This window comes from Peromyscus leucopus, chromosome 5 (genome assembly GCF_004664715.2).
Source record: "Peromyscus leucopus breed LL Stock chromosome 5, UCI_PerLeu_2.1, whole genome shotgun sequence".
NCBI classification, from domain to species: domain Eukaryota; kingdom Metazoa; phylum Chordata; class Mammalia; order Rodentia; family Cricetidae; genus Peromyscus; species Peromyscus leucopus.
This window is the reverse complement of record NC_051067.1, coordinates 23,073,253-23,308,996: the sequence shown is the minus strand read 5'-3', so window position 1 is coordinate 23,308,996 and position 235,744 is coordinate 23,073,253. Positions and strand designations below refer to the sequence as shown.

Here is a 235,744-nt window from a genome sequence, read left to right as displayed (position 1 = left end):
AAAATCCAGAGAAGTTAGATAAAAAGGAGAGGCCTAGGAGGAATGCATAGATCTCCCAGGGAAGGGCAAATAGAATAAAGTTTGTGGGTACACTGGGGGCAGGTGGGGATGGGCACAGGAGGGGTCAGGTGGAGGAGGGAGGGATGGAGGGAGAGACAACTGAAATAGGTGGGCATTTAGGGGCGATGTGAAAACTTAGTGCAATGGAAACTTTCTGGAACCAATAAGATTGACCTTAGTGAGGACTCCTAGCAATGGAGGACATAGAGCCTGAACCAGCCATCTTCTGTAAGCAAGCGAGACTCCCTGTGGTGAGACTCAGATACCAACCAGCCACAAAATCTGTGACCCACAACCTGCCCTGCCTGCAAGATGCGCTGGGGCAATGTGGCTCAGAGCTTGTGGGAGTGGCCAACCCATGGCTGGTCTAACCTGAGGCCCATACCGTGGGAGGGAGCCCATGGCCAACCCCGAATAGGAGGCCAGGATCTGGAAGCCGGATGGCTCAGAGACCTGGAGCCTAGCATAGAATCGAACACGACTGACAAACATAAAAATGTCAAAGAAATGGTTGCTAATGATATTCTGCTATACTCACAGATCGGTGTCTAGCCCAGTCATCATCAGAGAGGCTTCCTCCAGCAGCTGGTGGGAGCAGATGCAGAGACTCACAGCCAGGCATTAGGTGGAGCTCAGGGAACTTCAGAAGAGGGGGAGGAAGGATTGTAGGAGCCAGAGAGGGTCAAGGACAGAAGGAGAATGTGGCTTACAGAATCAACTAAGCAGGGCTCCTAGGGGCTCACAGAGACTGAAGCAACAATAACAGCCTGCATGGATCTGCACCAGGCTCTGTATGCATGCTGCGGTTCTTCAGTTTGGGGTTTTTGTTGGATTCCTAACAATGGGAGTGGGGGTGTCTCTGACTCTTTTGCCTGCTCATGGGACCTATTTCCTCTTACTGGGTTGCCTCATCCAGCCTTGATATGAGGGTTTGTGTCGAGTCTTATTGCATCTTGTTATGCTGTCTGTATTCAGTTGACATCTGGGAGGCCTGCTCTTTTCTCAAGGGAAAATGGAAGAGCAGTGGATCTGGGGAGAGGGAAGGTATAGGAGTTGGGAGGAGGGGAGGGAGGGAAGGCTGCAGTTGGGATGTATTGTAAGACAGAAAAACAAATTTTAAAAATCCGGATGGATGGGGGAGGGGCTCCTAAGGTCCCACCCCTAGCTGAGGAGTTATTGGCTGTTGGTGGCTGGCTGGGAAAGGGAGAGTCCTTTTTGGGGTGGGGTGGGGTGGTAGTTACCAGCAGGTGGCCCACACTCCAGTGGATGACCCTATACCTATGTGCATATGAGCAGCAGGAATTTGACTCTGGGTTACATAACCAAAGCAGAAGAAAGAACATGAAGCTGGGAGGGAGATGATATTGGGGAGTCTCCGAGGAGTCACAGAGGAAAGTTTAAAGTGGATATGATACATTGTATACCTGTCTGAAAATTAAAATGAATAAGTAAAACCACTTAAATAAAAAATGTAAATATTACTTGATCTATATTGTAGGAAATACTAGACTTGATGATAAAAAAAAAAAACAAAAAAAAAAAAACAAAAAAAAAACTAGACTAGATACTATGTTTCTCGTGATGTGTCCAGATGAGCTCTGGCAAGGCGGGGCTGGGGCACCTTGAGGAAGACACCTACATACACCACTTCTTCTTCTTCTTCTTCTTCTTCTTCTTCTTCTTCTTCTTCTTCTTCTTCTTCTTCTTCTTTTTTTTTTTGGTTTTACGAGACAGGGTTTCTCTGTGTAGCTTTGTGCCTTTCCTGGATCTCGCTCTGTAGACCAGGCTGGGCTTGAACTCACAGAGATCCGCCTGCCTCTGCCTCCCGAGTACTGGGATTAAAGGCATGCACCACTGCTGCTGCTGCTGCCGCCACCACCACCCCCACCACCCCCTGGCTCTATGTACACTTCTTCTTGGTCCTTTAAGGCAGTGGTTCTCTACATGTGGGTCTTGACCCTTTTGGGGGGGGTCATATCCCAGATATTTACATTAAATTCATAACAGTAGCAAAATTACAATTATAAAATAGCAACAAAATACTTTTATGGTTGGGGTCACCACAGCATGAGGGACTGCATTAGAGTGTCTCAGCCTTAGGAAGGTTGAGAACCACTGCTCTAAGCCATTCCCCAATCACACTTGTGCTGGCTTACTACACTTACTACAGTTACCCCACACCAGAAGGAGGGACTCTAAGTCCTGTCGCCTGCTCTGTTGTGGATTAACACAGAACTGACTGTCTGCTGATCCCAGAAGACCGAAAGCATCACTAGTCCACGACTCTCCTTGAGGGACCAGGCCATGCGAACAGACCCGCACTGTCATCCGGCTGCAAGCTTTGACCTTTGAAGCAGGAGCAGGTGGATGAGCCTGGCAAGCTGTCTTTCCGGGAATTCATGTGCCGCTGTTAGTTCATAGCTCAGTGGGGACATCTTAGTTCTCCTTGCGTGGATGCTCACCCCGCATGCTGTCACAGCCTCTGGGTCTCCTTAAATGCCTCCCTCTGTGACAGAACAGCCTTGCAGAATGGCAGGTGGGTTTGAAGTCAAGCTCGATGCCCAAACACTAATAAAGCCATTGCCTACATCACTCTCCTGCTATCCTAAAACCAAAGCAGGTGACAGTTAAGAGGAGCAAGGTTTTCTTCCCACCGTGAGACACCAGGTCAGCACATGACTGAACCAAACCACGTAGACACACAGAGAGCCTCTGTACATTCATTTATTTATTTACTTATTTAGACACGTTATCTGCAAGGTCATGATAAACATGACAATTTGTGATTTTAACAAAGTTGACATTATTACAAAAGTTAATAAACTAAACTCTGAGCAACGACATCTCCAGAGCATGAGAGGGAATGCCAGAAATGAGGAAAGTAATTCCATTTTTGATACTAATTAAAATTTTTGCATTAAATCAAGAAGGCATGAGGCTTGTACACCAAAAGGTTTAAAACGCTGCTGAATGAAAAACACAAGCAGGAGTGGGGGATGGCTCAGAGGCAAAGTGTCTACTCTGAAGAAAGACACAAACATCTTTCTGGAATGTCTGTTTGCACACAACAGAAGGATCCGGTTTTGTTAAAGTGCCAGTGTCTAGCCATGGCCCATGGATTTAAGAGACCACCTTACACACAGCAGGGTGGTGTCTTTTCAAAACAATTAAAACAGAAAATAGTAAGGAGGAGACAGGTGGACTCTGAGAGCCCCCCGGCTGGTCAGTGAAGTTCAGATTCAGTGAGTGTGTTTCCTGTTGGGAGCAGAAAGCTGAGGAGGCAAACCAAGAATGGTGAAGGGTTCGAAATCTCACTGGCCATCCCCAGTGACACACTTCCTCCAGCAAGACCATAGCGCCTAAGCCCCCCAAACAGTTCCAGCAACTGGGGACCAAGTATCCAAACACCAGAGACTGTGGGAGACATGTCATTCAAACCACCACAGTGAGAGACCCAGTTAGAAGGCAATAGGGAGAAGAATCATAGAAGATGACCCTGGGTACCCCGTTCTAGCCTCTTCATCCATTCCCCCCCCCCCGTGTGTGTGTGTGTGTCTGTGTGTGTCTGTGTGTGTCTGTTTGTCTCTTCTTCTCTCTGTCTCTGCCTCTCTGTCTCTGTCTCTCTCTGTCTCTGCTTCTCTGTCTCTCTGTCTCTCTGTCTCTCTCTCTTGCTCGCTCACACACACACACACACACACACACACACACACACTCACTCCCTCACATGCTTGTACCACATCTACATCCTCACATGCTAACACCACACACCCACACACTCACATGCTTTCAAAGCACACACACACACACACACACACACACACACACACACACACCAAACAAAAACACACAGAACCATAATTGTTTTATTTTTGTTTGGTTTTGATTATTTGAGATGGGGTCTCACTAGGATAGCTCTGGCCATCCTAGAACTCACCACATAGACCTGACTGGCCTTGAATTCACAGAGATCCACCTGCCTCTGCTTCCTAAATGGTATGATTAAAGGAATGGGCCACCACATCCAGCTGTGTTAGCACTATAAATGCAACTGAATGGAATACTCATTGCCAGGGGCTGTGAGGACATGAAAGGGAAGGTCAATGGACACAGAATTTCAGCTTTGCTACATGAGGAGGTCTGTAGTTGTCATACAATCATGTGAATTAACTTAATATCACAGATCTGTACGCTTAAAAATAATTACGGTGATAACTTTTGTGCTATGTGTATTTTGCCATCTCCCCCTCCCCTTTCATAGTTCAAACGTGCACAGCTTTGCCCAAGCGACATTCACTCTCCTGAGTCTGTCATTAGTGCATTCTGGAAAGATTTTTGTCTTTGGGGTTTTTCTTTCTGCAGTAGGATGCCACTGTATAGACTATGCTCGCTTGTCTCAGGTTCCCACCCTCCTGCCTCTGCCTGCCCAGTGCTGGGATGAAACATGTGGGCCACCATACCTAGCTAGTCTGAGAGACCTGAGTGGTGGGGAGAGATATTCTCAGATCACCGCTCACACTGTCCACCACAGCAGCAGCAGTAGCCTTCCGAGGTCACCAATGAGCTTTCCTGGGAGACTCTGAGTGTCTGGTTTACCCACATAGAATCCAGTGTTCCAGTGCTTTGCACCCAAGGTGGATTCATTGTGAAGGAGCTGAGGCAGGGGCTCTATCTGTAGGACTTGCCGATTCTGCCACATACTAATAAAAAGGAAAGCATGCCTCTCCAGTCTGTGTTCGGGGTGTCTGGGACATCGACCAAAAAGCTACTGGCCAGATTAGGCAGTTGGGGTGGACTCCTGGGGCAATAGGTCTCTTAGCGGAGGCCGACCCACAGGAACCAGGCATTATCCTGCGAAAAGAGAGTGTGATTGGGCCTTCCTTCAGAAAGAAGCAGCTAGGGTCTTCCTCCAATGTTCCTAAATTATAGTTCTTTGACCGGTTTCTGAAATGACTGCCAAACAGATCAAACCCAGTGACCAAATAATTGCAATTCATATTATAACCTGCAGATGGCGCCACACCACTGTTCTTTCTGCCTTTCTCGATCCCTCTTGCCTTTTTTTTCCTCTCCTTCCCCTTTCCTCTTTCCCCTTCTTTCACCTTTCCCTTTTCCCTCTCTCTCCTTTCCCCTTCTCCCCTTCCTCTCTTCTCTTTTCCCCTTTCCCTCTCTCCCCCATCACCACCACCCCCATGTTACCATAATGATTACTACCTATATATTCATTGACTCCTGTGACGTTAGGAGGCAACCTCTCACAAATAGCACCGAATGAAGGGGAAATGAGTTATTTCTCCAAAATAAAACCATTTAGTAGTGATTGTCAAGACCAAAATTGTGCTTTCCCATTTAGACTAAGTTTAGACCCGGTTGCTATTTCTCATGCATTGGGGGAAATGTCAGAAGCATTTGACAACATGCCAACACTACACAGAGACAGGAGGATCTTTAGTTCAAGGCCAGCCCCCAAGCACAGTCAGTGTTTCAATTCTGGGACATGACATCGTCATCTACAATTTTTGAGGTTTTTTTTTGGGGGGGGGGGGTTCGAGACAGGGTTTCTCTGTGTAGCTTTGCGTCTTTCCTGGAACCACCTGGCTTGTTTTTGTTTTCTTGAGACAGGGTTTCTGTGTAGCCCTGGCTGTCCCGGAACCAATTCTGTAGACCAGGTTGGCCTCGAACTCACAGAGACCTGCCTGCCTCAGCCTCCCAAGTGCTGGGATTAAAGTTGTGCTCCACCTGCACCTGGCTGTTGTCTACAATGTTTATGCTCAAGAACCATACAGCAGAGTTAGAAGGTGGGGATGAATCTCATAATGTTTTAAGAGAGTTTATAATGCTGTGTTGGGTGGCATTTTTACCTGTCTTCAACAAGAATTCAGTAATAGTTTTTCCTTCGCAGGAATGTAAGAAAACATGTACCAACTGTCCCTTCACAGGGAGAGAGGAGATCCCTGGCTTCAATGGAGTCCTGCCAGTGTCTTTTGGTAGCCAATTACCTAGCACCTTTGAGTGTTCTCATTGAACAATGAGGAAGAAATGCTGGGTCCTCCTGTCCAAGGCACCTGCATACATTTGTAGGATATATTTTACAAACCAGGAATCCCAACAGCACAAATACTGTGATATTTTCTCTCTCTCTCTCTCTCTCTCTCTCTCTCTCTCTCTCTCTCTCTCTCTCTCTCATATTTTTATTTTATGTGTATGGGTGTTTTGTCTGTTCACCATGTGCATACAGTACTGGCAAAGGCCAGAAGAGGGGGTGAGAGCCTTCGGGATTGGAGTTACAGATAGTTGTGAGCAGTCATGTGGTTGCTGGGAATTGAACCTGGATCTTCTGGAAGAGCAGTCAATGTTCTTTGTGGTTTTATTTTTGGTTTTTGTTTGTTTGTTTGGTTGGTTGGTTGGTTTTGAGCCAGGGTTTCTCTGTGTGGCTCTGGCTAGAACTCAGTCTGTAGACCAGGCTGACCTCGAACTCACAGAGATCCACCTGCCTCTGCCTCCCGAGTGCTAAGATTAAAGGTGTGGACTACTGCCACCCACAACCAGTGTTCTTAACCTTGGAACCATGTCTCCAGCCCCCTTTTCTTTAAGCATGTATCTGATTCTCTGTGTTTACCTTGTCTTCTGAAGTTTTTGAGTCTTTTCAGGTGTAACTTTGACCATGTTGGCACCGTCATGCCCTGTGTACCTTCTCAAGCTGCACACTGCAGATCTGTTTGGTTTAGACTAGGAAGGCCCCTTCCTCTGTGGACCCCAAGCAGTGTGCGGAAAGAGGGCATGGAGCCCTGTCTTGAGTTACTGCGTATGAAAAAATATGACCAATTTGTGTTAGAAACTGAAGGGAAGTGTTGTGCCCTGGAAGCTTCCTGAGTGCCTTCCAAAGTTATTTCCTGCCTTCTTAGTAAGCAGCTCACATATTTTTAAAATAACCATAAATCTGTGGTTGTATATTCACCACACGGTGAAAAGAATGTGATACATTTGAAGGTATGGTATTGGCATAGATTTGTAAGGGATTGATAAATCAGAGCTAGATATCATTATGCATTGTGCTTCTGAAGATATTTTGATTTAATATTTTCAAGTGGAATTTAAAAAAATTTTTAACCTTTATTTTTATTTTATGTGTGTGGGTGTCTTGTCTACATGTCTGCGTAGCATCTGTCTGCAGTGCCTGCAGAAACCAGGAGAGGGCGTCATGGTTCTCAGCCTTCTAATGCTGCGACCCTTTAGTGCCATCCCTCATGTTGTTGTGACCCCCAACCATAATGTTATTTTCATTGCTACTTCATAACTGCAATTTTGCTACTGTTATGAGCTGTGATGTAAATATCTGACATGCAGGATATTTGATGTGACCCCTGTGAAAGGGTCATTGGACCCCATGGGGTTCTTGACCCACAGGTTGAGCACCACTGAACTTGAACTAGCATACAGATGGTGGTGAGCTGTCAAGCTACTGAACCCCTGCCCTCTGGAAGAGCAACCAGTGCTCTTAACTACTGAGCCGGCTCTTCATCCCGCTGAAGATATTTTCATAGAAAAACCCCTTACAAGTAGGTTGACTGGACAAGTACAGAAAGAATGAAGGACAGGGACAGACACCACACACTGCTCCACACAGCTTCGACTCCAACAATTTCCACAGCACGTGAGCACCGTTTCCTCTCTAATCTCAGGCAGCATGAGCACCACAGACTTTGTTTCCGAAGCAGTCTAGTCACCTTGCCGTTATTTCCTTCTGACTTTGCCCTCTCTCTAAGGACGTCTGTTAGTTATTTAGCGGCGCTCTTACTCTGCGAGGAAATGTCACGAAACACGACAGAATCCACTAACAAGAGTTTTATTAAGATGAAAGGGACAGACGAGTGCTCAGGCCTGCGGAGAGACACGTGTGTGGGAAAGAAGAAGGAAGCTGGGAATATAAAGGCAGGGTGGCGCACACGGGTACACAGGTCAATGCAGCTACTCCGGCATGCATGTGCAGATCATATGGTTGCATTGTGTGCTCTTACGCAACCATGCAAAGCCACGGGGTCCTGGTCACGGGAGACACCTTGACCCGGAAATGGTTATTTTGACCTGGAACTGGCTAGGCGGAAGTGTCTAGGTCCGCTGGGCATGCACAAACATGCCCAAGCGTGGGGGAGTGTTGTGAATCCATCCGTGTCCACGTTAGTTTATAAGCCGTGTTTCTTCTGTCCATCGCCCTATCTTGTGCTCACTCTTCCATGGATTAGCTCCTGCTTATCGAGTCACATGAGGGTTTTTATCTTTTTCATTGCCTGATCCAGCACAGCTTGGTCCTGGAAACCTAACTGGGGCAACAGTGGAATGAAGAAAGGACACACACACACACACACACACACACACACACACACACACACACTCACACAAACTGAGATCAAGTGGGTCACTCTCACTCTGATGGGGGGCACCTACTACACCATTGAGAACCTCAGACTGTTTATTGTCCGCAGCTGGAAGGGGCTAGCTACTCTCCACCGGAGGGCTCAGTGGGGGAAGAGTCATAGGCTGTAAACATCTGGGAGGAGGAAGGTGTGGTTGATGCTTTCTGTATGCTCTGTCAACATCCACTCTGGGAAGGCTTTGACAATTCCCTGAACCTGACCTGGCGAAGCCTTGATAATTCTCACATGACTGAGGCATTAGGGTCCTTGTCAATAATCCATATTTGCTCAGGACTGCATCTGCTCCCCACAGTACCTATTTATCATGTCTGGTTTTTATGTTACAAATATTTGCCAGCAGTTCCCTAAGATTAGTGATTGTGCCTTTCACGGTACAGAATGTTCTGAGCTAAGCCCTCCTTTTCTCTTTGGCTGTTGTGAATTTTCTCTTCCAACTTAAAGCAGGAAGCAAGAGTGTTTGTTGGAGGGAGGTCTTGAGATGAGCCAGCGGGACAGGGAGGATTGAGTTCCACACAGCAGATGTGTGTTCTGCACCGGGACATCTGGGAAGGGACAGGATGAGAGGTGTTAAAGGCACAGGCTCTAAGCTGGGCAGAGCAGTTTACACCTGTAATCCAAGTATGTGGGATGTGGAGGCTGGAACATCTGTCCAAAGACATCCTTGGTTACATAGTGAGTGTGGGGCCAGCCTGGGACATGAGACTCCGTCCCCAAGCAGAGGCTTCAGAATCACAGAAGCAGAAAGTACCCTGGTGGGTGCAGACTTTGGGTTTGGGAGATGGGTGATGATGATGGTCATGACAATATGGACATCTTAAATGCCACTCATCTGTATGTTTAAAATCCAGTGATAACAGCTTTTTTTTTTTTTTCAAGACAGGGTTTCTCTATGTAGCTTTGGAGCCTGTCCTGGAACTTGCTCTGTAGACCAGACTGGCCTCGAACTCACAGAGATCTGCCTGCCTCTGCCTCCCGAGTGCTGGGATTAAAGGTGTGTGCCACCACTGCCCAGTGTAATAACAGCTTTTATGTTAAATATATTTCACAAAGAGTCAATTTAAAAAAGTCTTTAAAGGGAGCAAGTGATATTGCTTAGTGGCCAAAGGTGCTTGCTGCCCACCTTAGTTACGTCTCTGTGGCTGTAATAAACACCATGGCCAGAAGCAATACAACAGGTTTTTCAGTTCACAGCTTTTAGGTCACACTGTCTCACTGAGGTAAGTCAGGGCAGGAACGTGGAGGAATGCTACTTACTGGCTTGCTCAGCCTGCTTTCTTACACCACCCTGGACCACTGCCCAGGGATGGCAGTACCCACAGTGGGCTGGGTCCTCCCACTTTAACCATTAATCCGGAAAATGCCCCCAAAGAGATGCCTACAGGCCTATCTGATGGAGGCAACGCTCTGTTGATGCTCCCTCTTCCCAGACAGCTCTAGCTTACATCAGACTGACATGCTAACCAGCATACTGCCCAAGTCAGGCATCCTGAGTCCAACTCCTGGACTCCACAAAGTTGTCCTCTGATCGACAAGCATGCACCTACCCCTAACAACAACAACAACAACAATAACAACAAATAATATAGTTAACCAGCAAGGCTTAGACAATATTGATACTAAAGATAGAGAGCCAGAATTAAAGGAAATGCTCCTTGGATTTTTGAGGAGATCCACTAAATAAATCTCATTTCTCATGAAAATTAGGAACCAGGGGGAGATAGTTAAACAAGACTCTAATTAATCTGCTGGATCTGTCTATTTACTGCTAAAATTCCAGAACCTGCTATGATAAAAAAGCCACTTTTTGACTCTGTTCAAATACTCATTTAAAGGGCCAGGTGTGGGGGAGGGAGTTTTAGGACACCAACTCTCAGGAGGCAGAATCAGGAGGAGAGTTGCTATCCTGAGCCAGCCTGGTCTATACAGTGGGCCCAGGCCAGCCTGAGCTACTTGGCAAGAACCACCTCAACAACAACTTTATTTAAATACCTCTAATTTATACACGTCTTTGTCCTAATCTAGACAACTCATTGTCCTTTGAATTGATTGTGACATTTAACTAGTTTCCTCATCAGGGAGTTGACTAAAACTTTGAACTCCTTGCATACTGTCTATTGTGTGTTTGTGTGCATACATGTGGAGGTCAGGTGCCAATGTTGGGTCTTCCTTAAATGCTCTCCATCTATGTTGTGAGACAGGGTCTCTCACTGAACTTGGAGCTCACTGACTCAGCGAGAGCCCCGGGGACCCTGCAGTCTCCTCCTCCCTCCTTCTTCTGCCCCAGGATTACAGGTGTACATCCCCTCACCTGGCTTTTTATGTTGGATGCTTGGGAGCTGAACTCAGGTCCACTGATTTTTACCCGTTACAGAATTAATCCATTCACAGAATGTGGCTTAACATGTTGATCAAGTGGACCAGCTGACTGAATTCCTAATCTAGATAGACACACCACAGCCAACCAGGACAAAGGTCTGCTCAGGGAAGACCTAAGACATGGAGCAGGGAACCTGTATCCTCCAAGGTGAGCTGGTCTCCATGGGAAAAACAGTGCTGCTGAGCCACTTAAAGTCTATTTTTTCTGAATTCACCAGCCAGAGAAGTCTCTCTTCTCCTGAGACAAACAAGAACGGGAACTGTGGCTACCCAGCCCCCTTTATGAAGGGTGACCAAACACGGGGTGAAAACATTCTCTGTTTTTGTTGTCTGACTGTGAAGCCTAGGTTGGCTTTGAACTTGCTCTGTAGTTCAGTCCAGCCTGAGACTCCTGATCCTCATGTTTCAACTTCTGGCATGCTGGGATCACAGGTGTGAGCCACTATGCCCAACTCAATAAATACATTTTTGACACATGCAATGCTTCTGAATGGAACACATTAACAGTGCCATAATGTTTAGGTGGTAACAGTGGCATGGAATTGCATAATATTGAATCACAGATGAAAAATAATGCTTCCTACACATTTTTTTTTCTACCATGCTTTAGACTTGCTTTACACTTTTTTTTCCTTAGGCAGGGTCTCTCTATGTAGACCATGTTGGCTTCAAACTGACAGAGATCCACATGCCTCTTCCTCCGAAGTGCTGGGATTAAAGATATGCGCCACCATGCCAGGCTGGCTCTTCCCAGGATTTTGGGTCTTCTTTTTTGGTGAAGAGAAGGCTGGACCCAGGGGGTGGGGGTGGGGGCTTTTGGGCAGTAACTTACCCTAGCTGAGTTGAGAACTATCACCTGTTTTGCTTTTACCATATTGTTTTGGGTTGTGTGTGTCATGTGGTAAATCACAGACGCGCCATTTCAAAGTCATCAGCATTCTGTTCTCCTCTGAATTCATGTTCTTGAAATGTGAGTAAATATTTGAAAAGTTATGATATGAATGCAAATGGAACAGAGTAACTGGAGGAGAGAGAGGAGGGAAGGGAAGGGGAGGGAAGGATAGGAGAGGGAAGGGAAGAGGAGGGGAGGGGAGGAGAGAGGAGGGGAGAGGAAGGGAAGGAAAAATGATATTTAAGAATATTAATCTCGCTACAGAGAATAAATCCAAATTTTAAATTAAATGTTATTTAATTTAGTTTTTTGTTTTGTTTATGTTTGAGACAGGGTCTTGCTATATAGCCGTGGCTGGCCTGGAACTTCTTGTATAGACCAGGCTGATATTTAGTTCTTGTCTGTTTCTTTCTTTTCTTTATTTTTGAAACAGGGTGTTTGTTTATAGTGCAGGCTGGTCTCAAACTCACAATCCTCCTGCCGGAGTGTGCCACCACCTCCACAGGTTAGTTTTTCAGTGACCGATTCCCTTCATTTGGACCTTCTTCCCCATATCTTGCATTCCCCTCTGGTCCCTTATCTGTAGATTAGACATCTACCTGGGGAAGCTTATCTTGGCCACTCTTCCCAAACCTCAGCCTGTTCTCTCTCAGGGCCTCAAGCAATGACCTCACCCAGCACCAATTTTCCTCTTCTAGAATTCACCACATTACAGCTTGTCTTATTTGTGTTGCATACTACCCTTACCCAAGCTTTAATGAAGTATATTCATTAAGCACATGTATTGAAGGGGTGTAACATGATGTTTTAATAAATATCTATACATCATGAATGAGTCCCACAACCAAGCTCATTAACATATTGATCATCTTACATCATCACTTTCTGTGTATGTTATGAGAATTTTTAAGACCTACCATATTGTCGAATTTTGAGTTCACATAGACTGTTCATTGTCTTCCTACCCACTTCCATGCTTCCTACCCCACATTAAACCCCATGAAGATGAACGTTCACTGTGTGTGTCCCGCATACAGGAGTAGAGGACAATGGCATGGGGAATGGGCAGCAGGTGAAAGGCTCTGTGTCAACATCAGAAGTGGAGAGAGGAGTGAATTAGGAGGAAGTGTCCACAGACCTGGAAATTGACAGGAAGGGAGAGTGGGAAGACTCTGGGTGATTTCAAGGACTTGATCCTCACACTGGTGACTGATGCTTCTAGAAATAGCACTAAGCAACTCTAGAGGGGCTGGCCTGGAAAGGTGATTTGGGTGTCACTATTGTGAGGCTTGAAATATGGCTGAGAACTCCAGTGACACATCTCTTCTTGAGAAATACGGTAGTTAAGGAAGAAATCTAGAAGACCATTGCTATGGAGTAGGCTCTGCACCAAACCAACAGACCAGACTAAAACTCAGAGTGGAGTCACTCATACCGAAGTTCCATGTCACCAAGCTAAATTCAGTTGCTTACCTGACTGTATCGGTTACTTCTATTGTTGTGACAAAACACCAGAGACACAGCTTAAGGATGGGTAGGCTTACTTTGGCTTACAGTTTGAGGGATATAGACAATCATGGTGAGAAAGGAAAGGGTCTTTTCTGGGCTAGAAGTGTAATCAAATTCTCACTGGATAGGCTGAATAAACACAGTGACTATGGCTTCCAGTCAGCCCTCCATCATGTGGGAGTGGCATCCCATGCTCCACAGTGGGTTGTGCTGCGATGGTTACAAGTTAGGCATTTTAAACACACAATTTTGGTGTGTGTATGTTCTATGTATGTGTGGTGCATGTGTATGCGTGTGTCTGTATGTATGCACATATGTGTATATGTGTACATGGAAGTCAGAGGGTCAATGTTGAGGGTCTTTTTCTCTCCTGTTGTGAGATATTTGATTATACTACAATTGGTTTCATAAAAAGCTAAATGGTCAATAGTTAGGCAGAAGATATAGATAGAACTTCTAGACAGAGAGAGCTCTGGGGAGAAGAAAGGGGGAGTCACCCACCAGATGCAGAGGGTGCACGACATGCAGGAGAGAGAGAAAAGCCACAAGCCACGTGGCAGCACATACATGAATAGAAATGGGTTGATTTAAGAACTAGTGGGACAAGTCTAAGCCATAGGCTGAGCTTTCCTATTAACAAGAATTCCCCGTGTGGTTATTTGGGAGCTGGCAGGTAGGAAAGAGAAAGACTTGCTACACTGTCCACATTGGTTTTTTTTTTTTTGTTGTTGTTTGTTTGTTTTGTTTTTGTTTTAAATGTGCGGATGTTTTGCATGCATATATGTTTGAGCAATCTGTGTTTGCCTGGTGCCTGTAGAGGCCAGAAGGTATTGGATCCCCTGGAACTGGAGTTATAGATGGCTGTGAGCCACTGTGTGGGTGCTGGGGATCAAATCCAAGTCCTCTGGAAAAGCATCCAGTGCTCTAACCACTGTGCCATCCCTCCAGCCTCTCCAACTTATTTCTTGAAACATGGTCTCTTTGACTGAACTTGGAACTTGCTGACTTGGCTCCTGGGATCTGATTGCTTCTGCGCCTCTAGTGCTGGGGTTTCTGATGCCACCACGCCCTGCCTTTAGATGGGTGCTGAGATCCAAACTCAGGTCCTCATGCTCACATAACAAACACTTTACCGCCAAGCCATTTTCCCAGTCCCCAAATACACTTTTCATTTCCAGTACTTATGATTTATGTTAGTTTATTGAGATTGGTCCAGTTGTAAAACTAGGAGCATTTTTGTTCTCTCTCTCTCCCTCTCTCTCATGTGTACACACACACACACACACACACACACACACACACACACACACACACACATTGCCCAGGCTGATCCCAATTTCAAGGCTCAAACCATTTTCTGTCTTAGCTTCCTGCATAGCTGGGACTTCAGGTGAGGGACACAGGCCAGACCATTATCTGGTTTTTATTGTTGTTGTTGTTGTTATTTTGTTATTTTGTTGTTGTTGTTAGCCCTCAAGAACAAAGTTAATTCACATCTAGGAAACAGGAGCCTTAGACTGATGAGAGGAAAATCATCTACATAGAAAGACAAAAGGAAGCCCTTTAGGCACAGTCCCTTCCTACCCTCGCCCATGCCCAGTCCTGACAGCCTGCTGGCCATCTAGTCTAACATTCTGCCCTGATACTGCTGCAGTCAGAAGAGCCGGGTTAACTGCTGGCGTGCTAACTTTTTCACAGATTCCAACAGCACATGGAAGAGTACACACCTGGCCTGGCCTCCAGCATCCCAGAGGAAGGAGCCAGAAACCAGAAGTGGGTGGAGAATTTTAAAAGAGCAAACTTAAGAGATAAAACACCTGTTGAACTAAGTAAGAGCCACTGGCTGCATAACGGACACCTTGAGACCATTGCAATCACTTCCTCCCATCACCTCCACCATCACCTCCCCCATTGCCTTCACCATCACCTCCCTCATCACCTCCCCCATCAGGTCCCCCATCGCCTCCCCCATCACCTCCCCCATTACCTGTCCCCAATCACCTCCCTCTATCACCCCACCCCCACCCCACCACCTCCCCATCACCTCCCCCCAGAATGTTTCAAGTTTGGTGTGGTCTGGATCCCTGCGCTATGTTTTCTGCTGCTCATTCTCAAAGCAATAGCTATATAAGATACACAAAACAAAAGACTGGAAATGTTAAACCATCTGGCTCAGTTCCCATGTGAAACCACCCTTAGCACACAAACAAAAGTCCTAGGAAACGTCCCCAGTGTGGCCGCAGCCCCCCTACCCCCCCACCCCCACCCCCAACCCCTGACCAAAAGCCTTGCAGGAGGAAGCTGTGTTGTTTTTGCAGGAACTACTTCTGCTTCCTGCAGCTGTAATCAGACCCCGAGGAGATTTCTTGGAAGGGAAAGCGCTAGTAGTGGGAACCAACTGAAGGGTTGTGGTTTCTTGGGTATAACAGGCTGAAGACAGAACGAAATGGAGAAATAAGTACAAGACAGGGAACTGCTAGGACCACTTGATGCCTTAGGGCCCTCTTACATGGACAAGAGGCGATAGCTCCTGGATTGGGAGGCCTTTGTGCCAGCTGGTTTTGTCAACTCAACACAAACCTAGACCTTTCTGGAAAGAGGAAATCTTAACTGAGAAAATGCCTCCATCAGATTGGCTGATAGGCAAGGCTGAAGTGTGGTCCTGGAGTATTCAGGAAACAGGCTGAGCAAGCTATGGAGAGCAAGCCAAGTATACAGCGTTCCTTCACGACCTCTGCTTCAGTTCCTGCCGTGAGTTCCTGCACCGACTTCCACTGATGGTGGGGTGTGACCTGAGAGGTGTAAACTGAAACAAACACTTTCCTTCCCAAGTTTCTTTTGCCATGGTGTTTTATCACAGCCATAGAAATCCTAACCAAGACAACCTTTGTTCTTGTGCGAAAAATGCTAACTAAGTTCCATGGACATGACTTGACATTTTGCTTCATATGCCAATGTAAAACAATACAGTTTAAGCGTTTTCAAAGGCTTTACATTTAAACATGTGTTATTTCTGGACATATTTAATTTTTCTATTACCTGTCTCCCACCCAGTTTTCAACAGTGGAGGCCACTTTGTTTGGTTTTTTTGTTTTGGGTTTTAGTTTTTTGAGACAAGGTTTCTCTGTGTATCCCTGGTTGTCCTGGACTAACTCTGTAGACCAAGCTGACCTCAAACTCACAGAGATCTGTAGCTGAAGTTTTCTCTGGTCCTGCCCAGCCCCACAGACCCTGCAGCCACTTATAAAATAATCACTCAGAAGCTTATATTAATTAAAACTGCTCGGCCATTAGCTCAGGCCTACCACTGACTAGCTCTTACATTTAAACTCAGCCCATTTCTGTTAATCTATATGTTGTCACGTGTTCCATGGCTTTACCTGTGTAACATTACATGCTGCTCCCTGGATGGTGGGCTGGTGTCTGCTTACTCAGCCTTTCTGTTCCCAGAATTCTCCTGTTTACCCCACCTATACTTCCTGCCTGGTACTGGCCAATCAGCTTTTTATTTATCAACCAATCAGAGCAACACATTCACAGCATATAGAACATCCCACAGCACCTCCCCTTTTCTGTCTAATCAAAAAGGTTTAACTTTAACAAAGTAAAATTACATATAACAAAACAGTTATCAAGCAAGAATTACAGTTACAATATTTAGTCTATTTGTATTTTGTAAAATTAAAGAAAATATTCTATCTATCCTATATTTGTGACTCTAAAGTTTTATATCTAATTTATTTTTTATCATAACTAAGCAAAATTATAACTATCTAGTCTTCAACTACATCAAAGACCCCCAGAAGGATATAATATTACCTAAGTAACTAAGAAGAGCATTGTAAGCAACTTCCAAAAATATAGAATGACAGAGATAGCTGGCTGCCTGGATAGTCACCCAAAGTTCCTTTGTAATGTTGGGGAATACATTCTTCAGCCTATAAGCCTAGAGTCTCTCAGTTGGTTCTCTCTGTGTCCTGTAGAATGTCTGACAGTTTCTTCTGTGAAGCAGGAACCTGAAGGACCATCTTGCCTTGTAAAGTTCAGTGGTCACCTTCCTATGGGTCCTGCATGTCTAGTCAATACAACATTTTGTCAAGCAGTCCAGGGAAGAACAGTTTCCTGTCCAAATGGCTATTTTTGTCCAGAAGAAGATAAACTCCATATGGAATGTCTTCGACTCCCATCTTTCTCTTTGAAGTAAATTGGTGCTACCAGGAACAGACATGTTTCATTGTCTAGAAAGTCCAAGTTTTTAAAACATTTTAAATGCCATATTCTGTAGGTCTTTGAAGTGTTTGAAGATTAACTAACTAATTGAATTATATCTACGTATACTTAGAAAATTTAACATGATTATAAGTTTGACTATCATAGAAGACTAATTATTAATCTGCATTTCTTAATTATCTATTACAGTTTAAATGAGTTATATAAACAGAATACCTTAAGAGTAGAAATATATATACAGTATAACAAAATTAACTCTAAATTTGTATCAATAAACTAAAACCCATAGCAATGTAAAACATTTTAAACAATTTGTTGCTCTTTAAAAGTAGGTTCAAAAACCTACCATATCAACCTATCATATCTATATCCTAAAGGAAAACTTCAGCTACAGAAATTCACCTGCCTCTGCCTCCCAAGTGCTGGGACTAAAGGCGTGCGCCACCATTGCCCATCATATCCAGCCTTAATCTCTTACCAGGTGGCTGTCCTATGACAGAAGTCTCTATACTCCTTGAGAAACTGAACAAAAATGTCTATGTTGTTGACAGAATAAGGAAGAGCTAATCCATTTGCATAGTTTCTTCAGCATTCAGTATGTGTTAGTATCAGCCTATGTCCTAGTCTGTGGTGGTAATCTAATTGTACTGAAATATTATTTTGATTGTATGTTAATAAATAAAGTTGTCCGGGGGTCAGAGCTATTAGAGCCATAGCAAGAGTGTGGCGGTGGTGGCACACGCCTTTAATCCCATAGATATCTGTGTGTTCAGGGATATAGCCAGCATTGGAGACATATGCCTTTAAGACCTAGGGGGCTGTACATTCAGACAGTGACGAGGCAGTCATGTGTTTGGGTTTACAACCAATGAGAAGGCAGAACAACATACTATAAAAAAAAACGAACAGACAGGAAGTAGGTCTCTTTTCGCGAAGCTGGGACAGCAGGAGGAAGGGTGAGATTTTAGCTCTGAGCTCTGACCTCTTGGCTTTCTCTTTTACATTGTTTCTGTGTTTCTTATTTAATAAGACGGTTGGTTACATCTACATCTGGCGCCCAACGTGACAAGAATCCATTAAAAACCGCTTGGCTTGATGGCAGGTCCGCTTTCCCGCAAGGGCTGCAGGCGGCGGCAGGCGGCGGAGGAAGCGGCAGGAAGCGGCCGGCGTCCTAGTCCGAGCCGCCGGCTTCCTAGTCCGAGCTGCCGGCTTCCTAGTCCGGGTGGCAGCTTCTAGCCCAGGCCTAGGTCTGTGAGCAGCTTGCTTAAAGCCGGTGCTACAAACAACTCAGACCTGCCCTGCCGAACAGGGCCTTGCCTGTAAAGCCAATGCACGTGGTCAGAGCTTAAGGAAGCCAGACCCAAGCCTTGACTCGGCACAAGAGGGAACACGTGGCTGGATTTAAGCTTTAGCCGGCTATGCTTTCTTGTGCGTTCTCTCTTTCCTCTCTCTCTCTCTCTCTCTCTCTCTCTCTCTCTCTCTCTCTCTCTCTGGATTTACACCTGGGACACTAGGTGGCTGCTTTGAAAATCCCTTCGGATTTCTACTGTTCTATGCAGATTTGGTAAGTCATAACATATCAGATGTTTTAAAGGAAGCTATCTAAAAGAGAATTTTTTCCACATTAAAAAACAAATGGGTTTTATGTGTACATTGGAAGAAAATTGGTTTTTGTTTGAAATTTTAGGCAGTCTGATAATGGAACAACTATATAATATTAGTATTGGTGGAATTATGCACCTTATCACTATACTAATCCACATTTTAATATTTAAAAAGATAGTCAATTTAAGTGCCAGGATAACAGCTTTAGAAGAACTTGTTAAACCTGTAAAAATTCAGACAGAAGAAACTAACAGTGAAGTTGTTTCAAGTCGGGATCATAAGGTTACAGAAAGAAAGCCTGTTTTCACACAGTCACCCTTAATTTATCCTGTAACCGTACAGCAGATGCCTGATCAAATGGCTACACAAAATATTTGGGCTCCAATTGAAATGTTGGATTTAAAAAGGTTTAAGGAGGCAATAGTATCTTATGGCATGCATTCCCCATATGTAAAGCAAATGTTAAACTCTTGGTCAACATATAATAGGATAGTACCACAGGACTGGCGGGACCTTGCACAAGGTGTTCTGGAACCCAGCCAGAGACTTCAATTTCTGACTTGGTTTAAGGAGGAGGCTAAAAACATAGAAAAACAATGGAGGGATAAAGGAATACAAGTTTGCCAGGATCAGCTTATTGGCGAAGGCCAATATGCTTCAGCACAAACACAATGTTTATATGATGTCCAAACCCTAATTTTATGTCGAACGGCAGCCTTTAATGCATGGGACAGAGTTGAGGAACCAGGAAAAAAATCTGAGTCATTTACAAAGGTGATGCAAGGCCCAAAAGAGTCTTTTACAGATTTTTTTTACAAAGACTGGCTTCAGCAGTAAAGAGAATGGTCTCGGATTCAGAAGCTGGTAAGGCAATAATTGAATCTTTGGCCTTTGAGAATGCGAATGCAGCATGCAAAAGAATAATCAGGCCATTAAGGGCAAGATCTGCACCTATGGAAGATTGGATTAGAGAAACAATTAATGTTGAAGCTGATGAGCATGATGATACGTGGGTAGGAAAAGTAATTTCAAAAGGTTTGAGGAGTGTTAGATGTTTTGGATGTGGAAAGCAAGGACATTTGAAAAGGGACTGTAGACAGGTCATTCCCGGAAACAATGTTTCTTCAAGGAACAATGGCAGCAGAATGCCCCTTCCTTCTGGAGTATGCAGAAGGTGTGGTAAGGGAAAACACTGGACCAACGAATGTAGATCAACAAAGGACAGACAGGGTAATCCTTTGCCTCAGTCTTCGGGAAACTCCCAGAGGGGCCTCGCGCAGGCCCCCAGTGCAAATCCAGTTCAAACCTTTCCTGCAGCCATAGAGGAAATGCCTGCTCTGGAGAGCGATTAAATAACCAAATGCCTATTGGAATAAATCATGCTGGTCAGGATGATGAAACAGAGAGAATAGAAAATTCAGGAGAAAACATAAAGAAAATTTTTTGGCAAACTTCTATTAATGAACAAAGACCAAAATTAACAATAAAAATAAATGGTGTTTTGTTGTCTGGTCTGGTAGACACAGGTGCGGACGTTACCATAATTGCACCAGAATTTTGGCATCCAACTTGGCCTCTTCAGGAGGTAAACGTTCAACTGTTAGGAATTGGGACATTATCTCAGGTGAAACAGAGTGCAAGATGGCTCGAATGTATAGGTCCAGAAGGACAGAGAGGAAAATTAAAACCATATGTGGCTAACATAACTATGAACCTGTGGGGTCGAGACTTGTTGCAACAATGGAATACTCAGATTAACATCCCTCCAATCTCAGAAACAAATCATAAACTAGCACATGTTACTGAGAGAAATATTAGAAGATATTGTTCTAATGAGTGGTCACCAGCCATCCATATTATACAAGAACAGGGCACAATAACTGATGGTCTTCCAAAGACACCAACAGCTCTACCTTTAAAATGGTTAACAGACAAGCCTGTATGGGTCCAGCAATGGCCTTTAACAACAGAGGAACTCCAGGCTTTAGAAGAGCTGGTACAAGAGCAGTTAAATACTCAGCATATTGAAGAATCAACCAGCCCTTGGAATTCTCCTGTATTTGTTATTAAAAAGAAATCTGGTAAATGGAGAATGGTAGCAGACCTTAGAGCAATTAACAAAATAATTCAGCCAATGGGCTCTCTAAAATCTGGAATGCCTTTGCCTACTCTGTTACCAAAAGGATGGCCTCTCATAGTTATTGATTTAAAAGACTGTTTCTTTTCAATACCCTTACAAGAAAAAGACAAAGAAAGATTTGCTTTTACAGTGCCTACTTATAATAATTCTCAACCGGTTAAAAGATTTCAATGGAGGGTCCTCCCACAGGGAATGTTGAATAGCCCAACTCTGTGCCAATACTTTGTACAACAGCCATTGGAAGTTATACGTAAAAAATTTCCTAAATCTATAATTTATCATTATATGGACGATATTTTACTAGCTGACTCAAATGCAGATACTTTAGAAATAATGTTTGAAGAAGTAAAGAAAATTTTGCCTTGCTGGGGATTACAAATTGCTCCTGAAAAGATACAAAGAGGAGATTCTATTAATTATTTAGGATATAAAATAGAGCTACAAAAAATTAGACCCCAAAAGGTGCAAATTCGGAGAGATAGACTACAGACTCTTAATGACTTTCAAAGATTATTTGGAGACATTTCTCATCTACGAACTATTGTTGGGGTAAAAAATGATGAACTGACTAATTTGTTCAAAACCTTAGAAGGTGACAAGGACTTAAATAGTCCAAGAGAATTATCACCTGAAGCTGAGAAAGAATTAACCTTGGTAGAAAAGAAAGTGCATGAAGGACACGTGGATCGTATCGATCCAAAGCTGGATTGCATTTTGGTTATTTTACCTTCTAGGCGTTCTCCTACTGGAATATTAATGCAGAGGGAAGATATTATATTGGAATGGATATTTTTACCAAATAAACCAAATAAAAAATTAAAAACTTATGTGGAAAAAATCTCTGACTTGATTTACAAAGGAAAACTGAGACTTCGTCAATTAGCAGGCATAGACCCAGCAGAAATTGTCGTACCATTAACTAAGGAGGACATTGAAAAATTATGGACAGAAAGTGAACCTTGGCAAAGAGCTTGCAGTAATTTTTTGGGAGAAATTAACAGCAAATATCCCAAAAGCAATAGAGTTGATCTTATAAAGAGAGCTGATTGGATCTTGCCTCGAATTGTACGGCAAAAACCCATATCTGGAGTTCGTACATTTTATACAGATGCCAACAAAGAAGGAAAGGCAGGTTACAAATCAGAAAATTTAAGTAAAGTGGTTCAAAGTCCGTATAATTCAGTTCAAAAATCAGAATTGTATGCTATTCTGTTGGTATTAATGGATTTTTCAGAACCTCTCAACATAGTAACTGACTCTCAGTATGCTGAAAGAGTAGTGTTACATATTGAGACTGCAGAATTTATCCCTGATGCTTCAGAATTAACTTCACTATTTATTCAATTACAAGATACAATCAGGAAAAGGAATCATCCTTTATATATAACTCACATTCGATCCCATACTGGTCTGCTAGGCCCTCTAGCACAAGGCAATGATGAGATTGATAAATTATTGATAGGAAATGTGCTGGAGGCCTCAGAATTTCATAAAAAACATCACGTCAACAGTAAAGGTTTAAAAAAGGATTTTTCCATAACCTGGCAACAAGCCAAAGAAATAGTAAAGAAATGTCCTACTTGTTCCTTCTACAATCAAACGCTATTACCAGCAGGATGTAACCCAAAGGGTACTCAGAGAAATGAAATCTGGCAGAGGGACGTGTTTCACTTTGCAGAATTTGGAAAATTGAAATATGTACACCACACTATCGATACTTATTCAGGATTTCAATGGGCAACTGCTTTGAGTTCTGAAAAAGCTGATTCTGTAATCACTCATTTGCTAGAAGTTATGGCCATCATGGGTATACCTGCACAAATCAAAACTGACAATGCTCCATCATATGTCTCTGTTAAAATGAAACAGTTTTTTGATTATTACAAAATAAAGCATATTACAGGTATACCACATAATCCTACAGGTCAAGCAGTTATAGAAAGATCAAACAGAACTCTAAAGGATATGCTAAATAAACAGAAAGGAGTATCAAAAACCCCCAGAAATAGACTGCATAATGCTCTATTAACTTTGAATTTTCTGAATGCCAATGAGAAAGGAACAACAGCTGCAGAGAGACATTGGATAATAGAAAAAACTACAGAATTAAATCAGCCTATATACTTTAAGGATGTGCTGACCTCAGAATGGAAACCAGGGTATGTATTACGTTGGGGACGAGGTTTTGCTTTTGTTTCTACAGGAGAAGATAAGCTGTGGGTACCATCAAAATTGATAAAAGTTCGATTTGAACAAGAGAAACCTCTTAATTAGAGGAGATGATAGTTCATCAACCAGCATGAACATCCCATTTAAACTAACTTGTACCAGTAACACATGCCTTTTCATTTAATCAGATAATAACTTGCCAAAAAGGAACATCCCCAAAATTAGTCTTGGGGAAAGGTTTTTGTTTTTGTCTTTTAGGAGGATGAAGGTTAAGGAATCTGAAGAACACAAGACAAATGAGACAACTGAAGAAAAGGGACAAATCATCTATCCCAGGAAACAGAGTGAAACGGCGTATGGGTATATATTATCTAAAAAATTTTTATGTCTTCCTAAATCTTTGTTTCTGCTTTTCCCTAAAGATTTAACACTATTGGTCTTCTAATAGTCCCAGTTCAATTAAAATTTAAAGCTGACTTTGGAGTTGGAGAATGGCTCTCTCCTTCTTTAAAATCAAGCATGTTGTTAAAAGGAAAATGCAAACTCCCTGTATCATGCCAGAATAAGAGCCATCTTCTGCTATGGTACAGGACAAAAGCAAAATTAATTAAGGGACTATTCTATTACTAATCTCAACTCTTTGATTCTATTCTGATTCTTTAAACTTTTCTCAAAGTATAAATTTTATATCAAAATTTACAAGATTAATATATATATATACATTTTAAACTTTGTTAAGATATGAATGGTCATATAGAGTACTAACTAATTCTAGAAAAAAGGCTTCAATTAGCTGCATATATATGTCTTTGTGTTCGAGTCTCTTATCAGTTTTCTGCAGGAAATCACGGCCAGGCCTAACATCAGCTGAAGTTTCCAGAAAGAAGATGGGGCCCCACAACAACAACAATTCCACGTGGACAATAATAATATCATTAAGCTGACAAACATCATCCACAGATCAGCTTTGAACTACAAGGTGCTCAGTGCAATTTTGAGATGACTAGCTGAGATGATCCAGTCTCAAAGACTACTTGAATAAGGACTTGAGATAAACCCTGAACTTTGGCATTATACACAGACTGGATAATGAAGGATATAGTTACCTCTCCTAGAATTTGACAATTAACCTAAAATTTTTCTTTCAGGATAAAGAAAACTTCGCCCATACCCAGCAGGAAGCAATTTTAAGAATACGACGCCCACATTCCCAAAGAGGTGGTGTGGGGCGGGTGGTTTTTTGGTCTTTTTAATGGGTTTTGGTTCTGGGATAATTTTCAGTGTTTAGGGGGTTGGTTACAAGTTATTGTCAAGGGTTAGGAAAAAGGCTAAGCAAAGGAGATTAGATTTAAAGTTCTTGTTTAAAAAAAAAAGAAAGAAAGAAAGAAAAGAAAAAGACAATTACTAGTTTTAAATACTTTACATTGGATTGAATTGTTTTATATTGTATACAAATTTGAAATTGATATTGTTAGAAAATGCTATATGTATATTTCCAATTGTATTCATACCATTCATTTAACAATGTAATGCAAATTTCTGATCCTTGAATGTTATTATTACCAACTATTAGGATATAAAGAAATGAAAGTTAGTAGTTAGACATTACAATAGAACTTGTAGTCATATTAGATATGTTTTAAAATTGAGCAGAGATGTTTTAGACAGGTCATCTTCAAACCCTTCAGAGATCTACAGAATATGGCATTTAAAATGTTTTAATAACTTAGAAAATTTTTCTTTTTTGAGACATGTCGGCTCCTGGCAGTACCAATCTACTTCAGAGAAAATATGGGCATTGAAGAAACTGCATATGGAGTCAACTTTCATTTTGGCAAAAGTTAGCCACTGGACAACAAAGTATCCTCGAATCAACAGGACAAAATGGACAGACAGAACACGAAACAAGGGACTACTGATTCTTGCCAAAACAAGTGTGGTTATGGCTTTATCAAAAGGCATCTTCTGAGGCCAGGACAATATGGCCCATCCATGAAGTGGCCTTCGCATCCGGAAAAGATACAGTGCCCTTTTCTTCGAAGGCAGCTTAACAGGCAGAGGGCCGATGGATTCTGTTGTACAATGGAACAGCAGCTGAAAGCTCATGCCTCTCAAAAGTAGACTGGTATTTAATAGAGGGATGTGGAGAAGAAGGGGATGCTGAGATGAAGCCATATATACACAGCCAAGAAGAATGGACAGCTGAATTTAAAAACTGTCAACAATTTCCAGAATTTAAAATCCTGAATCATGACAGGACACTAGTGGAATTCAGGTGTTTCTGGTACGTGGACTGCTCTCACCCAATGTGAGGTTGAACTGTTGACCTTGTATACATCCTACATCACAAATGAGTCTGTCAGATACACTAAGCCTATAGGCTGAAGATGATGCCCCAACACTGCGGAGAAACCTCAGGTGACTGTCCAGGCAGCTGGCTGTTTCTGTCAACTCACAAATTTTTTGGAAGTTGCTTGCATGCACTTCCTGTTTTTATTTTTGTTAGCTAATATTATTCCCTTTTGGGTCTCTGAGGGAGTTGAAGATTAGTTAGTTATGGTTGAAGATTAGTTAGTTATAGTTGAAAATTAATTAGGATAGAAAGTGCATTAGATACATCTTGGATTTACCAAAATAGGATAGATAATGGAATTATTTTCTCTGATTTGTCAAATACCTGTTTAGGTATTTATTACTTGTATATATTGTATATAGTTATTGTACTTTTGTATATAGTTTTTCTTTTGTTAGTTATAACCTTTTGCTTTTTTTCTTTTTATTAAAATAGAAAAGAGGAAATGTGGTGGTAATCTAATTGTACTGAAATATTATTTTGATTGTATGTTAATAAATAAAGTTGTCCAGGGGTCAGAGCTATTAGAGCCATAGCAAGAGTGTGGCGGTGGTGGCACACACCTTTAATCCCATAGATATCTGTGTGTTCAGGGATATAGCCAGCATTGGAGACATATACCTTTAAGACCTAGGGGGCTGTACATTCAGACAGTGACGAGGCAGTCATGTGTTTGGGTTTACAACCAATGAGAAGGCAGAACAACATACTATAAAAAAAAACGAACAGACAGGAAGTAGGTCTCTTTTTGCGAAGCTGGGACACCGCAGGAGGAAGGGTGAGATTTTAGCTCTGAGCTCTGACCTCTCGGCTTTCTCTTTTACATTGTTTCTGTGTTTCTTATTTAATAAGACGGTTGGTTACATCTACACTAGTCTAAGCTACTTTATATTGCATAAAACAGTAGCTTTTCAGGTTGTGTCCTGCCCTGAGAGACTCAGTTTTGAGTGAGGGGATGACTTACGACCCCCCCCCCCAGGTAGACCCACAATACCACCATCTGTTCAGGACCACCCATGGAACATAGACTAAGTGATTTATTGCTGGGGTAGGAAGCATGCTACCCTATATACTTGTCAGGGTGAATAAAGACTCCAAGAGCACATGGGCATAAAACCATGACTTTATCAGACACAGCAAACTGGAGAAGAGTGTAATTCCTTCACCTGTATGTACCCCATGAATGATGGACACCTGACTCGGTCTTCACAGCACCCTATTAACCTGCTATCTTACACCTGGTATATATATCAAAGATCTACAGGCAGAGAACTTCAGGGTGTCCTCGCAGCTCAGCTCAATCACCCAGGGTTGACATGGTCTACGTCCCCTTGCTTGCCCATCTGAACCTGAATCTGCTGTTCCTGCCCCAACCCAGTGCGGTCCTTTGCCTCACAGCTGGACTCAACTCCGCCTCTTCACTCTCCATCGCGACTGGTGGGACCTCAGCAGCAGTTTCCTCCCTGTGGCTTGTGTGAGTGTGTTACCTTACCAGTACATACCCTCCTACATCTCTATCAGTCATTTCCAAGGCCCACTGACCTCTGCAATAGCCTCTTTAACTTGTGTTCATTCTGTATCTCACATGTCTACACACTGTGTGTGTGTGTGTGTGTCTGTGTCTGTGTCTGTGTGTATGAAAGAAAGAGAGATCTACTGTGTCCTGTGTGATATGAGAGTTAATATTAGTAATTACGATTGGAATAAAAAAAAGCTCTACATTTGTCTTAGCCAGATCGCCAAATTTTGTGGGATTATCTGACAAATTCCTGCCCTTAGATCTGCTGAAGCTTGTGAATTTCTTGTTAGTCAATAAATTCCAACGTTGGGAAAAGACACAGATGTGTTCATCTGTTTCTGGCACAGCGTGCTGAGGACAGTGGGCATTTTCAAAGTCAAGGCTCTTGTTTTCCTCCTTTAATTCAAAACAGTGACTTAGTGTATCATTTAAGCTTCCCTCGATAATCAGACATGAGCTATTCCATAAGTGCTTCATAATGTCAAATCTAAGACACACGGCTGCCATCTCCTTTCCCAAAAGACTCAGGAAACTCCCATGGTTTGTATTACGTTCCATCTGGGGATCATGGGAAGCTCTGGGCCTGGGCCTGCCCTCTACATTGGCACAGGTGGCAGCAACAGAAAGAAGTTTCACCCAGTAGCTCTAAAGACTGGGCGAGTGCTAGGCCACAGACAGGCTTGGCACAGGTGAAGACCAGGGCCTGCTCACGAGGAGACAGGGGTTGAGCAGAGAGCAGCAGCCAGGCCCCTGTTTCTCACCCTCACTCTGGATGGTTCTGTGATTTTTCTAAGAGTCGCAGCACAACCTTCTCTAAAGTCATCTGCGAAGTCAGACCAATGGCTTCCATTCCTCTGCCTGTCCTCCAACTTGGGGTGCCTCCCCTCGCCCTGAAGCGCTGAGAGGATGCTGTGGCCTTGAAACGGCCCAGATCGAGTTGGCACGCAGACTCTCCATATACCCCCGGGACCAGGGTCTTGACTTGCAGGCAAACCCATCATGCCACAGTGGGTGCTCACAATGAGTTCTCCGATGATAAAGTAATCCAAGGTCTGAAAACACACATGAAAACCCTGACAGATCTTTTCAAAGAAAGGAGTTTATCCTCTGAATCTTTCAGTTAGGACAAGATTTTTCACCCTAGTGGTAGGATGTGAATAAAAAGGGTGGTTGTGAATTACTGTGTGGGTTCTGGAAAACTGAATCAGGGTTCTCTGCAAGAGCGCCAAGTGCTCATAACCACTGAGCCATCTCCCCAATTCCAAATGAGTTGTTTTCATTCACAGCATGTTTAACACCAAATGTATTGGGAAGTGGGGTATTTCCTAACATCAATTAATTTTCCAGCTATTTGGACAGAGGCCAATTGTCCTATGATGCAGTTCTATTGTGGCATTAACTTCTGAAAGATAGCATCTGTACTGGATCGTTTTATGTCAACTTGACACAAGCTGAAGTCATCTGAGAGGTGGGGAGCCTCAATAAAGAAAAGGCTGCCATAAAAAGCTAAAGATCTGGGCCTGTTTTTTTTTTTTTGTTTTGTTTTGTTTTTTGTTTTCCGAGACAGGATTTCTCTGCGTAGCTTTGCGCCTTTTCTGGAGCTCACGTGGTAGCCCAGGCTGGCCTCGAACTCACAGAGATCCGCCTGGCTCTGCCTCCCGAGTGCTGGGATTATGGCTCAGCCGTTAAAGGCTAGGCTCACAACCAAAAATATAAGATCTGGGCCTGGTTTAAACAGACCCAGACCACCATGGCTCTGCAGAACTGGTAAGAACTCGATTTGGAGCTGCTGTACCTACTTGTAGGCCGATGTGTGTGGGCATGGGGTGGGGGTGAGGGCAGGGGGCTGCATATTAGGGAGGAATGCTCATTTCTTCAAGGAAGATGAAGTTTCATTCCAGACTCAGTTTTCCTCTCAGGCTAATGATCGCTCACCCAACAAGTGAGTCAATGTGAGTAAGTGAGATCGTCACATTTTTTTCTGCTTTGAATTTTTTTTTTTTTAAAGGACAATAAAGTGTTCGGTTCTTTGCACAAAAGCTTAATGGTGAGACAGGTGTTAGGGTCCGAGAGAAACCCCCAAGAAAGACCAAAAGTCACGGATGCAATTTAGCAAGAGCTTTTATTTCCAGCGTGTTGGGGTGGCAAATAGCGATCCCGAAGGGAGGTCGCAAGCTCCTTTTAAGCAGAGTTAGGGGAATTTCAGGGAGGTGCTGATTGGTGGAGGAAAGATTAGTCTGGGAGCTGATTGGTTGGAGGCTGTAGTGGTTAGGGACTTGTTGAGAGGAGGGTAGGAAAAGCCATCTTCAGGTAGCAGAAGGCTAGGGGGGCGGGGGTCGCCTGCTAAGCCAGCAGAAGGCTGTGGGGTGCCTGCTGATTGATTGGTTGCCTCAAAGTCCCTGGCAGGGCTATCAGAAAGCTGTCGTGGCTCTGGTCTGGCTCCCCAGTCATCTCAATAGGAGCATGTAACTGTTAATGATTTAGTGGTAACGTACCTCGGTGGGTCTAGGCCCAGGCATCCTGCAAATATCATACCACGCAAGATTTCACTCAAGAGGTTTATTGAGGGGAGGGAGGGGTATGCAGAAGCTGCCTCCGAGCGAGGGTGGAAGGGGAAAGAGGGTGGGAAGAGAAGGCACTGGCATTTTTAAGGGGATTTGGCGCATGCACATAGGGAGAATACTCAACTCCTGGCGGCAGTGGAAATGTGTCGCATTGGGGCAGCTGTTGAAGACTTGCTGCTGTCACTAGGTTCCTGAAGGTGGGTTAGGGGTGGGGTTTTCAAACATGCCAACAGTAACCAAATGAAGTTATATGATAATGACTCATAATGTTTCTTTTGGGTGCTTCTTAATGGCCATTAAAGGCCTCTGACCAGCCTTGAAAAGTGCATATTGCAACCACTAGTCTTTGAAAGGATGTGGCCCTGGCAGCGAAGAGCCTTCTGTGGCCTTGCTTCCGCCTTCCTCGGGGCCATTTTGATATCTGGGTGCTGCCTTGCAACAGCTTTTGAGACTGGTCAAGTGGAGCCATTGTCTGGCATGTGACCTCTGATTTGTACCCAACACTGGGCACTGGCATTGATGCACTCTTGCCGGTGATGCCTATCAGCAGCTCAGGCTGGCTTCAGACTCACAGAAGTCCTCCTGCCTCAGCCTTTCATGCTCCATACATTTTACTACAGGTCAGTGTTTTCATCAGGGATTAGCCGTGGTTCGTCATGGAGGTTTGCTGGGGGCACCTGTAGTCTTAAGATAGTCTGAGGGGCAATTTTCAGTGAGGTAGCAAAGGAAGTGATCATTCTGCAGTGCTCCGAGGGATGTGAGGCCCTCTGGGCTCCATGAGAGCACTTCCTTATGCGTGTCTCTCAGTTCTCCTTCTTGGTTGGGCCATTGTTGGAAAACTTTGACTCATTCTGCTTAGGAATAAGACAAAGATACTCATCCACAGGACTGGCATCTGTCTCTGCCCTTGGCATTCTGCATCCTTGGCCTTTGCTCCTACTGATTAGGAATCCTGCATGGGACTTGGAGATGTGGCTCAGTTTGTAGAGTGCTTTCCTGGGCCACATTAGACTCTGTCTGAAAATTGAAGAAGAGTCCCACATGATCAACTCTTTTCCTTCTTCTGTCTAGAGCTTAGCTTCCTCCGGTGTGCTCTCTTCTGAGTCCAAACTCACTTTTGTTGGAATCTCCTGGTTACTGCTCAGTTTTCAGTTGTTATAAAAATGTATCTCTGGACTCAAACTTGGCAAAATTCTGTCCTAGTTAGGATTTTACTGTGATGAGACATCATGATCACCACAGCTCTTAGGAAGGAAAACATTTTATTGGCGCTGCCTTACAGTTCCAGAGGTTTAGTCCATTATCATCATGGTGGGAAACATGGCAGCGTGCAGGAAGGCATGGTGCTGGAGAAGGAGCTGAGGGTTCTACATCTTGATCCACAGGCAGCAGCAAGTGAACACTGAGACACACTGGCAAGCCTTGAGCTTATGAGACCTCTAAGCCTGCCACCACAGTGACACACTTCCTCCAAAAAGGCCACACCTTTTCCAACAAGCTGTGCCTCCTGTAATGCCACTCCCCATGGACCAAGAGTTCAAATACACGAGTTTATGGGGCCATACCTGTTCAAACCACCACAAACTCATTGTGTTCAGATTTCCTTATTCCCGTTCCCCACCTAAACTGCTTGTACTTCTGTTAGCATGTTTGTATTTTGGTAGCACTCTCTCTTTTTAAAAATATCTCAGTATTTCAAAGGTTCATTATAGCAAATTCATAAGATATAGAAATATCTCCATTAGAAATTAAGTTGTGGGGCTGGACAGATGGCTCAGAGGGCAAAGTGCTTGCTATTACAAGCATAAAGACTCCAGTTCTGACCCTCAGCACCCACCTAAAAGTCCGGCATGGAAGCTTGTATCTGCATTCCCCGTGCTGAGAGTGGAGGAATCCCAGCACCAATAGGTGGGTCTTGGGCCTTCCAGTCCAGCCAAAAGAGAACGCTCCAGGTTCAGTGAAACCTTATCTGAAAATTTAAGGTACAGAGTGACAGAGGAAGAGACCTGAAGTCAATCTGTTGGCTACACATAACACACACACACACACACACACACACACACACAGAGAGAGAGAGAGAGAGAGAGAGAGAGAGAGAGAGAGAGAGAGAGAGAGAGAGAGAGAGATTAAATATTCTTCTAACTGAAGGTGAGGATGCTTAACTTCAAAAACAAAATATGTTTTGGGTCCAGGGAGAAACGGCAGCACCTGAGGTGCTAGACTGAAAGACAACAGGTGTAGTTTGTTTTTGTTTTTGTTTTTAACTCTTTGGGTAGAAATGGGTCTAAGGAATTAATCATCACCTTTGGTCATCAACCAATCCTAGCAAGAAAGTGTGTCAGCTAATAATAATTGGGCTGCTTTGTTCTTGTTCCCTGACCTTAAAGAGTTCCACATTCAACTATGTGCCTTTCTAAAACTTTAGATTATCTCCTCGAGTGTTTTAACCTCAAAGCTATTTGACAAAAATGACTTAGTCTAACTTTAAGTTATTTTCAAAGCCTTATTTCAGCTATGCACCCAGAAACCTGTGAACACATCTCCCAACATTAAGATTAAAAAGAATTTAAGCTAGTTGGGCTACTGAGACTCAATTGTTTTTCTTAATCATTAACCTAAGCCACAGTCTATATGACTCCTCAATAGAAACTCATGCATTGTCGCAATGTGACACTTCCATGTTTTATTTTCTAACATTACTAATATTATTAATTAGACAGTACAGACAGTACAGCTTGGGAAGAAACCATCTTCCTAATAATCCACAGGTAATAATGCCCAGTAGAACAGATGTTTCCACGAGATAAACACACTACATTACAGGCAGTGGGGATCTCCCCACACCCCTTCACACCATGCCAGATACTGGAGAAAGACAGCAGCAGCAAACATGTAAAGGCACAGCAGAAGCAAAAGACATTCCAGGTCTGTGGTCTCTGGACCTTGTCTATCTGAGATTCACCCATCAGGGAATGGGTAGGCTGACACCCTGAAAGTCAACTGCCACCTGCTGCTCCTCTGACATGGCCACCAGCAGTCATCTTTTTATCCTATATTCCTATATTCTCCTAAATGATAACAAACATCCATGACCCACCAAACAACCAGCAACCACCCACCCCATCTCTTGGGAATGCAGGCATCATCTTCTCTAGACTGCTTCCTGTTGTCTGTGGGCAAAGGCATCTTTAGGGGTCCCTGAGAAAACTGAGATAATGGCCAAGTCCTGGGAAGACCAGCTGTAACCCCTGGTTGGTATGTCAAGATTCAGGAGGTCTCCCCACAATCAAACACGATCCATATTAACCTGGAACAAATCGACAGCTTCTCACTTCCTGTGGAAACAAAAGCAAAACCTCTTCCCCAAAGCACTTTTGACTCCCATTTGAAAAATATATTTTTTACTTCCATTTTAAAGTTAAAGCATTCCTAAAGTATATGGGCTGGTTTATTTCAACAGTCCTTTCAATCCCATGTCTCTTAGCAGTTGTCATTTGCTTATCAGCAAAAAAAAAAAAAAACAAAAACAAAAAAAAAAAACACCTCAAGGTCAGTGCAGCAGCATACAGGATCCAGACTCCCTATGTATTTCCCATCTCTATGTGGCTTATTCTTTTTTTTATATTCTTTTAACAAGCTTTTTTAAAAGATTTATTTATTTATTCTGTATGTAGTATTCTGTCTGAATGTATGCCTGCAGGCCAGAAGAGGGCGCCAGATCTCATTATAGATGGTTGTGAGCCACCATGTGGTTGTCTGGAATTGAACTCAGGACCTCTGGAAGAGCAGCCAGTGCTCTTAACCGCTGAGCCATCTCTCCAGCCCTCTTTTTTTTATATTACTTTACTTTTCTCTTTAAGGCCTTTATTTTATTATTTTTAAACTATTTTTCTTTCCATGACTGTCTATATTCTTTTTCTTTTCTTAAGCCTACATACATTGTTAAACACAGTGGAACATGTTTAGAGGTTTTTTTTCCAATCTGGACTTCTTTTTATTGCATATCTGTAGTCTTTTTTGACCACGTGAGCCTTTAAACTGCTACTGGAGTGGCTAGGACTTCCCATCAGGGAGTGTCCTCTTTTACCTATCACAGCGTTGGTGACTGGCTCTGCCCACTTCTTGGGTCTTTGAGAGCCAAGCCTAAAGCTCATGGCCCAAACTGCATTCAGCTTTCCTAGCTGTAGGAAGGTGATGCCTGTGCTGCCACAAGTTTTTTTTAACTTAGCTTGCTGTTGTTACTTAGCACTTCTGGCTGAACAACAGCACCTCTTAAAGGAGCTGTGTCCTTTTTCTTTTCTTTTCTTTTTCAGCTTTTTCAGGCCCTATGTAGTAATTCAAGCCTAATGTTGGTACACAAAATGTAGTTTTGTTTTGTTTTTTTAATCCCTTTGGGGGCCTGCCACCCAGCTCTCAAATAAATACATGGAGACTTATTCTTACTTATGAATGCCTGGCCTTAGCTTGGGTTAGTTTGTTTCTAGCCAGCTTTTCTAACTAAAGTTATCTTGTTTCTCTTTAACTACATTTTGCCTCTGACTTTTCACCTTTTTTTTTCTTCTATATATCTTTTTTTCCTTCTTACTCCATGGCTGGCTGCATGGCTGGCCCCTGGCATCTTCCTCTCCTTCTCCTTTTCTCACTCTTCTCTTCTGTTTTTGAGCCTAGATTTCTTGCCCTATTTATCCTCTCTGCCTGACATCCCCCCTATTTCTCTCCTGCCTAGCTATTGGTTATGCAGTTCTTTATTAAACCATCAAGTGTTTTAGACAGACAAGGTAACACAGCTTCACAGAGTTAAACAAATGCAACATAAAAGGATGCAACACATCTTTGCATCACTAAACTAATATTCTATAACAAATGGGTTTGTGAGAGGTCATGTGTTCACATGCATTAATGTCTCTCTGGCTCTATAATGTTAGGCAGTGTTCCAGCATAAGGAGACACTGGCCTTCTGAGTTTTCTGAAAAGCAAAAGTATTACAAAATTTCTGAATATACACATTTGAATATGTTGATGGTTCAATTGTTGTGGTAAAACTGAGATGAAACTCTCATGAGAGCTCTACTAAAAATAAGTATTGGCTGACATTTCCTAAATGAACTCACTTCTTTTACTTCCGAGACAGGGTTTCTTTGTGTAGTTTTGGTGCCTTTTCCTGGATCTTGCTCTGTAGACCAGGCTGGCCTCAAACTCACAGAGATCCGCCTGCCTCTGCCTCCCGAGTGCTGGGATTAAAGGCATGCGCCACCACCACCACTCACTTCTTAAAGAATGCAGTATTTGCTGAAGCTGCAGCACAGCCTTGCCCACATGTCTCCCTTAGACATTATTCCTCCGGCCTTGTGAAAGGCAAGTGTCTGTGTAAGGGTCAGTTTGAATATACGGCTATGAGCATGGCAGTTACAGAAAACTGGAAAAGAGCTGGATGTGGCGCCACAGGTCTGTCATCCAGCACTTGGAAGGCTGAGAAAAGAGGCTTCCTGTGACATGTTCTGGGCACAGCCTTAGATCACACAGTAATGGGACTATGGAAGGGCAAGTTTCTCTTCAAAAAGGTGTCTCAGTAAGCCAGTTGTGGTGATCTATAATTCAAGCACTTGAGAGGCCGACACAGAAGCCTGCAGCACCCCACACACTAAGGCATGGTGTCTCAGGCATGCAATCCTAGGACTCTGGAGGTGGAGGCAAAAGGATCAGGAGTTCAAGGTCATCCACTACATAGTGAATTGGAAGTTATCCTGGGCTACATGTGACCTTGGTGTTTTTTAAAGTTACACATAAATTAGCATATGACAAACAAATTCTACTTGGAAATACATGCTCACAAGAATTAGCTATAGTTTGAGTATCTGTAGTAAATCAAATCTGTAGTACTTCAAAGCTCATTTAAGCTTCATTGCCCTTACAACAACAATAACAAGGTAGACTCCTGAGAGATGATAAGGACTCTGCCTTCTTGGGTGGTGTTGATGGCCCTCATCCCTCTTTCTGCTCTGTTCTCCTCCCACACAGGATGATGCAGCAGGAAGCCCTCACTTCATGGCAGGACTCTCGATACTTCCTAGTCTCTGGGACAGTGGGCCAGTACATCTCTACTCCTTGCAAATGAGTAGAGATGTACTGCTGTGTGGCATTCTGTTAAAAACAGAATTGTAGTTGGGAACTCTGGCAGATACGTGGGCCCTGATGTTCACAGCCATCTCCGAGAGACAGAAAGAACTCCAGTGTCTATCTACAATGTGCGGTTTGTATACATACCCAAAACAAAATGAAATTCCAAACCCAAACAACAGTGTCAGCTAGATTTTCACAGACTAGCTCCCTGCCCCACCCCCACCCCTTCAGATCCAAAATAAAAGCTGAAATAACTAACAGTCATTTAAGCTAGTAGACAGTGCCATGCTGGGAAACATCAGCGACAGGCAGGTGACACATGAGCTAAGAATTCATTTACAAATGACCCTAGAAAATGAACAATTTAATCAAAGATGATGCAGAAGCTGCAGCAGGCTAGTTTCTGGGGAAGGGACTGAGCTACAGGGATAGAGGGAAGACTGTTTTCATAGTTGTTAAAAGGTAGTCATTAAGTCTTTCCAGGTAGGATACCTGTGCAGGGCTCCAGTTGGGAGGGGTAGGAGGTGTCCGGTTCTGTGGGCCACTGCTGTGAAGAGACACCATGACAACAGTAACTCTTATAGAGGAAAGCATTTAATTGGGGCTTGCTTGCAGGTTCAGAGGCTTAGTCCATGATCAGCACGGTGGGAAGCATGGTGGCACGCAGAGAGACATGGTGCTAGAGAAGCTGAGAGTTCCACATCTGGATCCAGAGAGAGAGAGACAGACAGACAGACAGACAGACAGACAGACTCTGGGCCTGGCTTGGGCTTCTGAAACCACAAAGCCCACCCTCAGGGACACACTTCCTCCAACAAGGCCACACCTCCAAATCCTTTCAAATAGCACCACTCCCTGAGCATTCAAATACATGAGCCTATAGGGGCCATTCTTATTCAAACCACCGCAGGAGGGCAGCTCATTATTTTGGAGAAGAATAACGGTTTCAGTGTGGGTTGCCGTTCCTTTGGGCTAGCTCTCTGTGCAAAGGCAGGCATAGGTCATTCAAGATTACTAGTAGTAAAGTCCCTAAAGGTCTTAGCTTGCTACTTCGAGGGTGCCATTCTCCACAGAGGTGTCAGGATACCCTAACCCAAGCTGCAATCAGAGTTTGTTGAAGTGAATTCCTTCTGGTCCTGCCTAGAGGCAGCAGATACCTTGTTCTGAGTCTAGCATTCCCTGAGGCAAAAGCAGCCATATCCCAAGGTTAGCATGCCTCTGCAGAACCATCCTCCCAAGAAAGTAAAACAAAATAAAAAAAAAAATTGACTTTTAGAAAATCTTTTAATTGGTCAAGCCATGGTCCCAGGGTATAAGCATTTGGCTACAGAAAAAAAATTGAATTGGAAGGCAGGCAATGGTGGTGCACACCTTTAATCCTAGCACTCCAGAGGCAGAGGTAGGTGGATCTCTGTGAGTTTGAGGCCATCCTGGTCTATAGAGCAAGATCCAGGACAGCCAGGGCTACACAGAGAAATAAACCATGTCTCAAAAAAACAAAACAAAAAAAACCCAAACCAAAAATATTTAATTGGGTGAGGATGCCCTGCTTCAATAGCCAGGGGTCAGAAGATGGGAGAAGGACAGAGCGTACCAGGGCAGGAACTACGGTTTCTATCTCCACCAACTTTTCCTCACTCTCAGAGGACCAACAGGAAGACACTGCTTCAGTTTCCTCTTCATTTACTTCTTTAATTTCACGAAGTTCAATCAAATTTTCTTCATGAAAATAGAAATAGCATATGATGTTTATCATTATTTATGTTTTCCATATTGTTTATTATTTATTTTCCATTTTGTTTGTTTGTTTATACTGAGGAATTTCTCAGTCTTCACCATTATTGAGAAAGGATACTTTCTAAGGATGCCAGTGTTTAGTAGACAAATATTTTTGCAGAAGAGGTGGTGAGAAAGTTCTATAATTCGTGTATATATAGCATAGGTAATACTACTATACGGGGTGACAGTTAAAATGGTAACTTTTGTTATATGTTCTTACTTTTTTTTTTTTTTTTTTGACAAGGTCTTTTGGTGTAGCCCTGGCTGACCTGGAACTTGCTCTGTAGATCAGGCTGGCCTTGAACTCACAGAGATCTGCCTGCCTCTGCCTCCCAAGTGCTGGGATTAAAGGCATGTGTCACCACACCTGCCTTATTTTTACAACTTTTTGAAGTATGTCTTGGGGTTCAGAATATAAGTCAGTAGGTAGCATGATTGCCTGGAATGCTCAAAGCCCTGGTTTCAGTCTTGAGTACCACGTAAACCAGACATGGCAGCACACACCTGTAATTCCAGCACTCAGGAAGTGGAGGCAGGAGGATGAGGAGTCAAGGCTATCCTCGACTACATGGTGAAGTTAAAGCTTGCTTGGGATTCAACACACCTTGTCTCAAACAAACCCCGTTGACATCCATGATTGGGGTGGAAGGGGGAGGTCTCGGGTTCTGAACGTCAGTATCAGGGATTACAAAGGGATTTAGGGTCAGATTTTCCTTTGATGGTTTTGCACTCCAGCTAACTTGGCAAAAGTGCAAGGACATGTAGTAAGACCTGAGACACCAAATGGGTGCTTGGGAATAAGCTGGCGTCCTGGACTAACTCTGGACTTTATAAGAAAGAGTCTACTTCCCTGAGATAACAAAGGACAAAGAGAATGTGCATAAATAAGACTTATTATAAAATCAGCTGCCCTCCAAAGGGCATCTAGATCCACCTGCTCACCCAGGCTCCAGAATCTTGTGTTTCTTTGAACCTATTTACTAAATCCTGATAAGGCTGGCCCACAGTTAAGTGTTATCAACTCTGTGTTTCAAAGTACAAATACTTTACCGGCCTCTGAAAAGCACAAATATTATCTTTTGGCTAAGGTTGGTATTTGGGAATAGAGAGTGCATATAAGAGCAAGTCTTGTGACACCGAGATAATCACAGGCACTGTTTAGTTTGTCCTTTAGCTGGGTGTTGAATCTCGTGCATTGTTGAATGTGTCATCAGTTGTGTGCTAGTTAGAGCTAGGCATGCCTGTGGGATTTTGCCTTCGGAAGCCTTACCATGGAACTAATAGAAGGGAAGTAACTTGTCCCCATGGCTGCTCTCACAAGTCGTACTCTTCCCCTATAAAATGTTGTGACAGATAAGACACCCAACATCTGTTCTTTCTGTCCACGGGGTGGCCTTCTGGAGAGCAAGTAGCTCTGAACAGCAGGAGAGTGAGAATTCAAAATGTGGTGCTGAAATAACATGAAAACTAAGTTTTATTTGCATGTGTCTAGGACAAGGAAGGGGGCTCTACCTTTTGGGGTCCCTCCCCTGCCTCCCCCATCCTGCTTCTTTCTTTCTGTGGTACTGGAGCTGTGATACAGAGCCTTGCATATGCTGGGCAAGAATTCTACCCTTGAGCTATGTTTCTAGCCAGGGCTTTTGATGGATCTCTACAGAAAATAGCCTGAGTGATGGTTCCTAACCCCAAGTGTATGGTCTGTCCATCTTCTGTCCTGGATGCTCAGCTCTCCCTGCCAGTACATTGCAAAGAATCCCAGCCAGCAGCCCGCACTCCAGATCAGGCTTGCTTCTCTTTCTCACAGCCCCGTCACTGGTCCCATTGGTTCAGAGCTTCTGTTGAGGCTTCTCAGTTGCTAATGGTGCAATAAAGTTCATAGAAGTCATCCTGTGCTGCCCTTCTTAGATAATAACTCAGTTAACTATCACACACATGCCTCATGACACCTCTCAAGCATCACTGCGATAGCTTTGCTGGAGGATGGGGCTATGTGGGATTTGAACCCTCCAAAGGTCACATGGAGACACATTCTCACGTCTTCCAAAGCTTGTTCTTCTCTTCCATCTGCTGACAGTGTGTTTGGGAATAAAGTGCTATAACCTCTGCAAAGTCTCCCTTCCTCCCAGGCACAGATTTTTAGCCCTCTCAAAAGAAAAGGGAGGAGCTGGGCCTGGTGGCACAGGCCTGTAATATCAACTCTGCATGAGGCTGAATGAAAAGATTTGAAAGTTCAAGGCCAGCCTGGGAAACTTAGTGAGACTCTTTCTCAAAAAAGAAAAAAAAAATTGTTTTTAAGAGAACAGGAGGACTGAGCCTCAGTGGTAGAATGCTTGCCCAGGATACGAAGGCCTCGGGTTCTATTTCAGTACCGCAAAGAAAGGAAAGGACACATTGAACTATTTCATACAGGGACACTGGGTGGCAGCACTACATCTTGACCAGGTTCAGACCACAGTCAGGCCACCATGGGGCCATGGTGGATTGCTGGCGGTGCTATGAATTTGTAGGCAGACCTTAAAAGTGACTCGTATAAGCAAACAATAGAACCTGGCATTTGGGAGTATTTATCATATGCTAGAGTTGAGTGAACTCCAGCTATTAACTCATGGGTTGACAAAACAATTTTATCTTGATTTTACAGAGACTGAAAGAGAAAGATATAGTATTGCGGGATGCTCACTAGAGATGCCCACTCAGAAGGAAGGATAGCGGAAAGGAAAATTCAAGTTTAAGATCCCACGATGCCATTCGCTTATTGTTAGACCGCTTGTCTTTCAGTTTCAACTTCCCAGTCTGCACCATGAATACGCAGACAGCATCTCCCTGGCTGTCAACGAGACAGTGGAGACAAACCTGCTACAGAACATCAGCCAAGGTCCACTTCCATTTTTCTTCATTTGTAAGTTGAGTTGATGTGAAGAAGTTTTAAGTTTCCTCCAGTCTTGAAAAAGGGAAGACTTCGTATTCTTTACTTTTAGATCCAAGCATGGAGCAATTGTGGCTGAGGGGTTGTCAGGGGGACCCGTCTTAGGACAGCTGTGATGGCCTGACCTGAAGAAATACAGCACCCCTTTGTCGAAAAGTGACATTAGTGTTTGTGACAGTACTTTCTATGCTGGAAATGTACTCACAGAACAGCACACATTCCGTCCTCACCCCACATGAGCTGTCTACCCCGAGGTGGCCACTGAGACCTCTTTGCAGGGTCTTTACATGGCATTGACGTAGAGGGAGGTGTCCCTCCGTTCTCAGCTCCTCTATCAGTGGATCAGTTGTTCCCAGCATCTCGTTCTCAGAGTCCCTCAAATCCTTCCCTATCAGATAACAGCCACAGACTTGAAGTTGATGTGCTTTTCCATAAGACGGTTTCTTGCTCCACTTCCCCTCCTAGCCAAAACAAGAAGTTAGAGCAGATCTGCCCCCAACCTTGTATCTGTATGTGGACTAAGACTGGCTGGCTTTGGTGATTGTAGACAGAAAGTTTCTGTCCCGCCAGGAACTCCCAAATACCCAGCAGCTGCTTCCTAAAGTACCACACAGAGGCTTATATTAATCATAAATGCTTAGCAAGTAGTAGCTCAGGCTTATTACTAACTAGCTCCTACACTTCAATTAACCCATAATTCTCACCTATGTTTAGCCACATAGCTTGGTACCTTTTCTCAGTACATCATTCTCATCTCACTTCATCTGCATCTGGTTGGTGACTCCTCTGACTCTGTCCTTCCTCTTCCCACCATTCTTAGCTTGCTCACCCCGCCTATACTTCCTGCCTGGCTACTGGCCAATTAGTGTTTTATTAAACCAATTTAAGTGACAAATCTTGACAGTGTACAAGAGGATTATTCCACATCAGGTGATGAAATCAGGCAAGTGATGAACCTAGACATGAACGTCATAGGAAAAATGAAGCATTCAGATTTGTTGCTGTGCTGACTGCTGTGTCCATAATTCTTTCATTACTGTCTCTCAACAATTTACTTCTACAAAAATCCCTGAGAATAAGAAATATCTCAAATGCTTCAGTCCTTGTAGAAGTCTGTGGCATGATTGTGACAGAGAGAGAGAGAAAAAAAATGTCTTTGGTGAAAATATACCCATGGCCCCACTGAGGAATAGAACTTGCCAAGAGTATTTGTGTCAAAATCACTACATAATGAGCCCTCTGTCCATGGACTATGTTAGTATTCTGACCCTGCCCTTGGAGAACTGCCCAGTGTCCTGACATTACGTTAAAGCCCCCTTAAGAGGAAAAAGCCCCTCCCCTCCTCTGTCTCTCACCCCTCTTGCCAGAGGTATCACAAACCCCCCTCTCTCTCTCTCTCTCTCTCTCTCTCTCTCTCTCTCTCTCCTCCCTCCCTTTAATAATAAAACTCGCCACATGGATGTCATGTCTGCCGTATGAGTAATTTTCCACCCATGCTGCCATCCACTGTGTCTGCATGGTGTGCCTCACCCGCCCAGAGGCACCTTGGTCCAAACCCACCAAAGTCTCTCCGCAGTTTCACATTAACAGACGAGGCTGAGTTCCCTTTGGCTTATGTGATAGGTGTTCACAAAGACCAGCACATTTGAAAGGCTCTCCAAGGCCATTTACACTTCCCCAAATGTCTACTGTGTCCCCGCGGATGAGGAGGCCACATCGGTAATAGATTTTCTGCGGTCCCCCGCCCCACCCCAATGGGTTTCTCTGCCGATGCAGTAAGCCAGATCAAGCCAAATTGAAAAAGTGTAACAACAGGTTTGTTTGTGCAAAGCCACTCCCAGGCAGGTTCTCCAGTCCCAGAGATCGAGGCCAGAGAAGCTGAAAGCCCGAACTACAGCAAGGAGATTGATTATATAGCCTACAGGTGAGGGGTTTGTACTCAAGTATGGTTAAATGCCGGAATGCTTAGGTGGGGACTGGGCTGCTGGCGGCAACAAGGGAGGAAGTTGCAATAGTCACCAGGAATGTGGAACTGTGGAACTGGGCTTTTTGGAGCCTTTTCTTTGTTGGAGATTCTCTGAGAGGTCGGGGTTTGGAGAGAGAGAGAGGAGAGAGAGAGAGAGAGAGAGAGAGAGAGAGAGAGAGAAAGAGAGAGAGAGAGAGAGAGAGAGAGAGAGAGAGAGAGAACAGGAATGGAGTTTTCTAGATCATGCAGGGGCGAGCTGGAGGTTCCAACTGAACAATCTGATTTTACAAATTTGGTGAGAGAGCTTCTCAGTTGCTTCTCAATTGCCTTTCTGGCCTCAAAAAGGGAGTCCATAGTCTGTGTGGAAGACCTTGTGACCTCCGAAGTCCCCTGAAGGTATGTCCTCAACGCCCTGAAAACCAAACATCACCCCAGGGCGCGTGCCTCCTCCTTACACCTTCAGAAGGACTAACTATAAATACTTGGAACACAGACATGGGCTGTTTTCCTTCACGCTGTGGACGTGTACACAGAAATATGCTCCTCTCCATAACCTCACCATTTTCCATAACCAGCTACATTTTGGCTCTGCCTTTGTAGCACTGACAAGGGGATTTGTTAATTTGTTCTTGAGGAGGAGAGGGCCATTGACTTACTTGAGTGATCCAAGGATACCCACTCTCCTGAAGAACACTTCTGCGTGATGCTAAACAGGATTCCGGGTACGTGGGATTTGATTTCAACTCTATATGAAGTCATCAGTGTATGTGTGTGTGTGTCTTTCTGTGTATTACTCCTTAAAAAATGCCCCCTGATATATTTTGTGTGTTTGACAAGATTTCCAAACTTTCCATACAACCTGTAGACTTTTCTGTATGGCAGATTCAACGGAACCACGCAAAGTAACTTGCACATCTTACATGACACTCAATGTATCTGCTTGTAGAACAAACTTGCCAAATGTCTCCTGACATTCTATGTCCCAAATCTTTGCTCCAAGTTCCCAGAACAATTTGGTTGGAGTTTTGTTAGTTTGGTTTGGCTTTTTTCTTTTCTTTTCTTTTAAAGCAATGATGGTATATTGTTTAGAAACCCCACATCTTAGGTACAGGTTATTTATTCACTGTAAGCCTGGTAGGACTTTCAGCCAAGTGAATGGAAGCTCTCCACGGTCCAGGCTTATGGGAATCTTTAAGGCCTCACCTCTATATAAAAATTTAAAACTGTACTAGGTTTATGTGGACAGAAAAGTTTTCAGTACTTTTTTTTTCATAAAACATCAGTTCTTGTAGAAAATCTGGGAAGTGCAAAAACACAAACAAGAAAGCCAAAAATACACATTGGCCTCATTCATTCATTTGTTTGTTTATTTATTTAGTGCTGGAGATTGAATCGAGGCCTGCGAGCTCTAACCACTGAGCTACATCCTCAGGCTTCCTTCAGTTTCTGCATTGCTGATTGCAGTTTGGTCACAAGTGATGATATAATCTTGTATCCCAAGTGATGATATAATCTTGTATCCTGCTGCTTTCACTTAGTCAACCACCAAGTGACTTTTCCCAGCCTCCTGGAAGCAGGAATCCAGTGCTTTTACTTTTATAGCATGAGCAGACCACACCTTACCCTCTCAGTACCGGCCGTCCCTCCTGGTTTGCTTTGCTTTGCAATAGTTGGTGTTAGCATACATACAGGATAACGGATATCACTATGGCATTTGCAGTCACATAGCTCATTCTGCTTTACACACACACACACACACACACACACACACACACACACACCTGTCTCCCATTGCCTCCCTCCTCCCCCTCTGGTTCCTTCCCTCCCTATGAGCTGTCTTTCTTCTTCACCCCCCGCCCCCCACAGGACTCCACATAAGACAGAAAGCATGTTGTGGTTGTCTTTCTCCACTCATTACTCTCTGCTGCTTTCTCATCCTCTAGATCCCCTCCCCCCCGCCAGAGCCCCCTTCCTACCATTTTGCCATGTGAAATGTTAGTGTCAATGCTGAATAACACCAGATACAAGAAACATCTGTTTGCATGTATTAATTTCACACTCAGTGTTATGTCTTTTTTTTTTTTTCCCAAGGCAGGATTTATCTACGAAGCCCTGGTTGTAATGGAACTCACTCTGTAGACAGGGCTGGCTTTGAACTCACACACATCTGCCTGCCTTTCTGCCTCCTGAGTGCTGGTATTAAAGGTGTGTAATAGCCGGGCGGTGGTGGCGCACGCCTTTAATCCCAGCACTCGGGAGGCAGAGCCAGGCGGATCTCTGTGAGTTCGAGGCCAGCCTGGGCTACCAAGAGAGTTCCAGGAAAGGCGCAAAGCTACACAGAGAAACCCTGTCTCGAAAAACCAAAAAAAAAAAAAAAAAAAAAAAATAAAGGTGTGTAACATCACCACTGGGCATGTTATACATTTTGAAATAAATTACTAAGCCAGGCAGCAGTGGTGTACACCTTTAATCTCAGCACCCAGGAGGCAGAGGCAGGCAGATTTCTGAGGTTGAAGCCAGCCTGGTCTACAGACCAAATTCCAGGACAGCCAGGGCTACACAGAGAAGAAACCCTGTCTCAAAAAACAAACAAACAAACAAAAAAGTTACTAGGTTAAAAGATAGGAACATTTGAAGTTGTTGATACATGTGACCAAATTGCTCTAAAATACGATGTAAGTTCCCGTCAGCCCACCAGCACACAAGCTGGCCTGGCGTATTGCATTTCTGCTAACAATGGGAAGTCTGGTGTATTTACTCATAAGAGCTGTTGGAGTTAAAGAGAGGAAAGACTACAGTCCCTCTTTTCATTTATAGTACGTGGCCATCAAACACTTACGAAATGCTATTTTGCTGTTGTTTTTTTAGTTGCTGGCTTTCTGAAGGTAGAAGCAAGGATGAGGGTGTTGAGAGAAAAAGAGTGGGGCCTAGTGGAAATTATGAGAACTGAGGTCAGCCATACACACACACACACACACATCATCATCATCATCATCATCATCATCATCATCATCACCTGAGTACGTACAATTGAACTCGAGAAGCCATCAGTAACTGCCCCAGGAAACCTGGTCCAGCAGGTGCTTCAAGACTGAGTCCTTGGCAGTGTGCAGACTCAGTCCTGCTGCTCAGAATCGCTGTCCCTCTTCTCCAAATTCCACCTCCAGACTGGGTTTCATTCGCCTCTTGTAAAATCCCTCCTCACTGGGGTCTGTGTCTTCCATGTTCCCCAAGGTCACAAAATTCAAGGCCACGGAGAAGCTGTAAGTCACGTGCTAATGAGGAAGTTGAGTTCTCTATCTGTGCCCGGCACATGTGCAGGCTAATATGAGGGAGAGAGTAGATAATGAGGCAAACCTACACAAACAGGAAACACACTCTAATTAAAAATAACCTGTGACCATTTTAGGAGGGAAATAGGGAAAGTAGAAAAAGTATGTAAAAGAAAGTAAGATCTCACCGTGTCAGCCCTTGAGAGACAACTGCTACCTACGAGTCGATGTCTTTCAGTCTTTTCAAGGAATGGACAGTTTAAACTCTGGGTGATCTGGGCTGGAGAGATGGCTCAGCGGTTAAGGGAACAGATGTCCCAAGTTCAATTCCCAGCATTCATGGGCAGCTCACAACTGTCTGTAACTTCAGTTCCAGGGCATCAGATGCCCTTTTCTGACCTCTGTGGATACCAGGCATGCAAATGGTACACATACATACATGCAGGGAAAACACTCACACACGTAAAAAAAGGGAGGAGGGGTGTAATTTGACAGTTCTTCCTTTTTTCTTGTTTCTAAAACCTGCCAAAACTTTGAACTACTCAAAAGAAAATAGTGACATTGATAAAAATCCACAGTTGCTCATAATCCCTGTGGCAGGGTGCATTTCATTCCTGAAGAGAGGGTAAAAAGCCGGCTTGCCTTGCCTTGGAAGAACCTATTATCAAGAGGAAGAGGCAGCCTCTTCAGACTCCCAGCCCAGGATTTGGACCAAATCCTGCCAGTAGCCCAGGATTTCCAATCCCCAAAGGAGACATATTTGAATGGGACACCCATCAAAGTTAGAGATCATTCCTGCCTGTGTTAGGTAGGTTTCAAACAGGGGATAAATGCCTAACTGAGGTGCCTAGTTAACATATCAAAGCGGACCTACCCACCAGGTTCTGCCAGCATCCCCCAGTCTCTACCTGTTACAGGGTATGGCTGGCACATTCCACCCCCTACCCTAAACTTCCCCAGTCCGGCTGCCCATTCCTATATAATCCAGTCATTTTGCTCCCCAGGGCTTTTTTTTTTTTTTTTTTTTTTGTCTACCCTTTACCCTCCCAGTCTTCTGGTTCCCCCCTCCATCATCTCCTCCCATGGTCTGGCTCAGAGTCCTGTTCCCTCTGGACTCTCCCAGATGTCTCTGCTTCTGGCTATGCTCTCTCTCATATCTACAATAACAATCTTCTCCATACTTTGGGAGTAGTCCTGTCTTCCCCCCCTTTTTTGTTTGTTTGTTTTGTTTTTCGAGACAGGGTTTCTCTGTGTAGCTTTGCGCCTTTCCTGGAACTCACTTGGTAGCCCAGGCTGGCCTCGAACTCACAGAGATCCGCCTGCCTCTGCCTCCTGAGTGCTGGGATTAAAGGCATGCACCACCACCGCCCAGCTCTTCCTCCTTTTTATGTCTTTTTCCATTCAGTCTGAAGCCATATAGGAGGATATCTTACTGAGAATTAAATGTAAGGGCACAACCTGAAGTACGAAGAAAGGGTTTGAACAGGAATCCAGAATGTTCTCTCTGGAAGAGGCAAGTTCTGAGTGGCAAAGGGGAAGGCTGCCGGGGGTGACTCTCCCGAGCCCTGTACCTTCAGTGAGAGTGAAGTTACTAACTTCCCAGCCTCTTCTTCCTAGAGCACTCCTGGAGCCGGGAGCCCTCGAGGGTTCTGGAGGGAAGGTCATACCTGGGCAACTGTAGCTTGGGGAATCAGGACCTCAGGTGGCTGCTTCTTGTGACCACGATTTTCAAGCCTCTGGGGTGTGACTGGAGGCGAACAGATCTTTCCATTTGCACATTCCAGCTTTTATTACTCCACTCACAAACAGCGCAGTGAACTGAGTTTACATGGAAGAGGCTGAGAGAATTCCCATGGATTCCTGTGGAAAGCCTCTGTGGAATGTGTCCAGGCAATTTTATCCCTCTGGGAACCAGCTCTGCAGAGAAGTGGCTGGAAAAATACACGAAGGAGGACATTGAAAGGACCTGATTTCCCATCATTACCTCCGTTTATTCCCCCGGGGCAGCTAAGACCCAGGAGACTTGTACTCTTTTGGGCTACACTTATATTCTGTATTTCCAGAACTGAGTACAGTGATTGACTGGGGGTGGGGAATATATGATGGGATATGAGTGAGTGAATGAATCAATCACATTGGACTGTGACTCCTAAGATTTCTCTTTCTCTCTTTCTTCCTTTTCTTTCTTTCTTTCTTTCTTTCTTTCTTTCTTTCTTTCTTTCTTTCTTTCTTTCTTTCTTTCTAAAGATTTATTTATTTATTATGTATACAGTGTTCTGTCTGCATGTGTCCCTGAAGGTCAGAAGAGAGCACCAGATCTCATTACAGATGGCTGTGAGCCACCACGTGGTTGCTGGAAATTGAACTCAGGACCTCTGGAAGAGCAAGCAGTGCTCTTAACCTCTGAGCCATCTCTCCAGCCCCCAAGATTTCTGTTTCTAAAGACGTGTATTTTTAATGAATAGCTTGCTGCAGGGAGAGAGTGACGGAGATCCTGGAGTAGTTGGAAGAGAAAGGGGGTGCATATAATCAAACTACATTGTATACATATATGAATAACAAAACATTAATAACAGTAATTTGTTTCTTACTATAATTTTGCACTTTTACTCAGTGAATTCACATTTAGAGTAAAGTGTTATCATATGATAAAGTATTATCAACTACATTTACATAAATATGGGGAAAATGCAAACAAAAGTTAATGATAATATGGGATGTGGAAAAATACTGGGGTTGGTATTCAGAAACAAAACAAAACAAAACAAAACAAAGCCGGGCAGTGGTGGCGCACGCCTTTAATCCCAGCACTCGGGAGGCAGAGGCAGGTGGATCTCTGTGAGTTCGAGGCCAGCCTGGGCTACCAAGTGAGTCCAAGGAAAGGCGCAAAGCTACACAAGAGAAACCCTGTCTCGAAAAAACAAAAACAAACAAAACAAAACAAAACAAAACAACCCCCCCAGCACATATGTATGCATTTTTTTTATTCTAGCATATGCAGGCAAAGAATTCTTTCTTTCTTTTTATTTATTTATTCTTCTCGAATATATTACATCCTGACCACAATTTCTCCTTTTTCCTCTCCCCCCAGTCCACCCCATTTCTCCCAGATCCACTCCTCCTCCTCTCTGTTCAGAAAGGGGCAGGCCTCCCAGGGATATCAACCAAACACGGCATATCAAGTTATAATAAAACTAGGCACATCCCCTCATACTAAGGCTGGATAGGGCAACCCAGTAGGAGGAAAAGGGTCCCAAAAGCAGGCGAAAGAGTCTGAGACAGACCCCACTCCCACTGTGAGGAGTCCCACAGGAACACCAAGCTATGTGAAAGCTATAGGTCAGTCCCATACAGGCTCCCTGATTGTCGGTTCGGTCTCTATGGGTCCCTGAGAGCCTTGGTCAGTTGATTCTGTGGGCTTTTTTCGTATGGTGACCTTGACCCCTCTGGCTCCTATAATCCTTCCTCACCCTCTTCTGCAGGATTCCCTGGGCTCTGCCTAATGTTTGGCTGTGGATCTCTGCATCTGCTCCCATCAGTCACTGGATGAAGCCTCTCTGGTGACGATTATACTAGATTCTACTCTACCAGTATAGCAGAGTATCATTAGGAATCATTTCATTGACTTTTTTTCTTCTTTTTTTGCTGGTCCTGTTTGGGTCTATCCTTAGTCTCTGGGCTGTCCTGTCTCTGGTTCCTGGGCCTCCAGGCAGTGTCAGGATGGGCTCCCTCTCCCAGCGGCATGGGTCTCAATTTGGACCAGTCACGGCTGGCCACTCCCACCATTACCCCAGCATGCTTTGCCGCCAGGTCCAACAATTGTAGGTTGAAGGGTTTGTGGCTGAGTCGGTGTCCCAGTCCCTCCACTGGAAGTCTTGCCTGGTTACAGAAGATGGCCAGTTCAGGTTCCGTATCTCCCATTACTAGGAGTCTTTGCTAGGGTCACCCTTGTGGGTTCCTGGGAGTTTCCATTGCATTAGGTTCCTACCTTGCCGGCAAAATGCCCCCCAATTCTAGTTGTTTCTCCTAGTACTCTCCCCCACACACACCTAATCCCTCCTGTTCCCATCCTCCCTTCCCCCAGTCTACCTGTGAGGGGCATTGTTTATTATATGTCTTGCTACACCATTAGTATCCCTTGGTATCCTCAGTATGACATTTGACATTTTATGAAAAACAATGCTTATATTATGTTCCCCAGTCCCCTTTATTGGAAATAAGGTTTTAAAGATTCAAGAAACTAGTAAAAAGCAAAGCAGTCCTTAATATAAAATTCGTAGAAAGGGACAGTGACAAAAGAAAGGCAACATGGCATGTGCCTGGATGTAGCTTTCGACGGTGGTGGTTTTGTTTGTTTTGTTTTTGTTTTTTTCAAGCCAGGGTTTCTATAGATCTGCTCTGGCTATCCTGGAACTCCCTTTGTAGACCAGGCTGTGTCCTGGATCCTGCTTTGAAGGTTTCCAGGCTGTCCTGGAATTCAGAGAATCGCCTGCCCCTGCTTCCCAAAGGCTGGGATTAAAGAAGTGAGGCACCTGTCCCAACAAGATGGTAGTTTTTAAAATCCTTAGATGGGGAGAGATTTCTGTCCTCTTCTCCTATTGGTTCAAAATTGGATGCCCAAACTCCAACTCCCCATCTCATTGGCCGAGGACACAAAGCCTCATCCAATGAAGAATTTGGGGCTTGAGCCTGCCCCTCCCCCATTCTGATCTTTTTTTTTTTTTTAACAAGCCTTGAGCAGGGAGAGGAGAGGAAGGGCCCTAATGCCTCCTTTAACTCTCAAGAACTCTAAGCACATCTCAGGTTGAAAATGGACTGTAACGATCTGTTTCTCACCCTCAAACAAGGTGAAAGGTTAAGGAATTTAATCGATAATTGGCACTCTGGATTTTAAAATGTATATTAACCCATCTCTCCCCAAAAATTTCCAGTGAAGATTGAACTTCACTCAGTAACATCCTAAAACGAAAATGACCCCCTGAACCGAGGACTCGTGACATGGTTCAGTGGGTAAAAAGGACCTACTGCCAAGCCTGAGGACTGGAGTACAACCCCCGGACCCAGCAGAAGGAGAACAAGCAAGTTGTCCTCTGAACACACATGAAGGAAAGAAAGAAAGAAAGAAAGAAAGAAAGAAAGAAAGAAAGAAAGAAAGAAAGAAAGAAAGAAAGAAAGAAAGAAAGAGAGAGAGAGAGAAAGAAAGAGAGAAAGAGAGAGAGGGAGGGAGGGAGGAAGAAAGAGAGAGAGAGAGAGAGAGAGAGAGAGAGAGAGAGAGAGAGAGAGAAAGAAAGAAACCCTGTGGTGTGTTACATTTGTTTATGCTGTGGAACATTTGTTTTAGTGATGCAAAGATAAGTTGCATTCTTTTATGTTGCGTTTGTTTAACTCTGTGAAGCTGTGTTACTGTGCCTGTCTAAAACACCTGATGGTCTGATAAAGAGCTGAACAGCCAACAGGAGGCAGGAGAAAGGACAGGCGGGGCTGGCAGCCAGAGAGGATAAATAGAGGGAGAAATCTGGGAGGAAAAGGAGAAAGAGTAAGAGGATAAGGAGAGGAGGACACTAGGGATCAGCCACCCAGCCAGCCACCCAGTCACACAGCCACACAGCCACAGAGTAAGAGTGAAAGTAAGATATACAGAAGAAAAGGGAAAAGAAGCAAAACGTAGACAAGATAATTTAAGAAAAGCTGGCAAGAAACAAGCCAAGCTGAGGCCTGACATTCATAAGTAAGAATAAGTCTCCGTGTGTGATTTATTTGAGAGCTGAGTGGCGGGCCCTCCCAAAAAGCAAAAACAAACAATAACAACCCTGGACCATGTACAGTTGCAAGTGTGTGAAAACTTTTCTTCTGATATTAAAGAGTAACTAAACAAATTAAGAAGTTTTTTTTTTTTTAAATTTCATCTACTTTTGAGAAAAACTCTCATTATGTAACTCGTGCTAGCCTCGAACTCCTGACCTTCCTGTCTGTCCCCAAGGGCTGAGATGACAGGTGTGCACTCCCACCTCCAGCCTTTGTTGAAACTTAGTGGAGTCTCGTTCCTCAGCTGGTGATGCATTGGCCAAACGGAGTAAAGCACCCACTGGTCCATTGCAGACTGGTCTTTAAGACGCAGGGAGACTGGGGGCCCGGGCCTGGTGACCCTGCAGCAGGGTGGTCTGCTCCTCTGACCACTGTTCTAACTGAGCGGAACGTTGAAACTGGGAGAAGGGAGGTGATGTTCCTTCCTGGCACTCTCTCAAGCTCAGTCTCAGCCTTGAACAGAACTCAATCCACAGCGGCCATCTTCAGTTTCTGTAACGTCAAAAATCCAATTGTGAACTTGATGAGGACTAGACCTTTTCCCTACAATATAATGCCAGTGTATAAGATAAGATATATACCCACAATATAATGCCAGTGTATAAGATAAGATATATCCCCACAATATAATGCCAGCGTGTAAGATATATCTGACGCATAAAATATATCCAACCTATAAAACACTTCTAACAGCTAAACTTGGTTATCAACTTGACATATCAGGAACAAAGAACCCTCAGTTGAAGAATTGCTTCCATCAGACTGGCCAGTGGGCATGTTTATGGGGCATTTTCTTGATTGCTAATGATGTAGGAGGGTCCAAAATATTGTGGGCGGTACTATACCTAGGCAGGTGGACCTGGACTGTATAAGAAAGGTCATTGAACATGAACCAAGGAACAAGGGACTAATGAGCATTCCTCCATAGTCTGTGTTTCAGTTCCTGTCTCCAGGTTCTTACTTGAGTTCCTGACTAGCCTTTCCTTGGTGATGGATTGTGTTAGACCTGAGAAAAAACCATTCCCATGGCTGTCTGATTAAAGCAAGCTGTATTTAGAAGTGCACAAGGAACCGGCCAGACTACCTCTCCCTAAGTCGGGGTTTCAGCGAGCAGTCCCTCACTGTCTTTTGAGGCCCCTTTTATGAGGAAGGGTTGGGGTTGAGATTAATGGGCTAGTAAGACCTGGACAGAAGAGTCAGGGACTCAGTGTCAAGGCTGCCTCTGAGGTAGATAAATGTCATAGTATCACCTGGACAGAAGCGTGGAGGACTCAGGACTCCAGAATGTCTTTGGGGTAGATAACTACAAGAATCCATCATCTGGGAGGGGAGTCATCACGGGTATTCAGGAGTTGAGCAAGGCAAAAGGGGTGGGTGTATATCATGGTGTCACAAGACAGTGTAGGTTGAAAAACATGGTTTGCAGGACACATAGGGCTTAGGAATCAGAAACTTACTCTTGTAAGGTAGGAAGACTTAACAATGTATTAACACTGTGGCTCCTTAACAACAATGTGGCTCCTGTTCCGGTTTCACATAAGCTGTAAGATGAAATAAACCCTGTCCTCCCCAAGTTGCTTTTGATCATGGCATCTATAAACAGCAACAGAAAACTAGAACAACACCCCATCTAAAAATATAAATATACCCAAGTCAAACCTGATGATTTTCTTCAGCGAAGTGGGGCTGTCGACGCTCTTGTGGTTTGGGGCTCGCCTCCTTCCTTAGCTTAGCCCATGAAGCCTGCAGCAGCCAGGGACTTGTCTGTGTGCAGAGGAAGGCAGGACTCTCACTAGTACAGAAGCGCCCAGGATCTTTCCGCTCCAGCCCCAGCCTTACATGTCTTAGCTGTACGTGACAAGACCGGCTTCTCTTACCCTTCCTGGTTGCCCTCTTTCCAGCCATCTTAAGTGAACTCACGGAACCTGATCATTTTCTACCCATTATCCTTTCTTCCCCGTGGCTTGTCTTCAAGATCTAAAATTAGCTTGGGCATCACTGACCAGCCCTGAGCACAGTGGGGGTTGGGCAGGGGAGTGTGATAGCCGCCTTGCCGCCACAGTCTTCCCAGTACCACAGGACATCAGTGCAGTTTTTCTTTAGAACTGAAAAAAAAAAAAATGAGACTCGTGCGTGACTTAGCTCTGAAGGGAAATCCAAATCCAGAAGCTGATAACTTGGGGAGTCCTTTCCAGCCTGAGATAGAGGGGGTGGGATGGGGCTTGTCTTCTCAAATTTCACCCAGACTGAGCTTGGGAGCATGAGAACACATGACTACTAGATGTTCCAAGCCTGTGGAGAACCCGCCTCCCTTCACCCAATCCAGGGAACTTTTTAACCAGGCTTCCCGGCTATTTTAAAACTCTGGTGCTTCAGGCTATTTCCTGTGGCTGCTAACACCGGGGAGAGTAAGAAAGGACTCGAAATTCAACTGCAGTAAAAATGTAAGTAAGTAAGGGAGGAGGGAGGAGGGAGGAGAGTAGGAAATGAACCCAGCAAGATGCCGGTGAACTTCATATTAAAAAATGAGTTTAATCTAGGTTCTGCTCTCTCTGAAACCTCACCAGACTTTCCTAGATTCAGAAAGTTCCAAACAGTTTATTTGGCTTCGGATTTGGGCTCAGAAGTGATGTCAGGATGAACTGAATTGTGGGAAAGCTACTCTGGGCAGCCTAGGTGAGACTGAGGGGATCCCCTCCCACAGGTGCTGAATTCAGCTTTCAGTACAGCTGTCTTGAGGTAGTAAAAATTGATTAATGTCCTTCAGTGAGAGTTTATGAGTGTGCCCTAAGGACGTAGTAATATGTTCATCTGAACTCTGAAACATGCGCACACCCTGAGATTTATTGAATGGTTAGCAGGTCTATACTGGTTCCTGACTTCTTTTATTCTGATTGGTCACCTCTTGAACTTGGAATGTGGGGTGTTGACTTTGATCTAATGTTCAAGCTAGATCGAACCATCTCTGTTCCTTTGGGTCACTTATTGCCCTGCCCTGTTGGGAGAGCATAGTGTTTTGGTGGGAGCTCCACCTCAGCCCCTGGCACCCTGGCAACCATATACCTGCAGTCTGGAATGTTCTGGTGGAAGCTCCACCTCAACTCCCCTCCCCCATCTCTTTCCCAAACTCGCCCCCTCAAAGTCTGCCAAACAGGGCTCCTCTCCCAGAGATGCTCAGGACCACTCCCATAGGGTATTTAAGCTGCATCTCAGAAAACAGAAACGTGGTTTTCTGGTTTCTCGTCCCTGTCTCCTCTCTGGGGGGCTGGAGAGTCACCCAGAACACTTTACCCATCAAACCGGGGCTTTTTCTAATTCAGTCTGATTTGGATTGCTGCATTAGCAGAGAGGCTTCTCAGGGTGCAAAATCTTTTCATATAGAACTCAGGATCTAGAAAACTGGCTCCAGATAGGATGGGGTCGCAGAGATGGCTCAGGGGGCTATACTGTGCTCACAGAGGACTTGGGTTTGGTTGCCAGCACCCACGGGGCAGTACACAACTGTCCATAACTCCAGTTTCTGGGAGTCTAACAAACAACCTCTTCTGGCCTTCTCAAGCTCCAGACACACATACACTACACATACAAAAATGTGGGTGAAACATTTATACACATCAAGTAAAAATAAACCTAAAGAAAATATAATCATCTTCATTTTTTATTATTTATGGGTGTGTGTGCATGCATGCATATGTGCCTCTGTGTACGTATGGAAGTCAAAGGACAACCTATGGAAGTCTGTAGCTAGAGTTTTCCTGCCTTGCCCACAGTCAGGACAAATCTTTGTCACCCGCCAGTCCCACAGCCGCTCAGACCCGACCAAGTAAACACAGAGACTTATATTGCTTACAAACTGTATGGCGTGGCAGGCTTCTTGCTAACTGTTCATATAACTTAAATTAACCCATTTTTATAAATCTATACCTTGCCACGTGGCTGGTGGCTTACCAGAGTCTTTACATGCTGCTTGTCCTGGCGGTGGCTGCAGTGTCTCCCGCCTCAGCCTTCTGCTTCCCAGAATTCTCCTCTCTCCTTGTCCCACCTACTTCCTGCCTGGCAACCTACTTCCTGCCTGGTCACTGGCCATCAGTGTTTTATTTATATAGAGCGATATCCACAGCACTTCCCCTTTTTTTCTTTTTTTAAAAAGGAAGGTTTTAACTTTAACATGGTAAAATTACATATAACAAAACAATTACCGAGCAAGAATTATAGTTACAATATTAAAGAAGATGTCCTATCTATCTTATATTTGTGAGTTTAAGGTTTTATATCTAACTTATCTTTTATCATAACTGAGGAAATTACAACTATCTAGTTTTCAACCACATCAAAGACTTGAGAAGGAACATAATGGTACCTGAGAAATGGTAGATGGATGCAAGCAACTTTCGGGAATCTTGCAAAAGTAGATCAAGACAGCTGGCAGCCTGGACAGTCACCTAATGTTTCTCAGCATTGTTGGTGCATTTAAGTTGGCTACAGGCCTAGAGTATCTGACAGACCATTTTTAGAAGCAGGAATTCTGAGAGACCATCTTACCCTGTCTTGGCAGAGTACAGTGGTCGCTTTCCTTGTGTCCTGCATGTCCAGAAAGGACAGCATTATATTTGTACTGTCAGCCATCAAGGCAAGGGCAGTTCTTTGCCCAGTAGGTCATTTTGTGCCAAAAAGACAAACTTCCAAATGGAAATGTCTTAGAAGCCCAACATTCTTTCGGGATCAATTGGTGCAGCCAGGAGCAATTGTGTCTCACGTCAACAGAATTCTAAGTTATTTAAATGCCATATTCTCTAGGTCTATGAAGTGTTTGAAGATTACCTATCTATTTGAAATATATCTATGTATACCTAGGAGACTTAACTAACATGGCTACAAATATGATTATCATAGATGACTAATTATTAATCTATTTTTAATTATCCATTACAATTTTAAATGTGTTACATAAACATAGTACCTCAAACAAGAATAGAAATATATATGTACAGTATAACAAAATTAACTTCAAGTTTGTATCAATAAACAAAAATTTATACCAATGTAAAACATTTTAAACATAAACTAAAATCTATACCAATGTTAAACATTTTAAACAAGTTGTTCTTTAAAAGTAGGTTCATTAATCTACCCTTTTATCTTATCATCTCTATATCCTCCTATATATCTACATCATATCTCCTTTTCTTTTTTAGAAAGAGATCACATTTATAATCAACCTGTTTTAAATAAAAATATTGGTTTTTCTCTGTCCCACACCAGAGGGCTCTTCTGATTTGGGACACAAGAATCTCTTAACCATTTTTTTTAAAAGCAATATGTCTGGAATTAGAGGGGGAGTGAGCCAATTCTACCTCTAAAGCCAGCTTGGTATATTTGGGAATTTGGGCGTAGCATCTCTTACTACTTCCTGCTGGAGGGGGGTGCTGTATCTTATGGGGACGCAAAGAAAATTTTAGGCCTATGGGCTAGTCCATGAGGCTGTATTGTGTGAACCAGTTGCCTTGAAACTGCTCTGGATGTTGGATCATCTGGGCCATGGTGTCATCGGAGACCTTTCAGGGGGTCTTGGCTGGTGAAACCTGATGTATCTTAATCTGAAACAAATCCACAGCCTCTGGCTTTCTGTGGAAACAAAAGCAGAACCTCTTTTCCAAAGCAACATATCCTTAAATCCAAATTTTGAAGTCAAGGTACCTTTAAAATATACATTTTGGCATAACTCAACAGCTTTTGTAATCAAATGTTTTTCTTCAGTTACAAATATCAAAGACAACATAATCCATATTCTCTGTGTGGTAGCCATCTTTACATGGCTTATTTTTTATATTACCTTGAGCCTATTGCTTTAAACTGCACCATTCTAAGACTGAAAAGGTGCAGTGGCTGCTGGCTCCGCCCACTTCAGCTTCCCAACATAGCAGTGGTACGTTTTTCTGCCAGCTCTGGGAGTCATCAAGTCTCAGAAATAGTGGGTCTAAGCTTTTATCAAAGCAGCGTGTAGCCCAGAAACCTCTTTTTTTTTTTTTTTTTTTTTTTTTAATACTAGTAAAGATTAAATCTACCACATAGCATACTGTGCTGCTGGCAGATGCCTCATTCCCATCATACTGCTGGTCAAATGTACACACCAGGAACCCACCAGTTTTCAAACCTGCGTTTTGCGGCGTCTAGCTGCCCATATGAGACAAGAAGCAGGAACCTGGTTTTGGCTCTGTTTAGAATTGGTTATTAAATATTCTCAGGTTTAAGGTGGAAACTTGAGCCATTGGGCGCCATTTGTAGCTAGAGTTTTCCTGCCTTGCCCACAGTCAGGACAAATCTCTGTCACCCGCCAGTCCCACAGCCGCTCAGACCCGACCAACCTACTTCCTGCCTGGTCACTGGCCATCAGTGTTTTATTTATATAGAGCGATATCCACAGCACTTCCCCTTTTTTTCTTTTTTTAAAAAGGAAGGTTTTAACTTTAACATGGTAAAATTACATATAACAAAACAATTACCGAGCAAGAATTATAGTTACAATATTAAAGAAGATGTCCTATCTATCTTATATTTGTGAGTTTAAGGTTTTATATCTAACTTATCTTTTATCATAACTGAGGAAATTACAACTATCTAGTTTTCAACCACATCAAAGACTTGAGAAGGAACATAATGGTACCTGAGAAATGGTAGATGGATGCAAGCAACTTTCGGGAATCTTGCAAGAGTAGACCAAGACAGCTGGCAGCCTGGACAGTCACCTAATGTTTTTCAGCATTGTTGGTGCATTTAAGTTGGCTACAGGCCTAGAGTATCTGACAGACCATTTTCAGAAGCAGGATTTCTGAGAGACCATCTTATCCTGTCTTGGCAGAGTACAGTGGTCGCTTTCCTTGTGTCCCGCTTGTCCAGAAAGGAGAGCATTGCATTTGTACTGTCAGCCATCAAGGCAAGGGCAGTTCTTTGCCCAGTAGGCCATTTTGTGCCAAAAAGACAAAAGATGAAGTACAAATTAGAGACATTGTTTTCCTCTTTGGAAAGATTTGTTTCTGTATTGAGGGAGTGATGTGTTCCAAAGCATTCTGGATGGACACCTGAAAGGTCCTCAAGGAAGGAGCTATTTGCATTGGAATCATGCAGACCAGGAGGCTATCTACAGCTGCATCACACGAGGCCCAACCAGTTCCTAGAGGAACTAGAGACTGTCACAGTCCTAAGGATTTACCCACAGCTCCTTTCTGGTTATCTGATGCATGTGACAAAGAGCTGGGAATGGTCACGATGACATTGCTTTCAGCTGTGGGAAATCAAGCCTCAGTGACCCTGGCCTTGTACTCTAAAAGAGCAAATTATGAAGTCAGTGAGAAGAGCCACTATGAAGGGCCATGTACTAACATCTCTGGTTTAAACAACAAGATATAAACTTGCATTTTCTGTTTGTTTTGGCATTTCCTTATCTTTTAGTTTAGTTTAGTCTAAAGTCACATTTACTTGTTTATTGTGTATGCGTCTGTGCAAGCACACAAGTACACGCAGATGAGAGGACAACGTTCAGAAGTCACTTCTCTCCTGCTACCATGTGGATTCCAGGGATTAAACTCCAGTCATCAAGGTCTGGCAACAAGCCCTTACCCACTGAGCCCTCTTTCCAGTCATTGTTTTTTTTTTTTTTTTTAAATGCTGGGAATTGAACCCATGATTCACAGCATGCTAAGTAAGTGGCCAACCAATGAGCTACACTGGGAATTCTTGTGTTTTTAATCAAAATGTGCATGTCTGTGAGTAGGGGCTCAGATCGAAATATGAAAACGACAATATTATGCTGGCTCTATAACTAAGATACATTGGAAAAGCAGGGATGTTTAATGAGACACATTTGCAGACACAAATATCTATCTCTTATAAACCATCGTGTCTGGAATCTCTCACTAAAGTGAGCAAGGAAACTGGGAAATGAAAGCTTAAGCTTTCAGTCGGTGTCTGATTGCTGTGTACAAATGATGTGGAGAGCAACAGACAGATGAGGACACACGAGTGCCAGTCCTTAGAGAGATCCTTTCACACTACATGCCATTGGCTGCCAAATGATACGGAACTCATCAGTGGATTCTAACATGTAATACACTTGGCTTGGACTCCAGGATGGGTACTGGAGGAGTAAGATTTCAAAGGAAAAGACAGTAGCAATGTCATTTTCTGGAAGTATGGGTGTTAGGGGATCTCCCCCGCCCTCTGCCGTGTGTGTGTGTGTGTGTGTGTGTGTGTGTGTGTGTGTGTGTGTGTGTTTCCTGTTCATTGTGGTACACTTCTACTTCTCCTGTCTCAACTTCATTTGGTAAAGGATTCTCTTATACATTATCTGAAGTTTATCTCATGTTTGACCTATGGTGATAAAAACCACTCTTATCCATTGTACACCAGGACACACCTTTTAAACTGTTTACAGATCTGAACTGGATATAGTGACACACACTTGGAGTCCCAGCTCCATCGAGATTAACATGGGAAAGAAGTCAGTCTGAGGAGGAAGACCGGAAGCCCTTCCTTACCCCAGCTTCATCTTCCGAAGAGCTTGTGTAGAAACAAAGCCCTCAGACTATAACCCAGAGAGGAAGGGGATTCTAAAGGCTCATAAGCTGCCTGTCAGGATTCTTTCCTAGGCTCCCTAGCCCACATCCGTTCTCGGGCTCTCTAGCCCACATCCGTTCTCAGCATGCACTGTCCTTTTCTGTTTATGTCTACCCTGCGCCTAACTTAAAAGGTGAGATGCCCCCCACGGTTCCCTCCTCCTGGCAGCGGCTGGGATTCTACACTGTGTTCTTCTCTTAAACACAATGAAGTAGTCCTGGCATTTCTTTCTGAGCCTTTTCATTTTGTTTTAGTGGTGTTTTGTTTTGTTTTGTTTTGTTTTGTTTTGAGACAGGATTTCTTTTTGTAACCCTAGCTGTCCTGGAACTACTCACTCTGTCGACCAGGCTGACCTCAAACTCACAGACATCCACCTGCCTCTGCATTCCAAGTGCTGGGATTAAAAGCATGGACCACCACCCACCGGTCTCTGAGTCCATTTCTAAATTCTTGTATGAATGAGACTAAGAACCTCAAAAGGGAGCCTCAGTTTCCTGGTAAAACTAAAGAGTCCAAGGAGGGAAAATCAGGTGAGGTCAGTCATTAGAGGTCAGCCTGGGCAGTAAATAAATAACCAAAGCTTCCAAATCAGAAAGTCTCTACGCCTGTACTATTTAAAACTGACTTGGCTCCTCTCTTCTCCGGGCATCAGAGCACTCCACCTGTAACCTGTGTGGGGGAACACAGAACAAATTTGACATTCAGTAACTTTAGCTTCCAGGGAATTTGGGGGTGATGGGAAAATGTTGGTTCTTTGGTGTTTGTTTGTTTGTCTGTCTGTTTGTTTTGAACAGTTAGCCTTTATTCAGAATGTCCCAGTTGCTTTGTGTGAGTCAGATGGTGAGGTCTGAGTAGGAGTTAGTATGCCTTTTTAAGGACCTTCCCTAGCAGCACAGCAAATCAAGCTCAAGAAAGAATTTGGCTCCTCGGGCAGTCAGTCATCCACCTTGCTTTAGAGCAAGCCCAGCCAGTGAGGAAAGGGGCGGGGAGTAAGGGTGGAAAACAGCAGGGTTATGCAATTCATTGTCAAGCATGACTTTTTTTTTTTTTTAATTGACAGCGTCTCTCCAGGCAGTGTTCACATGCTCCAGACTCAAGCGTTTAGCTGGGCCAAGCTGGTTAAGCAAACAAACTGCAGTCATTTGAATGCAATGATTAACAGGAAGCGGAGAGAGCAGGCAGTTACCACCAGCCTTTCACGGAGAGAAGAGGCTTGACTCAGAGTTTCAGAGCAATGCATCGCCCAAAGATCACTGATAGTGATTTTCCTGTGGGGACAGGTAGGGTCACTGGCCCCAGGAGCCTCCCTGGGGTGTGGCAATTTTGTGTAGTAATGGGTTGTAAGTTGGTTGGAGGCTGGGCAATGGAGCTGCAACGGAAGTCTGTCCATTAAAAATGAAAATATAAGCAAGCTAGGAAGAGGGAAGGGAGAGGAGAAAGGACCAAGGAGCTTCTCGAGGCTCATCAGAAGCGCATCCAGGTGGGACGATGTCCAGACTTGGAGAAAATGTAAGTTAAAGGAAGCTTCGCTCCTCATCCCATCTCTAAAGACATTTGGCTGGTTTCCTGGAAAATGGGCTCCTGGAACTACTGTCTTTTTGGTCTGTCTCTTCTTGCTGCCTTGACGTTTGTATTTATTTACAACAGCAAACTGTGGGTGAACAATCACTTCCCAAGGGCAATTGCCAATGTGTCAGTCTTAGCAGAAGTCTGTTTTCAAATGTTCCGTGGGGAGAGTTTGTACACAGCAGACAGCCCAAGGAAAACAACCCTGGAAAACTTCACCTGTTCTGAGTACAGGGTTCAGAATCACTACATAACAGAAACTCTCTCTGAAGAAGAAGCTGGCTTCCCTTTGGCATTCACACTGACCATCCACAAAGATTTTGACACTTTTGAGAGACTCTTCAGGGCGATTTACATGCCCCAGAACATCTACTGCGTGCATGTGGATAGGAAGGCGCCGGAGACCTTCAAAGATGCTGTCCAGCAGCTACTAAGCTGTTTCCCCAACGCCTTCCTGGCCTCTAAGATGGAACCTGTAGTCTATGGTGGCTTCTCCCGGCTCCAAGCTGACCTGAACTGCATGAAAGATTTGGTGGCCTCCGAGGTCCCATGGAAGTATGTCCTCAACACCTGCGGGCAGGACTTTCCCCTGAAAACCAACAAGGAAATCGTTCAGTACCTGAAAGGGTTCATTGGGAAGAATCTCACCCCGGGAGTGCTGCCTCCAGCTCATGTAATCGGAAGGACCAAGTACGTCCACCAGGAACTGTTAAATCATAGAAATCCCTACGTGCACAATACAGCAAGATTAAAAGCTCCCCCTCCTCACAATATGACCATTTACTTCGGCACTGCCTATGTGGCCCTCACCCGTGAGTTTGCTAACTTTGTCCTCAAAGACCAGCGCTCATTGGACTTAATCTCCTGGTCCAAGGACACCTACAGTCCTGATGAGCATTTCTGGGTGACACTCAATAGGATTCCCGGTATGTATATTCTGTTTCTCTCTCCCACTCACATCTTCCTATCAACAGTGTTATTATTATTATTATTTTAAGAGACTTGGTTTCACTGTGTCCAGCCCAAGCTTGCCTGGAACTCCTGAGCTGCTGTGACTTCCTGAGTATCTGGGTGATTACAGTGATGAGCCACTGTACCTGTCTTCATTTTTATTAATATATATGACATGATCAATGCTGAGTAAGCTTCTCAAAAGACGGTAAAGACAAACAAAAAACAAACGTTGGGTTTTTTTTTTGTTGTTTTTTTTTTTGTTTTTTTTTTTTTTGAGATGGGGAGTTTTGAAACAGGGTTTCTTTGTGCAGCTATGGCTATCCTGGAACTCACTCTGTACAACAGGCTGGTTGGCCTTGAACTCAGAGATTTGCCAGCCTCTGGTCCTGAGTGCTAGGATCAAATGTGTGTACCACCGTGCCTGGCAGTAAAAAGTGATTGAAAATAACAAACTTCTTGGCAGTTTCAAATGTTAGTTTTTTGAGTGTGGAATATTTATTTGTTGATTTTTTTCTCCAAATATGATATATATATATATATATATATATATATATATATTGCAGTTACAAAGAAAGGACCAATTACTTTATTACTTAATTTGAAAGGTAATTTTACAAGAAATCACAAACATAAACCTTTATATATGAAAAATAATCAGTCAGCTCTACTTTAAATCTTTAGGGCGCATACACACTCAATAGTTTTGTTTTTTTTTTTAAAGTGTTAGGAAACAATTTATTTTAGAATGGATCAAATACAGCACTATTGTGACCTGGAGTTGCCAGGTTTAATTCAGAAGGTTGAGTTGGAGGTTCACCAGTTCCAGGCCAGTCTATGATACATAGCAAGACATTGCTTCAGAACCAGACAAAACAAAACAGGACAATAAGAGTAACAAAAACAATTTAACAATGAAAGTGCTTTTCCATATATTATTCAAATGAACTATTACAGTGTTAGCATATATCCATATAAGCATATTCTTTTTTAATTCTGATCTTAAGTGAAGGAGGGGCTGTTCAGCAGAAATCTTGACAAACTCCAAACCCTGTGAAGTTTCTCAATTTGGAAATAATCTCACTTTCATTTCTAGGATGTAGGACGAGCAGATAATATGAAAGAAGCCATGGTCAGTGCTCATTGTGAATCTAGAATGCAGAGTTACATCTTGAAAAAAAAAAAAAGTATTCCCTGTGTGTTCTCATAAAAGGACAAAACAAGTCCTTAGCATTCTTTAACCCAACACTAGGAATAAGGTAAAGAATTCAATAGTGCGTCCTCATGATTTTTTTTAATTACTAGTTTTATTGGCAAACGGTGATGTTATACATTGATGAGTACAATGTGTTTTGCTATGAGAAAACAGTATGGGCTGAGTGACAAGCTACTTAGCATACCTTGCTTGCCTATCATTTCTGGGGGGCGACCCTGGAAAATTGCTGTCTTGGTTGATGTACAGTTGCCAGTCACTCTTCTATGCGGTCTCCTCTAACCTATTCCTCTCTCTGTCTGGGAGTTTGAACCCGTTGATCTTCAACTCTCTATTCCCTCTCTACAGCAACTATTCTGCTCTATCAGTTCCTTTTTATTTTTCTTTTAGGGTTCACATGTCTGTGAAATCATATGGTATTTTGTCTGTCAGTGTCTGGCTTTGTTCAGGTTGTATATTTCCCCGACTCATCCATGTAGTTACAAACAACCAGATTCCCCCTTTTGTTGTTGGGTTTGTTTTTTTGTTTTTTTGTTTTTTTTTTTTTTACTTTTTTGGGGGGCCTGCCACCCAGCTCCCAAATAAATCACTCACAGAGGCTTATTCTTAGTCTTAAATGCCCAGCCTTAGCTTGGCTCGTTTCTTGCCATCTTTCCTTAACAAGTTATCCTATCTACCTTCTGCTCTGGGCTTTTCCCATTCTCTTACTTCTTTAAATCTTACTCTTACTCTGTGGCTTGCTGTGTAGCTGGGTGGCTGGCTCCTGGAGTCCTCTTCCTCCTCTGGCTCCTTCTTCTTCTAGATTTCTCTTCTTCCAGATTTCTCCTTCATTATATTCTCTCTGTCTGCCAGCCCCACCTATCCTTTCTCCTGCCTTGCATTGGCCATTCAGTTCTTTATTAGATCATCAGGTGTTTTAGACAGGCACAGTAACACAGCTTCACAGTGTTAAACAAATGCAACATAAACAAAAGTACCACACCTTAAAATATTATTCTATAACATACTTTTAAAAGACTGATTCCTATTCTATTTTGTATCTATCTATCACATTGCTGTTAATGTAAACAGACTGGGAGATATGACTCAAGCCTGTTTTATAGATGATGAAAAAATGGATTAGCAGAGTCAAGATGGAAACTTTATTGTGTGGTTTGGTTTTGCTGATCTCTCCCACTCTGGAACCATAGACCCATCCTAGATGTGGGTTTTCTTTTTACACAAGGCAAGAGGCTGAGTAAATGCTAACTACTCAAAAGGGAAAAAAATTAAAACGAATTCCTATTTTAAAGTATCATCATTATGAGGCAGGGAGAGGCGGCACACACATCATTAGTCCTAGCATTTGGGAAACAAAGGCAGGCTGGACTCTATAAATTCAAGGACAGGTGGTTTACATGGTGAGTACCTGGCCATCTAGGACTACAATGGGATTCTCTCAGGAGAGAGAGAGAGAGAGAGGGAGAGAGAGAGAGAGAGAGAGAGAGAGAGAGAGAGAGAGAGAGAGAGAGAGGCACTATAGTGTTGGAGAGAGGGCTGAATAATTAAGAGCTTGTACTACTCTCGCAGAGAACTCAAGTTCAGATCTCAACATTGGGCAGCTCACATCTACTGGTAGCTGCAGCTCCAGAGAATCTGACGCCCTCTTCTGGTACCCAAGGACACTTTACTCACATGCAGACACCCACACACAGATACACACACGTACATATAATTAAAGTAAAAACAAACTATTTATTGGAAAAGGGAATAAAATTAAGATTAAATAATATAAATGCAATTTGATGGCTAAATTCTGGTCCTTTTAAATGGGAAGTAGATTGATCACCGTGTCTATAATTTTAGCATTTGGGAGATGGAAGGATCAAAAGTTCAAGGTCATTCTGAGTGACACTAAGAGTTCAAGGCCAGCCTAGTCTACATGAGTTGCCTGTCTCCAAAAGCCAAAACTTAAAAAACAAAGTGGGAAGCTGGGCGTCGGTGGTGCACACCTTTAATCCCAGCACTGGGGAGGCAGAGGCAGGAGGATCTCTGTGAGTTCAAGGCCAGCCTAGTCTACATGAGTGTCTGTCTCCAAAAACCAAAACAAAAAAAACAAAGTGGGAAACTGGGCGTCGGTGGTGCACACCTTTAATCCCAGCACTCGGGAGGCAGAGCCAGGAGGATCTCTGTGAATTTGAGGCCAGACTGGTCTACAGAGTGAGTTCCAGGAAAGGCGCAAAGCTACACAGAGAAACCCTGTCTCGGAAAAAAAAAAAAGTGGGAGAATGATACAACCTTTTATTTCTCTTCTTTTCTTTTCCTTCCTTCCTTCCTTCCTTCCTTCCTTCCTTCCTTCCTTCCTTCCTTCCTTCCTTCCTTCCTTTCCTTCCTTCCTTCCTTCCTTCCTTCCTTTTTTTCTTTCTTTCTTTCTTTTTTTATGAGCATGTTCCTTCCTGGAATTATATTAGAAACATAAACAACCCCAAGGAGTTCTAGACCAGTACCTTCTCAGTTGACACAAAGACACTTCAAATCTGTTAGACCACACACTCATCTCTCAGCAGCAAAGATACAGTGATAAGCTGCAGTCTCCTAAACTTCATCTTTTAAAGCTGATCTTTTTGTTCCTCTTTTTGTTTTTTGTTTTTCAAGACAGGGTTTCTCTGTATAGCTCTGGATATCCTGGAACTTACCCTAGGCTGGCCAAACTCAGAGATCCACCAGCCTCCGTCTCATGAGTGCTGGGATTAAAGACGTGCACCACCACCATCTAACTAAAACTGATTTTCTAGTGTGTATATCAGTTGCTCCTGAATTAGTTCTACCTTCCTTGACACAAGTTCCAAATGAGTTGAGCAGTCTCATGTTGTTTACAGTGAATGCAGTCAGTTCTATTTTAATTCAACTCTGAATAGTAGTAGAGACAGAGTTCATGAGAAGTGACGAGAGCTGGGCTTGGCAGGGCACACCTTTCATTCCCGTGCTCGGGAGGCAGGGGCAGTTGGATTGCTGTAAGGCCAACCTGGTCTACATAGTACGTTATAGGTCAGCCAGGGCTACATAGGGAGAACCTGTCTCAAGGGGGGGGAAATGCAGCTGCCGTCAAAGTTCTGTCTGATTAGAGTTTCTTTAGTTTGGAAATGCAACACACACTGCGAATGTTACCGTCACATGGAGCTTAAGCAAGCTGCTGAAGGCTGCCCCTCGGGGTTGGAAGGAGTGAGCAGAGCCCTATGGCTGGGATATGAGCCATCGAGAAGACTTGTTTTAGATCTTTGCACACAAAGCTTCCTAGATATAGGAAGTGTTCGAAGTCTGATTTTCTCAGAACAGGGAGAGGGTGATGTACTGAGTTAAAAGAAGCCGGCCTCAAACACAGGTGGAAATCCCTAAGTATACCCTCTTTCTCTCTCTTCTCTCTTCTCTCCCTCCCTCTCTGTGATTTGTTGAAACAGGGTTTTGCATGCATGTAGTCCAGGCTAGCCTCAAACTCTTTTGTTTCTCTCTCTCTCTCTCTCTCTCTCTCTCTCTCTCTCTCTCTCTCTCTCTCTCTCCAGGGTTTCTCTGTGTAGCTTTGGAGCCTGTCCTGGAACTCACTCTGTAGACCAGGCTGGCGTCGAACTCACAGAGATCTGCCAGCCTCTGCCTCCTGAGTGCTAGAATTAAAAGTTTGTGCTACCACTGCCCAGCTATTAAAGTTTGGTCTCTTATTTATTTATTTGTTTGTTTATTTATTTATTTATTTATTTGTTTGTTTGTTTGTTTATTTTTGGTCCAGGCTAGCCTCCAACTCTCAGCAGTCCTCCTGCCTCCACGCCCTCAGTACTGAGATTATAGAGCTGTCCCCTTGTGCCCAGCCCTCCCTCCTAGCAGTGACCAAAACGGGAAAGGTGAAATCCCCACTTCTTCCTCCCGTGCTACTTACACTGTGACATGGACTCAGGCCTGCCACCGGAACTCTACAGCATTGTTCCCAGGAGAGCAGCTAAGGGTTAAAACACCAAACACCCCACTTCTGTTTTTCTTAGAAAGGACCAAGATAAACAAAAAGATATTCGACTGAAAAAGACCTGACGTGTCTTCATGAAAAACCTTGTCACTAAAGACAGAACAAGAGTCTGAGGTCAGGAGACAGGAGATGGCAGAGGCTGAGGTGCTGGGAACAGAGGGGGCAGCTGTGTGACAGACACTGAGCAAAGCCAGGGAGGCAGAGGTTGGTGAGTGTTGTGGAGGAACACCCTATGTTGGACACATGTATGGCCCAGAGTCTCTTCCCATCCCGACCCAAGAGTCCACAACTGTTACCTGTGTATTGAACAGAAACTATGGGCAACACCCTGCTTCTCTGTATGATTCATGCATTGGACCTGGACTTCTTCTGTTTGTACCCTGGTGGGCAGTGGTATCGGCAAAGCAAGGGAAACCAAAGATGCTGATGCATGGAGCTCTGAATAGCTGCTGGGTTAAGTGGGTAGAGGTTCCCTCCTTGATACAGAACAGTGTCTGGTCCTGCTCTTTTCCTACTTAAGACAGGCCTGTATGCAGGCCTGGGTCTGATGGTAGAAGTGAACTAGAGACATAAGTGTTTGTCTTGTTCAGCTGTTACTCTGCCAATGTGTAAAACAATGGCATTTTTATGGCAAGAGTTCTTCTAGTGATGTGTGGAGCTTTGGGCAAGAGGATAAATTATTATGTTGGTCACAGTGATTGGAGATTTATAATGAAGATTCTCAATGATGGCAAAGGGACAGAGAAAAGATCTCACAACTAGAAAGGACCAAGGCAAGTGAGTCCAAATGCAGTGTCCTGGAATAGCTATGAGTGTGGCCCAACACATTTGTAGATGACAAGGTCATGCCATGATGTGTGGGAGTCTTTTGGAAGGGTTCTTGGGTGGAGGAGAGAGGAATGAGAAATATTAGATAGAAAGATAGAAAGATAGAGGTACAGGATAGCTTTGGGAGGGCCCTGGATCAATATCCAGCCACCCTAGGCATTTACTCAAAAGGGCTTTCTATACAAAAGACCTCTTCCTTGCAAGATCAAGGGACACCATACAGCCAAGAGTAGACTCTTCCAAACACCCGGTAAACATGCTCACAGCCAAATCATCTCATTATGCAGCCCTGCCGGTAAAGCAAGCTCAGATTCTCTGACCCTGAGTAATTTGGGCTCCCACAGTGATGTCAAAAGGTTGGACACTCTTGGACCAGGGTTGACAAAAAGAATATGCAATTTGAAAAATGTTTGATGGACCTTAATTAAAAGATCTCTTGTTTTGGGAGGCAGAGGCTAGAAGATCAGGAATTCAAGGCCAGCCTTAGCTATACAGCAAGTTCAAGGCCTACATGAAACTCCAGTACAAAAAAAAAAAAAGATTGGGGGTAGGGTATGGCTCAGCTTGTAAAGTGCTTACCATGCAAGCATGAGAATCTGAGCTTGGCCCCTGCCAGCCACATAAAAATGCTAAGCATGGCTGTTCACATCCATCATCTCATTGCTAGGGAGTAGAAATAGGGTCCTTGGGGCTTGCTGGCTGGTTGGCTAGCCTAGCCAAAGCAGGAACTCAAGGTTCAAGGAGAGACCCTGTCTCAAAAAAATAAGGTTCAACTAGCAATTGGAGAAGACAACATTGACTTCTGGTCTCCATATGCACATGCACACAAGTGCACACACCACAAACATGTGTGCATAGAAACACACAATTTTTTTATTAAGATTAGAATAAATTAAGATTCCCTAATGAAAGAAAAATGGAACCTGTGGTGATATTTTATCTGTGTACTCCAAAAAAGTTTATCTGAGGATCAGAGGAAAAAGCCAGCCACCATAGTAAACACAGAGATCAGGCAATGGTAGCACACGCCTTCAATCCTATCACTCGGAAGGCAGAGATGTTTCTGGATCTCTATGAGTTCAAGGCCACACTGGGAACAGAGCCAGGTGTGGTGGTACATAGCTTTAATCCCAGCACTCACCATAAAGGTCTGGAGGTCTGTACAGACAGACAGGAAGTGACTGAGCTGGGCAGGAATAGGAAGTGATGTAGCTGGGCAGAGAGAGGAAATGAGTTGGCAGAACAGAAAAGCATATAAGCGTGGGTATACAGGAATTAGGTCTCTTGGACTGAGGATCTCCAAGTAGTGAGAACATGGCTGGCTTCTTTCTGCTTTTCTGATATCTTGGTTTTAACCTCAATATCTGGCTCCAGGTTTTTTATTAATAAGACTTCATCCCACAAGAACCAACCCCAATTTGGGGAGAAAAATCTAGTATAACAGATTCTAGACTCTTATTTTCATGGAAAACCAGAACAACATTGCCCAAGAAAATGTAATGCTGACCACATGTCTACTTTCAAAGTTCATAGGAACCATACTAAAACAAACAAAAGTACACTGGTGAAGTTGATATAAATAACGTCATAAGTGTGTTAGTAACATAAATAAGTGTGTTAATAAAAAATATCACTTCTCCATGTGGCCAGTGGGTGAGGTCTGTCACAGATGGCTCATGTTGTCCGCACACCAGTCCTCCATGCCATGAAGGGATGATCAGCTTGACTATCTCTGCTTGTTTGGCTTTGCCTATTTTCTTTGAATTCCAGAGTTCCTACTTGCTGTGGGATGTACTAAGCTGTGACTCAGACTTTCTTCACTTCCCGCTAGTATATGTCCGACTCCATACTCAGCCATCTGTGAGTGTCATTTGCACACTCCCAGGGGACCTGCTTTCGATCCTGTAGCAGAAATGCAGTGAGATTGACATTAACCATACAGCTGCCTAAACCTATGTCCCAAGTGGAGCATCTACTATAACCCACGTGGCACTGTCCTGTGGTTTAAAAGGAAGAAGCAAAAACATGGCTACCTGTGCATACAGCCTTTGAGAAGTTCTTGTGTCTCCTCAGGTAGACTGGGAGACCTGGTTAGCAGATAGGGAGTTCACATCAGGCTTCAGGGCATTACCCAATCAACTTTGGTAACCATTGTGAAGTAGAAGTCCCTGGAACTTTGAACTTTGAAAACAAGAGTCACATTGTTATACATTGTTACTAGGTTTCCCTAGAAGAATAAGTTTCTGTGTCCTAAACCTAATGTACCCTGCAAATCATGTTTTTCAACCTCCACTGAACTTGTGATCCCATGATGTGTGGCCACCCCTTTGACTTGCTAAACCGAACCTGTGAGATACAACTGCCCTTTTGCCTTATGAAAATGTGTCTCCCCAGGTATCTTGATGACTCGCCTTCCACATGACTGTGTTCTTGCTCTTATCTACCCCACAGGCAGCCATGAGCCCCGAGTCCCCACTCTTCTGTCCAGTCGCTAACAGCCAATTATCTCTACAGCTGTTTTCTATCAACCCTAGCCCTTCGTCATAAAAGGGACCTCAAAAACCAGTGAGGGGCTTCTCTCTGAAACTCCAACTTCTGGGAGAGACAGCCAGCTGTGGGACTGTTTCTTCCTCAGGTCTAACATCCTTCTCTCATGTCTTCCTTGCCTTCCTCCCATCCAACTAACTCCTATCCACTCCTCTCTAATCCCGCCCACAAGATGATGTTTATCTCTTAGTACATCATCGTGAGTGATTTCCCCCTGCTGTTTCCCCCAGCTACTGATCATCTGAGCTGAACGGCTCCACTTCTGATCAGGTTTTGAAGTCAAGGTGCCTTTAAAATTTTTTGGCATAACTCAACAGCTTTTACAATCAAATGTTTTTCTTTAGTTACAAATATCAAAGACAACATAATCCAGATTCTCTGTGTGATAGCCATCTTTACGTGGCTTATTACCTTTGTTTTTTTAAAGACTTTATTTTTAAAAACTATTTGTTTATATAACGGTATATATTTTTTGAAGCCTATGTACGTTTTTACATGCATTATAAACTATTCCATCTGAATTAGTCTTATTGTGAACCTATTGATTTAAACTGCACCATTCTAAGACTGAAACAGTGCTTTGGCTGCTGGCTACGCCTACTTTAGCTTTTCAATATGGCGGTGGTACATTTTCTCCAGCCCTGGGAGTCATCAAGTCTCAGAAATAATGGGTCTATGCTTTTATTAAAGCAGCGTGTAGCCCAGAAACCTTTTTTTTTTTTTAATACTAGTAAAGACTAAATCTACCACACAGCTTAATGTGCCGCTGGCAGACACCTCATTTCCACCATACTGCTGGTCAAACGCACACACCAGGAACCCGCCAGTGTTCAAACCTGCATTTTGTGGCGTCTAGCTGCCCGTATGAGATATGAAGCAGGAACCTGGTTTTGGCTCTGTTTAGAATTATTAAATATTCTCAGGTTTAAGGTGGAAACTCGAGCTGTTGGGCGCCATTGGTAGCTGGAGGGCTTCTCTCCAGGTCCCACCAAGCCCCGCAGTCCCACAGCCTCCGTATAAAATAATCACTCAGACGCTTTATATTACTTATAAACTGTATGACCATGGCAGGCTTCTTGTTATCTACTTCTTTTATCTTAAATTAACCCATATCTATTCATCTATAAGTTGCCATGTGGCTCGTGGCTTACCGGTACCTTACATCTCGCTTGTCATGGCAGCAGCTGGCAGTGTCTCTCTGCCTCAGCCTTCCTGTTCCCAGAATTCTCTTCTTTGCTTGTCCTGCCTATACTTCCTGCCTGGCTACTGGCCAATCAGCATTTTATTTATACAGAGCGATATCCACAGACAAGTTTTTTCTATATGACAGTCCTGACTGTCTTGGATCTCGCTCTGTAGACCAGGCTGGCCTTGAACTCACTGAGATCTGCCTGCCTCTGTCTCCTAAGTGCTGAGATTAAAAGCATGTGCACCACTACTGCTGCCAGGCCCATGCTGATTTTCATAGAGGCTGCACCATCTTGCATCCTATCTAGCAGAGTGCAAGAGTTCTTCTCCCCCCAAATCTTTACCAGCATCTGGCTTCTTGATAATAGTTATTCTGACTAGGGTCAGGTGAAATAGCCATGTAGAAAAAGAGGCCAGCTCCCTCTTTTTCTCCCAGGGTACTCTTGAGCAGGGAGAAACTAGAAACATATAAAAAGAAATATATATACATAGAGAGAGAGAGAGACAGAAATATAGGACAGCCTCAGGAAGGCCTGTGTCAAAACCCACCAGCCCTTTCTGTCTCTACTAAAGGGCTTTTAAAGGAATGCCAAGGGGTAGAGCACAAGACCTGCCCCCAGCACAGCCAAGTGCAGACAATCCCTGGCACCTGGTGACCATGCACGTGATCAAGCCATCCCCTAATGCAGCCCTGCTGTGTAAAGCAAGCTCAGCTCTCACTAGGAAACCTTTGTGGGCTCCCACAAGTTTTGATTTGCATTTCTCTGGGAGCATCTATGTTAAATAGTCAAGATTTAATTTTGCTTTCAGTTTCAGAGGTTTTAGCCCATGGCTCTGTTGTTTTCAGGTTTTCGATAAGGCAGAGCATCATGGCCAGAGGTTCATAGTGTAGCAGAGCTGTTTGGATCAAGGTTACCGGGAAGCAAAGCATAGGAGAGAATGGGTCAGAGACAGAACACACCCTCTGGTGATATTTCTCCAGCGATGTTCCACTGTGGTGATATATTGTGCACCCCAATAAAGCTCGCTTGGGGATCAGAGGACAGAGTCAGCCACTAATTAGACATAGAGGTCAGGCAGTGGTGGCACACACCTTTAATCCTATCACTCAGGAGGCAGAGATCTCTGGATCTCTGGATCCTCTGGATCTCTGTGAGTTCTAGGTCACACTGGGCTACATGAGAGAAACAGAACCAGGCAGTGGTGACACATGCCTTTAATCCCAGAAAGTAATATGGCAGGACACAGAAAGGTATATTATTCATGAGGAAACAGGAACTCACTCTTTTGAGACTGAGGATTTCGTAGATGTAAGAACTTGTGGCTGGTTTGATCTGCTTCTCTAATCTTTCAGCTTTCACCTCAATATCTGGCTCCAGATTTTCTATTAATAATACCTTTTAAGATTCGTGTTACATTCCACCTCCTGACATTTCTACCATCTTCAAATCTCCCATTAAACTGTGAAACCGTTAATGAGGTCAGAGCCCTTATGATCCAATCTCTTCCCAAAGACTCCACCTCCCTGATTTCTTCCCAAAGGCCCCACCGACAACACCACTGCCTTAGGGGAGAAGCCTGAAACGCATGAGCTTTTGCAAAGATGTTTCAGTTCCAAACTAGCACAGTGCCTGAAGGGGAAGGAATAGAGAAGGAAGAAATTGGAGATGGTGAACCCAGAAAACAGACTCTATCTGTTCTCATGTTCTATTGTCCTTGGAGCCAGACTCTGAACCAGCCCTGTAGCATCCTGTAGCAAGCATCTCTCCCGGACCCTGGACATGGCAGGCTTATTGCATTTTCATTTTTAGTACCGTCTATGTTGTAATCAGTGGAGACTGGTGTGTTCCTTGAACCCAGGTGCCAGGAGCTGAGATTTAAGTGGCGGAAGCACTCGGCCTCAAAAAGAAACAAGCAGACAGCATCTGAGGAATGACACCCAAGATTGTCCTCTTGCCCTCACAGGCACGCGCGCGCGTGCACAAACACACACATACACACACCTGTGTACTCTCACCCACGTAAATGCACAAAGAAAAGGAAACAGTTTGAATAACAAAGATTATATTCCCCTGGGGCTGGAAAGATGACTCAGTGGTTAAGAACATATATTGTCCTTGCAGGGGACCCGAGTTCAACTCTCATCATCCATATCAGGCAGCTTACAACTGCTTGTAGCTCCAACTTCAGGGGGTGGCCCTAACCTCAGTTAGATGCACATATACAGACATACATACATGTACATGCAAATAAATAATAATAAAAATATTTTTAAAAATATTGTATTACCCCTTTAATCATCTTTTAGGATCTCAAAGGATCAAACAAAGACACAAGCCAATTTTTATATTGCATTGTTTCTCTAGCCACAATTTATTTATTTATTTATCTATCTATCTATTTATTTATTTATTTCAGCCAAGCATTTCTTTTTGCAGTGACCTGTCTTAATTCTATTATGAGGAAGTTAAAAGTAGATTGGAAGACCCAATGATATGGCTCAGTAGGTAAAGGCACTTGCCACCAAGCCTGATGATCTGAGTTCAATTCCAGCACCCACACATATACACATACCAAATAAATGAATTTTAAAACTTTTTTTAAGTTTAAAAGAATAGAGTGAAGAAACTGAGAGTTGGGAACAATGGGACCAGGGCCGCTGATGTCAATTGAGATGCATTTTAGATTTATGAGGACTATTGAGTGGGTTTCACAGACAATCTACATGTCTGCTTACTCTGCACAATCAGATGGTACTCATTGGTAGGATACTATCACCATCACCACCACCACCATCATCATCACCATCACCACCATCATCACCATCAACACCACCACCACCATCATCATCATCACCATCATCACCACCATCATCATCATCACCACCACCACCACCACTATCATCATCATCACTATTGTTGTGGTGCTGAGGGTTGGCACCCAACCCTCATACAGGGTAGGCAACTGCTCTGTCTTTGAGCTACACCACCAACCCACAGCAATGGGAGTTAGCAGCCAATCATCCTGGCTTAAAAGCCTGACTCTACCACTAACAGTCTTTAGGCAAGATACCTAATTTCTCAGAGCCTAATTTCTCTTTTAGATTCTGAGGATGAAATATCTCTTTAAGTCTGGTAGAAGGGTTAGAGTACACACTCTAAACCTGGTACATTGTAGGCACTCATTTGATGCGGAAAGAGAGAGGGGGCAAACATGGGTTTCTTTCCTTTCCTTTCCTTTCCTTTCCTTTCCTTTCCTTTCCTTTCCTTTCCTTTCCTTTCCTTTTCTTTTCTTTTCTTTTTAGACAGGATTTCTCTGTGTAGCTTTGGAGCCTGTCCTGGAACTTACTCTGTAGACCAGGCTGTCTTTGAACTCACAGAGATCCTCCTTAAAGGTGTGCCACCACCATCCGGCAAACAAGAATTTCTTACTGTTGACTCTAGAGGGTTTCATATTACTACTCTAAAACTTTTCATTATAAGATTAAGAAAAACAAAACAAAACAAAGCCTCCGAGTGTTTGATTTTTGAAGGCATCAGGTCAAGTTTGTGAGTAGGATGGGGGATGTGGCCACAGGGGTTTCTCAGGTGTATTGTTTTCTCAGTGTCATCTGTGTCCCTATGGTCTCTCTTTTCTCCAGGAAGTAGCACTCTGGGGCTGGTTTAAAACTTTGTCCTAAGAGCTTAGGTCACATTAGGTTATTGCTATCAAGACAAATGTTCTGCATACCCTTGTACCTTCTCTCCCTTGGTTATGGAATGTTCTTGACCTTGTTGTTCATTCTACTCAGCTGCCCTTGAGATTCAGTTGACATGTCACCTCCCCATTGCTTCCTCCTCCTCCAGAACCAGCCCCGACATGCTTCCCTTATGATACCTCCATTGCATCGAGTGGATCTCAGTTCCTTCTATAGCATGTTCCTGTGTCCTCTGCCAATACCAGATATGAGGAAGTGGATTGAATGACTGCAACCACATTCTATATTTTATCTAACCTCATCCCGGGGAGGGGTGCCCAAAGCTTGTGGAATGAGGAACATGCTTAGGGAAGAAAAGATTCATTATTTCTCTGGACAGGTTTGCTTAGCATCCTAGCATTTAACTAATCTCAAGTGGAAAATAGAGAAAAAAACAAAAGCAGCATACTGGCCTTTTCCTTCTCATTTTTCCCTAGAGTCTAGGGCCTAGACAATACGGTATAGTCATATAATCACTCACGTTACACTGTTTTTACATTGTGTAGGTTTTATAGTCTCTAGAGCTGGTTTAAAGTCTAAATCATGTAAAGAATGTTTAGGCTCTGTGCAGGCACTATGTCATGGTATAGAAGGGACCAGAGCATCTGCAGACCCTGGTGTCTGCAGACAGGTCCAGAACTAGAGCTCCACAAGTACCCAGAGACAATTGCACTATTAGGGTCATCTTGGAAAATATTGTCTACAAACACATTTTTCTCTTTTCTTGCAGAAAGTTTATCTAATTTTTTTTTTCCAGTTCTGGCTAAAGTTTTTAAACAGTCCATAGGGAGGAGTCCTATCCTGCCATGCCCTCACCCCTACAGACTTCTTCAAAGGGCACACCTTTGCCACCTCTGTAACAACATTCAGAAAACACTCTCGGGAGTGTGGGTGATCTGCAGGGGTGAGGGTTGGGGGGTATTTCTCAGTCATCAGACTGCTCAGTATAAACAACCCTCTTCATGAGTCTGAAGATTGAAGTTGTGTGGGTTTTGTTCCTGTCTATAAAAGCGGGGAGGGGAATTCATGGAATTTGCCTAAGTGATTTTAGCCCTGCCAGGCTTTGGTTTAAAATATCCAGAAAATGTAGTCAAAGTGGGTTGGTTGTTTGGCTCTGACTTGAAATCTTGAGTAACTGCTGTTCCCGGATAGAACTCTATGCCGGCTTTACCCTTAGTCTTTCTTTGCTTAGAAAAAAGCCGATTATTGTCACTGATTATTAGAATCATTATGTTTTGTGCCGGGAACTGAGCACACAGGAGCTGCTCCGGAGAGCCACCCTCTCTACACTGCCCACCTCTGCACTCTCCCCACTGACGTAGCACAGCCTTGTTCCCTCTGCCCCTCCCCCTGACACTCCTTACCGTCACCCACTCTCCCCGCAGGACTGTGGTTTAGGACTTTGTTAGATACCGGAATTTTCTTTGTGAGTTCCCTTATGTTGCACGAGAATCACCATGAATTCAAAGCTAGCCTGGTTTGCCTGGTGAGTTTAATGATAGCCAGGCTTACATAGTGTGACCCTCCCTGGAAATAAATTAATGCCCCCTCCAGAGGAAACCTAGCCAGATATGGAGGTTTGTGCCCGTAATCCCACCCACTGACAGGCACTTCCCGTGCCAATCCTAACTTAGGATCACATTTCTGGAAGTTGTGTGTAAATGGAAGCACACAGTTGAGGCTCCTTCCTGTGGGAGCAATTCCACTCCGGCGTGGTTTTGAGTTCATCATTGTTGGAGTTTAAATCTGTATCTTGCTCCTCATCTGCTTTGCAGGGTTGTTTCACTCAGGAGCACAGGGCTGCAAGGGTGCAGGGGTGCAGGGATGTAAGGACACAGGGCTGCAGGGGTGCAGGGCTTTGAGCCTGTGATGGCTCTCCGGAGCAGCTCCTGTGTGTTCAGTCCCCAGCACAAACCATAGTGATTCTAATAATCAATGATAAAACCCCTTAGTCTGCTGACAGACACTTGGGCTGTTCCTACTTTTATCTCTGAGGAATGATGCTGATATGGACATTAGTGAACAACTTTGGGGGACACATGCTTCATGTCTCCTTAGGAGATAACAAGAGTGGAATCACTGATCCATACTGTAACATTATGTTTAATGTTCTCAAAAGTTTGCAGTGGAACCCAGGACATTGCACATAGAAGATGAGGGATCTACTGCCAAGCTTGGGGTCCCCAAGTTCGTCATTCTTCTGTGTCAAATGACTGCATTTATGTTCAAAATGAGATCCATGAAGAAGTGAAATTGCCATGCTGCATGTGGTGGCACACATCTGCAGTCCCAGCTATTTTATAGACAGAAGCAGAAAGGCAGAACCCAAGCTACCGCCTGGACAACTTGGAAAGGGAGGAAGTAAGAGAAAGGAAGAGATTAAGTGTCCAACATAATATAGTAATGGGGGAATTCAAGTTTCTGCCTAACCAGGCAATTAAATAAAAATAAATTAAAGAAAAACCAAAAGCAGGCCCTTTGGTGCGAACAGGGCACGTGGCTACTGTAATTAGACCCCCTTTCTGTGGATTTATAGGAACCAAGTGTCCTGTCCCTCTCTTTTCATAAGAGCCTGTCTCCAGTCTGTGTCTGTTCTCCCCCAGCTCCCTAGCCTAGAGCTCTCGGACTTGTCCTAGTATTCTAGGGAGTGTTTGTGGCTTTTGCTATTCGGTTTCTTTCATCTCACAGTGTGACTACAGTCTTCTCTTTTCTGTGTATTAATATTTGTTTTGTTTTGTTTGAGACAGGCTCTCATGTAGCCCAGGCTGGCCTCAAACTCACAATGTAGTTAAGGGTGGCTTTAATCTTCTGATGTTCCTGCCTCTGTCTCCTATATGCTTGGATAACAGATGTGTGCAACAATACCCAGGTATGCTTTCTTATGGGGTCTTGCTGCTTTGACAATTCTTGTTATTTAGTTTGTCAAACTTGGGACAGTGTCTGACAGCATTCCACATACATTTGCTTTACTTTCCTGGTTTCCAGTCAGGAATAAAATCAACTTCCTACAATGGTTACAACCCTAACCTCTTTCTGGGGCCAGAACGGTTACAATTCTAACCTCCTTCTATGGCCAGAATGGTTACAATTCTAACTTCCTTCTGAGGCCACTAGGTGGTGGTGGCATATGCCTTTAATCCCAGCACTGAGGAGGTAGAGGTAGGTATATCTCTGAGTTCGAGGCCAGTCTGGTCTACAGAGGAAGTACCAGGGCAGCCAGGGATACACAAAGAGGAAAAAAAAATCTAACCTCCTTTCACCCTTGGTGAAGACATAATAACAATTTTTATGGAGGATAAGTCAGTCACCCTCACATAATTTTCCATTCAAATATAGAGCCATGCAAAGCTCTTTGGTGTTCCTGAGACTTTGATAGGGCTCAGTCCTGCTCACCGAGACTCTAATGTCTCTACTCAACTGTGCAAAAGCCAGGCATGGGTGTAAGTTTCATCTGGTTTCCAGAGCAATGAAAGGGGGATTAAGACAGAGGGGAAGAAGCTGGAGAGATGGCTCAGCTATTAAGAGTGTTTGCTGCTCTTGCAGAGGACCCAAGTTCAGTTCCCAGTGCCCACAATCTGGTACCTCACAACAGCTGTATCTCTAGCTCCAGATCTGAGGCTCCCTTGGGGCCTCAGATATATACATATATATACATATATGCACATATATATACATATATATGCACACAGACAACATACACACATGCACATAAGTAACACAATAAATCTCTTTTTCAAAAGGAGGAAATGAAATCAAGGAAAAGGCAGAGTTAGGAATAATACGAACTTCAATCGTAGGTCACTGTCAACAAGATGCAGGGTGCACAGGAGGGTACCTCATTCTTTGCTGTACTCCAAACCTCACTGCTGAGTCAGTCTCCTCCATGCATGCTGATGTGCAGGCAATGGTTTACAGCCTGGCCACCTACTCACACCAGTAGCATAGGCAAAGGCCAGGACATTTGGAACACCTGTCCCACCAAGAGATGAGGAGTCCTAGCTGCACGTTCTTGCCACCATGGAGTTCACCTTCACCTCTTCCCCTTCACAGTGGATTGCAATTGCCTCAAACTGTAAGCCACAATAAACCCTTTCTTCTGCATATTGCTTTTATAATTTTTTTAAGGCAGGGTCCCACTGTTTAGTCATGAATGGCCTGGAACTCCCTGTGCAGACAGGCTGACTTTGAACTCACAAACTGGCCTGCCTCTTCCTCCCAAATGCTGGGATTAAAGGTGTGCACTCAGCTCTTACATTACTGCTTTTTGGATTTTGTTTTGTTTTGTTTGTTTGTTTTGAAACAAGGTTTCTCTGTGTAGCCCTGGCTATCCTGGAACTCACTCTAGACCAGGCTGGCCTCAAACTCAAGAGATCCACATGCCTCTGCCTTCCAAGTGCTGAGATCAAAGGTGTGCACAACCTGGCTGCTTCTTTTATTTTTAAAGGTTATTTATTCTATGTATATGAGTGTTTTTGCCTGCATGAATATGGTAACCACAGAGATCAGAAGAGGGCTTTGGGTCCCAAAGTTTCAGATGGTTTCAAGCTACCATGCAGATGCTGGAAACAGAACTAGGGTCCTTCATGAGAGCGCTCTGGTGGTTTGAATGAGAATGACCCCCATAGGCTCCTATGTTTGAATGCTTGATCACCAGTTAGTGGAACTGTTTGGGAAGAATTAGGAGGTGAGGCCTTGTTGGAGGAGGTTATCACTGGGAGTGAGCTTTAGGGTTTAAAAAGTCCATACTAGGCCCAATCCCTGCCTGCAACTTGTGGGTCAGATGTGAGCTCTCAGCTGCTGCTCCAGTACCATGCCTGCTTGCTGCCATGCTCCCTGCCATGATGTTCATGGACTAGCCCTCTGAAATTGTAGGCAAGCCCCTAGTTAAATGCTTTCTTTTAGAAGTTGCCTGGGCCATGGTATCTCTTCACAGCAATAGAACAATAACTGTCTAGGCAGCAAGTGCTCTTGACCTCTGAGCCACCTCTCCAGTACCTTCTTATCAAGACAGTTGGTCACAGTAACAAGAAAAGTAATCAAAAAGAGGTGGCTATTTTTATCTTCTATTTGCAGATAAGGAAGCTAAGTTCAAAGCCAGGGTGGCATTGCTTAATCTAAACACCACCACCATCACCACCACCACCACCACCACCACCACCACCATGCATGGTCTTTCAGAAGTTCCTCAGGCAAAGTATTCAATGAAGACACTATTATTGGAATGGCCAGAAAACATATTAAGATTTTAATGTTTTCAACTTTTATTATTCAAAGTTGTTATACTTACAAGAATTATACAGTTTTCCTATGTGTCACCCATAATAATTAGCCACATTGCCTCATCATGATCCTCTCTCTCTCTCTCTCTGTCATTCTCCAATTACGTGAGCATTTCCAAGTGTGTCCTAATAAAGGCTTCTCCTGCATCATCAGTAGATATTCATTACATTTAATCCACAAACTCAACTCCAGAACCACTGGTTGTGAATCATGGCAGTAGTGGACTACACAAATCTGTGTTCTGATCAAGAGTCTTCAGCTGTGTGCTTGACTGTCACCTGGAACAATTCCTGTCTATTTTTGGTGACTTTATCATCTTTGAAGAATTCAGGTTGGAAAATTCTCATCATTAGATTTAGTTTATCTTTTGGGCAGCAATCCTAAAGAAATAATGTTGCACAGGCCTGCCATGTTTATTTGTCTCCATGGTGATGAGGCTACTTTTTCTCATTTGGTTAAGACAGTGCCTGCCAAGTTTTTCCTCTGTAAAGTGAAATGATAGTATTTTGCATTGGTTGTGAGATAGTATTTTGTAGACAGGTAATTCTAGACTTTTTAGATGCCCTGTTTGACAAATGTTCAGTCTGATAAGTTTTTGCACCCCAATGAGCCTCTCCGCCGATGCAGCAATCCAAATCAAACCAAGTCAGAATGAATTAGAAAAAGCCCTGGTTTAATGGGTAAAGTGTTCCAGGTGATTCTCTGGGTCTCCAGGGAGGGGACAGGGACAAGAGACCTGAAAAACCACATGTCTGTTCTCTGGGATGCAGCTTATATACCCTGTGGGAGTGGTCTTGAGCCTCTCTGGGGGAGGAGGTGTGTTTGGCAGGGTTTGAAGGGGTGGGTTTGGGGAAAGAGATAGGGGAGGGGAGTTGAGGTGGATCTTCCGCCAGAACATTCCAGGCTCTTTGGGTATGTGGATGCCAGGGTGCCAGGGGTTGAGGTGGAGCTCCCACCCAAACACAGTCCTGTTTCATTCTCTTACAGATGGGTTTTGAATCACTCAGTCATTGCCTTAACAGTTGCTAAATCCTGTTTTTCCTTTCACTTTCCATTCTCTGTTTGTTAGCTGGCATTCGGCTATAAGATAGAGGTATCCTATGCCCCCATGTGTTTATCTGAATTCCTAGGGATTTGGATTCCTTGTTCAGTCGGTAGGTTACAGTACATACTGGTTCTACTTACTTTGCTGCTCAAATTACTCAAGACTAAGTGGGTGGGAGCCCTTCAACTGGCTTGTCCTTTCAGCCAATCCCTGTTGCTCGTACTATCCCTGAACCACATACAAAAGGCAAGATTCACATGTGGCCAGTACAGAAGGAAATTATAAGGAACATTGTAATACCTGAAATTAGTAATAATGGAATTTTACTCGTTCTTTTTTTTTTTTCTCAAGACAAGGTTTCTCTGTGTAGCCCTGGCTGTCCTGGAACTCACTCTGTAGACCAGGCTGGCCTGGAACTCAGAGATGCACCTGTCTCTTCCTTCTGAGTGCTACAATTAAAGGCATGTACAACCACCACCCAGCCTAGAAATATAACGACCCACACATGCACACACACACTCCTAGACAGAATTTCTCGGTAGCCCTGGCATCCTGGAACTCAAACTCACACTGTAGATCAGGCTGGTCTCAAACTCACAGAGATCCGCCTGCCTCCACCTCCTGAGTGCTGGAACTAAAGGTGTGCACCACCACCACCCGGCTAGGTTTATTCCTTCTAGTCTTGAGGTAAGAATGGTTAAACAAATGTACTGTGGGGTTGGATGTGGCTCATTTGAGAGTGTTTGCCTGGCATGTACAAGGCACTAGGCTTAAACGCTTCTACATAAACCAGATAAGGTAACAAATAATCTATAATCCCAAACCCTGGGGAGGTAGAGGCAGGCAGATCTGAAGTTGCAAGTCATTCTTGGCTACATAGTGTGTTTAAGGCCAGCCAGAGCTACCTGAGAATCTTTAAAAAAAATAATAAATAAATACATACATAAATAAATAAATAGAGAAAATTCTTTGTGGACAGAACTCATGGAGAACAGGGTCTTTGGAACTTCAGTCCAAGATTATAGCCATGCTAATGTGACCAGGAAGAGCAGAGCTAAAACCACCTCTGTAATCCCAACACTCTGAGGCTGAGACAAGTAGATCCCTGAGAGTTTCAGGCCAGTACGGGCTATGCAGTAACTGGCTGACTCAAATAGAAAAGCAAACTCTAAAAGAAAAGAAGAGGTGAGGAGAGGAGAGTGGGGAGAGACAGGGAGGGAGGGAGGGAGGGAGGGAGGCAGGGAAGAGCCAGTGGGGAGAGGAAGGAAGGATGGATGGACTGAGCTGGGCTCTACTGACAAGCAGAATGGGTGTGACAAGAGGGAATCATGTGACCAAGCTCCTCTGTAGCACTGGGGGGGCACTCAAGATCTCCTTCTTCTCTGATGGGGAAACCGAGGCTTGACTTCCTTTTGCCTCCTCACTGGTGTACCCATCTAGAGCCAGAGCTCACTGACATTCTTTCTATAGGCCAGCCCTCTCATATGGTGACTGGAAGCAGGGTAGGGACTAAAAGGGCCACAAGAAAGTTACTCAGTGAAATGATGTAACTTTTATTAAAATGGTAATTAATTTTATTATAATATGTCAATATACCTTTCATCCAGAGGGAGGTCCCAGACATACTCTTTGTTTGTGGATTAAATGTAATGAATATCTACTGATGATGCAGGAGAAGCCTTTATTAGGACACACTTGGAAATGTTCACGTAATTGGAGAATGACAGGGGGAGAGGGAGAGAGGACCATAATGAGGCAATGTGGCTAATTATTATGGGTGGCACATAAGAAAACTGTATAATTCTTTTAAGTATAACAATTTTGAGTAGTAAAAGTTGAAAACATTAAAATCTTTATTTTAATGTTTTCTGGCCATTCACATAATAGTATCTTCATTGTAACCATTCTGGCCCTAAGGAGGTTAGGATTGTAACCAGTCTGGCCCTAAGGAGGTTAGGATTGTAACCCTTGTAGGAGTTGAGCATTCTCTGTGCCAAGGGAGATGACTTTGACATCGTGGACTGTTATCTGCAGAAAGAGAAAAGAATGGTGTGTCAACTGCTTTTCCTGCTTTTGTGACAGGATCGCAATGAGAACAACTTAAGGAAAGACAGATTGGTTTTGGCTCACAGTTTGAGGAGGAACAGTCAGTCCTTCACAGCTGTGAAGATGTAGCGGCAGGAGTCTGGGGGCTGGCCCCATGTCCAAAGTCGAGACAAATGAATGCTGGTACTCAACTGGCTTTCTCCTTTTCCCCTTTTATTTTGCAGCCCCATCCCATGAGATTATGAAAAGTGCCCTCTGACCTCCACACCCATGCTGTGGCACGTACACCCACAAGGAAGCATATTAATACATATTTTAAAAATCAGTGAGGTTACAGGGACACAGGAGGTGGAGCATGAAGCTGATTTTTTAAAGGAAAAGAGAGATCAAGCCGGCACCCTGCAGGTCTGTCGGTCTCGGGGGTCAGAGGACAAGTCCACGGACAAGGAATTCTGCCAAGCACAGGGGACTTCCACCAGTGCCCCATAATTCCCTTTTGTACAATAGAGAGTGTGTGTTTTTGAGACTTAACTAAAAGTATCTCTTCCTTTGATTTCTGTTGCCGTGTGTGTGTGTGTGTGTGTGTGTGTGTGTGTGTGTGTGTGATGTGTGTGTTTATGTGTGTTTGTGTGTATGGTATGTGTGTTTGTGTATGGTGTGTGTGTACAGCAAAAGACAACCTCTGGTCTCATTCATCCAGTGGGCAGTGGCTCTCATTGACCTGAAGCTCACCAATCCAGTTAGCCTGGCTAGCCAGGGATCCCCAGCCCAGGGACCCACTTGTCTCTGCCTTCCTAACCTGGGATTGCAATTATGTTCCAACATGGCTTTTTTTTCTTTTCACGTGGATTATGGGGATTGAACACATGTCCTTTTGCCTGCACAAAGCATTTTACTGACTGAGCCATCTCCCCAGCTGACTTGGTTTGGGGGGGCAAGGGTAGGTAACAATTGGAGTGCTACAGTTTCATTTATTGGTTCTTGTTGAGATGTGGGTATGTTATGCCAGAAATTAAGAAAGACATGTCTGTGTTTTTTCACAATGTCAAAATTTATTAATAACAAGCTATATCAATTTTTTGGCAAGGTAGTCCCAATTTCAGTTGATGGCTGGCCACTGGCAAACACAAGTTCTTAGTTTGTAATCTTAATTGCTGATATTAATGATTGGATCACACATTATACATTACTCAATAATTATAATTATATATATGGATATATGTAGATTATACAATGAATAGAAGAGGATCAAAGAGGCCTGCAGACAAGTTTAAGGAGTCATGAGAGTCTTCCTGGAAGCAGAGGCAGCTAATTCAGACTCAACAGGAACTCACTGCACATAGTGTAGGTGGAGTTTTCCTGTCCTGACCACTGGCTTGATCACCTCCCAAATAACTAGCAGCAGCTTCCCAAATAATTGACTTAATATTAATTGTAAATGCTCAGCTGATAGCTCAGGCTTGTTACTTCCTAACTCTTACATTTAAATTAACCTATATTTCTTATCTATGCCTTGCCTCATGGCTCATGGTTTGTTACTTCATTTTCTACACATTCTGCTTCCTTACTTCATTTTCTATACATTCTCCTTCCTTAGCATCTGGCTGGTGTCTCCTCTGACTCCACCCTTCTTCTTCCCATCATTCTCCTAGTTTGTTTGTTCCATCTATAATTCCTGCCTGGCTACCAGCCAATCAGCTTTTTATTAAATCATTCTGAGTGACAAATCTTCACAATGTATAAAAGGATTATTTCACATCAGTGATGAGCCTACCTGGAAGCAGAGGCAGCTAATTCAGACTCAAAGGGAACTCACTGCAGATGGTTAGACAATATGTTAATGAGCCCAGTTTGGAGAGCTGTTGGAGGTGAGCAGAGCTGAGCTGCTGACTTGCAAGCCCAGCCATGCCTCAGGATTGAGTTGAACTGCAGAGGTGAGGTACAGGACCATGGAGGTCACATTGGTAAGTCTCTGGGTCCAGGTCCAGGTGGACAGACAGATGGATGAAGAGGTGACAACCCTACCAGGCTGTATCACTGCTGGGGACCAGACTGACCTGAAACCACAGGACAGTTGGGAGTTCTCTGGAGGTTCTTTAGCACACACCAGGTGGTCAGATTCCAAAGGACAGAAAGACAGAGAATTGTGGGGACTTGGGAAGGAAAGCATGAGAAAGAAGGTGTGCCTGACCCACTGACAGAGTCAGGAATCTTCAGGCCAAAATTGCCCACAAAGACATCTGTGTCTTCCAAAAGACACCTTGTCAAGGACAGTAGCTAACCCAGGCTTGCGTAGTGCCACACTGGTATATCATCTCAGATCTCCAGTACTCCTCTCTCATTCTTCAACCTAAACCCTACCCCTCATAAATCCACCTGACAACTTTGTTTACACAAGAAGATTCCTGAACGTTTGCCACTGCTGTAAACTATATCTCTGAGCAATTTGTAAAGTACGTATGTGTTTGCGTGTGTATGTGGTGATTTTTAGCAACTTTTAGACATGTAACTTGACAGCCACCCAAATCCCATTGTAAAGAAACCTAACTCAGACTCCCCCTTGTGAAGCCCACACCATAGGTAGGTATTTTTATTCTCTCCTTGAGCATCTCTCTATTAATCTTTGTGCTTAATATATATGTTAAAAGATCTTTTAATAAACTCCAACTCTGTTTCATCCTGGCTCATCCTGAAATTCTTGTCTTTAGTGAAACCATGAATCTTGATTTTGCTTAGTAGGGGTTTTTGGGGGATGGGAATGCCTCAGGCTTCTGTGGAGGATGGAGTGAAGCTGTGCCTCTGTCCCTGTCACCAATTGCAAGATGACAGATCAGTGGGGGCCGTTGTCATCCAGTATTAGGTGTCTCCCTTTTTAGGGGTGTAGGTGGGGGTGTTGCGACCATCTTCAAGCCAGTGTTTTGGGAGAGATGAATTGCTAAATAGTCTTATTAATAAAAAAAAAACCCAGAGCCAGATATTGGGGTGAAAACTGAGAGATTAAAGAAGCAGAGAGAAGCCAGCCATGTTCTTACTGCTAGGAAATCCTCAGCCCAAGAGAGAGCCACTTCCTTTGTACTCACACCTGTATCCTTTCTGTGCCCTGCCATCTTACTTCCTCTCTCCACCCAGCTACATCATTTTCCTCTCTCTGCCCAGCTCTATCATTTCCTGTGTGTCTGTACAGACCTCCAGACCTCTATGGTTAACTAGTACTGGGATTAAAGCCATGTGCCACCATGCCTGGCTCTGTTCCCAGTGTGGCCTTGAACTCACAGAGATCTAGATGAATTTCTGCCTCCTGAATGCTAGGATTAAGGGCGTGTGCTACCACTGCCTGACCTCTATGTTTAATATGGTGGCTGGCTCTTTCCTCTGGTCCTCAGATAAGCTTTACTGGGGTGCACAAGTGAAATATCACCACAGGGAGGTTCTTGGGCCTGTTTGGTTAGTTGGTTGGTTTCTATACAATCCTATGCTCATATGAGCCCAATCTACTTTGCTAACTGTCTAAGTGGACTTTTAGGAGCATCATTTGTTGATCTGTGCTTATAGATGGTGCTGGGCAGGTGTGGTGTCTATGTGTGCAGTGAGATGCAGTCATCCTGCCACTGTGTTTGTGCTCAAAATGGAGACAAATGGAGTGATGCAGAGTGGTGCGCAGCCTCCAAGTCACACCTTTCCTTATTATGGAGTAACTCTGAGCAGGGTTTAACAGTTTTACGAGCTGCTGATTATAAGCTAAAGGTCCATCGTCCATGACTCTCAAGCTTGCTAATATCCCACTAGTGACCTTGCATTCTGAATTTCAGTTTTCTTATCAGGAAAGTGGGGGCTATAATTGCTACTAAGGCCATGTATATTTCCTGGCTCCTGTTCTACCATCAATCAGGCTGTCTTTGAGTTCCCTCCCCCTCCTTACATAATCTAGAATCCAACTACTTTAAAGGGCCAGTGCCTTGTTCTGTCCTCAGAGTGTCCTTTTGGACTAAGTGTTAACCTCCTGATTTTCTTAACTGTTTTTCTGCTTCACATTGTTCACTGGAAGGGAGGCAACAGCTATGTAATAGCTAGGTGGTTGGTGTCAAAAGAACCAGTGTAGAAAAACTTTGAGATGTTCCTGCTTTAGGAAGAAGTCCTTCATGGAGAATGAGCTGGGATGTGGTACTGTAGGGTATCCACAGCATAAATTATTTGAAAGGGGGCTCTTGATCCCCCACTAACCTTAAAAGTATTTTCTGGGGAAAGAAATGTAGCTGAGTTTTGGGAGCAAAATCCGAGGCCCTAGAAGCCACAGCAGGACCCCAAATGATGATAAAATCAGACAATGAAGAGTGGATGATGGGATTTCTTCAATGTAGCCACATTGAAATGGACAGAGGGGTCCAGTGAAATAAATATTCAGGGTCCTGATAGGAAATTTAGGTTTACGTAAAGAAAGAAGGAATGCAGAGGACCATGGGTATGCTAACTCTGCCATCCTGGTTCCAGTGGTCAGGCTGATAATGCTTTCCTCTCTGGTTCTGTAAGGCGGCCTAAAGAAGTCTTGATCACCATGGCTGTCATCAGTTGAGGATATCATTTGTCTTAGGGTTTTCACTGCTGTGAAAAGACACCATGACCGTGGCAGCTCTTACAAAGAAAACATTTAACTGAGGTGGCGACTTACAGTTTCAGAGGTTCGGTCCGTTATCATCATGACAGGGAGCAGACATGGAGCTGGCTATGCCTTGACCAGGAGACAGCAGGAAGTCAACAGACTCACTGGACGGTATCCTGAGCATAGGAAACCTCAAAGCCCACCCCCACAGTGACACACTTCCTCCAATAAGGCCACACCTACTCCAACAAAGCCACACCTCCTAATAGTGCCATTCCCTATGAACTTATGGGGGCCAAATATATTCAAACTACCACATCATTCTGATTCTCAAGAGATGGTTCCTTCCGCTCCAGGGTGCAGCCTTGTCATGGGGGACAGTTGTCCTCATCTGGCGTGGAGGTGTCTGTTTCTGCTCTTTAGGGAATCCGAGGTGACTCAGAAGGAACAGTTATGAACCATGATTTACGTCTGTACCTTCAGGCAAAGTAAAGGAGACAGACACAAAGTGAAGGCAGAGATGTCAGGGTTTTCATCCTGCTCTGAGCTACTTGTAGGCCTGTGTGAAGGAAGAGTCAACAGCAAAATCAGTTCTAAGTGTCTGTTTCAGAACGGGGATCACTCACTCATTCATGCATGTTTGAAGAATGCATACATACATGTTCAGTATGATGTCGCACACTCCTGTGAGCGACACTCCACTGGATACTGGCATGTTTAACAGCACAGGTGACATTCACCTATTTGTGTTCTTATAGAAATAGGAATATACAACATGGCAGGCCCTTTGGGCTCAACATCGTGTTCAGGGAATTTACTTTTTTAAAAAAAATGACAGGCTGTTCAATTTTATTCAAGATTTCTCATTACTAAATACAGAGAAGGAACAGGACCTGGAGACATTTGTGGCGGTCACAGCTGGAGGTTGAGGCAGAGGTTACTGCTGTAATCTGGAGGATGGAGGACAGGATCACCTCTAGACATCCCACATTGTACACACAGACACTCAGGAGGCGTTCCAGCCCTGGGTGTCAACCATGCCAGGGTTGAGCAATGCACTGTGAAATAACTGTTAGCAGGCATTTGACTGTTTTACTCTGGGTCAAGTATGAGCCACAAGTTTGTAGAAATTCCTGATTTCTGACAGGCACTGATTACCCTTCCCTAGAAGGTTCTCATTGTCTCACATCTTCATTAATACCCTCCCCTCTCTCTCATTCACTTTTCCTATGTGTATGTGTGTGTGGTGTTCAAGCACGTGTATGCATGTTCACACATGTGTGGGTACCTGTGCAGATCAGTGGTTGACGTTAAAAGTCTTCACCCATCACTCTCCGCTTCAGGTGCTGAGGCAGGGCCCCTCTGAACCTGCAGCTCTAAGAGGCAGCCAGTCTATGGAGCTGGTTTACTGCTGTGCTTCCTGCTCTGGCATCAAAGACATAATTTGATGCTGGTCTAGGGAGCTGAGCTCCTGTCCTCACACTAGGATGGTAAGCACTTTATCCACCGAGTCACATCCTTAGGCTCTGATAGGACAGCCTTGAACTTCAGATCCCCCTGCCTTTGTTGTCTGCGTGCTGGATTAGAGGAATGAATGGCCAGTGCTTGGTATATGTGGGGCTAGGGACTGAACCCCGGACTTCCCTTGTACTCTGCAAGTGCTCCATCAACTGAGCTCCACACCAGCCAGTTTTGTTTTTATTTTTTAAAATTCTTTTCTAAGACATCCCTCCACCCTAATTCAGAAAGACTGGATGTTCCACACAGCACTGTGTGTGAAGGTCTCCTTCCCAATGGCTTGTGAAGGCAGATCACACACAAGGGTAGACGCTGCGCATTGTAATCAGAGATGCATCAGGGGGATGAGTGACTTGTAACTAGGGTTTCTCTCATTTCAGTGGCAGCCGCCATACGTCTGCATGCTCGACTTCTCACATTCTTCTTTGCATGGTTGGCCTGTCATAGCATGGCTCTGAATCCATGGATTCAACAAACCTCAGATAGGAAACATTCTCTCAAAAGAATATTAGCAATTGGGTGTGGTGGTATGTACCGGTAAAGTACTTGGGAGGTGGAGGCAGGAAGATCAGGAGTTCAAGATCAACCTCAGCTATATAGTGAGTTCAAGTCCAGCCTGGGCTACATGAGACCTTGTCTTGAAAACAATGGCATCTGTACTACACGTGTTCAGACTTTTTTCTTGTCATTATTCCCTATATAGCAAAGCGTGACAACTATTTATACGACAATTACATTGCACTAGGTATTTGAAGTCCTGTAGAGGTGGTTTTAAAATATACATAGGGTATATGCAAAATGTTAAGTCTTTTTCCATAAGTGACATGGGCATCCAAGGTTTTGGTATCCTGATATGGAGCAGAGGATACCCTAGGACCAACATCTTACATTACTGATACTCTGGGGCAGCCACTCTTCCCATTCATTTTCCATGATAAATTTTGCTGTAAGGATCAGGTTACCTATCATTTTAGTTCATGCTAATTTTTTTTACATAGTGCAGTATTTTTTAATCCCTAAACTTTTTTTTTTTCTTAAAGCATATTGCTCAGTAATAGCAAAGGAAGTCCAATGCAACCATGGAGGAGGTAGGGAATCAAGGAGTTTTGATCTCTGGTCCATCATGGGTTCTCCAGGGATTTGCTCGACCATCATTATCTAGGACTGAAGTCATCTGACTGCCCTGGTACCTACTGAACTCCTGGGCCAAGAATCCTGATCTCACCCCCACCGCAATCCCAGGCAATGGGAACACATTTTGGCAAACCACTGTTTGGTTCCATCCTTACCCCACAGCTACAGACACGCCCAATTTGGCAGAACCCTTATTCTGGTAACATAATTAAGGAGTTGTTACCCTCCCAAGGTTAAACACTCAATCTCCACAAGTGACTGTCAGGTACATCTTGAAATATGATTCAGAGTCAGGAGATGGTACCAAGCTGAGGCTGAGGCAGGAGAACTAATTCAAGATGGGTCAGGGCTTCAGAGTGAGCTCCAGGTCAGCCAACCTGGGCTACAAACTGGGACCCTGTCATTTTCTATGCATTCTCTAAAGCCAAAATCTTACTGTTTCTGATTACTAAATGCAATACTGTCACTGGGTGCACCTTAACATGACGCGATCTGGATGCACTGTAAACTGTGTTTTGCAAGTATTTGCTTCAAACCATCTTGCAGCCAGCAAGAGTCTTCATGATCAACCTTTGCCTCAGCAACATTAGGTGCAGTTCCCTCCAGCTCATGCGGGATGCCATGGACTGGTGACCACTGGGGCCTTCAAACGGCTGCATGTTAGCTATGCCCCGACCCACACTGAGACAAGAATTTTAAATAATGCTTTGGGTTCTGCAGAACAGACAACAACTTCTTCTGTTGTTAATTAGATAAAAGAAATAGAAAGCAAAATGATTGGCCCCAGGAGGAAGGTTTTCCCGAGAGGACCCTATCGGAAGACGTAGGAGTGGTGGAAGAATTGTTGTTTTGGTGAGAGATGGGCTTTGGAAATGTCATCCTCCTTCACTTTAGTGCCGCCACGATCATCACTATTGAAACATACACCAAAAGCATCATTTCTAAACCATCAGCCAACCCAGGATGGAGTTACTTAATTGGTTAGACAGAGTAAATGGGGATGTCAAAGTCCTCTAACTTCTGAGCTTCCTTCAAAGTGAAAACCAAATCCCTACATTTTAAATGAAGAGGGAATCCCTGCATCATTTTTGATTTGCTTCCATAGCAAAGCCAACTGCAGAGCCAGGCATGGTGGCACATACCTGTTGTCCCAGCACTGGGGGGTGGGGGGGATGGGGGCTAATGCCGGAGCATCAAGGGTTCTAGGCTGGCCTGGTCAGTTCATAAAGGTGCTGCCACAAAATCAAACCAAACCTCAAAGCAAACTACGTCAAAATGTCCTTCTAAAGAGAAGCCCAAGAACGGATTCAAGTTCACCTCATGTTGTTAACTTGATAACTTACTTGACCCCTCGATGCAATGACCTTGAATTTTCAGTCAGTCCTCTCTCAGCCAAGCTTCCTGGGCCCATTTTGCTATTATTTAACCTGACTAACCTGGTGTTTCTGTATGAACCTGTGCCTCCTCAAGCTCTTCCCTGAGTAAAGAATAATGATTAATTGGGGATGAAAACCAAGTCCCAGAACAATTATGAAAGCGTAATGGAGAGTGCGTCAGTACCGCAGCTCAGCAGAGGAAAGATTCGCGAGGAAGCCAGAAATCTTCCACGAGTTGCCCTGGCTTGCCTGGAGGTGTTCCTGTGCAGGATCCTTTGTGTACTTTTGGGCAAAAGGATTAAGCCCAAACCCAAACTGTTTGTTTTGCTTTTGCATAACATCCTTGTCTTTCCTCCTTTATAGTTGATTGGGTGGGGCAAGCAGCAACTTTCTGAGTCTCATGCCTCTCTCTTGCTCTTCTCTGGGGTTTGCAGGGTCAGGTGAGCTCTATTTTGTCCCTCCTTTAGGGGAAGGTCAGAGGTGCCGAGTGCCCAAAGGACAAGCCTTCCCTTCACCTTTGATGGCCTTTCATTTCTTTCCTATCTTTTTTTTCAGTTCTGGGGTTTGAACCGAGGGCCTTGAGCAGTGTTTGTACTAAACCTGATCCCCCTGAGCTGTAGCTCCAGCCACAGTTTAAAATTTTTTAAACTGCATTTCACTATGCTCTCATTTTTCCTCTCTCTTTTTGAAAAGTATTTGTTTTTATGTCTATTTTGAGATAGGGTCTCACTAAGTTGCCCAGTCTGGCCTTGAACTTGCCATTCTTCCCGCTTTAATCTCTAAAGTGCTGGGATAACAGGACTATGGGAACTTCCAATCTTCTGTTGCTTCACATAAATAATACTGTCTGGATTTTGGAGCTGTGTTCTATATATCTTAATAACTGTGTGTGTGTGTGTGTGTGTGTGTGTGTGTGTGTGTGTGTGTGTGTTTTCCTTGGTGTACTAGATATTGAACCCGGGGCCTTGGGGTACTAAACAGGTGCTTTACCACTGAGCTACACACTCAGCCCTCAAAAAGAATAGTGTTCACCACATAAAGGGTTCTTCTGTCTGCAGCACAGAGAGTATCTTTAAGATGGCCCCAGGGAAGGAAAGACATGTCTAGCCTGATTAATTGGCTAGTTCAGGAGTAATTGCTTCCAAAGTGAGGACCAGGGGCATGGTTGCTAAGCTTATGAGTATCGGCTTTGTTCTTGACTGTAGGAAAAGGCAGGTAGGAAAGGCTGAGGTATCCCATCTCAATAGCAAAAAGCTCACAGCATCCATTCGGGATAAGCAGGCTGGACTGCAGCCTGTTCAGAAGGAGGAGTAACAGGCAACGGGCATCCTCTAATACAATAACCAGTTTTGTAAAATGCCCTCCTATAAGGACTTTTAATCCAGGAATTTGGTCCAAGAGCAGGCACAAAAGGAACTATAGCTATATTTTTGAATATGTGAACAGCATCGTCAGCATGGTACCGGATTAAGTTCATTTATGGTAATTCTTATTTTAGTCGGTATCTGTACTTCTTAATACAGTAATGTCATTAATGTTTATTCCCTCAGTCTGTGTAAATCTGAACCTCTGTGTTATTGGCCAGTTGGAAAGGGTAATGTAAACAGATTCGGTTACCCTAATTAAGTTATGTATCTGTATACCGAGGGCTTTGTCAGGCTGCAACAATTTCAGTATTCATTCTAAGCCACAAGGCTTTGCCAAAATGAAATTACCGATGCCAAAATTACCCTCTGTTGTTTAGACACAGCAGATGTAATAACCTAATATTTAACAGTGTTATTTTTGGAAAAGGGATGAGGCCAGAGAGTGAACTGTCCTTTGCACCTCACCGAAGAAGACCCGGGACAGGAAGGGAGCTGCTTGATGAAATGGCTGCATTTTCTTTCACTGCTGAACTAAAGACCCAGGGGAGGGCTCCTCAGAACATTTGCTTGAGGCAGGTGCAGAAAGAGTTCAGTAAGGGGGAAAGAAAAATAATCCGTAAGCAGAAAAACAAAACATGTAAATAGTAAAAGCGGGAAGAGTGAAACTCCAGCTGAGGACTCGCCATTGGGCTGGAGTCTGGGTGCTTTGAGTCTCAAGTTCCTACTTGTAGGAAGGTGTTCCAGTCTATCCGCAGAGACCTTCCAGAGGGAGAACGAGCCCTGAAGAGCACCCTCTCTTCACAGGCCAGAACAAAAGCTCATTTTCCACTGGGAGTCAATAAAAACTCTACCTTGTGAAATACAGACAAATGGAAAGGAAAATGGAAAGGCAATCAGCAGCCCAGAGGATGCTTAAGATTGCACATAAAGTAGGTCATGGAAAGCTGGGTGTGGGTGAAAGCCAACACTTGGGAAGTAGAGTCAGGACCATCAGGAGTTCAGAGCTAGCCTCTGCTACATAGTGAGTTCCAGGACAACCTGGATTGCCGGAGACCCTGTTTTCACTTTGTTTTTTAATGTAAAGTCATGGGGAAAAAATGGAAGAATAGATAGAGATGGTTTAACTCTTAACCCTGTTTAGATGCAGATCCGAAGGTCGTTTCTGACCAGGATTCAAGCTCCTTTCTGCGAAGCCTTCAGGTCTCATCCAAATTAGAGGGTATAGCTCACTACCTGCTCATTAGACCCCAACATTCTGTAACACCAGAGCAGATGCCTGAGTAAGAGGAGAGGGGTTCATGTCAAAGTCACTCCCCCCACCTCTGCCGTGTCAGATCCCCTAGGACCGGAACTCCTCCCCCTGGGAGCTCTTGTTTTGGAAACTGGTGGGGTGGGGCCAGAAAACATTACAATGGAGCTGGGATGGAGGAGGTGTGCTTTTATTTCAGAGTGTGTCATTTGAGCGGAGTCTCCTGAAACTGCAGCTAACAGAACGGAGGCTGTGTTAGATCCCCTGGGTTGTTAAGCTGGCGCACCCTGGAGAGTAGGCGACAGAGCAGGCGAGAGAGGCAGTAGAGGAGGGCAGGAAGCCGTACGCCTAGCCGGCTCATCCCTTCAACTTTGGCTTTTGCTGTGGTGATTGTAACAGGAGGAGGAAGAGCTAGGAGAAACCCCTGAGGGAAAAGAACGTAAGGAGGGGTGAGAAACTCAACTGGAAAAGAAGTACCAGCGGGAGTGAAAGCAGCCCGCAGATGCAAACGCGGAGGCCAAAGGAAGAGGAGGAAAAGGCTGGGCTCCGGCAACCTGCTGCTGGGATTTAGACAAAGGAGGTTTTTAGAGAGGCGGGATCAGATTCTAATATCGGCTTGAGGAGAGAGCCCGCAGCTGGGCTGGGGAAGATGAAACGGCCGGAATTCGCAGTGACTGGAGCATGTACCACAGCCAGAGCTCCCGGGAATTAGTAAGTCTGGGAAGGGATTTGCAGAGCTTGATGGGCGCTGACATCTCCCCCCTCTGTAAGGCATGCCTCCGTCCATGCGTTACCTCTTCATAGTCTCTGTGACCACTGTCATCGTTTTTATTGTGCTCTACCTGTTAAGTTTTGGGGGAGATCAAAGCTACCAGAAGCTGAACATCTCAGACTCTGTGATGCTGACGCAGGTGTGCACATCCTTCATCAACGGGAAAACCCCTTTCCTGTGGAGAAACAAACTGATGATCCATGAGAAGCCTTCTTGCACAGAATATGTGACCCAAAGCCACTATATCACAGCCCCTTTATCTCAGGAAGAGGTCGAATTTCCTTTGGCATATGTCATGGTCATCCATCATAATTTTGACACCTTTGCAAGGCTCTTCAGGGCTATCTTCATGCCTCAAAATGTCTACTGTGTTCATGTGGACGAAAAGGCAACAGCTGAATTCAAAGGTGCAGTGGAACAGTTAGTGAGCTGTTTCCCCAACGCCTTCCTGGCCTCTAAGATGGAACCCGTGGTCTATGGTGGGATCTCCCGGCTCCAGGCTGACCTGAACTGCATCAAAGATCTGTCCACCTCTGAGGTCCCCTGGAAATACGCCATCAACACCTGTGGGCAGGACTTCCCCCTGAAAACCAACAAGGAAATAGTTCAGTACCTGAAAGGGCTTAAGGGGAAGAATCTCACTCCAGGGGTGCTGCCCCCAGCTCACGCAATTGGAAGGACCAAGTACGTGCACCGGGAACACCTGAGCAAAGAGCTTTCCTATGTCATCAGAACCACCACACTGAAGCCTCCACCTCCCCACAACCTCACCATTTACTTTGGCTCTGCCTATGTCGCTCTGTCGAGAGAGTTTGCCAACTTTGTTCTGCATGACCCCCGGGCAGTTGACTTGCTCCATTGGTCCAAAGACACTTTCAGTCCCGATGAGCACTTCTGGGTGACGCTCAATAGGATTCCAGGTATGTGAGAGTCCATGTTACATGCAAAGGAATGCCTGCAGGTCTCCTTATGCATGGGTGTGGCACCTCAGGGTTCAATCCACCTTGGATAGAAAATATTCATTTAAAAACAATGTGCCTGTGTTGAGTATATGTAAACTTTCTTGTTATGATTCCTTAAACAATGCCATTTAACAATTATCACATGGCATTTCCACTGAGTTAGGAGTCACAAGTCATGAGGAGACCATATCAATATACAGGAGGATGTGTGTGCATAGGTCATGTGAAAATGTTGCACCATTTGATATAAAGGACTTGTATATCCACAGGCTTTCATCACCCAATGGGGCCCTGGAGCCAATCGCCCAGGGATGCTGAGGGGTGGCTGTGTTTAAAGGACTTGTGAAGAATCTGCTTCTTGAAACTGAAACAGGAATTAGAGATGTAGACTGCAGTGTAGAGTCCTCACCCTAGTCTCTTATGAGTTCTCATAATGCTCTTCGTGGGATCATTCCCAAGCACTGCTGTCCCGTGGGCCGCTGGCAGCTTACATCTGTCGCCGTCCTCTCTTAGTACTGTGTTTAGTTCATACTAGAAGTTCTCTTCTCTACAGATTTATCAGACTTCCTCTTAGTCCAAGATCTTTACCTGAGCCACCCTTCTGCCCACCTCTAGAACCATACAGCTTCCTTCTCACCTGCCACACCACAACTCCGGCCAACTGCCTACCCCTTCCTCACCCACAGCCATGGGCCAGCGCACTGCCCGGTTTTCCCGGCAAAGAGTCACTGTGTGTAACAATCATCTATACCAATCTGCATGGATTTGTTGCTGATCTTTTCTGTGGGAGCTCCATGAAGTTGAGGTCACTTGCTTCTCAATGACTGCTCTATCTCCAGTGCTTAGTCCCCATAGCAAATGTTCAGTGGGTTTGTGTTAGATGAAAGAGTGTGAGCAGGCGAGTGATGACTGAACAAATGGCAGAAGCCAGGGCTTTGCTAGGTATGGGGCTGTAGCTAACTGTGCAAGATGCAGAATGCCGAGAGATGCTTGGATCTGTGCAAATATCACACTGTGAGCACATACTACTCCTCCAGAGGACCAGAGGTCAATTAGTTCCTGGCACCCATGTAGGCGGTCACAACCACCATCTGCTACTCCAGTTCCAGAGATCTGACCCTGGCCTCCACAGCCGCCTCCACTCGCATGCAGGTACTTGCACAATAGACATACTTATGTATAGATAATTTAAGAAATACATTTGATATATTAAAAAAAAACCCTTACATCTTACTTCATAGAAATAATGTGATTCCAAGACAAAGCCCCTTCTTTCTTATCAAAAGAGTTTTTTACCTTTAATAATTGACTAGACCAATTATTTTTATTACAGTTTTATTTATTTTGTGTGTGGGGGGGGGCAGAGTATGTCATGGCACAGATGTGGATGTCAGAGTGTCCTATTCTATCCCAAGAAACCAAGTTTGGTCACTTGTCCTCAAGAAGCCAGCTAACACAGTCACATTAACAGTAAAAAGCAAAAAGAGACTTATCCACTGTGGCCACAGTGGGTAGAGGGGATGCAGGGCATCACTGGATCTCTAACTTCTTAGGGTATATACTGTGACCCCAAGTTCAATCATGAGAACAGCTTTTGGGAGTTGATTTCCTCCTTCCGCCATTTGGGTCCATCTTGGCAGCAGATGCCTTAATCTGCTGCGCCATCTCGCTAGCCCTGAATCATGTTCCTTAAAACATATATAAACTGTGATAGCATTTCTTTGGAAGGCAGCAGCGTGCTTTGGACTCAGTGGGAAAGACAAATGGCTTGCTAATGAACTAGACAGCGCGACTACAGTGAGAGAAAAGCAATCATTGTCCTGCCATTGGGGGAATGCCAAGCTGGGAAGGCTGCTAAGTGCTCTGGGGCAGCAGGCAGGGCTTGCTGGGTAATAAACATGCTCGTGTTCTGGAAAATACCAGCGGGTTTGGTCTCTGCATCCCAGTGTGGCTGGCAGAGGCACTTAGCTTAGGTTCAGCGTACTCTATCGTCTTTTCACCCTGAATCTGTTGCTTCTATTATTGGCATATAATTTGGGGACACTAAGCACTTAGAAGCTGATTTTCATATTTAAATATTTATTCCTTTTCTATTTCCAGGATTCTCTTAAAATTCATGAGAGTTGGAGTCTAACCATGTGAACACTGGGTATGGTCCTGAGTGAGATAAGGTCATTATGTAACTCGGCCAAAGTATGGCTTGTCACTTCTTTTAAAATAGAAAAAGACATGGCCAGGTGTGGTGGTACATGCCTGTACTCTTAGCACTCAGGAGAGGACCAGCAGGATATGAGTTCAAAGACAACCAGCTTAGACATCAGGGCCCTGCCTCAGAAACGAGGGAGGAAGGCAGACATGACATTGGGTTTTGGTTTTTGTTAAATATCTCTGATTATTTCAGCAAGGGGTGGCCAGTTTGATCCATGCCAAATTAAAAAAATAATCAAGGACAGAAGAACCTCCTTTCTCCCTCAGCCTCCTTCCTCTTACCTGCCAGTCAATAGACAAGATGAGAGATAAAGAATGACCGACCAGTCTCGCCAGGATGGTGGCATCGATCTGCTATCCTAGTGTGGGGATGCTGGAGCAGGAGGCTCCGTTGAACCCAGAAATTTGAGACTACTCTGGGCATCATAACAAGACTCCATCTTCAAAATAGGATAACCAATTTAGTCCAGGGGAGAAAACCTTTTTGTCTGGAGGTCTGTAGTGTGGCACACCAGCTTCTCCCTTCTTGTAGCAACAGTTTAACCTCGAGTAAAGTGTGGACATTCACCCATCTCCAGCCACAAAATGAGAGGGTCAGCCAGAAAGAGCCCACTTGTTCCGACATGTGCCACTCTTTGCAGAAGACACAGTGCCCAGAACATGGTACACAGCACCTGGAGTAATACGGGTGGGGGACAGTGCTTGGAGCCTGGGAGTCACACTGCCTGTTAGCTTCATTGACAGTGCTCCATTTTCTGCAGGAGCTGAAGGAGAGCAATCAGCTGAGCGACTCCCTGTGGAGGAGGAGGTTGTGTGTGTGTGTGTGTGTGTGTGTGTGTGTGTGTGTGTGTGTGTGTGCAGGCCTTGCCAGTGGGCTCTCTCTGCATGAGACACACTTCAGGATAATAGGACACTTCCTGGGGTTCTGCCTTTTTCCTTTCTTGGACAGTTGGGGCCATCCTGGTTTAGAGGGAAAGGAAATCCTGTTTGTTGGGTGGAGCCTTCCTAAATTACAAGTGAATTCAAGCACACACCATTAAAAGCACTCTCCAATCTTCAAATCAACGTAAAAAAAAAAAATATATCTAACCATGTGCTTGGCTAATGCTGGCATTTGACCGTGGAGCCATCTTTGTGGTTTAAAATTGGGGGTATGTGTCTGACTCTCTACTCCCAGGTAGTTTTTAATCACACTCACTCAGTGTTCGGCATGGTCGCCTTTTAAAGGGAGAGGCTCTCCAGTGCCCACACTTTATGTGCATGCACAGTGTTATTTTTTCCTTCAGAGGCATCACTCAAAGTGTAAGTGTGTTAGAAAGATGCGGCCCAAATGTATCAGTACCCCAGAACATTCCCAAGAGAAATATGACTGAGAGGTTGATTGCATCTGATATGGTGTCAGAAAACCAAGTATGAATCATTTAAGAGGCTGAGAAGAGAGGCTGCCGTGTGCCACATGACATCACACAGCGCTGGCTTACTTTTTCCTTGAGTTGTCTTTCTATGGAGAGAATGGCGTGTTTCTTAGTTTTTAATCACTGCAGTAGGAATGTGTTGGGGTGGGGATGTAGCTTAGCAATAAGACATTTGTTCTGGCACATGCAATGCCCTGGGTTCCATCCCTAGCACAGAAGAACAAAAGAAAAAGTCAAAACAAAACAAAGCAAAAAAGTATGGCCCAAAGCTAAGCCATACTCTGTGAACTCACCCTCTTAAAAATTTGAGGAACTTGGGTTCATATAAAAAAAAAAAAAATGAACCAATGGAAAAATATGTAGGTTAATTCCTGTACAAAACAGCTATGAGAAGGAAAAATAAAACCCACAAGTACCAGATTAGCCTCTCTAAAGACAATGAGAGCATCCCAGTGTGGTGATGTGCTCTTTCCAACACTCTAAAAAACGTCAAGAAAATGGTCTAAGGCGGGAAAGAACAGCATGAGTCAGAATGAGAAAAACTAAGAATGGAGGATAAAACTGAAATGCTGCTTGAAAGTAGGAGAGCTGCCAGGGTGGCTTGGTGGGGGGGACCCTTGCCTGGCAGCAAGACCTTGAGATGAAGATGGCGGGGGAAGAAGGGGGGACAGGAGGAGAGGGATGGAAAGAGGGACAGGAGAGCAGGGGAAGAAGGAGAGGAGAGGGAAGGTGATGGGAAGGGCAGAAGAGGAAAGGGGGAGGAGAGGAACGGTATAGGGAGGAGGTGGGGGCTGGGAAGGAGTGGGTGGAGGAGGAGGAGGAAGAGAGGAGGGGGGAGAAAAAGAGTGTGGGGAGTAAGGGAAAGAGAGGAAGAAAACATAAGGTACCCAGGAAGATCACAAAGAGGGCCAGGGCCCCCACCCGGTCTCAGGCCTTCAGAAAGCCAGGGAGCATGCTTGCCATTCTGAGGTGGCTCTTGAGCACATCTGGACAGCAGTTTTCAGAGGAGGCCGAGTGGGGTCCCAGGTTGCTCTGTCGCTAGGCAGCAGGAGGTGCTGAGGCAACCAGCACTTGCTCTGTTCTCACTGGTACAGGCCACCTCAAAGAACTGTTCCTTCTTCTCCTCCCCCTCCCCCCTCTCCCCCTTCTCCTCCTCCTCCTCCGTCTCCTCCTCCTCTTCTTCTTCCTTCTTCTTCCCTAGCTCTTCTTGTTCTGTCATATTTTCATTTCTCTGCCCAAGACAGACCTCTAGAAGCCATGTAGCTCTATATGGCCATGTAGCACTGTATGATCATGTAGTGTATTGCATTTTGTTGTATTTGGGGGAGGGGCTGGGAACAAAGTCAGACATGACACATGGTGGATGCTACAAGAGATCTCTCCCATTGAGCAACCCCCCCCCCAAAGCCCTCCTGAAGATTTCTGGTTCAAGTCTTGTGAAATGGATCCCCATCTATGGAAGCGTTGGCTGGTCTAGTTTTTTCGAAGCCTGCTGGGATAGCTAAATTGCCTTTTCTCCCTTCAGGGCAGGCCAGATTTGAAGGAAAAGGTGAAGCTACTTTGCCTTCTGGCCTTCTGCCCTCTCCGCTCCCCCCAACAGCCTTGTTTGTTCTTAGGAGTCTTTGCTCATGAGCAATCTGACCTTTCTCGGCCATGATTGTTTCCCAACAATGTTTTCATTTGCTGCCCCGCCCCCCGGCCTATGTGTATACGTACATTTTCAGTTCTTCTTTGTTGGATAAAATGATCTCCACCTTAGAAGAGACCACATGACCCCATTTCCTCCTCATATTTTAAATTCTAAAAATAACGTATTTCCTACTTTGATTTATTTTCCCATTTTAACTGTGACACATTCTTGGGGAGAGTGTGTTAACATTTTAGGGTGCGAGTGTCAGGAACTCAGCTCAAAGTAGCTTAAACGAATTCCAGAGCTTACTCATGAAGCCACAGCCCAGGGATCTGGCCTCCAAATCAAGCGGGGTCAAGGGTGAAACAAAGTGTACAGTGTCTTTCTTACCAAGTCCTCTATCCATAGGGGACCAGCCATCTCTATTTGCCCAAATCCGAAGGGTAGGGGTGAGGGGGCAGGGCCTGGGACTTTAGCCTGGCAACCAGACATATCCTTGGGCAACAGGGATGAGTTGGTCCCCCTGCTTCTGACTTGCTCTGACTTAGCTTCTCTTGGGCAGATTTTCTCCACAGTGTCAGAGAGGCCAGAAATAGTTCCAGCGTTACTTGGTTTGGGTGGCTAGCTTTCCTGGGAAGAAGAGAAGATGGTTTCCCGGCAGTTCTAGGAACAGATCAAGGAGGGAGGACCTCACATTGGTACTGCTTTGTCCAGATTACCATCCGGATAAAGCCAAGGTCTGTAAAGTGCTGACATGCCTTTCTTGGGTTGTTTTCCTGCCCAGAAACTAAAGGCAAAGGGTCAGCCCTGGTCCCGAATGGCACTGTGGCAAGGTGCAGGACAGTCAGGCACACGCCTGTGCCTGGATGTCTCCTTGTTCTACACCAGAACGCTGTTCATATTGTCCTCACTTGGTATTAAAGGGGAACCACCTATGTGGCTTTAACCACCTGAGAAATTGTAACATGGAAATAGCAATAATCTTTGTGGGAAAGGCATGATGTCTTCACCATATCATCTTCCCGCAGAAGATATTTTAAATATACATTATTTAAATCATTTCTTGGATAATACAAGCATACAAAGTGTTTTGATCATAATTACTCCATTCCTCCCCCTTACTCCCCCCACAAACACACCTTACTCCCTACCTGCTCCCAACTGCATGGCTTTTTTTTTTTTTTAATAACTTACCGAGTCCCATCTGTGCTTCCCAAATGCTTCTGGCTGAGGGCAAGCCATAGAAGACGCAACCAACCCACTAGGAGCTGTATCCTTACGGAAAATGGACTCCACCCCCTAAGAGAGAGAGGGAGGAGCTACCTATCAATAGCTCCTCTGTGAGGGGTGGGGCCTACTGAGCCCCTCCCTGATCCATGCTGGAATGTTGGCTGGCTTGCTCTCATTCTGGTCTTGTTCAGTCTAGCATAGCTGCTGTGACTTCATGAGCTCAGCTGTTATGTCCCAGACACACTGTTTCTTTGAAGTCCCTCTACCCCCAACCCCTGACTCTTAATAATTTTTCACTCTTCCCTCCCTAATAGTCCCTGAGCTTTGGTGGGTGGGTGGATGATATAGATGCCTCATTGTGGCAGAGCACCTCACAGATATTTATTCTCTGCACTTGTAACTTAACCAGTTGTAAGTTTCTGCATTAACCACCATCCACTGCACAAAGAAACTTCTCTGATGAGGTCTGCAAGCTACGCTCATCTATAAGAGAGATGTATATTTGGAGAGACTAGTCTGATACCATGTTAGTTTAGTAAAGTAATAGTGTAGTGGGTACACCCCTTGGGCCTGTGAGCTCCCCAATGATGAGTTCCTTGCCAGATTTACAGTCCCAGGCACGTGTTTCTTCCTGTGGAATGGGTATCAAATCCAATCAGAAAATGGTTGGTTACCTCTAACATTTATGCCAGTATGATATCCATGGGCATATCTTGCCATGTCAGTCATTATTATAGTTCACAGGGGTCACAGCTGGATAGGACTCAGCAGCCTACATATCACCTTCTAATACTATGAAAGCTAGCCAGAAGGAAGGAAGCTTCCTGGTCACTGTCAACATGGTCTCTCTGCATCCTGTGACTAAAGTGTGGCTTTAGCAAAAGAGTCTTACCATGAAGCTCTGTGGACCACCAAGAGCAATGACAGTTACCTGTATCATTTTGAGGGTCTCCAGAATACCCCTGACCAACAACTGGAGGGGTGCATCCCATATGGGGCTTCTTATTTGACAACCTAAATGGGGAGAGGGATGGGAAAGTTAGGGCTGTGTTGGAGGTATATAGCTAACCCTGAGAAGGTTTGAAAACCCTGCTTTATAAGCTTCCCAAATATATGTAATATGTATGCATATCCCTAAATATAAAACATACCTATCTGTGCATTTTCATACACACACATACACATCTACAAGAGTTTAATTGGAGTTAGCCCACACAGGGGATAAAGCTCCTCCCAGAAGCCACAGAAATCTTGGAATCACAGTGAGACTTCATTGTGTGTGGACATACTTAGTTTGCAAGAGGATTTCGAGGCTTGCCGTTCCCAGTGTACAGATGAGGAAATTTAACCTGACAATGTATGACAGGGAGGAGTGGACAAACACCAGCTGTATTGCCCTGGGACTAGTGGCACAACGGTAGAGAGGTTGCCTAGGATGCTCAAGGCCCCGGGTTTGACCCCTAGAAGTACACACACACACACACACACACACACACACACACACTGAAACGTGTATGAAATGTTCATAGAGAACTCATTTCTTTCTATGCTGCCAGAAAAATATTTTTTAAAAAAGAATAACTTGTCTGAATACAAATATTAAGTATACCTAGTAAGAAGGAAGAACAAACAGAACCGTATAATAATAAGCAGGGAAAAGCAAAGTAACACATTATGTACTAATTTTAAATTAAACTTAGTTTTAGTAATCTTTCATTTAATTATTATAATAACTCCAAGAGTCCAGATAATGAAAGGGCAAATTCATATTTCATTAAGCTGTGGAATGGTTATATAATTGGGCCCACAAGAATTTTTCCCTTTCCTCCTAATGGTCCATTTTCTCAGAACCCTTGGCTTTTTCATGTGAGAGATCCAAGAAAGGGGAAGGAAATTCACATTTACTGAACATCTGCCTATGGGTCTACATCATCTCTGTTGACTCTTCCCAGGAATCCTATTGGTGGGTACTTGAATTAATGCTTTGCAAATGGGAAGATGTGCTCTGGGCAGATGAGCAATAAACACTGTGCTCAAGCCCAGAATGCATACACATCTGGTGTGACTCATGCTCATAGATAAACACACGCTCTCCCTACGCAGATGCCTGGGACTGGGACCTCGCACTGCCTCTCACCCTCACTGACGGAGATTTGGCTCTGTCTGGGATGCAGACTTCTAAGTCAGAGAGTACCAAGTCAGAGTCCTGGGTCTTCCAGCCCCAGCCATACCATCTGCCATTTGTAAAGTCTGGCCTCAGAGAGCAGATTTAGTCCATGTGCTAAAAGCATACGCCCTGTGGCTCAAAGTTTGAATCTGGATTCTGCTATGTACAAGCTGTATGACCTTGGCTAGGTCACCCACTTTTGTATCCCATGTTCTCCACCTGTCAAATACATGATGAGGCTTTAATCAATTAGACCAGTGCTTTGAATAACAGCTGATGTGTTAGTGTTTGTGGTAACTGTAGTTCAGTTGTGTATCCCACACCTTGAAATGTCTAGATCCAGAAACGTTTCAGATTTTAGAAAATTTTAAATCCTTGAACGAGCATAATGTAGTATCTTAAAGATGGGGCTCTAAGTCCAAACACGAAATTCACCTATATTTTATATACATAGCTTTAAGGTAATTTCTTATGATGTTTTTAATAATTTTGTGCACAAATTGCCATGGTGGAATTCTCTACATGTGCTTCTAGTATTTAGAGGGCTTTGGATTTAAAATTTTTGGATTAGGGATGCTTAATGGAGAATGTAGTTTCATCTGTGAAGCGGTGATTCAGTCAATAGATATATATGGAGCTGGATGCTGACCTAGCGTTTGGTCATGAGTTTGACAAGTAAGGCCTCTGCCTTATGGAGTGAATATTCTAGAAGGGGAAGGAAGAGAATAAAATGTTTGAAGCTAAGCAAGGGAATTGGAGATTATGGTAAATGTTATGATACAAAAAAGGGCATTCTTCAGATCAGGTAGGTTACAAAATCTTCTTGGCAGGGATGGCATGCCATCTGCATCTCCAAATGATAACACACTCTTGGGAAGGAAGTCACAGGCAGAGGGAATAGGGACTGCATGAGAGAGCCCGAAAGCAGCCCGTGGGGCTGTGGCAGAGGGGGCCGAGGGCAGGAGCTGTGGTGGAGGTGAAGGGGGGAGGTGAAGTGGGCCGAGCGTGAACTCTACCGGCTCTTGTGCCAATGCTGTAGGATGATAAACACTAAGAGCACCCTTCCCAGGGAGTATCAGCAGGTGAAGCCAGAGGTGAGGGAGGTGCCAGGCTGAACACTCGTACGGACGGACATTCAGTAAACTGCACCTAGGCACCAGCACCCCAGGCACCAGCTGCCTCCTTGTTCCTATGTGAAGCATCCTGTGCCCCTCTCTCTTAAAATAACATGTCTTCTAAACCTGACTCCATTCCAGACCACTCTAAAGAATGATTTGTATTTCACTTTTATCATGGGTGGGTGTACGTGTACCACAGCACAAGTGTGGAGGTCAGAGGAGAACTTACAGTCAGTTCTATCTTCCCAGCGTGGGATCTGGGCATCAGACTCAGGTTATCCGTCTAGCGGGACAAGTGTCTTTATCTGCTAAGCCATCTCAGCTCTCCGGGCCACTTTGGCCTACCCTCCAGTGACAGGATGACCTTCATGAAGCATCTCTGGTCATGAAAGGAATTTTTCTTAGAAACGTATGCATCCACAGTGTGACATTCTAGCCTCTTTGCTGGGACAGGGGTGCTCACTGCCACCTGGACTGTGGACTTTCCAGCACCTCCTCTATCTGTGCCCCATTCTGTTTTACATTTTAGCTCTACCAGACACCTCGTGGGTCCCAGCCGTGCCGCCTCCAGCTTCCCTGTCACGATCCATGCCATTCCCTCTGCCAGGATAGGATGTCCTGGGATGTTCTTCTGGTCTCACCCACACCTGACTGGCAGACGTTTTTCCTTTAAAATACAGCATAGAATCACATTCTCTAGCAAACCTATTCTCATTCTCGCTCTGGGCTCCCACACTTGGCTGTCAGTCAGTCTTGCACTACTGTCTTGAATGTTCCTAGGTAGCAACTGTTCATGCCCAGCTTTCCCTTAGATGGACCACAACCACCGATAACACACACTAGCAGCGCTTAGTATAATGGAGGCTCAGATTCATGTCATTTACATACACTGGACTGGATGATGGCTCTTGACTTTTCCTGAGGATTGGCACAGAAATACCTATTTGCTCCTGATAGGGTCACAGCACACAGGAGAATGGATTCCAGTCAAGCAGAAGTGTGTGTGGATAAGGGGCTGTTGTAGGAGACTACTCACAGGGACATAGGAGCTGTATCATGGGATAGCCCAATGACTCTAAAAACTGTGTCCCTGGATTTCCTGGACAACTTCAGAGACTACATAGCTGAAAACTCTCTTCACCTAGCAACCATTCACTGTTCCTATAATATCCTAGAGGGGTCTTTAGAGTTCTGTAAGTTTTTCCCAGTGGTGGTGTGTAGATGTAACCAACCATCTTATTAAATAAGAAACACAGAACCAATGTAAAAGAGAAAGCCAAGAGGTCAGAGCTCAGAGCTAAAATCTTACCCTTCCTCCTGCGGTGCTCCTAGCTTCCCGAAAGAAAGAGACCTACTTCCTGTGTGTATGTCTTTAAATAGTCTTTCTGTTCTGCCTTCTCATTGGTTGTAAACACGACTGCCTTATCACTGTCTGTATGTACAGCCCTCTAGGTCTTAAAGGCGTATGTCTCCAATGCTGGCTGTATCCCTGAACACACAGAGATCTATGGGATTAAAGGCGTGTGCCACCACTGCCACACTCTTTCTATGGCTCTAATAGCTCTGACCCCGGGCAACTTTATTTATTAACATACAATTAAAATCACCTTTCAGTACAAATAGAATGCCACCATAGTGGTGACACTCACCTTTAATCCTAGCATTCTGGAGGTAGAGGCAGGCATATCTCTGAGTTCAAGGCCAGCCTGGTCCACAGATCAAGTTCCAGGACAGCCAGTGCTACACAGAGAAACCCTGTCAAAAGAAAAAAAAAGTTCTGTAAGTTTCTTATCGGTGTCATAAGCCTCCAAGCCTCCCTCCTCTCTCCAGGAGAGAAGTTTCAATCCTGAGGAAACACCACATTCTGCAGATTCTCTTATGTAGATTTAATTCCTTATTTCTTCCGTTTTCATCATCACTTTGTAATCCAGGCTAGCTTCAAACTCATGGTCCACTTTTCTCAGCCTCTCAAGTGCTAGCATTATAGGTGTGTGCCCACGCCCAGATGTGGCATAAATTTAAGTGGTGGGACTCATCCCAGCCTGGCCTCCACTCTGTCCCATGAGTCGGGTCCAGAGAGAGGCAAGGACTCTGTTTATCACTATGCTGTGGTGTGGTCCCCAAGACTGGTTAATGTTAAAGCGCAGTGAACATCTGTGGGTAAGAGGCTCAAAAGAGCCTCAGCACTAGCCAGCTTCTTCATCTGTGTCTCATTAGGAGAAACAGCCATCTGGAGCAAGATTAAAGGGGAAATTGTCTGTGTTAGAATGATGGAAAACCTGCATGTCGTCCTAATACGACACATTCCCAAGGGATTTTCCCAAAGCAATTACGAGTGTTAGCAACACTGTTTTCCAGTAGTACATGGACTTTGTCGCCTGACCCTTGTGATATATAAACTGCCTGAATGATTCCATTCACTGGATGTAGAGAACAGATAGCAATCGCCAAAGCCGGGGGAAATTCGTTATCTTTGTCCACACAATTCAATGTTCTGTCTGCAATCTGCAGAATCTTTCTTCTAGAGCTGTATGGTTGTTGTTGCTGCTTGTTTTCACTTAAGAAGGCAGATAGAATAAAAATGCTAGGGGGAGATGGCTCAGCGGTTCGGAGCACTGGCTGTTCTCCAGAGGTTCTGATCCCAGTATCTGTATGGCGGCTTACAACTGTCTGTGACTCCAGAGGGTGGCCTCTTCTGGCCTCCTTGGTACCAGGTGTGCAGACGGTGCACAGACGTGCCTGCAGGCGAAACACCCATCCATAAAGTCAAATTGAAAAAAAAAAAGTAAGGAGAAATAAACCTCTCAAAGAGAAAGACAGACGCTAGCTGTCTTTGAATGAAGAATTTGTTGTGAAACTTTGAGCTCCGACTTCAAGATCCTGACAAGGCTGTCCACACAGCCAAATGTGTCAGAGTTCATGATTTGGCTAATCCCTCGCTGGGAAACTTCCACTGAAATGGATAATTTTGTCCTCTGTGCATTCTTGGTCACCAGCTTCAGAAATGACCCTAGGATACCAGCTGAGTTTAGGATGGCTGTTCTCCGGGAAGTTGGGATGAAGGCCATTGAGGGTTTGGTGAACACATTCCTTGATTCTGTTCTCCCTTCCCTTTGGGGTCCCACTCTCCCTTCTGTCTTGGTGATCTTGCCATTGTCAGCACATCCCTAAAGCCATGCCTAGTTCACCTGCCTCTCCCCTACATTCCTCTTTGCTTTTGGGGTGCCTGTTTCCAATCTCCAACTCATACCCACTTGGCAGATCCTCCCTTCCATCTGCCTGCTCCCTCCAAACTCACTTCTTTAGTCATGATCATTATTCCTGGTGGCCAACTTCTCCCCAGCCAGGACTCAATGTGCCCTTCCTCCCATCCAACCAGCACATTCTGTTCGTCTGCCTGTGAAGGATGTCTAGTGAGTTCTGGGTTCTCGTAATTACCACCCTTACCTCAGGCCTTCAATCCTCAAAAGCTGACTGCCTTCTGACCCATCCAGATGATCTCTGGCCTGTGTGCTCCCTCAAAATAGTCAAAGGCTCTGGACACACTTTCATCAAAGCATAGTTCTGACAGAAACATTTGTTGATTCTAACAGTGTCTGTAAGTTGTCTCGACTTATTAAGTCACGTGGGTGTTCTGGCCTCTCCGAGAGAGAAGCCCTAGCACTCCGGAAGCTCAGTCTGTTTATTATATACAGTTGAGCAGGGATGTGGGGTTATTACATCCAGATGAACAAAGAGACGGGGTTATTAACTGAACTAAACAAGGAGGTAGGGTTATTGTATACAGTTGAACTAGGAGGCCTGTTTAGACAATCTTGGCTGGAGCAGCCTCTCTGTAAGGAAGCAGTCTTCAGGCCATAAACAGCCGAGGACAGAAAGGTGGATATTTTCTGCACACACTGTCAACATTTGCACTCAGACCTTTGGAAGGCTTTGGAATCCCTTGCCCCTCCTGTGGGGCTAAGGCAACAGTCCCTGACATGGCTGTGCCCGTATCAAACAACACACATTCACTGAGGACTTTATTACTCCCTCCACCAGTTGTGATGGAAAAGGATTCCAATCCCTCTGGAATTGTAAGCTCCAAGTAAGCCCTTCCTTCTACAAGTTGCTGTGGTCAGGGTGTTTTATCACAGCAATAAAAAGGTAGCTAATATACCGTGCTTATCTACTGAGCCACATTGTGCATTGAAGAAGCAAAAATGAGCAGTCATTGGCAACTCAAAGGCCAATGCTTCCAAGACCACATGTGAGTTGTAAAGCCTCCCTTTTTCATGGAGTTAACCTATCAGGAGGTTGAGAGAATGATCTTGCTGAACGGGTTTTTTGGCTAAAGCGTCTCTCAGCGATGGGGGTGTGGAGGTAGGAGGGGGACGACGCAGTGTTTGCAAGGGTCCCGAATAATATTGAGATCTAGGGTGCCATTGGGTGGACATTTGGATTGGTTATCTAAGGGATATTTGAGGTCAAATTTTATTGCAAAAGCAAATAAATTTGGGGCCCTTCAAGTCAGGTGCCAGATGGAGACGCTGGAGCCCTTCTGAGAGGTACCCCAAAAAGGAATGAGGGGGTACGGAAGACCCTGTTCCCATGAATGAAAGAGGGGGTGGGGAGGGAAAATGTCACTGCAGCCTGTAGTCAAGGGTGTCCCCAGGACTCAAATGGACTGGAGGAAGACATAAGCTGTTCAGTGGGTCATCACCACTCTCAACAAGGGTCAGGGCAAACAGCTTGAGGAGGCTTGGTGCCTAGTACCAGGGCTTTTAAGTGAAGCCAAAAGCTGAAAAACTAATCTCAAGAATGAAGTTTTACCCAAGGGGTCAGGAGTGGGGTGGTGAAGAGGACCAACTATGGCTGGGGGTACCTCTACCTCCAAGAGTACCAGAGGGGTGCTGGACACTCAACGGTCACTTCCTTGAACTCAGGGGTGTGCTTACACTGACTGAGCAGGATCGCTTACTAATTGACAGTGATGGATGGAGGGAGGAGCAATTGGTGAGCCAGAAGTTGAGTTATCAGGACCGATGAAAGGGTTTTACAGAGAAAGAGAATCTCGGCGATGGGGTCAAAGAACGCCACAAAAAACACATCACGAAAACAGACCTCGTGCAAGCAATGTATTGGGGTGGGTATGCAAAATGGCTGCCTCTGGGCAGGGATGGAGACAAGGGCAGGGCAGGTCATGATGGAAGGCATTATAGGAGGTATGGAGCATGTGCTACCTTGGAAACACATTGGCAGTTGGTGATGTCTGGATGTCTGGGCCATTGGTGCTGAGTCATTGAAGGTGGGGTGGGGGATGGGGAAGCTCCGCGGAACTGGCTTCGGAATGGACAAAGGACTTTTGGCGCTTCTCAGGATGCCCAACATTTGCCATCATGGTGGCGCACCCCTGCCCTTAACCGTGAGTCTTGCGGCAGACAATTGTTAACCTTAGAAAGCTTTACGTAACTGAAGCAAATTTGCATTCATTGCTCTTCCTTTTTCTTTTTCCACATCATGTGACAGACTGACCTTGAGCTCACAGAAATTCACCTGCCTCAGCCTCTGCAGTTCTGGGAGTATGCGTTACAGTGGGTTCAAGGTGGGCATGGTGGTGCACACTGGAGTTCTGGGAGCATAAGTATACATCATCAGAAACTCACTTACTCAGGGCTTGCTCTGCTCCCTACACTGGCCCAAAGGCTGATTCCTGTGTGCCTCCCTTCTCCACTCAGGGTCACTAGGATTACGGCAGCACACAACCATATCTGCTTTACACTTACACATGGGTTCCAGGGTTGGAACTCAGTCAAACTCACTTCATCAGGCTTGTGGGGATAAGGTTTTTTTCTTGCTGAGCCATAGGAACTGCCTTTTAATGTGATTCTCCGGGACAGAACTATTCAGAGACCTCTCTCACCCTCTGACCCACACAGCGTGTGTGTGATCCTTTCTTAAGCTCCTTCCGGACCAAGCCATGAGTGGCAGAGAGTTGTTTCCAAACGTGTTTCCCTTGTGTGTCCCTTTGGTGTCATGATTCTAGGAAACAGTAGGGTGGAGTTTACAGGATCAAAGCCTGTGTCCCTGAACCTTGCACTTCCACAGTCTCCATACGTCATGGTCTTTCCCTTCAGCCAGACTGAAAAGATCAAAATTTAACGGTGAAGATACAAGAGCATAGAGCATGGTTCGTTCTCAAGGGAGCTGGAGGCTCAGTTCCACTTAAAGGATTTCGCTTTGGGCCAAGGTCAGCCCGCCCCCTCTCAAGACACTTCCTGTTTGACCTCCTCAGCAGCCATCTCCTTTCTGCACCCCAGTCCTTGCATAACTCCTCCTTCATTGAGCTGTACTCTCTTCAAGTCCGAGTTCCATCTCGATCTTGGGATTCTGTAGAAAGAAGACCCCGGCCTGGAACTCCAGCTCATCTCTGGGTTCCCGTGTAGAAGCTGACTTCTTCAGAGCCTGCAGTACCAGGAAAGGGCTGACCACTCCCTGTTTGCCCTTTTCTTCTCCCGCACAGGCGGTGCCTGAGTTAGCTGCCCTCCACCCCACTTCACAGCCTCTTTGGTTTATCGATTGTCTTACAACCTTTGGACTTCCCTGGCCATCCCTCAGTCTAGACCAAGCTTCCCATTGCAACCTCCCTCTACAAACAGCCCTCCACTCTGTGCTGGCAGCGGGACTCATGGTGACGTTTCAAGACAGAAGGAGCCACGGGGCGCATTTCATTCCAAACCTAACGCGCAAACTTGGAAATTATGAGCCAGAGAGACGAAATGACTGGTTGCTTGGTCTGCCCTTTAAAAGGATTTTTGAGCCTCTTATCACTTCCTGACCATCTTAGAATAAACGTTCTCATTCATAGAATCACCCCCCCTTTAATTAATGCCATACAACATAATAAGACCTCCAGTTCACGTGTATTGGTGTGTGGGGGGGGTAGATATAGTATCATTTATGATAATTATTGTCTTTTTAGGTTTCCCTATCATTTGTGACTAAAACCTCTTGTCCACAAGGGGGAGTGAGGAATTTGTAGTTAACTTGGTTTAGGTGAATTCTTCTGGGTTCACTGAGAACCCATCCTGTGAATGTTAATCATTCTGCCCCCATGCCTCACTGGTTTGGAGAAATGTGAAGAAGGGTCACGTAGACTCTTTGTGGACTGTAGACACGCTGCCGTTTGGTTCTTTCCCCAGCCTTGCCAATGGTTTGAGGTTCTCTTTCTCTTTCATTCTGATCAGTTAGTGATGATTCCGCAGTCAGTAATACCTTTCCAGCAATGGCTCTTAGTCTGAGAGTGGACGGGACCAAAGGTGCCCAGGGGGACCAGCTCTTCCTGGTTTGCCCAGGTCTTACTAGGTTTTAGCACTGAGCATGACATGTTCTGGGAATTCCCTCAGCCCTGGACAAACGGGGATATCTGGTCACCCTGAGACTCCTTGGCTTCATTCTCACTCACCCTTCTTTCCCAAGGCATATCAAAATCAAGAATTAATTAGAGACTGAAGATGTCGCCTCGCTGCTTAGAGTGCTTGTCTAACATGCACGTCGCCCAGGGTTTGATTCCCAGTACTGTATAAACCGGTATGGTGGCAGACCCCTGTAATCCCAGGTCTCAGCAGGCAGAGACTGGAGGATGAGAAGTGCAAGGTCATCCATCCTCAGCTATGCAGTTTCAGGCCAGAATCAGTCCCTCCAATATCTCTGTTCTCTTCACTGATGCATGCCTCTTGTTGTAACTGCTCAACACCTGACTGACTGTGGAGAAAGGCTTTCTCCTGCAGCTCAGCCACTGCTGTCAGTTCAGATAGGCAAGCTTCCAGACCCTTTAAGAGCACATTCAGACAGAGTGAGTAAATGGCGCCGAATACACAGCTTCACTGTCTTAGGAGAAGCAAGACTATAGATTAGCGAAGTTCATTCAGACATTAGTGACTTCAAGTATAGCAGCTTTGAAGCTGGAGTAAGTGCTCATTCTTACACAAGGAAGGAAGGAAGGAAAGAAGGAAGGAAGGGAGGAAGGAAGGAAGGAAGGAAGGAAGGAAGGAAGGAAGGAAGGAAGGAAGGAAGGAGGAAAGAAAAGGAATTGTGATTTAAAAAAAATTAAACATCTCTGTTCCCTGGACCAGCCCTTTGAAACTAAAGCCGGTTCATCCAGGGGGAGCAGCAGATGCAGACCTGTGATACCAATGCAGGACAGATCTTGCAGGCAGGTTTGTGTCAGTTATAATTTCCAAGGGAGCAGAAGAAATCCCTGAATTTGGTAATTTGCCCAAGAACTCCATCCTAACAAACTGTCTAAACTCAAGCAAATGTCAGGCTCTGTTGAGAAAAAGTGGATTGGGGAGACTAGAAACGAATTTAAAATTTCATAGGGTTATTGAAATTAGAAACTGGAGCAGAGGGCTGCCTTGTTTTGTTTCCATTTATTTGCAAATGTCCAGACAATGGGATCTTGAAGATGCAGACTCCTGAGAGCAGCGATGTTGTGAAATGTCTCCCAGTCTGGTTGGAGCTTGGTAGAGACTTCATGCTTAGCTTGTGGGAGCTGGAGATTCTGTCCCAGCACCACTACAAACAAACAAACAAACAAACAAACAAACAGCAAGCCCAATTCAACAAACCCCGTGGGTCTGAGACTCACTTGGAAGTAGTTGGTGTGAGAAGAGACCGCGAGAACATGCAGAGTGGGAGTGGGGAGACGTCTCATGAATTTGCAATCTTTCCCTCTCCCAAAGGAGACACTGGGGATCCAGTAAAGGTTGTTTCAAAAGACTGATAGTTACTCACGCTGTTCTTTGAAATGGAACCAAATAGCCACACACATATAAAATGAAGGGTTGAGGTTTCCTGTTCCCTGCTGGCTTTGGTTTTTGCTTAGGTAGAGTTCCAGCTGGCAGAGGGGCAACCCTGCTACCCAGTGGGGCTGGCTAAGGGAGCAGAAAAGTGTGTCTGGAAGAGCAAGCTAGGCGGGTGGGACGATGGGACAGGGGGAGAAGACACCTGTGGCTCATTAGACAGATGCCATTACTGTTCTCCTAGACCTTTTCTTGTTCCATTGGAAGACTTAGCTGACTGTCAAGACATAGACCATTTGTCATCCCAGCACTTGGTGGGAGGGGCCAGTCAAGAGGGTGAGGAGTTCAAGGCCAGGCTAGGCTACATGCGATCCTGTCTCAAAAATTAACACCCTCCAATCAAACTCAGTAATAGAGGAACTAAGGCACATTGAGGGCAATAAATGTTCTCAGGGTGTGTGATTGAGGCACCACACTGTGCCGTGCCTGCCTAGTTCAGTCTTGTAATAAGCCTGTTGCTTAATTGTGAGTTCTTCCTTTTTTATTTTTTTATTCATACCTATTTTTGTTTTGCTTGCATATATTGCTTGTGTACCACATGCCTGGCTGGTCCCTGCAGATGCCAGAAGAGGACGCTAGACCCCTCGGATCTGGAGTTAGCAGTAGTTGTGGGTTGCCATGTAGGCACTGGGAATAGAACCTGGGTCCTCTGGAAGAGCAGTCAGTGCTTTTAACTACTGAACCATCTCTCCGTCGCCATCCAACTGTGTTTTTAATATCTCCATTTTATAGAAGAAGGAAGGAAGGAAGGAAGGAAGGAAGGAAGGAAGGAAGGAAGGAAGGAAGGAAGTTGTGGCATACAGGAGCATCCACTATAATGACAGCATCAGACTCTGCCCTAGCTTGTCTAGAGCTAGCCAAACAAACTTGTCCACTCTTGAGTCTTCTGTCACCCTCCTAGAAACCGGGGACAGGTGGCACCAGGGTATGTGTACGCCAAGTGCTTTTGTGCACACTGGCCCACTTCATCTCCACAGTGCTGTAGCTCCTGTTATCTGCATCCTACAGATGAGGAACTTGAGGTTAAAAGCGTCAGTTACTTGTCAAAACTCTTCCTAAATCCAGCACTGTGCCCTTTCGAACGGTGTAGGTAAAAGGGCTTCCCTGTCTACATAAGGATGACCAAGGTTTCCATCACTCCATACTTCCTCCTGGGGAAAGATGCAGATGTGACAGTGGATTTCAGCAACAGTAAAGTGGCAATAGTCAGCCTGAGATGCAGAATGAAAAATCTAGCGCAGAGATCAGCCTGAGACCGCCTGTGGCCTTACTCTGACCTGTTTTGGTATTCTCTACTATTTCCTCCCCCTCCTTCCCCTTTTTTTTGTTTTGGTTTGCTTGTTTTCAAGACAGGGTTTCTCTGTGTACCACTGGCTGTCTTGGAATTCACTATGTAGACCAAACTGGCCTTATACTCATGGAGAACTGCCTGCCTCTGCCTCCTGAGTGCTGGGACTAATGTCATGTGCCACCGTGCCTGGCTTCAATTTTTTTCTCTTTAAGAATTTTTAAATTTTTATTTTATGTGTATGAGTGTTTTCTTGCATGTATATCTGTGCACCATGTGTGTGCCTGATGTCTGTGGGGGGCAGAAGAGGACATTAGATTCCCTGGAACTGGGATAACAGATGATTATGAGCTGCCATGTGGGTGCTGGGAATCAAACCCAGATCTTTCTGCAGGATACCCCTTGTTCTTAATTGCTAAGACATCTCCCCAGTCCTGGCTTGATTTTCTGTAGACCAGGCTGGCCCTCGAACTCAGAGATCTGCCTGCCTCTGCCTCCCAAGTGCTGGGTTTAAAGGTGTGCACCACCACTGCCCACTCAGTTTGATTTTCACCAGTTGAGAACAGCATGGAAGAACAGATCTCTTCAAGACGTCAAGAGTTACGTTGCTTTCAGATTTTCGTGTCCACACATGGAAGCTTTGCTGCGAAACAGTCACAATATGATTTAGTTACATTTGTGCTATTGCAGCACAAAACTGTGGAATAACAGCAAGAGGATGAATAAATGAGCTCTCTACAAACTTGAAATATTTACTACCTGACCCTTTCAGAGAAGGTGTTACCGACAGATACGGCATGATAAACATATTTGCCTGGAATTTTTGAAGGAAAAGTTGGATCACGGTTGTGAGTTTTCTCGACAACACAACCCATTGAAGCACAAAATGATTAGTTAAAACACATTGCAGGGTTGATGAAAAGCTCAGCAGTAGAGTGTTTCCCTAGCGTGCTGGGGCTCAATGCTCAGCACTACACACACAAAAAAAATCATTAGATATGTTTCAAAGCTGTGGCATTTTGTTGTTGTTGTTGTTTGAAAAGCAGACTTAACTCACTTGATTTTTCTTGTATAAAACACTATGGAGTTGCTGGGCATACAGCTCAGTTGGCAGAGTGCTTGCCCAGGCAAGGCTGACTCACGCCTGTAATCCCAGCCCTTAGAAGATACAGGCAAAAGAATCAGAAATAGAAACTCATCCTTGGCCACATAGTGAGCTCAAGGCCAGCCTGGGATTCAGGAGACTCAGTCTTGAAAACAAAAACAGTAGCAGCAACAGAAATGTGTGTGGGTCCTGTATCCTATGCAGGGAGATTCTGGCATGGGTCTTCAGAAGATGGGCTATGAGTTCTGATAGGGAGAGTTGATGAACATGGTATGGACTTTCCAGGGGTCAGGGGTCAGGTGGCTATATGTTTGGGAGACAACATCAAAAGTGGCCTCGGTGAAGTCACCCAGGTGTCAGCACAGCCTCTGTCGAAGTAAGAGCAGCCATTGGAACCAGTGCTGGCTTCTTGGACACAGAAGGGGAGGAGAGGAAGCAGGACAGAGGTCTGCCACCTGTCACAGGATGGTGTGGGACTTAATGGCCTTGCCATCTTAGCAGCCTGTCTGCTCAGGATCAGTGGAGACCTTGGCCAAGGTGGAGTAGTTAACGTCAAGGCCATCATGACCATTTTAGTTTCCAATGGTGACAAAATCTTGAACTTTGTCTAATAGCCAATATGAGTCTACTTGTACTCCAGCCTGATCTCCAAAGCTTCACCCTGGGGAGATGTCTGCAGCAAAAAGCCAATAATTTGGACTCTGGATGGGCAGAGGAAAAGACTGACCTTTCCCAGGGACTTGTTCTTTATACCCATGACTCAGCATCCCAGCTTGGTGCTGGAAGACCATTCCCTGTCTTCACCTCTGCCTTCATGATCCCTGTGGTCTGCCCCCAGGCTTCCACTACAGTCCAGGAAGCCATCGTGGGTCCCCTGAGGCCACTACTGAAGCCTCTGTGACCTTTCAAGCATAGGTCCCTGGTGCGTCTGCCGTTTGCTATTTTCTCAGGAAAGAAGAAAGCTGCTTTTTCAAACAGAATGTGCAGACTATTAGTTTGTATTTCTATTTCAGCCTTTGTACTCTGCTTCTTGTCAGAGAAAATCTGGCATTGATCTAGGCTTGCCGGTGTTGATCTTCCTGGTTTTCACGTCCTTTCACAGCTAATCATATACCTGACTTTGTAAAGGCTTGAGGTGTTGGTCTTACACAGCAACAAAATAGGCATTGAAAAGAGATGTGGAGGTGGCACAACACTCTCAGGCCTCAGGAGGTTGAGACAGGAGGATTACTGAGAGTTTGAGGACAGCCTGGGTTACCTAAGTAAATTCAAAGCCAGTGTTGGCTACATAAACAGGTTAAATAAAAAGATGGGTTCTGAGCTGTCCCATGATGGCTATTTGGAATCCAAATGACCTCATGAGATTTTGAACTTGAACCTGTTTCTCTCTTGGACCATCACCTGTTGCTCACGGTAGGGAGCCTCTGCCTGCTGGTCCCACATCCATGCTTGGCTCTGAGAAAGTGTGTTATGGTGGTATGCGAACAGAGTCAATACTGCCAGCTTCCAAGGGGGCTAATACTGCCTGAGTTTTGATGTGTAAATGCAAAGTGGTAAAAAGCATCATCCTGAGGACTAAGTAATGTTGTGTGTGTGTGTATGAGTGTCTATGTACTTTGATTTTAAGATCTGTTAATTGCCTGATAGCAATTTAAAAGCTGTGAACTGTTCTGATAAAAGTCAGATTTTTCTCATGTTTTGGAACATCAGAAGAGCCGGCAGCACCTGGTCCCTGGTTGGTGTTAGTTGCTAGCATGGCTAGCTAGATGCTTGCTTTGGGAGGGAAGGGGTGCAGGTTCTCATTCCCTCCCCACCGCCCCCTCCCTCTTCTGATGGCCACACACATTGGCCAGGTGGTAACTGCATCTGTCAGCTCACTGTCAGCCTCCACCAGCACGATGCTCTCATTTCCCCATGCCTGGGAGAGCACAAGGCCTACCCACAACTTCTGATCATTGTGTTCGTTGCTGGAGGATTTTCTGTTTACTTTCTGACCTCCTTTCAGGCCAAAGAGGTAGATGTTGCTGGACAGACACACTGAAGCCTTCCATACAGTTTATTAACAGGATCAGAAGTATAGGCTATTTTTTCAAAAAAGGAAAAAGAGTAACCAAAGGCAACAATTTTGGAATTCACACTCAGACAGGGGCCTGCTTCCTCCTGGGCTGTGAGCAGGAGGAGTCTCATTTAATCAAACTGGAACTGTAGCTAGGCATTTATTTGCCATTTCATAGCGAGAGCCTGATTCTTACAGAGGCAAGGAACTTCTCCCTGGAGCAACTGCCAAAGTCTCCCAGCTTCGTTCTGCCTAGAAATAGTCACAGGACCAGCCTTGGTCCCCCAAAGCATTCCACATCCCCTGTGAGCTGGCAGGCCACACGTGCACAGGTAAGCTAAGAGAATTCCAAGCCTTGTAACCAGACCTGCTCTTCCTGGTTTCCCTGAGTCACAATGACTGATACTTCCAGGAATTTTACAACGGCCCAGAAGCATTTGTTCTTTCTTCAGAGTCCAGGAAGTGGGAAAGAAGTGTGGGTGGGAAAGACTAGAGAATCCCAGGAGTTTTATAAAACCACAAATGTGATGACGTCCTGCTGTTAAAAGAGACTCAGTGGCTAGGTGCTTGACTGTTACAAATAATAGTGTGTTGACAGCTCAAGACATCTGAAGCTCTCTGTGTGAAACAGAAAGCAAGGCTATCACATTTCACCATAGTATGTCATCAGCTCAGACCCTCTGATAGGAGAAGTCGTCTTCAAATCGCATCCCACGGTTTGATTCCTAGTTCCCGCTTCTCATAGTCTGAGCAGGCATAACACATCGTAATGATTTAATCCAGCATAGCTCACCACAAAGTTTTTGTTTTGTTTTGTTTTGTTTTTTTGTTTTTGTTTTTCCTGCTGATTATCTATTTAGGCATGTTGCAATCCTCTTTCCTTATCTCTGCCTCTGCCCAGGGGCAGAGGTAACACTGAAATGAAAAAAAAAATTAAAAAATAAACTAGAAAGAAGAGAAACAGACACCGAGGAGCTGTTGCCCTAAGGCTGGCCAGAAAACAGAGCCACCTCTTCTGGAAGGCCAGGGGTGTGTGCGAAAAGAGAGCAGTTTAGAAGGAAGGAGGGGAGGTAGGTGGGTGTGGTTGACGCTTGAGAAAGTCGGTTCCTGGTCCCACCACTCGGTTCCAGAAGGCAGCAAGCTCGGAGGTGCCTCTTGTTTTTCGTGTGCAAATGAAGAGGCTTTCCAGAGGCTGGGCGGGGCGGGGCTCCTGCTGGCGAGGATTTGGCAGCTAGGGGCTCCAGGCTTCGGATGCGGGCGTGCGGTGGGAAAGCTGCGCATCTCCAGCCCATCCGAGAGGATGGACCAGACTTAGAAAACACTGGAGACCTGCGCCTTGAGAACTGGGGAGCGCGAGCCCGCAACTCTGCGGGAGAAGCCGGAGGATCTGGGGGAACCGGGTCCGCCTCTCGCGCCTGGGCTTTCAGAACTGTGATCACTCCTCAGTCTCCGGAGATAATTCTTCCCGCCCGGATCTGAAAATAATGAACGTATGGATGAGTTGCGTTTTCGCTTTCACTGCTCTCAGCGTGGTGATTTTTGTGGTCTTATATACCAGCCAGCTAAGCCCGTCCAATCTCTACCAGCCGCTCAACAGCTCCAGCGAAAAGACGTCTGTCATCGCCTGTGATTACGGCTTGCAAAATCATACGTTCCTCATGTGGGGGAACACATTGCCACATCCTTTGGGAAGAATCTCCTGCCAACTATACAAGACCCTGAGCCACTATATCACCAGACCCCTGTCCGAAGAAGAGGCTGCCTTCCCCCTGGCCTACACCATGGTGATCCACAAAGACTTCAACACTTTTGAAAGGCTCTTCAGGGCCATTTACACGCCCCAGAATGTCTATTGCGTGCACGTGGATGAAAAAGCCCCCTGGAAGTTTAAAAAGGCGGTCTGGCAGTTACTGGAGTGCTTCCCGAACGCTTTTCTGGCTTCTGAGACTAAGAAGGTGGTCTATGGTGGCTTCTCCCGTCTCCAGGCTGACCTGAACTGCATGAAAGATCTGTTGGCATCCAAGATCCGCTGGAAATATGTCCTCAACACCTGCGGGCAGGACTTCCCCCTGAAAACCAACAAGGAAATAGTTCACCATCTGAAAAGATTTAAGGGAAAAAACATCACCCCAGGGGTGCTGCCTCCAAAGCATGCAATTGTGCGGACTAAATACGTCCACCAAGAACGTACAGGCAAAGGTGGATTTTTTATGAAACAAACAAATACTTTGAAAACTCCACCTCCACACCAGCTGACCATCTACTTTGGTACGGCTTACGTGGCCCTCACCAGAGACTTTGTCAGATTTATCATGAATGACAAAAGGGCTATTGATCTCTTAGAGTGGTCTAAAGATACCTATAGTCCTGACGAACATTTTTGGGTGACACTCAATAGGATTCCAGGTCAGTGCCGAATTGTCATTGACATTTCTTCTTTAAATTGCATGTTTACTCTTTATTTTCAGGTTGCGAATGTGTGTGTGTGTGGAGGTCAGGACAGTTTGTGGGTGTCATTCAGTCTTCTACTGCATGGGTTCCAGGAATTAAACACAGGCATCAGGCTGTGGCAAATGCCTTTACCTGCCCACCCATCTCAATGGCCACATTACTCCCTCTTTCTGAGTTCTAAGGACTTGTTCATTTAAGTTACTTGAAAAAAAATTTTTTTTAGGTTCTTGAAAATGATGAGTTTGGTTGCTTTTGCTGACAGTTTTGTGCTGGCTCTGTGGTCTTATAAATATCCGAGAAGCAGTGACCTAAGGGCACCTCAGTAACTGGCAAAACTGTGGTTACACCTTCTACTGTGTACTAGATGGGCGCTGGGGTGCTTCACCCACCCCATCTTTGGAATTAACCCTGGTCATAGTTCGAGATAAGGACTGAAGTCTTAAGTGCTGGGAGACGGATTTTTAAGTAAGCATGTTGGAGCACACGAGGTGAAATGAAACAGGCCATGTTTCTGTCTGAGGGAAGTTACTGCGCAAATTTCATGCACCATGTGGACAGGGCTGTTTCTATCGCACTGGAGACAAATGGGGAGTGCTTGCGGCCAGAGTCGGTCCAAATAGAATTCTCAGCTTTCAGGTTACAGCATTTTCTTATTAGCGATTCCTGTGTACAGCCTTGTGCCTTCACCCAGGGGAAGTCTTTTGGGTGGTTTTTGGTGATTTGGAAACGGAGCCAAGGTATGCCAGGCGGCTGTGAACCAATGGTAGCAAACAGACTCCTCCTTTGATTCGGACCTGGGCTGCTTTTCAAAATTGTTTTCCGTAAGTCGTGTGAGCTGTAGTGGGAATGTCCCGGGACACTGGTTGCCAGTGTTGCACTGGGTGGCTTGTGGGTGTCTAGGCAAGGAAGGTCCTATGCCTGCCATTCTTGGAATAGCTCCTGGCTTTCTGAGTGGCAGCCTTATCTTTGGCACATTTTTTGAGTGCTGTTGGAAGCTACTACCTTCATACTAGACTCAAAAAGCAGTTAGACATATTTAGATCTCTGATAATTCAGCATTCCTAATAGCTGAATTAGAAGGGCAGTCACAGAATCCCCCTTAGAGGCAGAAAGTGGACAAGCCTGGTGGCTAGCCACAGACATGTAAGCTGTTCTGTCAGAGTTGACTTCAGAGATGCCAAATTTTCAGGTCAGATTCACAGGAGGAGGAGTGAGCCAACATTCATTATGGTGCATTATTAGTAGATCTATTCTACCCATTGTTTTTTTTTTTTTTTAAGTTTTATTTTGTTATTACTGTGTTCATGCTTATGATGTATGTATGTATGTGGGCCCATGTGCGGAGGTCAGAGGTCAGCTGTGTGGAGTTCTTTCCAGGGATTGAACTCAGGTCATTATGCACCTAGACCTGCCGAGCTATCTTGCCAGTCGGACAAATTTCTGTTTAAAAGACATGTCAATGTTCTGCATGTGGCATCTGGCATTGTTTTTGTTGGTACAGTTGGTACCAGATGTTAGGTTCACCTTTCTTACCTCCATGCGCAGATGAATGGAGCCTTAGACTGGAGTGGCGCTTTCGCTTATGTGGGTCACAGAGTTGGTCCCAGGTCAAGCTGGGATCTGGCCCTGGATTCAAGTAGCCTGAAGTTTCAACTATTTCTGTTGCAGCGGGAAAAGAAGGAATAATCATTTCTTTCCCCCTGAATATTAGAAGGAAATGTCTTACCAGAAGGGACAAAGGATTACGGAAAATGAGGAGATCTGTGGAAGTAAACTGTCTGACCTGGAAACAAGGTTAGCAGGACGTGTGTGTGTGTGTGTGTGTGTGTGTGTGTGTGTGTGTGTGTGTGTGTGCCTATGTGTGTTGGAAGGCAGCAAACACATGAGGCTTTTTTGGTCCACTGTGTTAACCAGAGTCATAAGACACCCATTTTGGAATTAAGTATCACCACCTCCTGCAGGCTGCTATGCCAATTTCCTGTGTCCCCTGGTGGCTAGCGACAGACATGTAAGCTGTTCTGTGAGAGTTGATTTCAGAGATGCCAAATTTTCTGGTCAGATTCACAGGAGGAGGAGTGAGCCAACATTCATTATGGTGCATTATTAGTAGCTCTATTCTACCCATTTCTTTTTTTAAAAAATGTTTTATTTTGTTATTATTGTGTTCTTGCTTATGATGTATGTATGTGGGCCCATGTGCGGAGGTCAGAGGATTTTGTCTGGGACTTCTTCTCCAAGCCAGCCAGTGGACATGGGGAGTGGCCATGGGTGAAGGTTCTCAGGGGCTGGGAGTGGGGCCAGCCGCTGGGCTGGACTCACTGTGGCAATAGAGAAATGACACTACCCTCTTGACTGTCCTCTCGCTTGCCCCCATCACTGCGGTGTGTGCTCCTGACTTCCTACTTCCCTGTGTCCTCTTAATAGACTTCCAGGATCAAGAAACAGGAACAAGGTTGGCCCATTCCTTACTGGATTCTTATTCTCTGTCCCTGTCTCCCTGATGATCCACCCCTTATCGACACCCAGCCTCCACAGTGGCTTCAGATGAGAATGTGATCGAACCAGTTATGATTCTGAAAGGAGATATTAGAAGCCAGGGCGTAGGTTTATGAGGAATTTCATAGGAGATAATTGACACATGGATTTAAAGGCCAATGTCATCTCACCACATCAAGCCTGGAGCGTCATCACTGTCCACACAGTGAACGCTCCTTAGGGCGAAGGATTCTTTCCTTTGTCTCTATGTTCTGCATTTGTAGGTTGCTCCAGTAATAAATATGGGACACCACTTTTTTTTCTTTCTGTTTTTATTTATTTTTTAATTTTTGAGACAGTTTTATGTAGTACAGGCTGGTTTTAAATTTGTTTGGTGGCCTGATGGTGACCATGAACTTTTGATTCTCCTTCTACCTCAGAGGCTGGGATTGCAGGCTTCTGATATTATGCCTACTTTATGAGGTGCTGGGGCTCGAACCCAGGGCCTGGTGTATGTGAGGCAGGCACTCTGATCAACTGGGCTACATCCTCACTCCCAGGAGATCTTTGTAGAGAAGAAAGAAAATGAATTGTCTTGAGGACTTCACCCTCACACCGAGTGGAAAAGAAGTCTTCCCAAGTACAGAGCTCTCTTCCTTTATCTTCTCATTGTAATGTGTGCGCGTGCGCGATAGAGACAGGAGTTCTCATCTCCTGCCATGTGTGTCCCGGGAAATGGAGCATAAGCTGTCAGACTTGGCAGCAAACACCGTTCAGTGAGCTAGACTGACTCGACATCTTCAGACATCAACCGGTTCTTTAGTTCTGCACTGTAACAAGCACTGTTCTATGTGCTGGGGGCCGAGCCAGAAGCAGACGCGACTCCATACTCTTAAGTTTGAGGAATTGAATGGATGAGCACGAAGTGTTTGTGGTTGTTTTGATTTGGAGCTAATTTTCCCCCACCTTAACCCCTCAAATTTCATTGCTGTGCTTTTTATGGGGGAGGTTGGGGTTTGTTGTTGGTTTGGGTTTTGTTTGTTGTTATTCTCTTTGAATATCTGTTTCTAATTTTTAAAATATTGAGCTGGAGAGATCGTTCTGCAGTTAAGAGCACTGGCTGCTCTTTTGGGGTTTAATTTCCAACACCCAAATGGGGGCTCACGACCACCTGTAACTATGGTTTCATGAGGTCAGATCACCTCTTCTGGTGTGCAAATAGGTATACATGTAGACAAAACATCAATATACATAAAATAAGCAAATCATATAAATATAGTTGAGCTGGCTTTAAAAAATAGGAGGGACCAGCTGTGTAGCTCGGGGACCAGAGCACATGCTCAACATACACAAGGCCCTGCGTTCAATTCTCAATGCAAAAACAAATTTGAAAAAATATTCAAAGGCTCGGAGTTGTGAAGATGGTGTTCCGTCAGCCACTGACCTTACTGTTTCCTTACCTTTCCTCCCATAGGTATTTTATTATGTTTTTGAATAATACCACTAACAAAACACCGTGTAGGAAACACTACAAGTGTCTCAAAAGCTCACTACAAATATACCCAGAAGAAAAAAAAAAGTCTTTCTTTTCGGCTCCATGCTGTCTGTTAGGAACAAAATTCTGCCTGATGTATTTGTTCTTTAAACAGGGGGCAGGCAGACATGTGGGGAGCTATTTTTAATTCAAAAGCCAACTACTTATTTTAAAACATTTTAAAATCTAGGTCTAAAGAATTCTGCGAGGCTTGATGACTGGAGGACGTTTACCCCAGTGTGCAATGGTAGTTAAGTGTACAGTGTGGTCAGGCAGGCTTGTGAACATATTCCATCCTTGCTTAAAGCTTTGCCATGGCTTCTCATTATCTTCAGGGTCATGACCTTCACAGTGGCATGACATCCATCACCCTAACCTCACCCATCTCTGTAGGTGGAGAGTTTCTCTCCAGCTCCCGCCAATCCCCGCCAGTCCCGGAGCCCACTTATAAAATAAACACACCGACTCATATTATTTAAACTGCTTGGCCATTAGCTCAGGCCTACCATTGTCTAGCTCTTACTCTTATACTCAGCCAAATTCTGTTAATCTGTATATTGCCACGTGTTCCATGGCTTTACCTGTTGCCTCTACATGATGTTCCCTGGACATTCAGCTTAGCAGATGTTTGACAATCATAGCTGTATTTGTACATAATTAAATATTCATATATACTTTAACCCATTTTGTAGACAAGATCTCACTATGAAACCCAAACTGGCCTTGAACTCATGATCTTCTGATCTCCTCCTCCTCTGCAGGGCTGAGATTACAGGGGCACAGAATTATGCCCAATTTCCGAATTTTCTTATCTTGTAAAAATGGTCTAGAGATTTGGAATTAAATGCTAATTAAGAGAAGTGCTTCCTAATTATTTCCTTCAGGGTGGGTAGAGAGCAAAGATGTTTGGCACAGCTCTCTATTAAAGGAGTGGCACTCACATTGTTTTATTGGAGCCCAAGGCTGGAAAGATTTCGATGACTTTACAAACTGCCACAGCGTTAACATAGTTGGATTATCCAAAGGTTCCATGATCTCTTACGGCTTCTCTACTACCAAGCACTGAGCATTTTAATGGTGTTAGACTCAGGAGTCTAGGTTACAGAAGACCTGGGAACATTGTAGATAACAATCTTCCCCCAGGAGCTTCAAGAGCCAATCTGGATTTCTGACCAAAGAAGAGCCTACACTCTCTTACCAAAGAAGGAGGACAAGTCAAACAGGTCGCCCACCACCAATGCAGCATTTTGAAATCATCTCCCACTTTTTATCACATGAATGTGTTATGATCTAGCTATCCTAAAAATGCTATTTTGAAACTATTCAGTGGATAGAAAATCATGGAAGCACATTTTGTGAAATTCCTCCTCTAACTGTATAGATTTTATCTCCACATTGAAAGAACAATGGTCTTCTATACACAAAAACAGACCTGAGTGTTTGGAGTTGCTGACTGAAGTCTAACTCTACTGGCCCATGGCTGTTATCATTCTCAGTTAAGAGGACAGTGGACACAAATGTTTGTATCCTACATTATTCCAGAAACTGCATTCTAAATTTGGGCTGATGCACAGAGAACACAATACATGCTCTGAAAAGGATTGGGACTGGTCCAGCCACGCCCTGTTTAAGGCCCCAGGAACCTTCCCGTAGAGAACACAGTGTCTACACTTGAGCGCTACACCTGTTTGAAGTTTCTTCCTTCTGTTTGGGCATGGACTTTTCTTAACCTCTCATAGTCTGGGTTTATTTCCTAAGCCAGCATTATGGACTTTCACAAGAGCAGACACCACATGAACCATGGAGCAGGCCAGAATGGTTCTAACAGTGGGGTTGACGCAGTGCCGGGTGTGTGAGAAACTCAAAGCAGGTTTGTGTAACACCAAAACTCGGTGAAGGTACCTGCATGCACTTCCTGCTGGTGCCCTGTCTAGGCATCAGATGCTGACTGCATCACCGTCCTAGGTTGGCTACTTAGAACCATATTTTCTTTTTTTTAAATGACTTATTATTTTTACTTTATTTTATTTTATGTGCATTGGTATTTTGCCTGCATATATGTCTGTGTGAAGGTGTCAGATCCCCAAGAGGTAGAGTTACAGGCAATTGTGAGCTGCCATGTGGGTGCTGGGAATTGAACCCAGGTCCTCCGGGAGAACAGCAGGTGCTCTGAACTTCTGAGCCATCTCTCCAGCCCCCTGAGAACCATATTTTCTAACACAGTACTCTGTCCTCTTAGCATTCCATATGGAGCTTTGGAGCTTACTAAATGTGCCTCCCTCTCTCCCTTCCTCAGTGATAGATACCATTTGTTTGCCTAACTGGAACGTATCACCACATGGTGTTTTACCTACTGTTCTTTTTATCTCTTCACTATCAAAATGCATTGCCACTCCAGGCACAGGACACGCTCTTACGCCATTCCCCAATTTAACTGTTCAGCTCTTCTCCGACCTTCCCCACATTCCGTGGATGTTCCGTGAGCATGATGACAAGTGGCAGTGTGCGGTGTGCGGTGGTGACAGGGAACACAAAGATGGGCATCACATCTCTTTCTTGCTCTCAGAGGCTCAAATGCTGAGGAGGTGGGGGCGAGGAGATGTTTATTACCAGGCGACTGTCACCTGGTGCTGGGAGAAGCAGCTTTGGCTATAGCAGAGCCAGATATGGAGCTCCAGCTTTCCTGGAGGAGGGTGTCAGAAAGACCAAAGAAGACATGACATCTACTGCGGTCACACAGCATGAAGAGAAGTGGGATTTGAATGGTAGGAATGGAATCTTTATGACAGTGTGTCATAAAACAACACTAAAAGGAAAGGTGTAAATTGCACAAGTGCGTGGGATGGTCTTTCTGTACGCTGTGAATATGCGTTGCTGTGATTGGTTAATAAAGAAGCTGCTCTGGCCTATGATGAGTCAGGTTATAGCCAGGCAGGAAATCCAAGAGAGAAAGAGGAAGAAGAAAGGCAGAGCCAGGAGAGAAGGCTAGCCTGCCATCCACGGAGCAACATGCCAGCAGACTGGTAACGCCACAGTCACGTGGCAAAACATAGATTAATAGAAATGGGTTAATTTAAGATGGTAGAGCTGGCTAGCAAGAATTCTTAGCCACAGGCCATACAGTTTGTAATTAATATTAAGCTTCTGAATGATTATTTTATAAGTGGCTGTGGGACTTTGGGTGAGAGAGATTTGTCCTGACCACGGGCCAGGCAGGACACGGGAAATTTTTCTACTACACAGAAGTACTAGGATCGAGTAGTCATCAGAGCATAATGGAGAATGAGTCATTTTATAAAGAGATGAGGGTAGGAGATGTGCTGTGGAGGATTGTTTGATAAATAAAACACTGATTGGCCAGTAGCCAGACAGGAAGTATAGGCGGGACTAGCAGAGAGGAGAAAAAAAAGGACAGGAAGGCACAGAGGAGAGACACCAGCAGCCGTCCAGGGAACAAAAATGTAATTACATTTCAATGACTCCTTAGAATGATTCGATTTTAATTGTATACCAAGGCCACATGTAGTTGATGTAGGTATATTTCAGTGTATAAAATGGTCCATATATACTTGACATTTTAATTATCTCTATAACAGAAATAGCCATACCCTATTCCTATGAACTAAACACCTCAGCATTTCTTTCCACTCTTCCTTGTGTTCTAATGGTATCACACACACACACACACACACACACACACACACACACACACACACAAGGTTTGGTCCATTCTTCTCATATTCAGAGTCTATACTTAAATTTATATATGCACATATGTGTATAGATGTGTATAGGGCATCATAAGGGAAGAGGCCTAAGGGAGGGTGGAGGGCATGGTTCAGCACATCTTTAATCTTAGCACTCAGGTGAAGAGGAAAGAGGCAAGAGGATCATGAGTTCAAGACCAGTATCAATATCTATTCTCAAACATAAATTGGAGGCAATTCATCAATATCAATATCTGGTCAAACATAAATTAGGGGTAACCCATTTTGGGGACCCCTTCTTGCCATAGGGACAACTTTTCTCCATTGCTACTTCTTAATAAAACCTTGCTTGCCCTTCAAAGACTAGATTAAAATATATGTGACTATTTTGTTAAGTACATTATTATTGGACAAGAGGGGGTACTAGAGGACATAAAAAGAGGAGGAGGAGCAATTTGGGGGAAGGAAGGGGACCAGCAAGGATAGAGTGAAGGGGCGGGGTGGTAAAGTAACAAAGAGGATTACGACGTGTACATATGAAAATGTCACATTTGCATATTTATTCATTTGGCATTCTATTATTTGCTTTTATTCTATTATCTGTTATTTGGCATTCTAGCTAAAATTAAAATTTAAAAAGAGTATGTAAATATATAGAAGGAGTTTAGAAAGCTGCATGGCAGATCTACATGAGGTATATGTGTTTACTTAATAGTTAAGGGTCCAGTGAGATGGTCCAAGGGGGGGGGAGGCACTTGCTGCCAGGATTGTTGACCTGAGTTTGATCCCCAGAACCCAGATGATGGGAGAACCAACTCCTAGAAGTTGACCCATGTGAGTTCCATATGCACTGTGACATATGTACACATGATCACACACACAATAAATACATGTAATAAAAATAGTACATTAAACATTAACATATGCTTCATAGCTTAACTATGAATTTCTTTGAATTGTGAGACTAAAGAAAAAAATTTTTCTCAGCCAAGGGGTGGGGTGTTGAAACCAGAAAAACATACTTTAAATCTTTCCAGTGTTTGCTAAATGGGTGATGCTACCCTAAGATTCTGTTGAGCCTTAGGGTGACTCCTCTGTGACGTTACCAAGAAGTGTGTGTAGTCCGGGATTTGCCAGAGCTCAGGCCATCTCAGAATCCCACTACCGCAGAGATTCCTGGGTCCCGGTCAGCAGCCGCAGCATCTATATATTTCTAGCAAGCGCCATGGAGTTCCTTCTCTGGGATGGGTTGAAAACTGCTGGGCTCCTCCATCCTTCACAGACCCAGGCACAGTTAGATTTGCAGCAGACTTTGTTTCCGCCCAGTAAGAGCCTAGTTGACTGAGACAAAGGTAGAGACGGATGAAAAGGACAGTGGGCTTCTGAAGGGGAAGCTTGACGGTGTTGACTGCACATGGCAGACTTTCTGACAGACAAGCGACTAGTGTCTGGACGTACCCATGCTGAGGAAATACCAGGGCTTTTGTGGTATGTAAATATAACGGCGAGGTTAATTTTGTCTCTGTCAGCAGGGGCACCTTGCCTGACAATCTGAGTTCAATCCGGGACCCACACTGTCCATCCACACTGAAGGGGAGAACCAAGCCCTGAAAGTTGTTATCTGACCTCCTGTGCTCTCAACAGCCGTCCGTCCGTCCACACACTAAATAAATCAACATTTCAAAAATATTTATAAAGAACTAACAGAGAGCATAAGGTATCTACTGACCAACAAGAAGACAGAGAAAGCCTGAAAATGGTCTAAGTTCCTATTGCAGAGACCCTGAAGATGTTTTTAAACACACACACACACACACACACACACACACACACACACACACAAATTTTAGTCTTTTTCACTACCAATGGATATGTGTGCTGTGGCTTACCCACCATGTAAAACTAGATTTAGATATCCACCATTCCCCTTCCCCTCTCCCAAAAAGAAACAGAATGGAGATTCAGGGAAACTTGATCACTTGGACTTCCTTGAATGTTATTGGTGTGATTATTTTAAGATGCCTAAAAGCCCTGAGTCCCAGGCACACAGCAGTGTGCTAGCCACTAGAACAGCGTGTCCACAGCAGCCACGCCTTGGGGGTTCCTTCTGAAATCCACACCGCATAGAAGGAACAGGAACTGGGGTTAACTGACAGCTTTATTTTCTTTAGTCTCAGAAAGAACTTGTTTGTGTAGAGTGTAACAATGGCCTGGGAGAGGTAATGTGCACAGCCAGGTCTTAGCGGCATCCCAGAGCCTTGGGCATTCGTGCCCACGGTTGAGGTTAGTAGTGGAAGGCCACAGTCAGAGAAAGGAGAACAAGCGAATACTTCCGCTCAGCTGTAGCAGGAATCTTAAAAGTTCTTATTAATAAAATCAAACTGGAGGCCAGTTATTGGGGTCAATGCTGGTAGATCAGAGAGACAGAACAAGCCACAGCTAACCTCACCTGGCCAACTTCTCAGCTGGTCCTGTTTCCTCAGACTGGAGCTTCTGTGTCCTCATCCAAAATGAATCTCAGCTGAACTGCTGCTCGAAAGCCTGAAGCTTAACCAGTCACATGCTTAACCAGTCAAATGCTGCTTGTTTCTGGTCCTCACACCTTATATATCTTTCTGCTTTCTACCACCACTCCCTGGGATTAAAGGCTGGCTTTCTGGGATTAAAGGTGTGTGTCACCATGCTTGGCTATTTCCAATGTGGCCTTGAACTCACAGAGATCCAGAGGGATTTCTATCTCTGGAATGCTAGGATTAAAGGTGTGAGTGCCACCATTTTCTAGCCTTTGTATCTAGTGGCTGTCTGTTCTCTGACCCCAGATAAATTTATTAGAGTACACAATATTTTGGGGAACACAATACCACCACACTCAGCTCACGTTCTTTTGATTTATTTTGATTTTTGAGATGATAGTATAATTACATTTTTCCTTTCCTTCCATATACCACTCCCCATTCTCCTTCAAATTCACGATCTCTTTTCACTAATTGTTATGGTACGTGCGTGTGTGCATGCCTGTGTATGTGTACATATATATTCCTAAATATAGCCTGTTCAGGCTGTATAATGTTACTTGTATGTATGTTTTCAGGGCTGACCTTTGACAGCAGACAATCAATTGGTGCTGTTTCCTGAAGAGGACCACATCTGCTCCCAGCTTTTATCCAGTTGCCTGTAATTCCTTGTGTATGGTTGAGGCCTCCTGGGCTTTGTCCCATCCAATTTGGCATGAACATCAATGTCGTCCTTATCTGAGCAGTCATGCTGATGAGACTTTACGGGTGGAGTTACTAGGAGACACAATCTCATAGCAAACTCCCCGGTCCTCTGGCTCTTAGACTCTGCTCTCTCTTTCACAGTGTTCCCTGAGCCTTTGGAGTGTTTTGTCGATATATACATTGGGACTGGGCTCCCAACTCTACATTTTGATTAGTTGTGGTTTTCTGTAGTGTTTTTTCTGTGGTTTTTCCATCTGTTGCAAGAGAAGTTTCCTTGATAAGGCGTGAAGACTACAGTTCTCTGTGGGTATAAGGACAGATGTTTATAGCCTGCTGTCAGGGATTATTCTGGTTTAATAAATAAGTGGTTGTAGATTCTCCTCCAGTAACTGTCACTCTACTAGCACTGAGTCGATGGCTAATCTTCTGGTACTAGACATGGTTTCCCTTTTGTTGAATAGGTCTTAAGTCCAGTTAGAGAACTGTTGGTTACCGCCAAGTTATATGTATCACTCTACACTTTTGTTGTGTTGGGTTGTGTTTAGTTGTTGTTGTTGTTTTTTGTTTGTTTGTTTGTTTTTTGAGACAGGGTTTCTCTGTGTAGCTTTGGAGCCTGTCCTGGAACTCACTCTATAGACCAGACTGGCTTCGAACTCACAAAGATCCCCTTCCTCTGCCTCCTGAGTGTTGGGATTAAAGGTGTGCGCCACCACTGCCCTGCGTCACTCTACACTCTTCAGGTTATCATGCCATGCTGGTCATTGATGTGGTTCATAGGCATCACAGAGGGAGGATTGTTGGTTGCCTCCCTCCTTTGAAAGTCTTCGTGGTACCTTGTAGTCCTCCAGGAGGAGGCATTCAGGTCAGTTCCAGCTCAGGGGCCTTTGGGCTCCGTGTCTGAAGTGCATGGTGTCTTCAGCAATAGGGACTCATCTTCCACCTGGGCCGGGGGCGGGGGGTGGCTAACCAAAGCAAAGGCAATAGACTCTATGTTTTGGGAGTCCCTTGGACAACCCTGGCCAACAACTCAAAAGAGGCATCTCATGTTTGGTATTGGAGTTTTTGTTAAGTGGGCTTTGGCTCTTGGAGGGAGCACTTTTGGTTGGTTTGTTTGTTTGTTTGTTGGAATCGCTAATAATACAATTCCTTGTGCCTTTTTCAGACATCCTTATTATTGTTATTATTATTATTATTATTATTATTATTATTATTATACCTCCCTCCTTCTGTGTTATCTCCCTCTTATTTCCCTAAAGAGCACCCTGTCTCCTGCTTGCCCATCAGCTCACTCATTCTCCTGCCTTCTTCTGTGTTTACCTTTACCCCTCCCTCAGGGGCCCCCTTCCCCCTTTCCCTGCTCAGATTGTTTGTAGCCTGCTTTCTCCTTCCTTCTTTCTCCCATTCCCCGGTCCTAGCAATGGTCTCGTTTTCTGTTTTGTTCCCCACTCTGGTTTCTCTAGTTACCACAGACCTTGTGCTCACATCTCAGTTTGAAGCTGAGAGCTTCGAATGAGAGAGAACATTCAACAACATTTGTCTTCCTGGGTCTGGGTTACCTCATTCAATGGGATCTCACGCTCTTTTATATTTCAGGATCCCAGCCCAGTGGGGCTATCTCCCAGGTGATACTAGATCTCATTAAGTGGACAACTGAGATGCTGTGTGTATGTGTGTGTAAAATGTATGTATGTGTTTATATCTATATATGTACATGTATTATATATGTGTTTATGTATGTATTACAAATGCATATGCATATATGTATTATATGTTTATGTATATGCATGTATATATATGTATATATGTGTATATATATATATATATATTTGAAAAATAAAACCAAAGCATTGACTCACTGCATGGCTGTCAGATTATTGGTTATATTTTTTAGTAGAAGTAGAATGTTCAATATAAAGAAGTGTAAAAAAGACACCCCTAAACAGCACATACACTGCCCTTATTCCGCCCCCCCCACCCGACGTCCCCAATACCACAATAAGAAGGTGGTGGCCAAGAGAATGGGAATCTCAAGCAGAATTCTGACTCTCCTAATTCAAAAGGAGCTATGCTAGCAGATTCAACTTAAAAAAAAAAAAGACAAAGACAAAGACACTCGGTCTGACTGATGTATTTCCTAAATGTTTAAGCTAGTGAAAATATTTGCACTTTTCAACCAATTGTTATGATGGAATTTGCAAAAAGACACTGTGGAATATAATACTCCTTTGAAAAAAGAAAGTTACTCATTTCTGACAATCATAGTCAAATCAGGTTTGTCATAAATGTTACGTTTTCTTATACATTGTAACATGTCGATAGCTACATCATCTGGTTGACCGAGCCTGGGATTACCAGTACCCCTTCCCCCGTCCTGTGATGTGCTTATCTGTTTACAGTAAGGTTCAGCAATTGTTCCCGCAAGAAGCTACAGGTGACACTCATGTTAATTCTGAGGACTCTGAACACCCCAAGTGGGCAGGATGTGGCCGGACTTGCAAAAACCTGTGCAGCATGATTATGGGAAGGGCTCTGTTGTCAAGAGTCGGTGCTTTTTCTGAGATTTCTCTGTCCTTGCCGTGGGGTGTGGAGGAAAGAACGTGGCCTTTGGAGGCCCCACTTTGTCACTTGACAGCCTGTCTGTGACTGGACAGATTACACAACCAATGCTAATACCGCATCGTCAGAAGTTTGGAGCCAGGCTGGGTGTCCTGTGGCTGTAACCTAAACACTTGGGCTGGAACAGGAGTGTGTCAGGGCCACCCCGGGGGTTGAAGAGGAAGGAAAAGGAGGTTTAGGTGGTGTTTGAGAGTTTGTTAACAGGTAGGAATTATTTGAATACAACTTCATCCCCATAGAGTGTATCTGAGATGTGTCTGGAGACAAAGCACTGGGGGAATGGATGTGCTCATGTTTCTCTGTGTGGCCTTGGCCATCCCAGAACTTGCTCTGTAGACCAGACTGGCCTCGATCTTAGAGATCTGCCTGCCTCTGCCTTCTGAGTGCTGGGATTAAAGTCATGGGCTACCATGCCTGACCCATATCTCTTTTAACAGATGTTTGTAGAATGATTGGGAGAATTGCCGGGTGGCTGTAAGAGACCCCCAAAGACAGTCAGGATTGGAACAGTAGCTTGTAATTTTTTTTTTGACAGGTCCTCCTTCTTCCTACCCTCCCTCCTCCCTTTTCTTTCTTTCTTTCTTTCTTTCTTTCTTTCTTTCTTTCTTTCCTTCCTTCCTTCCTTCCTTCCTTCCTTCCTTCTTTCCTTTCTTTCTTCCTTTTCATATTTTGCAGTGCCAGCAATTGAACTATAGCCCGTGCATGCTATCACTGAGCTACAATTCACACTCAGCACACCTTTGACTTGTGTGGATATATGTGCACATACATTTCTCTGTGTACATAGGAGTGCGTCCACATGTGTACATATGTGCAGAAGCCAGGGACCGATATGGAGTGTCTGGTGTCTTACTCTATTGCTTCCACCTTATGTTTTTTAAAATAGTATTTTCATTTATTCTCTGAAGAATTTCATTCATGTGTACAGTATGTTTTGATCTAATGCCATTGCTGCCTCCCTCCAGCTCCGGTTCTCTCTCCACTTGCTGTCCTTTTTTTTTTAGTCATCGCCTGCCTCTGCCTCCCAAGTGCTGGGATTAAAGACGTGCTCCATCTCCAGCACCATAAAAAAGGAGAGGCAGGGCAGTAACCTGGTTCCTCACGCTATTAATTTATTATCCAAGTCCTAAGCTCTCTCCTTGCAGTTTGTCCTTGGGCATGTCGTGTAACCTTCCTGGGCTTCAGTTTCCTGCTTTGTAAAAGAACAGACTGGACTAGGTGATGGCAAAAGAGGTTCATGCCTAATAATTAACCCGTCACAGGTGGCCTTCAGCTTACTCATACGGAACTGATTTCCTAAGATCGCTAGGAGTTACAGGGCAGCGGGAGCCTGGCTCCCAGCTCAGACCTTCCCTGCTGTTTCTTTCTATGTAATAAATGCAGTGATTCCTATTTATGCGTCACTGTGACCTGAAGGGTTGATGGAAAAACGGCTTCTGCACAGTCGATCTCTCTCCTTGTCGAAGTGACTATGTCCATTTGCAGATGCCGTTCACCACCGCTTGCAGGACTCTGAACTCAGACCGGTGCCCAGGGGCGGTGTAGGGATCCAATAAGGAAGCTGGATTCTGAGCATGCGTGTAGCGTCTCCTCTTCTCTGGCTGTTTTAATATGGAGTGTTTCCCCGCTAGTTTCTAGAGAGACATTGTGGTGTGCCATAAATGCTGGACCAGACAGTGACTAGTGTACAAAGACAGAGGAGACATCCCCTGGTTCGCAACCATTTGGCTTCAGACGGAGCTCCGAAGATTTCTCATGTACAAGGCAAATCATGTAACCTCTGACTGTGTGTTTCTATATTTATAAATGGGAAACAATAACGTTCACTTTGAGCAAATGGCAGATTGATACATAGTTACGTGTCTAGGGGTCTGGTGTCTGGCATTAGTTGTTTCGTTTTTCCCAAGCCCTTTCCTTTATTCAGGGCAGTTTATGAGGAAGAAGAACTAGAAAAAGGCGAACCTCCAAATTCCTGATGTTTCTGAGATGACTGCAAAGATTTTGAAATTTTTTCTAGAAAGCAGACATGATCATCTTGAATGCCTCCTTCGCTCAACTTTCCATCTCACTAGGGCTCCCCCTACTTTGGGAAGTGAAAGGAACAGAGCAACTAAGAATATGCTGGTTGGTGGGACCCATTGTACCATGCGGGGTGTTTGTAGAGCACCAGGTGTTTTAGTATTAGAGAACACAGTGGCCGACAACCGTGACAGGGATGATGTCTCAACTCTGGGGAAAAGGATGCCTACAATTTCCAGACAACCTGAATCCAAACCAAACAAACCAGCAATATTGTTTCTGTACAAATGAAAGGACACCAGAACCAGCCTGAAAGAGATGTCTATGAGGGACATCTTATCATCTCCCTGTCAGCCTCTGTCCTCTGTCCCATCAGGGGCAAGGGTAGGGAGGAGTATGTCGAATGAATTAGATGCCGCCTTGTCTGTCTTCAGAACAATGTGGAACTGAGCACTAGGGCAGAGAAGAGAAGGTGGATCCTTCCCATCCAAATATGGGGGCTTGAATCAGACAGGAGACTAGAGAGAAAGTGTATGTAATGTGAGACGTGAATCTTAGCCCTTTAATGACATGTAATAGAACTCTAAAGCACTGGGTTGTAGACGAATTTTCCTTTGGGCCCCCAGCTCAAAAAAATGACAGAGACTTACTATTAATTATGAAAGCTCGGCCAATAGTTTAGGCTTGTCCCACTAGCTCTTATAACTTAAAAACCCATTTCAATTCATCTGCGCGTTGTCGCGTGACTCTTAGCTTTTACCTCTCCTCCTGCATTCTCTCAGCATCTGGCTGGCGACTTTGCCTTTCTTTTTCCCAGAGCTCTCTCTGTCCAGAAGTCCCTGCTATACCTTCTCCCTAGCTATTGGCTGTTTAGCTTTTTATTAAACTAACCACAGTGACACATCTTCACACAGTGTAAAGGAATATTCCACAACCCTGGGCCTGCACACCACCCTCAGTGCATCTGATCCCCAGGGGCTTATCACAGTCAGCCCTAGTTACTGCTTGGGTGGAAGGAAGTTCTGAGTGTGGTGGCGGGGATTGTTATGATATGGCACTCGACAGGCCTTGGCGGGTTGGGCCAAGGTGCCCCACGGGTGAGGGAGACATGCCATGCAGATGCAGTGGCAGGTGGCGTGGTGCAGTGGAAAGTTACTCACACCATACAGGCATGGCATCAACGTGGAAAGTTTATTATAATGGGGTGGGTGGAGAAAGAGAAAGAGAAAGGGAGAAGAGGGAAAGTGGAAGTGTGTGCTACCTCATGGCGAGAAAAGGGGGAAAGGAAAAGATGAAGAAAGAGGGAGGGGCTTTCCCTTAAAGGAGGCTTTCACATAAAATGACATCAGGATGCTGGGCGGCCTCAGGGCGTGGTTCAGAATACTAACAGTGATGGTTTTGTTCAAGAAGATGCATGCAAGGGAAACTTTGAGTGGTTAACCCAAGGACAGCAAAATGACCTCGTAGAGTAGACTGAGTGACTTCAAGCTGAAGTTAGGAGTGAGTAGTCTCATTAGTAAAGACAGAAAAAGGAGACCCAGCTTAGGGAGAGAAGACAGTCAGTTCGTATGACACAATTTAGCAGCTGAGCTGAGGTAAAAGATGAAGCTAAAAAAGATTTAATTTATTATTTTTCATTATGTGTAGGTGTGTGTCTTTGCATGTGGATGTGTGTACATGCATACAGGTACCCTTGGAGGCCAGAGCTGGGATCCCTTGGAGCTGGAGTTACAAACAGTTATGAGCTCCTGATACGGGTGCTGGGAGCCGAACCCAGGTCCTTTGGAAGAGTAGCAAGTGCTCTTAAGCACTGAGACATCTCTCCAGCCACCAAAGCATAGGACTTCTAGGTTGTAACGCAATGTTCTTTTTAATTTTGATTTTATCTTTAAAATTATGTGTATGTCAACTTAAGTAAAGCATAGCTCTCTGAACAGATGAAGATAGGTCTCTTCTGTATCCCAGAATCTAATCAATATTTATATGTATGATTCAGCTATCATTTGGCTTAAAAGGGCTTATTGGGAAATGTTATCATTTATACTATTTTCTACAGAGAAAATATTTTACTGTTTAAAATAACCCTGGACTTTTAAATTATAACCTGTTTTTATGTTCAGGCAAAAACAAACAAACAAACGAATAAATAAATCAATAAAATAAAACAAAAAATTATGTGTATGTGTATGGGATACACATACACACGCGCGCGCGCGCACACACACACACACACACACACACACAGACAGACACACACGGTGTGGGGTGCCCATGGAGGACAGAGCTGTCAGATCCCCTTGGAGCTGGAGTAACAGGTGGGTACGAGCTACCCAATGTGGGTGTCAGAAACCAAACCTGTGTCATCTGCAAGAGAATCAGCCCTCTCCACTGCTGAGCCATCTCTCCAGCCTCAGTACAGTAGTCATTGTGTACTTAGTGTTTCTCTTAGTGTCTTCTGGAATATTCTAGATATTGGAGTAAAAGAGCAATAAGAATATGCTGTTGGAGCTGGAGAGATAAGTCAGCTGTTAAGAGCACTGGCTGATCTTCCAGAGGAGCCGGGTTCAATTCCCAACACCCCCATGGCAGCTCATAACTGTCTGTAACTCCAGTTCCAGGGAATCTGACACCTTCACATAGACACTTATCCAGGCAGAACATCGATGCACATAAATAATCAATAATGTACATAAATAAATAAATCTTAAAAAATATATACACTGTTGTCTGTGTTGACTAAAACTGAGTAGTAGGTTATCCAGGCAAAACATTGATGCACATAAATAATCAATAATGCACATAAACAAACAAACAAACAAATAAATCTTTTAAAAAAGAAGATATACTGTTGTCTGTGTTGACTAAAACTGAGTAGTAGGTCCGAAGGAGAATTCCCTTTTCCAGTGCTTAGATGATGCTGTTTAGTTCTCAGACGAACAATTTTATAGATAAGCTACAGAATAGAAAACATCACCACTGTCTAAAAAGAGATAATTTCATCACACCTTGCTATGTTGTCGAATTTTTGAAGCAGCTTAATTTTTCATTTAAAAAATATATATGCATTGAAATCCCTTGCAGCATTGTTTACTATATTTGTTTGCTTGGTTTGGATTTTCTTTCTTTTTTTTTTTTTTTTAAGTGGGGTCTTGCTATGTAGTCTAGGCCAGCATGAAAAGCATGGTCTTCCTGCCTCGGTCTCCTGAGTGCTGAGGGCCAGCTTGGGAGGATCACCACCAATCCCCATCTCAGTACAAAGGTGTTTTCATACTTGCATCTACCTCCACAACCAAGGATGATTCTGTCAGTCTGAAGATGCTCTGTGCCACTTCTCATGGACAGGCCATCCCCTAAAACTCCTGGGGGCCCTCACCTGTTTCCCACCACAATGACTTTTACCTTTTCCAGAATGTTGTTAAAAGGGAAATCAAAGAAGTCAGTCCTGGTGATGCACACCTGTAATCCCAGCACTTGGAAGGTGTGAACAGTAAGATTGTGAATTCCTTCAAGGCCGGCTACATAAAGAGACAATGTAGCCACTGGGGCCTGGAAAGACAGCTTCTTATTCTTTAAAAAAAAAAAAAAAAAAAAAAAGTTCCCTTGGAATATTTGTTGGTGGGTATGATTTCCAGCCGCTTCCCTGGCAGTTTTAGTATCCATTAAGTATTTGTTTCTTTGGGGTCACTTCCCCCAGATGTCTTCTCCATAAATGACAGAACAGTTTGGTATCTCATTTGGGATTAAGCCAATACAAAGTCTCTTAGCCAGCCAGTGACTACACTGGGTGTTCAGGATCCCAGTATAGCACTGAGCCTTTCTCAGGCTGAGCTTTGAAGCACAAAAAAGACATATTCTGGGTTGATACACTGTAGATGGATTATTTTTGGAGGCGGAGCCGCGCCAGCTCACAAAAAATTTGACTTGTATTAATTATGAAAGCTTGGCCTTAGCTTAGGCTTGTTTCTAACTAGCTCTTATAACTTAAATTAACTCATTTTTATTAACTTACTTTCTGCCTCGTGGCTTTATTATCTCATCTCCGTACTTGCCCATCCAGCTTGCTCTGCCTCTCCTGGTGTCTCTACCTTCTTTTTCCCAGTGTCCTCTCTGCCTGGAAATTCTGCCTAGCTATTGGCCATTCAGCTTTTTATTAAACCAATCAGAGTGGCACATCTTCACGGTGTGCAAAAAGATTATTCCACAACAACACACCTCAACACACCTCAGGTAAAAAGAACAGTTAGCCAGAAGCAGAGCTACGGAAACCAAAAAGCGAGGCTAGTCTAACATTTAGAGACTTTCCCGGAACTATGGATGTCGATGGATTAGGTCTTTGTTTTCATTTTGGCAGGCAGTGCAGTCTACATGCTGAGTTTTGTGGCCTGATTGGTACTTCCATCATGGAGTCAGTTGTGCTGAGGTCTGGGCACCAGTACAGTATTACATATGGAAACTGTACACATCAGAATGGAACGGATCACTGCGTTCTCTGTTTCGGTTTGAGGCTGCTGGGAAGTGCTGGGGTTCTAGGATGATGTGTGTGCACTTCCGCACCCAGTTTAATGCAGTGCTGGAGAGTGAACTCACAGCCTTACGCCTGCTAAGTACACGTTCTACCAAGTGAGCTGCATCCCCAGCCTCAGCTCACTGAGGTTTCCCTGCTTCTTACCTGTTCAGCTCATGTGAGAAAGCGTGTCCTCGGTACTTCTGGCACCGTTGAGGGTTCCCTTCCAGCCCCTCCCCACTGGCATGACTATTCTGATCCCGTACCTGTCTGGTCCTGTGTTGTTGTATAACGTCATTCTAAAATTACTTATTTTTTATTTTATGCATGGTATGTCTGTACCCTTCTGTACCTAATGTGTCCTCAGAGGCTGGAGGGCATGGGCTCCTGCAGAACTGGAGTGGCAGGTGATGGTAAGCTGCCATCCATGTGGGTGCTGGGAACTGAACCCTGTGCTCTCAAATGCTGAGCCATCTCTCCAGCGCCCCGTGCTCTGTGAGTTCTAATTGAAGCCTGGTGCTTTTCATCCCAATGTTCGGACTCAATGGATGTTTGGGTGGGAAAGCTACAGGCCTAGGTTTCTTCATTGCTGCATGCTTCCTGAGGACTGGGCATAGGAAGGGTACCCACGATTCCCAGGCCCAGAGCAAGACCTTTCTCTCGTGGTTCTTCTCTTTTTAAGTTAGCTGGCCGAGCACTACAAATAGACCTGTTCTGCTGTTTTGCAGAAAAGGCTAGGCTCGTTCTAGACAGAGACGTGGTTCCCAGAACTAACAGCCTATATATATCCCAGTGTGTGCAGCAACAAATGGCGTCTGCCACTGACCTTCAACAGCTTTTGACGAGGGTTGGACTGTAAATCGGGGTTAAAATTAGACAACCACCCTGTGTGCGCAAGTTTTTATTTGATTGTTTGTACATGGATGGGGCCGTGGTTACAGGTTGTAAATGAATTCTTGAATTGCGGTCCAACCTCGTGTAGCCTGGTGCCTTGTTTTGAAGGTGAAGAAGGCACTGTGTGTAAAGTAAGAACAATAATCTACTAACAGAGTCAGGAAGGGCTTTCCCCCAGGCAGTAAAACAAACCGCACCAGCCAGGCGGGTCTGGTGACTAGGAAAGCAGGACTCTGTGGCAGGTGGTACATCAACACTGCACGTTTTCATTGACAGTCACAGAAAACCCAGTCAATACCACAATGAAAACACCTGACCCAAGCTGTACATAAACATTAGAGCTCTATCTAAAGACACAGACTGCAGGAAAGTCCTAACCAGCAGACTCTCCCAGGTTTCCAGAATCCAGTCAGACTTATGTTCTCAGGAAATAGTTTTTTTTTTTTTTTTTTTTTGGCTCACAAGCCCAGCAAAAGTCTAAATGTATATGAGACGCCTGAACTCTGAGTTAAAGAAACCTAACACAGCCTGGTAGTGGTGACGCATACTTTTAATCCCAGCACTCGGATGGCACAGACAGACAGATCTCTGAGTTCAAGGCCTGCCAGGTCTACAGAGTGAGCTCCAGGACAGACTCAAAACCAAGAAACCCTGTCCCAAAAAACCATCTACATGGCAGGTGGATCTCTGAGTGCAGGGCCATTTTGTCTACATAGTAAATTCCAGGCTAGACATGGATAGAAAATAAAGAGACCTTCTCTCAACCTTGTCCACTAAAGGTAACTTTTAAAAGGTTATTTGCCACCTATGTTCAGTATAGACTAATTAGCTAGTTAACAGTCATGTAATTGGGGTTGGGAGTGTAGATCAGTGGTAAGCTATGTGCTAAGCACCTGGCCTCAATACCATACACACACACACACACACACACACACACACACACACACACACTTATGTGCTGAGCTTGAAGTGACATAGGAGTATTTCTTTGTGCAAAAAATGCATGCTTTATGAAATAACATTCTCTCGTGTGCACTTGCTCTGCCATATATGAATATATTTTAGGAAGTTTCTACTGTATTAGGCTTCCATGCTGTCTCTCAAATGCCCCTAAATTTTAAGTCTCTCCCTATTATTCCCTCCTGCATCTCCCTCTCCTTCTGCTCTCCCCATCTGATCCTCCCATTCCAGCCCCACCCATCCATGTCTGTCTATTCTACTTCCCCTTTCTAACGAGATCTACCTGGTCTCTTCAGTCCCTCGCTCTATACCTACCCTCTGTGGGTCTATGGATTGTAGCTTGGTTATCATTGACTTAATACCTAATATCCACATATAAGTGAATACGTATCGTATTTGTCTTTCTGGGTCTGGGATACCTCATTCAGGATGATTTTATCTAATTCCATCATTCATTTTGCTACAACTTTCATCATGTCATGTTTTAACGGCGGAGTGATTCTAAATTGTGTAAATGTACCACATTTTCTTTATCTGTTCTTCTGTTGTAGGTCATCTAGGTTGTTTCCAATTTCTGGTTATTATAAATAGAGGAGCAATGAGCAAGTTGGAGCAAGTGTCTCTGGCAGGATGAAGCATCCTTTGGTTATTATGTCCAAGGGTGGTATAGCTGGATCTTGAAGTAGATAGATTCCTAACTTCCTGAGAGACCGCCACACTGATTTCCACGGTGGCTGTATGAGTTTGCACTCCCACCAGCAATGTGTGCGTGTTTCTCTTACTCCACATGCTACTTGTTCAGCTATTCTTGCAGGTGTAAGAGGAAAGCTCCAAGTAGTTTCCATTTGCATTTCCCTGGCGGCTAACGGTGTTGAAGATTTCTTTAAGTGTTTCTCAGCCATTTGAGTTTTCTCTTCTGAGAATTCTGTCTAGATCTGTACCCCATTTTTAAATTGGGTTGTTTTCCTGACATCTAGCTTCTTGAATTCTTTATATAATAGTTTGGATATTATCTCTCTATCAGATGCGTAGTTAGTCAAACTCTTTTTCCATTCTGTAGGCTGCTGCTGCTTTATCTGAATGACAGTGTCCTTTGGCTTGCAGAAGCTCGTCAGTTTCATGAGGTCCCATTTATTGATGGTTGTCCTTAGTGCCTGTATTATCAGTGCTCTGTTCAGGAAATTGTCTCCTGTGCCAAGGCGCTCAAGGCTATTCCTCACTTTCTCTTCTCTCAAGTCTAGTGGATCTGGTTTTATGTTGAGGTCTTTGACGTACTTGAACTTGAGTTTTGTGCAGGTTGATAAGTATGGATCTATGTGGATTCTTTTTCATGCAGCCATTCAGTTTGACCAGCACCATTTGTTGAAGATGCTGTCTTTTTTCCTGTGTGTATTTCTAGCCTCTTTACCAAAAAATCAGGAGTCCGTATGTCTATGGATTTATAAAATCAGGAGTTTTTAGTCTGTGGATTTATGTCTGGGTCTTCAGTTTGACTCCATTGATGAATGTATCTGTTTTTGTGCCAATGCCATGCTGTTTTTATTACTATAGTTTTGTAGTACAACTTGAAATTGGGGGTAGTGATACCTCCAGCAGTTCTTTTATTTTTCTGGATGGTTTTAGCTATTGTGGGTTTTGTTTTGTTTTGTTTTGTTTTTCCATAAGAAGCTGAGAATTGGCCTTTCAAGATCTGTAAGAATTGTGTTAGAATTTTGATGGGATTGCATTGAATCTGTGGACTGCTTTGGTAGGATGGCCATTTTTACCATGTTAATCCTACTGCTCCATGAGCATGGGAGATCCTTCCATCTTCTGATGTTTTCTTCGGTGTCTTAAAGTTTTTATCATATGTCTTTCACCTCTTGTTTAGAGTTGCCCCAAGATATTTTATATAATTTGAAACAATTCTGAAGGGCGTTGTTTCCCTGATTTCTTTCTCAGCCCTTTTGTTATCAAGGACTATAAGGGTCTACCCCTCAATAGTCCCCTCCCAGGGTCCAGGAAGAATCTACAACCAGCTGATAATTAACCTTTGATGAAAAGAAATGAATCTATGTACACAAAACTCCTTAGTCCACACACTTTATTATTCTGTGTGTGTTCTCTCTCTACAAGCTTCTATTCTGCTCTCATTTTTAGCTCCTTTCTTGCCTGATATTCATCTACTGCTCCCTCTAAGTTCTATCTTAATTATCTCATGTTAATTCTGCCTCATCTGGGTCCTTTCCATCTTGTTCTTACCCAGCTAGTACTTCCCCATCTGACTCTTCCTCATCTTCCATCTTGTCCACATGTTCTCTCTGGTTAAAATCCTCCTTATCCCTCCTTCTACCTCTCCGTTCTCTGTATTCTCTCAACTCTCCCTAAGTCTCTCAGGAATCCAGTTATAAACCCAAGCAATAGCAATTGGTGGAGCAAGGTCACCAGGTTAGAATTCTTAAGGGGTCATAAAGGCAGGTAAGCATTTTCCTCAGGCAGTGACCACCAGGCTTTCTTTTACAATCCAGAATGGGAGTGGTAAAAGAGGAGGTCACCTGAGTGCTAATGACCATTAGTGTATGAAAAAGGGAATCTGTGTGCTCAGTCTGGATTCCGAGAAGTGGTTAGGTAAGAAGTTAGGAGTCTATAAAGTTAGTAAGGCTGTAAGAAAGGAGGGTCCGAGCTAAATTGTGTAAAGCTATTACTTAAGGTCCACCAGACCTAGGCGGTGTCTCCTTGTGGAAAATACCTTAAATCAGGAGACTAGCATGTGGTGGTCTGGACTGTTATTTCTGTTAGTCCTTGAAATTGGCTAAGGGAGATATCTGATTCCAGTGCTGAAAGGGGAGAAATGGATGGGCTGGGGGGAGGAGAGCCTTTCCCGAGGCTGTTCTCCAAATCCCTGGAATGTGTATGTCCAGAGAGTGATCAGTCCACACTGTTAGCACTTTTTAGGGAAAAATCAATTGGGAAAACTATGAAGGAACACATGATTTTCATGGCAGAATACAGCTGATATATAAGAAGCCAAATAACACTAAAAGCTCCTTGGAATTCGGCTTCCTCTGAAGGAATTCCTTGATCCCTTCGGGTAGTGATTTTGCCATAACCAGCTGTGATATATATATATATATATATATATATATATATATATATATATATATATTCCTGTGGCCTGCAGCATTTTGTCATTTGTACATAGGCTGATTTTTGTGAGTTAATTTTGTATCCAGCTACTTTGCTTAAAGTGTTTATCAGCTGTAGGATTCTCCAGTGAAATTTGTAGGGTCACTTATGTATACTCGCACATCATCTGCAAATAAAGAAACTTTGACTTCTTCCTTTCCAATTTGTATCCCCTTGATCTCCTTCAGTGAGTTGTCTTAGTGTTCTAGCTAAGACTTCAAGTACTGTATTGAATAAGTATGGAGCGAATGGACAGCCTTGTCTTGTTCCTGACTTTCGTGGAATTGCTCTGAGTTTCTCCCCATTTAAGTTGATACTGGCTATGGGCTTGCTGTAAACTGCCCTTATGTATAGGTATTGTCCCCTGTATATCTAATCTCTTCAGGACTTTTATCATAAAGGGGTGTTAGATTTTGTCAAGGGCCTTTTCTGCATCTAATGAGATGACCATGTGGTTTTGGTCTTTTAGTTTGTTTACATAGTGGGTTACATTTATCAATTTATTATTTGTAGGCATTAGGTTTTATAGTATATGTGTATTTTCACTTTGATCTGTTTGTACTTTTATGCATTATTTACATTCACCCTTGTTACCCTTTTTTCAAAAGCTGTAGAGAAATCACTTGAGAGGGAAAATTAGATCCATAAAGCGAATGAGAGGCCAGGAACAGCTAATTTAGGTAAACTGAAAAATAAACAGCTGCTTCTTCAGACATTACTTTTTAAATTCCTGAAACATGAAACTAAAACTTCTAAGATTTAATTAAAAAATAAATAAACTTGTGGTGATATATTGTTCCCCCCCCAATATATTGTGTACCCTAATAAAACTTATCTGGGGTCAGAGAACAGAACAGTCACTAGATTAGACATAGAGGCCAAACAGTGGTGGCACACACACGCCATCTGGATCTCTGTGAGTTCAAGGCCACACTGGGAACAGAGCCAGGCATGGTAGCACACACCTTTAATCCCAACACTTGAGATCTCATGTCTTGCTTGGGAAAGACACATGTTTTTAATCCTAAGAAGTGATGGCAGGAAGCAGAAAGGTGTATAAAGTGTGAGGACCAAGAATTAGAGGCTTTTAAGCTTTTAGGCTTTTAGGCTTTTAGCGGCAGTTCAGCTGAGATCCTTTTGGGTGAGGACTCAGAAGCTTTCAGGCTGAGGATTCATAGAAATAGGATCAGATGAGGAGCTGTTGAGGTGAGGTTGGCTGTGGCTTGTTCTGCTTCTCTGATCTTTCAGAATTCATGCCAATATCTGGCTCTAGGTTTTTTATTAGTAAAGACCATTTAGCGATTTGTGTTACATAAAGTCTCTTCTCCCTGAGGTTCAGTACTTGGTGTTGTGGAAGGGTGGCATAGCTAATCCTGCGGAGTGTCTGTCCTGCAGGGACAGAGGTCCGGGAAGCCTGGGAGTCCGGCAGGTGTGGCGCCAAACGCCTGTCACCTCAACACTCGAGGGGCTGGAGCAGGAGGGCCCTTAAATTTTGAGGCCAGATTGGACTACTTGGTGAGGCTCAGATCAGCCTAAAGTTCAGAGTTAGACTCTGTCTAAACACATCCCCTCCCAACAAACAAACAAAACCGCCAACCCAGGGAATGTCGCTCGGGGCACTTACTAGCATGTGTAAGATCTGAGTGGCTTTCCCAGGACCTCAGGGGAAAACATCAAAGCAAATTTCATTTGGGCCTTTAGAAAAGGGGGTGGGGACTGGGAAGGGAAGGCTCAGCAGGCAAAGTGCTTGCCTTGGAACTGGAGGAGCTGAATTGATCCTTAGAGCTCCCAGAAAAAAAAAAAACAAACAAACCCAAGGTGGGAGCCAGCCTTGGTATAGTGCCCCACACCCTTAGTCCCAGCACTCAGGAGGCAGAGGCAGGAGGATCTCTGTGAGTTTGACATAGTGAGTTCCAAGACAACCCATCCCACAGAAGCCTTTTCTTAAAAAAAAAAAAGAAAATCAACCGATCAAGTGATTGATCCATCTGAAGCGAGGCTAGCTTCTACTCTCCACACTGGAGTGGCAGGGACCAGAGGACCAGGGACCAGTCGGTCACACAGCCAGGCAGACTATCAGAATGGCCTACCGGAGACCTTATCTGAAAGGAAGCAGTGAGATTCCGAGGGTGGCACACAAGGATGTCCTCTGGCTGCCCCAAGCACACAGGCACAAAAATACATAACTAAAAATAGCAGCAGTTGGTCCTAATCCAGATCCCCAAGAGGGAGCTCAGGCTTTGTCTCTTTGTAACAGGGTCTCCGAGTGTTTGTGGCCCAGACATGCCTGGGAATGACAATCCTCCTGCCTCATCCTCTCCAGGGCTGGGATCACGTCCTTGTGCAACACCAGTGTGGAGGCCCCGGGATGGTTGTTTGTTTTTCAGAGTTCCTCGGATGCTTCTAGCGGGCTGCCGCCGTGAGGAAACACGTGAGTGTAGAAGCTGGATGCAGGGATCCAAGCCTGAAGGACAGGGCCTGGAGAGATGGTTGAGAGCGTCAGACCCCTCTGGCCTCCTGCTCCCCCCGTGTGCACCCCACCCGTGTGCACATAATTAAAAATAAAAAAACAACATTTAAAACATTGAAAAATGGAAGCTCCTGGTGTGTCGGCTTGGCCCTTCATTCCGTCCTCACCAACTGCTGCTGCTTTTAAAAATCAGCCAAGTTTACTAGAAAAACAAACAAAACAAAAGAAAGCTTCCCCTCAAGTACTGCCAGAGCTCTGAGTGGTCTTTGGCCAGTGGGACCTGAGCCCTCCCCACATGGTTCTTCAGCAGACACCCTCCCCCAGCCTTACCCTCACCCCATCTGCTTCTTTTGGTAGCCTGAAGGGAGAGCCATTATCAACAACTTGTGATTTCATGTCATTTTGTTCGTTTTTTTTTGAGACAGGGCCTTAAAACCCCCTGTCTCAAAAAACAAGGTGGATAATGTGTGAGGTTGCCTTCACACACACACACACACACACACACACACACACTCACATTCACACTCATACACTCTCACGCAACTCACTCATACACACACACAATCATACACACTCTCATGTACACTCACACACACACATACACACATACACTCCCACACACTAATACACACTCTCTCTCACACACACACATATTCAACACTAAGGCACTTGACTAGGTTAGCACTGGGTTCACTTCCTACTACTGGTAAAACAACTGTGATGTGTGTGTGTGTGTGTGTGTGTGTGTGTGTGTGTGTGTCTGTGTGTCTGTGTGTCTGTGTCTGTGTGTGTGTCTGTGTGTCTGCCTGTGTCCCACCAGCACCTACTCTAGGATATAGGAAGTATGCAAGAAAGAATTTAGATAGGTTTTATTTTAAGGTAAGTTTTTATGTTGAAATAAAATCAACAAGTTGGGCTAGCTGCAGCTCAGCGGTAGAATGGCGGTTCGGCCCGAAGGAAACCCTAGCAAACTCCCACCAGACCCCAGGCCACATCGGCTCACCCCTCCACACTCCGAGTCCCATCTGTTCTCTGGGTTCTGGTTTATACAGACTGGCAACAAGGTGGGGTATATCAGAACATTTACAAAATCACTTGGATTCTAAAACTCTTGTGGCGGGGAGGTGGGGGTGGGTGGGGGAGACTGGGGGGTCCCTTTATCTGTCCTGCCCTTCTCTTCTCACAGCTACAGAAGAGTCCATTTGTTAGCAGTTATCAGATAAATGCAAAGATTCTATTGTGGATGCTAGGGGACTGTTTAGGGACTGAAAAGCTGTAGAATACCCCCGCTGTAAACAAAACAGGTCTTTGTGTGCCAGATGCTCACTGGTCACATTTATAATCAGGGCAGGGTCTAGGTTACTTGACACCACACACCCCTGTTATTAGCATTCACCCTGTTTACTGTTAAAGATAATCAGCAGTGATGTTTCCTATTTTTTCTTTTGTTGAATTATTAGCACAGTCACAGGCCCAACTACTACATCATTGATTTAGATGCATATTAATAAACTTTGTTACTAAGTCTTAACATTACAGACATTTTTCAAAATAAGGCAAACTGCTATTTCCTTGACTCACTTTTGTTTTTTGTTTTGTTTTTGTTTTTGCTTTGTTTTTGTTTGTTGTTTTCAAGACAGGGTTTCTCTGTGTAGCCCTGGCTGTCCTGGAACTCACTCTGTAGACCAGGCTGGCCTCGAGATCCACCTGCCTCTGCCTCCTAAGTGCTGGGATTAAAGGCATGGGCCACCACTGTCCAGCCTGACTCACATTTTTTTTAAAGATTTATTTATTTATTTTTATTTTATGTGCATTGGTGTTTTGCCTGCATGTGTGTCTGTGTGAGGGTGTCAGGTTCCCTGGACCTAGAGTTACAGACAGTTGTGAGCTGCCATGTGGGTGCTGGGAATTGAACTCAGGACCTCTGGAAGAGCAGCCAGTGTTCTTAACCGCTGAGCCATCTCTTTTGCTCTCCTTGGCTTACATTTTACACGCAGGTGTTTGTACACGGTTTATTACCTTTACACAAGTTGATATTCTGACTGTGTGTGTCACTTTGTTTTCTGTTTATATAATGAAGGGTGACCTTGAGCCTCATAGGACAGTTGCCAATACACGCAGAGATGTTTAATTGACACACTGGGATTGGAGGATTGCCCCTGGGCAGTGGCCAGGGCTGTGGCTAAATTTCCTGCAGTATACAGGGCATCCCACAGTAGAGAATCATATAGAAGTTGTTGTGGTTTGAAGGCAAAATGTCTTCTGAGGGCTCGTGTGTTGAAATAATTGGTCCTCTGCTGGTACCGCTGTTTGAAGATTTCGGAACCTTTAGGGGAGGGAGACTTGATAGAGGATGTCCTTCATTGGGGGTGGGCTTTGAGGTTTTATAGCCCGTCCCACTTACTGTTCCTCAGTACTTCCTGAGTGTGGTTGCAGACTGACAGACCCATCTTTTGGGAAGTGTAAGCCAAAGTGATCTTTTTCTCTGTTGAGTTGTTTTTGCCCTTGTATTTCATCATAGCAATGAAAACACACACAGTTCCTGAGATTTTAATAGGATTTTGTCCACAAACCTTTATGAAGTATTAATTGCTAAACACAGTACACACGTTGTGTCTCTTTTACGAGTCGCCTCTCTCCCACCATTGCTTCCACATCTGCAAATTCAACCAACTACAGACCGAAAGTACTAAGAAGAGAATAATCAGAGCTCTATGGAGCGTGTACCGACACTTGTTCCCTGAACAACACGGGATGAGAACTATGAACACAGTATTACATTCTGTGGGCATGCTACAGGATCCAAAGACAAGTTGTTTCAGATGTTGCTGGAGTTACCAGAGCCTGAGCTCTGACACCCTTGATAAGCCTAGCTCAGCCACCCCACTCTCTGTCAGCCAGTTAAACAACTGACCGTGAAAAGCAGCAAAAGGAGCTTTAGTCAATGTTGGCCACATTCGGAAGGACAGAGAGGTTCACCCCCAAGTCTAGTCTCTCCCCCTGGTATGAGGTTTAGGTAGAAGTGGAGGGTTCGAGGCACAGGAAGTTAAGTGGATCCTGGACAAGGTATGGTTTGGTCCATCGTTGTCTCTTCCGAGTCCTCCTGCAAGGTTGCAGGAATCTGTTCCTAGGAGACATGTTCCCCTCTGACTGGCACCAGGTTCTGCCAGCATGAAATTCCTGGGGAAATCCCAGTTCCTTGGGGACTGTTGTTTCAGTAGTCAGATAGCCAGAGGGAAGGACACAGCTGTCTCTAGAATATCCTTAAGCCAGCCATGATGGCGCACGCCTCTAACCCCAGCACTCGGGAGGCAGAGGCAGATGGATCTCTGTGAGTTCGAGGATAGTCTGGTCACTACAGAGAGTTGCAGGACAGCCAGGACTACATAGAGAGACCCTGTCTGGGGCGGGGGGGGGGGGGGGGGGACGACACGACGACGACGACAATAACAACAACAAAAACAGACGATCCTGTTTTGTGCCAGACCAGTTATATGGGCAGAGCCTACACCATTTTCTATGAGGGACTTGAGCATCTTCAGATTTTGGTATCCGGGGAAGCAGGGAGAGAGGATCCTGGATCCAATCCCCCAAGGACAGGTAGAGATGGCTATACTGACAAAATCCCACCAGGATTTGTCACACCTTGCCTTCAAAAGAGTAATTAGTTGTTTAAAGTCCAACAACTAATAATAGCAGACAGACAAGTCCTGACTTCAGAATTGTGTATCAGTCAGTATGGGTAATAATGTCATAGTCAATAGCCCCATAGATCTGTATCTTCCAAAAATTATTTTCTCACCTTACTTTGAAGGAATTGGTTTGAATGGACAAAGGCAGAGTGCAGTTATGGTAGTTTTTCCTGCTGGTTAGCCAAGCTTGTTCTAGAATTGTCTCATTGTCTAGCACCAACATTAAATTGTGAGACATCCCTTTTAATATTTGATATTTAAATTCCCATGTGTCTAACAAGTGAGTGTCAAAGGACATATCTGAGCTCGAATCAAGCAATTCCTGGAACTTGCTATCATGTATGAGTCTCCCCAAGTGAGGAGGAAGCTCTGGGGAGATAATGAGCAAAATGAGGTTCATATAAATAGAGCTCAAATTTCAAAGAATCACATCCATTTATTTAACAAACACAGTTATTTGACCAGTAAAGGCTGAGACCCAACAAAAACATTCCAGGTCACTCTGCAAACCTTATCTCAAATGTTCTATTTACAGAAGCCTATGAAGAGCAAATGAGAGAATTGGATTTTTTGGTGAAAATGTTTTCTCTGATAACATTGACAATCTTCTTTTTGCATTATCCTGGAAATAATGAGAAAAATGAACCTTTGTTAGGTTTCTTGTAAATCAAAGATAAACTCTTACCCAGATGCCCTGTGGGGATCCTCCCGGCCCCCTGCCCAGTGAGCACAATAGTGGTAATAATGGGAGCAACAACAACAGCATTGAATCAGGTAGACAGCAGTTATTTCCCATCACAGTATTCACAAGACACTTTAGTCATTTTTTTTTTTTTTTTGAGACAGCATCTCATATATCCCAGGTTGGCCCCCAACTCACTAGGTGGTAGAGGATGGCTTTGAACTTCTGATCCTCCTGCCCCCTCCCCCTAGTGGTGGGATTACCAGCATTCAGGCTTTAGCCACCACACCCAGTGTATTCAGTGCTAAGGATCAAACCCAGGGCTGTGTGTGTGTATGCTAGGTAAGCATTCTACCACCTGGGTTATACCTCCACCCCCTACTTAGCACTAGACAGCAGTGTAAACAAATGCAATGCGTGTAAGAAGCCGGAGTCCTGTTTTCCGAAACTCCTGTTTGTATTATATGAATGTGGGAGAGAGAGGCTGATGTGATTTTCCTCCCTGTGGGTTGCATACACTCTAAACTAAAAGCCACTGACTTCATTTAGTCCCTTCACTGGTGCAGAAACTCTCAGACATTAAAAAATGCCCCATCATACTGAGCAGAGGACCTGGGTTTGGCCCCTAGCACCCCTGTGACAGCTCACAACTCCAATAACTGCAGGCCCCAGGGGATCCAGTGCTCTCTTCTGGCTCCTAGGATAGCAGACACATAAAATAAAAATAAATAAAAAACAAATACTTATGTCCTAGCAATGGAGGCTAATTAATTCAACTGAAGAAAGGATATAAGTGTAGTAATTTGACAACTGGAACAGATTTGAGTGAGATGGGATAAAGAGAACAGGATTAAACTTGAAACTGGATGAAGGAAGGATCTCAGAGAGGGAGGGGAAGGGAGGGTGCCATTGTGGCCTCTGAAGGGTGCCTCTTGTTTTCCTAGACTTGGTCATGCAGAGGAGTCTGCCTTCCTAGGGCGGTGCTGGTCCTATTTCAAGAAGTCTGGGTGGGGCCCAAGGTTCTGCATTTCCAGTGCGTTTCCAGGTAATACTAATGTTGCGGTCCAAGAACCTCATTGGAATAGCTCTCTTTATGCCAGGAGCTACACCCTTTTCTTGCAGACTTCTCTATGCCCCAGGGGTCTATGGGAGATGGGGGGAGACAAAGTAGAATCACTCCCTCTTCTGTTAATAAATGTCATTTTATGCACAAACATGAACCACAGATAATATTTAAACCGACATGTCACCAGACAGGAAGTATAGGAGTTTGGAAATTTCATCCGCTAGAGATTAATGAGTGTATGTATCCATTCAAAAGGGAGGGGGGAATCATTAGTTGTAAATGTGCTGATCCTAACACTGGGATAATGGAATGCATTTCTCAGTTTGTGCAATCAATATTCATGAGTGTGAAAGAGAAAAATGTCTTCTCAGAAATGTACTTGCTTAAAGATTAAGAGCTGTATTGTCAGGAAGATGTTTTATTCGGTTGTCTGGTGTGGTCATTTAAACTAAATAGACTCATAAACATCACACACAGATTAGTTTGACAGAGTAAAATAAACTGAATTCCTTCCTGGCTTCCCACACTCCCCAGGCAAGTTTTAATATTAATTCTTTTCCTTTTGCTCTAGGTTATTTGAGAGTGTGTATCAAGAGCAAAATAAGGGAGCTTCTTTTTGGATAGGCAAGCGTTATGGTAACCTTTATGGTGTTTAACTCAAAGCAGCAGGAGATGGAACTGCTGTGGTTTCTGTTAAATGCTTTCAAGCTTGGGGGACAAACCAAAAAGACAAAATAAGAAACGGGATTCTTACCTGGTAGAGAGCCCCAGGGTTAAAGAGCCACCCTGTTGACAGGAAAGGCTGTGACAACCGTTCCATCTAGTTGGGAGACTTGGTACAATTCTAGATTTAGATTGGTACACAATTATCATGTGTCAACAGGGCGGCAGGATGGGACTATTTTCTTCCGAAATGTACCTTTTTATTAATTTCTTTTAATGAGATGGATTAGCATTTTTTGGTTTTTGGTTTTTCAAGGCAGGGTTTCTCTGTGTAGCCTTGGCTGTCCTGGAACTTGCTCTGTAAACCAGGACTCAAGGAGATCCACTTGCCTCTGCCTCCTGACTGCTGGGAATAAAGGCGTGTGCCACCACCGCCCAGCTGAGGTGGGTTAACTTTAAATGTGCCATCCTATTAAATTTCTTTCAAAGTTTGAGTCTTAGATTTTAACCCCCTACCCTTACTGGAAAATGTCATCTTCTTCAGTAGTCAGTTTTCCATCTGAGACTGTAATAAATTACCTCTTAACTGTCCTGGCAGGGAAAAGATAATCCCAGGAAGGGACTTCCCACAGTTCTGACCGCCTTACAGAACAGGGCAGAAAGTCAGTGACAGGTGAGACCACGCCATAATCAAAGCTGTGGGATTGTGTGCCTTCCTTCCTTGCCCTCTATTTAAACCGAAACCTCGAGTCAGGACACTTAGAGACTGGCTTGGAGGGTGGGTTGGGACCCCGTGATTTGTCCCTCCCAATGTGGCCACAATGAGTAAATCTTTCTCTCCTAATTTTCACTATGACTATTGTCTAATTGTTGACTGCTATACTGGGGACAGGTAGATAAACAGTCCTAGCTTGCTGGAGCAGCAGAGCCCAAGCCTTTGCCCTAAAAAGTCCCGTAAGATTACCACAAAACTGAGAGTTTAAACGATACAGAGATTGTCTTGCTGTTCTGAGCTTGGAAGTAATGCTGCAGAGCCACTGGCTGGGCCATGTTCCCATCTGCTTCTGGGCACCCTCCAGTTCCTTGCCTTTGCACCTGAATTCCTCACTGGGGGTCCTTCCCCTACCTTCAAATTACCATGGCTGACCCCCTCTTTGGTGTCCCCCCCCCACACACTGTTACTATAAACTGAACCTGAGAAGCCCTGAATCCTCATCACAGGGTAACTAAGAGTGGATGACAGGCTGGCTTCTTTTTTGTCTGTCTTCTCTTTGCATCTGCCCCCTGGATTTTGCTTACTTCTGCACTTAAGAGGTGTCTGTCTAAAATCCGAAGCTACTAAAACTGTCTCATCTCACTGGAGGCCGAAAGGCATAACGATAAGAGGAACAAGCCAGGTGGTGGTGGTGGTGGTGGTGGTGGTGGTGGTGGTGGCAGCAGCGGTGGCGGCGGCGGTGCCTTTAATCCCAGCACTGGGGGGAGGCAAAGGCAAAGCGGATCTTGAGTTCAAGGCCAGCCTGGTCTACAAAGTGAGTTCCAGGACAGCAAGGACTAGATAGAGAAACCCTGTCTTGAAAAACAACAACAAAAAGGAGCAGGAACAGCTTTTACAGCATTCTCCTCCGGAGCCCCACTCCAACGTTCCACCCAAAATGACTGGAAGTCTCTAGTGAACCTGCACTTGTGCTGAGTTCTAGGAATAGCAGAGCCTCATAGATCTGTTTATCCCACGGTGAGATCACACCCAAGCAGGAGCAATCATCTCCTGGAACTGACTTGGCTTACCCAGCAATCAGGACTTCTTCCAGCCACCTGTCACAACCAAGGGAGAGATAATGATCAACCAGATCAGGTTTTGGCAAAAACTAGCTTCATAGGCCTGACTGACTCTTGCCTCCATCCCACCCTTGAAATAGTTCTGCCTCTATTTAAATTGTAAGTTCATGTCAGTCCTGTTGGGGAATGTTATTCTAAGGCGTGTTACTTTTGTTTATGTTGCATTTGTTTAACTCTGCGAAGCTGTGTTGCTGTGCCTGTCTAAAACACCTGATGGTCTAATAAAGAGCTGAACGGCCAATAGTGAGGCAGGAGAAAGGATAGGTGGGGCTGGCAGGCAGAGAGAATAGTTCAGGATAACCTATTTGAAGTCCAGCTGAAGAGCCACCGCCATTCCTCTTTGTTATGAAATATCATTCCGCTTTTCCATGTAATACAGTATATCCAGTTTCCAGTGTTTAGAATGTGGAAGAGAGAGAGAGAGAGAGAGAGAGAGAGAGAGAGAGAGAGAGAGAGAGAGAGAGAGAGAGAAATACAGCATATCCAGTTTCCAGTGTTTAGAATGTGTGTGTGTGTGTGTGTGTGTGTGTAAAAGGGACATTATCCTTCCTACCAAAGTATGTTTTATCATCTTAGAGTTTCCTAAGAGAGAACTGTTGCATTTTGGGTACAGATACTTGCATCATTACCTCTAAATAACGTTCTGTATAGATTGTACTTGTCATGGTGGAAAACGCTACAGTTCTCACACCGCAGAGCGTGCCCCTTTCATACTTGTATTGATTTCTATATACACTCTCAAATGCCTTGGACGTCTGGATTCTAAAGCCCTCCACCATTTCCAGTCGTGACTTTCATGTGATTTGAAGGCATAACTGCCCTGGATGACTAAGTGGGCCCTTTCATGGCTTACCCAGAATTTATTGAGATGGCTTGCCACTGTGTTGCTCAAATGAAACAGTGTTGCTTCCCCACAGGACATGGGGCAATGTTTGCGGAGGGTTTGGCTTGTCACGTTTGGGAGGAGAATGCCATTGCTGCCTGGTGTGTAGAACCCCAGGGAAACAACTGCCATGCAGCACACAGCAGCCTGAAGGACCAAGAAGAGCTGTGGAGACGGAGCAGTGGGTTGGGCTCCCGGTTCTTATTGCTATTTTATCATCATTGCAGGAGTTCCCGGCGCCATGCCAAACGCATCCTGGACGGGCAACCTCAGAGCTGTAAAGTGGAATGATATGGAAGCTCAGCATGGAGGCTGCCATGGTAAGGTCTCCCGCTCTCAGGCCATACTGCCTGTTGTTGTTGGCATGGGGATAATTGTTAACTTAATAGAAGGGGTTCTTGTGCAGAGAAAGCTGGGTACCTTATCACGTTGTCTCCTGAAGATAAGTTTCCATTTCTCAGACATTCTCAGTCTTAGAACTGCCAGGGAGAGATAGTACTTTCAAGTTAAAAATGAACTCTGTTCTTGCTAATTTCTGATTTCTCATTGCCCCTTGCTTACTGTTCCTTTCGGGAGTGCAGGAGCTGGGACGGGCAGGTGATGTCACGACCTTATGACAGAGCATGCTCACACTTTGTCCCCACATCACGCTCTTCCCTCCACACACAGGCCAGGAGTGACTTGGAGAGCTTCAGGTGTTTGTGACCACTCTGGCACATGGCAGGTGACATCAAGGAGAAAGGATTCCTCCCTAAATAGACAAGAACTAGAGACCCTAAGTCAATGCCTTTTGCGGCAGGGTGGGGGTGGAATGAGACAGGGTCTCGTGTATTCCAGAGTCACCCAGAACTTGCTGTGTAGCCAAGGAAGACCTTGAGATCTGGGTTCTCCTTCTTCTGTCTCCTAAGTGCTGGGATTGCAGAGATGTGCCGCTAGTCATTGTCCTTTCTATTGACAGTCATAAAGAAGGAATCCCATCTGGCCTGGGCATCATCCACTCCCAACACTACATAGCACATAGTGAGCGGGTGTATCTACCTGCTTATGCTGCTGTAACAATGCAGCATGATTGGACAAGTTACCTATCAGAAACGTCCTCATTTTTCTGACTGAAAATGCAAGATCACGTGTCACAGAATTGGCTCCTTTCTTGGCCTTTCTCCTGTGACTTTTCAATGACCTCTTCTCCCTGTAGCCTCTTGGGTCTTTTGACTGTATCCTAATTCCCTCTCACAAATACCAAACACAAATGAATGAGGGAAATGTGGTAGGGAGGGCCTTACTGAGAACGTGACCTTGAGGTGATGTCCAGCACTGGGCTGTCCATTATCTGGGAGGGGCCAGGGTTATAGGGGTGTGGGGGTAGTCCCTGGGAGAGTCAGGGAGAGTGGGCCTGCTGTGCTTGGGACTGGCAGGGGAGATGGTGTGTCAGAAGTGGTTGAAGAAGAGCAAAGAGTGGCCAGGGTCAGGAGTCTCAAATGCCAGTGCTGAGAGTTCAGAGCCGAGATCCATTCCACCCGCGTGTTCACTGTGTGTGTGTGTGTGTGTGTGTGTGTGTGTGTGTAACAGGGCAAAGGAGTCACCGGAGGAGCCGCCCTTCAGAGCAGTCCAGACAGGAAGACGGAAGCAGCGTGGGCCGCGGTGGTGACTGCAGAGCATGGTGGGGACAGTTTGGAGACGAGCAGTCGTGAAGGGATGAGACTGAGAACTTCAGTGCTATCCTGTCACGAGAGTGACATATGCAATCCCTGTACTCAGGAGACACGGCAATAGGATAGCCAACTGAAGGCCAGCCTGGGCTACACAGAGAAGCCCTGTCTCAGAGTCCATGGCTGGCATGCTCCCTCAGCGAGGCTTACTCTAGCTGGCACTCAAAGGTGGAGGTGACAGTTCCATAGACTCCATCAGAGCTCAGAGAAGAGACGACACAAACCCAACCGGCCTCTTTCATCCCCGTGCTTCTAGAACGTGCCTGTAACTCTCATGTCCTCATGTATGAACTACTCTAGGATGCTGTTTTCACTGTGTCCGATGCCATCTTATTCAAGTGCATATTTGCGCCATTTGGTCCTAAGCAGTTTAAGCTCCCGGTGGGCTAGGGCATCCCAGTCATGTTTCATTAGCATCTCATCATACTTGATTAGGTTTCTGCTATCTCTAGTTCACCCCTCATGTCTTCTAAAGACAGGCACGTCTAACTGTTTTTCTGCCCTGTCTCCCCAACAGGTCACTATGTACATGGCATTTGCATCTATGGAAATGGAGACTTAAAATGGCTAGTGAATTCACAAAGCCTATTTGCTAACAAATTCGAGCTCAACACGTACCCTCTCACTGTGGAGTGCCTGGAGCTGCGGCTTCGAGAGAGAACCCTCAATCAGAGTGAAACTGCCATACAACCCAGCTGGTATTTTTGATCCGCAGCAGCTCTGGCCTGATGGGAAATCAAAGGCGTAAAGAAGAGCCTTCCTCTCCAAGAGACTCCTGCCTTGGCTATGCTGGAGGCTTCAAAAACGGGTTTCAGGAAAATATCAGGACTTGGCTTCATGGCTATGCTTAAAATATCCACTTGGACACTGTGATACATTCACTGACCAGATGGCTGGGTGCAGCCGTCCTGGTGTTTTTAGCTAGCCTGGCCATTTCATTTGAATGTCTTTCCTTCCTCTTCCACCTCTTCTTCTTTTCTTCTTTTTTAAAGACAAGCTCTTGCTATATATCTCTGGCTACCCTGGTTCTTGCCAGGTAGCCCAGAATGGCCTTGAACTCAGTTCTCCCACCTCCCCACCCCCACCCCACCCTGCAAGTGCTGCTGTTCCAAGTGTGTACAACCACACCTGGCTCTGATGTCTGGCAGTCACTTGATGCTCATCTGCCTCTTAGTCTACTTGCTGTGGTCGATGATAAATTTAATTGCAGCGGTTCTCTGTGCCAGATACTCATATTAGTATATCCTGCCAGAAAGGAGAATGGTGGGAATACTGTCTAAGACTATCAACCCTTGGTTTATTTGAGGAGGAAGCTTCATACCATCTTGGTAGCAACTATGCATTCAACCATACATAGGCATAGAGAGAGCTTTCTAGTAACTCCCCACTTTCATTTAATCAAGGACTTGATTGGAGGTGGTGGTGCATGCCTTTAATCCCAGCACTTGGGAGGCAAAGGCAGGCAGGTCTATGAGTCCAGCCTGGTCTATATAGAGCCAGTTCCAGGACAGCCAGGGATCTACAGAGAATCCCGGTCTTGAAAAACAAAAGACACGCACACAAAAGGAACTGATCTCAAGGAGCTGAGGAACGATAGAGTACCGTGTCTGAGCATTTGACTGACATGTGTGGACTTGGGCTTTGTCTCCAGCAGCACAGACGGCCTGTGAACACTGACATTTTCAGTTTACTTGTGTCTGAAGTTGTGCTTACAGTACAAAGCCATGAAGTGACAGAACATGCCCTTAAGACAGGAGCCACTCTGTGGCGGCAAGAAGAGGACCTCAGGGATGCCGAGCATTTTCATGTTCTGTTCCAGAATGTTCGTGGAGAACACTGAAACATCCTCACAGGAATGAGGGAACTGTTTTCTTTCCCACAGGAAAGGTGCTATTTTGTGGGTCTGGAACCTGTGAGTAACTCACTTCTGGGGTTCCGTTTCTATATGAGAGATAGGAACCCAGCTCTGTTGTACACAGCTTTAACCACACCAGGAAGGCATCCAGGTAGCTTGCAATGATTGGTGCTGACAAGAGCTCGTGGATGCTTAAGAGCTTTCGATTGTAGGTGGACATCTGTGTCCTTTCTCACTCACTAACTCACTCACTCACTCATTCATTGACTCAGCCTGCATTCACTAAATGCCTCTTGAACATCTGTGATCCTCCAGACACATGTTGACACAAGAGGGTCACACGTTGACACAAGGTATTTTCTCCGCTATAACACTGGGGAGTGGTGTCAGCTTTGGAAACCCTGCTCTAGAGTCTTAGAAAATGGCTACACTGCACAGGTGCCCTGTTCTGGCTGCATATTCCATCAGGCCAGAGGGATCAGTAATTACAGCCAGATTAATCCACAGACATGGGGGCAGGAGGAAACGTAAGCTAAAGCCTGTTGGTCCCCACCAGCTCCTTCTTGTCTCATTTATTCAAAACTCACACCTCTCTCGAGGGTGACGTGAGTAGCTGCATCTTGCAGATGATGTCACAAGCCTTAGGACGGCTAATGACCATGAGGAAACAAATTCTAAGAATTTAGGCTGCTCCTCACAGCTCATTTCCTTAGGGTTGTCGAGAGGAGGTCAAATAAAGCCATATTTAATATCTCCAGAGAAGGCAGAGTTTAAGAATGGACTCAGTGTTAATTTGGAGAAAAAAAGTTCTGTCATTCAGAAAAAATGTGAGGTCAGGACTCAGCAAGTGCGGGTGCTTGCTGCCAAGCCTAACAATGCAAGTTCAATTCCTGCAACCCACACAATGGAGGGAGAGAGTTCCCTCCCACAGTTACTGTCTGACCCCAGCACACATGTTGTTGCACATAGTCACTCCCTAACACACAAATGAATAGATATAATTTTTAAAAATGTGTTCATAAATATTTATTTGTTCTAATGAAAAAAAAAAAACGCTTGCTTTAAATGACGTCACTTACCACAATGTCATTCTTGTGCTCTAATTGTGCCTGCTGCATTTAATCATCTTTAAAGGGAATCATTTTCATGTAAAACTTTTTTTTCCTTCTACTGAAAAACAAATGGGATTGTGTCGAGTAATAAGGGGTCAAAAGGTAGGGATGCACTTGGTCACGGGGAAGTCTAAGACGGGTCTCTTTTTTATGTTATTTGGATGGTAGCACCTGAAAAGAAATGTTTTACACTGGATCTCTCATGGAAAATGAGAAAATTTTCTGGAATAGAAGTTTACATGCCTATTGCTGGTCCCCTCTTTGTCGTACAGACTGTAATATTGGAAGAGAGCAGCATTTGAGCCAGTAAGCTAGCTGTGGGGGTCCCTCCCGCATCTACGGGATCTGTTTTGCTGTTGATGTTTTCTGTTTTTGTTTTCTTGGGAATAAAGTAATATATTGTTTTCCACCTCCAGGGATAGTATGTGTGTTTATTTGATACCTGGTTAATATGCAGTAAGGAACATGTTCAATGGTTCAGTTCCCCCAGCTTTAAAAAGGACACACACACACACACACAAAAAAAAAAAAAAAAAAACCACTTCTATGTATGTGTAGCTGTCTAAAATCATCTGTCCACTAAAACCAGTAATGGACCTTTCCCTTTGTGGGGTGAGGGGAGAGCCATTGAGAACAGCAGAATGAAATGGAAAATTGGTTTTATTTATGCATTTGTGTGTGTTATATGTATGTATGTATGTATGCATGCATGCATGCATGGAAGCTGTCTTTCATAGAACTTTGAGCTTGCCATCTGGGCTGGACTGGCTGGCTGATGAGCCCCCAGGATCCACCTGTCTCCACTCCTCCCCTGCATTGGAGTTCTCGGCATGCCCCTCCCCCCCTTCTCTGGCTTATACATGGATGCTGGGAATCCAAACTCAGGTAGTCATGTTTACTGAGCAAATGTTTTACCAGGCATAAGTCATTTTAAAATCGTCTGCTGTGCTGGTCAGGCTTTCTGTCAGTCACTATGATCAAATGCTCAAGGAAAGCAGTTTAAAGGCAGAAGGATTTGTTTAGGGTCACAGTATTTGGCAGCGTCAGTCTAGCCTTGGGGAAAAAGGCATAGCAGAGCATCTGGGAAACAGAAAAGGGATGCAGGTGGGAGCCAGAACAAGATAGAGGTCACAAAGATACACTCCCTGCAATCTACTTCCTCCAAGGAGTTTCCACCTCTACACATCAAGTTGTGCATCTGATTCTGGCTATCTGCAAAGACAGCTGCTTCCTGCCTGCTAGGCAACTGAGCTCATTATTGGAGACCAACAGGCAAAATCACAGAACTTATCACAAGTAAGTTGGCGATTTTTCAGGGTCAGTTAGCATCAGGTTGTCTAGCAACAGGATGTGAATGATACCAAGTGATCTACCTTTGATATGAGTCACATGTCAAATATGATACTTGAAACAAGTCAAGTGTGATCTCTCCTAGTCACCATTAATTGAAAAGGGGAGGGGGTAGGTCCCTTCTATTCTAGATGGAGAGAGAAAGCAACATTCTGAAATAGACCAGTGAAGTTTTAACAGAGCACTCCAAGGCCACCAGAACACTGTGGTGGCACAGAAGGAGCACAGGTGGGGTGGGGGTGAGGGCCTCATTAGACGAGGTTGTCAGAAGGCCTGCCTGATGGGATACTTTGCACTGCAATTTTACCATCTGCAGGTGAATACGAAGACTACCTGGATGTTAGGGTTTGCTTTCATCATTTATTTTTCTAGCCCTGGGAAAATTCCAGTCAGTCACAGTCTGTCTGGAACATAACTGGTTCCAGAGCTTAGGCAGGGAAGCCCTGGGATGAGCCCAGAACGCACTGTTGTGATGTGTGGCCCAAGAGTCCTAAAAGGGTGACAACGTGTGTCACAGGTTCAGGAGTTACCTTGAACTCTCCTACTGCATCAAAATTATGACAGTAATATATTGTGACCCAAGCATGAATAATATATGCATATGTACACATGTGCATATATATAAGTGCACGTATAAAATATAATTAAAATGTGTAAGAGGCTATTGACCTGAAGTTGAGTTCCTGCTCTTGGTTCCAGCAATCATCCAACAAATCAGTCATGGTTCTTTGTCTCACCTGGGGCTGAGCAAACTGGTTCTGTGATGGGCTAGAGAGCAAATGTTTTGGGCTTTGTGAGTCACATGGTTTCAATTGCAATTATTCACTTCTGCTGTAAGACCCGTAGATGACGAGGTATGAGCATGGGCTGTGTGCTAATAAAGCTGCCCCTCTCTCACAGGCTGCAGACTGTGATTTCCTACTCTACGCAATCCTCCTCTAACGTGTCAAGCCCAAAGAGGGCGAAAGAGCATCCTCTTAGGTGTGAACTCCCTCCTGATGGGAATGCTTGAGTGCGCCTCCCACCCACAATCCCCAGCCAGGAGGAGGGAAACAAACACACAGAAAGAAGGCTGGCTTCTAGACTTTGGTTATGTCTCTGTCTAAGGCACGGCTAAACAGCTCATCCAAGGATGAGCAAGGAGAGCTGGGTAAGGCTGGCAGGGGAAGAGAGCTTATGGAGTCTGCTTGAGCTGCTGCTGGGAAATCTCCCATGAGGAAAAGGTGGGAGTTTTAAAACAACACATCTGTGGATTGGGGGGGTGGGTGGGTTCCTATTTATATCTCTTGACCTGAAGCTGTTGGGAAACTTAAGCATGGGCTGCAACGGCTTTCTAGTCTAAGGGCTATTTACTGAGCACTTTGGCTATACATGCAGAATCAATGATTTGTACACGTCGGCCAGGCATAGGGGACATGCTCAAATCCCAGAACACAGGCAGTAAGAAGGCTGTGAATTTGAGGCCTGTCTAGGCTACAGCATAAGACCCTGATCTAGTCTGGGGCTCAGAACTCAGTAAGAGGGTGTAGCCAAGGCTCACTGGATGGTTAAGAAGTGTGCTAAGGTGCCACAGGATGAGGCTGCAAATGTAAAACCACCCACTGGGGTGCCAGCAAGATTCAGTCGCCTGCTGGGGCACTGCCAAGTGTGCAGGGCAGGCATCTGCAAGGCTCCCCAGGTAAAATGACGGGAAGTCTGCTGTAGGATAATGCTTTTGTACACTGGTTTAATAAAATGCTGATTGGCCAGTAGCCAGGCAGGAAGTATAGGTGGGATAAGCAGACAAGGAGAATTCTGGGAAGAAGAAGGCTGAGTCAGGAGATGCCTGCCTGCCATCCAGGGAGCAGCATGTAATGGCACACAGGTAAAGCCACGGGAAATGCGGCAACATATAGATTAACAGAAATGGGCTGAGTTTAAATGTAAGAGCTAGTCAGTAGTAAGTCTGAGCTAATGGCCGAGCAGTTTTAATTAATATAAGCCTCTGTGTGTTTACTTGGGTCTGAGCAGCTGTGGACCAGGGGTGGGGGGCTGGAGGGCATAGGAAAACTTCTGGCTACAAAAGCCCTTCAGCAGGATGACATAGACCCTTCTGTGAAAATAACAACTAGGATGCTGCTGACATTCTCTCAGAAGCTACTTTCTGGGATGCCCACACAATTTGCCAGAGGTAAACAGCACTGGGTGTCTTTCAGGCTCACTAAAGAGCCCAAGTGACACTCAGAAGCCACCTGCAGGGCATTAATGAAACTTGGGAGGAATCTGCCCTTCCACCAGCTGAGTGAAAACTGAGAAGAACTTCTGCTCTAAGTACTAGACTCAAAGTCAATGCCTTCAAGGACCATGACCAGGTAGGAGACCACTTCCTCTTGCGAGAGCCCTCTTTCTGCCCTTGCTGATGAAATACTGTGTGAGCTGGCAAAAGAGAAGTGTTTCAAGGGCCCAGCTCTGTAATCAAAAGAAACACATTGGAGCTGAAAGGGAAGAAACTGGGCCCAGCACTGTCCACCCCCATGCTCTTGTTTCCATTGCTTGTCAGCTCCCCCAGAACATCACAGTGCTGTTTGCATCCACGATGCCCCCTCAGTGAAGACATGTAACAAGCTTTTTGGTGGGACTATCTTTGGACCACCAGCCGGCAAATAATGACCTGGAGACTTATTATTAATTATGAAAGCTTGGCCTTAGCTTAGGCTTTTTCCCAACTAACTCTTATAATTTAATCAACCCACAGTTTTTTAATCTACATTTTGACACATAGCTGGGTTATCTCTTCTTAGTATGGCATGTCCAACTTGCTCCCAATCTGCTGGCGAAATCGTGCACCTAGACTCCTCCTCTCAGCTTTCCTCTCTTTGCCCAGAATTCCTGCTTATACCTCCTGCCCAGCTATTGGCCATTCAGCTTTTTATTACACCAATCACAGCCATGCATCTTCATCTAGTGTACAAATATCCCACAACAAAGACACTCCCCCCAACTGGAAGATGGGTTGTCCTAGAGTCAGCAGATGATCCCTTCCTGTGCAGCTACTTCCTCCATGCTACGACATCCTTGGAGGGAGGAGAGATGCTCACAGGACCTGGAAATCTATAGAAAATCCGCATGCTCAGGTGGAGAAAGTTACAAGCCTCACGTCCCTCTCCACAGTCCTATAGGCAGTGAGCAGTTGCTGTGGGGAAAGACACTCTTCTGTGGGGACACCTACAAGTTGAGCAGGCAGCTCCAGGGATGCAGCCTGTTTTAGCCTTCACAGTGTTTCAGTGTTCCAACTGCCCTGAGGTGTCCCCCCACCCTGGCCATACTCTTGTTAATAACCAGAATATACCAATTGGCTCACGAAGCTCCAAGTGTGGGATGGTTTCTTTGGTGTGTCATCCATGCCCTACCTGGGGTGAATACATGGTAGTTCCTTTCTCCCCAGAAACTCAAGCTATAGTCCTACTACATGATCACAACCCAATGGAATGTTCTGTTTCCTTACAGTACAAATCTAAAGTTGATCTTCCATAGCTGATAAATTAATAGTGAGCAGGAGAGAGATTAGAAATGGTCACCATGTGCACATAAATACACACAAACAGGAAGAACAGAAAGCTACTAAATCCTTATCTTTACAATCCATCAGAAGGCTATAGAATGTCTCTGGGTCTCTTCCACCATCCATGTTCCCCTTGCCTTCAGCCTGGCCTCAGCCAGCTAAGTTTCTTTCCCTCATAGAGTAACTGAAATCATCTTTTCTGAAGTATAAGAACCTCAATAATTTTGTTTCCCTTGGGCTGCCGTAGTTTTCAGTTAACCTTTGTGATTGAGCCTGGAAGGGCTAAGAGGTGCCCTAGCTGAGTACCAGTGTTTGATTTGTACACACACACCCTCCAATGGGAGTGTGCTTTCCTTCTTGAAGAATTGCATCAATCATTTTCACCAGCAGTTTGGTTAAGTAGGATTAGCAACTTGGAATAACCAAGCAGTACCTCATCTTTGGAAGCCAGGGATCTATTGTGCATCTGATGACTACACTGAAGAACCAGCCTGCCTCCATCTTAGGCTCAAAAGCCATCTTATATACAGACAAACTAGTTTCATTCTGTTTATGATTAAACCTCTGTTTCTCAAGGATTGGGCTATGCCCCATCTGTAACCTTAACTGAAAATGGTCCTGGACTGCCTGTTCCAGGAATGGCAATCATGTCTTTGTTTCAAAAAGTTGTTTATAGCCACTTGCAACCATACCTTTGTTTCAAAAGATTTTATGACCACCTATGACTACCCTGTATGACTAACTGTTGTTATGACTACCTTGTTACGCCCACCTTACCATCATGTCTTTGTTCATTAGGACTGACTTGTTTGTCCTGCTCCTATAACCCCGCCTATTTTGCCTGCCAAGCCCCCCCTCAATTTGGAAACCCCCTACACCTGAGCTATGAAAGCCTTGTCTTCCTCACATTCAATGTTAACCTCTCAAACCTCGCCTTAGGGGGAGGCAGTCCATGAACAACACAAATAAAAAAACTTGCTTTAGTTAATTGCTTACTTTCATTAATTTGGTCATGATGATTTGGGTTGGTGGTCTTTCTCTTCCCATCTTTGGGATTAAAACACACCTCCCAAGATGAATTCCAAGGTCTACTGATCAGCTAAAAGCCAGGGTGAAAACAGTGAAGGTGAATTAATAAATACAACAATGGAGCCATTCCCCATTGAAGGTTTTGATTCCCTGACCCATGTGCTATGGCTTCAGGGAATGTAGTAGACAGTGTGTATTCCATATTCCAGGAGAGCAGTAAAGAGACATTGTAGCAGGGATCTTAAAAGTTCTTATTAATAAAATCAAACCCGAGGTCAGTTATTGGGGTCCATGCTGGCAGATCAGAGAGACAGAACAAGCCACAGCTATCTCACCTCGCCGGATCCTCAGCTGGTCTTGTTTCCCCCGACTGGAAGCTTCTGTGTCCTCATCCCAATGGCTCTCAGCTGAACTACTGCTCAAAAGCCTGAATGCTTAACCAGCCAAAATCTTAAGCAGCCAAAATGCTTAACCAGCCAAATGCTTCTAGTTTCTTGCCCTCACGCCTTATATATCTTCCTGCTTTCTACCACCACTCCCTGGGATTAAAGGCTGGCTTTCTGGGATTAAAGGCGTGTGTCACCATGCTTGGCTATTTCCAATGTGGCCTTGAACTCACAGAGATCCAGAGGGATTTCTATCTCTGGAATGCTAGGATTAAAGGTGTGAGTGCCACCATTTTCTAGCCTTTGTATCTAGTGGCTGTCTGTTCTCTGACCCCAGATAAATTTATTAGAGTACACAATATTTTGGTGAACACAATACCACCACAAGACATTCTCCAACAGTCAATACTTCAGGCAATATGTTGGGTAGTCATGATGGTTCATCTCAAATGTCAACTTGATGAGAGCCACAATTACCTAGGAGATGGGCCTTTGGGCATATCCTGGGGCATTATCTTGATTAGACTGAATTAGGAAGATCCCACCACCCCCCTCTGTGTGCAGTGTCCTGGGCTACATAGAAAAGAGAAGTGAACTGCGCATAAGCATTCAGTGGTCTCTACTTTCTGAATGCAGATGCAGGGTGAGCAGCTGTCTCAGGCTCCTGTTGCTACGACTTTCCTGTCATGCTTGAGTATATACCCTTGTGTGACACTGTTCCTGGGAGACGTGAACAAACATCTAGTGACCCCAGGTAGGAAACTGACCACACGCCCAAGTCATAACACCACTGAGCTCCAACTTGGTAAACCAATGAGTTCTTCCATGAGTATGAGTGACAGGTGACTCATGGGAGCAGGGGTGGCCCAAAAGCAGCTGTATCACCTGATGGTGGGCAGTGACTCATAAAAGCTGAGCTTGTAGGGTGCTCTCTGCATCTTGCAGGCAGTCGACACAAAGGAAGGTCTCTCCTCAGTTGTCCTTGCTGGTGGCCACCAAAACTTGCTTATAGGGACTTCCTGGGTCTCAGTGAGCTTCCCTCAGGGATGAGATGTTTCAGTTCAGAGGAAATTGCTATACGAGGACCCTTGAACTGTGAGCCAAATCAAACCCTTTCTTAAGTTGCTGTCCTCAGGGCAAGACTCTGCTTTGGGGAATACATAGGGGCATCTGAATCAGTTAATTACATAGTTACACTAGAAAATTGATAGCAGTGAAGTCTTGTTACCTGATGGGCACTAGACAGCTTCCACTGTCCACTCTAGCAATACCAGGTAGCACGTACACCAGGGAACTCTCCCCTGGAGCAGCTTCTCAGGTCTGCATTTCCATCATCTGCCATGCCTTCTCTCCTCCTGACAATGTTACATATATGTTCAGTGCTGTGGATGATTGATTGATAAATAAAACACTGATTGGCCAGTAGCCAGGCAGGAAGTATAGGCGGGACTAGCAGAGAGGAGAAAGGAAAGGACAGGAAGGCAGGGAGGAGGAGACACCAGCTACTGTCCAGGGAGCATCATGTAGAGGCAACAGGTAAAGCCATGAAACACGTGGTGACATATAAACAAAAATGGGCTGAGTATAAGAGCTAGACAATGGTAGGCCTGAGCTAATGGCCGAGCAGTTTAAATAATATAAGCGTCTGTATGTTTATTTTATAAGTGGGCTAAGGGACCTCCAGGGCTTGTTGGGACCCAGAGAGAAAAACTCTAGCTACAGTTCAGATGTAGCCTACTTTTACTGTTTTAATTCGGAGCTTCTCAGCATCCTTTTAAATAGAATTCAGTGAACTCTCACAACCCTATCAATCAACTTCACAACTGTCTGTATGATACTATACTTATCCCCTTCCACCTAAAAACACAACCCGAATAATCTAAAGCATATCTAGGACTTTATGTAATTTTACCTCATTGTGAATCTTACAGGAAGAAAAAAACGAGAACCTTTCTCACCCAACATAATGCCATCATCACCTGGATAAGATCAATTCCTTTAATTAATCGAATTCTCAGTTCAAAGTTCTCTAAATATTAAAAATATAGAGAGTCGTGGCTGGAGAGATGGCCCAGCAATTAAGAGCATTAGCTGCTCTTCCAGAAGGGCCCAGTTCGATTCCCAGCAGTCACACAGTAGCTCACAGCTGTCTGTAACTCCAGTTCCAGGGGATCCCACACCTCACACAGACATGCATGCAGGTCAAACACCAATCAATGCACATAAAATCAAAATAAATAAGTGATTTAAAAATGTGTAGAGTTGACTCAAGGAAATAAGAACCTGTACAAGTTTTTCTCTTTGAATTTAATCTCTTTGAAATGCGTTTTCCTTAGCTCTTTCATTGTAGACTGTCCCACACTCAAGAAGTGACTGACGGCACTCATTTTATTTTATTTTAACCTGTTACTCTGTCACTTCCTGCAGACCGAGAATTGGATGGCAAATCATGGTTGTATTAAGGTTTGATTGTCAGGGAGGGCAAGGGACTCTCGGGGTCGAGCTGAGTACTCTGCCTACATTCTGATCCCATGTATGTCCTTACTAGCTGTCCTGATTTAGTGTAGGCTATAATCGCTGAGTGATTTAAAACATACACTTCCTGTGAACACCCATGAACGTACCCCTGGGAGAATCTACCCACTCCCTCCCACGCTGCTCTTTCTGCATTCACCTGTCTTCCCTCCAGGCAGAATCTTCTGAAACAGCCTACATACTTCTTCTGGGTTGGCTCCCACATTCCAGAATCCTCCTTTGTCCTTGATTCTTCTTTTCCACTCTTTAAGCAGAGAAGGCATTTGAACAAGCTTAACATAAACAGAAGTACTGAAGGACAGGCTCATTTATTTGATTTTCCCAGGCAGAATAACCAACCTTTCCTCTCCCTTCCCATTCACTTTTGTTATTCCTCTGAGATTAGTTTCTCATGTTACAGTTAATGTGTGTTTCTCTCCATATCCAGATTGACTACCTTTCTAGAAGACACAAAGTCTTATTCAGTTCCTTAATTTCACAACACAATAGGGCAGTGGTGGTGCACGCCTTTAATCCCAGCACTGGAGAGTCAGCGGCAGGCAGACTTCTGTGAGTTTAAGGCCAGCATTGTCGACAAATGGAAGACAACCAGGGCTGGTACACAGGGAAACCCTAGAGAGAGAGAGAGAGAGAGAGAGAGAGAGAGAGAGAGAGAGAGAGAGAGAGAGAGAGAGAGAGAGAGAGAACAAAGAAAGAAAGCAAAAGAAATGATGTTTATTGTTGAATGAAGATACCTCCTCCCTCACAGGTAATAATAAATATTTGAATGAAGTTAATAAAAAGTATTATCTTTCCCATCATGCCTTTATAGTACTTATGTTATACATCAATGTTTAAGACAGAAATTTAGTTTTGTGCTGGTAATTTTATGTAGCTATAAGATAAATTTACAGGGGCTGGAGAGATGATAGCTCATCAGTTAAGATCATCTGCTGCAGACTCTTTGGGCCCACTACCTATGGTAGGACTCCTCACACAGTCTTGAGGCAGAGGGAGGGCCTTGGACTTGCCTCTACTGAATGTACCAGACTCTGCTGACTCCCCATGGGAGGCCTTATCTTCTTGTAGGAGGGAATGGGGGTGGGCTGTGGGGGGAGGATGAAGGGGTGGGAGGAGGGAAGAGGGGATCTATGATTGGTATGTAAAATGAATAAAGAATTTTCTTAATAAAAAATTCAATCAAATGCAAAAAAAAAATCACTTGCTGCTCTCACAAAGTGCCTGGGTTCAATCTCTAACACTTACATGGCAGCTCACAACTGTCTATAACTCAAGTTCCAGGAGATATGACCGCCTCTTCTGGCCTTTTTGGACAGCAGGCATGAACATGGGGCATACACATACATAGAGGCAAAACACTCATACATAAAAACAAATAATCTTTTTTTAAAAGAAAGAAAAATTTGTGATCTGCTATTAGAGTGATGATGCTTATCAGTCTTTGAGGGTGAGGGGCATGTTTACAGTAGCCATTAACAAGGTCCATGTGACCGCCATAGAATTTGTGTTGATGTCCAGAGATAAATTAGGGATACTGGGGATCAGCTGTATATGTACAAAAAAGTTACTTATGGTGCCACAAATATCACTGTATATTAGGGTTCTCTAGAGGAACAGACTATGGGATATATATATATATATATATGTATATATATATACATATATATATATATATATATTGGAGTGGCTTATAGGCTGTGTCCTGCTAGTCCAACAATGGCTGTCTCCTGACAGAAAGGCCAAGAACCCAGTAGTTGTTCAGTCCAAGAGGCTGGATGTCTCAGCCGGTCTTCAGGGTATGCTGGAATCCTGAAGTAGGTTCTAATACCAACGAAAGGATGTCTGAGCAGCAGGGTAGGTGAAATCCCAGCAACAGTGAGGGCAAGCAGGCAAGTAGCCAAACTTCCGGTTTCCATGTCCTTTTATGTGGGGCGTCACCAGAAGGGGTTGCCCAGGGTCGGTGTGAGTCTTCTCACCTCGAATGATCCAATCAAGGAAATCCTTTAGAGGGGTGCCTGGCTGCTTGGCTTTTAGTTGCTCCCTGATGTAGTCAAGTTGACAACCAAGATTAGACATCACCCTTTTTTCAATTGAAGAGACCTGTTTGGACCCACATTTGTGTGTGTGCCCGGTGTAGCACTGAGACAGGGGTTCTCAACCTGTGGGTCACCACCCCTTTGGGAGGTCGAAGGACCATTTCACAGGGGCTGCATAGCAGATATCCTACAAAGCAGATATTTACATTATGGTGCTTTTGTTTGCTTGGTAGGTTGGTTGGTTTGTTTTTGAGACAGGGTTTCTCTGTTTAGCCCAGGCTAGCCTGGAACTTACAGAGATCCGCCTGCCTATGCCTCCTGAGTGCTGGGATTAAAGGCTTGTGCCACCATTGCCTGGCCCTAAGTTATGATTCTTAACAGTAGCAAAATTACAGTTATGAAGTAGCCACAAAATAATTTTATGACTGAGGGTCATGACAACATGAGAAATTGTATATTAAAGGGTTGCAGCGTTAGGAAGGTTGAGAAACACTGCACTAAGAGCTTTTGGTGGATTGCCTCAGTTTATCACAAGGGACCCACAATACAAGTCCTATTATGATTTTCCCTTTGTAGGGCAGACATTGTCACGCAAGCAACAAGTTGAAAACAGAACGCTCAGACCAGACTATTTGACATGCGGCCATTCCTTCTGGCCCCATTGCATGGTTCCATAATAAACTTCTCTAGTTGGAAGACAGTTTGATGTTTCTAGACTAGGGGTGTTATGATAAAGGAAATATTTATAATCACATCCTCCTCCAATCTACCCATCACCCCAAGAAATCACGTCAATTCAGCTGTTTCATCATCTCCCTGCTGTAGATGAATTCTAGATGATCTTATTAAATAAAAAAACATGGAGCCAAATATAGGAGTGAAAGCCTTAGAGATAGGAAAATAGGGAAAGCCACCAGCCAACCTTACCTCACCAACACTGCAGCTTCCAAAAGCGAGTTACTTCCTGTCTAACCACGTCTATATGCCTTGCTGTTCTGCCATCTGATTTGCTCTCTCTGTCCAGCTACATCACTTCCTCTTCCTACCCAGCTCTGTCACTTTCTGTCTGTCTGTACAGACCTCCAGACCTCTAGGGTTGGTACTGGGATTAAAGGCGTGTGTCACCATGGCTTGGCTCTGTTCCTTAGTAGAGATCCTGCCTTATTGGAGAAATTATTTTGGCCACTCCACGTAGTTAAAAGGATATTTATTTAATGGCGAAACTCACAAATTAAGTAATGGGTAGGTCGCAGGGTCTGGGGAAGGTGTAATGCAGTCCAGCAGTGTTCTCCGGAGCTCTACACAGTCAATCTGCACTGGTCAGCGTCCCGGCACGAGAGAGCGCCCAGAGCGAGCGCTGGCCCATCCAGCTCTCGGGTCCCCAGGCGCCTCCCCTCGCCCCGCCTCGTAGGCGTGACAGTTGCCAGAGTCTCAATGGGGGTTGGAACTTCCAGAACCAAGTTGGAATGGCTACCCACTACACTGCCTGTTAAGTGATAGGATGAAGGGCGTGTGCTACCACTGCCTGACTTCTTTGTTATAATGGCTGGCCTTTTCCCTCTGATCTCCAGGCAAGCTTTATTTATTAAAGTACAAATAAAATAAAGTTTGCCTAACTGCGTCTGCTATCCCAATTTACACATGTTTAACCCCTTATTTCTCCTTCTTTCTTCGTCTCTCCCTGGTTTCATTTTTCTCACCTTGTGTGTGAAAAGGAGAAATACAGCTTCATTTTTCAACCCTTGAGAGTTCATGGTAGGCACAGATCCCTGTTGATAAAAGACAGATTAACCAAGAGGAAAAAAACCGAAACAGCAGCAAGTGTATCGTCATTACATGGTGTCCATTCTATGTAAGAAAAGGGACCTCCAAGGAAGTAGTTCTCTAAATAGTATTTTAACACAGATCAGTAAATCTTAGCATGCTGACAAGACAAAGGAGCACACAACTTCAGATCTCCAAGCAAGAGAACTCCGGGAAGGCAGCTGTTTCCGGAGATTCCTGTTGGCACCATCTCCAAACTGCTAACAGCCCAGCCTGGCAGCCAGCAAAGAGAAAACCTACATCTCATCTCAGGCAGGAATTGAAGAGGTGAGAGGAAAAGACCCTTTGCTTTTCTGTTTGGCCATCATGAAAACAGAGGGCAAGACAGATGCTTCTTCTTCTTCTTCTTCTTCTTCTTCTTCTTCTTCTTCTTCTTCTTCTTCTTCTTCTTCTTCTTCTTCTTCTTCTTCTTCTTCTTCTCCTTCTCCTTCTTCTCCTCCTCCTCCTCCTCCTCTTCTTCTTTTCTTCCTCCTCCTCTTTCTTCTTCTTTTTTCTCTTCCTCCACCTTCTTCATTTGTTTGTTTTGTTTTGTTTTTTTGAGACAAGGTTTCTCTGTGTAACAGCCCTGGCTATCCTAGAACTCCCTCTGTACTGGCCTCAATCTCACAGAGATCCACCTGCCTCTCCCCTGCCCCCAAGTGCTGGGATTAAAGGTGTGTGTGCCACCACCTCCAGGCTGAGACACTCACTTCTTAAAACTGCCTCCCACTCCATTTTTAAGGAAAACGGTTCCATTTCCTTCTGATGATCTCCCACATAAATCTCTTTTTGGCCAACCTTCTCCAGCTTTCTCCCTTTTACTTACTGGTTACATCGATCTGGACATGAGTAGTCTCAGGATGGATTCAGGTGTCCAGCATCTCTATTCCTGCCCTAAGCACTGCTGTATCAGGCTGGGCACCATCACTGCCGGCTGCCTCACTTGGTCTCGCTACCACCGGGGCTCTTACAAGGATGCGCCATTTTCTAAACATTTCCACCACCACCACATGCCATGACTGCTTCAGGTTTTCTCCACTCCCAGATTTCCAGCCTCCTCCACTGACCTCGCCCTGAAGATGGTCTCCCTCCCAAAATCAGAGTAACAAAGCAAGCAACCTGTAATTCTACGTATAGTTTGTCCCATAAGCTTCCCAGTTAAAAAACTGTACCATCTGATACAAATTGCACCATTTCTGCTATATCACTACCCAGAGGGCTTGCTGTCCTATCACAGAGATGACTTCCCATGTTGACATGCTGCCACATCTGGTGTAATGCTGTTATGATTAACAAGGGACTGCCCAGAGTTGCGCATAACTCACATCACAATTCCAGCACTCAAGAGGCTGAGGTAAGAGGACTGCTAAAGGTTTAAGGCCAGCCTGGGCTACAGAGTGGGACTTTGTCTCAAAACAATACAACAACAGTGAATTAAACACAGTGACTCTAGGAGGTTATCATGAAGCTGAAAAGTTCTTACTGCTTAATGACATTAGCAGCCATCCTAGCATCTCTGATTCGGGGTGTCATAGCCTGTGGCTCAACCCAGGTTCAGCCACCCATCCTTGAAAAGCCAATTAGAAGAGTCCAATAACAGTGGAAATTGGAAAAGGAGATTTATTCAACGTGGCCACATTGGCGAGAACAAAGTGAGCAGGTGACCCCTCCCAAGTCCATCTTTGGGGTCCCGAGTGAGATTAACATCTAAATCGAGGACCAAGGCTATACACATCTAGCAGTCCCCAAAAGGTGTGGCCCACCACTGTCTGGGCTTCAGGCTCACCCTGTCAGTGGACTGTGAAGCTGTTAGAACTCTGTGAAATTTCTTTCCCGGAGACAAGTTCCCCTCTGGCTGGGACCTTCTTCTCCCAGAGCGAGATTCAGAAGGGGGGAAGTCTCATTTCTTTAGAGTCTAATGTTTCAGTAGTCTGATAGATTGGGAGACACTGTCTCTCTTTAGAATATCTTCATTTTTGCCAAGTCTGTTACATCAGCCCAAAGCATCCCTCTTGTGGCAACGAGGCACAAAGACACCTCCTACCTACCCTGTAAAGAACTACAGCACATATGAAGATGGACACACAATAATCTGCTACTTGTTTGTGTATTTACAATGCCATCTTTATCTTTTGTGTTGTTACTTTAAAGCATAAACCTTCTATCTAAAAAGAAAGAAAGAAAGAAAGAAAGGAAGGAAGGAAGGAAGGAAGGAAGGAAGGAAGGAAGGAAGGAAGGAAGGAAGGAAGGAAGGAAGGAAGAGGCCGCATTATGTGGGCAGCAAATCTCATGGCTAGTTTATCTTAATGGTGTCAAGAGCAGGGGTAGTGATTGATCGATGCCATCTAGGTTACACAAGTCACTCTGTGGTGTCTGCACAAGGATGAAACTGCTTGGTGACACATTTTACAGCATATCCCTGAGTGATAAGTGGCACATGGCTGTATTTCTATCAGTGCTCTAGATTCGGTTCATTCACTCATCCAAGGCTGGTTTGGATTGAGTGGGGCAGGGTGAGACCAAAGATGAACCAGAAATGACCCAAAAGCCAGCAGAAGGGCAACTGGGAGGCGGGGACAGATGAAGCAAGAGGTGGGTGTGTTCTAAAACACCACTTGTTCCGGTACCTAAAGGAGTCTCTGCCCGGCTACATACTATGCATCTTTCTACTTTACTCACAATAGCAAGGAAAATGGGACCAGACTAGATTTTCCTCAATGGATGAATGGCTAGTGAAAATGTGATTTAAATGCAAAATGGAATTAATTTAGTCATAAAAGGAAATTTGCAGAAAAGTGAATGGCTCTGGATACTCTTACGTAGATGAATTGCTAAACAGTCTTATTAATAAAAACCTGGAGCCAGATATTGGAGTAAAAAGCTGAGAGATCAGAAAAGCAGAAAGAAGCCAGCCACATTCTTACCACTTGGAGATCCTCCACCAAAGAGACCTACTTCCTGTGTATCCACACCTATATGCCTTTCTGTTCTGCCATCTCATTTTCTCTTTCCACCCAGCTACATCACTTCTTCTTCCTGCCCAGCTCTGTCACTTCCTGTCTGTCTATACAGACCTCCAGACCTTTATTGTTAGTGCTGGGATTAAAGGTATGTACCACCATGCCTGGCTCTGTTCCCAGTGTGGCCTTGAACTCACAGAGATCCAGACCTATCTCTGCCTCCCAAGTGATAGGATTAAAGGTGTGTGCTACCATTGCCTGACTTCTATGTTAATATAGTGGCTGGCTTTTTCCTCTGATCCTCAGATAATTTTTTGGGGTGCACAGATAAAATATCAGTACACTGTTATAATAAGTGATACAGAAAGATAAATACCATATGGTATCTCTCCTATGTGGAGCCTAGCTTCTAATTTATGTATATAAATATATATGTGTGAGTGTGAGCCTGGATAGACATCATATAACCAGAAAAGGGACCACAGATGGGAAAAAAGAGGTTTTGAGTCAGGGGATGGGGCACAATAGAGCAGCTGGAACATGACAGCTGAAAAGAGACGGCTTGGGGAGAAGGGCACAAGGCAGGGTAAGGATATTGTGGAGAAGAGGGGCAACCTAATTTGATTTCAGTGGCTAGGGTAAGCATCATAGCCGAAAGGGACTCTGAGGGAGGAAAGGGAATCTTTCAGCCTACGGGGTGCATACAGTCCGTCATCTAGGAGAGCTGGGGCAGGAGCTCAAGGCAGGAACCTGGAGGCAGGAACTAGAGCAGGGATACAGAGGGCACAGATCGTGGTTTCTTCTCATGGCTTGCCAAACCTGCTTTCTTACACAAGCCAGAATCATTTGCCCAGGAGTGGGTACCACCCATGGTGATCCAGGCTCCCTCTTATTAACCACCGATCAAGAAAAGACCCCCACAGACACGGCCACAGGCCAATTGGATGGAGGCAGCCCCGCAATCGAGGTTCCCTCTTCTCAGGTGACTCTAGCTTGGGTCAAGCTGCCAAGAACTGACCAGCACAAGGGGATAAGGAGAATCAACAAAATCAAAGCGTGAAAATGACATATTGGGTCCAGCAAGATGGCTCGGAGAGTCGGGACTCTTACTACCAAACATGATGTCCCTGAGTTCGATCCCTGGACCTCCCACAGCAGGAGCAAAGTGATACCCCTCAGTTGCCCTCTGATCTCCACATGTACACTATGGCATGTATACCTAACTTCCCCTACCCAATAAATAAGTAGTTTAAAAAACTGAAGAAAATGCCATAATGAAACTTATTCCTTTACATGCTAATTAAAAAATAATCACTAGCAAAATGTAGGCTAGAGGTGCACACTGTGATCCCAGCACTCAGAAGCTGAGGCTGGATTAGCAGAGGTGGAGGCAGGAGGATCAGAAGTTCAAGGTAACCCTTAGCTACACAGCAAGTTGACGGCCAGCCTGAGTTACACGAGACCCTGCCCAACACACACACACACACACACACACACACACACACACACACACACACACACACACCACTTGGGAGTGTTTTCTCAACCATCAAAACACATGAAGAGGATTGTGTTGTGGTTTGAACGAGAATGGCCCTCATAAACTCATATTTTTCCTTGCTTGTTCTTTTCTCTTTCTTTCATGATCAAACCAGGGCTTCAAGCATGATAGGCAAGCTCTCTTCCACTGAACTACATGCCCAACCCAAATGATTGCTCTCATAAGAGATCTGGCCAAAGGTATTCCATTCAACGGTGAGAAACAGCCTGATACAGGTTGTAGCTAGCTTGCAGGCTGTATAGAGAACACTGCCAGCCCCTAGGCCAGAGTTTCTGCCTGGTATACATGACTTCCTCACAGCTGCAACCCATACGCAGAAATTCCCTACATTAAAATTTTTCTTTAAATTATTTACTGCGGGGGGGGGGGGGGTGGGGGGGTGGGGGTGGGGGTGGGGACGGGGGACGGGACATGTATGCCATAGTTTGGTGGTCAGAGGACAGGTTGTGAGAGTCATTTCTCTTCTTCCAGCATATAGGCTCCAGGAAATCAAACGCCGGTCATCATGTGGTCTCCAGGGATGGGATTTAGGTGGTTAGGCTTGACAGCAAGGGCCATTTCCCACTGAGCCATCTCCCCCATACAGTAAGCCCCAAATTTAAACTTGCCAAACTTTAATTCCCTTCCAACGTGTGTGTCTATCCTTGGAAGAACTGGACATGGTGAGCATGCCTTTAGGCTCAGCAGAAGCAAGAGGATCTTTGTGAGTTCAAGTCCAGCCTGGTCTACAGGGCTACACAATAAGACCTTGTCTCAAGAAACAAACATCTCCTCTTGAATGTCTCATTGTGACCTTAAAAGTCAACATATCCCAAGGTAACCCAGACTCCTCCATTGCCCCACAAACCAGGGCACACTGAGCCTGCATCCTGCTGTGTTCCTGATACCGCTCTTTCCACACCACTCTGCATCCATCATTTGGCCTCCTGCAACCATATTCTAAAGGCGCTCCTAAGACCTCCTTTTGTCCCGTTATCCATGTTGTAACTAATGTGATGCTAGAAAACCGCAAATCTGATATTTCAAGAACCTGTATCTTTTTTTATCTAAAAGTTATGAACTCAGACTAAAGCCTACAACCTTGACGGGATCTGTAGCCCCCCCCTCCCTCTTCACCTTTGTCTCTGACTCCCTCTCCTCTTTCTCCAGCCATGTTGGTGCTATATGTGTCTGTATATATACATTACATACATACATGTGGTCTTTGTGTATATATTTTTAATCTTAGAAAACATGAAAGTTTATTCATTAGACAGTATGTGGACATCCTGTTCCATACAGGAATGGAAAGGCATTACGGGTTTCCTTAGTATCGCACAGTCTGGAAAAAAATAATTAAGAAAAGAGTAAAGGGGAGGAGAATCACACAATATTGGGATCCATCTAACATTATGAAAAAATCTACCAAGAAACAGTTCAAGAAGAAAACCCTTTGTTTCTACAGTAGCTCCAGTTTGTGGTCTTTGAAGTGACTGTATTCCATTGACAGCGTCTTGGTATCAGGAAGCTTCGTTTAAGCAACCCCATGTGCAAATATTAATATATTGCATCTCTTGCCATCACTCTGACAATCAGAACCATATTTTGGAGAACTGTTTTGTTTTTTTTAAAAAAAAAGGGTTGAGCTGAAAGTTTGGCCTGAAGCTCCGATCTCTTACATCCATTTGAGTGTAACATCCACAGGAAGCTGGAATCCGCTGAAATCCTGGTTGAGGTTAGGAGGATCCATGAATCTGGCGAAATGGTTGGAAGAGATGGTGATGGCCTGAAATACCACAATGAGGGTTTGGACTCAGTCCAGATTTGCCAGTGTCCTCTGAGTGTATGAGAGAGGCTGCTGGCTGCTGCTACTTGCTATGTATCTGTCTTCTGTCCCACACTAATTGAGGGAGAGAGAGAGAGAGAGAGAACCGGCTGCTATTTGCTGTATACCTGTATTCTGCCATACACTGAGAGGGAGAGAGAAAGGCCCATCTTTCAAGGAGCCACAGAGGTATGGCAGATCAGTGATAGAAGAACCAAAACAGATCCCAGGGATGGGGGCTAGCGATAGCTGCTGGAACATGTCCTGAAAGCTATCAGAATATTGGGGTTTCCCAGCCCATCGCTCTTACAAAACCCTCCCCGGGTACCATCACAATATTTGCACATGTTGTCTATGGTACTCTTACTGTTTTGCATTTTCAGATGTCCCACTCTGACATATGTGGGACTGTTGATGTAACATTTTCTTAGTGCATTTGGGCAGCCCAGTTTTCTGGCATTTCTTGATGGCTCTGAGTTCTTTCCTTTCTGCTGTGAATTTCCAGAGTAAGCTCCTAAGGGATTGTTTTGCAGGAGTCCATCTTTCTAAATGCAATACCATGGACTCATGAAGCTCCAAGTGGTCTTGGCTAGTTGGGGATCTTTTTCACATTGCAAATAAGTACTAATAGTTGACCATTATCTTTCATGAATCTCCAAAGCCACGGAAGAATGGGAACTAGAAACTGTAACTTTGACAAAACAAAAAGAAGTTGAAACTTCGAAGCAGAAAGTGTGCAGTTTGCAGAGCCATGGAGTGCTCAGTGGTGCCAGGAGAGATGTAGCTAGAGTTTTCCTGCCTTGTCCACAGTCAGGACCAATCTTTATCACCCACCAGTCCCACAGCCGCTAAGACCCAACCAAGTAAACACAGAGACTTATATTGCTTACAAACTGTATGGCCATGGCAGGCTTCTTGCTAACTGTTCTTATAGCTTAAATTAATCCATTTCCATAAATCTATACCTTGCCTCGTGGCTTACTGGCATTTTCACATGCTTCTTGTCCTGGCGGCAGCTGGCAGTGACTCCTTCTGCCTTCCTGTTCTTTTACTTCTCCTCTCTGTTAGTCCCGCCTATATTTCCTGCCTAGCCACTGGCCAATCAGGTTTTATTTATTGATCAATCAGAGCAACTTGACATACAGACCATTCCACAGCACAGCCAAGTGCAGACCATCTCAGACATCTGCACTTAGGCCCCTGGTCCTAATCATCTTCTATGCGGACCTGCTGGGTAAAGCCACGAGGAACCCAAGAACAGGACATACAGAACATCCCACAGCAGGAAGAGACAGCAAGAAGGTGTCCATTTCTACAAACTCCAGGAAGACTTCTCTAGGGTGAAGGGACATCCCCAGAAGTATCAACACACACACCCCTCCCCTGTGACATCAGCAAGATCAGGCTGTCTGAAATTCCTATCAGAATGCCCATGAATTTTGTTTTGTTCCAAAGAAGCAAAGGAATAAGAGGGTTCATGAGGTGATTCACACAAGTCAGCTACAACCACTCACCAAAACTCTACCAAAAATATGTTATTCTTTTCTAAAAAATAATTTATTTATTCATATTTATGTGCATTGATGTTTTTGCCATGGTGTCAGATCCCCTGTAACAGGAATTACAGATAGTTGTGAGTGCCGTGTGGGTGCCGTGTGGGTGCTGGGAATTGAACCTGGGTCCTCTGGAAGAGCAGCCAGTGCTCTTAACCACTGAGCCATCTCTCCAGCCCCTAAACATGTTATTCTTAAAAAGTGAAATTTCTGAAGGCAATGGTAAGGATATCCATTATCAGTCTTAGAATTAGCATAGAAATGACACTGTAGCTAGTTTAATAGGAAAAAAACCTTCATAAGAATCAAAAAAAGGAGCTAGAGAGGTGGTTCATAGTTAGGAGAGTTTCCTATGCCATCATGAGGACAGGAGTTCAGATAGCTGGCACCCACATACCAGATGGGCATCCTGTAACCCCAGCTCCAAGGAGGCTGAAGACAGGAGAATCTCAGGCTTGTTGCTTTCCAGCCTAGCAGATCCCCACCTTCAGGGAGAGAGTCTACATCAAAGGAGCCAGTGGGAAGTGATGGAGGAGAGAACCTGGGGCTTCCTTCTAGTCTTTGCACATAAGCCCAGGTGTTCATGCACATGCACACACACGTGTACACACACAAACATGGACACACACATTGCAAAAAACATATCTTTAAAAGATTAGAAAAAAGGGCTGGGGGGGGGCACACCTTTAATCCCAGCACTCAGGAGGCAGAGCCAGGCGGATCTCTGTGAGTTCAAGGCCAGCCTGGGCTACAGAGCGAGATCCAGGACAGGCAACAAAACTACACAGTGAAATCCTGTCTCTAAAAACCAAAAAAAAAAAAAAAAAAGAAAGAAAAGAAAGAAAGGAAAAAGGAACTTTTCTCTCATATGTAGCTAGAGTTTTCCTGCCTGGCCCACAGTCAGGACAAATCTCTGTTACCCGCCAGTCCCACAGCTGCTCAGACCCAACCAAGTAAACACAGAGACTTATTTTGCTTACAAACTGTATGGCCATGGCAGGCTTCTTTTTAACTGTTCTTATATCTTAAATTAACCCATTTCCATAAATCTATACCTTGCCACATGGCTCATGGCTTACCGGCATTTTCATGTGCTGCTTGTCATGGCAGAGGCTGGCAGTGTCTCTCAGCCTTAGTCTTCCACTTCCCAGAATTCTCTTCTCCATTTGTCCTGTCTATACTTCCTGCCTGGCTACTGGCCAGTCAGTGTTTTATTTACTAACCAATCAGAGCAACATATTTGACATACAGAACATCCCACAGCACTCATATGTATTTTTTTTTTTTAGTTTATTTTAAATTTTACATTCATGAGTGTTTCCCTGAATATATAGCTGTGCCATGCATACATGCTTGGTGTCCACAGAGGTCAGAAAGAGGTGGAAGTTACAGGTGGTTTTGAGTCACCATGTGGTTGCTGGGAATCAAATCTGGGTCCTCTGGAAGAGTAGCCAGTGCTCTTAACTGCTGAGCCATCTCTCCGGTCCTTCTTATTTAAGGCAAGAAGAGAAGTTTTACCATATTTACCCAGCCTTTATCTGAGCTTTTAGGGACATTTTCTTAATTATTACCAGAAACTTCAAAAGCAAGGCCATTAGTAGTACTTAGACTTCTCTAGGAGTGTACATTATTTATTTGCTGTAATTTTCTTATATTCCATTTAGCTTTTCCTTGGATTAATATTTTATATGGTTGGAGTACATCTTTGAGTAATCATTTAATAAGTGTTCTGAAGGTGGTGCAAACTGCTTGTGGTTTTCATTTCCATTCTTCAATTATAGATAAAGATGAATTTAAACTAAGTCCCATTGCAACTTCGCTTTGGTCACTGTTAGCACCAAGTGTCCCTAAGGAAGAATTTGGCACCAATGAGATTTTTCTTTTTTCTGAGGAAAGCTTTCTATTCTCTCTCTTTAGAATCTTCTGTAGCTTTCTCCTTGTTTTTGAAAGCATGGAATTTCATTAGGAAGTATAAATGTATGGACTTTTAATGAATTAATGTTCTTGACCATCAATGTGCACTTCCAACAATAAGGTTCTATTTGTCCTCTGTTCTTGGTTGTTTTTGTTCTTTTGGGGGCCCACAACCCAGGTCCCAAATAAATCACACATGGAGGCTTATTCTTAATTATAAATACCTGGCCTTAGCTTGGCTTGGTTCTTGCCAGCTTTCCTTGAATTATCCCATCTACCTTTTGCCTCTGGGCTTTTCCTGTTCTCTTATATAAATCTTACTCTTACTCCATGGCTGGCTGTGTAGCTGGGTGGCTGGCTCCTGGAGTCCTCCTCCTTCTCTGGCTACTTCTTTTTCCTTCCAGATTTCTCCCTCTATATATTCTGACTGCCAGACCCACCTATCCTTTCTCCTGCCTCACTATTGGCCATTCAGCTCTTTATTAGACCATCAGGTGTTTTAGACAGGCACAGTAACACAGCTTCCATCTTTCCAACCGCTCATGAAGCTCCAAGTGGTCTTGGCTAGTAATGGATCTTTTTCACAGACTTACACAAATACAACAAAAATGTGGGCGCCATGGGCCATGGCCCCCGACTGGGAGTGGCTGCGGCCTTGCTTGCTGACCTTGACCAGATGTCCTCCCTATTCAGATTCCCTGCCGGTATCCACCCTTCTGAATGCTTAAGGGAAGTTCCTTGTTTGTGTATCCTGCATTTTGGGCGGTAACAACTTAGATGCAAGAATATAGAACATTGGGTCTGGAATGTAGACCATTGGTAGCGAACTTCTGCCCTCCGGGGGTTCCTCCATTTGTGCTGTAAGCCTGTATTTAAGGTTTCTTCCCTCTTTCAATAAACGGCATTCGACATCCAATCGTACGAATGACCCGCTGTCTCTTGTCTCTATTTTTTAATCCGCAGCCCTTCGCTCAGACATGGTAAACGGGTATCGGTAATGCGGGCGTTACCACTACACAAAAATAAAAGTAACACACCTTAAAATAATTTCTACAATAGTCCTCAGTTCCTGAAAATGATTTTCTCAACTTCTTTGAAAGCTCCTGTCATTCATATTGACCCTGAGGTCTTTCCTTCTGGAAAAGAACTCCACAAGCTATGGTAGAGGGACCAGAGCTCAGTTTCTCTAAGCACATGTCTGTTTCTTAGTCTGCATGGCTCTTCCTTTGAGCTTCTTGGCACTCATATAGTTTGTCTCTGTCTGGCTCTCAGAGGCTCCCAGCAGAGGCATCTCTGCACATGGCCTTGAGCATCCAGATGCAGCTTTGTTGGTAACATCTGCAGCATCACACCTGACAACACAGGTCCTCCAGTTCTTTGGGTCCTCTTGAAATCAGTGTGTCTTACTTATCAGAATGCAGGGGTTCAGAAGTAGTTATCTGTATCTTCTGTCCATACAGCCATATCCCCCCACCTCTGCCCCCAAAGCTCAAATGATAAAAGAAAAATATACTGAAAATATCCTTTTATGTCAGGGTCTATATTAGTTTCATATCATTTTTGTTTATGTTTATCTTTTTGTTTTTTTAACAAACTCCTCAAAACATAAATGTATCATCATTTCACAGTTCAACAGCACAGCATCAGGCCTGGTCTCACAGAGTGAAGGTCATATGATAGCTTGACTTCGTTCCTAACTGGAGGCTCTCTGCTCTGCTGTATTGTATCCTGAATTAGCTTGGTCCTGAAAATCCTGGGGGCATCAAAGGAATAAAGAAAAAACTGGCATCAGGTGGCTATGCTTGCTCAGATGGAGAGCATCTCCTACTGGACAGCCCAGAACCTCGGTGTGTTTATTATGTACAGCACAGGAGGTGGGGTCAACTAGACTGTGTGGGGGCCTGAGAACCAGCCGTCTCAGGCTGTAAACCACTTGTGTTAAGATCAATCCACGTGAGTCTATTTAATGGGCAATAGGGATTTATAAAGCTATAAACCGAGGAAATATACTCATGATTACAGAACGGAGTAGACAGCAGAAGTCGTCCTCTGATCTGACTGGGAGCCAATCCACCTGGCAGTTTGATCAGACCAGGAAGTAGGCAGCAGGGAGGAGAAGGGGCCTGTGGCCCTTCTCCCTTTCCTTTCAAGAGGTCATGTACACTGGCAAGAAGCACCACCTCCTTCGGGTCCTATAGCCCAAGGTCATGGCCGGAGCAAATACCACTCCACTCTTGAAGGAGGGAGCTGCACTTGCTAGTTTTTGCACACACTGATCAATCCGTGGTAAACACTGGTACTTGCATACACTGTCAATACTTGCACTCAGACTGGAGGAAGTCTGCTGCGGAATATTCCTTTATACTGTGTGAATATATGTTGCTGTGATTGGTTTAACAAACAAGCTGACTGGCCAATAGCTGAATGGGATACAGTTAGGTGGGAGAGTCAAACTGAGAACGAAGGGATGAGGAAGGGCGGAGTCAGAGGAGTTGCTGGCAAAACAGAGAGAAGCAAGATGAGAAAGTCATACTGAGAAAAGGTACCAAGCCATGTGGCTATACATAGATAAGAAGTATTGGTTAATCTAAGTGTAAGAGCTAGCTAGTAACAAGCCTGAGCTATCGGCCAAGCATTTGTAATTAATATTACATCTCTGTGTGGTAATTTAGAAGCAGCTGCCAGGATAGGAAACAGGTGGTCATGATAGGAAACATCCACTTACAGAAGTCTTTGCCAATTCTGAGCCTGACTGACTGGAGAAAGCTTTGGCGTACTGTGACTAAATACTGAAGGGCTCTGGCATGGTCTTCTTTTGAGTCTTCAAGACTAGTAAACATGAAGATACACCAGAATTCCTTTTCTGATGCTAGTGTCTAAAGTAGAACAGATGGCCTTGTACATGCTAAGCTCAAGCTCTACCACCCAGTTAGATCCCTAGTTAGAGTATTGGGATACAAATTACCCCTTCCTTTGTTGTGAGATATTTGTACACTGTGTGAAGGTATATTGCTATGATTGGTGTAATAAAAAGCTGAATGGCCAATAGCTAGGCAAGAGGTATAGACAGGACTTCAGGGCAAAGGGAGCACTGGGAAGAAGAAAGGAGAGAACACAAACAAGACATGGAGGAAGTCAGACATATAGAATTTTTAAAAAAGGTAAAAAGCCATAGGGCAAAAAGTAGATTAATAGAAGTGAATTAATTTAAGTTATAAAAGCCAGTTAGCAACAAGCCTAAGCTACAGGCCAAGCTTTCATAATTAATAATAAGTCTCCATGTCATTATTTGGAAGCTGACTAGTGGGACAGAGACAGAATCATTACATTCCTTAACATATTTCTTTTTCTACAAAGTCCATTGAATACTCTTCCTTTTCTCAAAGCCAGAGAGTGACCAAAAGGTCATCTCAAAGGTGGGTAGAGACAAATGGACACTCTCTAACATATCTAGAACTCCAGAGATACCTTGGGAAGAAAGAGATAACAAAGTAGAACTCTTCAAAGCCTCTGGGATTGTAGAGATGGGGGATTCTTGTTGGGACTGTTATCAACCAGCTGGCTGGGGTCAGTTTGCTCTACCCAGATGGAAACTGTGGGAAAGCAAGGAGAAAGAGTTCAAGTGGTGGGATGTGGTAACTTTTGTAGCCCTTGGCATTTGAAGGCAGTGAGCAATTGGCAGCAGGTAGGCAGGCACAGCAGCAGGTGGGGCCCTCCAGGGTTGCAGTTCTCACACAGGTCGCAGGTCAGAGGACTCTGCTCTCCTGGGGCTGTAGCACTTGTGTAGATCTGTGAAGCTTCGACTGCTCAATCCTTGACCGTGCCCAGTGTAGCTTTCAGGCCAGAAGCACCCAAGACCCTTGGCCCTGAAGATCTGACAGCTTTTTAGAACTCTTTGAGAGACCAGGGCCTGCAGTTTCTCTTTTGTTTTTGTTTGTTTGTTTGTTTGTGAAAGGGTCTCGCTGTGTAGTCTTGCCTGGCCTGGAACTCACTATAGACCTCTAACTGATAGAGATCCACCTTTCTCTGCAGAGATCCCTAGTGCCGGGATTGAAGGCGTGTGCCACCCACCACACCTGGCTCTGTACAGTCGTCTATGCTCTCTCAGTTTCTGCTGTTCATCCTCTCTCTGCCTCCGCTGTTCCCTTTGCTCCCACCTGGCCATTTCCTCAGACTCTTCAGCTGCCTTCTCTGCAGCAGTCAAATGTCTGGGCCTCTCCTCCAACTCCCCAAGTGGACAGAAGTTCCTATATAACTAGAAAGGGGAGGGGAGTATTCGACCAGTCACAGCAAGCCTCCCATGCAATGTGGGTTTGTATTTGCATCATTCACTGCATTCTCCTTTAGTACCAGCTGCAGCAGTATGGGAAGCACTCCCCCTCTGGACTGAGCAGACATGCTTACAATGTTATTCAGGGTTCTCTAAGGCTTGGTTGCCACAGCAAAACGTCTGGTGCTGTTTAAAATAGCAAAGACTGCGTTTCCCACGACTGCTCTTCCTTCAGGAGCCAGAGCAAGCAATGGTGTTAGCCGCAGAGCGTTTCTAAGTGTCCATGGAGTGTTCAAAACAGCTGGTATTGGCACAAGAGTGGTCCAGCTGGATGTTTAAAGGAAAGTGCTTTTCCTGAAGGCAATCAGGGAAGCAAGACACAACCACCCATTAGGAAATCATAGCCCTCCACCCCACCCTACCCCACCACGAATATATAAAAATGAGAATCAGAAGGGGTATTTACAAAAATCCAAGTTATTGTAATGCTGGTAGGGATTTAAACAGATATTTAACAGTGATTCCATCAGATTTAAACAGTGGCAATGTTAACACCTGCCCCGTGCCCGGGGAGAAGTGGGTCCCTCTATCTCAGTCCACCCATCATCCTCTACAAACACTCAGCCATGTACTGCATGATCATCAGTGGGGGCATCTCTTGTTCCTTGGCAGTCCCCAGGGTGTTCGGCATGACTCTGGAACTCATAAATGCAAATTCTGGGGCTTCATCTGAGACCCACTGAATCTGAACCCCCACGGGGTAGAGAAGTGAGGAAGACACTTAGGTTCCTCTCTCCGTGGGGTGCTCCTGATGTACCCTCACCTTGAGTAATCCCCACTAACAAGAGGAAAGGCAGGAGTTTTAATTTAATTACTAATCTATGTCTAGAAATTTAGACAAGTAGTTTGTTTGCACCCCTCCTATAAATATGGAATGAACTGGGCCTCGTGGCATAGTCTTGTAATCTCAGCTATTTTGGAGGCAGAGACAGGAGGATTACAAATTCAAGGCCTATTTGGGCTAACATGGTGAGTTCAAGACCAGATTGATTGGTCAATGTAATAAGATCCTGTCTCAAAATTCTTTTAAATTTTTTTTAAAGGGCTGGGGATCCATCTCAGTGGTCGAGTGTTTTTCCATCAGTACAATCAGTACATCTCCAGGACCCAACAAAGGAAATAGAATAAATGCCAGCCTGACAATGTTTTAGACAGGCAGCTTCCACACCATAGAGTCAGCCAGCTACAGACAGGAAACGGTCAAGAAAAAAACATTTTGTCTCTACTGAACACGTGCAGACTTCTGGTCTTTGTTCCCAGAGCCAGACAGGGTGGCGACTATTAACAGAGCATTTGCTCAGCATTACACACGACTTCAAAATTATTTAAAGTGCACAGATAACAGTACTTGTGGGTAGAGGCAGAAGGATCCCAATTCAGAGGCTAGCCTGGGCTATGGAGCAAGGCCGTGTCTTCACAGTGAATAGAACATACAGGCGAACACTCCAGCTGTTTCATCTGGTGCCCAGAATGGTCCAAAAGCCCCCTTTGTGACTCACAGGGACAAGTTGCTCTCGCCTTGTTTCTGCGACTTTCAGAGAACAGTGTGTGGAGAAATCTTCACTTTCTCAATTCCCTCTTTGCCATCAGCGCTTTCCCCAGCTTCGGAGGTGAGGAGGGCCATAAGGTGCCACTCTTAGGGCTGTGGCAATGGCTTTTCTTGTTGCTCTGAATGAACTGGAGGCCATTTAAAGGAGCGGGGGCTTATTTTGTCTTATTGAGGAGACACAGTCTGTCGTGGTGAGGAAGGCATGGCAGCAGAGTTATGAGGCAGCTGGCCACACCAGCTTTTTAGTCAGGAAGCAGAAAGTAGGGAGGACATGGGGCCTCAAAACCCCCCCCCCGCCCCCCTGTGACTCATTCTTCTAGCCAGGATTGACTTCCTAAAGGTTCTAGAACCTTCCAAAAGAGTGCCACCAACTGAACTGTGGACCGAATGTTGAAACACACGAGCTGGTGGGGGACATTTAACATTCAAACTACAATATGAAACCCTTGATAGAATGAAGCAAGGTTTTCATAAAATGATATTTCTGAAGTGTAAAGGTTGTTAGGAAATGAAGTCTCTCTTCCTTTTGGCATTGGTTCTGGAGATTTGTAACTCTGGGGGGTTTATTATCTCCCTCTGTCCTATAGGGTCAAAGGATCAACTCAGGTTGTCAGGCTTGGTGGCAAGTACATTTACCTGCTGAGGCAACTCCACAGATTCTCTTTTAAATGTTATTTACATGGTACTGGGGATGGGACCCAGGGCCTTGACAACATACTAAGTCCCCAATCTACCACTGAGGAACACCCTTGGCAAGCCTATGTCCCATTTTATTTTTAATATTAAGATGTCACATTTAGCCAGGCAGTATTGACACAGGCCTTTAATCCCAGAACTTGGGAGGCAGAGACAGGCAGATCTCTGAGTTCGAGGCCAGTCCTGTCTACAGAGTGAGTTCCAGAACAGCCAGGGCTACATAGAGAAACCCTGTCTTGAAAAACCTTTTTTTTAAAAAGTGTCATCTTTAAATGTAAAATGAAATGAACAGAGAGTGCAAGTCTTAATCAGAGGGAAAAACAGTTAGCCACTATATATTAATGGTTGTCTTCTTTTATGGTTTCAATCCCATGAAATTCAAATGTCTGCACATGTCTCTAGGCCACTTTCCTCTCTGAATAGGGCTTCTCATCATCAGTGATGGAGAAAAAGTACTTTCTTTGAATACAGTTTTGGAGTTATGCTGTTTTAAAACATGATGGAGTAAATTATTAGAAACTACAATGCTGCTTGGACTCTGTGGTGTTGTGAAATATTAGTTAAAGATGTGTTACGTTTGTTTATTCTGTGGAACATTTGTTTAATGATGCAAAGATGTGTTGCATTCTTTTATGTTGCATTTGTTTAACTCTGTGAAGCTGTGTTACTTTGCCTGCCTGAAACACCTGATAGTTTAATAAAGAGCTGAATGGCTGAGAGCAAAGCAGGAGAGAGAAATAGGTGGGACTGGCAGGCAGAGAGAATGAATAGAAGGAGAAGAATGCAAGAGGGAGAGCAAAAGGCGAATGAGAAAAGGAGAGGAGGACACAAGGGGTCAGCCACCCAGCAATACAGCCAGACAGAATAGGAAGGAAAGAAAAGGTATACAGAAATAGAGAAAGGTAAAAGCCAAGAGGCAAAAGGTGGATGGGATAATTTAAGAAAAGCTGGCTAGAAACAAGCCAAGCTAAGGCCAGGCATTCATAAGAAAGAATAAGTTTCCATGTGTTTATTTGGTAGCTGGGTGGCAGGCCCCCAAAGAGGAAAGAGTAAAACAAAAACAAAACAAAACAAACAAACAAACAAACAAAAAAACCAACAACCACACTGTGGCCCTGCCACACTGCTAGAGGGGTTTCTACTCTGGCCTGATTTCTACATGCAACTTAATGTTGATTGTTAGCAGTCAACAGCCATCCCATCTGCAGAACATACATACCTTTAGTGCATGAATTTAGCATACTCTTTCCAATGTCAGCTAGGTGTGTCAGGTAAAGGGGCTTATTCTATGGTCTGGTCCATTTGGGAAGTGCTTAGAAACGGCACATTGTCAGAGCCTTTCACCCAAAAACATGGAGAGGAAAAACACAGCCTTTCTGGGATGAATTTGAACATTTCAACAGCCTCTGTTTTGAGCTGTTCATCTCTTTATAGAACTCATGTGTTCTATAAACCACAGTTTGGAAAGTCATGGCCTAAAACACATCTGCCTGGTCCCTGAAGACAGTTCATGTCTTCTCACTCCACACACTGGTTTCTACCCCACATCAAGGGTGTTCCACAAACAATTAAAATGATAAAATTTTTATAATGATTTTGTGTGTATATATTTTCTGTGTGTGATTAAAGCAGTGATTCATCTTCCCTATATTATATCAGTAAAGTATGATATATTTTTGTCAGATTGCTCATTCTAGAAATTGTCCAATTTCATTAAAAATAAATAAGCTTGATAGAGCCAAAAAAAAGGGTGTTCCACACTGGAATATGGGTGTATTGCTTGCCCACACTTCTCTGACTTTAAGAAGCCCATCTTGGGCACCATGTCTAAGCATTTATAGCAGCATCATTCATAATTACCAATGGTTAGAAACAACCCAAAGACCCACCCATGGATAAATAAGTACAATGTGGCAAGCATAATCACTGGCATACTATTCAATCTGAGAAAGTAAGTTCCCATATGCTGCAACACAGATGAACTTTGAAAATATTATGCCAACTGAAAATGCATCAAACACAAAAGCAGCAGCTTGTATGATGCTATTTGCTTGAAAAGTCCAAAGTAAGCAAGTTCATTACTACAGGAAGAGAATTCTGGATGTCGGGGGATGTGTGTGTGTGTGTGTGTGTGTGTGTGTGTGTGTGTGTGAGAGAAAGAGAGAGAGAGAGAGAGAGAGAGAGAGAGAGAGAGAGAGAGAGAGAGAGAGAAAGGATATGGATGGTGGTGATAATTACATAATAACACATGTATTAAAACTATTGAAATGTATCTTAAAATGGTTAACACAGTAAACTTTACCTTATGTATATTTTACTGCCACAAAAACTTTAGCTGGGTGTGGTGACACATAATCCTGTAATCCCAGCACTAAGGAGGTTGAGGCAGAAATATTAAGAATTTAGGGCCAACCTGGAACAAATAAACAAAAGACAAGATAACTTTTTTCAGGCACTTACTTATGTGTGTGTGTGTGTGTGTGTGTGTGTGTGTGTGTGTGTGTGTGTGTGTGTACCACTACAGTGTTTGTGTAGAGACAGAAGACAGCCTTTTGGGAGTGGGTTCCTGCAGTCTTAACATACAAAAATGGTACCTACTGTTGGCTGAGGCTGGGCAGGAGACATGATCAGCTTAGGGAGTCTTCTGCTGAAACCCAAATTATAGCCCATTGAGGAGAAACGGAGACATATCATTAGATTTCTGCAATGGGTCATTTTCATTGTCAAATTGATTGGATTTAGAATCACCATGGTATGGCTGTGGGAGTATTTCCAAAAAGGTCTAACTGAAGACAGAAGACCCACACTACCTGTGGATCACACCATCCTATGGGCTAGGATCCTGTACTGAAGAAAGAGGAGAAATCTGATTGAGTACCAGCACCCCTTTCCTCTTCTCCTCTCCCTCCTCCTCCCCTTCCTCTTCCTCTTTTTCCTTCTCCTCCTCCTTCACTGTGGACATGATGTGACGGACCACCCCATGCTCCTGCCACACCCCCCACACCATGACGGATTATATTCTCTAGAAGCAAAAGCTCAAATAAACCCTTCCCTCCTTGTCTGTCAGCCATTTTTGTCATATCCACGAGAAAAGTAACTAATGCAGTCTCAAGGCATCCAGCCACCATGGTGATGCAGCAGCAGTCACAGCAGAGTCATGGGGTGGCTCTCAGCAGTCTCCCCCATCCATCACCATGTTATGATCCAAATGAACTGTCCTCCACAGATTTGCGTGGTTGAGGCTTGGTACCCAGACAGTAGTGCTGCTTGACATGGTTCTGGAAACTTTAAGAGACAGCATTGGAGGAAGTATGTCTCTGGGGACATGGCTCTGAAGGTCATCCTGGGTCCTCAGTTCCTTCTTCATTCTCCGCTTCCCGTCTGGCCTGAGGTGATGAACTTTTCTGTCACAAGCTTTGATCACCATGATGTTCTGCTCAAGCACATGAAGCTGACCAAGTGTGGTCTGAACCCTCCGAAACTGTGAGACCAGATGAGCTCCTAAAGCTCTTTTCTCAGGCATTTTCGTCACAGCTACACAAAAAAAAAGTAATTCCAGCTCCCCAGAGGGAGTAAGCAAGGACCTATTGACTACTACTAGTCTAGGCCTTCCTAAATTTACCTCGTCAGATACCTGGGATTTCCATCCTACTGTCTCAATGGTTTCCTCTTTCTTAATAAAGCAAAACGTATCTGCACTAGAAAAGAGTTGTCCAGGCCTTGGTCATCAATCACGATGAATAAGACAGCCTCTGCTTTCCCTCTCCACTCACACAAAAGCACTGCCTGCCCTTGATCTCACAGATGAGATAATTCCAGGCAGAGTAATGGTCCCCACAGCCGGTAATCTATGACCAACCCTGCTTCCAAGGTAGAACTTTGTCACCATCAATTAGGTAGGTCCCTGTTAACTTGCCACAGAAGGACTCCCCGCAGGCCCAAGGACTTGGTAAACCTAACTGACTATCAGTCGTTCATAATGTGGCCAGTCAGGTCTCAGAGTCCTCCCCTCTCTCCACACAAGAGGTATTCACAATCTCAACACCACAAAGCACCTGCGCTGTGGTTAATTTTTTTCCCCTAGAACCATGGGCTCCTTGACTTCTGTTTTCCTTTGCAGCCAAGTAAGTTTTCATTAGCTGAAACTGTTCCTTCTCATCGTCTGTTGCTACCGTTCGGCCACTGCCTTCCCAGGGAGCCTCTCTACCCACTCGAGGCTTTTTATCTTGGGAACTAAATCTGATCTGCTTATGTAAGTGATGTTTTACTAGAACACAGTGTGGCTCTGTTGTCTCCTTAAACATCTGTTCTTCACGAGCAAAGCTGGATCCCTGCGAGAAAGACAGGATAGCCTACAAATAAAAAGTACTTCTCTGGACCCAGGTGTGGGGCTTCACACCCGCAATCCCGGAGGGGTGAGGATGGTTTCTAGCTCCAGGCTGGCCTGAGCTACAGACAACGTGAGACTCAAAAAACCAAGAGAAAACACAAAAAGTATCTCCTTGTTCTAACTTCATTTAGCCACATTTTTTTAAAGTTCCATAATCTAAGCACTTGGGAGCTCAAGGCAAAAAGATCATGACCTTGAGCCCAGCTTGGACTGTATAGTGAGACCATGTCTCAAAAACCCAATTCAACCCAAGCATCAGCAACCAAAAGAGTCTGCTTGCCTCATTTTCCCCTCATCTCCAGGGCTGGGATGTAAGTATGCACCATCATACCCAATTTACGGGACGCTGAGGATCAAGCCTGCTTCATGCATGCTGGATAAGCATTTAGTCCCCCCCCCCTTGATTTCTATACAAGATTGATGTAAATGAGATCAAATTGGTTGTCCCTTCAAAACAAATATGCAAACAGTATGGATTTGTAGTCATTTCTCTAACAAAGGATTACTTGACTAAATTTAAATCCTTGCCCTGCTGATTTGTGTCTGTGTTTTTTTTTTTTTCATTTCACTATCAAATCCTAGAGCAAACTTTCTGATTCAGTCTCAACACACCTTCCTGGAACCTGGTGACCATTACTATAATCTTAGGTGAGGGCACGGTTTCTCCCCTGGGGGTGGGGCATATGGCTATGTCTGGGGACTCTTTAGTCACATTATGGTACAAGAGGGCTATGGGTATCTTATGGCAGAGGTCAGGGAAAATGCTCAAGATAATCCTTATGGGAAGGAAAGTCTGGGCTCAAATGGCAAGTGGCGACAGGGTGGGGTGGGGAAGTCCTGCTCCCTGCCTTCGTTTGCAGCAGCTACAGCCCACCAGGCTTTCTGAGGGGCTTTCGAGGGCCTGAGCAGCAGGGGTTTCAGCATGAGCTAAGTACCTTTGCAAAGGTGATGTCTGATCCCTTTACTTGTGGCCTGACCAACCCTCCTAAACATATGCTTTTAGCTTTCAAGTCTATGACCTCAATCCAGGGGTCTCCCTGAAGTGTCTATTTGAGGCAAAACAATAAACCAGAGCACAATAAAACCTATTTGGGTTTTTATAGTTTGTTATTTTATGAATATCTGTTTTTTCCTGCATGTACATCTATGCAATATATATATATATGGTTCCTGTAGAAGAAAGAGGAGGGCATCAGATTCCCTGGAACTGGATTTGTGTTGTTTACATGTTGTTGTTGGAGGAGAGGTATTGGATGGATGAGGTGAATGTTGTTCATGCTTAGGAATCTTCTTGTTCAACTGAATGACTCTCTGTTGCCTTCTGTGGTTAAACCAACTTCCTTAAACAGAGCCTGAGGGCTAGTGAAGATTGAGCATCTAGCTCTAATTGACATTTGCCAGACAAGATGCCAAGGGAGATTTTATATCCCATGTGCATCTGATTTCTCCCCATGGGAGTTTACTGTTACAGGAAGTCAGCAAAACACAGTAGCAAAGGCCACCAACCCTTGAGCGCAAACCCATCTCTGTAAAATCTGCCTTCCAATGTCATCTTGTGACTTCTGCCTCATCAGTCATGTGAATTCTTCTGGAACCAACTTGATAACACACTTCCTGGAATAACTGTGCTGGTAATCTTTACTTATATCATATCATCATGTCATTCTCACTGAAGTCCCAGAAGTTTATATTTCCATACGGTTTCTGAGGGCTGGGGGCATAACTCAGTGGTACAGAGCCTTCCTAACACATGCGAGACTCTAGGCTCAATCCCAGTACCAGGGGAAAAAAAGTTAATAATATATTCAGAATCTAATATATTCCTGGAATTTTTTTCTCCAAAGCCAAAGCAAGATACAATTAATAGGGCAGTTGGAGGACATAGTGAATACTTGTCTCATATTGGGGAGGGTGGGCGGGGCTCACCAGGGACGTTAGACAGGATGGTGTCCACAGGCTGCCAGTGACAGGTCATGAGGGAGTCGTCCAGTTCTTCACTTTCTGCCATGAACTTCTTGTTTGATTCTTCAATACTCAAATGAAGGTTTGGGTCTGCAGAAGCCATTACAGACAGGAGAGAGACAGTTTCACATCGGGCTCATCAGGAACCTGGACAGTTGGAGGAGATGGAAGAAAACAGAAATCCAAAGGCGTTTGGAGGAATTCCTTTCAGGAAAAAGCAAAAGCCAAGGATGAGACTGGAGCTTCTGGCCTGAGAACTCAGGAGGATGCTTTGTAAACAGCATCTCTGCTTACCAAACAGACCTATGTAAGTGAACAAGCTTCATGTATCAAGTAAGTCTAAAGCAGAGAACCTGATCTCCACTTTCGAAAGCCTGGAACCCATGATAAGAGGTCATACCATGACCATATATAAATATATCTGGGTTTTCCTTCCAAGGTGTCAGGCTTCCTGAGGTTCCCCAAAACACCAAGGTCACTTTTTTTTTAAAAAACTAACCCATTTTCTTCCTCCTTGCATTGAATATAACTGAAGAAGCTCTTCGTAATTTTTGCAAGTCTAAATGCATACAGCACCATCATTTGCCTCCCATGGGTTCATATTCCGTGGCAAGGATGTCAGGGACTGAATGTTGTGTCCCTCCCTGAGTTTCATATACTAAGTCTTAGCACTCATTTTGAGAGTCTTTGGAGCTGGGACCTCGGGGGGCAGATGATCGAGTTTGGAGAGGTCATGGGGTAGGATCCCAGTCTGAGAGGACTAGTGCCCTTAAGTGAGAAGGCATCAGAACTTACTTCTTCAGGTTTAGTATCAACACCAAGGAGAGATCTCGTGAGGGCATTCAGAGGAGTACATCCACATGCCAGGGAGAGAACTCCTGCCAGAACCTCCTGGGCCTGGGTCTTCCAGCCACTGGAGCTGAGTGGCCAGGGCCTGGGAAACCAGGGGGAGGAGCTTCTGGTGTGTCAACCACTCTGCCTGTGGCACTTGGTCACAGCGGTTCTAGCAGACCCATACAGTCCCCTTTCGCATTCGTTACTGTGAAATCACCTGCATCAGCCATTGGTGGTGTGTTGTCTGAACCTTAGTCTTTTGAGCCATATTTCTTTTGAGAAACCTGAGCCTGGGACTTCCAGTCACTAGAGCTGTGCAGCCAGGGCTGGGAAATTCCAGTCTGGGTCAGGTAGCAAATGCCTTTAATCCCAGCACTCAGGAGGTAGGGGCAGAGGGAAATCTCTGTAGTTTGAGGTCAGCCTGGTCTACAGAGTGAGTAAGTTCCAGGTCAACCAGGACTACATAAAATGATCCTGTCTAAGACTATATTTTTCTGCCTTTTCTCCTGAACTTTCTGAATTTTTTTTCTTAAGTTCAGTTCCAGGTATCTTTCCTGATCAGTTAAGCAGTTTTGGAGGTTTGTGTTGTTTACATGTTGTGGTTGGAGGAGAGGTATTGGGTTGACATGACACCCTTAGGTGTGAGCATGCCCTCTCTCCTGTAACCTGTGGTGGGGAGTGTGATGAGTAAGCCTATTAAATGCAAAGGCAGGGAGATTCACAGCAGCCAAGGTAGACAGCTGTATCCATGCACACTGGGAATGTCACATGGAAAACAGTGAATACCCAAATTCCCAGTCTCTTCAGTTTTCTCTTCAGTTTCCCTACTAGAAATTTAAACTCGTCTTTTTGGGCAGCTGGTGTTTGGGATTGATTTCTGTCAGCTATGCTTCTCTGGGTCTATGACCTAGCTGTCCCTTCTTGTGGTTATTGTATGCCAGATGCTGTTAGGACACACAGGAGCTCTTTAGTTGTCACACTCACATATCCTCTGAGTTAGAGAGGACAACCCACTTTACAGAAAGGAAACCAACTAGACAGTAATCTGTCTGGGGTAGTAGAGCTAGTAGGTAGGATTGGAACCCTGACAGTCTGGATTGGGAAACTAGATCTTTGGGGGTGTTGTTTTTATTTTTGGAGACAGTGTTTTTGTGCAGCCCAGGCTAGCCTCAAACACATCATTTTTCTGCCTCACAAGTGTTGGGATACCACACCTAGCTTACTACCATGTCCTCATTGTATGTTGCATAGCTCATGAAGGCAAGAAGAGCAGGCTCACATTTTAACCCAAAATAAATCCCATGAGAGCTGAAATAAGCACCCTTTGTTCCTACGTAAATCTAAAGACTGACATCTAGAACAACCAACTGATACAAATATTTCCTGTCTCTTAAGGGAAAACAACAAGCATGCAAACTCCATGATGGCCTCCTGAGCCACAAAACCACAATCACCTGCTCCCTTCTTTAAGGTAACAAAGGATGGGTCTGCCCAGCCATGGCTCAGCAGGACTTGGCTCCCATTTCTCCATCTCTCCTGTGAGTACCAATAGGCAATGGCGCCCATTTCTCCATCTCTCCTGTGAGTACCAATAGGCAATGGTGCCCGTTTCTCCATCTCTCCTATGAGTACCAATAGGCAATGGTGCCCATTTCTCCATCTCTCCCTTTCTCTTTTCTGTGACAAAGTATTTTCTCCCCTTCTTCAAATATGACACATTCAAAAACTTTCTGTGGGCCCAAGTCTGTTCTTTTCAGAACAAATGAAAACTTGAGAAAATACCTCCAGCTTGTCACTCCAGAGCTACCTCTTGGGTCCCCAGTAATCAGTCAATGGCCTAGAGGGAAACCAGGAAGCCATAGCTACAGAAACTACCTCCTGCTTTTTTTCTTTAAAAAATAAAATGTGGGTGTGGGAAAGGTCCTGTGTTCCATCTCAGCCCTCACAGACAATATGAAGCATAATTAATCCTTAATTCATTTGCACTGACATTCATATAATAGGTAAAATGTGTTTGCCCTAAGTCCTAGAAGCCCAAGATTAAGGGGTGGTTGACCCCTTGTAGATGATAAAAGCTAGAGAACACAAAGGGACAGAGAGGAACCAGTCTTTACTGGAAATAATGCTCTCTCTCTCTCTCTCTCTCTCTCTCTCTCTCTCTCTCTCTCTCTCTCTCTCTCTCTCTCCCTCTCCCTCTCCCTCTCTCCTCTCTCTCTCTCTCTCTCTCTCTCTCTCTCTCTCTCTCTCTCTCTCTCTCTCTCTCTCTCCTCAAACCCTGCCTGCTCAGAGAGTCTCCAAAGAAGAAAAGGCGCCAAAAAGCCCAGTCCCACATTCTTGGTGACTATTGTAACTTCTTCCCTCGATGCTGCCCCAGCTGCCCAAGTCCCCACCTAAGCACTCAGTTTTTGACCATACTTAGGCACAAACCCAGCTTGTGATGGACAGGTTATCACCTCTGTCCTACAATCTATAAAACTTTCCTGCCCTGGCCTGGGCACTCATTTCTAGGACCAGAGAACCCGCCCAGGAGTCGCTTTGCTCAATAAACCTGTTGTTATACTTTTTCAGTTCTACTTGATCTGGCTTAACGCATCAGCAGAGAAACATATTTTTGGGTGGGGGTGGGGGTAGGAGAGTGCACAGAAAACCTATTAGACCCCATAGAAACAGTCTCCCCAGACAGGACAATTCTCCAAAGAGAATTTTTAAGCAAATCTACAGTGGAATTTTCCCGTCAGATCTCTCAGTTTCCAGCAACTTGAGAGAATGAGGTACCTAGAACTTGTTCTTTTTTCTCAACCACTGCAGCTCAGGGTTCACATTACCTTCTAGAAGTTCTTCACCTTGGCTTCCAGATGGGGTTGAGGTTTCCTACAAAGAAAATGAGTATCTTAAGAGAAAAGATGCAAAGATTTAACATCATACATGCTTTCTCGGGATAGAAAATCTAGCTCAGAAAAACATAAACCCACTAAACCTCCCCAAATCATGAGGTAGGTGAGCTGGACTGCAGAAAAAAATGTTAAGCAGGCCATGAGGCTGACAACAGCTTCTGGGAACTGTTAGAATCCCGGGGCCCAGGAACCGCACAGCAGAGGCTCCTGGCATTAGGCTCTTTGTGTTGTCTTGCTTAACACAGGATTTCATTGCGTAACCCAGGCTAGCCTCTAACTCTTAATCCTCTTGCTTCATCCTTCCTAGTGTTTACCACCATGCCAGACAGACTTCCTATTTCTGTATCAGGTGGCCTGTTCCCCGCCTTTACACTGGCCTCTCTTGCAGAAGTCAATTTGCAACACCTCCAGGAACACAATCTCCTTGTGCAGACCCCAAGCTCCCTCCCACCAGCCACCTAGGGCTAAGCACAAACCCATCCTGTTAGGTACCCACGGAGTCACAGAGAGTGCAGAGCAGTGAAGCAATGAACCACATTTTTACCAAATGAGGAAAGTAACTTCCAGAAACACCTCAAGCATAAATTTTGGCTGATTAATCCAGACTGTGTTGGCTCTGGGGTGGCACACATGTGAATGTCCCCTTTACACACACCTGCTGAACACTTTTGTGTATGTGTGCATGTGCACATGCATGTATGTGGAGGCTAGAGGCTGACATTGGGTGTCTTCCTTGATCACTGAACTTTATTCTTTTAAATGTGTTTAGATTTATTTTGTGTGTATGAATGTTTTACCTGAATGTATGTCTGTGAACCATGTGCATGCCTGTTGTCCACAGAGAGGAGAAGATCCCCGGAACTGGAGTTATAGATAGTTGTGGGCCACTATGTGGGTGCTGAGAATTGCATCCATGTCTTCTGCTAGTGCAACAAGTACTCTAAACTCCTAAGCTGTCTCTCCATCCTCTCTCCCCACTGTATTTTGAGAGATGAAGTCTCTTACTCATCAGTTTGGCTGGAAGGACTGCCCAGCAAGCCCCAGAGGGCCTCCTGTCTCTGTCTCCAGAGACGCTGGAATCCCAGATGTGCGTCACCATGCCTGGCTTTTTATGTGGGTGCTGGGCATCTGAGCTTGTGTTCTTGCTTGCCTGCCATGTGCTTTATTCAGGGTTGGGGGCCACCCCAGCTTTAGACACTGTAGCAGATATCTACCAGAATCGCTGTATCCAGGTAACCAGGAGAATGAAATAGTTGGTTTTCACTGTATCTAGGGTAACCATGAGAATGAAGTAGCTGGTTTCTATAAGTACTTAGACCTGGAAGAAATCATTGTGGAAAACAGTGATCTAGAGAGCTGTTTTTCTGAAGGAGCTTTACAGCCTTTGCATGACCCTGGTCACAAGGCAGTCCTGACACACCTGGAGCGTCCTGCGTTATTGGATACTGCGAACAGCTCACAGTAAGGACTAAAGTTGCAGGGGTGTGAGGACTTCCTTCCCAAAACATATAGATTAGATCAGGGGCTTTGGTACGAGGAACTTGTTTTATCCTGAAAACAACCTTTGTGTAACAATCAAGAAATATGGCTTGTGGGGGGGGAATATGGATTTGCATGGCTGCTTGGGGTTCAGTTCATAGAAACAGTTCCTCCCTGCTGCGACAGCCTGAATACATTTTGGAGTGATCTTCTTTCTTCAACTGACCTGAGCAACACACAACATCCAACAAGATGTTTTCCCTTTTAATTATGCACAGCTGTTTCAAGGTCCTAGCACCTACATTAGGTCCTAGCACCCGTGAACTTAAACTTCCCTTGGTAATAAATAGATTGTATTGGGAGGGAAGATACATTATCTACCTAAAGGTAGTCTCCTCTTCCCTCTGAAACATGTCCTGGTTTGAATAATAAATGATTCAGTAACGGATGTAATCACACCAGCTGTGTCTCCCCCCACCCCATTTATAAGTGGGTAAGCCACCAGAGTCAGAGTTTAAAGGGGGTCTTTAAGTGATCTCATGTTCTGTCCTTTCCTATCTCACTCTGATAAATGTGAACTCTGAAGAGTTTGGGAAGCAGAAACTCCTGAAGAGAGAGCATCTGTGGGACATGAGGGTCCCTGACCAGGAGTCACCAGTAGTCCTTAAAGGAAAGGTTTCGACCCCCAGTGTCCACACAGCAGCTCACAACACCTTCTGCAACTCCAGTCCCGGAGGATCTTGCACCCTCCTCTGATCTCTACGGGTACCTGGCACACACATGATGAACAGACATACATGCAGGGAAAATATTCAGACACATAAAATAAAAAATAAACCTAAATAAACAGAAATAGCTGAGTGTGATGGCTCACACCTTTAATCTAATAATAATAATAATAATAATAATAATAATAATAATAAATAACAACAAAAATTAACTGTTAGAACAGAGGGAAGGGTTAATAAGGTGGAGAAAGAATCTGTTATTTTAGTGCTCTCATGAGTAGAGAGAAAAAGTAATTACTGAGGTTGATTAACATGAATACCTACATTTGTCTCCTTAAAGATATACAGGCAATCCCCAAACAGAGGGTAAAAGAACAAAATGTGAATTCAAACCTCAGAGAACAACTTTCTTTTAAAGACTTATTTATTTTATGTATGAGTGCTCTATGTGCATGTACATCTTTATGCCAGAAGAGGGCATTAGATCCCACTATAGATGGTTGTGAGCCACCATGTGGTTGCTGGGATTGGACCCAAGACCTCTGGAAGAGCAGCTGGTGCTCCTAACGACTGAGCCATTTCTCAAGTTCCAGAGGGCAAACTTTAAAAAACATACAGAGCATCTGTTAAAAGGATGCCCCTCTCTGGGGTGGGGGAGAGAAAACAAGTTGTCTTATATAAAAGGCACACCTGAAAGACTTTAACAGTTGAAGGTAAACGCATTTGTCAGAAAATTGAATTATGAAAATGAAATATACATGAACAAAATATTAATTTTTTAAAAAGTTTTAGAAACCAAAGGCCTAGGTATTAAATTCAACATCGGTGCTAAGAAGAGGCCTTCATCACTGTGCATGTCAGGACACAATTCAAGTGACAGCCATCGCCTTTCAATGGCAAAGCTCACTTTTCTCACTGCCTGATCACTTATGTGGTTAAGCAGAGGACACCACCCCAAAAGGAGAAAATTGACAGGACAGCATGGGACATGGGCACAATGAACATTTATTTATTTACTCACTTATTTATTTGAGACAATAGTCCCCTGTGTAGCCCAGGCTAGCCCCAACTCCTGTTTCTCTGGCCTCAGCCTCCCAAAGTGCTGGGATTACGGAGTGTGCACCATCACTCCTGGTTCCCAGTGAACATTTCAGCAGCTGTATACCCTGGACAATTAATAGATCCAGCTGTCCTTGCCTATTTGATTGGTTTCTCACACAGACGAGAACCCAAATAAGCCAGCACTCTCCCACAGACAGCAATGAAGTGCAAATTCAAGGTTTGGGGAGAGCATTCTGTTGCTTAACAGTATTATTATTTTATATTTTTGAGATTATGATATAATTATATCATTTCCCCCTTCCCTTTTCTCCCTCCCAATCCTACCATATACTCTTCCTTGTTCTCTTTCAAATCAAGGCCTTTTCATTAATTGTTGTTACAATTACTTACATATTACATATCATATGCTCATATGCACACACACACACACACACACACACACACACACACACACACACACACCCTATTGCTGAAGATACACCTCAGACACAGGGCCCAGAGGCCCCTGAGCTAGAACTGCCCTGAATGTGTTCTCTCTCAGCACATGCTTCCCGGGTACCAGCAGGTGACACACACACAAGCTTCCAAAGGAGGGAAGCAGCCAATGTCCTTCCCAGTTTGGATGGGTGTGAACCACAACAATGACCAGCTTGGCACAATGACTCTAAGGGGGCAGTAGTGGTACGCATGCCTTGGGGGTAACCAACAGCTCTCTTACTGGACTTCAGACCCACTCAACAAGAGGGAAATCACGCCTGGTACTGGAAACCTAGCCAGCTACCCAGGGCTAGTGAAGGCATGGATCTTGGGAGAGAAACTTCAACCACCACTTTACTAAAACAGAGTAATTCCTAACTACATTTTAAATGTTACTTAACATTTTAATTCAGCCCCTCCACTCCCGGAAATGTAGTCTCAAAAGCAAAATGAACAAACAAACAAAAACAAACAAACAAACAACTGGGCGGTGGTGATGCATGCCTTTACTCCGAGCATTCAGGAAGCAGAGACAGAAGTTCGAGGCCAGCCTAATTACAGAGCTAGTTTCAGGACTGTCAAGGCTACACAGAGAAACCCTGTCTCAAAAAAACAAAACAAACAAACAAATACCACAAAAAAATCCAGGCAAACACCTGAAGGAAGGTGAAAGTTGTTCAGATACCAAAAATACTTTGAATATTAGAAGAAGATGGAATAAAACCCATAACTTCTCTAAACAGGGTTAACTGAGCTGTTGGAGACAGAATCTCCCTCAGGAGCCCTAGCTGGCCTTAAACTCAGAGAATCTACTGCCTGTGCATCCCAAAATTTTAGGGATATTGGTTTTGCTTGTTTGATTAGTTTGGCTTAGGTACTGGGCTTTGTGATGCTTGGTATCAGCTCTACCACTGAGCTACAACCCCCGGGTCCTAGAGGGTCAAGTTTTAAAGAGGGTTCTCTTTAAAGAAGCTGGAAGTACAAGCGAGTTTTTTGGGTTTTTTTTGTTGTTGTTTTTAATGAAGCCCCATCCCTATCCTCAGCAGAAAGAAAGCTCAACCAACTCGGCTAGGAGGCATTTGGAAGAAAGATGTAGAAGACAAATTCATTCCAAGGATACTTTCCTCCAAGCTGAGAGGGAATGAGAAGAGAGGTACAGGTACATCTTCAGGGGACTTAGAAACACATCACTGATCGGTGTTAAAACATCTTTCTAAATGGTCTCCATGTCTCCTTTAGCCAACCAAAGTTCTTTCCAGGCCCAGTTTAAGTGACAGCGAAATCTACTTCTAATGATCATCTAAAATTTACTAGCAAGCAATTTTAGGTCAAGATTTAATCAGTCTATTATTTCACTTTCTAGAGGAGTCAGAAAGAATTTAAATCATTTGCCTGTCCAAAAAGAAAAAACGGGAAGAAAAAACAGAGAAAATAGGAGTGGAGGGGGAAAAGGTAAGGAAATGATGCTTACACTATCAGGCACATAGATGACTAAGAGTTATTTCAACAAGGGTTACCTCTGGAACAGCCCAAGATCCAGCTAGGGGTTCAGGCTGCTCATACACAGGCAGAGGGCTGGGCCCATTTCCATTCACTGTGGAGGCATCGCTGTGGCAGGAATGACGGAAAAAGCTGTGCGGCTGTTCACTACTGCTGCCACAGGGGCAACCTAGGCTGTCATGGGACCTCAGCTGCTCCCTAAGGACAGATGGAAGAGGACATGGAGTGACAGTCATCACCTACGGTGGCAGCACCACACACGCACTCTTCCAGAAGTTTCTAGTCAGGATGGTTCTGCTTCAACCATTAAAAATGAAATCGCCTATGTTCCAAGGAACAGGCCGGTGGTTGGCAAAGAACTTGCATTAAATAACACTGGGGCTTTCATTCGAAGTATAAAATAAATAAAACCTCACTCACCTTTGCCAGATGAAGTAATAGTTATTTTGTTGAGCCATGCCAAAGCCTACAATATCCTCCCATCTGGCCACTTCTCCAGACACTGAAGAAAACAACTTGACCACTTTATTTCTGGGTCTGAAATTACATCAGCTGGATCAACCCTTACAAACACCTCTTATAAGTAGCCATGAAAGAGGGCAATTACATTTAGTGGCAATTCCTGCTAGGCAATTGTTTCCTGACAAAGAGGCAAAGGTATGAGAGGAGGCAGGGATGCATCTGCAAACACGTGGGGAAATGTGTGCAAATGTCTCTGGCTTCCAGCTGCCAGTACCTCCTAGAATTGCTGGGACTGACGAAGCCTGCAGAATTCTCTGTGTATTTGTGTTGTGAACCTTGAAGAAGCCAGACGTCTACATTGCCTGCTCCTCACAACCCCTTAGTAGATAAGGATGTCACTTTCAATATCAACAATCTAAACAAATACCAAAATCTGACCGGCTCTCCCCTCAGTGATATGCTAAGAATAACTCCTGGAGCCAATACCTCATGGCTTTCTCTTTAGATGCCTAAGTAAAGAAACTATTATTTCAACTAGCTGCAGAATCAAGAGGGAGCTGAGTATCACATACACTTTACACTAATGCAGGTCCAAGCAAAGGAGACAGGGTTTCTCTGTGTAACAGCCCTGGCTGTCCTGGAACTCACTCTGTAGACCAGGCTGGCCTTGAACTCACAGAGATCTACCTGTCTCTGACTCCCGAGTGCTGGGACTAAAGGTGTGCGACACCATGCCTGGCTAGATTTTAAATTTTTAAGACAGGATCTTTGTATAGGAGGCTGGCCTCAAACTCAAGATCTTCTGCCTCAGTGGCCTGAGTGCTGGGGTTACAGCTGTATCCATATTTTTTATTTTAGAATGAAAAGCATGATACAGCAAGTACCATGCAAGCTTTAATGTGCATAGAAACTCTCTAATGTTTTCTTAGTGATTAAAAGTATTTATTTTAGTGTATGTGAGTGAACCTGTGTGTTTTTATGCTCCATGTGCATACAGGAGCCAATGGAGTCAAGAAGAGCGCAACGGACCCTGGAACTGGAGTTACAAGTGGTTGTGAACTATCATGTTGGGGCTAAGGCAGCAAACCTGGGTCCTCTGCAAGAACAGCAAGTGCTCTCAACCACTGAACCATCTCTTCAGTCCCCTCTTAGTGACTTTCTAAGGATGTCCTCACAACTTCTCATTTGCCAAGGGAGTATTAATTATTGCACCCAGGCTCATCTGCCAAGGCAGTATTAATTATTACACCCAGTCTCATCTGCCAAGGCAGTATTAATTATTACACCCAATCTCATCTGCCAAGGCAGTATTAATTATTGCACCCAGTCTCATTTGCCAAGGCAGTATTAATTATTGCACCCAATCTCTACAGATGCAGTGGTCTCTATGCCACTGGAATGGCCCCAATAAAGGTCACATTACCCCACTCTGATAAGTATCAGGAAATAACCTTTGCTCTAACATTATGAAGGCTGGGTCTGGGTGTCTGTTGACTGTGGACTCCTTCTACCAGCACTGAACTGGCCTGCTCCCAGGGTCACTTGACTAAACGGATGCCTGTGTAAGCTACTGGTGCCTCCATTATTGCATCAAATCAACACAATTCCTAACTCCTGTAGCACCAGGACTCCAACAAAACGTTGGTGATGAAGGATTCTTTCTATTAAAAAGAAAAAAGAAAACCTTATTCCTTTATCATTTTAGAGCATTTTATAGAAAGACAATCAGAATCATGGCTGTAAATGGATGAGAGTTGAGGCTGCAGACAAGAATGTGGAGACTGAACATTGCCAAGGGGGTCAGGAAGCTGAGGACAGGAGAGGCCAACATGCCATGTTAAATCCACTCAGAAAGATGTTAGGAGCTGAGGAACAGAAGGCTTTAACTAAGGACCCTGGATGAAGCTAGACATTCTGAGAACTTATGAAAGGACCAAGCAGACACCATAACAGGCTGCTCAGTCTTCTCTCAGAGATCAGGCCTCAATTTCGGTTTCCTGAGACTTGAACAAGCAGTTTTTGGGAGGGCCACGAACAAAAGACATAGTCCTTGCAGTAGCTCCCTTTCTGCACATACTCTGACTGCTCAAGGTTCAGTCAATTGTTTACTGTCTGGGACCCCTCACCAACTCAGAGCTACGTGCATGGGTCAATGTGAATGTGCTAGGCCAGTCAGTCTCTATGGCAGATCAAGAACAAGCCTGGGATTGTCCAGGCCTGCCTAAAAATGATAACTGTAAGCCCCAACTAACCCTAGACAATTAAAAGTTACTAACATGATTGCCACTGGCATAAACCAGTCACGAGTCTGTTCCTATGCAGCCTGTAGACCCCAGCCCCCTTGCTTTAAAAACCTTGACCCATTGCTACTCGGGGTCTCTCCTGCTCTGCTGCTGCACCAGACGGACAGAGAGTCCCAAGTTAACTCATAGTAAAGACTCTTTGATTTTGCATCAGATTCGGTCTCTTGGTGGTCTTGGGGGGACTCTGGGAATAACATTTGTAGGTGAAAATGACAAGGGTAGGTTCAAAAGTAATGCTTTGTGATTTTCCCAAAAGGAAAACAAACCTAGTTCAGCTGCATTGAAGCACACAAAGCAAGCAGTCTGTGTCTGTTAGTGCCCAGGGAAGTTGACCAAAATCTTGGCTTGCTTTAGAACAGAAATGTAAAGGTACTAAACACCTCTGCAAATATAGCTATACACAGCCCCGAAGTCCTAGAATCCAACAGACTCTCCACTTTCCACGTGGAAGAAGGATGGTGAATGAGTGGAAATATTACACCCTTGTGATTTTTCTGAACGGGGCTAATTTTCCTCCACTCTATCTTACTTAAGTAACCACTGCTATTCAAAAAAGAATAGCTGCTGTTCAAAAAGGAATACAGCCAAGGACTGTACTATAGTTCTTGTTTTTTTTTTGGCAAATCAAACAAAGCCAGGTCCTTAATAGATAGATATTCACCTGATGGATGAATGAATGAAGCCATGGCTCCATGGCTCAAGTGTAAAAAGCTTTGCAATCAATAACTTTAAAGCACAATAAAAATCCTGTTAGTGTGTTATTGATTGCTCAACAGTTGGTTTGGTCCTTGGCAACTTCAGTTTCATACCGGGATTAAGTGGCCTTTTACAGCCTGTTTTGAGAGAACAGGAAGTCTTAGAAGTATGTCCCGTTTGAATCTAGTTGAACAGGTATATAGCTTCACAATAAGTCCTGCAACCTGAGCTAGTTAAGACGCTGCTGATCTGGCTGGAAGTGAAAGGAAAGGCTGAAGCTTTGTTCTTTGTGAACCAGAAAGTTCGAGGTCACAGGAGCAGTAATTGACTGCCACTTAGCTGTGTGGCCTTGGAAACATCACTGTCCTGGGTGTGTTTCAGCATTTTTAACCTAATACCAAATTAGGATATTTTTCTCTGGGCTTCACTGTTTTTCTAGTTTTAACTCTATCATGGAGTTTTCATTTTTTGATGACATGTAAGTACAGAAAAATAGATCTAAAAGTGTAAAATCCGATTTTACTTCATTGAAGCAGTAATCCCCTTAAAAAGGTTAATTAAATTTTATTTATTATAAATGTTCTCCAAAAATTTAGATCCACAGATTTTCATATACTTTTAAGGAATGAAATACCCTTGACATTTATCAATGTGCCCTCATCCACCCTATTACTTAACTTTTGGCTGGCACACAAAGTCTTCTGAGCTCTGTGATTGGCTTGACTACTTTCTAAGGCAGTTTTGTTTCTTTTGTAAAATCACTTTAATACCTACACTTAATGATTAACATCCTAGAGCCAATCATATGCTATGATTCCTGTTTGGAACAGAAGACTTTGTCAAGTCACAAAGCTCTCCTCTAAAACCTATCAAATGTAAGCAAGCAAAAGTGTGATTGATGGTCTGGTACTACCAGATTCCAGTACAGGATGACATCTGTAGGAGCTGTAAGAGCTATGCATCTGGACTCGGTGCCCACACTGAGCCCAGCAGGTCAAAGCAGTGTAGATTTCATTCACAGTAATCCAGCCTCAGTGGCTTACTAGATGCCTTGTAGCCAATTAAATGACACTGTTGTTATTTTTATTTTTATTTTTTTTGATTTTTTGAGACAGGGTTTCTCTGTGTAGCTTTGTGTCTTTCCTGGGACTCACTTGGTAGCCCAGGCTGGCCTCGAACTCACAGAGATCCGCCTGCCTCTGCCTCCCAAGTGCTGGGATTAAAGGCGTGCGCCACCACCGTCCGGCAACACTGTTGTTATTTAATGGACTAAGCTGTAGCTAATTACACCACTCTTCCATTTTTCTGTAAAGACCATTTGATTACAGTATTCTGGAGTTCCCAGAACCTGCTCTGTTTTTGGAAGCAGCTCAATTTGCAAATCATGGTGTTTAATATTTTTGTTTTAATTTTGTTGGTGGTGTGTGTGTGTGTACTTGGTGTGTGTGTGTGTGTGTGTGTGTGTGTGTGTGTGTGTGTGTGTGTTGAGGGTACTGAGACAGACTCTCCTATCAAAGCTGGCTTTGAACTCTTGACTCTCCTGTCTCCACCTCCCAAATGCTGAGATCCCAGGTGTTTCTGTTTTGTGGAAGGGAGTGATGGCTGAGACCGGATCTCCTGGAGCCTGGGCCGGCCTGGAACCGTGTTCCTCCTGTAGGGAGCCACCATTCAAAGATGGCGCTGGCCTCCTGGTAGCCTAGTTGTAAACAACTCCATATATGGCTATGCTCTCAGGACTATGTGTCCTGTGACCTGTGCATGCACGGGTATGGTAATAGGCCTTATGTCCTCAGCCTATCCCGTGGCTCCCCATGTTCGCATTCTGGCGGGACCCAATCACAGTACGGCACGTTTGCCTGATTCCCTTTATAAGCAGCAGCATTTTAGTCCTGGGGCCCCTCACCTCCCACTCTCCCTTAATCAAGAGGTTCTCCAATAAAGTGTGATCTGAGAAGAATCCTCGCGTGGTGGTCGTTCTTCCTCGCTGGTCGAGGAGCTCGCCGCATCCTCCCACCTCTGCCTCCTTTATACTGGGCGACAAGTCATGGTTTGCTTTGTTCACATAAACTGCTTCACTTCACTGATCTCAATTATCGCTGATTTTTATTAAAACTTTGATATAAAGAACTTGCAAATAAAAAAAATCACACAGTCAAATTTACCAAGTCCAAAAGTCTATACACCTCAATGGAAATTCATATTGGATTTTACAGTTTTAAACACATTTTTATGCACTTATACGCCACAAAAAGTGAAAAAATCCACGAGAGAGTTAAAATTAGAATAAACCCACACCTCTAATCCCAGCACTCAGGAGGCAAATGTAGGTGGATCTCTGTGAATTAGAGGCCAGATTGGTCTATCAAGCCAGTTCCAGGACAGCCAATGCTACCAAAGAAACCCTGTCTCAAGAAGCCAAAACCAAAACAACAAAACCAAAAAACCCCAACTAGAAAAACAATTAGTTTCGTGTCCTCTTTCATGACTCACATGTCCGTCCTCCATTATTTGCATTTAGTCTTTCCTCATCACCTGCTAGTTAGTCATCCTTTCTCATTTTTCCTTTCTACAGGCTATACTGTATCTTCATGTACATTTGTTTACATCATACATTCTTATGTGCTATGATCCACATGAGGAAGAACACGGTTTTTTTCCTAAGATTGTGTGACTTTGCTTAATATTCTAAATCCATTTTCTCTCAAATTTTAATTTCTTCTTTAGAACTGAATAGTATTCCATTCTATGTATGCACCAGGTTTTCTTTCTTGATTCATCTGTTGATATAGACAGCTTGGTTTCTTTGCTATAGTGAATAAAGCAGCAATAAACATGTGGGTGCCAATGTCTCTGTGGTAGGATTGGAGATCCTGGCTATATCCCCAGGAGTGAAATAGTGGAGTTACATGGACGTTCTATTTTAATGTTTTGAAGAACCTCCAAACTGATTTCCATAATCACTGTATTAATTTGCCCCTCTATCAGCAATGAGTAAAGCTTCCTCTCTCCTCATCCTCTCCAACATTTGCTGTCCAGTTTCTTGATGATAGATATTCTGACTGGGGTGAGGTGGTATCGCAAAATAATTTTAATTGGCATTTCCCTGATGTTGAGCACTTTCAAAAATAGTTATTGGCACTTGTTTCTTTCTTGAAAACTGTCCATTCATTAACTTGCAATTGATTAGCAGTTTTATGCCCTTGGTGTCTAATCTCTACAATTCCTTGTAAATTCTGGGTATTAAGTCACCTGTGTGGAGGGTAGCTGGTAGATTTTCTCCCATTCTGTGGGCTGTTTGCTCTGATAGTTTCCTCTGTTGTCTGGAAAGTTTTTATTTTTAAGTAGTCCTACCTGTTGGTAAGTAGGAAGTTCCTGTGCTTTGGTGTTCTGTTCAGAAAGTTCTTGTCTGCACCAAGAACACTTGAAGAGTATCCCCTATGTTTTCTTCTAGATGTTTCAGCATTTCAGGTTGTAAATTCTTTAATCTATTTTGAACTGATTTTTGCACAAGTTGAAAGATATGAATCTAGTTTCATTCTTCTGCAAGTAGATAACCAATTTTGCTTGCACTAATTAATGAACTTATTACCCCCACCCCAAAAGTGTGTTTTTGCTTCCTTTGTCAAGAATTAAGTGGGCATAACTTTGCCATTTTATTTCCGGGTCTTCTACTCCATTAGTTTGTTTTTACACCAGTACCAGGTTGTCTTTTTCACTATAGCTCTATAGTATAATTTGAGGTCAGGTGGTATTCTTACTCCTTATAATTGTTTTGGCTATTTGTGTGTGTGTGTGTGTAGTTTCATATTAATTCTTGTATTGTTTTCTAAATTCTTGGACTATGATATTAAAATTGATATTGTGTTAAATCTGTAGGCTAGTTTTGGTAATACAGCCATTTTAACAATACAAATTCTACCAATCCAGGAGCATGGAAGATTTTTGCATAACTTTCTCTAATAAAGATAGGGAAATTAATGAAATAAGATGAAGAACTTTTAACAATCACATTTCCTCTGTGGTATTTCAGAAATACCCACACGAATTTCTCCAACAGTAACTGGTATTTCCTTGAAAGTAATGAGACAAAGGGGAGGAGGGGCTTCCAGGAACAACACAGTAAACACAGCACACAATTCTGAAACAGTTTTACTCATTTCCCCCCAATTTTCGATACTATTACTATGCATTAAAGTAAGTATGATCTGAAGTTAAATGTAACAAACCATGTATAGTGCGAAATGAGACTTTCTCACTTTGTTCAAGCTAAGGGGGCATATTCCAACTTTAGTGGTTCTCTGGAGAAAACGATTAAGTTTAAAAAACATCCTCAGTGCCCGGCAGTGGTGGCGCACGCCTTTAATCCCAGCACTCGGGAGGCCAAGGCAGGCGGATTTCTTTGTTCACGACTAGCCTGGTCTGTACAGAGCTAGTTCCAGGGCAGCCAGGGGCTGGTCTCAAAAAGAAAAAGAAAAAAAAAAGCAAAACACCATGCTCGGGCTGGAGAGATGGCTCAGTGGTTAAGAGAACCGACTGCTCTCCGAGAGGTCCTGAGTTCAATTCCCAACAACCACATGGTGGCTCATAGCCACCAGGAATGAGATCTGGTGCCCTCTTCTGGCCTGCAGGGACACATGCAGGCAGAATACTGTATACATAATAAATAAATCTTAAAAAAAAAAAAAAAAAAAACAAAACAAAACAAAAAAAACACCCCACCATGCTCAGGAAAATTAGCACTAGCTGACGATACATAAATTAGTTAACACAAGGGTTTCGACCGGACTGTGTGCGGGTTTCCAAACTGGAAGAACACAGGTCTTTCCACAATCGAAAGATTATCAGAACCTCCAAAGTGAAATCGTTTCTCCATACTCAAACCAAACCTTACCCGTTAACTATGTAAACAATGTGTAGCCTTAAAGAACACGTGTCTCAAAGAAACATAAGCACCAACTAACCCACCCGCAATGACGTAAGCTTTAGATCTTTGAGGTTCTCGGAAAAACTCATTTCTAAAATATCCCTGCCCCTGGCCAAAACTTAGGGAAACCTCAATGTATTATTATTATTTTTTTTAAAAGCCTTTCATTAACCTTTGCTCCCTGCCTCTTACCACCGGTGGAGGAAGTGTACACTAGAGTAAACGCCAGTCTTCCACTTCGAACGTTACCATCCTCCTCCCTCAAGACAATCTTTTATCTCGCACCCAGAGTGTACCCTACCGCGGGCCCGTCTCGCTAGCTACGAGATCCGAGAACCCTGCTGGCAAGAAGGGCTGAGCGCAGCATGGTCTGGCCTGCGGGCGGACACGGGCTGGAAGCACCGGGCACCGAGTCCAGCGAGGGGACACGGGCAGCTCCGGCACCCGGGAGCCCTGACCGTCACCGTGCCCAGTCCACAGACAGGTCCCTAAACTGCAAAAGCGGAACCCTTCGCTTTGTCATCCGAGGCACCGGAAGCTGCCGGGGAAAACAGGTGCAGGGAGGCGGCTGGCCGGGGCGAGGGAGCGAGACCCTGTCTCCAAACGACGAGAAATAATCGCAAACCGAGGAAACCCAACTCCTGAACCCACGACCACGGCAACACGCCAGGAGCCTCCACGACGAACGCCCACCGAAGCCGGAAATGGCTCCGCCCCTTCCAGAGACGCACCGGAAACTGGGGCTTGCGCGGAGTATTTCCCGCCCAATCCCCAAGGCCCGCCTAGCTCACAGCTTCCTAGGATTTGCCTGCTTGCCACAACATTTTTTTCCCCCCGCTCTGTTATGCGACCCTCTTCCTGCGGCTTCATTCCTCAAGCTCCACGTAGAAGGGCCACGTGACCTTCGAGCGTGTACTCAGTCGCTGCAGATGCAGGCGCCTAAAAGGGCGCCCCCGAGTGATGACGTGTAATTCGCGCGCCGAAGGCTAAAGAGCCCGCCTCCACTTCCACCGGGTCTCCACGCCGGCTTCTCCTGCTAGGCACGCGTGTTGCTGAATGGAGCTGGTCGCTGGCAGCTACGAGCAGGTCCTATTTGGATTCACAGTGCGCCGCGAGCCCGCGACGAGTGGCGACCGGGAGGTGAGGCGCGGCGATCCCGGGGCTGCGGGGGGACGGGCGGGCAGGGGCGGGCTGGTTCCCTCGCTGGCAGGCACTGCGGCGTCTTCTGGGTCTTCGTGGATAATTGGTGGAGGACTTGGCGTGGAAAACCGACCAGCTTATGCCGGTAATCCCAGCTCTCGAGAGACTGAGGCAGGAGGATAGTGAGCTCTTTACAGAGTAAAGCCTTTTCAGAATGAGATAATATCTACTTGTTATAGTAGAGAAAAGTGTCTATAGACGGGAACGAAAAAGTTGGTCTCAGTGTGGAAAGTAGATGAATGGTTGTCAGAGTTTGGGACCAGGGTAGGGAGGTGACGGAGAGAAGATAGCTAAGGCTGGCAGAAATGCAGTTGGATGGGAGGAATGACGTTTCATTTTTTTGCCTAGTAACTAACTATACCTGATAAAAGTCAATTGTATATTTTAAGGTAGTTACTAGAGAATATTTTGATGTTGTCAGCTCAAAGACATGACACATGGTTGAGGGGATAGGTCGTTTTTTTTTTTTTCGGATCTGATCTATGTATGTATTGAAATGTCACATTGCGCTCCATAAATATATGCAGTCGTATGTTAATTAAGAGGGGAAAAACTTATGCATTCTCAGGGCATGAAAAAGCTGCCATTTTCAACACACATGCAAATGTGAGGTGTACATTTAAGCTGACTTTAGCTGTTCAAGGTCGAATATTAAAATAAATTTATCTTTTATTGAGTTTCTGCACTGATTAATAAAATATTACCGGTGGATTGGGACCAAGAAAGTGATACAAATTCACTGTTTATTGTGAATTTACTGTGGATAGGGAGGCAGGGTGAAAAAGTGCCAGAGGTATGGTTCCTGCTCTAGTAACCTTCCTGATTGAAGGGCTGGTGAACAAGAGAGAGAAATACATGGAGTGTAGCACAGTATGACATTTATTTTTATTAGGTATGAAAATAAGAAAACACAGGTAGTTGCCAACATGGTAGTAAAACAGTAAACAGGGCCATATACAGGACTGGAAATGTGATCTCCTAATACTACAAAGTGGAACCGTTCCACTCATTGCAGACACATCTGTTTTGTTGAGTACTTCCTTAGTGTCTTTTTCTTTGTAGTGTGCTTTTTCCAGATGCACAGCTACCCTGAGACAGATGCAGCCATTCTCACTTTACAGATGAGCAATTGGGAGATTTCTCACAGGGCAAGAGACTGCTCAAGGCCACAGAGTTTACAAATGCAACATGTCAGGGCCCACCAAGTGTTTCCCAGGCTCACATTTTTTTAACATTACCAGGTGCTGCTTCTAAATCTAGCCAGTAACCAAAGTAACCAATAGTATTTATGTCATTTGGATAAACATGTAATAGTTTGACATAAAGCTGTAGTGTGGTTGAGTCAGGTGGCTCATGTCTGTACTCAGAAGGCTGAGGCAGGAGAATTAAGAGTTTAAAGTTTAAGTCAGCTGTGGTGGCACATGCCTTTAATCCCAGTACTCTGGAGGCAGAGGCTGGCAGATGTCTGTGTCTGTGAGTCCCAGGGCAAGTATGGTCTACATAGTGAGTTCTAGGACAGCCATAACTACACAGTGAGACCCTGTCTCAAGAAAAGAAGAAAAAGGAAAAAAGGGATAAAATTTGCCTGAGTTACATAGTGGCTTCAGGATTAGCCTGGGCTACATAGGGAGAACTTTAAAAAAGAAGAAAGAAAGCCACATGCCCAGGTCCACTGTGCCTCAAAGGAGGCCTGTTGCTCCTGACTGATGGAAGGACTGACTGTTACTGTGGTCCTTTGGGACTTGATGTGTGGTGATTCAGCTTAGGCATATGCAAAGAACTTTGCTGGGGTTTTTTGCTGTTTTGTTTTCTTCTTTCATCCTTGGTTAATAACACTTTTCCACGTAGCTCTTTCAGTTCGAAGAATACTGTGTGTGCACATGTGTTCTGTACTTTGTACTCATCCAGTCACAACATATTTTTATTTTCGTGTAACATCACAGTAATTCGTTTTGTATTTCTTTCCTTGGAGTGAAAGTTGTATTTGAATACAGACCCCTTTGTTCGTTGTTATTTCTGCTGCCCATAGTGGAGTCAAGCATATATAGTGGAATAGTTACATAGATACAGATGAGAGAGTAGGCAGTTGTTACTGAAGTTAATTCACACAAAAAGTTGAACATTTGGATGAATTACTGATATGGAAGCCTCTATATAAGTCTCCATTCCTGAGATCTGGAGACCTGCTACCAAGCTTAACTTCCCCTCCTTCCACTCCTTATTCAGGTCTCCATGCCCCGCCCCTTTTTGCTTTAATCTATGCATGATTACCTAGTTTTTCCCCATTTGCAGGATCCACTAGCTGATTTTTATGGATCGTGGAACTCTGTTTTCAGAGGACTGTGATGTGGCTGTGGTGTTGACCATGTTTCACTCTTTCTTAGACATGGACTCCTGTGGCTGACTTCACTCACCACGCCCACACCGCCTCCTTGTCGGCAGTGGCAGCGAACAGTCGCTTTGTAGTCACTGGGAGCAAAGACGAAACGATTCACATTTACGACATGAAGAAGAAGATAGAGCATGGGGCTCTGGTGCATCATAGTGGTGAGTTTGTTGTAGTCACTGTTCTGTTGCTGTGAGGAGACACCATGACCAAGGCAACTTTTATAAAAGAAAGCATTTATTTGGAGCTATTTGGTTCATTATTGTCATGGCAAGAAGCATGGCAGCGTGCAGGCAGACATGGTGTTAGAGGGGTAGCTGAGAGTTCTACATTTGGACTGGCGGGCAGCAGGAAGAGAGAGTGACACTGGGCCTGGTTTAAGCACTTCAAACCTCAAGCCCGCCCCCAGTGACACACTTCCTCCACCAAGGCCACACCTCCTAACAGTGCTACTTCCTTTGAGCCTATGGGGCCATTTCCATTCAAAGCAGCACAGAGATGAAGGGGAAAAGATGTCCCTTTTCCTTAGGTTGCTTTCATAGTCCTATAAGGTAGGGTAGATGGGCTTCTCTGTGTTGAGGCTCATACACCTACAGCCTAAGCATGATTAGCGCAGAAGACTGTAGGTGGGCCAGCGTAAAATACAGAGGAACAAAGGCCATTGAAACCGAGGCCAAGGAGGAGTAATTGTACACTCATAATTGGGTTTCCAATGCCTGTCGAAGTTGTCCAATGTAGAGGCAGGTCAAGGGGTGGAAAGACTGGTTATTTGTTGTTTTTTTTTTTCATTCAACGAAGATGAAGGTAAAGGCAGGGAGAACTCAGAATTAATTCAATATGTACTGAAAACTTAGCCAGAGTTCCTCCCATAGAGAAATGTAGATTAAAATAGGGCCCTTTCTCTCCACTTCAAGTTTGAGAGTATTAGTTTGTGGGATTTAAGTTAGAATGTTAGGCAGTTGCTTCTAGCATAGTCCTGAGCATCTTTGCCAAGTGTCTTGCTCTTCAGCTGAAGCCAGGCTTTGAGTAATCTCAATGTACAAGGTGTTATACATTCAACAGTTAGAAAGGACTTAAAAGGGTAGATGGGATGAATGAACAAGGGTTCCTGCTCTCCCCTCTTGCTTGTATAAGTCTTGTTTTTGTTATTGTTGTTGTTTCAAGTAGTTGACAATAGATAAGATCTTTTCTAAGGAGTGGGTGGAGTCCTGGGCAGAAGGGCCAGAGGTTAGGAAGCCACATTGCTAGAGAGGATATTATTGATAAGGTTGAATAGGAGGTGAATAGATGGAAATTGTGGCCCAGGGGCTTTCAGTTATATTCTGCAAAGGACCAAATGGTCAGTGTTGAGGCTTGGCGGACCATGTGTATGACCAGTATTACAATCCCTCAGTTCTGCAAAAAGCGGTCATGTATTGTAGAGGAGTGAACTGTGGCTGCTGTCCAGAAGCACTTTTACAAAGCCAGACCTCACACAGACTGGAGAGCACCACAGAGGTAAAGGTTTGGTTCAGACTGCTTTGGGGCTAGGAGGCCATCAGGTTCTTCCATCCCAGCGCTCCTCAGCCTTTAAACTTGATCAGGCAGAGCAAGTCTTGGGAGTACAAGGCTTCAGTTGGTAGGGGAAGTGAAGGTTCTGAAGTGATTGAAATGATTAAGGAAAATTTGTTAAAAGTAACATTTTATAGCATTGTTAACAAATTCCGATGGCAATAACTGAGAACATAGACAGAACACAGCTCTGCATTAGTGATAACTGGATAGGTGGTTCAGTACTTAGAAAGGAAGAGTCATGGCACACCATGCTGAGAACATTTGCATAGACGTAAAGCTGCAGTCTTTTTTTTTTTTTTTTTTTTTTTTTTTATGTGCATTGGTGTTTTCCCTGTGTATGTCTGTATGAAGGTGTCAGATCCATTGGAACTTGAATTACAGACAGTTGGGAGTTGCTATGTGGGTCCTGGAGTTGAACCTGGGTCCTCTGGAAAAACAACCAGTGGTTTTTTTTAGCCTCTGAACCATCTCTCCAGCCCCTAAGGCTGCATTCTTTTTTTGTTTGTTTGTTTTGTTTTTTCGAGACAGGGTTTCTCTGTGTAGCTTTGCGCCTTTCCTGGAACTCACTTTGGAGACCGGGCTGGCCTCGAACTCACAGAGATCCATCTGGCTTTGCCTCCCGAGTGCTGGAATTAAAGGCATGTGCCACCGCCCGGCTTAAGGCTGGATTCTTTGTTTGTGGTTTTTCTCTGTGTAGCTTAGCGCCTGTCCTGGAACTCACTTTGTAGACCAGGTTGGCCTCGAACTCACAAAGATCCGCCTGGCTCTGCCTCCCAAGTGCTGGGATTAAAGGCGTGCGCCACCACCGCCCGGCAAGGCTGGATTCTTATAGTTCACAGGTAAGGCCCCTGCTTAGCATGCACAGAGACTCTTGAGTTTAATCTTCTAGAGCCACCAGAACAAATGAAAACTGTCAGTTTTAATAAGAAAAACTTCAGTTCCTTCACCTAAAACTTTGAAGGTGTGATTCAGCAGTGCCAAGGCACTGGCTTTCTTTGCTTTTGTGGGATTGAACGTGGGTCTCGTGTGTGTTAGGCAGAGCCACTTCCAGACTGCATTCATCCTCCAGCACTTCCAGCCAGAAATAGAATTTGTTTTCAAAGTGAATATACTTTTGCCTGTCTGTCTTTTTCACAGGCACCATAACTTGCCTGAAATTCTATGGCAGCAGGCACTTAATCAGTGGCGCAGAAGACGGGCTCATCTGTGTGTGGGATGCAAAGAAATGGGAATGCCTGAAGTCCATTAAAGCTCACAAGTGAGTCCACTCGGTCCTGTTGGCATTCTTACTGTGCCAGTCAAGCTGAGGGCTAACCTTCCGTTTCCTTTTAGAGGACATGTGACTTTCCTTTCTATCCACCCTTCTGGCAAGTTGGCTCTGTCTGTTGGTACCGATAAGACATTAAGGTAAGTTATACATTCCCAAGGATATCTTTACTAATGTATTGTTGTAGAATATTATTTTAAGGTGTGTTACTTTTATTTATGTTGCATTTGTTTAACTCTGTGAAGCTGTGTTACTTTGCCTTTGTAAAACACCTGATGGTCTAATAAAGAGCTGAATGACCAATAGCAAGGCAGTAGAAAGGATGGGGGGGAGGGGCGGGGAGCTGGCAGGCAGAGAGAATATATAGAAGGAGAAATCTAGGAGAAAGAAAGAAGTAGCCAGAGGAGGATGAGGACTCTAGGGGCCAGCTACCCAGTTACACAGCAAGCCACAGAGTAAGAAAGAAAGGTATTTAGGAATAGAAAGGGAAAAGCCCAGAGGCAAAAGGTAGATGGAATACTTTAAGTTAAGGAAAGCTGGCAAGAAACAAGCCAAGTTAAGGCCAGGCATTTCTAAGTAAGAATAATTCTCCAAGTATGATTTGTTTGGAAGCTGGATGGCACCCCCCCCCCAAAAAAAAGCAAAAACAACCAACAACAATGTATCTTTTACTTAGCAATAACAAAATACTGTTTCCATATCTTTCCAAAGTTTTCAACCATTTTAAGTTATTGTGATAACAAGGAGAACAAGAGCAAAGCAGAAAATCAGTGGAAACTATTTCATAACACTCGTGTAAAAATGATCTATATTGGTCAGGCAAGGTGGTTCATGCCTTTAACCCCAGCACTTAGGAGGCAGAGGCAAACTGATCTCTGTGAATCTGAGGCCAGCCTGGTCTACACATCAAGTTCCAGGCTGAAACCCTGTCAAAAAATTTTTAAAAAAAAGGGCCCATGTTTCAGTTACTGTAAAGTGAATGGAAGAGGAGATTGATCTGAGGAGAAATGTTTGAACAGATGAAAATGTAATGGATAACATGTTTAAAGTTTCAGGAAAGGGCTAAGCTTTAGTCACACTTGAAGAAAATCATTTATCAACATTGCTACAAAGTAAATGGCAGATGCTTTAAAATGTGTACTATGTAGTGACATTGTCCTGTGTGGAGGCCTGTGATGCTTTTTCTTTTCCACTTAGTGACATGATGATCATGCTGTAAACAAACCTCCTGTTTTGCAGAACGTGGAATCTTGTAGAGGGAAGATCAGCTTTTATAAAAAATATAAAACAAAGTGAGTGTTTCGTATATTTTATAATAACTAACTAGACTATGGATATATGCAGATATATTTTTCACATATTGATTATTTTATTTGTATGGGTGTTTTGCCTGCATGTATGTCTGTGTACTGCTTGAATCCTTGGTGCCCTTGGAGGCCAAAAGATAACATCCGATCCCCTGAAATTTGAGTTATATACAGGCAGTTGAGAGCTGCCATGCGGGTGTGGGAATCAAGCCCGGGTCTCCTGGAAGAGAAGTTGATGTTTTTAACTGCTGAGCCATCTCTCCAGCTCCATTTTTAAAAAATGTATTTGTTTTTATTTAATGTGCTTGAGTGATTTGCTTGCATGTAGATATGTGGATGTGTGTGCCTGGTGTTAGAGGCCAGAAAAGACTGTCTGATCCCCTGAACCGGAGCTAGAGAAGCTTGAGGAAAGCCGCCATGTGGGTGCTGGGAAATGAACCTGGGTCCCCTGCAAGTAGGAAGAGCTGCTAACTGCTGAGCTATTTCTCCAGCCCATGCTCACACGTTCTGTGTACATGTGTGTACATGTGTATTTCCCGCTTAGATGGTATGGCCTCTGAGAACAAGAGTTTCATGTTCCTTTCTCTTCTTATGTTAGATCTGGGTTCTGCCATACCATCTTTATGAGCTTCAGTAATTCCTTAAACTCTGTTTGTCTGCAGTTTAACTTCTGAAGTATGTATTATGAATTTGTTGTGAGATTGAGACCATTTTCCCTTGGGAAAAATGCATTTTTCCTGTTTTTATGATCTTTTTTTAAATAAAGGTTCTTTATAAGGTGGGGTAGGGCTGTGGAGACAGAGTCTCTATACTAGTGTGGCTTCAAAATTGCTGTGTAGCTGAGGCTGGCCTTGAACTCCTCAATTCTCCTTTCTCTGCCTCTTAAGTGCTGAGCTTACAGGTATGGGCCACTGTGCCCAGCAAGATAAAAATAGTTTTGCCTTACAGATGCTCACATAGTGGAGTGGTCCCCAAGTGGAGAGAAGTATATAGTAGTTGTGCTGAATAAGGTGGATGTCTATCAGCTGGACACAGCGGCCGTGAGCGGCACCATCACAAATGGAAAGAGGATCTCGGCAGTGACGTTTCTTTCAGTGAGTTCCAGAAAGCAGGGTGGAAGTTTTGAGGTGTCGTAGTCCCTGAAGACATTCTGAGTGTTGTTTTTCTGTCTCCTAGGACTCTGTCCTTGCAGTGGCTGGAGATGAAGAAGTTGTAAGGTTTTTTGACTGTAATTCACTAGTGTGCCTCTGTGAATTTAAAGCTCATGAAAACAGGTATTTTTTTTTTTTTTTAAAGCAATCTGTAGTCTTACTGAATGTTAACAGGCAATATTTTATAAATCTGTGTGTGTGTCTGCTGTCTGTCTGTGTCTGTTATGAGCAACAACAAGGTTACTCAGACACGTCACATGTCTGTTATACATGGCACCTAAGGAGATGATGGAAAGTGTTATTATTTCCCTGGATTTCATAATGCAGGAGGGGTGAAGTGACTGTGGCCAGTCAGTTTGCACTTTTAAAATAACTCTTAGACTTGGAACCGAATAGCAAGCATATTTGAGCAAAGCAAAAATTAATATTGAGCTTTGTTCCTGACTATGCTTATGCTTTTTCTTCCTCTTTGCCTACTTCCCCTTTTCCTACTATTTTCCTCAGTAGGAAAAATGAAATCACATTATTGTGCTCCATCTCCAAGTGCTTACAGTATATAGAAGGGATAGATAGTCTCAGAGTAAGTAGATCATTAACTTGGCCAGGATCATACCACACTTAAGTAAGAGATTTCTCAAATCCAGGCCAGCTGATGCTTTATGTGCTTGGTTTTTTTAGTATAATTTTGAGAAAGGCAATAACATACAGCATTGCACTCTAGTGTGGTTCATCAGTGTGTTCTTCTATGTCTCCAATAAGTCTTAATTCTTGCTTTCTGGAAATGGTTATTTTGAGAAGCCTGTCTTTGTAAACATTCAGTCCTGCAGTTGGTGTATAGGCAATGCTTTCCCACAGTCTCAGGAAGTAAACTCATTTTAGGAAAGCCGTTTCAAAGGTATTCCTGACAGTGCTACTTCACCATTCTTTTCCAGTGATGAGAGGAACATCTGGGAGCTCGTGCTGCCGCGGCTCACACTGTAGTAAGGCAGTGGGCACCTGGGCGGATGCTCTGGCCGAGCTTCCTTCCCAGTCTGTTTGGTTGACTTACAGGAAACAGGCTGGCAGGCCAGTTGAGGAGCCTGTCTGTAGAACCACTGTCAGCTCAGCATTGCCCCCTCAGGACCAGCCTGACGGGCTCCATTTTTACCTCCTCTGGGGTTTTAATTATTACTGTTTATTGTGTGCTGTGCATTTGTGATGTGTGTATGGGGTGGGGGACACCTTCGGTGTGTGTTTGGAGGTCAGAAGACAACTTTGTGGAGTTTAGTCTTTCCTTCCACATTTATGTGGATTCTGGAGCTTGAACTCAGCCTTTGGGCCTCCTTGCCAGGTGCTTTACCCACTGAGCCATCGTGCCTGGTCCATCCATGTTATTTTAAGGTAAATCGTAATTTGAGGGCTTTTAGGCCTGGTGATAGCACGATTTTCCTTCCATTCGAAACGTTTATCCAGCAGCAGTGGAAAGTGAGTGGTCTCTTGGGCAATAGCCACAATCCAGAAACAAAAAGGCAGCTTAGACTCGAAGTTGGGGAAGTTTGCTCTTCTCTTCCTCTGGGTGAGCCTGAAGTCAGCACCGTGCCTTTCTGGATGTGCAGTTGCTTGAGTTACCAGGCTTCACCTTGCACATTCTCATCTCCTAGATTCTAGGACCTAGACAGTAACGTGTCTTTACCATACAGAGAGTTTTAGCCCATAGTCTGGCCTGAAAATAACTCACTGTTCGATGGGAATATGCAGCATTTGTTATATCGTAGCTTACTGTGTATTGGAAACTTTGAAAACACTTCAAACATTGAAAAAGCATGAGACTGTTACAGTTTTATGATATCATACCCTTTGGAAGAAATGATCTCTGGCATTTATGTTTCTACCGTAGGGTAAAAGACATATTCAGTTTTGAAATTCCAGACCATCATGTTCTTGTCACAGCATCAAATGATGGTTTCATCAAAATGTGGGCGCTGAAGCAGAACAAGGTCAGTGTCTTCCCCGTGTCAACACACTGCAGTGCAAGCTTGACTGTGTTAATTACTATGTGATAATAGAATGTTACTGTATTAAAGTGTTACTTTAAGTTAACAGTGTTTGTTTGTCTAATGAGATTCGTAAAACATAGACCCTTAAGCTTTTAAAATCTCTTCCAGTCCTGATCTGTATTGGTAGTTTTAAAGTTGGGGTTGCTACAGAGCTGCTGGGAGGCTTTGAGCTGATGAAGATCAGATCTCAGGCCTCCTGTTGCCCTTCCCATCATGAAAATGTGGCTTGTTTTTAACGCCCCTTGCCTTTTGTGTGTGTGTGTTGGGTCATCTTTAACTTAAAAGAAAAAAAAAAAAAAAACTAGAGAAAAAAAGAGTGCCATTAAAAACAATTTGAAAGGTCTTGATCAATTATAGAACTACTAATAATTTTGAACCAGATAATCAAACATTGAATTCCCTTCTTTAGTCTCCTTATAGTCTTAGTTTAGTACTGTCTAATCTCAACCTGCAGATGTGACTTGTCTACATAAGACACAGTTTGTGTCCTTAGAATTTTATAGTTTCAAGAAATTGGCTGTGAACAGCCTAGTCAGATCAGTTATTCACCATGGTAGTCAGCTGCCTCTAAGTAGTGCTATCGCACGCTCAGGAAAATACAGGCTTACGTCAGCTGACAGGGTCTGTGTTAGGAAAGACGCTTCACTGGGCAGTTTCGTCAGCAGTCACAGAAGCGCTGGTGGGTCACCTTACTGTGCGTGGATACTGTGACGCCCGGTGTGGCACACTCATTCTGGCACTGACTGAAACATCTTTTGTGTACATACGGTATAATAAAACTTCAATTAGGATTCTTTCAGTATGGAAAAAGAAAAGCTGTTATCCAAAAATCCCCCCGGGTTAAGTATAAGGTTTTCCCCTTCCGTTTCAGAAAGATCCCCCATCTTTGCTGTGCGAGGTAAACACTGGTGCCAGGCTGACGTGTCTTGGAGTGTGGTTAGACAGAGCGACAGATGACAAAGCGAGCCTTCCTCCAGCAACAGAGCCCTCGCCTGGTAAATTCAGTCAGTCCTTTGAAAGACTGAGCAGTCTGCTCTCTCCTGAGTTGTTGAACTTCACTGGAGAGTGAGAAACAACCCTTAATGTGCCATCTCTTGTCTCTCTTGTTTTCAGTAAACAAAGAACAACCCAAAACGATCAAAAAGGAACCTGGTGACATGATTCAGGAAGAAGAAACACCAGGACCTAAGTCAAAGAAATCTGATTTAACTGGTGACAGCAAGGAGCCAGCAAAAGGAAATAACAGCCCAGTGTCAGCCAAGAAGAGGAAAATGACAGGCGTGTTGGAAAAGAAGAGAAAAAAGAAAATGTAACTCCCATGGCAGATCCCCAACTGCTCCTCTCTAAGAGAATGTCTTTGACAAAATTCTCCTTTTCAGATAGTGTACCTAACTTTCCCATGTGAGGAACAAAAGATTTTCTTCTTCTGGAGAAAACATGTAGCTTAAAAAAGAACCACTTTCAGGTGGTACTTTGTTTTGTTAAATAGTAAAATTATTTTTGGCAGATGGCCTTTTTATATATTGTAGTATATCGTAATTGTAATGTACACTTTTTACTGTTTACAGCAAGTAAAGGTCTGAAAATACTGTATTTAAAATAATACCGAGTTGTTAATATATTTATTTGGTAATGCTTGGGATCAAGCCCCGGGCCTTGCATGCGAGCAAGCTCTGCCTTTGCACCACCAGCCCCCAGCCCCCGCTTCCTTGTGCAGACCTGTCAACAAGTCTTTACCAGAAGTGGATGAAGGGGATTTTTCAGACAATTCTGCTTCTAAGCACCTTAAATGCCATATCCTGTAGGTCTGTCTATCTAAAATATATCTGTTTAATCTTGAAAACATACCTAACGTGACTACAAGTTTCATTGTTACAGATGACTACTAACCTACATATTTAATTATCCTAAGCAGTTTATAATAATAGCTTTCAAGAACTAGAACTTTACATGTTTTAATGAGCTGCATAGGTGCAATACCTTAAACAAGAGTAACAACATAAATCCCTTATAACAAAAAATAACCTTAAATTTGTATCAGTATACAAAAGTCCATACCAATGGAAAATATTTGAGACTAGTAGCTGCTTTTTTTTTAGTTTAAAAGTAGATTCAATAATCTACCTTTTATTTTATCATTCCTATATCTCCTTTTTTCTTTTCAGAAAGAGATTCCTGAATTTAACCTACTTTGCTTAGTTTTCTCCCTGCCTGACCATGACTAGTAACAATTTGCAAATAACTCCCCCAAATGATGACAAACACCCATAATTGATTGAATGACTATAAAAACCACCCACCCTACCTCTTGGGAATGTGGGCATCATGTTCTCTAGACTTCCTGTTGTCTGGGGTGATGACATCTTTAGGGGACGCTGAAAAAATTGGGATAATGGTCAGGTCCTGGAGAGCTAGCTGTATTATTTTTTTGTCTGGACTCTGTGTAATGGGAAAGTGTAGAGCTTATCTGAAGTCCTGGCTGGAGTAGTCTGTGAGGCTGGACAATCTCAGCAGCTTTGAAGTTGTTCTGAATGCAGAACTTTGGGCAAACTGCAACAGAGGCATTCTGAGAGGCTGGATCACCTGGGCAACTTGCCTTCATTGGTGTCTGGTCCTTTTTTTTTTTTTTTCTGAAAATACAGAAACTTTTAAAGGTAACATAGATATCTGTATTAACATAAGTATGTAGTGCGTGCCTGGTATGCTCAAATAAGCTAAAGATGATTTTCCGTTTTATGTTTGAGCAGGTAAAAGACATCTGTCAACTTTATAAGTCCATTTGTACTACATAACCAAACTGTAATATAAATCTCTATCCATGTCATATGAAAGGATGGCATGTAATAATAAATCATGAGGACTCTGTAGCTAACAAGATTTATCATGTCTCATCCAGTCTCAGAGCTATTCCCATGTAGAGGGATCAGCATATACATCACCTGTCTGTACTCTTTCCTGGCTTCTGGTGTCTGTAGCCAAGATCCTCAGGAGGTCTTCCCCCCAGTCAAATCTGATCTTTATTAATTTTGAAGAAATCCACAGGAAACAAAAAGCATGACCTCTCTCCCAAAGCAACATATTTTTTGACTTCCATTCTGAAGTTAAGACATTCTTAAAATATATAGGCTGGTTTAATTTAGCAGTTTTTTTTCTACAATCCAATGTCTCAGCAATGATTACCCTTTGTGCATCAGCTCATCAATACAATGACAAAACTATTTGTATAATATTTACATTGTATTATTGACTACAGGTAGTGCTGGGATAATTTAAAATGATTTAAAGTGTAAGGATGGGGATTGCATAGTTGAATACAAGTACTATGGCATATCATATGAGGGCATAGGGAATGGGGTGGGGGGAGTACCCATGAGGAAATTGGAAAGACCTTCTGAATGGCAATGAATGGAGAGAATAATTCTCTTTAAAATGCCTTAATAGGGAAGTAGAAGTTGTGTCATTGGGAAGGACAGCTTGGCTGACTCTTCTAGAGATGTCTTAAGTTTGTGAGATCTGTGAATTCACCTATCTCTTCAGAGGTTCTTATGTCAGAGTTGTATCAGAATCTCAATGAAATGTTAACTGTCCACATACAGGCCTTACTAGATTTACTGAATCAAAATCTACATTTGCAAAATTCTCAAGGTGATTATGAGGCCCAGTTCTGAGTACTGGAGATGCAGACACACTCATCAGACTCATCTCTCAGATGCATGGCTGTTGCTGGAGGGCTTCTCTCCAGGTTCCCCAAGCCCCGCAGTCCCACAATCCACTTATAAAATAATCACTCAGACGCTTATATCACTTATAAACTGTATGGCCGTGGCAGGCTTCTTGCTAACTGTTCTTTTATCTTAAATTAACCCATTTCTATAAATCTATACCTTGCCACGTGGCTGGTGGCTTACCGGCGTCTTCACATGCTGCTTCTCCTGGCAGTGGCTGCAGTGTCTCCTCCTCAGCCTTCCGCTTCCCAGAATTCTCCTCTCTCCTTGTCCCACCTACCTCCTGCCTGGTCATTGGCCATCAGTGTTTTATTTATATAGAGCAATATCCACAGCACATGCTGGTTCCCTTTATTGACTGCATATTTGGAAGGACAGACAGACAGTGAAAATTCCATTTAATTTCATTATGGAAAATGTAAAATAAGCATTTTCTACCTCTCAGAAAGACATAGATTTTTTTTGTCAATTTTTTTTTAAAGGAAACATCCCATCTTTCCTTTTTCTTTTCTTCTTCTTCTTTTTTTTTTTTTTTTTTTTTTTTTTTTTTTTGATTTTTCGAGACAGGGTTTCTCTGTGGAGCTTTGCGCCTTTCCTGGGACTCACTTGGTAGCCCAGGCTGGCCTCGAACTCACAGAGATCCGCCTGCCTCTGCCTCCCGAGTGCTGGGATTAAAGGCGTGCGCCACCACCGCCCGGCAAGACATAGTAGATTTAAGAGAAGAAATTAAAGTCTTATCTAAGTAGCTGTTTGTATGACAAAAGGAAAATACATCCATATTTATTTAACCTTTGTTATTTGTGTGTGTGTGTGTGTGTGTGTGTGTGTGTGTGTGTGTGTGTACCACAGCACACATTTGATGCTACAGGACAACTTTCAGGGATCAGTACTCACTTTCTACCTTGGCAATTTGGGGTCTCTCTTGTTTTTCCAGGCTACATGGCCCCCAAGCCAACTCCTTCCTCTACCTCCCGTTTCTGTAGGACTGCTGGGATTTCCGAGGTCCACCAGCACAGCTGACTTCTCATGTAGGTTCTGGGGATCTAACTCTGGTCATCCTGCTTGCACAGCAAGCTTTTACCTTCTGAGTCACTTCTCCAGCCCTTCCTTCTTGTTTTCAACATAATTGCCATGAAGGGACGGTCAGCCTGGTTTCTTCCAAGTCTCTGCAAAATTGGTCTCTTAGTATGTTTGTAACTCAAAAACATTCCTTCTCAAATGAATAATTATTACCCAAGTGCAAGTGTACCATATCTATATCCATAAAGTGGGAAATAATTAATTCTTTTGGTGTTTTACTTTAAAAAAAAAGACATTCTTAAAATATATATTAGTTTAATTTAGTAGTTTTCATAATCCAATGTCTCTCAGCAGCTATGGTTCTTGTTTATTAGCATTTAAAAAATTTAAAGTCAACAAAGCACCGTACAGGATCCAGACACTTATATGTTTTTATCTTTACATGTCTTATTTTTATATTACTTCAGTCTCTCTTTCAAGACTTTATTATTTTCATTTTTTTTTTCCCGAGACAGGGTTTCTCTGTAGCTTTGGAGCCTGTCCTGGACTAGCTCTGTAGCCCAGGCTGGCCTCGAACTCACAGAGATCCACCTGCCTCTGCCTCCCGAGTGCTGGGATTACAGGCATGCACCACCACCGCCTGGCCAAATTATTTTTTAATGACTGTCTATACCCATTACTTTTTTTCTTTAGCACCTAAGCATATTAAAAATAGTGTAACTGTTCAGAGGTGGTTTGGTTTTGTTTTGGTCTGGGCCTGGCTTTTCATGAGTCTGCAGCCTTCTTTGTGTGAGCCAAACCTTAAAACCTCATATGGCTGGCTAGGTTTCCCCTGCATGGCTGGCTCTGCCCCCTCATCGAGAGCTTCATGCTGGGAGCTGCATTTTTGCCCTAGCTCTGAGAAGTTTCTGTGTTGGAAATGCAGCAGGTGTTGTTACCTAGCACATCAGCTGCTCAAGTGCTCTGCTGTACAGCAGGGTCTTTTTTTTTTTTTTTTTTTTTTTTTAAGATTTATTTATTTATTTTTGGTTGTGAGCCTAGCCTTTAACGGCTGAGCTATCCCTCCAGCCCAGAGGCTACTAGGGGAACAAGATTGGCAAGCCCCACACTGTCCCGTGCAAAGTGACAGGCCACTGTGGCTCTGTGTTGGTGCGTCTCATCCCTGACCCCAGGGGCACTGGCATCGTCTCTGTTCCTGTGCCTAAGATGTTACTGATGGTGGCCGGTATTGATGACTGCTACACGTCAGCCAGGGGCTGCACTGCCACCCCGGGCAACTTTGCCAAGGCCACCCTTGATGCCATCTCCAAGACCTACAGCTACCTGACCCCCAACCTCTGGAAAGAGACTGTGTTCACCAAATCTCCTTATCAGGAATTCACTGACCATCTTGTGAAAACCCACACCAGAGTGTCTGTTCAGAGAACCCAGGCTCCAGCTGTGGCCACCACATAAGGGTTTTTATACAAGAAAAATAAAGTGAATTAAATCTGTTCAAAAAAAAAAAAAAAGATTTATTTATTAGGTATACAGTATTCTGCCTGCCTGTGTCCCTGCAGGCCAGAAGAGGGTCCCAGATCTCATTACAAGTGGTTGTGAGCCACCATGTGGGTGCTGGGAATTGAACTCAGGACCTCTGGAAGAGCAGTTAGTGCTCTTAACCTCTGAGCCATCTCTCCAGGCCCTAGTCTTTTAAAGGAGCTGTGTCTCTGTATGTCATGAGTAGTGAGCCTACCTGAGAGGCTGAGGTCACCAGAAAGCTTTTTTGGGTCTTAAGTGGATTTACGTGCCCACCCATATAGGGCACCAAATGCAGCAAGCTTTCTTGTTGGACTTTTTTGAACCGCCAGCCTGCAAATAATGACATGGAGACTTACTATTAATTATGAAAGCTTAACCTTAGCTTGGGCTTTTTCTCAACTAGCTCTTATAACTCAAAATAATCTGCTTCTTTTAATCTGTGTTCTACCACATGGCTTTTACCTTTCCTCAGTAGAACATGTCTGACTTGCTTCAAGTCTGGCGAAATTTGTGCACCTAGTTTCCTCCTCCTCTTCCTCTCCTTGGAAATTCGCCTATCCTCTCCTGCCTAGCTATTGACCATTTAACTCTTTATTAAACCAAATCAGAAGGTGCCTTAGGCAGAGACACATCTTTACAGTGTAAATAAATATTCTGCAACAGGGCTCTATCTATGCAGCTATAAGGAAGCCATCATTCATGCTGGGTGCAGACCTTATAATGCGACTGCTTTAGGGTCACTCACACTCCTGTCTGTAACCCCTCAGCCATTCTCTGTAAGCAACCTTAAGAGACTCATTGGTTCCTCAGGGTGAGCTTTGGCTTGTATCTGAGACCTTATGAGGAGTAAATGTTGCCTAATATCCCCAGGGCAGAAATTCTTGAACTAGATTGGCTCACTGTTTAAACGTCTCCCCTTAAGATCTGTCCACAGCACAGAGGCTGATGACAGATGTGGGGTAGGTGGGTAACAGTGTATACATACTGAGTTGCTTCCACATGTGGCTGGCATGCCTCTTCTACAGGCTGGCATCCTCTCCTGATGGCTCCTATTCTGTTTTCCCTGTTTGATTTAAACTGATTTTAAACTAGGCACCTCAAGTCTAACCCCCCCCCCCAACCCCACTTGTGCTGGGAACCTAACCCAGAGCCTTGTACTCTACCACCAACTAAACCTTCAACCCCCTTTCCAGTGCTGTGGTTTGGCCTGTGGCCTTTCTTCTGTGTGGCTTGGGTACCTTCCTTTGAATACCACAGTTTGCTATGAAATAAAGAATCTAAGAGATGAGATTGAATTTTTAGAATGTAAGAAGGGCATTTCCAGCAGAAAGGGTAAGATGAAAGACCTTTACCTAGGAGTAAGATCAATTGGCTAACCTTGAACCCAAGAAAGTAAACGTGTGTGTGTGTGTGTGTGTGTGTGTGTGTGTGTGTGTGTGTGTGTGTGTGTGATTATACAAAGAAACAGGTTTGTCTGATTAAGGCCAATGCTATTCAGAAGAGAATTTGGAGAGCAGAGGGAGGGGAAAGATTAGACAAGGCCACTCTAACC

The 235,744-nt window shown here is 44.3% G+C and overlaps 4 protein-coding genes and 1 long non-coding RNA gene across 6 annotated transcripts; 3 read left to right on the top strand and 2 right to left on the bottom strand.

The window, feature by feature from the left end:
• Positions 1–51,796: 51,796 nt before the first annotated feature.
• On the bottom strand, positions 51,797–53,863 carry LOC114692112. The gene is made up of 2 exons (XR_003734346.2): positions 53,377–53,863; positions 51,797–52,209 (listed from the first exon to the last, which is right to left on the bottom strand). It is a non-coding gene; the product is annotated as an uncharacterized LOC114692112 (long non-coding RNA).
• Positions 53,864–54,019: 156 nt separating this feature from the next.
• LOC114692111 (N-acetyllactosaminide beta-1,6-N-acetylglucosaminyl-transferase-like) lies at positions 54,020–164,682 on the top strand. Of its 2 annotated transcripts, XM_028867771.2 has the most exons (4): positions 54,020–54,161; positions 61,391–62,822; positions 159,819–159,911; positions 161,818–164,682. In XM_028867771.2, the coding sequence occupies exons 2-4, from the start codon at positions 61,904–61,906 to the stop codon at positions 162,006–162,008; spliced, it is 1,203 nt and encodes a 400-aa protein (XP_028723604.1). In that variant the 5' UTR covers positions 54,020–54,161; positions 61,391–61,903; the 3' UTR covers positions 162,009–164,682. The 2 variants fall into 2 exon arrangements, with proteins under 2 accessions (XP_028723604.1, XP_028723603.1); XM_028867770.2 differs by lacking the exons at positions 54,020–54,161; positions 61,391–62,822 and adding an exon at positions 121,633–123,162.
• Positions 94,721–107,269, top strand: LOC114692131 (N-acetyllactosaminide beta-1,6-N-acetylglucosaminyl-transferase-like). Its single transcript, XM_028867780.2, has 3 exons — positions 94,721–97,654; positions 100,546–100,712; positions 106,258–107,269. Exons 1-3 carry the CDS (start codon positions 96,736–96,738, stop codon positions 106,450–106,452), a joined length of 1,281 nt encoding a protein of 426 aa, XP_028723613.1. The 5' UTR covers positions 94,721–96,735; the 3' UTR covers positions 106,453–107,269.
• Positions 164,683–176,872: 12,190 nt separating the features above from the next.
• On the bottom strand, positions 176,873–209,098 carry C5H6orf52 (chromosome 5 C6orf52 homolog). Its single transcript, XM_037206446.1, is given in 5 exon segments — positions 176,873–176,913; positions 199,631–199,756; positions 203,326–203,371; positions 208,658–208,934; positions 209,061–209,098. Coding segments are annotated over 5 exon segments (528 nt in total).
• Positions 209,099–217,986: 8,888 nt separating this feature from the next.
• Pak1ip1 (PAK1 interacting protein 1) lies at positions 217,987–229,764 on the top strand. The gene is made up of 10 exons (XM_028867769.2): positions 217,987–218,165; positions 220,610–220,772; positions 223,303–223,423; positions 223,498–223,572; positions 224,672–224,724; positions 225,688–225,833; positions 225,916–226,013; positions 227,767–227,866; positions 228,798–228,921; positions 229,040–229,764. Exons 1-10 carry the CDS (start codon positions 218,082–218,084, stop codon positions 229,237–229,239), a joined length of 1,164 nt encoding a protein of 387 aa, XP_028723602.1. The 5' UTR covers positions 217,987–218,081; the 3' UTR covers positions 229,240–229,764.
• Positions 229,765–235,744: the final 5,980 nt, after the last annotated feature.

Excerpts from the sequence above, each read along its gene's own strand:
- LOC114692131 (XM_028867780.2), top strand. The coding sequence starts at position 96,736 with ATGCCTCCGTCCATGCGTTACCTCTTCATAGTCTCTGTGACCACTGTC. Across the intron at positions 97,655-100,545 it reads GACGCTCAATAGGATTCCAG|AAGACACAGTGCCCAGAACA; the intron begins GTATGTGAGAGT and ends CACTCTTTGCAG. Across the intron at positions 100,713-106,257 it reads GACTCCCTGTGGAGGAGGAG|ATAAACACACGCTCTCCCTA; the intron begins GTTGTGTGTGTG and ends TCATGCTCATAG.
- Pak1ip1 (XM_028867769.2), top strand. The coding sequence starts at position 218,082 with ATGGAGCTGGTCGCTGGCAGCTACGAGCAGGTCCTATTTGGATTCACA. Across the intron at positions 218,166-220,609 it reads CGACGAGTGGCGACCGGGAG|ACATGGACTCCTGTGGCTGA; the intron begins GTGAGGCGCGGC and ends ACTCTTTCTTAG. Across the intron at positions 228,922-229,039 it reads AGCAACAGAGCCCTCGCCTG|TAAACAAAGAACAACCCAAA; the intron begins GTAAATTCAGTC and ends TCTTGTTTTCAG.
- LOC114692111 (XM_028867770.2), top strand. The coding sequence starts at position 122,241 with ATGAACGTATGGATGAGTTGCGTTTTCGCTTTCACTGCTCTCAGCGTG. Across the intron at positions 123,163-159,818 it reads GACACTCAATAGGATTCCAG|GAGTTCCCGGCGCCATGCCA; the intron begins GTCAGTGCCGAA and ends TCATCATTGCAG. Across the intron at positions 159,912-161,817 it reads TCAGCATGGAGGCTGCCATG|GTCACTATGTACATGGCATT; the intron begins GTAAGGTCTCCC and ends TCTCCCCAACAG.